General features: G+C 40.8%; 2 protein-coding genes, 1 long non-coding RNA gene and 1 pseudogene across 9 annotated transcripts; 1 reads left to right on the top strand and 3 right to left on the bottom strand.

Annotated features, from left to right (window-relative positions):
• Positions 1 to 6581: 6581 nt before the first annotated feature.
• LOC131492459 (uncharacterized) lies at positions 6582 to 7460 on the bottom strand. Its single transcript, XR_009252049.1, has 3 exons — positions 7374 to 7460; positions 7227 to 7283; positions 6582 to 6686 (listed from the first exon to the last, which is right to left on the bottom strand). It is a non-coding gene; the product is annotated as an uncharacterized LOC131492459 (long non-coding RNA).
• Positions 7461 to 58655: 51195 nt separating this feature from the next.
• Positions 58656 to 133399, bottom strand: KIF20B (kinesin family member 20B). 3 transcript variants are annotated; one of them, XM_058697126.1, is made up of 34 exons: positions 133306 to 133399; positions 131000 to 131092; positions 129419 to 129566; positions 124726 to 124812; positions 124494 to 124610; positions 123722 to 123860; positions 122984 to 123168; positions 121008 to 121044; positions 119820 to 120047; positions 118308 to 118419; positions 117395 to 117466; positions 117151 to 117297; positions 116309 to 116471; positions 115559 to 115849; positions 112057 to 112196; positions 110939 to 111077; positions 109828 to 110056; positions 108897 to 108949; positions 107415 to 107534; positions 103120 to 103273; positions 98462 to 99701; positions 97724 to 97862; positions 90975 to 91094; positions 88714 to 88774; positions 79723 to 79848; positions 78935 to 79062; positions 77120 to 77275; positions 72918 to 73094; positions 70942 to 71052; positions 68232 to 68429; positions 65831 to 65932; positions 65285 to 65435; positions 60730 to 60872; positions 58656 to 58910 (listed from the first exon to the last, which is right to left on the bottom strand). In XM_058697126.1, the coding sequence occupies exons 3-34, from the start codon at positions 129563 to 129565 to the stop codon at positions 58833 to 58835; spliced, it is 5490 nt and encodes a 1829-aa protein (XP_058553109.1). In that variant the 5' UTR covers position 129566; positions 131000 to 131092; positions 133306 to 133399; the 3' UTR covers positions 58656 to 58832. The 3 variants fall into 3 exon arrangements, with proteins under 3 accessions (XP_058553109.1, XP_058553111.1, XP_058553110.1); XM_058697128.1 differs by having other exon boundaries at positions 109828 to 109936; XM_058697127.1 differs by having other exon boundaries at positions 133223 to 133364.
• Positions 133400 to 133519: 120 nt separating this feature from the next.
• On the top strand, positions 133520 to 236449 carry PANK1 (pantothenate kinase 1). 5 transcript variants are annotated; one of them, XM_058697131.1, is made up of 9 exons: positions 133520 to 133696; positions 139014 to 139158; positions 173563 to 173710; positions 211013 to 211365; positions 221228 to 221481; positions 226408 to 226584; positions 227100 to 227223; positions 231124 to 231249; positions 234981 to 236449. In XM_058697131.1, exons 4-9 carry the CDS (start codon positions 211030 to 211032, stop codon positions 235038 to 235040), a joined length of 1077 nt encoding a protein of 358 aa, XP_058553114.1. In that variant the 5' UTR covers positions 133520 to 133696; positions 139014 to 139158; positions 173563 to 173710; positions 211013 to 211029; the 3' UTR covers positions 235041 to 236449. The 5 variants fall into 5 exon arrangements, with proteins under 5 accessions (XP_058553114.1, XP_058553115.1, XP_058553113.1 ...); XM_058697132.1 differs by lacking the exon at positions 173563 to 173710; XM_058697130.1 differs by lacking the exons at positions 133520 to 133696; positions 139014 to 139158; positions 173563 to 173710 and adding an exon at positions 183912 to 184033.
• Positions 236450 to 244973: 8524 nt separating this feature from the next.
• On the bottom strand, positions 244974 to 245427 carry LOC131493056 (large ribosomal subunit protein uL24-like; annotated as a pseudogene).
• Positions 245428 to 288358: the final 42931 nt, after the last annotated feature.

Below are 288358 nucleotides of genomic sequence, written 5' to 3'. Positions count from 1 at the left end.
GATTGTGTGTGTGTGTGTGTGTGTGTGTGTGTGTGTGTGTGTATTTTGGCCTCATTTTATTAATTTATTATCGGTATGGCTAGTGCCATTTTGCTTTTCTTTTTTATTCAGGTACAGTTTATATACAAAGAAATACACTGATCTTAAGTGTACAGAGCAATAAAATCTGATAAAAACATACATCCTACCTAGATATAGAACTCTTCCAAGACCCTTAGAAAGTTCCCTCCTGTTCCTTTCCAATCGATTTGGTTCCCTACCCCAAGCCAAGAGACAACTAATATTCTGCATTTTTATCTCCATAGATTAGTTCCATCTGCTATAGAGCTTCATATGAATCGAATCATATAGTATTTACTCTTTAGTGACTGGCTTCTCCACGCAGCATGTTTTTGAGATTCACCCAGTCATGTGCTGAAACTGACTTATATTGGTCCATAAGAGCTGACTGCCAAATTTTAAGAACTGGTTGTTAAAAACAAATATTATTAAAAGCTAAATTATATAAACATACAATTAAGTAGATTATATGTAAAAACAAGATAATACTCAAAACACATTATTCCCTAATGTTTTACCACATTTCACTATTCTCTATTCTCTTGAGGTTATTGGTATCCATTCTGTCTGTATAACGGTGTGCTTCCCAGTTCTGGGTTCAGTGTCACCGCACTGGTAGCTTGAAATTGGCTATAGTGGGAGTTACCTACACCATGAAAATCAGCAAACACCACAAATAAGAATTTTTTTCACTTGTTGGAGCGCCAGTTCTTAAGCACTTACCGGAAAACCACTAGATACATCTATGTCTGAAGGTATCAATAGCCCATTCTTTTTTGTCGCTGAATAGTACTCTATTGTATATTTATGTTACAGTTTTTGCTGTTGATGGGTATTTGTGTTATTTCGACTTTTGTATGTACAAAGCAGCTATGAACTCCCTCATATAAGAATTTTTATTAGTTTATGCTCCCATTTATTTTGTGGTTCCCATTTTATTGTATCTTGGGTTTGCATTATTTTGGAGATTTGAAGCATGGGTGGTATTTGACCTTATAAGTAAGCACCACGTTTCTGCCAAAGAGGTGGTGCCATTTTACAGTTCCATCAGCAACATGCTAGAGAGAGCCCCGGTTGTCTTACATTCTTAGTTACGTTGGTGTCATCGGATTTGGTTTCTGCCATTCTCCTAGGTGTGTAGTGATATTTCCCTGAGGTTTCTATTTTCCCTGCTGACTAATAGTGTTGAGAACTTTTTCATGTGTTTATTGGCCATTTTTATATCTTTTATTTTGAGGTTTCTGATCAAGACTTTGGCTTCTTTTTAATTTAGTTTCGTGTCTTGTTAATATTGAGTCAGTGTTCTTTATGCATTCTCAACAGAGCCTTTTGTCAGCTATACGTTTTAGGACTATTTTCTCCCCATCTATGGCATGCCTATCTTACTATTCATGGTGTCTGTTGATAAACAGAAGCTTTTAATTTTGCTGAGTACAATTTATCAATTGTCTCCTTCATGGATTCTGCTTTCCGTGACTTATCCAGGAAATCATTGCTTACCTGAAATTCGTAAAGAGATTTTCCTATGCTTACTTCTAAAAGTCTTATGGATTTTACATGGTGTATGATCCATCTTGAATTAATTTGTGTGTATGATGTGAGTGAGGTAGGGGGCAAGGTTCATTTTTTCCCCTCTATATATTTCTTCTAGCACTACTTTTCCTGTTTAATTCCTTCAGTAACTTTGTCAGAAATTAGTTGACTATATGAACGTTGGTCTATTTCTGGTCTCTATCCATTCATCAAAAAGTGTTTCTGCCAGAGTGCCTTCTTGTGCAGGGTCACCTGGCAGATCCCCCAACCCGGGCAGCACCAAGTGACCTGCCTCAGAACGATGAGAAACAGCCTTTATGAAACTACTCTGTTCAATTCAGAATTGAACAAAATCTAGTGGACTCAGGGAGGATCCATAGGAGAGCAGTTTAAAAAAAGGCTTAAACAGACCTTCTGAGGAAAGGCTAAAAAATAAAGATTATTTCAGCTCAAACAGAAGGTGACTATAAATATTCAAACAATGAAAGAATAGCATACAAACAAGAGTGGTTAGCTGTGAGCCAGGTCCACAGAGGACAGAAAAAGAGGAAGCTGACAGCTTCAAGAGGGAGATATTTGCATTAAATCTAAGGAAGAGGGGCTCCTGGGAGGTTTAGTTGGTTCAGCATCGGACTCTTGATTTTGGTTCAGGTCATGAACTCACCGTTCATGGGATCGAGCTCTGTGTTGGGCTCTGTGCTGACAGTGGCTGCATGGGGGGATTCTCTCTCTCTCTCTCTCTCTCTGGCCCTCCCCTCCTCGCACATGCTTTCTCACTGTCTGTCTCAAAATTAATAAACATTTTCTTTTTAAATCTAAGGAAGAAATGGGAGGAACTGTGGTTTGGAACTAATAAGAATAATCTGACACATGGGGCTGAGTCAGTTAAGCATCCTACTCTTTTTTTTTCAACTTTTTTTTTTTGTTTTTTGTTTTTTTTTTATTTTTGGGACAGAGAGAGACAGAGCATGAACGGGGGAGGGGCAGAGAGAGAGGGAGGCACAGAATCGGAAACAGGCTCCAGGCTCGGAGCCATCAGCCCAGAGCCCGACGCAGGGCTCGAACTCACGGACCGTGAGATCGTGACCTGGCTGAAGTCGGACGCTTAACCGACTGCGCCACCTAGGCGCCCCAAGCATCCTACTCTTGATCTCAGCTCAGATCATGATCTCATGGTTCGAGAGATCAAGCCCAAAGTCAGGCTCTGTGCTGACAGTGCGGAGCCTGCTTCAGATTCTCTCTCTCCACCTCTCTCCCCGTCCCCCGCTCACACACACTCTCTCTCTCTGTCTCTTTCAAAATAGATAAATATTTTTAAAAAGAATAATCTGACACTTACCAACCTAAGTAAGTCTGTGTTTACATGACACACATAATGTAGATTTTTTTTCTTAAGTCAGAAGAACTGTCGATTATTTTTCAGAATGTTTTTCATGTCCCTTCTACACATGTGGAAACTTCTTTGCAACATAAGGCAATATTTGGACATGAGACTTCCAAGGTTAAGGCTGTCATATACTGAAGTTGGATTTTTCTAGTGTACTATGACCTGACCACCCTTAGGAGAGACTCACTTTATTCTAACTTCCATTTTATCATGGATAATAATATTATGGAGATGTCAGGGAGTCGCTACCATGAAATTCGTGATCATCAGGCTGGTGAGCCTGTAGCTGTCTATATATTTGTTATGCTCTGAGAAAGGTATAGTTACCTACCTTTGCACAAAAACATAGTCTACTGAAAAGTGCCTCCAAAATAGTTGCTAAGATACAGCTTTGACTGGGGCAATGAAAACAAGAATGAGTGGTTTCACACTGCAGAGGAAAACAGAAAATTCAAATCAATTCAATCTAGGAAAAGGAAAAAAAAAAATTCAGACTGACTTGGCATTGGGTGGGCCAAACATTGGAAAGATTAGCCGAGTCTTTTACATTTCATCCAGATGTTCTGAAACCCAAAAACGTTGGCCAATAATTTAAAAGCAGCTTAAAATAAAAAGTCTTGGAGACAAAACAGCTGCTAGGGTTTAATATAAGGCTCCGAATGCTGTGAGGGTTTCAACGAAGAAGTGATCACATAAAATTCTGTGAGTCGTGAACAGTGAGAGGCTTTGCTGCAGAGGCATTGGAGGCTCACTGAAGGATGCCGGGATGTTGGCAGGGTGGTAGCAGTGCCGGAGACTTACGGACATTTACCTAGTAATCTAAGAATAACAAAGACTTTATTTGGGGACCAGATAGCTTTCCATGTGGCTGAATTCATGGTACATACAGTTACTGGAAGCTACAGAGATAAGTTGGAAACAGATGCAGGAAGCCTTGAATGACCTACCCAAGGCATAATGAGGAACTTCCTTCAGAGAGTGGCTACCATGTCTAAGGCACACTGGGCAAAGAGCTTTCATCTTGAGCACCAATTCCCATGAATTGATAAGAAAGGACCAGAACTGTTTGCAGAGAGTGATTCTGAGGTCACGTCTCCGGACAGTGGGAAGGATCCTGTGATTAATTAATGGTGTCTGCCATGGTCCCTAAAAGCAGTGCTAGTTTAGATTCCACAGGTGTTTAGCTATGTCACCTCCCTGGGCTTTTCTAAGATTCTAGGCCCTCTGAAAAGCATGTGTTTTTGTTTAGAACATCATTTATTTCTTTGTTCTTAATGGTTAGTTTCCATTTCTGTTTTGTGGAGAGTGTAATGGCCACACCGTTGATTTGGTGTTAAATATCTTAACTCACTGAAATTCCATTGAAGCCATAAGAAGGTGAAAGAAAGAAAAAAGATTGGAAAAGGCCGACTTCTGTCGAAGGAAATGTCTGAAAAATACCTACAGTTTCCTTTTTTTTTCTTCCTTATATATTTTACATTATTTTTGGCAAGTGGCCTAGAAGAGAAAAAGGAATTATGTAGCCTAGTGGCCACTCCATTTATTCTATTTGCCACAGAAAGAGCCCTGCTTGCCACGGGCACCAGGACTCTGCTTCTCTAAACAGAAGCTGCTGGCAAAAACAAACAAACAAACAAACAAACAAACAAACAAAACAACAACAAAAAAAGGAAACATTCACTTCCCAAAGGATGTGTTCGTCCTGAAAGGTAGTTCTCTTCTCAGCTGCCAATAAAAAGAAAGCTATTTTGGGGTGCCTGGGTGGCTAAGTGTGGGGCTTTGGCTCAGGTGGTGATCTCAGGGTTCTTGAGTTCGAGCCCGCATCAGGCTTTGCACTGATAGCGCAAAGCCTGCTTAGGATCCTCCCTCTCTGCCTCTCCCTCACTCTCTCTCTCTCTCAAAATAAATAAACGTTTTTTTTTAAAGTATATTTTTCAGTTAACAGCTCAATTTTTCAGGTATCAGAAATGCTAGAAACAATACAGTCTACAAGATCACGGACCTAGTGAAATTCTTTGCGTGGGCACCTTTTCAACCCTTCGAATTCAAAATAGCAACACATGGGGTTTTGTCCTCACATTTTTCCCTCGAGAGGTATTAAGTTCTTTCAGAACTGGAATGTGATCTTTAAAGTGTCTAGCTACCTGAAGTCAAAGTAGTAATAGTATATCAAGTCATGCCAGTGAAAGACCCCTAATTGTCCCCTCTTCTCCCTGCCTCCTCCACCCCTCCCCAGACTCACTTTCAGCTCCAGAAGACAGAACAACCAGCAATACAAAATACTCTTGGGAGGGGCACCGGGTGGCTCAGTTGGTTAAGCGTCCAGCTTTAGCTCAGGTCATGATCTCACCGTTGGTGGGTTTGAGCCCCGTGTCAGGCTCTGTGCTGACAGCTCAGAGCCTGGAGCCTGCTCCGGATTCTGTGGCTCCCTCTCTCTCTCTGCCCCTCCCCAACTCATGCTCTGTCCCTGTCTCTCTCAAAAATAAATAAAACCATTAAAAAAAATTTTTTAAGACTGTTAGGAAACCCTTTGGATGTCACCCATGAAAAAAGCCTATGTATGTGGGAATCCTGACCACTCACCTCCCTCGGGGCTCATCTAAGCTGTGTGGGGAGTAGATTTAACTGTCAGTTTAATCTGCTTCCCGGAATGAGCTTGATGGGGTGGGGTGGGAGAGTCCCAACATTTAATTTCTTTGTGTGGGTCTGCCCATTGACTCAAAAACTCACGTTTATTTGAAACATGTACTGAACCCATACAGTATGCTTGATGCTATGCGGAGAAGCTGAAGCAGGGGGTGTCCTGAGTTCAGCGAGCTCCCAGTGTAGTGGAAGAAATGGAAACACACAACTGAAATATTTGGTCCAGTGCAGCATAAGAGTGGTCCCCCAATCCAATGTGGGCACTCCCGGTGGTCTTTTGGAGCAGGAAAGGCCAGAGCTGTGGAAGATCATTCAGAAATGAATGCTCAGCCCCCTGAATTCAAAATCAGGTGGGGAGGTCTTTGCCATAGAAAAACACCCTCGGGGCGCCTGGGTGGCTCAGTTGGTTAAGCATCTGACTCTTGATTTCGGCTCAGGTCATGACCTCACTGTTTGTGAAGTGCATTGGTCTCTGTGCTGATAGCACGCAACCTGCTTGGGATTCTCTGTCTCCCTCCCTCTCTGCCCCTCCCCTGCTCACACATGCATGTGCGCTCGCTCTCCCTCTCTCTCTCTCTCTCCCCCTCCCCCCCCTTCTCTCCCTCTCAAAAATAACATTAAAAAAAAGAAAGAAAAATACCCTCAACATTCAAATACAGGGATCCGCAGTTCATCTAAATGATGGAATATTGCAGTTTTTAAACATTTTAAGTTTCATGTATATATATGTTTACACACATATATTTATTGCACGTATACACATATGTAGGTGTGTGTGTAAGTGTACGCACACACACACATTTTTAATGGACAGGAGACTGTTCAAGAATATAAAGTAGGAAAAATTATAACAGGATAAAAACTATATATGTGATATAACAACTATCATTTTGGGTCAGTCTCAGCCTGTAGATAATGATGCTATTGGCTAGAAATGCCTGCGGGCACTCACCGGGGCCGGTACCACTTGTAGGGAACCCCACAGAGCCAGTGTGGTGGCTGGACCAGCCCTTCCAGTTCTTGTTATGATTCCAAGACAAGTTCAGCAATAACCATCAGGAAACTGAAAAATCAAGGCGTATTACTCACAAGTTTTGGAGGGCACACGGCATGCCTGGAGCCACCCAGGAGACCTCTGAGAGAAAGAGGAGGGGGGCCTGGGGTTCTTCCTTTACTGCCCGGAGGGTGGGGTGCCTAGCGTTTCTTGATTTCACTATTGGTGAACTTAAAACATAAGATCCAGAATTAAATCCCTCGGAGGGAAAGGCAATCGGCTGGATGTTTCCCCTTCCCCAATTCCTAGATACAGTTGACTCACCCTGTCATTCTTCCCCAGTCTGTGGAGGTCCAGAAGCCTGCCAAAGACTTCTGCAGCTGCCGGTGGGCATCAGTGCTCTTGGTCCCCTGAGCTGCCGCCTCCCCCACCCTCAGGTTTATGCTGCTTGTTTGGGTCTAGAAGTGAAATTAACACCTTTTCACAGCACCCCCAAAATATCCATTCACACAGTGCCACATAAGCCTTTCCCCCATCCAGCTTCCCCCCACTTCCAAAACCCTTTGGTCAGAGGACACCCAGCCCCCACACCCCCTCTCCTTCCTATACCAAGGGACAAGATGTTCTTCCACGCTGAATCCAGAAAATGTATCAGTTTATTTTTCTCTGAAAAAGAAAGAATTTCACGCCAAAGAGGAATTCTGATACCAGCTGTGACTTTAATTAAAAAAATAAAAAAATCAACTCATTACATACCAAAATGCTAACAGAGGAATTGCAAAGTCCAGGCACTGTGGGCAGTTATTTTCTTGGTGATTTTCTGTATTTCCCAAGTTTTCTGTGTATCCCTTTCCAAATAAGAAACACAAGAGGAAAAAAACGGTGTCATTGTTGATAGCACTCACTGATGAAGAGGGTGCAAAGGCCCCCGATGGAGGAGGAAAGGGGACCTGCCAGGGCAGGCAGGCTCCCTAGGGCGGGTGAGTTGGCGGAGCACGCCCCCTCGTGGGGCGTCCCGTTGGCGCCCTCCACTCTCTAGGGTCCGTTAGAGCTGCCTTTGCAAAGGTCACCCCAGGCGCCTCTTGGAAAGCCAGTGAATGATCTTGTCCCAGCCTCACCCTTCCCTGCATGCCCTGCTGAGGGGAAAGGGGAGAGAGAGGCTGTGGCATTCTGGTGTGCAGGCCGCCACCAGGAAGGGGGGTCCTGGCTGCCAGGAGGGTGCAGAGCGGGAGAACTGCCGAGCAAGTCCACTTCCTAACAGCCTGCTTTAACCTCCTGGATTCATTAACCTTAGTTCTAATTAGTGCGGCTCCAGCGTTTTGCTGCCGCTCACCATCGCAGCTGCTTAATTGCCTGAACAGAGCAGTTTGCCTATTTGGGGCTACAAATTAAAAGGTCTTGTTTCAGTTTGTGTGTTTCCTAATTTTAATTTAATTTGCAGCATTAATCCTTCTCAAGATTCACTAGCACGCAGCTCCGCTGTTTGCTAAAGCAAACAGCCCCGCCTCGGGCCTCCCCACCACTCTCGCTCTGCCGCCTAGGGGAGCCCCCAGATTTGTTGGGGAGGGGAAGATACACTCCAGCGGGACTGGGAGAAGTCTCTCTCCTGGAGAGGACTGCTTTGGTGAGATAGCTCCCACCCAACCACCTGCATACCCCAACACCACCGCCTCCCTGGTGCTGCTCTTGGCTTCCAGGGGCCTCATCTCTTCTCTTAGCTCTTCTCCCTTCTTCATGGTCTCATAATACTGCTCTCTGCATTTCCGCTGTTTGCACCAAACCTCCGCTCCAACTGGGAAAGGGCTGGGGGTTACCCTGTTGCCTGAACACCCCCTGAACTTTTCTAGTGGCTGGGACTGGGGGAGGGAGGGACGCTCTCCCCAGGCTCCACCCTCCCCTTGCAACCAGCCACTGAAAAGCCTCCTGCTCTCCAAGGTCTGCAGGGCTCAAGTCACACGTCTTTAATAAAGATTGCCTCCCATTGTTCCGAGGCATCCCTTGGTGATGCCTTGATGGCTCATTCAATAGCTATGCTCATCTGCCTGATGGCATCTTCTCTCAGCTTCCCCACTTTCCAAAACCATCACAGTGGGGGGTTAGGATTTCAATACTTGAATTTCCGGGGAGAAGAGTGGGGGGACACAAACATTCAGACCGTAGCAGTATCTGTGACCCAAACCATAGGACTGGCTGAGTACTGGTTTGGTACTCTCCACTGTGTCCAGCGGAGACAAATGTACTGGTGTCCCAATTATTACCACAGATCTGGTGGCTTAAAACAGAAATTTATTCTCTCAAAATTCTGGAGGCCAGAAGTCCAAAATAAAGGTGTCTGCAAGGACACACCCCCTCTGGAGGCCCTAGGGAAGAATCCTTCCTTGCCTCTTCCAGCTCCTGGTGGCTCCCGGCATCCAGCATTCCTTGTGGCTGCATCTCTCCAATCTCTGCTTCCGTCTTCATATGGCCTTCTTCCCTGTGTGTGTCTGAGTTTTCTCATGTCACTTAAAGGACACTGTCATTGGATTTAGGGCCACCCTAAGTCCAGAATGATCTCACCTTGAGATTCTATAAGTTTAATTACAAGTGCAAAGATTCTATTTCCAAATAAAGTCGCATTCACAGGCACTAGAGGTTAGGACCTGGAGCTATCTTTTAGCGGCCCCTGTTCAGCCCACTGCAGAATGGCTTCTCACCTGGCCAGTCTTCCACTTGGAAGCAATACAAAGACGAGTATGCAAAAGACACTTAAATCCCAGATAACCAACAAAGTGGGTACTTCAGTCTCTGAAAGTGACCCTACCCTGTAAAATCAACACCGTGGGCACAGCCTGGTTTGTTTTTAAGCTTCGCCAGCACGCTGAGGCTTAGAGCAGGATGCTAGAAACAGATGGCAGCACTTCCCTGAGTTTTCTGGAGTTAACAGAAATGAGACCGAGAGAGATGAAGTGTGAAGAAACAGAATGTAAAGACTTCTTCCCACACAAACTACCTGCACAGAGAGACGAAGGCAGAGTAACCGGTAGGTATATATTTGACAGATGAATGCGGAAGTGAATCTATAAACCAGTTAATGGTTCTTATAAAGCTGTGAATTTCTCTAACATGTAATCACATGCAAAAGAAGCAACGAAGGTAGATAATCCCATTTAATTTGACCATTATTTATTAAATGTCTACTTTGCCTTCTGAGGCTGGAATTGAAGTGAGATATACGAGAGCTTAGACCAGTGATGGTGGTTGAGCTGGTGGTAAGACATCAGTTAATATTCATCCATTCATTCATTCATTTATTCATCCATTCACTCATTCTTCACATGGGGCAGGCAATGTGCTTGATGCAGAGTTGTTATCAAAAACATTTTGGCCAATATGCGTGTCCTTATTAATGCATTACAAGGCAGGATCTGATTATTACCATAATTTCAAAGTAGCAGGAAGCATAAATGATATTTTGAGAAACTTGCAACAACTGTGATGTAACATGACTACGTCTATGGAGTCTATTGTGACAAAGTCATGGATTCTGCTCCTACTACTAGGTCTGTTGCTACATCCATAACTGAAGGAAATGCTAAATTTCAGTCAGAAGTTCACAAAAAGAGAGAGGTAGTTTTCCCATCCAGGTCTACAAACCACTTGATTATTGTGAGCTCCTGAGTTTAAAGTTCTAGGTACAACCACAAGAGAGACTGAACTCCGCCTGCTCCAACGTGGGGCAGGTGCCTTCACTGGCCCCCCAGGGGCCGTCCCTATGACATTGTGAAATGTGGATGAGGAAGGAGAGCCATTTCCACAAATGAGCGGGGTGGGGAGTGCAAGGGGCAGGATGAGAGATAGACACCGTGTGTCTATTACACTGGAAAATTGCTTAAACTGAGCAAAGACTCATTTGGTTGATCACGCACGTGTAATTCACTCCATTACTGTTAACAACCGAAATGTGGCTTCAGGCTGGACTATAATAAGAAATCAGTATACATGGCAAAATGGTTCATTTCCTCTCCTCAACTAAGCACCGGGACAAAGGCATCTTAGAAGAAATTAAAATCAGCAGGATGGAAAGTGAGAAAGAATTACTCAAGTGCAATTAATAATCATTAATAATTAATAACCATTCCACCCACACACTGGGATCCTACCTTTATTGCTAATAAGCTAAGGACTCAAGGGTTACATATCGCTCTGTGTGTATTTGTTAATTTCTTTTCAAGCATTCTATAATTATTCTCAAATTAGCCTTCAGTGTGAGCATGAGTCTACAGGGGAGACTCTTATTCTTTCATAACATTTCACAACGTGATCCCAATCCACCCCCAGATCCCCCTTTACCACTTCCCCACACCCACCATGTTCCAGCCACATAGAAAGTCTTGCCTCTTCCAGGTCAAGGAGATATATTTATGCTAAAAATTATTCACTGAAATTTATCTGAAATTCAAATTTAACTGAATACACGCTATTTTTATTTGCTACATAAATAAATAAACCCTACCCAGATCACACTTTGTACTTTCAAATGTCCTTGTCATTGTCACACTATCCTTTCCCTTAAGATGCACTCCGTTATCCCCTTGGCAAACTCAGTCTTCAAGAACCACCTCAAGCACCCTTCCTCTGGAGAACCTTCCCTATTTCCCTCAGGTAGATCATCCCGAGATAGTTTCTTATACCCATTAAGGACTTGAACAGTGAATTGGCTACCTGTCTCCCCCACTGACCACGAACTCTTCAAGGGTAGCACTGGGTCTGGGTATCTTTGTATCTTCATGCCTGGTGTGCAGTAGAGACTTAATAAGTGTTTGTGGAAGGAATGAATTAACAAATTTGTTTGTAAATGAACTGCTGCTATTCCTATTAACAGCCTTCCTGCTCCTATTTCCCCTCGCCACACCGATTCATCTCCTTAAAACAATATTTTTCAAACCTCAGGCCATTCCTTAGTAAGAATACAAATTAATTTAGAGGATAAAAACCAGTGTGAAGCAGAATAGAATGGGGGAGAGTAGAGAGGGTGATGCGTAGCAGAGTGGAGTGGAGAACAGCACAGCTCACACAACACGGCTAAACCTTGATGAGTTTCAGGCACATGCGTGTATGTGAGTGCGTACACGTACTGGGTTTCACCAGAAAATGTATTTCTTACTGTAACTGATGGTCAAAGTAGTATGAGAGCCCTGTGAGGAACATCGGGATTGGTTGTTGGCTGTGAGTCTCTGTTAACATTTCTTGTGATTTCTTCGCTCTCCCTCCAAACATCTTCGATGGCTCCCCATCTCCGACATTCGAGACCTTCTATGATCTGGCCTCAACCAAATGCTTAGGCTTTTCTTACCACAACCGTCTCCACAAACCATCCACCCCAGATAAATGCCTGCTGCATGCCCACTGCCCCCGCTTAAATGGACAAGATATACTCTTTGCTCCCCAAAGTCTGTTTTCCTTCTCCGCTCCAGCCCATCCCTTAATGGCCTCTCTCCTGCTTTTTTCCATAGAATGACCCCTGCTTCCTGACATCCAATCCAAAGCAAACTCCTACTTCCCTCAACCCTCTACAAAATCACCTTTTAAAAAACCCTAAATTCTGGGCCACTTGGGTGTCTCAGTCTGTTAAACACCCAACTCTTGCTTTCAGCCCAGGTCATGATCTCACGGTTCGTGATTTTGAGCCCTGCCTGGGGCTCCACGCTAACAGTTCAGAGCCTGCTTGGGATTTTCTCTCTCCCTCTCTCTCTGCCCCTCCCCGGCTCGCTCTGTCTCTCTCAAAGTAAACTTAAAAAAAAATTAAAAACACCAAACCCAAATCCTATAATAGTTTCTTTCTAATGCCTTCTTACTTAGAAGCCCCTCCGTTCCTTACTGGTTCCTCCAATGGCCTTACGCATGGACAGTTGGCTCAAACTGGTGAGCACACACCTAATGTTTGCTGTAAAATACCATCAGGGTTTTTGTACCACCACGTGATTCCATGCTTTTCACATGGTGAGAATTGTCTGGATTGTGTGGTGGATGTCGTTTGCACAGAATATAAAGTTGTTTGCGTACACAGTCTAGGTTCGATATGTCAGGTTTGCGTGAAGAGTGTCAGGCCAACTGCCACCTAAAAGTTCTTTTAATTGGCTGTGGAGTGTTCTCACAGTCACACAAATGACAAATAACTGAAGATTCTGGCCCCATTACTCCATGATTGATGTCAATAAGCCACACAACACTGAAGCTGCCAAATACGTTTTTTAGACTTTTTGGGAAACGACTTCAAAGCCTTTTGGAGAGAGAGGCAGCGTATAAATATATTTCAGAACAAAGAATGCCGTATGGCTGTGTTGCACTTCATAGGTTTCGAAGTTCTGTGACATCGGTTACTTTCTGGTGATGTCCACTCCCACCGGTCATGACTAAAAGCGGCTTCCTTAACCATGTGTGCCCGTTCTGAAATGAGTGCGTACGAACCCAGGAAGCAAATGTTTTCTTTTACCCAAAGATCCTGCATGTTCTTCACAAATGCTGAAAATGAACTTAGAAGCATTATGTAATCTATTCAACCTGCTCAAATAAGTTCTAAATTCAGTTCAATAACTCCCCCTCCTTTCAACAGTCTAGTGCATAGCCGAGATCTAAAAAATACATTGATACACATTTAAAAATCACGTAGAAGTATCTCCTACATACATCTTATTTGATCTTCAGAGCTGCGTGCCAGCAAGGTACATGTGAGGAAATTAAAATTAAGGAGCATTTCAGTAATGGTCTGAATTGTATACCTCCCAGATTCATGTGTTGAAGTTCTAACGCCTAATGTAAGCATATTTGGAAATAGAGCCTTTAAGGAAGTAGTTAGGGTTGAATGAGGTCATAAGGGTGGGGTCTAATCATCCAGGAATGGTGTCTTTCTAAGAAGAGGAAGAGACACCAGGTCTCTCTCTCTCTCTCTCTCTCTCTTTTTCTCTCTCTCTCTCTCTCTCTCACTTTCTGTCTCTCTCTCCCTCACTTCACACACAAAGAAGAAAGCCAGTTGAGGGCACAGTGAGAAAGCAGCCAGGAAGAGAGGTCTCACCAGAAACCAACCCTAATCTTGGACTTCCAGCCTCCAGAGCTGTGAGAAAATACATTTCTGTTGTTTAAGCCACCCGGTCATTGGTATTCTGTTCAGCAGCCCAAACAGACAAATACAAATTCCAAAGTCAAACAGATAATAAACGCTGAAGATAGGATTTAAAACCAGATCTCTGGACACCAAGTCTAGCATTCTTTCTAATACACCAAGAGCAACGTTTTGGATCGGACTTTAGACTAAGTTCTGAATTTCCTAGGAACTCAGAGAAGTAAAATGAAACCTGTCTCCTCTGTACGCACAGCAATTACCGTGGTGGCTATTTTCACTACTTCAAGCTTGCCCGGCTTTGGGGAGTTACTCCCAACACTTTCTCTTAACTTTCATTTTAACTTGACTGTGTGGCAGAGCTCTGAGGCCAGAGGCTGTAGCATGGACAGGCCGGGATGCAAGGTTTGTTCAGTGTCAGAATCTACCCCAAACTTTCTTCTGCTTTTCTTTTTTACTTTACCCACTGGTAAGGGCCCTGAGGCTGGAGACAGAGGCTCAGAGCAGCCAAAATCTACACCTGGTCTTCAGGGTTCGCCCCTACTCTCTACTACTTTTATCTTAGCTAGTATAAATAACAATAACCAAAGAACAGTATGTTCTGCTTTTCTCTCATGTCCTGTGCATTTTCTTATGCAACCAGTGAGCTAACTCCCTGGAAGCTGCATCCATCATTTCTAATTTCCATTGATAACGTTTAGTTCCAGTAACTGATGACCCCGCCGTCCAGGAATCAAAAGTGTGTCAAGCCTTGCCCTCTCACCCTTTCTCTCTCCAAACCACGTGTTTCGGTGAGTCAGGGTCATTCTACTGAATCCCACTTCTCTTGGCACCAACTACTTGCTGTTGGCCCAAATGGGAGGCTTGAGGGGATAGACCTTCAGAGTTGCCAAGTCTCCCTCAAACTTCTGACACTACCTGCAAAGATAGAGTCCACCTACGAAGTTAAGAGGCCATGGTTTCCATGACTTTTCTCACTTCTGACACCAACCACAAATTCCGGGGGTTCCCAAAACCACCCTCCGTCTCAATCATGCATTCAAAGGATTCACAGAACGGGCTGAAAGCTGCAATAGTCATGGTTAGAGTTTATTACCGAGAAAGGATACCAGTGAAAGTCAGCCAAACAAGGAAACACATAGAGAAGAGTCTAGAAGGTTCCTAAACACAAAACTTTCCATTGCCCTCAAGACATATTACCTTCCCATCACCAGTGTGTGACCATACACATGGAGCATCGCCAACCAGGGAAATTCACCTAGTCTGCAGTGCCTAGAGTTATTATGGGAGCTTTATCTGCAGGTATTATTGATGAGCCATGGCGTTTAACTCAGCATTCAGCTCTTTCCCCAACCCCAGAGGTAGGGTTGATAACATGTGGCCCAAGGGACCCACCATGCATCACCTCGTTAGCATAAACTATCAAGTGTGACCTAAGAGGCCACTATAAATAAAAAAGACATTCCTGGCACTTGGAAAATTCTAAGAGTTTAGAGGTTACCTCCCAGGAACCAGGGACCAAGGCCAGACTTGTCTTTGAGCAAGGCAAGTTCTTTACTACACCTCTTTCACCTGCTTTTGCCTCCTAGAAATGCCCGACAAAGACGGAAAAATAAAAATAGTAGCTCTATTCAGAGTATATTAGCTGCCACTATACACTTATTTTTGCCTAATTCTTAAAATCCTATACAGTTGGTGCTGCTAATCCCATTTTACAGATAAGAAAATGACGCTCAGAAAAGTTGCTGCCCCCAAAAAGTAAAGTTGCCCAAAGTTTTAGAGAGGTAAAGTAACAGATTTGACCTTGGTGACACAGCATACCCTTTGGGCTATTACGTCCATGTTGCCAATTACCTTCACTCATTCATTCTACAAACATTTATTTTATGTCTACTAGATACCAGGAACTGTTCTAGGTGCTGGAGATATAGCAAAGAACAAAACAGACAAGAATAACTGCTCGAATGGGGTCGATACTCTAATGGGAGGAAAACAGAAAATTAGCAAACAAGCAAAATACATAGTATTTTGAATGGTGATATTACTATGGAAAAAATAAAGCAACATGTACACCTTGTTTAGATCTTAATTAAACACATCAACGGTAACAAGACGTCTTTGAGACAAATGGGAAATTTGAATATGGACTGGTGTTGTGATACTATTGATGTTGTTAATCTGGATGACGGCATGATGTCTATGTTCCAAAAAAACAGGTATTTATCTGTTAAAGATTTAGGCTGATTCTGGATAGAGTAAGATTGCAAAAAGTGTTGATAATTATTGATGCTAGATGATACATATGTGAAGGGCCTTTATACTAATATTTCTAATTTGGGGTAGGCTTAAAATTTTACAGAACACAAAGTTTTTAAAAAAGAAAGAAAGCAATGGATGGGGGTGGCAGATAGGTCTTGCTACACAGCTTGCAAGATCAAACCGGTATATTGGAGAAGACCTTGCTAAGAAGACGACACCGGAGCAGTGCAGGGGAGGGGGCTATGAGGCTCTCTAGGGGAAGAACATTCCAGGCAGAAGTAGGGTCTAGTGCAGAGCACTGAGGTGGCAGTGTGCCTGGTAGGGCATGTTCAAAGGAAGAAGTCCATTTGCTGGAAAGGCATGAGCAACTGATTAAAGTAGAAGGTGCCACCAAAAAGTTAACAGAGATGGGATGCGTGGACCGGAGAGGAAGTAGAGGCATGGCCACATCCAGCCAAGAATCCATACCCCCCAAAACGAAGAATACCTACAAACCAGTAAGAAAAATGCAGGTAACCCAACAGAAAAATGGGCAGAAGACAGGAACAAGCACTTCACAGAGAAGTAAATGGCCAATAAGCATATGATGCTTATTGAAGTAGGTGCTCGACTTCATTAATCGTCAAGAAAATGCAAATTAAAACCACAATGCTATGCCATCACACACCCACAGAAAGATTAAAATTAAAAGGCAGGCAATGCTAGGAATTAGTATTGAGGATGTGTAAGTTGCTACAAATTGCAGGGTCTACTACACCCAACATATGCATACCCTTGAAGCAATCAATTCCATTTGTAGGTATATATCCAACAGAAAACCCTGTAAATGTTCACCAAAGACTGGAACAAGAATGCTCACAGCAGCACTGTGCTTAAAAAACTGAGAACTGGGGCACCTGGGTGGCTCAGTCGGTTAAGCGTACGACTTCAGCTCAGGTCACGATCTCGCGGTCCGTGAGTTCGAGCCCCGCGTCGGGCTCTGGGCTGATGGCTCAGAGCCTGGAGCCTGCTTCCGATTCTGTGTCTCCCTCTCTCTCTGACCCTCCCCCATTCATGCTCTGTCTCTCTCTGTCTCAAAAATAAATAAAAACAAAAAGTTGCTGAGGATTCAACTCAGTTAAAAAAAAAAAAAAAAAAAACTGAGAACTACCCAAATGCCCAGTAACAGCAAAATGGATAAACAATGGGCTACAAAAAAGCATTTAAAATAACAAAATAAACCATATATATGAATCTCACAAAAAAAAATAATGAGCAAAGGAAGCAGACACAAAGAATACTGTGATTCCATGTATGTAAAGATCGACAACAAGCAAAACGAATCTGTGCTGGTAGAGGACAGGTTGTTGCTTACCACTGTGGAGAAAGTGACTGAAAAGGAGCATGGGAGATTGCGGAAGAGCTGATAATGTCCTGTTTCCTGATCTGGATGCTAGTTAAGTACATGCATTCAATTTGTGAACAGCTACCAAGCAGCACCCTGATGAGGTGTGCATTTTTCGGTGTATTATGCTTCAATAAAATGTTTTTGAAAAATCACGTAGGGCCATTTTGGTTCCCTCCTCCAAGATAGTAGTGACATGGCCAACGTGCAGATGCCCCTATCCTGCATCCTATGCTGCAGGGCACGGGGGGCGTTGCGGGAAAAAGAGCAGAAGACGTGCCTTCTCAGCTCAAAGTTGCAACCTCAGTGGTTAAAGACTCGGAAATGGACATGGCAAGTTTTTACTCCCAAGAAATGGGGCAGAACCGTAAACAAGAGAGGAAACTATGATGATAGCCACCTTCCCCTCAGCATTACAGATGTTGGTAAGGTACCTGATTGTATCTTATCTCACAGAGTATTTTTACCCAAGGTCATGATGCCAGTTAAGTTGTGGCATCATTTTGAGACCAAACTGCTCAGAGTTCAAAGAAAAAGAGATTGAATGTTGCTAAGTGTAGATGTTATGAACTCTTCAAAAGCCAAAAATTATTACAGCTTTTCAAGCTAGATATGAAAAGGCCAATGGATCATCCTGCAGGTTTTAATTTCTAATACAGTAAATACTGATCTCTGTAACCTACATAAGCAAAAAGCTCTTTGCATCCTCAATAATTTTTTTGAAGAGTAGAGGATCTTGAGCCCAAAGGGAATAAATCACTGTGGAAGGTCCTCAGCCACACTAGGTTCATTTCTTCCTATGACCTCATATGGAGCTACTGTTCGGGGATTCTAGCAACCAACTAAATTTCTGTCTGGGCCTAGGTTACCATTCCTTCTATTCCTTCTGGCTCAGGAAGCTGCTTTTCAGTGACCTGGAGACATTAATCAACCTTAGCTTTTTCCTCCTCGGCATTGTGAGTTTTCTTTTTTGTTCATTAGTTTTTCCCTTTTTTCTCTATTCTTTTTTCCTCATCTTTATTCCTTTTTATTCTTTTATTTCTACTCTTCTCCGTTTATTTTTCCTTTTACGTCATTTTTTTTCTTTTTAAATTCGTTTGTATCTGTTCAGTTTTGGTTTTGGGTTTTGGAGAGGGGAGGGCTCGTCTGACATTGCATTTTGACTCCATTACCAAGATCAGCTCCCCAGGAGAACTTCGAACTGGTTTTCTTTTGAGATGATCTGGACCAACCTTCTCACCAGCTTTTCCCAAATGTGAGCCGACCTTAGGACACCTTGACTCCAAGTGCAGCATTAAGTCCAACATGCTGCGGGGCCTCTCAGTCACCTCTGCCGAGGAGAGACTCAGACAACAGTGTCCTCAAGCCATTGGCCAGGGTAACGGGGCTGCGGTGAGGCTGGCCCAGCACGTCCTGACGGGGAAAACGATGGCCGTGAAGATCAGTGCTGAGACCCCACAGAACTCCGCCAGCCTCCAGAGACTACCCCGCAAAGCAGGACTCGTGAAGGGCAGATCACCTCCACACGGCGAAACACTTAAAGTGACCAGGGCTGCGGAAACTGCAGGCCTCGTGAGGAGGGGCACTGGTGGAGGAGAGGTGTTCGAGCACCCGGTGGCCCACGGCAGTCGGAGAGAGAAGAGGCTGAAGGCAGATTCCATCACATAGCGTCCTCTGCGCAGACTGTCACCAGGGGTCCGTGCCTGTCACTAAGTATGACAGGCGCTGTCCATAGAGACTTAAAGGCAGAAAACCTGCCCTTAGATGCAGGTATGAGTATCGCGACTGCCAACTCCGGCTTCAGCAACAAGCTCACCTTTTCCAACAAGCCGGATGCCTTCTGTGGCAGCCCCCGTGTGCCGCCCCCCGCTCGTCCAGGGAGTCCTTCAACACACACGGGCCAACACATTCCTGCCTCTTGAGGGACAGAGCTTCAAGGAGCTATGCCAGCCGGTGCTGAGCAGAACAGAGCACCTTCCATTCTAGCCCGTGGAAGGTGGAAATCTGCTGGAGAAGTTGCTCTTTCCCACCCGGTAAGAGGGGCAGGTGGGGGATACTAGGAAGACTCCGTGGGTTACTGTGGGTCATGAATCTGAGGGCCTGAAGGCCCAGGTGGAGCCCCTCTGTGACTACAAGGACCTGGGCCGGCTGAATTCGGGGTGCCCGTGGGTTACACACGGAAGGAGAGACCCGGGACTCACTCACAGGCCAGAAGTGCAATGAGGCCATGGCCACCTACCTGCTCCCGGGGGGTGAGAGACCCGAGGGCGACCTCCTGCCCTGAAGCCTGAGCCTTCAGCTGATCTAACCAACAGCGGCTCCTGCCCCTACCTCCGAGGGATGCACAGGGGTCTCTGCCAACCCGCCTGAGGGGAAGACCACCCTGTGCCCCCTGCCCTGTCACCAACCTCTCCACCAGCAGGAATCAGGGCAGGAACTCCTCACTTTGGGAGAGAGGGGCCTGGGCCAGGCCTCCATGCAGAACGGCCAAGACAACCTAAGCCAGCCGGGGGGGCCCCGGGCGGAGGCTTTCCGCTTCCGCCACCGCCACCGTCCCGCAGGGCCCCTGCAGGAACCCAAGGCCCAGGCAGGCCTCTGGGCTGCGCCCTTGCCGAGTCCCCCGCGAGGAGCCACCGTCCAGCACGGCCCCCCAGCAGGTCCCGGTGGCCTCAAACCTCCAGGAGGAACCTTTGTCCGAGTGTGGCCGGTTGGAGCCTGAAAGAACCTGAAAGGGGAAGACCCCCTCGCTCCTGGCGCGGCCGCGGAGCTGGTGACACCGCGGGAAGGACCCGCCGGCGACCGCGCGGGCAGAACGGAGGTGACACAAGTGACAGCTCCGCCGCCCCCCCCCCCCCCAGCTGCTTCGGGAGGAGGCCGCCGGGACGGGTCGGCCACACCGCAGTCCGGGGACACTGCTCCTCCCCTGCGTCGTCTCCCCCGCCTTGCGCGGAGGGCAGGCGGCCCTGCGGGGGGACAGACACGGCGCCAGTGAGAGCGCACGAGGCTGAGGGAGCCCAGCTGGGCGGCCCCGTCGCCTCCCTCCCTGCGTGTGGCGGCGACACCAGCAACCGGGGACAGTGGGGAGCCTCCCGGTGCAAAAGGAAGGCCCCACTGCGCGCGCTGGAGGCCGTAGGCCAGCGGCCACCGAGGCCCCCGGTCTGCTAGCCTCGCTCCTGGTGTCGGAATGGATGGTTATGGCCGCCGGCTGGTGGCTGCCGCATCCCTCGTTATTTCTCGGCTGTTTCTGTCCTTGAGAAATAAGGCTCAGATCTAGGGCTCCCCTTCCCCGCCCTGCCTACTCCTGCGCTGTGGAACTTCCCCGATGCTCCAACAGGTCCAGGAGGGCATGGCCTGGCTCCTGGGGCACCCCAGCCAGGGCCCCACCCCACCCAGCGTCCCTCCAGCACTTAGGTTCTCCTGAGGATCGAACAGAAAGTAAAAGAATATTTGGGTGGGGGAAGGGACTCTGTAAGACTTCATCTGAGAGGAATCGGGAGACACTAGAGTTTTCACAGAGAATTGACATAAGCTGACTGATGTTTCAGTGGGATCCCTGTGTCTGCTAAAGTGTTTAGGGGACCAGGGCAGAAGTGGGGAAGTACCAGGAAATATTGCCATGATCCAGGTGAGTGGAGATGGTGGATTGGAGCAGGGTCGTGGAAGCAAAGGTGAAGAGGAACATGGCCCTGTGACTGGCAGCTTGTACCTGCTGAATTAGCCCTCGGGGCTTGATTTCCCAGGGGCCTCCTGCAGGGCCGTCTGCCTCCCAGGCCCAGTATGGCCTTCCATCCTCTCCTATCTCTTCTCCCAGACCCCTCTTCCAGCTAATATCAGAAGGGCCAAGTAGCAGAGGCCAAAAGAAGTCATCTAAGATGCAGACTGTGAAGTATAGAGCTAAAGGAGACACATCACAGAGGAGGAGGAGGCCCGTCGGTTCATGGTCTCAGCTGTAAGCAACAGAAACCAACTCAGATTGATTTCGGCAGAAAAGGGGTTTATGACCATGATACTGAGCGGATCACCAAATCGCCCGTGTGCATGGAGAGTCAGGTTCTACGAAACACCAGATCAATGCCCACTACCGCATGGCACAACTCATCAGGTGTGGACATCCCTACCACCACCAGCGAGGCAAAGACTCTACAGCTTGCACCATCCACCCCTCCAGCACTGTACCCTGCATCCCACCCCTGCCCCGCGGCCACGACTGCCCTAGGAACCCATTTCAAGTGGAGGCTCCCGGTCCCTACCTCTTTGAGTCCCTAGCTCCTGCTTCCAAGTCAATGCAAGTCACCTGACCATGCTGTAGCTGCAAGGGAACCTAGGGAAGGAAGCATTTGTCATTTTCAACAATGACATACAAGGGCCAGCGGATGCTAAGCAGCCTTAAAACAATATACACACAATTGTCCATAAGAAAAAGTGTATCGGATGGGGCCCAGCAAATGTCCTATGATTAGGAGATTACCAGACTGATTTCCTTCTGTGGCTCTAATGTGCACTACCAGAAGGAAAATCCAAGAGAAAAATTATTAAAATGTCCCATTCTTTTAGTAAGTGACTTAAACCCCTGAGAAATTGACTTTAATTAACAGTCATTTAGATACTTGTTTGACTATTATTGACAACATGATACAGTTTTCATTTTAGAAATGTTTGGGGACACCTGAGTGGCTCAGTCGGTTAAGCATCCCACTCTTTTGATTTCGGCTCAGGTCATGATCTCGTGGTTATGAGATCGAGCCTCATATCCAGCTCCGTGTTAGGCATGGAGCCGACTTAAGATTCTCTCTCTCCCTCTTCCACTGCCAATCCCCCACTCACGTGCATGCTGTCCCTCTCTCTCTCTAAAAAAAATCTTTGTGTAATTTAGTTGTATCTGTATATGCATACAAATATATATATATATATATATATATATATATATATATATATATAGAGAGAGAGAGAGAGAGAGAGAGAGAGAGAGAGAGAGACACAGACAGAGGCGGGGGGACATCAGAACCCTGATCATCAGAACCCACCTGGATCCAGCTATATCTAGAGCTGAATAAACTTTTAGAATTCCCAGGAATTCTAAAACATTAATTACCTTTTGGGTTTCAGTTAGTTTGAGATGAGTTTCTGTCACTTGTACCCAAGAGATTCTAGAATAAAAAATACATGTATTTAAATATTATCGTAAATAAATATTATTGACACTTAACATTAATTGATTTTATTAGTTGGGACTAAAGACATAAATAGGCTTATATAAGAGAACCTTAAACAAAATGAGTACATGGAGTAATACAAACTTAAAGGATTATAGATTTATTTTTATAACCCTCATATCTAGAGCTATGACAAATTTTATATTTTTAAATTTCCCATCGTTTTTATAGTTTCAGTTTTCCTAACGTGTGTAGGAGGGCCATAAGCATGTTTAACAAAAAGAAGGAAGAGGTCCTGATGTATTCTGAAGAAGTATTTTTAAGTTCCAAGCAAGACAGATTCTATTATTCCTGGAAAGGAGCTTGCTTTGACATAGATGTAATGTCAGTGTGTGAAAGAAAGAATAGATTTTAAAACTTAAGCTATTTATAACATATGTGGGGAAAATGAGTATCGAAGATTAAATTTGTGATTTAAATATAGGAATAGCATACAGTTAAGGCTCAACTAAGCATCCAAGTCTAGCACTGATGCCCTGTTATCCTCAAGACACACACATGGCAGAATAGTTACTTTGCTCTAAGGGATCTAGGGCACTAGATTACACTTAAATAATGAAGTAGAATGTAAGCATTTTGAGACACTTCCCACCAATCATCAAAAAATGGACATGGGGGGCGCCTGGGTGGCGCAGTCGGTTAAGCGTCCGACTTCAGCCAGGTCACGATCTCGCGGTCCGTGAGTTCGAGCCCCGCGTCAGGCTCTGGGCTGATGGCTCGGAGCCTGGAGCCTGTTTCCGATTCTGTGTCTCCCTCTCTCTCTGCCCCTCCCCCGTTCATGCTCTGTCTCTCTCTGTCCCAAAAATAAATTAAAAACATTAAAAAAAAAAAAAATGGACATGGGGGGCGCCTGGGTGGCGCAGTCGGTTAAGCGTCCGACTTCAGCCAGGTCACGATCTCGCGGTCCGTGAGTTCGAGCCCCGCGTCAGGCTCTGGGCTGATGGCTCGGAGCCTGGAGCCTGTTTCTGATTCTGTGTCTCCCTCTCTCTCTGCCCCTCCCCCATTCATGCTCTGTCTCTCTCTGTCCCAAAAATAAATAAAAAAGCGTTGAAAAAAAAGATTTTTTTAAAAATAAATTTAAAAAAATTAAAAAAATAAAAAAAATAATGGACATGGACATTTACCTCCACTCCCTCCTGTAACTCAACTGAAATATAGTAAAGGGATTAGATTAAAAGGTCAAACCACAAGGCTAAATAGAAGTGGCAAGGAGACAACAGCAATAACAATTTGGAAGCAAGAAGTAGGAGTAGTGACGTTTTAGCAAACGTGGGGAAACCAAAGCCCAAGCCAGCAGCAGGGCGAGCTCCCCTGAGCAAGCTCCTTCCTGCCGCAGGCCCCTCCCAAGCTCTGAACTGGAGGCATCAGGGACCCTGGGGGAGGGGGGGGGGGTTTCAACAGGTGGTTGAAAAGTCAGGGGAGTCCCTGGAAGTGTGAATACAGAGTGGTTAGAAGGCCATATCTGCTCCCCACTGACAGAAGACGGGAGGTTTACTCTCTGGAGATGTACATCAAACAAAACTCTGGACTTCAGGGCCCCAGTTCCCCATGTTGGCAGTAAACTGAGCTGAAAACAGGAACAAGTGAGCATCAGACAGTGAGAGCCTCCTGGCCCCCTTGTCCACTAGCTCCGTGAATGCTGGTAGTTAATTTAGGATGTTGTTTTCAGGCTACCTTTACTTTCTTCTTTCTAATTATAACTATGTTTTTAAATTCCTACCGTAAGTATGTATTTACATATAGTTAAACATAACTTAGGAGGTGAATTATTTCCAACCTATAATCCTATATCTAGCCACACTATCCTGTCAGCCAATTAGGATAGATTGAAGGATTGATCTGACATGTAAATTTATCTCCCAAACACCGTTTATCAGGAGCCCTCTGAAATGTACTCTATTGAAATGAGGGGGAAGTAAGAGGGGGGTAAGGGGGCCAACATGAAATCTCAGAAAATGGAGGATCCAACATATGAGAGAAATGAATAGAATTTTCAGGATGAAGATAAAGGGAGATGGCAGGACCTAGAGAATAAGGAGGTTGGAGAAGGTGAAATCAGGGCTCTTGGAGTGATAGACACCCTCCAGCAGGGCCAACTTACCCATGAGGCACACTGCACACAGTGCCTCGGGCCCATGATACATTTAGGGACTATCAGAAATGTATTCTTTTTAGTTTCCCTAAAATCAAGAGCCAAATTTAATGTAATAACAGTGGATATACAATAATGAATCCAACCTGGATTATATTCATCTTTATCTGAGTGCAGCCATGAAATGCAATTTTTAGTATTTGTTATAGAAGAAGGGGCTCACAATGGCAAAACCGCTAGGACCTACAAAAGTCATAATGTGGCCCTGACCTCCCAGGGGGAAAAAAAAGAAATTGGATAGCTTTATTTCAACATATGGAAAGGTGGTTTAGACCAAGGGGGTTAGTCATAGGTACACAGAAAAAACTAAGCAAAGAAAAATCAAGACGATACATCGTAAAGGGAAAACAAGGTCTATACGTAAGGAGATGTAATCCTAATATATATAAGAACAGCATGAAAAACCCATTGTCAAAATAGACACTGAAAGCTGATGTAATAAAATACATAGCTCTAGATCAGGAAAATGAGAGAAGGGGAGAAATGTGCACAGTGGTAAGAGAACTAATTCCTCTTCTCTAGTAGGAAGGACCTAGAAAATACAGAAAGTTAAAAATTAAGAAATGTATTAGAGGGGCGCCTGGGTGGCTCAGTTGGTTAAATGTCCGACTCTTGATTTCGCTCAGGTCATGGTCTCATGGTTCGTGAGTTCAAGACCCGCATCAGTCTCTGCGCTGACAAGTGCGGAGCTTGCTTGAAATTCTCTCTCTCTCCTCCCTTGCTCTCTGCCCTCCCCCAAACACACTGTCTCTGTCTCTCAAAAAAAATAAACGGTAAAAAAGAATAAAAAATAAATAAACAGTGTTAGAGACATGTTATAGAAAAGTGAAGATACATAATAGAGGAAACAGTTAAAAGAGATGAACATCAGTACCTTCGGGAATGAGGATCAAGGGAGGTGCAGATGGGAACTGGATGCCGACCTGCCTCGGCTGACTTAGAGAACTTTTTGGCTTCGTGAAGGAGAACCTTTGCTACTTTAATAAAATTTAAGATGAAAGGAACTATATGCACTGCTGTGTGTTAATATACTTACTTGAAGAATTTTCTATTTGCCTAAATGTTTATGTATTAAATTTGTAAAAGCTTAAGAAGTGCAAAAATGATGGAATTGCATGATGCAACACTTAGAAACCATGAAAGACATGCTCACGGGACAGTATATATTAAGGAGACCACGAGGCTGGAGTGAAATTCTAACGTGATTGAGATGAACACACTTCAAATAGACAAGAATTATGAGGAAAGCAAAAAAATGCTAAATCTAATCAAACAAATGCCAAAAACAGTCAATATGTTAGAGTCCCTAAGGCAGAATATAAAATAGGTTATAAATATGAGCTCTCCATGACAAAGACACTGAGGGAAGAAGTAAACCACAGAATAAGTTCCGGAATATTTTATTAACAGCTATTATGATCTGTTAAAATGCATGTTAGGTAGGATATTCATATATAAAAAGCCTTGAAGACATTTGAATATCTATTCCCAGAAGTTACTCCCCACTCCCTGCTTCAGAATGCGTTTTCCATGGATTCTTTTAAATTCATAGCAACTGGGGCACTTGGGTGGCTCAGTCGGTTAAGCGTCCCACTTTGGCCTCAGTGGGCCATGATTCGTGAGTTCGAGCCCCGCACGGGGCGCTCTGCTGTCAGCTCAGAACCTGCTTCAGATCCTCTCTCCCTCTCTTTCTGCCTCTCCCCCGCTTGTGCTCTCGCACTCTCTCTCTCAAAAATAAACATTTAAAAATGAATAAATAAATTCATAACAACGGCCCAACAGCATGTCCACTCCACAGTGCTGTGCTATCTACTCCTCCATGAATGTTACAGCTAAATGATTTTAAAAAGGAAAAAAAGAAAAAGAAAATGGCAAAGATACCCTTAGCCAAAACAAAATCAAATAGTTCTCTCAGACATGAGTCAAAAACTTAGATATGCATAAAATAGTGTTTAAAAAAGTTCATGTCGGGCCGCCTGGGTGGCTCAGTCGGTTGGGCGTCCGACTTTGGCTCAGGTCACGATCTCACGGTCTGTGAGTTCGAGCCCCGCATAGGGCTCTGTGCTGACAGCTCAGAGCCTGGAGCCTGCTTCCAATTCTGTGTCTCCCTCTCTCTCTGCCCCTCCTCCAGTCATGCTCTGTCTCTCTCTGTCTCAAAAATAAATAAACGTTTAAAAAAAAAAAGTTCATGTCACTTTATAGAAGTAGGGGGGAAACGTTCTGCTGACCATAACATATTGAAGACAACAAAAATCCAGGAAAAGCAAAGAGTTAAGATGAAGGTAGGCTTGAGCAGTGAGGTACAAGCCAAAATGTTTCAGACCACCCTCTCTATAGCACGTGAGGCAATTTGGCACTTTCCAGGGACCAGCACGAGTGTAGAGGCCCAGGACACCCTGAAACGCTGCACAAATATTAAAAAATAGTTTTCCCTAATAAACTCTTTAAGCCAGATACTGAAAGCAAGTTGTTCATGTTCCTTCTCAGGTCACACCCTCTTATTTGAGAATCTGAGTAGTGGATAAATAATAAGTAGAACACGTATCGTGTTCTTATTAGGGGCTAAGTGCATGTTTTAGGTCCTTTGTTAAGTCAGCACAGATTTATTGAATGTCTTATGAGGCTATCATGGTGACCAAAGCAGACCCTTGCCCCTACCTTCCCGGAGTTTCTGGTCTATTAACTTATAGACTGAGACCTCAACACATGATGGGAGGAGACAGGGAAGGAAAGTCCAGAGTGAAGGGAAAGAGAAGCAGAGAAAAGTCACTGTCCAGTCCTCCTGAAGTAGTCACGTGGAGGGAAACTGAGAATTTGCAGAGCAATCATGGGAACAGCACATCCAGCTGTAAGAACAGGACATAGGTGGGAGCTGGTGTAGAAGCCCATGGAAGGCTATTGCCTCTGCATCAGATGGTGGGCCTGGGGTTGCTGCCGGTCGGCAGGGCAGGCGGGGAGGAAAAAGGGCTGGTGACAAAACAGAGGAGTGCAAGGACAAGCTTAGACCCCTAGACCAGCCCGTGTACCTGCCTCTCACTGCCTCTAGGCACTACCTACAGGGAATAATAGCGGCTGCTTCATTTCCCTGTCCACAGCTTGCACACGGACAGGGTGCAGCCTGTCCAACCCTGACATGCAACCCTTTTGACCAACCTTGACATGCAACCATAAAGGAAATGTAGCTCCAGCTTAGGCCAGCCCAGCGCTATACTACCCCTCGTCAAATTGGAATCCTACTCACCTCTTTTAACCATATTGAGCTTCGAATAGCAAAGTCTGGCTTATACCTAACCTGATGCAATTATTCCTGGTACAACCAAAAACACCCTAACCCTCACTAGCCAAAAGAGGATAGGAAGTCCAGTATGTCACTTTATCTTTGGGGAATGCCCATTCCTTCTCTTGCTAAGTGACACTTCCCTTTTATAGCCTGAGAGAGACGCTGAACTACTACTAACTCTTTTCATGTTCACTAGGAGGAGAATGGGGAGGTGAAAAAAAAAGTTGATAATACATAATATAATTTGCAAGGTTGGTACCCAAAATAGGAACCAACCCTTCTCTTGGAATTATCGAATGGTTCCTAATGGAAGTTCACAGTGTGATTGGCTTTTTAGATGGCGATTTGGTAACGTACCATTGTCATTAATGGCTGGATGGGCTGGAGCGGGAGACTGCAGATGGGTGGAGTCCCCGAGTCCCCGTGTCCCAGCATCCCCGCCTCATCCCTGCCGCCCTCCAGCCTCTTCTTGATGTTCTCTACAGATTGGAGCCCCAGCTCCAGGGAGTCTCTCCTTGAAGTGCCAGTAGCTTGTACAACCTACAAGCTTTCTTTTAAGAACTTCAGCGTAATGAAATTACCATGAATGAGTAGCTTACAGTGGTTTTTACGATTGGAAATAACCTGAACACCCAACAGTAAGGGAGTTGGTTAAATAAATTATTGTACTTCCAAGGGGCAAAATCATAATGCAACCATTAAAATATTTTTTAAAATAGTGAATGACAAAGAAAGATTTCCATTATTAAGTGGAAATAAAGAGAGACACCTAAATTATATGCACAGTATGAGCACATTTTTTGTTAAATTATGTATGCAAGGAAAATAAGGTTGAAAGTACCAACAAGGTACCTATATTGAACTAGCATAATAATAAGTCACTAATAATAATCAATTTACAGAAAGGAATTTACTGTGAGGAAAAAATGAATAAGCAAACTGAAGAATATTTGCAAAACATAACAGGCAATCTCTTTAATAGATAACTGATTTTCTTCAAATCAATAAAGATGAACAATCCATTAGAAAAATGGCATTTAGAAAAGAAAATAAAACTGATTTTTATTTTTAAAGTAAGCTTCACGCCCAGTGTGGAGCCCAACCCAGGCCTTGAACTCCGGACCCTGAGATCAAGACTGAGCTGAGATGAAGAGTCAGAAGTTTACAAGTGACCCCCCAGGCACCCCAAAATAAAACTGATTTTTAAAGGTATGAAATGTTTTATCTCAACCATGGTAAGATAAAAGCAAACTGAAACCAAATCCAAGTACCATTTTTCAATATATAGCCTTGGCAAAGACAGAGAGTTTAACACATTGAATTGTCAAGAGTATAGAAAAACAGACACTTTGATGTGTTGCCCGTGGCAGCACAAATTGCTAAAACATCCACGAAGGGAAATAGTCAACTCAAAATTTTGAATGCATATGTCTTTGAATACAATAATTTTACTTAAAGGAATTTATTCCCTGGTTGTATTCGATCACGTGGTAGTGGCATATGTGGAAGGACATGCACTACAGCCTTTTTCATAATAGGCAAAAACCAGAAACATTTAGGGACTGGTTAAATTATGACAGAGCCATACAACGGAATATTCTGTGATAGTTAAAAATAGTAAGGTACCTCTTAATGTGCTTACATGGAAAAATCTCCAAGATATATTACATAAAAATTCAAGTTATATGATGGTGTGATTGAACACTACTATTTTGTAAAAATAAAATAAAAGATGTGTGTATGCATAGGTGTGTATGATCTGTGTAAACTTCCACATGGCTGTGTGGCCACAGACCATCTCTGGAATGGTACAACGAAATAATTAATAAATTGCTTTCCTATAATGTTGAGGGAGGGTAGACAAGCTCCCAACAGCTAATTAATTCTTATTCTTTGCTTCCAACTTGCCCCTCCTTTCATTTCTTCATTTCCAAAAAGGTACTACCGCTTATCGCACTGATTATGTCCAAAAAAGTGGGAGTTGGGTTTGTTTCTTCTTTTTGTCACCCACCCTCTCCATTAAATTACTCATCAAATCCCACGATTTTACGTCCAAAACATCTCTCAATTTTTTGTCTACTTCTGTGCCAGAAGATGTTGGTTATCTCCCATGTTTGTTGTTCCCTTTGTCCTTAGTCACAGAATCCTGGCTTTTCAACTGGTCCTGTAGTTGCCCAGAATAATCTTGCCCAGAATAATTGTCTTAATTTCTCAACTCTCCTTGCAACCACATGCGGCCAGGTGACTAAGTTCTGTTGAATGAACTATAACTAAAAGTGTCATGTGTAATTTCTAGAAATGCCCTCAAAGAAAAGAGACCCATTTCCTCCCTTCCTCATTCATGTTGGCTGGAATGAAAACAACGTCACTGGAGTTAGAGCAGCCATAATGGACCAGGAGGCAGAAGTCACATGTTGACAAACAAGATGGAAACATCTGGTACCTGCCATTTGTGAAGACACCAAACTACTTCTAGGCTGACTATGTGCAGCCTTCAATTATGTGAGAGAGAAATAAACACATGTATGCCCAAGCCACCCTAATATGGGACTTTCTGTCACAGCTACTCCTAATCCCAAATGATAAACTGTCTCTCCATTTCAACCATCAATGCTTTGGTCCAAGCCCAACACATCTCACTTGAACTACCGCAACAGCATCTTGACCCTTCCAGCCACATCTGATATTGATCTCTCTCTCCGTTCAATTCTATACACTGCAACCAGAGCCGGCTTAAGACTCTCTTTCTCTCGGGGTGCCTAGGTGGCTCAAAATGTCATAATATCAAATCATGTATATATTATAAAAACATTTTACATGATGAAATCACTCCTTTGTTTGCAATCCTTCAATGAATTCCCATTAGTTTTAGGACAAGTTTGAAATTTTCAAGATGGCCTATTCAGTCTTACATTGGCCAACAAAATTTCAGCTCATCCCTTGCTACTTTTCCATCTCACTCTCTGGGCTCCAATCACATTAAAGCATAATATATCATGTACTCTCTACCGCTGAGCTCAGTTTAAATCTTTTCTCGCCAGTCCCCACTGCCTGACTAATTCCTAGTAATCTTCCAGGTCTTCAGTAAAATATTAACTTCCTCAAAAATCATAGTGAAAAGCCATTACCATACTTCTTCATGATGTCTTGCACTTTTCTTTATGGTCCCTCTCTCATTTCCACCTACATAAGTATTTGTGCAATTATTCATTTAATGTAATTCATGAATGAATGAATGAATTCATTCATTCATTCATTCATTCATCCATCTCAAATGGTATGTATAGGTCTAATGCGTCTATAGTGCATTCCATGGCCTGTGCAGTTGTTAGGGTTGTTTGGTTTGTTTTCATTAAAGAACTTTAGTGAGTATACCCTCTTTTGGGTTTGCCACAGGATCTACCAGTTCATATCATTTGACCAACTTAAGTCCCTTTCTTTCTTTTCTTTTTTTTTAAGTCCCTTTCTTGTGTCCTCTAGGCCTTTGTATCTTTGGTCTGTCTTACTCACTACGCTGGAGACTCCATTAGGGGAAGGATGCTGCCTGTCTTCCATGATATCCTATGCCCTCCGTCTTAAAGCACTTGGGACCTATTAAGGTGCCGTAGAAATCCCTGTCCGGTAAATGAAAGCAATGAATGAAACTCCCTTGCCACCATTAGTAGGGAGCTTTTTCTTCCCTTGGGCTTTTTTTTTTTTTTTTAATCCCAGACACCCTAGGGAGATCAATGTGGAGAAGCATCCATTTGGTAATTACTGCACCACATATTTTGAACAAATTTAGTACAAGATTCTGAACCGTAAAGCAAACTTCCACCCTCTTTTCTACTAATGGACTAAATAGAAAGTAAAATCATGTATTTACATTTTTGAAAGTTTTGAGACAAAGTTTTGATACAAAAACATTCCATCTGGACCATTCTAGTTTTGCTCTCAAGGCGCGAGGCCCCTCGCTGTCAGCACCCCCGATTCCCTGTTGGCTTTTTCAACTCAAGATGCCCCAACATGTATGTTTCCATAGTCTGTCCTTACCAATGGCAACACCAAAAATAAATCCAGAACATATTGCTGAAAATTCTTACCATAGCAAACATATATTAGTATAACTCAGGAATGTTTCAATTCTGTCAACAATTAAAAATAAAGATACAAAATAGCCATCCCTGTTCTGGCCAGGTGCTTACTTTTTATGTTTTACATTTCCTTGTCCCTTGAAATGGCAACAGTTTGAGGCTTTATTTTTTTTTTTTTATTCATGAGGTTATGAAAGCCAGAGACTTTTCTAAAGCCCAGGGCCTCCTACAGTTTGACTGAGAACATGGGGGCTGGGTTACTTCTAAAAATTAAATTCCGGGTTCCCTACCCCTACACATCATTATACATTTTCATTGCTTTGAAAGTTGCTTCTTATCCCTTCACACACACACACACACACACACACACACACACACACACACACACTTTGTTTCACTTGATGAAAACTATGGTCTTCTTAATATCTCTAAGCATTTCAGAGTTGTCTAAAATGTAGATGAAAATACTAGAATCCTTTTTGTGGATTTTTACCTGTACTGAATGAAAGCAAAAAAGACAGAGTGAAAGAGAGAGGAAAAAATCAGTTAATCTTGAAATATAATGTTCAAAATTGAAATTTAAAATAGAATATAAGGGTGCCTGGGTGGCTCAGTCGGTTGAGCATCTGACTCTTGATTTTGGCTCAGGTCATGATCCCAGGATTGAGGGATTGAGCCCCATGTTGGACTCCACGCTGAGCACAGAGCATGCTTAAGATTCTCTTTCTCTTGAGCTGCCTGGCTGGGTCAGTTGGTCCGGCGCCCAACTTCGGCTCAGGTCATGATCTCACAGCTTGTGGGTTTGAGCCCCGGGTCGGACTCTGTGCTGACAGCTAGGAACCTGGAGCCTACTTTGGATTCTGTGTTTCTGTTACTCTCTGCCCCTACCCCGCTCATGCTCTGTCTCTCTCTCTCTCTCTCAAAAATAAATAAACATTAAATTTTTTTTAAAAAAGATTCTCTTACTCCCCCTCTGCTCCTCCCCCCTCAAATAAAAATAAATAAATAAAATCTAGTTTCTTTAACAAAGATCTGGATGGATGGGGCGCCTGGGTGACTCAGTCGGTTGGGCGTCCGACTTTGGCTCAGGTCACGATCTCACGGTCTGTGAGTTTGAGCCCCGCATAGGGCTCTGTGCTGACAGCTCAGAGCCTGGAGCCTGCTTCCGATTCTGTGTCTCCCTCTCTCTCTGCCCCTCTCCCATTCATGCTCTGTCTCTCTCTCCTTCAAAAATAAGTAAACATTAAAAAAAAAATTTTAATAAAAAAAAAAAAAAGATCCAGATGGAAAATGTTTCCATAAGCAAAATAGTAAGAATAATTGTTTTCTGTTATTAAAACAAAATCAAAACACTGATGTTAATGAAAGTCAATCATACACTTGACAAAATGATGTCATGAGCTTTTTTTTAGTCAGTATAAAATCTTACCAAGTATGTAAACCAAAACATCAGACCACTAAATTCGTTCTATGCTTGTTCAAGCAGCTAAATGCTTTGGTGCAACATTACATATTTTCCTATTTTTCTTCCTCTGCCTTCTAGTTTCATTCTTAGTTGAACTGATTTGAAGACCAAAGGCAATCGCTTCCTCTAACTTCAGCTCTCCATTTTGAAATATCTCTATTCAATTCATTGAAAAGACAAATCACAGTGTCTCAAAGTTATGAATTGTGTGCTGCTGTGCCTGTTTCTTTTTTGCTGGGAGCAATCTGTCCAACAACCCTGTGCCCTTCAAAAAATGAGTTGCCACAAAACTCAGAGTTCTCTAAATTACCCTCACAACAGTTCTCAGATGATAAGTTTTTCCATGGTTCCATTAGATGTCTCAGAAAATCCAAAATCATTTAACACTGCCATTGATGCAGTCACTCGTAATAAGAATAACCGCTCGCGTGCATTGAGCACTTACTCTCCTCCTCCAGGTACAGCGTTAAGCAGTTTATACATATAATCTCATTTTATCTTCCCAGTAACTCGCTATTAGTCAAGAACTTTTGGTTTGCAAGTAGCAGAAATCCAACTCAAACATTTTTAAGTAGAAGTAAAAGAACAATCTCCCATACCTGCAAGTCTTGGAGTCTCGTTGGTTAAAGATGTGGCTGGATCCACATCATCAGGACGCCATTTTTTCTCTCAGTTCTATTCCCTCTAAGCAGCTTTATTCCCAAGCTATCCCTATATTATTATCAGATGATTGCCCTTAGCTCCATGCTTGCATCCTATCACCATAACAACCTGCTATGGAACGCTGGTGTACCTCCCCTCCCCCGCCCCCCACCCCCACCCCCACCCCGCCATTCATATGCTGAAGCCCTAACCAACAATGTGGCTGTGTGTGGAGTTAAGGCCTTTGAAGATAATTAAGAGTAAATTAGGTCATGAAGGTGGAGCTCTAATCCGATGCGACTGGTGTCCTTAAAAGAAGAGATGTCAGAGAGGTCCTCTCTCTGGGATGTGAGCATGCAGAGAGAAAGGAGACACCTACACGCCAGGAAGAGAGAGGCGTCACCAAAAACTAACCCTACTGGTACCTTGGTCTTGCACTTTCAGCCTCCACAATGGTGAGAAATTTCTGTCGTTTAGGCCAATGGTATTTTTGTCATAGCACCCCACTGGCTAATACAGCCCTAGAAGGGTTTTCCCAACAACCTTAGCAAAGTCCCAGACTCAGGCCTTGTTCAGGTCACATGTCCACCACTGAACCAATCACCGTGGGGAGGCCTGGGCCACCTGCTGACCCTTTGAGCTGGTGTGTGAGATTAGTCTTCCTTGAACTATTTGGAAAAGCGAACGGGCGGTTATTCCTAAAGGAGAATTATTGCCGAAAGAACCAGAAAGTGATACACAGAAAAACAAAAACAGAACAGGAGCAGGTGACTTCCAAACACTGTGGAGAAGGTACTGTTGTATCTCTTATTTCTGTAAGGGGAAACAGGTTGAACAAAGTCAAGTGATTTGCTGAAAAACTCATGTCTGTACATGGATGCACTTCAGACTCTCAGACTCTAAACTCTGAGCCACTTCTTGATGATAAAGCCCTTATAAAATGGTGTATAATGCTATTTCACCTCTCTTCATGGCCAACCTGCCCCACTTCCGTTTATCACAGGGAAGTTTAACAGAATGCTAAGTAATATGCCTCTTTCTCTATAATTTTTATCAAAATGATTTAAAAAAAAACCCTCCAGCCAAAATGAAAACAAGAACTTTTCTGGATTGGATCAATGGTGCCCTCGGCCTAAAAGCATCTTCAACAATACATTTGGGATGTATTTTGCCTCTGATTATAATCTTAATAGGAACCTCGTTTCCCAAGCATTTCAGGGTCCTTTTATTTCTTTATTTTAAATGTTTATTTTTTAATTTTGGGAGACAGAGAGAGCATGAGTGGGGGTAGAGAGAGAGAATCCCAAGCAGGCTCTGTGGAAGAGCCCAACACGGGGCTCAGGCCCAGGAACCAGGAGATCCTGACCTGAGCCAATATCAGGACCCAGATGCTTACCTGACCAAGCCACCCAGGTGCCCTTCAGTGTCCTTATAATCATGGCTCTTTTGTCCATTTTTCATCTCATACTATTTCTCTTGGCTTACCATTCGCCACAGGAAGTAGTATTTCCTTTTATGTATCCTAAGCGTGCTTCACTTAAGCTGCAAAGGAGGCTCCTCTCACCTCTGTTCAGGACTTGGTGCAACGGTCTCTAATGATATCCAGACCAGACCGTTGACCTTAAAGGTTTGCTGGAAGGGTACCTCCTCCTGGGTGTCGCCTCTTCCCTAGGCTAGATCTTGGGCCATTGAGCTTATCCTCATGAGGCATCCCTCCCTTGAATCTTTCCTGAAAAACTGCACTTGGGCCCTTGAACATGGCTGATGATCATTTAAGGGAAAAAAAAATTCTTCAAGACAGGGCTCCAGTAGAGGCGGGGACTCGGCCGTCCCAGTGTCTCCAGTCCAGATCAATTCGGAACAGAAAGCACACTGAGGGGTGGAGGAGACGGTGAAGCAGCAGGGAGGGGGGTGGTAAGAGTAGGTAAGAGGAGATCCTCATCCGCTGGATGTGATAAAGCTGGATTCCGCAACAGAGATGCAAGTCTAGAATGGTTATGAGCGCTGCCAAAGTCTATTACCTACGACAGTCTTACCACAAAGGCAAAAGCCTCTAGCGAGGCAATCAAAAATGCACTCTTCATAGGGAAATGTTACAGGGAAATACCAAAAGAAAGGAATGCTTGTTACAAGTTCCTAGATTGGTGAGTGTCAGTCAGCAGAGTGGACGGGCGACTGGCTTCCCAGAACAACTTTGTTCCTTTAATGTTTACCAGAAAATTACTTAAGCATTTTATCAGGAATGTTCATGTCTTCCCAGAATGGAGGTTGCAAATGACTTCATGTAAAAAGTTTTCTTCCCACACCAGGTTTGTGGCAAGTTCTCTTTAACAGTAGTCAAGAGTGTTTAAAGGCCATGGCCGTGGGATTCCAACGTGACGGTGTTAAGAAATGGAAGCAGGGAGCAGACTGGTTCTGAGTGTGGGTTTTGCAGCCAGACAAACCTGGGTGTTCAACCTTAAGCCTTAGTTTATTCATGTGTGAAATGAAGGTGATAATAATGACCTTCTTGGGGAGGGAATAGTAATATTATTTCATTCTTCTTATTTTCGCCGAATTTTTACAATTGATCACTTTTATACTAACATGTTTATAGTTATAATAATAATAAACCATACTTACTATTATTGTAAAAGTCCCTAAGTAGCCAGGACCTATGTTCCACCTGCTATAGCCCCTTTCAAGGCCCTGCGGCAACTCCTGAAAATTTGGAAAATGTTTGGGCACCAGGATCTCAGGAAATACTGAACCCTGAGTTCCACACACTGCACGAAGGAGGTGGTCCTCGACCGAATCCAATTCTCAGCCAAGTTTTCACACACACAGATGGGCAGAGGATTTGAACTGACATTTTCCCAAAGAAGACATACAGATTAACCAACAGACACATGAAGAGATGCTCCGTGTCACTCACCATCAGAGAAATGCAAACCAAAACCACAGTGAGATGTCACCTCACAGCTATTAGAATGGCAGTTCTGCAAAAAGCAAGAGGTGAGTATTGGTGAGGAAGGGGAGAAGAGGGAGCCTGGAGCGTTGTTGCTGGGAATGCAGGCTGGTACAGCCACTATGGAAACAGTACTGCGGCTCCTCAAAGAATTAAAAATAAAGCTACGCTGGAGTGCCTAGGTGACTCTGTCAGTTACGCGGCGGACACTTCATTCCGGCTCAGGTCATGATCTCACGGTTGGTGGGTTCGAGCCCTGCGTGGGGCTCTGCGCTGACCGTGTGGAGCCTGCTGGGGATTCGCCCTCTCTCCCACGCTCTCTGCCCCTCCCCCACTATTGCGCTCGCCCTCCCGCTCTCTCTCTTTCTCTCAAAAATAGACAAATAAACTTTTTTAAAAAATCAAAAAATAAAAATAGAACCACCCTACCATGCAGCAATCCCACTTCGGGGTATGTATTTGAGGGAAACGAAATCACTACCTCACAGAGATACCTGTGCCCCCATGTTTATTGCATCATTATTCATAACCAGCCAAGACACAGAAGCAACCAAAGCCTCCACTGATGGATGGGATGAGTGGATAAAAAATGTGCAATATATGCATAATGAAATATGATCCAGCCATTAAAAAAAAATCCTGCCATTTTGCAGCAATGTGGATAGACTGGGAGGGCATTATGCTCAGTGAAATAAGAGAAAGATAAATACGGGATGTTTTCACTTATGTGTGGAATCTAAAAAAGCTGAACTCATAGAAACAGATGGTAGACTGATAGTTGGCACGGGCTGGGTTTGGAGGAAATAGGGAAATACTGGCCAGTGGGAACAAAACTTCCAGTGAGAAGATGAATAAATTCCAGGCGATCCAACGTGCAGCATGATGACTAGAGTCAACAACCCTGTATTATATACTTGAAAGTTACTAAGGGAGTAAATCTCAAATTTTCTCACTACCAAAGAAAAATGGTAATTGTGTGAGGTAATGGAGGTGTGAACTCGTGTATTGGGGTTATCATTTCATAATACATGTGTGTATCAAATCATCTCATGGAGTGCCCTAAATTTACACGAGGTGCAGCACCCCCTGCAGGCAGTACGAGGAATGGCTGTTGGGGATGAGCAGGGCAGCGCCCCTACAGAACGCTCACAGCCACCGAGTCTCAGAAAAACCAGGGCACGGGCTCCCTCCACCCCAGAAGCGCTGTGATCCAGACCTTTGCAGCTCCTGAACAACAGACCCGGGGAACCAGGACAGTTCTGGAGCAGCCGCTGACTCTGCACTGCCAGGTGCTGAGCATTGTGCCTGTGAATCCAGACATACGTCCAGGAAAGTCCCATCTAGGAGAGAGAAGGGGTGCACGGGATATGCATGCAGGTGGGCAAAAATGGAATGCTCTAGACTTCTCTAAGTTGAAGGTAACTTTTCAATGACCTCATACCTCAGAAATGTTTAAAAGCCATCGTCCTTTACCCCTTCAAACATCTCTCCTTCCAACTCCCCTGGGCCCCTTCGCCGGGGCTCTTTCTCCACCTTCTCTTAGGTCCACTCACCGCTCCGTTTTAAAAGTTAATTGAGGGGCTGGGGCGCCTGGGTGGCGCAGTCGGTTAAGCGTCCGACTTCAGCCAGGTCACGATCTCGCGGTCCGTGAGTTCGAGCCCCGCGTCAGGCTCTGGGCTGATGGCCCGGAGCCTGGAGCCTGTTTCCGATTCTGTGTCTCCCTCTCTCTCTCTGCCCCTCCCCCGTTCATGCTCTGTCTCTCTCTGTCCCAAAAATAAATTAAAAACGTTGAAAAAAAATTAAAAAAAAAAAAAAAGTTAATTGAGGGGCGCCTGGGTGGCTCAGTCGGTTAAGTGTTCAACTTCGGCTCAGGTCATGATCTCGCAGTTCGTGAGTTTGAGCCCCGCGTCGGGTTCTGTGCTGACAGCTCGGAGCCTGGAGCCTGCTTCTGATTCTTCCAATTCCGATACTCTTCTCTCTCTGCCCTTCCCCTGCTTGTGCTCACTCTCTCTCTCTCTCTCTCAACAATAAATAAACATTAAAAAAAAAAAAAAAAGTTAATTGAACTGGGAGAGCAAAGCCACACCAGAAGAACGAACCACTTTCCGTGTGACTTCAGGTCTTGGTGGCTTGCCCGCAATGGGAAATGTGCGAACAGGAACTGTTTCCAGTATAACCCAGCTTATCTCAGCTGACACACCTGCATCGACCTGCTTCCAGTCCTCAAACTCCTGGCAGAGAGGACCTTAACCTGCCAGTCAGCTTGACTAACCTTTAGACTTTCTGACTCTAGGCCCCTGAGCCCCGGAGCAGCCTCCCTTTTCTTAGACCACAAACTTTAGAAAATTTGCAATTGTAAATTTGTTCTTCCACTTCTTGGAGGTAAAAATCTTCTACAACCCAGAAATCTTTCTCCAGGACCTGGAGCCAGCCCCTTTGAAATATAATCATCAAGAAAGATAGGACCCTCACGTCCCAGGCTCTGTGGTAGTAGGAGCCTGATTTCAGTAAACATCAATTAGCAAATGCAAATGGCCTCATCACATGACAAACCTCCTCCCTGACATCCTCCAGTACTTTCCCCCTACCTAGTTCACCTCAATGTTTAAGGTCCTTTGGCTTTCGTGTCGGTGGAGACCAGTTCACCCACCTTCCCCTACAGAATGCTACATTCTGTGTATGTGTAGAAATAAATTTCCTTTCCTATGTTCTTGTATCCTGTCGCCGAGATCTGGCAAAGGGACACCATGAAAGAGAGGACAGAGTAGCAGGTTCTGGCCCTGGGTCTGCTGCCCACCAGCTGGTTTAGTCTTTGGAAAACGTTCAACCTTCTCTGGATATTCTTTCCTTTATCAGAGTAGTGAAGTAGAACTGAGACCAAGGATTCTCCAACTTCTATTACTTATGTCCCACTAATGACCAGGTCAAATAACCTGAGCACCTCCACCCCCAGGAGAGGGACCAAACACTCTCTGAGGATAGATAGTCACAGGGCCCCCCTGTCGCTGTATTTATCACCTTCTGTGGGTTTACACATTGCAATGGTAGAGCCGAGAATATATTTTATTGCTATCATTACTGGTTGCAATTTGTAATAATTTCATTGACGTATATGTTATCGCTACAGTAAATCTAAAACGTAAACGTATTTTTAAATTGTAGTCGCATTATGGGTAGTAACGGGAGGGGACTGATTAAGAGAAATAAGAGCTAGGAGACGAATAATCCAGTACCAGAGATCTCAAACTCGTCCATGAACCTGTAAGCAAGCTATCTAGCGGGGGCGGGGGCGGAGAATGGATATTCACACTGTCGTCTCCTCCTCCAACAATTCCAACAGGCGCTGCACTGCTCCCCAGCCCCCCGGTCCACCCCCACTTCCGTGCTTCATTACGCAGGTGGTCAGAATGGTGCGAACTCAGCAGGAAAGCCTGGATGTCCACAAAAAAAAAAAGGGAAAATTAATGATGAGAGAAAAGAAGGCTCAGAAGGGGTGGAGAGAAATAAACCTGGGCTTGGAAGAATATCTAGGGTTGGGAGTTGAGAGAAAGCCAGAGCTTCTGAAAGCAACTTCTGTCCGTGAGGAATATCTTAAGAGGGGCGCCGATCGGGACAAATACTTTAGGTTCTGCGACACACTAGGAATATCCTCTGCCCCCTCCTTAGTCGGAGTACAATTTTCGGTAACATTACTCCTTTGTGGTTGTTACGGGTTTCCTTAAAATCATCCCTTTATACAACCTGTGCACTACGCAACCAAGAAGCACAAGAATACCTTGTTTTGTTCAGGTTATAGTGATAGACTTTTTCTAATCCTGAGTACCACTTTCCTGCCATCTATAATCGATGTGAAATCCTGCCTGCCCCTGATCTGGGCTCCCGGAGCGGACCTTTGTCCCAAGGGGAGCACCAGTGCACGTGCGGCAGCTGGTGTCTGAAAGGCTGTGATGGACAGCCACACCTCAGAACTGTCTCAACCACCTTTGTCACCCCCAGATAGTGGTGATGAGCTATGGACTTTCACGAGTATGAATGCTCTTCAAGATGTGCAACTGCACTGTTAAGTATTACAAAGGCTCTTCCTCCTCTTGTAAGAGCTGTCAGCACAGACCCTGATGCGGGGCTCGAACTCACGAACTGCGAGATCGCGACCTGAGCCAAAGTCGGACACTTAACCGACTGAGCCACCCAGGCGCCCCCTGTTCAAGGGATTCTTGACGTCAGTGCCCAACTGTAAAGTTAGCCAAATCCAGCTTCCAGAATATTGCCCCATTTTCCCTCAGGGACCTTTCAACCGGGTATGGAGACAAAGATTCTCTCCTTGACCAGACTAGTTGGGCTCCTTTGAGCTCTTTTTCAACTAGAACCTGTTCTTGGGCATGTCCTCAAAAGCCCAGTTTGGGGGCATGTCCTCAAAAGCAAGAATCCTGCTTAGCCAGAACCTCCCATCCCCCACATCCGATCACTCTCAATACCCAACCGGATTCTTCATCCTCCACCATCCCTCAGGTGATGTCTGATCATCCTGGCCTGCCTTCAGTAAGAATCCCACTAGGTTGATTAAGCCAGAATCCCCCTGCCCTTAATGTTTCCCCTTAGCAATTTTCCGTCCACCCCCCGCCCACACACACGTACTGTTCCTTGGCTATAAGTTGCTAGCTTTCCTTATTGTATTAGGAGTTGAACTCAATCTGTCTCTTCTACAGTGAACCCCCACTGCATTAGTCCCTATACCTATCTCACTAGTCCTGAATAGAGTCTGCCTTACTGTTTTAACAAGCATCATGAATAATTTGTTTTCCTTAACAATGGCCAGAGGATCTCAAAATGGTCAGATCTGGTCGTTTAGGGGCCTGTTTGCTATTAAATGTGAGTATGTGCCAGGATATCTGGTCTGAAACCTGCTTTCATCAAAATCTCGTAGGGAGCTGTAAAGCAGGAGCAAGTAATCCTCCCCAGCTTTGAACGCTGAAAACCACGGACGTCTGCCAAAAAGAACCTGATGGCTGTGCATGAGCAGATTAGTTTGGGTCACTTCACAACATCCACCTCAATGATGACGCAGATTGAGGGTCAGCATCTCGAGGATCTCTCCAGCGGCAACATTCCTCGATTTTGCAACTTGCCTAAAATGTGTGCAGCATCTACCTCCCAGGCCTGGAAGCAGTTATGTAATCATGGAAGTGTTCCGTATCTTTCAATCTTCATTTCGGTATCGATCTTTCCCATCAATAGCAGATAAAGAAACCGACTAGATTTTTCCAAAGCCAGCCATCCCTCTTTTCAAAGATGCTGCTAAGTAGTGAAGGCATAATTGAATGTCAGCAGTCACTGGAATTCAACAATGAGGCTCCCAGGAGAGTAAAGTAGATTTGTTCTCTTGCCTCCCTATCCAAGGAAGCTTCCCCACTGAGTCCTGCCACCTGAGTGGAGGTATTGTATGAAGAATGAGGCTGGTCCACTACCTTCCTCCTTACTTGTCTGGATTGAAAGCCTCTTGCTGATGTCTCTTCCTGCTCTTTGATGGAGGGTCCTTTCTCTGGCAGCAGGAATTCTGCCCCTGTGGGAGAAAACCAGCTGGAGACCAGGAAATGGGATTTTAAACTCTCTTTGGATACCTGGCACTGACAGGTGGAGGTGCCTACATGAGCCACTGGTTGTGTTTCCATGGAAACGTGAGGCAGCTTGGACAGGCGATGTTAGCATTAACCAGCACTGCTCCACGGACAAGCGCTCCTTCTCTCCCTCTTTCAAGGAGTCCCAAATTCAACTTAAACCAGTATTTCATTGAACAACTAGTATAGGCCAAGCACCAAGCTCCTGCAAGTGTGAAGGTAAACAAAATAGACAGAGTCCTTTGCCTTCATGAGACTCCAGTCTAGCTGACTGGAACGTCGGTCAGAACAATCAGAACATGAACTGAGCCAATTAAGCCATTCCTTGAGGGGTGAAATATGAAACTCAAAAGATGGGAGGACTAACAGAACTTTATAAGTAAATGCATCTGCCTACGTTGGAGGTGTATATTTTTCACGTTTTTTTCACTGCTAGGGGTGAGTGGTCAAAAACGTTCGAAGACCATTGCTCCGGAGTAAACGATCCCCAAACCTCACCGCAGATTAGAATCCCCCAAGGCACTTATTAAAAGAACAGATTCCAGATTCCCAGTCCTCACCCGGGATAATTATCTTTGGGAGATCTGGGGTGAGGTCCAGGAAACTGTTTAGTAAACACTCCAGGTGATTTTGATGAGTCCAGCTCTGCCAGATCTGTTCCCTACAAAGCTAATCTATTGCCTCTGCCCCAAGCCCCAAAGGAGGTCTTTGTCTGTGGCTACCCCACATTTTAATTTAGGGTAGGGAGTGAATTTGTTTCGTGTCTGTGTGTTTGTGGCGCTCGATCATTTGGCTTATTGGTTATACGAAGTGGCCTCAGTAACTGCTTCAACTTCCGGGCTTCCCCAATGGTTGACTAATTCTTCTTTGTGACTCTGGGGACTTACGTCAAGCGGCTGACCCCCTACCCAGACTTCCCTTACCCCTGACCCCAGCCTATAGCTCTAGAGTCCACTGAAGCTGTCTCTTTCTCAATGCTTTGTCTCAGTCCTTTCCAGTTTGGTGACGGATTGTCCCAGTTGGTCCAAGACAGAGAGATTTACAGGGAGGCAGACTTCCATTAATATATTTGGGAAAAGTCCAGGTAGACCAGAATGAGCTGGTCACCGGAGCCAGCAGCTTGGCTCCCAGTAAATGGGCCATTTGAAGAGCTCCAATGGTGAGCCTAGTTCATGCTTCCCAGCAGTGCCAGTTTCTTTAGCCTAACTATTTCTAAGCCTTCTTTGTTTTCATCCATCTAACATCCACCTAGATCCATGGAAACAGGAACAAGAACAGGGCTATTAACTAGAATTTAAAACTCCCTTGTCAATTGTAGCTGCAGGCTGCCTGCGGAGACTTTGGAAATGCCAAGTTTTACATGGCCCTCCTGCTATTTAGAGGGGAGAATAACCAATAAGCCGGGGTCCACGGTGATAAGTGTTGTCAGTCAACCCCATCAGATCCAGCTCTCTCTGGCTTCGGGTAACCAGGAGTAACGTGTCTCCAGCCCAGTGGCTTGGAGAATTGTAGTGGATCCAAACGGCGGCCTCCTGCAGAGACCAGCTCCCTTCCTTGCAATCTGCGTTAACTCGAGAATTATAAAGAGGGTTAAGTGTGAAATCCCTTTCCCTCCAAGTTGAGTCTAGCCCCTGCACACCCCCACACTCACTAGATTACCTAGAAGGAAAGTGTCACTCTATGCTGGGAGGGGGGGGGGGGGAACAAATGAGCCAATCTACCACCTATGTGTTAGGACCTGCCATAGCTATTGTAAGAGCCCAATCTCTCTCTGTCCTCAAATCAACCCCAGGAAGAAGGCATTTACAATTCCCTTTGAGAAAGGAGGAGCTCCATGCACAGAGGATTTAGATATCGTCGTCGACCATGTCCCACGGCTAGAAGATGCAGAGAAGAGATCCAGCCAGCAGAACAGGACTGTGCTCTCAGCGGCAGCTTCTCCTGTACCTGGCACGCTCTGCTTCTCCCCACAGGGTCCCTGCTCCCGTCCCATGTTCAGTTTAATTAACATGGAAAAGGCAAGGAGGGAGCTTTTGAAAACCCAGATCTCAGCAATGGAAGTTCCCAGGATCTCTCGCTTCCTCTGAGCAGCACCTGGATTCTCAGGCAGCTGGAAAGCATGCAGCCACTCTCTCGGCTTTGTCTCCCCAGGAGAAGCCCATTTTGGCCCTGATGTTTCCTGACTCTGGCAGGGATGCCACACTGCCTTTCTCCCAGGTGACCTTCCTTTTGCCGAATCCCAGTCTCCTCCCAGTCCTCCCAACTGCTCTCCTCCTTTTTTCAGCTGCTGGATGTTTCCAGAGCGTTCTAAAAGTTCCTCTGCATCTGAGGTTATTCACATAAAGGATCCCCGGCCATCACGACCCTGCTTTTTATAAGGCTTAAGAAAAAATTGTGCTTCTACCTAGATTGGCTGATACATGGAAAAGCTGGTTGGTCTATCTATAGCTCGCCAGCCATACGTGGTGCATCAGTCCCTAGAGCTTAGTCAGAAATTAATCTGTGCAAGCCCATAAAATGCCCCATTGACAAGCTCTCCCTGGCTTTTCAGTAAGGTAGAGCTACGGTCTACTGACTCTGAAACTTAGGGTTCGTACCATCTAAGGAGCTCATCCTCTTCCAGCCAGAGGCCAAACTCAGATACCAACTAGGAAACCTGGAAGTCCTCATCCTCTGTACATGCTCTGTATCCCTCTTCCCCCAGAAGCTGAGGCATAACGCAAATGGCATTGGCAGGAGGAGCTCCGAGTACCTGGTCATCACCCCCAGGTAAGGAGGAAAATGTAACCTTCATTATAATTGTGGTTATCATAAAATTCAAATGGATGTACAAGCTCTTTATTTCAACTGTCTCTCTTGCGTCCAGGTTAGGTCTTGGGCTCGATAATCAGACAGATAGCAGAGATTTCCAGATTCTGATATTTCGAAGGCCATGGAGAAGAAGCGCAGGAAAAACCTCTCCCCACAAACTAGAGGAGAAACTTGTACTTGGCTCTGCTTGTTGATGGACAGTTTACTCTCTGCGGTGACACGTCACACCCGATCTAAGTCTTAATTCACATCGTTCAAGTTTCTAAAAAGCCTTCCCTCCTCCGGTACTGGGTAGAAACACTTGCGTCAAATTACATGACCACTAGAAATTACCTGCTCTTCTTTTTAACTTGGGCGTGTTTTTACTCCAGCTGATCGTGTCAGCAGAAGATGCCTCGAACGAAGAGTATTTGGCCTACAGGTGGCCTCCTCCGATACACCAGCTGTCTCTTGAACGACAGCGACACTTCAGACAGCATCCAATTCAGAGCAAAGGCCCGCCCCTTTCCACCTGCCCCCAGATCACCTACCACAGGCCCACGTTTTGTAAGTTCATTCAAAGACCTCTCCTTTCCTGCCCCGGCCATGTTTCTCTGTGTCATTCATTGTCCCTCATTACAAGTCAGAGAGTCCGATTCTGTTTGGCTGGTCGTGCGGGTAGCTTTCCCCTGGAGGGTATTGAGCAAATGGGGTCCCGGACCAACTCTGCTGCTCAATAACTAAATCCGTGAATAAATCACTCCCTTTTTCTGGGCCTCCTTTCTCACCTGAAAAATTGGACAGCAGATGCGACATAGGTAGTCATAAATAATCTCTATGCAGGCATAAAATTCACTTTATTTTTTATCAATTTTTCTGTCATGAGTACTCATTCCCTCTCAGAAACGACAAAACTAGATTTAAGCCAATCTGAAAAACTTGGCCCAATCTAGTAATTTTCTTTTTATCATTTGGGATTGATTTTTTTTTTAATTTTTTTAATGTTTATTTATTTTTGAGAGACAGAGAGAGATAGAGTATGAGTGGGGGGGAAGGGCAGAGAGAGAGGGGGGAGATGGAATCCAAGGCAGGCTCCAGGCTCCGGGCTGGCTGTCAGCACAGAGCCCGATGCGGGGCTCGAACTCATGCACCGTGAGATCATGACCTGAGCCAAAGTTGGACGCTCAACCAGCCGAGCCACCCAGGCACCCCTATCATTTGGGATTTAAAATGTCACTTTTTTTTTTAATGCTTATTAATTTATTTTGAGAGAGACAGAAGGAGAGAACGTATGCAGGGGAGAGGCAGAGAGAGAGGGAGAGAGAATCCTAAGCAGGCTCTGTATTGTCCACATGAACCGTGAGGTCATTACCTGAGCAGAAATCAAGAGTCGGGCTCTTTACCAACTAAGCCACCTAGGTGCCCCCCCCCCAAGCTAGATTTAGGCCAATCTGAAAATTTTGGCCCAATCTACTAATTTCCTATCGTTTTGGGTTTAAAATGCCACTTTCTTGAGTAACGTCATCATTATCGTCAGGCATCACGCAGTGCTAACTTCCTGGCCTACCGTGCCCGCCCCCTAACAGTCTGTCAGCTTCCAGGGGGCCTCACACCTGACTGAGTCCCACAGTCTGAGTCTCATGGTGGACCGTCCAATCGCCTAGATGCATAGAGGTGATAAAGATGTCACTCATCAAATTTTTGCTTATCCCTCTACTAATTTCCTCACCCCTGGTGAGATGTCATGGGTGGTTCTACAGAGACAGTCCTATTTCCTCCCCCATCAAACCCTGTGAGTGGCTCCAGCCTGACCTACTGACCACACAGGCCGCTAGCACTGATAAAAGGTGACAAAACTGTCCCTGCTCCCCAGCCACTCCCCAGCTCGCTCAGGACCCACAGCAAGCCTCAAGTGCACCTGCCATGCCATGTAACAGGTCAGGGCCGGCCCCCCTCCCCTGCTCCCTCAGCTGTGCCTCCACATGACCCACCCCCACCCCCAGTTAGCACTCCTGGGGTTCCCAACTTGGAGCCAGCACCAGCCCGTATCAGCTCCCACCCTCTGGGCGATTCTCTTGGGCCCCCTGCCAGGCCCAGCAGCTGCCTCCTCTCAAAAAAGGAAGAAAGAAAAAGAGACTAGGAACCTCGGGTGAAGATACGACCTCTGCTTACTTCACAAAGCCCCTCACTTCCTTCCAGCACCTTCAGATCTTCTTCTCTGGCAGGACAGAAAAACAAACCAGCTCGGGTCCCTGCCATCATCTTTGTCTCCTGCTCCCCACCTGGGACGACCCCCAAGATTCTGAGGTAGAACCCTAGGGTCACAGAACCCAGCTTAAAAGCCAATTTTTCCATCCTCTGCTAAAATTGTAAAATGAGCCCTGAGACTTCCTGACATGACCCTGCTTAGCGCCCACCTTTCTGCTCACAGCCAGAGACAGGAGCCAGCTGCATGGTCCTTGATCTCCACTCTCCCCTCTGTGAGAGCATCGCTGGGGACTCGGAGCTGAGGTGAGTGTCTGCACGGCACAGGGTGAGCATGAGCATGTGTGGCGGGAGTCACGGCGAGCGGACAGGCTTCCCTCACCACAATCTCATGTGAAGCTCAAGTTAGGGGCCTTTGTCATCCTGCCATGCTCTCAAGCAAGAGACGGGAGTAACGATAACATTGGAAGGAGAGGGGAGTGGACGGCCCTGCTTTCCTTCCACCTGCAGAACTGGAAAAAGTGAGTCGTGTTCATCGGGCGAGCTCTGCGGGCACAGCTGTGGTTTAAAGACGACAGAAGATACGGGACCGACAAGGGCAGGAGGCAGGTCCTAGATGGCGAGGAGGCAGATAGCCAGGGACTGATTAGCAACATCACGAGCAAGTCTGGCCAAAACACAAGGTGAAACCTGGCTGTGATCGTAGGTTCCGTGTAACTATTTTCTCTGCAAAGTGACCTAAGGAAAGCAAGCACTCCTGTATGTTAAGCTAGAGTTCCAACGCTGTTCAGTGCAGCATTGTTTTTAGTAGCGAAAACCTGAGAACCCTAGATGACGGAGAAAACAGGGCAGGCGAAATAAATTATAGCCCCTGCATCCGATGGAACACCGCACAGTCTTTAAAAAGATTGAGGAAAAATAGTTAATAAAATCAGAAGATGCTCACTATAGATTGTTAAATGAAAAAACAAGGCACAAAGCCATAGGTACTTGCTTCTATTTTGTTGAAGAAAAAAATACATGGGCAGAGAAATAGTCCAAAAGGATATCTTGGGTGTTCATTTCCCATCCCCACCCCTAGAAATAGATTTCATATTATATAATATAAATCATATATGAGTATACATGATCTTATATATGATTTTCATTTACTTTTTAAAAATTTGCATACATTTAAACTTTCTGTATCAATAGATATTATTTTGCAATCCATGGAAGAAAAACAAAAATGTTTTTTAAAAAGTAAATCCAAATAAAAAATAATAACTGGTCTTTTTTTTTTATTTTTTATGTTTATTTATTTTTGATAGAGAGAGAGACAGAGCATGAGTGGGGGAGGGGCAGAGAGAGAGGGAGACACAGAATCTGAAACAGGCTCCAGGCTTTGAGCTGTCAGCACAGAGCCTGACGCGGGGCTCGAACTCACGGAGTGAGAGATCATGACCTGAGCTGAAGTCGGATGTTCAACCGACTGAGCCACCCAGGCGCCCCATAACTGGTCTTTTAGAGCCATGTCAAGAGGTTGGTGTTTCTTCAAACACGCACCTGAGAGTTTTCAATCTCGGAGAGACAAGGACAGAGCTGTGAGCTCTGTGAGCCCTAGGGCGGCTAAGAACTCTTGCTGAGCCATGCAAAATATTAAAAGAAAGGGACAAAAATAAATAAACATAAAAAATTTTTTTTTAAAAAGGGGCGCCTGGGTGGCTCAGTCAGTTAAGCGTCTGACTTCGGCTCAGGTCATGATCTCAGGGTTCGTGGGTTCGAGCCCCGCATCGGACTCTGTGCTGACAGCTCAGAGCCTGGAACCTGTTTCGGATTCTGTGTCTCCCTCTCTCTCTGACCCTCCCCCACTTGCACTCTGTCTCTTTCTGTCTCAAAAATAAATACACATTAAAAAAAAATTTAAAGAAAGGGAGAGAGAGACTTGGAAACAGAAAAGGGCGGTGAGGTAGATGTGGGATGAGCAGAGCTTAGGTAAGCTGTTAGGCACGGCCGGGAAAGAGGGGAGGAGAAAAGTCAGGGAATCCTGCAGAACAGGAAATGGCTAAATGTGATAACAGCCTCAGCATGTGCACGGGTGAAAATGAGAGTAATGTCCAAAACGACCAATTCTACCCCGGACCTGGGGACGCATCCCACTGTGGGAGGAGCACCTTTTTGGGAAGAACACGTTATGATTTCATCATCCCACATTGAGCCAAGACAGCGCTTCTTATAAATAGTAATATCCTAAATCAGCTAGACGAATTCACAGATAACGACAAGTAGAGGAGTTGTCCTGTGTTTTAGAAAAACATTCGAAAGGAGATAGGTTGTGACGAGAGCAGATGGAAAGGAACGAGAATTGTGAGCTGGAGTAATGCTCACGGAAGTATGTTTAACATGCCTACCACATAGTGAATCCCCATCGGTACGAATGTGATTACTTGCACGCAAGGTGTAGCTTTCCCACTCAGTGAGGAGGTCCTTCTGAAGTTTCCCCCTTATTCTCCCTCCAAAGTGTCTGTTGAACACGTCGCCTTGTCGGCAGTAAGTGCTCAACCGTGTCTGTTGAAGAAATGAATGAAGGCAGTTAATAAATCTGTTTGGTCCTTCCTAAATGCCACATTTATTGCTAGTAATATTTGTCTTTCTCTCTGCAGCCCTTGCCACAGTAACTAGGGAAGAGCGGGTACGATCACCCACCAATGGGATCCTCGCTCCCTGTGAAATGATTCACTTGGACTCGGAGACTGTCACAGGTAGAAGGGATTTTAGAAATCACCAAGTCCCATGGTTTTCAAGCTGTGCTCAGTTCTACCACCTTGGGGTGCGGAGTGAACCGTACTCAGCCTCAGCAGCAGTTACGCTCCTACCTGTTTCACGTGGCGGGCTTTCTCATAAAATTTCCTTTGTGCAGATTTGAGACTAAACAAAATCTGAGAACCGTGGACTCCGAAACCCTCTCATTTCATAAGGAGACAGCAGCTGCAAGATGTAAGAGCTGTGTGGCTAGAAACCAGTCCGTCGGACATTTTTCCGAAATTCTTCCTCACACGTAAACAGCCCCTAATTTGGGGTATGTTTTTTCAAGTCACTTTTGTGTAGAGGTGCCAGATAAAACATCTGATGTCCTTTACATTTGATTATCAGATAAACAAACCGATGTCTTTAGTGTGTCTCAAATACAGCTGCACTTGTCCAGCTGTCCAAACACCAGGGTCCGTGAATGCTTCATCCTAGGAGCTGCTGTAGCACCTGGGCTCTCGGCGTGTTGCTATCAGGACCCTATTATTTATAAACTCTGTCTGAATGAGAAAAACCCAGCCCATAAATCATACGCTCCAGCATGCTATTATGGATGGAGTCAGGACCAAACAGCCATTACCACAAGAATCGCAACCATTCATTAGGGTAAAATGAGGGCTCTCTTATTGTAAGTGGAAGGTGTAATTGGTCAGCTCTGCCTTAAAGATCGTGCCCTGCACATGTTCACAATCCAGTAGATCAAGTGCTTGCTCCCGTCTGTCATTGATGAAAGCACGTGTCTGTGTAAGGGAGTCATAACCTCTGTGCTGTTGACTTTCGAGGCCAGTTGGACAATCAAACCGTAAATCATCAATTGCTTCCTCGCCTGAGGCATCACATCACATTTCTTCCCAGGTAAGCTAGTATTTCTCCATTTCTGGTTCCATTTCGTGGTGAGCTCCATTACAAATTGCATTTGCCAAACATACTGCTGGACAGGGAGATGAGTAAAGTACGCCCCCCGTCCTTGACGTACCCACATTCTAGAAAGGCAGGCAAATGTGAAATGTAGTGTAGTATTGAGTGCTATAATGCGGGTAAATAAGCATGAACCACTATGAGCACGGGAGGGCCGTGGGAGACCAGCAAGTTGGAAGTCAGACAAGGATGAGAAGGTGAGGTAGAACCATATAGATGGGACAGCAGGATCAAAGTCTCAAACATGTGAAATGCCATAATAGTGTGTTCAAGATACACTAGTTGAATAGTTTGGTGTTGCTTGGGTGTAGAATTTCAGACAGAGGGAAAAAATGATGAGAAAAAAAAAAAGCTAAGCTGGTGGGTGACGGGCATTGAGGAGGGCACTTGCTGGGATGAGCACCGAGTGTTGTATGTAAGCCAATTTGAAATAGATTATATTCATTAAAAAAAAAAAAAAAAAAAAAAAAAAAAAAAAAAAGCTAAACTACCAGAAAATAGAACAGAAAATAGAAAATAGAAACATAAAATAGAAAACTACCAGAAAAGCTTTAGGCCGGAACGCAGCACGGTCAGATGTAGGTTTTGGATAACGCTGTCTGGAGCAGTCTGGGAAGGGATGGGGGTGGAGTGCAGGGCAAGGGGAAAAGTGTACAAAGTCTGGCCTCAGCGGTGCATGGTCCATACAGAAGACAGAGACAGTCTCGCCGAGGGCAATGAGGAAGGGAAAGAGGATCGGGGTTTGTGAAATATTTACAAGGTGAGATGTGGTTCCCTGTGTGTAAATGGTAGGAGGGAAAAGAAAAGAACGACGGCCCATTTTCTAGCTTGGATGATCAGGTGGGTGAAAATTCTGCCAAATGAGACAGGAAGGCCCCCTCCGGTATTCTCAGACCGCATCCTGTGTGCATTCCTTTGTCATCACAGATTGAAATATGTCATTATTGTGTGCTTACTTGTTCAGTGGCAGCCTGCCCCTCTGGACTGAAAACGCAGGGGCGGGCGGAACCGCGTGAGGTCTGCAAGCCCTGGCGTCACCATCATTGGCACTGGGGGGTGGCACAGAGTCAGCACACAGTGACTAGTCGTCTACTAAGTATGTAGAATGTGAAAAAAAAAAAAAAAGGAGAACAGGGACGGTGGGGAGGGCAAGAGACATAGGGAGACAGGGAGAAATTGGAAAAAGGGTATGGATCTTTTGTAAGATAAACAGGGTCTGAGGATCTAATGCACAACATGGTGACTGTAGTTGATAACACGATAGCATATAATTGAAAGTTGCTAAGAGAGTAGAAATTCAGTGTTCCCACACAGACAAAGAAGGTAAATATGTGAGGCGATAGGCGTGATAATTAATGCAGGAATCCTTTCACAAGGCATACATATACCAAGTCATCGTATACCTTAAATACCTTGCAACTTTGTTAATGAGATGTGAACAAAGCTGAATAAGTAAATAAATGCCAACGATTACAGATTGAGAAAGGGAAGTACAAGAAAAAAGATACCAATTTAACAAATTGCTTTCTGGACACGGTCAGTCTGAAATGACTGTGCAAAAACCCAGGTGTGGATAATCAGAGGCAGCAGGCAACAAGTCTGAATCTCGAGGGAAGAATAGGTTTGGAGATAAAGATGTGAGTTTCTAGGAAGTGATAAAAAGCATGAAAATGAGAAGAGCGTCAGGAGCAGACCTAATGAGATTCAACATTTAAAGGGATTTACTTCCTCCTACTTCGTGGGCAATTACCTTTGCCTTCACTGCCCCCTGGGCTGCTCACAGAGCTGGCATAGGAGAGGCTCAGGCACACATTTCTAGGTTGTGCCCCAGGGAGGGTTCACCTGCGCCTTTATGACCTTCCCAAGGCAACACTGTATGCCTATAATATCTTTCTCCCCGTTTTGCCAAGCCAGTTCTCCCAGGTTCCTTAAACAGCCCCTGAATTCTGTGAAATTCTCCTCCATGAAATCCTCCTAGGAACCGCAGGATAGCAATTATCCTGAATACCCTAACCATCGAATCACAAATTGCCATTCTGCTTAATCAAGATGAACAAGTCTTATGATCTACCAGTTCTTTTTCCAATTAGATATCTTTGTTTGTCATTTACCTTTAAGATCAAATTGGGCCCGTGTTGATGTTAAACACCTGTTGTCTGTTGTTACTTGGTTTTTTGTTTCTATTCTGTTGTTTGTGCATTTGGCCACAGCAGGGGTCTGTGTGCTTTGACCTGGGGCTGTACCCTGAAGAAACCACAGGCTACGTCAGGTAGGGTAACAGAACATCCTGGATTTTCAAGCACTGTTGTGCTGAAAATACCCTGTAACCAGGTGATATGTCAAACTCTGCATTTTGGCTTGGAAAATGGGGTTAGGGCAGAAATGCTCTGTAGATTGTGTGGTATTTACAATTAGGCATTTAACATACGCTTTTTAGAAATAACCAAAACAAGGGGCATCTGGGTGGCTCAGTTGGTTAAGCGTCCGATTCTTGATTGCGGCTCAGGTCATGATCTCACAGTTTGTGAGACTGAGCCCTGTGTCGGGCTTCCTGCTGACAGTGCACAGCCTGCTTGGGATTCTCTCTCTGCCCCTCCCCCCGCTCACATGTGTGCTCCCCACCCTCAAAAAAAAAAAAGAAAAAAAAAAAAACTTAAAAAAAAAAAAGAACCAAAAATGGAAGTTGAGCTTCCAAATTCCTAGCTTTGTCAAAAGCCTACAGGGTTTCTTTGCCTAGAAAGATTAAAAAGAAGATAGAGAAGACTAGAGAAGATAATGTCTAAGGTCAATATGATAAATATGTTTTTATGTCTATATGGCAATATAACTTTTCGGTGATGGATCAGTCAGGAATAAATTTATCTGCAAATCACAGGAAGCCTCCTTTTCCCTCATAACCAGTTCAGAGATAGGCAGTCCTTGTTAGCATAGTCGTGCCCAGAGGGACCCATTGAGACCCGGGTTCCTCCTACCTGTCCTCTCTGCCATCCTTAAAGTATACTGCCTAGTCCTTACTTGTCATCTCATAGAGTGATTGCTGGTTGCTCCAAGTTTTGTGTCCCGAGGACAGGGCGAAGGGAGTAGAGCAAGAGAGAAAAGAAACTTGTTTTAGGAAGGGAAGTCCTCCCCAGTGACTTTGACCTACATCTCACTGACCATTTCCAGCTACAAGAGGACAGAGATCAAGTTTGTAGCTTTCACAGCTTCCACCACAGAGCCTGGCAAGAGGTGGGAGAAATAAAAATTGGGAACTGTCAAGTATTTCAGACTTAATAAAATCTAAGTCACATTATTATATCTGCGTATTTCCTAAAATCTTGGGAGCATATTTTAATCTAATTTACATGTGCTGACGATTTCTATCTGCATAATTCTTAGAGTGATCTTATGTCGAAACTTCCCCCTCTATATGAACAATATTACCCTCCTTTTCTATATGGTCTACTTTATCAAAGTGGGCTAGGAAAAGGATTAGAAAATATTTCCAGATGCTAGCTCAGGTAATTGGGTGAATAGATTTTATTTTTAACCACACGGTATTTTTTAAATTGGTTCCTGGAATTTTCCCCAGTGGTGGCAAGAATATCTTTGGTTGGCAAGCAACGGTACCATGGATAATTTTACCTATCTTCCCACATGTTTGCCCTGCTTGGTACGTTACATAAATTGGAGTACAGATGTAAAGTCAGAGAATGGGTTTTGTTTGTGTGGAGCCTTTTGCACAGAGAAGTGCTTTGTCTCCATCTAGCGGACAAACTCAGCAACGTCAGCCGTGGTTCTCAAGCCTGCTGCACTTCAGCATCACCAGTGGGGCTTGTAAACAATCAGGGTACCAGGCCCCTCCCCAGACCAATTCAGTCGGGTCTGAGAAAGGACCCAGGCTTCAGTATTTGTGTGTGTGTGTGTGTGTTAGGTATATAGGTAATTCTAATGTGCAATTAGCGCTAAGAACCACTGAGTTAGAAGAAGCTCTAAATTGGTGGATGCTGGACATCCTTCCTCTAAGATTGCCATAAAGGAAAAAGAATAATCTATGCAGGTAAATTCTATACTATTCCAGAGGCCTTTTTCCACCTTCCAGAGAACTCGGCAAGTTGATGCTAAGAATAAAAGAAATCTAAATTTAAATTCCTTCCTGTGTGACTCTCCATATGAGGAGACAGAATGTGCTGAGCAAATACCCAGACCTGTCCCTGGGCAAAATTGGCAAGCAGTCTCAACCTTATTTTAATAACTTGTGTGTTTACAAATTTTACATACTTTCTCAATTCTCTCAAGAACCTATGAAAGTAGGTCTTCCTTCTGCGAGTGTCCACACTCATCCAAGACCAGATCCCTAAAACATCTTAAGTGCCCACTCAAACCCTGTTTTCCCTTTAATCTTCTCTCATTAAAGCTTACTTTGCCGAACAGCACTGTATTGTATAATTGAAATTTCCTACTAGAACTTCAACTTGCTCACCAAAAAGGGGGAGAATATGTGAGGTGAGGGATGTGTTAACATGTTGGCAAGGGGGATCCTTTCACAATGTATACCTATATCAAATCATCACTTTGTACACTTTAAATATCTTACAATTTTCTCAATTATATCTCAAAGCTTGAAAACAGAAGGACCTGGGTAAAGATTCTAAAAGTATTTCATGTAATATTCATGCAAGTTTTCTGTAATCTGGAAATTATTTACAAATGAAGTTTTTTGAAAACAGTTTTTAAAACTTACTTTTCCAAGATCTGCTTTCTCGGCTTGCTTTTTTTTCCCCGATTACCGATTTACTGAATGTGCACTTGTCAAACACACAGTTGATAATCGTGCAAGGAAAATATATCAGAGGCATATATATAGGAGTTTTTAGTATACACATAGCATGGAGGATGCATCTTACTGCTTTTTACATATTCCAGAAGACATTCATATGAAGACAGATTCAAACTGGCCGCTCTAATTCCCACTGATTTCTCGCGTCCTCTGATCTCATCTCCTGACCGCAGCCTTGAAGAAATCACTATTAGTTTTGCCTCTACTTTTGGCTTTGTCTTCCCATAACTAAAGACTTGAGTTCATCTTCTCATATGCATATTGACCATTGCTTGTATATTCTTTAGTGAAGGATCTGTTCAAGACTTTTACCAGATTCTTATTGGGCTGGTTGTGTTCTCATTACAATTTTATATAGAATTCTTGTATTTCTCCCAGTGGCTCATATTGCAATGTGTTTTTCCTACGATTTTCAAGATTGTGATTTCTCTTTCAAAATTTTCTCTTTACTGTTGGTTTTCAGTAGTTTCACTATGATCTTCCTAAGTGTAATCTTAGGATTTATCTTAATTGGATTTATCTTAATTGGGGTTTACAGTTATTCGAAGTCCATGTTTCCTCATAAAACTTATACAATGGCCATTTTTCTTCAAATATACTTTTTCTGCCCTATTTTCATTTTTTTTTAACCTTACAAATCTCCAATTACGTGTGTGTCAATCCATTTGATACTATTCTATAGGACCCTGAAGCTCTGTTCTTTCTTCAATCTCTTTTTTCCGGCTTGGGCAATTTAAACTGATCATTCTTTTGACATCTCTGCTGCTGTATCTCTCCAGTAATTTTTCATTTCACTTATCTTACTTTTCTGATGTAACAACTCCATTTTATTTTTCTTCCTTCCATTTCTCCGCTAAGATTCCTTATGTCTACAGTCATTAAGATGACATTTCCTTTAAACCCCTGAACATGCACTTACAAGGTGCTTTAAAGTTTTTGATGGGCCGTGTCAAGCTTTGTTTTGACTTTTGTGTCACATGTTATTAAACTTATGTTACAGAGAATCTGTATCGTATCTTTCTCTGAAGTGTGTTGATTTCTGTCCCAGGAGGCATTTTGATTACTACTTTCAACCTTACATAGGCTTGGTTCTATGCTTTGTTAGTATGATTCTTTGGAAAGTACAAGGTGTATCTCAAACCCTTCTAATTTGGTAAACTCTGTCTCCCTTGCAAATCTTGTTGAGGCTTGATTTCAGACTATATTCAGGGACGCGGACACTTGTCTACATTATGAGACCTGAAACAAGAAGGCAGTGTCACCTTGTTCAACCCTAGCTGGGAACATGCATCTTGGGCAACTAAAATTTTTTGCCACTCTGCACATGCCTGAGAAAGACTACAAAAGAGCCTAGAGTACTGACTTTGGAGTTACAAGGAAATTTTAGCAAATAGCAAATTTCCAAACATAATCTGTGAATGAGGATCAACTGAGGATATATTTTTAGCGTAATGAAGCCAGGTAACATAATAAAACATATTATTGCTTTAAAAGGCTGTGTTAACTATTTTGATGGAAATTTTTCCTAAACATGGTGTTGCTCTTAAGACTAAAGGTAACTTTTTTTCCCCAAGTCAAGGTCATCACTATAATAAAATGAACAGTGATAAAATCCAATGAAACCTTTAAGGTTTTAGATATATAAATGTATGCTCTTAGATTTAAAACCCCATTTGGCAACAATTCTTGAGGCCTCTGCTTTGTTTTTTGCTTCTTATTGATTTTTTTTTAAAACCAAAAGCTCAATATACCTTAGCTATATGATCCCGAGAAAAGTAAACTTTATGTCTCAGTTTTCTTATCTATAAAATTAAGAAAATGCATTTCTAAGGTCCTTCCAGGTCTAAAATTTTGTATTTTCTAGCTATCAGTACTTTTTGGCCTCTAGATGCTTCCTTTCTTTCTGCTTCTGATCTTCTGTGTCCTAGAAAAAACAGGATTACTAACAAGACATTATAATTAAAAGACTTGAGATCTTTTCTAAATGATGTGCCTACAAATTCTGGCAGTGAGGAGACCTGTACACCCTACTCCTGGATCTTAGCTATAATCCACACATGTAAAATCAGTTGTGTTTCCTAACAAATGAAGTAAAAACAATTCATAAAACACTGTTAAATAGAAGTAAACCAAATATCTGACCTGCAATGTATGTAAAAAAACCAAAAACAACAGCATCTTTCCCAGAACCTCACTGATCCTTATGCCTGAGATAAAAGGAAAATGCACACAGTTTGAAAAACTGTTATATAGCACAATGTATAAACTTGTCAAATCAGTAAGTTGTACACCTGAAACTAACGTCACATTGTGGGTCAACTATACTCAAGCAAAAAAAAAAAAAAGAGAAAGAAAAAAAGCTATTATAAAAAAGTCTTAGAGAAGTAGACAAATTGAGCTGTTGACATACTGTCTTTATTGAATTAAAATTATACTATGTATAAAATAGCAATGTGTACACAGAGGGATTTAATGCATCATCATATATACAATTGTCTGTGAAAAGTCAGCATACAAATTACAATGATTATGAACATAAAATTTATATTAAAACATCCTCCAAAAGTGATTTATTTGGCTGTTTTAGTTCGAAGCCGTCGTTTAAGAATCTGATGATCGCTCTCCTTTACTTTATGGTCCATCAAAATCTGAAATTAACAATTCCACAATTTTTTATAAATAAAAGCTTATTTATAATTTAATAAGATATTCATGTGCTTAATAACTGGAATAATAGGTACATTTTAATATTTTTTTGTCCTTTTGGCCTGCAGGTATACTAACCTTCTATAAAAAAGCATCATCTAAAGTAACAGATTTTGTAAAGATTCTTTCAACATTACCTAACATAGAATTAAAATCATCTACACTTTATATTGAATTCAGGACATATATATCTTAAATTTTTTTTTTTTTCAACGTTTTTTATTTATTTTTGGGACAGAGAGAGACAGAGCATGAACGGGGGAGGGGCAGAGAGAGAGGGAGACACAGAATCGGAAACAGGCTCCAGGCTCCGAGCCATCAGCACAGAGCCTGACGCGGGGCTCGAACTCACGGACCGCGAGATCGTGACCTGGCTGAAGTCGGACGCTTAACCGACTGCGCCACCCAGGCGCCCCAGGACATATATATCTTGAAGTAATAACTGAAATATTTGGAGAGAAGTACCTTAAATAATTTTTAAGAAATTATCTTTCACAGCAACAAGTACAATAATCCCCCCTTATCTGTGGCGCATATGTTCCAAGATCCCCAGAGGCTGTACCAAACCCTAGGTATGCTGTTTTTTCCTATACATACACATACCTGTGATATAGTATAATTTGAAAGTTAGGCACATTATTATATTGACAATCACTAATAATGAAACAATTACAACAATATACTGTATAGTAAGTTATGTGAATGTTATCTCTTTCTAAATATGTTATCGTACTGTCCTCTCCCTTCTTCTTGAAATGACTAGAAATGATAAAATGCCTACGTGATGAGTGAGGTGAATGATGTAGGCATTGTGACATATAGGCTACTACTGACCTTCTGATAATACATCAGAAGGAGGATCATCTGCTTTCAGACTCCAGATGACCGTGGGCTACTGAAATCATGGGAAGTAAAACAAAGGATAAGAAAGGGCTACAGCATATAACTCAGAAAAGTAGAACGAGTATTATATTCCAACTAAGAAAAAAAAGAACTTCAGTGAAAGGAAGAAATCATGAACTAATCAGACAGATGGTGAAAAGTGACCAAGAAACTAGGATTTCCAACGGCATGTCCTAATTGACACCAATTCTTCACCACCTGCCTTCAAGTGTCTTATATCTGATCGCTGCTGTTGCAAAAAGTCTCTCTCTCCCCTGATTTCTCTGAGCCACTTCCTGCAGAAGCCTCCTCCTGTAATTGCTTTTCTACTGTCACTTTCATCTACTGGGCAAATGCAAGCATGATGGGAAATTAGAACTCTCCCTGTAATAGCACAGACTGTTCTGAGTGAAGAGAATGAGTCATCGAGTCAGGATGACAAACTACAGTCTTTTCTTAAAAGAACCTGGAAGGCTTAGAGAAAAGGTGGGAGGAAATGACTGAATGTCAATTCTGCATTTTTACCAGGCCCACTTAGGCCAGATTTGTACAACTCCTGTGATAAAGTTAACAAGAAAAACAGGTGTTAGGAGCAAACAAATTACTCAACAGTGATAATTCTATTGATGGAATTAAAATTCCTCTGATGACTTTACAAATGTAAATACATGACACTTGTATACATTAATGCAGCACTTGTTTTAATTATTACAAATTTAACACATCACGTAGCAAAAGTGTAACACTTAAAGCATTTCAGGAGATGTGATCTAAAGAATAAAAATTCAAACCATTGTAAAATTCAAACTGTATGAATACTTCAGAATTAAAAAGAGCATGAACAGTTTTACTTTCAAGAAAACGAAAGGAGTAGCTTACCACTTGGCCAGATATATCAATAGGAGATGAAATTTCATTTGTGTATAATTTCCGCTTGGCCCGTTTTGGTCGAGACACATTTTCTTTACTCACTTCTACATTTGAGAGCTTTGAAGAGCTCATCGTTTCAATTATCTTCTTTGCTATGAAAAAAAAAAGTTTAAATCCTAAAATAAATAACTTTCTAACTGGAAAGGTTTGAAATCCTTAATAAAGAAAAAACATACCAAAGTAAAGAGAAAAGCACTGCAACTTAGAAATGGTGAAAGGACATGACTAAACAATTCACAAAGAAAAAATTAAATGCCTCATCTCATAAACACATGGTATAACGATGAACAGCAAAAACAAAAAGGCAAATAAATAAAACATCATTTGACTAATGTTCAACATGGTGAAAGGTTTGGTAAATTACAGTACAACCAATAAGTGTCTCTAATGACTCAAAGAGGCTTATGCTGTGATAGCAAAAAGCAGGATCCATATAGACTGGACCATGCAGCAGTACTCACATGTAGAGATATCCACAATCAATATTCAGTCAAAGTAGTTTATAATCGTGAGCCCTTTGCTTATAGTTAACACACACACACACACACACACACACACACACAGTAAAAGAAATTAAATTGTTAATGGTTGTTTCTGGGAAGTGGAAAAAATTTTCAATTTCTTACTGTGTACATTTGTTTTTCTTTCTTTTTTTAAAATGTTTTATTTATTTTTGAGAGAGCACAAATGGGGGCAGGGGGGCAGAGAGGGAAGGACAGAGGATCTGAAGTGGGCTCTGACCCGACAGCAGTGAACCTGATATGGGGCTTGACCTCACAAACTCTGAGATCATGACCTGAGCTGAAGCCGGATGCTCAACAACTGAGCCACCTAAGTGCCCCTATTTTTCTTTTTTCTTTTTTTTAAAGTTTATTTTATTTATTTATTTTGAGAGAGAGAGAGCAGGGGAGAGGGGCAAAGAGAGAAGCAAAGACAGAATCCCAAGCCGTCTCTACACTAGACAGCACAGAGCCTGACACACGGCTTGAACTCATGAACTGTGAGATCATGACCTGAGCCAAATCAAAAGTCAGACACTTAACCAACTGAACCACCCAGGCATCCCTACATTTGTTTGTTTTTCAACAGGTACATATTGATTTTAATAGAAAACATACTTCCAGTTAGGAAACCTGCTGGATAGAAAATCCATATACATATGATATTAGCTATGTATTTTTTTTAATAGAAAAAAGGTTGAAAAAACATGCTAAATTGAAAGTCTACTTGCCAAGGGTTAGGCTGGGCTTGAAAGAGCTGAGCTGCCAGATGTCAGAGTAGCCAGTTAAGTCAATAAGCCAAAATGAAAGCAACACTTAGGCCTTTAACCACTTACTGCAATAGAATAAGCAAGAGGCAAAACCTGCGAAAATGCGACTCGCACCCACCTTCCATCTTTCCCCAGGTGTGGTCTAGGTCAGGAGGATCGGCACACAAGTGGGGAGTCCTCTCACTGCCAAGGGAGTACTGAACAAAAAGCTCTTGCCTTTGCTATTTTATGGACCTTAGGGCTGGAGACCAGAAGGAAGGGATAAGAGTGGAAAAGTAAAGTCTGAGTGGAGAAAAGTATCTTCCAGGTTCCCTCCCCTTTCCTGTCATGAGAAGGTCCTAGGAAGAGGTGCCTGAGGAATTTCTCTGCTGAGGGCCCCCAATAAGGAGGCTCTGAATGAAGGCACCTCGGTGAGGACTGCGGGTATGTATAAGGGGATGGCTGGCCAGGGTCCTGAGTCCTTGACCGTAACTCCCTTCAGAGACTGCACTCTGCATGGGGAGGGCAGCCTTTCCCACGAAAAAGCCATGAGGCCTAACAGGTAAAGATTATGTAACTGCCTATGGATCAGCCTAAAAGGGGGAAAAAAATCACACATAGGATTTTGGCCTGGAGCCCCAAACTCCCCACTACGATGTGCCAGCCACTATACTAAGGGCTGAGGATGTGAACCACACAAACACGTGGCATTTGTGAAGCTTATATTGTAGTGGAAAAGATAACACAAAAATTATAGTTTAAATAATTCAATTTGCAGTTTGAAAGATCACTCTGGTGGCCATAAACTAGCGGGACAGGAGAGACACAAAAGGGAAAAGAAGGAAGACCAATGATACCAAGGAATGAAATAACAGTGGCTATCAAGAGCCGCAGAATTCTAAAAATTAATCTCTATTTTTCCCCCTAGATTTCTAAGTGATTGACAACAGACACATAGTGTAGTTATAATCCAAAATTGGGGTATCTTATACTCCTAGAAGTAAGTTTTTAAAAATGCACACTAGGGGCATCTAGCTGACTCAGTCGGAATAGCATGTGACTCTTGATGTCAGGGTCATGAGTTCAAGCCCCATGCTGGGTGTAGAGATTAAATGAATAAAAAAAAAAAAAAAATCCACACCTGCTGTACAGGTAGGGAAGCTGTTAGGAGCTGAGTCAACCAAGCAAGAAAGTCAATTACCATATGTGTGCTCCTTTCCTTGAAAACTTATTTTCCTTTACTATGTAAGTGCTATTCAATATAATTTAAACAAAATACCTAAGAATCTAAAATAACAAGTCCTACCGCTCTACATTTAAACATTTAACAGTTGCTGTTTGTCCCTCCAGATATCTTCTATGCTTATGCTAATTATAACTTTTAAAAAAGTACATGTCTTATAAAAAAATACATATATACAAATGGGGTTTGGTAAATCTAAAATTCCCACACTGTGCATGAAGCCAGCCAGACTACAGCAAACTCACAGGAGCACCTCGAAATATTTTAAATTTTCAAAGAAAACAGTGACACTAGGGGCACCTGGGTGGCTCAGTCGAATAAGCATCTGACTTCGGCTCAGGTCATGATCTCACCATTTGTGAGTTTGAGCCCTGTGTCAGGCTCTGTGCTGACAGCTCAGAGCCTGGAGCCTGCTTCGGATTCTGTGTCTCCCTCTCTCTCTCTGCCCCTCCCTCCCATGCTCATGCTCTGTTTCTCTTTGTCTCTCCATAATAAATAAACGTTAAAAATTTTTTTCAAAAAGAAAGAAAACAGTGACACTCAATAGCTCAAGGTAGTATTGTTTCAAATGGTAACATGTTACATTCCTTTTGATGATGACGTAACTTTACAAACTGGATTTTCAGAAGCTGAATTTTCAGTGGTTGTTTGGCCTTAGCATTAATGGATAAAATATTAGCTGTTTCTTTTTGGGTGTAGGGGAACAATGAAAAAAATTACCTAGGCATTAAAGGCACTGTGAACCAAGAAAGTTTGGGAACCTCTGTATTAAGTTTTTACAGGAAGTGTTTTTCCACAGCCTATTTGACTCGACTCAACTATCCCCTGCTTTTAATTTAACTCAGTCCCTTTCTCTCATTCTCCTCACCGGTAGTCTCAAATTTATCCCACAACTACCACTGAGGTTAAGTTGACGAAAATCCACTCCTCTGCCTGCCCTTTGTACCCAGTAACCTCTCCACACTCTCCAAGCCAGATGCATATTACTACCCAGAATTGCCTACACATCTCTACACTTTCCTGGTACTCCACCTGTGTTAAAACTGTTCCCTCTGGTAGATGTGTGTGTGCACATGTGTGAATACATATAAATGTATGTTTTTGTTTATGTGTGTGTGTATTTAGAAAAAGTATGTATCTTAGTATATATTTATACACAAATAATATGGCTATGTTATAAAGAAGAAAGCATTAAGCAATGGAACTCGAGATATTTATAGAAATACATATATATTTGATATTTTTGATGTATTTTGATATTTTTGATATATGTGAATGGGTAATGTTTGTCAGTGCATAGAAAAAAATACTAGTAAGAATATATACCATAACAGAGTGATTATCTCTAGAGGGTGTAATCCTGCCAGCATTTCAATCCCAAATTAAATCCCATCTCCTCAAAAAAAAAACTAAAATTTTCCCTTAGCCTCTGAATCAAAAAAGCTCTCTTGCCTCCAATTCTACAGAACTTTCTTGGATCCCTGTAACTACATTAAAGCAGCCTGTTCTGGATGAAGTACAGTTGACCCTTGAACAGCACAGACTTTGGGGTACCGACCCCCCCCATAATGTTAAAAATCCACGTACAACTTTTGACTCTCCAAAAACTTAACTAATAGCCTTACATTTGATCAGAAGCTTTACTGATTAACATGGATTTTGTATGTAGTATATACTGTATTCCAACAATAAGCTAGAGAAAACAAAATATTAAGAAAATTATACACTTACAGTAACATAGTTAGCAAAAAACACCCACACATAAGTGGACCCATGCAGTTCAAGCCCATGTTGTTCAGGGGTCAACTGTACGTACATACGGTTCTTTCTCCTCCTCTACAGCCAACACCTAAGCACACATCATCCTTTCACGCACCCTCCCATCATACTTCACACAGGACAATGTCTATTCGAAATAAGATAATCACTGTTGTTGAGTTTATACGCCAACCAGATATTAGAAAACACCTTATACCTAACATAAAAGGTCTTTTAATTAGTTTTCTGCAAACCTTTCGATTGAAGAATTGTTGGAGAATGTTGTAAGAAGTCTCCAAATTTCTGTAGTGTTCCTTCTTTTTTCTTAGTGGCCACGTTTGTACTAACTGTGGATGCCTGACTCCGTAAAGAGTATGTTTTTTTAGATGATGGGCGTGTGGAAACCTAAGGAAACAAACATTTTTTGTTACTGTTGATGAAAAATGTTAGAAGGAAACAGTTGTGACCACAGTGGAATTAAAGAGGTCAGACCCAGGTCACATTTGCAGGCAGGAAGCTCAGGATTAAGTGACGATGAAAGACCCCAAGAATGGCAAATGGGTGTAACAGGCAGAACGCGGATTCAGAAGTATCGAGAAGGGCCCGCTACTGGCCAAATGCTACAGTTTATATTCTAAGCTGAATTAGATGAATAGGAAATGGAAGACAAATGAGTTATAACTGGAGAAAACTGAATTTCTGGGTAATTACTAATTAAATCTGACATTTCTATTTTTATATTTTACTTTATAACTGTAAGTTAAGAAAATGGTCAATTTTGGATGAATGAAAAGACAAACCTTTTGATCCTTTTTGCCAGAGGAATTTCTATGCTCAGAAACAGGAGAGTTGAAATTAGTTCTGGGTGTAGCATTCTTCTTATTTTCATATTTCACCAAGTCCTAAAAATAATGAAATTCAGCACTGGTTAATTCCTTAACAATATTTTCTTTCTCTAGACTCAAAAGAAGATGATAGTTCTTAACCAAGGGTGATTTTGACCCCAGAGGACACTGATAATGTCTGGAGTTATTTTTGGTTGTTGTTGCTGGGGGGAGGGGGTTTTACTGGCAACTAGTGGTAGAGGCCAAGAATGCTACTAAACATTTCTACAATGCACAGGAGAGGCTTCCAAAACGGAGGTATATAAGCCTAAATGTCAATCACGCTGAAGCTGAGAATCCCTGACTGAAGGTATGACTTTCCCCCCCAACTTTATTGAGGTATTACTGACTATAGTATAACATATGTTAAGTTTAAGATGTACAACATGAGGATTTAACACACACATATATGGCAACGTGACTGAACACATGAATTTTTCACACACACACATCACAAATAACGAAATTATATAAGCTAAATAAAAAATAGTAGAAAAGATAACATCTTTTATTTGAACCCCATTTCCAAAATACAGCAATACACCTACACTTTCCTCAATTCGCAAATCATTCAGAGCATCTATGTTTGGCAGCATCAAAAACAAAACAGAACAAGATCAAGTGAAAATCTTCAGTATAAGCAGAGGCAAAATGCTAAAATCAAGAAATATAGTTTATCTTCCCTATTAAATAGACTTGCCATATTACTTTTCTTTTCCCCACATCACCTCTTAGGAAAACGTCTCTTGTGGTATATTAACCGAATCAAACTGGTAAAAATCCTGGTTGTACCAAAGATCGTACGCATAAAATGAAAAACAAAAAAAGGCAAGAAGAGAAGCAAAGATCATGACCGAACCTCAGAATTCAAGTTACAAAGTAGACCTCATAAGGGTGATAAGAAGCAGACCTCCTGAAAGGGGAAAGACAGATGGTAATCAATGTAAAACAAATGAAGAGTAAGAAGTCCCTCTTACTTGTAGTATGCAATAAAGAGCTCTCTGGAGTCTTCACTGGATTAGAATGTAGCACTGCATAAATGATTTTCATGAGGACCTTATTATAACACTCAGTTTCTTAAAGCATTGAAGAGCTAGTAAACATCAGGAACAAAATTTAAGTTTCTATATAATTCTACATCTACAATAATCTGCATATCTATTCTAAAAAACACATGGGGAGTATATTCCGATAGTAAAATGAAAAAAATAATTGTGTTTTAACCCTGAGTACACAACCAATTTTTCCTTTTCCTTCGAAAACAATGAATCAAGGAAAAGTCAGCTTAACACAGATCATAATGAAACTACTTACTGTTTTAAAGTTATCTAAAATTTATTAAATATAAATTAAATATTGAATACAAAGTTAAGACTCTACAAAACAGTCACTAAAGGTGTTCTAGGTGTAGCAGGAAATATGCTAAATAATATTCACTTGGCAAATTTATTACCTGACAGAGAGCCTCAGGAGTATGGTTAATACTATTTCTGCCCTTCCACCAGCTTGAAAATATACTACTCTTTAGAGGGGTAAAAAAAAAAAAAAAAAGTTGAAGAACAAGTTATTGTGCTAGAGAGTTTATAATTAGTTTTAAATTTAAAACAAGTTACTGTTAAAATAAATACGACCATTTATTATATATCCACCACATGTGGAACACAAGCTAATAAGCATTTTAAACATATTGTCTCTAATCCCGTATTTCCAAAAGAAGAAAACTGCGGTGCAGAAGTTTATGTGACTGGCCAAACCTGCTTGGCTAGGAGATGGCAGGAGGTTTGGTAACCCTACAATCAGAAATCTTTAGTAAGAAGAAGTAAAAAGTTTTTATCCTACCACTAAATAGAGGCCCAAATTTTAATATACTGGCTAACAGAAAAAGTCTCCCTTCCAAAACCTACTATGACCATAGAGACCTAAAGATTTTAGTTAAATAACAAAGATTATACTCATGCAGTTTAGCCATTCAGTTTCTCTAATTTCTTTGTCAACCCTCTTCTACTGGAGGGAGAGTCACTAAGTTTGAAAAGGACTGGTATACTGAAGTAGCTCTCCAGTGAAATCCACCATCACTTGACCTATCAAAGCTTCAATGAAACAAGAGGTAAGCCATATATTTTAATAACCGCAAGCTTTTTGTTTGAGGACTATCAAACTACAATAGTATTCTTAAAGAATATAAAATGTGCCATAAATTATGATTTTGGTCTCTAACAGCAGTGCTTATGAACAGGAGGACAGTATAATAGTTTAACTATATAATAACTGAGCTTAAGGTTTGCTTGTTAAATTCACTCATTAGTTAAGTACTTACCTCCTCCATTTCATTACTCTTCCTCTTCCGGGCCTTGGAAATCTTAACCGTCACTGGTAAGGCGCAACCGACGTGTTTCACTGCCATTTTGTTTGGCCGTAAAGGTGTAAACTGAATCTCTAACTCAGGTTTTGGAAATCGAGTCGTTTGATTATTTTCTGTTGACACTTCACAAGAGTCAAGGACTACAGAGCCATCCTACAACAGAATTAAAAAGAACACAGATCTTATTTGCAGAATATGAATTTATGAATCGCAAAGAGTTAACTCTTTCAAATGCCCATCAAAGACAATGAATTGGCAACATTAAAAGTGCTCTGGGTCAAATTTACCACAGCAAGTACAAAAAGATGGAGTTACCATCTGCCCTCTCCAGATTTATACATGGTATATTAAAATCTAGGGAAACAGAGTAACAAATTGTTTGGAACATTCCTTTATAAATTTATATTGCTGCCCTAAAACCTCCTGATTCCAATTCCTATTTGTTGGACTCCAACAAATTGAGTTGGAGTCTCAATCCTTCCTTGAATCTGGGCTGTCCTTATTAATGACTTCCACAACCAATATGATGTGGTGGAAGTAACATCATCATTCTGAGGCTTGACCATAAGAGGAAGATTGTAAGAGGTAGAGGAAGGCTTGTACCTTCCACCCTGTCCTCTTGGAAAAGGAACTTTCAGGACACTCCCCTATCTCAGAACCCAGCCACTGTGCTGTGAGAAGCCCAAGCACAGGGGGAGGCCGCATGTAGGTCCAGCTAAGCTCCCAGAATCAACTATCCCCAGAATCAACCATCAACTACCTGAATGAATCATTTTATCAGACTTTAAGACAAGGGAGCATATTGGGGCGCCTGGGTGACTCAGCCAGTTAAGCATCCGACTTCAGCTCGGGTCACGATCTCATGGTTTGTGGGTTCGAGCCCTGCGTTGGGCTCTGTGCTGACAGTTCTGATCCTGGAGTCTATTTCAGATTCTGTGTCTCCCCCTCTCTCTCTGCCCCTCCCCTGCTTGCACTCTTTCTCTCTTAAAAGTAAACATTTTTTTAAAAAACCTATATTTAAGACAATAGAGCATATTGATTTCATGAAGGCAAAAAAAATATACAAAATAGCATTAACAATACCATTCCCCCCAAACCGTGGAATATATAATAACTGCTGAAACTCTTAATAGGAATTGGAATCAGGAGGTTTTAGGGCAGCAATATAAATTTATAAAGAAATGTTCCACAAATGATTGCCTTTGCAGGAGTGACTAAGTGGCTCAGTCAGTTAAGAGTCGGACTTCAGCTCAGGTCATGATCTCACAGTTTGGGAGTCTGAGACCCACGTCAAGCTCTGTGGTGACAGCTCAGAGCCTGAAACCTGCTTCAGATTCTGTGTCTCCCTCTCTCTCTCTCTGCCCCTTCGCCACTAGTACTCTGTCTCCATCTCTCTCAAAAATAAACATTTAAAAAATTTTTTTAAAAATCATTGCCTTTGCAATCAAGATTAATCTTATTTATGAATCAACTCCAAACTTTTCTTCAAATGATATGATCTTAGTCTCTAAGGTCAATGCTAATTATTTGAAACTACCAAAAACTATCAAAGAAAGGCCAAGAGAAAAAAAGCGTCATGCCATTTCTCCATTTTAAAATGCCCTTCTCTTCCTATTCTCAGCTTGGTAAAATTCTATTCACCTTCAAGACTCAGTATGATGTTACATTCTCTAATCCACATCCACAGCCACTCAGGCAAAATTCATCATACCCTCCACAGGCAGCGTTCCTTCTTAGCAGTCTCTTCATGAGTCTTAGCCCATAAGATAAAGTCAAACAAATAGTCATTTATGTATCCATTTTACTAGATTTTTTACTCCTTGAGGACAGCAATGTCTTGTGTTTGTAACCTCAGTGTTCAGCAAGTTTCCCAATACTGAATGCTCCCAGTAATTGTGTTTAAAAAATAAACGTAAAAAAAGGAATTTCATCTTCAAAACTTTAAGTGTCATAAAATTTTTATCTTGCATATATAATCTGAGAATCTCTATATTATCCAAAGTGATTCACAGAACCCTAAACCCACTGCAAATTAAGGAAACTCACCATGAGTTACTGAGATTTGGTAACAAAGTTATTAAATGGGTACAAAAAAAACCACCCAAACCACTATTTGAATAGAATGCTTATTATAAGGACCTCTTGGGACACCTGGGTGGCTCACTGGATGGGTGTCCAACTCTGATTTCGGCTCAGGTCATAATCTCACAGTTTGTAAGGCTGAGCCCCACATCAGGCTCCAGGTTGACAGCACAGAGCCTGCTGTCAGGGATTCTGACAGGGATTCTCTATCAAAATAAATAAACTTAAAAAAAAAAAGAAAGAAAAAGAAAAAAAGGACCTCTTATGAGGACAAATAATCATATTTTATCTTTTGTAGGATTTCCTATTTCTGACCACCAAGTCTGTTTATATTAACAGATCTGTTGTTTGCAGTAAGTTTCATTTTGAGAGACTAATATCATTTGGGGATCTAATCTCCCAAAAGAATTTCACTTCTCAAAAGCCTTTAGGTTTTCCTTCCCACAGCCAAGAGCACATATAGCTAACTGCATAGCAAGGCACCTACTAACAATTGATTAAATTACACTTGCAAGTGTTATTTATTAATTAATGCTCACTGGTAAAGAGGGTAAAAAAGTAGACTGTGTTACCAAATGCCTACCTCTACATCATTCCTAGAAATTTCAAAACTTGCTGACTGAGGTTCAGTTTCAACTCTGCCAGGATCCACTGAACTTGTATGTCTAAGCTTGATATCCACATCTTGTTCTTCCTAAGTAAGGAAATATAAAACAACAAGCCACTGTAACCAAAAATACATTAAAGCACTTCACCTAAAGAACAGAAAATCAAGATTTGGGTGCATTATAACATGGAAGTAATTAAAGACTTCTTCAATGACCACCTAACTCTCCTTCCTCCTCTCTTTCATCATCAGAGACTCAGGAAAGGTTGGGCAACTTGCCAGCCTCTGAGTCTGGTTGGAAGAGAAATCTGAAAAATCACTTTTAGTTTCCAAGGTGTTTTACGTTTATTCTCTCATTTTACTTTCATTGGAACTCTCTCAGCTAGATTTGTCAAGAATCATTATTCCTACTTTCTAAATGAGGAAACAGGGACCTAGAGATGTTAAATGACATGGCCAAGGTCTACACTAAGCTTGAAGTGTTGGAACACCAACTGCTTTGATAACGCCATTGTGAAACACTAGAGGAGTCTTGAGAATAGAACTGTGGTATCAGGGGAGAAAAGACCATATTGATAGCTAAACCTTCTCTTGCTGCACACTTCGTCCCATTTTCTCAGTTACAGGGTATGTTCTACTCCTAAACCCTACTTAAGGGATCTATAAAGAAGAATCAGATTACATTTTTTAAAAAAAATTTTTTTTTCAACGTTTTTTATTTATTTTTGGGACAGAGAGAGACAGAGCATGAACAGGGGAGGGGCAGAGAGAGAGAGGGAGACACAGAATCGGAAACAGGCTCCAGGCTCCGAGCCATCAGCCCAGAGCCTGACGCGGGGCTCGAACTCACGGACCGCGAGATCGTGACCTGGCTGAAGTCGGACGCTTAACCGACTGCGCCACCCAGGCGCCCCGAATCAGATTACATTTTTAAACTCGATAAAATTCTAACAGTGGTGGCCTTCTCACCACTGCCATCAAAAGCAGAAGTCAAATATAAATTTATCTCTTATGCCATCTACCCATTATTGCCAAATAAAAAAGAATCCACTGAATCCATAATGCGGAAAGCAACCAGCATGTATTGACTTCCACTGCGTTAAAAACTGCGCTAATTGTTTTACAAATACTTTCAATTTTCACAACTCTATTAGGAAGACATTACTATCTCTGTTTTAGGTAAGTTCGGATATAATAAGTGATTTTCCCAAAGATCCCAAAACCACAATGACAGCAACAGATACCCAATTTTTCTAAGTTTCTAGTCTATGCTATTTATACCACATATTACTACCTCTTTTTTTAGCAGTCTTCCTCTTAGAATCATGAAGTCTTTTGTTGTGACAGACAGGCACACACATTCATTTTCCTATAGTCTGGAGGCTTTAGAGCAGCAGATTTTTGAGGTAGATCATTTATTCTGGAAAGACTAGTTTCAGATGTTTGATTTCACCAGGAAGTAACAATCCTCTGTGAAATGCAATCCTCTCTCCATGCAGGGTTCCCAACCCCAACGTAACATTACAAAAGTAATTCCTGAATGACTCACCATTGTGCTTATTTTCAAAACAATTCATACCTTTATATAGCAAACTTAGAGTGGGCCCAAGTACTTAAATATTACCAAGACTAATACTGAATCACATTTCCATATTTTAAAGGTATATTAGGGACTAAATCACAAATTGTTTATTTTTTAATTACTCTACCTGGAAAATATGACCAAAATATTTCAGAAACTACTATTTCTCAGTGGGTCACTGCCAAGTCAGTCATAATGATAAACTCTGAAAACCTGAAATACATGAAAACTATCCAAATAATTTTTCAAACTCTGATTCCCCTGTGATCTATTGAAACTTACTTTTTTGTCCTCTAAGAGTTAATCAATTATCTTGAAAAATTCCTATGTTCAATAAAAAGAGGCACAGAAAAAATAAGATTCTATTCACCGTTTCAGAAGGCTTCAATGTGATCTTTTTTAATTGTTCAATTTCATTGTCTTTCTGTATGTTACTGGAGAGCAGTCCCTTCAGCTGTATTTCTAAAGCTGCGACCAGTTGATCGCGTTCTTCTCGCCATTTCTGAAGGTTATCATCTTTCTCTGCCAGTTGTACTGTAAGTATTTCCTAACCAGAAAATGGAGCAAATGTTATAAAACTCAAAATTTTTTGAAATTTTTATTAGAAATAACACAACCATGAATAAGACATGTTCCAAATTACATGGTTTTAGCTAGATACTTGTAAAACAAAATACATAATGCCTTTAAATATATTTAATGTCCACATGCTGTATTTATCACTATCCCACCTCATTTCAAAAATCAGCTTACTGGTCACTTCTTTCAATTCTTTCAACAATTATGGCTTTTAAACTAATACTAGCATTTCCCCCAATATTTTGGAAGTGAGAGGTAAAATTACAGTAAAACAAATGACAAAACTAATAGCAACAAATAATAGAGAAATGAAAATTTAAAATATCATTTTCAATGTCTTCAAAAACCATGCAATAGTGGTGAAGTAACAAAAATACATGCAAGACCTAAACATGAGAAGCTGCAAACCACTGCTGAGAGAAATTAAATATGCTTCAATAAATGGAGAGATAATCTGTGCTCAGTGATCAAAAGACTCAATAATGTTAAGATATCAGTCCTCCCTAAACAGATCTATAGATTCAGAGCAATTCTGATTGAAATCCAGGCAGGTACACATGTGTGTATGCATGTGTGCATGCGTGTGAGTGTGTGTGGAAACGGGAAAGCTCACTATCAAAGTTATGTGGAAATGCAAATGATCCAGGATAGTCAAAATTATTTTGAAAATGAAGAACAAAGTAGGAGCAAACACATTGTCATTTCAAGCCTACTATGATAATCAAGACAGTGTGATACTGGAATACACTGCGATCAGTGGAACAGAAAAGAGGGTTCATAAGTGCATGGTCAACGGACATTCTACAATAATGCCAAAGAAAGAACAGTCTTTTCAACAAAGATTGCTTACAATAGCCAAATGGAAAAAAAAAAAACAAAAAAAAACCCAAAAAGCAAAAACCCAGACCTAATCTCATACCATATACAAAAATTAACACTTAGCCAACTGATTTATGACAAAAGTGGCAGAGCAGTTGAGAAAGAAACAGTTTTTTCCAATGAATACCACCAGGAAAATTGGTAATCCACATTAAAAAAAAATCTGGATGCCTCACTCACTCCAGCATAACACTCAATACTAGAATCAAAATATGAAAGGTAACACCTTAACAGGAAATGGTATGAGAACATCTTCATGTCTTTGAGGTTAATAAAGGAAAAGATTGGGAAAATGAACTGAAGAATATTTAAGAACTTATATTCATAAAAAGGCATTAAGAGAGTAAAAAGTAAACCAGAGACTGAAGAAAGGCACTTGAAACACATGACAAAGGGCTTCTATCCAGAAAGTATAAGGAGCTCCTATGTATCAAGTAGAAAAAGCCAGTCAGATAGGAAAAAGGCAAGGGGACCTGTATGTAACCTTCAACTTCATTAGTACTCAGGGAAAAGCACCTTAAAATCATAAGAAATAACCAATACCACCATATGTTGGTAGGAATATACAGCAACTCCAGTATTAGAATATAAATGGGTCCAGCTACTTTGAAAACCTGACATTCTACCAGAGTCCCACACATGTATACCCTATCATCCAACACTTCTGTTCTTGGGTAAATATGCAATAGAAATGCATGCACATGTGCACTGAAAGAAATGTGTAAAAAAATGTTTATAAGAGAATTTACTCATAATAGCTCAAAACAGAAAATAATACACATATCTTCAACATTAAAATGACTAGGCTGTGGTATATGCATACACTGCAATGTTCAGCAAAGACAATGGACTAATTCCAGCTCCGTGTGGCATGAATAATTCTCACAAACATAATAGTGACAGAAGCCAAGTACAAATAAATGCATCCCATACATTTCCATTTACATAAAATTCAAAAATGGTCAAAACTAAAGTACAACATTAAAAGACCCAATAGTTGGGGCACCTGTGTGGCTCCGTCAGTTCAGCATCCCATTCCTGACTTCCGCTCAGGTCATGACCCCACAGTTCCTGAGTTCAAGCCCCGCATCTGGCTCTGTGCTAACAATACAGAGCCTGCTTAGGATTCTGTCTCCCTCACTCTCTGCCCCTCCCCTACTTGCGTGCGTGCTCTCTCTCTCACAATAAATAAAAATTAAAAAAAAAAAAAAGAAATAGAAGAGGACCCTTCTGAGGTACCTCTGGAGTAATCTATTTCTTGAACTGGATGGTACTTAAGTAGATACTGATTTTACAAATATTTCCCGAACTACTGTTTGTTTACTTACTGTATTATATGTGACAATTTTAAAAATTAACAATTTATATACCTTAAAATGGCAGAAACATACATCCTAGATATGATGGTAAAGAAATGTATGGGAGAAAGAAGGAAGCTAGCTTTCTCAAGGATTGCAAAGTAGGTTTCCTTGCTAGCATTGCTGCCAATGACTGGGACCACTGACTGAGAAAGAAAATAGCCCTGATTCCTGTTTTTAAATTGGAGTGACTCAAAGCCAGCAGTTTTGATTTCACTTCTTGCCTCTTACTATTGCCCAGGAAGGAATGATGGGCTGTGGGACAGGAGCAGAGAACTAGAAGCAACCTTTCCTTTTAAGACATGTAGCAGCAGAATCCTGCTCAACCCACCACTTCCTGAGGATACCTTCAATCACATGGAATTGGCACATGAAACACATTACCATCTCAGAGCCGCAGTAACGACAAGTGTTAGTCTCACACAATTTAGCATGTGACCAAAAGAGTCAAGACTCTAAGGAAATGACAACTAATGTCATATTGTATTCCAGATGAGATTCTGGACCCAGAAAACGACATTAGTGGGAAAACTGATGAAATTCTAATAAGGTCCACAATTTAGCTAACAGCACTGCAATAAGGTTAATTTGTTGGTGCTGATCCTTGTACTGTTGTTATGTAAGGTGCTAACATCAGAAGTTAGTGGTTAAGTATACAGGAACACTCTGTATAAGTTTTGCAACTTTCCTATAAATAAAATGATTTCAAAATAAAAAGGTAAAATTATTTTAAAAATTTAGTGGGAAAATCACCCTTACCTTATGGAAAATTAACATCCTATTTTTATAGGAAAGCTTAGCTATTATCTATAAAACTCTGTCATAAACAAAAAAATACCAGCAATGACAATGTGATACTGCCCAGTTACTATGATAGTAAAGAGAAAACGAGGTTTTCATTTAAAGATAGTGTCAATGTGTCGCTCAAGAGTTTTCCTAGGACCAATGATGCCTTTTAACTTCTTTTTTTTCTGTTGGCAACATAAGGTGCCAAACATACTAAGCAGTCAATTAAAACAGGAGGGGAAGAGGGGCGCCTGGGTGGCGCAGTCGGTTAAGCGTCCGACTTCAGCCAGGTCACGATCTCGCGGTCTGTGAGTTCGGGCCCCGCGTCGGGCTCTGGGCTGATGGCTCGGAGCCTGGAGCCTGTTTCCGATTCTGTGTCTCCCTCTCTCTCTGCCCCTCCCCCGCTCATGCTCTGTCTCTCTCTGTCCCAAAAATAAATAAAAAAAAAAACGTTGAAAAAAAAAAAAAAAACAGGAGGGGAAGAATAAGCTAAGATAGAATGCTGTAAGAGCTACAGCTGGTCAATGTAAAACTGAAGGTCATTTCTACCTGTAGGTCTTCTAGAAACTATTTGGTTGACTTTTTAAAAGTCCTGATAAAATCAGCTTATGAGGTAAAATACACACACCATGTTAGTAGAATCTACAGTTGAAAATGCAAAATCTTATAATATAGTAAGGATCACCACTGTAGCAATCAAAAGGAAGAGACGTTTAAGTTCTGTATCCAGATACTGAGATGTAATTAGGCATTTTCCCAACCTGCTAAATGGACTGAAAAAAGTTAAAATAAGAACATAAGTGAACTTCAAAATTGGGACAGAAAAGTCATTTTACAAATAGACTGCTTTTTAAAAAAAGCCAAGAAAATCAGGCAGCCATGTAAAGACTGATAAGAACCCCAGGGATAAATTTAACAAACCAAAGAAAGCTGGTAAAATACATCAAAGATAAAGTATATTGTTACCCACCAGTTCATTTTGTTGCTTTAAACAACGCTCTCTGTCTTCAGCATATTTTTTCATCTCTTTGTTTCGTAGATTCTCAGCTTCTTTTGCTTGAGTGATAAGCATCATTTTTTCTTCTAGCCATTTCTTTCTATCAGCTTTATATTTACGTTCAGAGTCCTATATATATAAATAGTACAAGCAACTATCACATGCTGAATAAGTAATAGTCGGTAAATGTATTTTTATAACATATTCATATAACCCATCACTTTTTTACCTTTTTGAAAACTTAAAAATAAGCATTTTTCATTAAACAATGATAAGAACAGAGTTTATTTTGGATTATAGAATGAATGCTGCTGGTTTCCTTTTCTAAATGGACTTCATTTTATAAACTTTATTTTGCTATGAAGTCCATTTAAGGACTCTCCTTCATCAGTGACCTTAAGAAGAAATAAGCAACTTCTATTTCTGAAAGAGCTACAAAGACCCAAGTCTTTCTAAACACCAGAAAACAAAACAAACAAAAAAAAACGACTTGGTTTGTGATGGTTATTTCTTTTTTTTTTTTTAATTTTTAATATTTATTTATTTTGAGAGAGAGAGAGAGAGAGAGAGAGAGTGTAAGCAGGGGAGGGGCAGAGAGAGAAGGAGACACATAATCTGAAGCAGGCTCCAGGCTCTGAGCTATTAGTACAGAGCCTGACACGGGGCTTGAACCCACAAACCGTGAGATCGTGACCTGAGCCAAAGTTGGACGCTTAACTGACTGGGCCACCCAGGGGCCCCCATGATGGACATTTCTGATTGCATGATATCAAAAATAAAATATTCCTGGGTATACAGGATGCCAAATAAAAAACAACTTGTACAACAGGACGTTTATTAATTTGAGGAACACTGGGAATAGCTAGACTGAAGTAATTTCCTTTCCAGAATTAGAAAGTTTACAATCTAAGATATGTGATTACGTCATTTGAGGACAACATAAAATAAACCAATATGAACTTAATATGAACATTCTCAATATAGTTAATATATTTTTTCATAAATAATGCAGTATTAACTTTGTTTTAGCTGCTTTGGGGTTTTCCCCACAGCAAGGGTAAATTTTAGAATACAAATTAACAGTTAACAAAAGAAAATATTCTTTATTTATTCAGTATCTGATTATATATGTAGCATGAGTTTAAGAAAACCATTTAGGTACAGCCAACTTTTTAAAATCATTATTATGCTTTCTTCAATTTCAAAACCAGTCCTTTCTAATCAATGTAGAAAATTTTAAGTAGTATTTGGTAAACCCCATTAGAAAAATATTTCCCCCATATGTTGTATGCCTTACAGTATTTAGAGTTGAACATGGAAAAAATATAAACACAAAACAGAATATCTTCTATATGATGCAGTTTCAAATATATTCCAGTGTCCACATACACAACTGTATTCTTTTCCAACTTCATAACTGAAAATTAAAATGATTATTTACAAAATAATCTTCCTAACAGTCCTCTTCCCCACAGCAGAATTTGATGACTCAGAAGCTTAAGGAGTAGAAAAATAGGTACAAACACATAAGAAGTTGTGATTTAAGAATTAGATATATAGAATATAAAAATGAACACCCAACCACTGTATTTTCCTAGGCACTAATGGTGATTTGTATCTTGAGAATTTCCATGCCATGTCATTTTAATGTATACTGAAAAATTATACCTATATGCTAAACATTTCCCAGGAGTATTTCACCCATATCTAAATTAATTATAAACTATTTGCCAAATTCTCTCTCATGAGAAATACAATGGAGAGATACATACACACATAAAATCGTACCTGTAACTCATCCTGAAGCTTACTAAGCTTTTCACTAAGTACATCTGTGTTATCCTCAAGTTCTTTATTTGACCTTTGATTACTTCTGTCTTCCAGATCTTTGCATTTTTCCTTCCATTTTTCCAATTCTAATTTGAAAACATAAATTTATTTTTTTAAAGCATATGAAAAAGTTATACCATACAGAGATACCTGTGGCATGAGATACAGACAAGAATCAGCAGAACCCAGAAGAAAAAACATAAACCCAGATGAGAACAGAGCCAATTCCAAGGACTTCATTTTTAAGAGTTCTTACCAAATCCAAATTCTTAGAGAAGAGAAAGTACAAGGACCTCTCAAGAACCCACTGAATAGTGTTCAGAGTATACAGTGTTAAATACATCTTAACCTTAATTATGTAGGAAACTTCTCAAAAATAAAAAATAAAATAAACCGTGATGGTATTCTGAAGGATAGAATCAGGGTATTTACTGACATAAACATATAAGATGATACTAAAAAGCTGGACAGAGGTGAAACTCGATTGAGAAATTTATTCTTACGTCTGGGAAACATTACAAGCTGTCATCCAGTTATTATGAAAGTGTCCTTATTCCTTCTTTACTACATATAATTTTACTTAGACAAAACAATTTTCACCACAATGGAAAACAGCAAGTGATAGGACATTCGGAAAACACGCCAATACTTTTATTATACTCAACTCCTTCTAAAAGGAAAAGAAATCTAGGAAAATACAGAGAAGAAAATACAGACCTTGAGATATTTAAGCAACCATGTTTTACCTGTGGCCAGTCTTTCGGCTTCCTCTAACTTCACCTCGAGCACTTGATCTTGTTCTGCCTGAGTTTGTTCCTGTTCTTCCAATGTCATTCGCATGTCTTCAATTATTTTCTCTTTAACATTTAGATCTAAAAATTTGAGAACATTTTAGAAACTACTAACATGTACATCTAACTATCCAATTTTTCTTGAGTTCTTCTAAAATTAAAATACACTTTTATTAACTATAATAGAATCTGAGTTCCACATAAAAGCTTTGTCTTGTTCACTGCTGTACCTCAATGCCTAGAATAGTACTGGCAGATATGAAGCACTAAATAGGTATCTGACATACAGATAGATACTTGAATGATTGCAAGAATGGATGGATGGAAAAGAAACTCTTTTCAGATAAAATTAACAATTTTTTAGAATATCAAACTATTGGTACTAATAAACACAAATATCGGGGCTTAGAAAAACCATTATTTGCAAAACATTCATTTTCAGTATAATATTCTCAAACCAAAAGTAAAACGTTTACCTCCTAAAAACAAAAAGGGCTCAATCCCAATTTGACTTTTTTTTTTTTTTTTTTAGATCTCAAGTAATTATTTTTTTCTACAAAAATTTCCAAAGCCAAATATTTACTTCTAGTATTTTTAAAATCAGCTCTTCAGGAATGACTGTGCTATTAGCCTTACCAAAATTGTTTCTGGCCCTTAAAAAATGACAATAATGACATAAACAATTCCATTTTAATGCTGCCTGCAAGAAAGAGGGAAAAAGGAAAACGTGGCCTCTGGTGACGGCCACATTTGTAGCAGGGCACTACTACAAAACTTACCAAAACTATTATTACTGATGCCAGAGGTAATAAACCTCCAGATGCATACAGTTCAACCTCAGGTCACTGAACATTAAAAATGACAAAAACCTCAAAAGGCCCTCTCAAAGTGCACATAAAGCAATTAAGAAAATAAAGACAAAACACTAAGAAAACATTATATGAATAATTTTTAGTATTTCTGTCCATTTATGTAAGCTGCCAGGAGTGCTAATAAAACAGAATTCCTCCTAGGATCGAAAGGAGTCTTAGTATTATTATCTAAACTCTTTCTTTTAAAAAGTATGATTTGCAAATATATTCAGATTATACAATTAGTTAATTAAAAGTTTATTCAAAGAACCCCTTCTCTCTTCCACCCTAGATTTTACTCTAAACTAGAAGGCTAGAAAGAAAAAGGTTTTAGTATCTAGTTACCAATTAGGAAAGTCCCAGGACACCAATGACAATTTCACTAATGACTATTATTATTTGAAAGGTAGGTGCAGTTAAAAAAAAGAAAGAATTATTTTATCAGTCACTACCTCCAATAATATGCACTTCATTTCAGGAAGCAATCCAGAAATACACAACTAATAAAATGAAATAAAGCAGCATGAGGACAGCTATGAGACAGCTATCTCTTCACTGCTATCTAAAGATAGCCGTGAGCTACCACAGCTAAATAAATGACTGTCAAATAAGCCAGCAACCAAGCATTTAGCATTGAGGGGAGAGCGTCACTAGAGCTATGGTGTCCTAGGAAGGCTTCAAGGAATAAAGGCTTCAACATAACATTTGTGAACAAGTAGGAAGTAGAAAAAAGGGCTATCACGTACACGAGGCCAGGGAGAGAAATAAATATAAACGCCATCCAAGACTCCAGATTAGAAATGCTCACTTATTGATAGTTAAAATTTATTTCAGAATATATACCAGATGTACACGGACCAACTACAGAAGCATGAAACCACAGGACAGCAGTTTCACATATCACACTGGCAAAAGTCCGAAGTTTGGTAACACCTGATACTGGCAAAAATGTGGGGAAACGGGCATTCTATGCACTATTTTACTGTGAATATAAACTAGTTTAATCACGTTAGGGAGCAATTTAGCAATATTTATCAAAATTTCAAATACTCATCATTTGGGCCAACAATTACACTGCTAAGACTTTTCCTTACAAATATATTTACATGTATCCACACTTTTGTACAAATTTATTCACGGTAATGTCTATAATAACAAAAAAACAATGTCTGAAATAACCAAAAGTATTTTTTTCATCAAAAGAGTTCATATTACTGGACACTAGATTATAAATGTGTTGTTAATTTTCTTAAGTATGATACTGTATTTATGTAAGATGATTCCTTACCTTATGAATTTCATGATAAAGTATTTAAGCATAAAGTATCATTGATGCCTGCAAATATCTTTCAAGTTGCTCAGTTTTATACGTGCATATTAGAGAAAGAGACAAGAGCCAGAGACAGATGCAAATGTGACAAAATATTTAAAAACAGTGACTCTAATAAAGGGTATTCAGGTGATCTTTACTTTCTGATTCCTTCACAAATGTTTATCTCTTAATTAAAATTTGAGAAAAATAGGAATAAGGATTCCTACTTTATAAGCAATTGAAATTGTAAATTAGCATATAATATTCTCTACTAGATTTTGACATTATGTTTCATTTATGATCAACACCATGTCTTCAGGCAAATGAAGGACTCCGCTCCTTGCAATAGTGTATATTAAAATCAGTTTTATCTCCTCTATCCTAATAAATTTTATTACATTACTTAAGGCTTTCTTTCAAGGGAATAAAATTTTTTTTTCCCATTAAAAAAGGGGGGGGGGGTGCCGCCTAGATGGCTCAGTTGGTTGGGCGTCCAACTTCACCTCAGGTCATGATCTAACCATTCGTGGGTTCGAGCCCCATGTCAGACTCTGTGCTGACAGCTCAGACAGCAGCTTGGAGCCTGCTTCAGATTCTGTGTCTCCCTCTCTCTCTGCCCCTCCCCCACTCTCTCTCTCTCTCAAAAATGAACATTAAAAAAAAGGTCATATTAAATACAGTATGATATATCAATATCAATAAAATGTAATATTATTTAGCCTTTTAAAATAAAGGTTAAGGGGCACCTGGGTGGCTCAGTCAGTTGAATGTCCGACTCTTGGTTTTGGCTCAGCTTGTGATCCCAGGGTCATGGGATGAGCATTGGAGCCTGCTTGGGATTCTCTCTCTTTCTCTCTCTGCTCCTTTCCCCCAATCTTTCTCTCTCTCAAATAAAATAAAATTACAAAGTTAAAAAGGGCGGGGGGGGGGAAGGTAAAAGTAAGATCTGTGTGTGATTATATGGAAAAATTTCTCAAAACTTCCCAAGTATGTAGAGACTTATTGTTTTAGTTAGTGATTTCTTCTGGGGTATTTTTCTTGAGATCATATATTTCCAAAGGAAATGTGTGGTCTTTTATTTGCCTTCTTTATCACAGGAATAGAGGCAAATAGAGCAGGTCACAATAAGAGAACAAAACAAATTAGTCTGGATAGAGCAGAAAAGTTATATTAGGCTAGAAAAAGGTAGACTAAAATCCCTAGCTAGAGGGTAAAAGTTTGTGTAGGCAATATGAAGGGATTGAAAAATTTTAATAGGAAAATGACAATGAAAGAAGAGTTTTAGAAAAATCTAATCTAGCTGTGTTGCTATATGAGTGAGTTTGACATAAAACCTGGCAATGAGCTAGGACAAATATGAGGAGTAAAAAGAAGTAAAATAACTTAGGTACTACTTCTGAGGGTGTGGGAAGACAATATTATTTAAAGTCTAAAAGCAAAGATAGTCAAACATTTTCTGCAAAGGGTCAGGTAACAATTATTTTAAGGACTATAACAACTATTTACCTCTGCTGCTGTAATATGAAAGCAGCCAGACAATACAAGAGAATGTGTTGCTATGTTCCAAAACTACTTAAAAAATTAGGCAGTAAACTGGATTTGGTCAGAAGACTTCCATTTCCTAATCCCTGGTCTAAACAATGGAAATAGTAGACATCAGTAACAGAGATCCAGAAAGTTAAAGCAGTTTGAGCACAGACATTCACATTCAGAATTTAATAAGACTTCAAAAACTTCAGCATAGGAAAAGAAAATTGTAGACCAATATCCCATATGAAAATAGTTGCAAAACCTCAACAGAGTACAGCACACTAAGCCCAGCAACATATAAAAAGCATTATACACCATGACCAAGTGGGATTTATCCCAGGCATGCAAGTTTAGTTCAACATATAAAAACCAATCAATGCAATACACCTAATTAATTAAGAATAAAACCATACAATTGTCTCGATGGGATGCAGAAAAAGACATTTGACAAAATTCAACACATTTTAATGATAAAAACACTCTATGAACTAGGAACAGAAAGAAGGGAACAAACTTCCACAACCTGATAAAAAGCATCTACAAAAACCCAACACCTAACATTATACATAGTAGTTAAAGAATGAAAACTTTCCCCCTACAATCAGGAATAAGACAAAAATGTCCACGCTCATCACTTTTGTTCAACACTGTTCTGGAGGTTTTAGCCAGAGCACTTAAACAAGAACAAGAAATAAAAGTCAAAAAGAATGAAAACAAAGAAGTAAAACTACCTTTATTTGCAGATGACATGATACTGTACATAAGAAGAAAGAGACAGAAAGAAAGAAAACCCTATTAGAGTTCATAAAGTAGTTCAGCAAGTTTACAAGATACAAGATAAATATAATTAAATCTATTGTGTTTCTATATACTAGCAATTAACAATCCAAAAAATGGTATTAAGGAAACAATTCCATTTTCAATAGCATTACAAAGAATAAAACAGAAATGAATTAACAAAAGATGTGCAAAATGTATACACTACAAAATAAAAAATATCACTGAAAGGAATTATAGAAGGCCTAGCTAAATGAAAAGATGTTCCACATTTGGTTGACAATTTCCCCAAACAGATCCTCAAGATATAACACAATTTCCATTAAAATTCTAGCTGGCTTGTTTGCAGAAAATGACAAGCTGATTCTAAAATTCATGTGCAAATGCAATGAACCCCAAATAGCCAAAACAACACTTCCTAATTTCAGAACTTACTGTAAAACTATAATAACAATACAGTGTGGTAATGGCATTGAAAGTCCAGAAATAAACCCTTACATTGATGATCAACTGATTTTCAACAAAGGTGCAAAGACAATGCAGTAGGGGAAAGAAGAGTCTTTTCAAAAATTGGTTCTGGGACAACTGAATCTTCATATGTAAAATTAAGTTAGACACCCCTACCTTACACCATATACAAAACTATAACTCAAGTAGATTAACTCAAAATGAATCAAAAATCTAATTATAAGAGCTAAAAGCTTAAAACTCTTAGAAGAAAACACAGATGACTTTGGATTAAGCAACAGTTTCTTAGACATGATACCTAAAATACAATCAGTCAAAACAGATAAATGGGACTTCATCCAAAACTTTTATGCATCAAAGGACACAATCAAGGGAGTGAAAAACAACCCACAGAATGGGAGACAACATTTGCAAATCTATCTGATAAGTCATGTATCCAGAATATATAAAGAAGTCTTACAACACCATAATAAAAAGACAAATAACCCAAATGAAACATGGGCAAAGGACTTCAATTTCTCCAAAGATATACAAGTGGCCTATAGCACAAGACAAGATGCTCAATACCAATAGTCATTAGGGAAATGCAAATCAAAATCACAATGACATAATACTTTATACCTACCTGCATGTTAGGTTAAATAGTGTCCCCCCCACAAAATTCATGGCCACCTACGATGAATATGACCTTATTTGCAAATAGAGTATTTGCAGATATAAGCAAGTTAAGAATAAGGTAAACTAGATTAGAGTGGGCCCTAAATCCAATATGACTGGTCTTCTTTTTTTTTTTTTTTAATTTTTTTTTTTTCAACGTTTTCTATTTATTTTTGGGACAGAGAGAGACAGAGCATGAACGGGGGAGGAGCAGAGAGAGAGGGAGACACAGAATCGGAAACAGGCTCCAGGCTCCGAGCCATCGGCCCAGAGCCTGACGCGGGGCTCGAACTCACGGACCGCGAGATCGTGACCTGGCTGAAGTCGGACGCTTAACCGACTGCGCCACCCAGGCGCCCCTGACTGGTCTTCTTTTAAGAAGAGGGTAATTTGGACAGAGACACATAGGGAGAAGACACCAATACAGACACACCCATAAGAAAGATGGCCATGTTCCCTATCCCCACTCATCACGCTCTCTCTCTGTCTTAAAAATAAATTAAACATTAAAAAATTAAAAAAAAAAAAAAAAAGGGTGCACCCGGATGGGTCAGTCAGTTGAGTGTCCGACTTGGGCTCAGGTCATGATCTCACAGTTTGTGAGTTCGAGCTCTGCGTCGGGCTCTGTGCTGACAGCTCAGAGCCTGGAACCTGCTTCAGATTCTGTGTCTCCCTTTCTCTCTGCCCCATCCCCACTCACACTCTGTCTTAAAAATAAGTAAAACATTAAAAAAACTAAAAAAACAAAACAGAAAGATGGCCATGTTAAAACAGAGACAGATTGAAGTTATGCTGCCATAAGCCAATGAACACAAAAGACTGCCATCAAGCATTGGAAATCAGAAGAGACAAGGAAAGATTCTTCCCCAGAACCTTCAAAAGAAGCATATCCCTATCAATACCTTCAGATTTCTTGCTTTCAGGGCCGTGAGAAAAGAAACTTCCATTGTCTTAAGCACCAAGTTTGTGATACTTTGTTAGAACAGCCCTAGGAAACTAATACTATAAATTTTTAAATGAAAAATAACAAATTCTGATAACTATTTGGAGAGCTTTCATTCACTGTTGGTAAGAATGTAAAATGGTATAGCCATTGAGGGAAAATTTCATAGTTCCTCAAAAACTTAATCACAGAGCTATCATCATATGACCCAGTAGTTCCACTCATGGATATATATCTCCAAGAGAACTGAAAACATATGCCCACCCCAAAATTTATACACAAATAGTCATAAAAGCCAAAAAGTAAAAATAACCCGTGTCCATCAACGGATATATAAATAAAATGTGGTATATTTGTTATGATGGAGTATTATTCAGCCATAAAAAGGAATATAGTACTGATACATGCTACAGTATGGATGAAACTTGAAAACATGCTAAGGGAAAGAAGTGAGACACAAAAGGCCATATATTGTATGCATCCATTTCATGAAATGTCTGCAACAGGCAAAGCCAGAGACAGAAAGTATGTTAGTAGATGACAGGGACTGAGGAGTGACAGCTAATGGGTATAGGGTTTCTTTTTTGGGTGATGAAAATGTTCTGGAATTAGATAATGATAGTGATTGTACAACCCTGTGAATTTACTAAAATGCACTCAGCATTACACTTTTAAAAGGTAATTATTAGGTATTATAGCTCAATTTTTAAAACAAGAATTTTATACTAAGATATCTAAGTAAATGGCACTCAGTGTTTAAATGGACATATAGAAGCCAAAGTGAAAATGCCCTTTGTGTTTGCTGGGGAATGAAATCACAGGAGTGAATGAACTCTCAAGTGAGAAAACAAAAGGAACAAAGAGGATGAGGCCTTCATCAGGAAAGTTGCCACAGTGGCTGAGGCTCATTCTGAGAGACAGGCAGCAACTGGTACAGAACATATCACAACAGCTGAGACAAGTCTCAAAAGGGAGGAAGCTACATATTTACCATTTTATTTAGAAAAAAATATACTCACACACCATAAATGCTACATAAAAAATGAAAAGGAGGAAAAGGAGGAGAGTGAATAATTATGTCAAAATAAAAGAAAGGACAAAGGAAAGGAGGAATTGCAAAAAGCTAATAGATTTGAAAATACATAGGTTATAAGTGACTTGGGAGCAAGTTTCAAGAGCATGGAAGTCAGATTAAAGTTGTCAAAATGGGCCTATGCCACAGTTCTCAATACTCTGCAATGAGAGGAAAAATTAAAATATGATAGAAACTATATCCTGGTCCAAGGGCATGCTTTTTCAGAATAGCCAAGATCTATTCACATTTATCAACAATGACAAAAGAGTCAAAGTAAAGAAAATCCCTAAAAGCATTATAGAAATAAGAAATGTTAAGGGACAAAAGCCTAAAAAGGCAGGCAGGAGAAAATAGGACAGTGTGCAGATATATACACAGTATATTTATGCATACACACACTCAAATATTTGATCCTAGTTAATCCCACAAATGTCCAAATCATCTAAACAAATAATCTGGTTGACCTACCCCTTCTTTTTAGTTGGCCAAATACAAATAGCATGAAATTAGTGAAGAGAATCTGAAACTTAAGAATGAAACAGACCTACGTTCAAATCCCAGCTCTACTAACCACACAACTAAGAGATTGAGGGATGAGTGACGGGCAGTAGAGGAATGCACATAATATCACAAATAGAAAGATGTATCATCTACAAAGGTAATTTTACATTTCAAATTTAAAAGTAAAATTTGAGTAAAAAAAGCAAAATTCAGCACATAAGATGTGAAGCTGAAGTACTTAATGGTTTTTAAAAACTTTTTAAAAATATTTTAATTTTAAAGATGTTTTACTTGACATATATTCTTACATGATTTTGCTAGAAATCTATTCCATTCATTGTGACCTATGTAACCGACTTTGTTTTTCAGAAAATAGTGGCCATTATCTAGAAATGAATATTCCTTTAACTGAGCATTTTTTAATGTTTTATTTTTCTAAGAATAAACTTTATGTTGACAAGTTACTTATTAGGATCAATGCTTTTCTGTGGCGCCTGGGTGGCTCAGCTGGTTAAGTGTCTGGGACTCTTGATTTTGGCGCAGGTCATGATCTCATGGTATCGTGAATTCGAGCCCTGCATCAGGCTCTGTGCTAACTGCACAGAGACTGCTTGGGATTCTCTCTCCCTTTCTCTCTCTGCCCCTCTCCTGCTTGTGCTCTTTCTGTCTCTCTGAAAACAAATAAATAAACTTAAAAAAAAAAAAATCAATGCTTTTCTCTTTTGATACTGTTATATCTTATGTTGACCTTACTTTATAATTTTCAGAGGAAAATGCTAAATCAATTGTTATGCAGTTATTTTAGTACCGGAAATAGAGATTTGCTCCTGACCTTTGCATACTCTCTCATACTGTTGTATAGCTTCTTTCACATTCTGATTATTTAACTGCTCCTGCAAAATGAAACAACAGGAATTAAATGCAAATGTAACTAAAATGCACACCAATATTTAATACTGGGATTTAAAAATAGGGTTCAATGTTAGGTTTGAAATCTCTCTCCTACAAGGCTGATTACTAGTCTCAAACTTCCAAGTTTTTTCACCTTGGAGAAAAGGGCAGGGTGAGAGTAGTAATAAGAAAAACAAAAACAAAAACAACTTGATACCTTTAATCTACCTCAAAGTTACTGCCCAGTCATTTATTTACTCAATATTTTAAGCTACCAGGTTTCTCTTATACACCAAAAAAGTAGAAATGAGGATATGGAGGCTCACTATACATTTAACAATAGAAGGAACAAGGAAAACCATAAAAAATTCCCTATCAATAAACTTAAAAAGCTGAAAAAATAGGGTCCTCCAAACCCTCTACATAGAAAGTAGCTGGGAAGTTTGAAAAAAATAACAGGAGCCACAAAGGCAAGACTAAATTATGGACACTGGAAATCTTCCAATTCTAGTTTTAACCTATCTGGTAATCCTTTATTCCCTGTCTCATTCAGTGTCAACACTATCTCCTCACTTTAAAAATTTTACAATGAATCATTACAGAACCTGGAAATCTCTGAATCCTATTATGAAAGTACAGGCTGCTTTATTAGGATTACATTCAGTTAAAAATTAAATCATGTGTTGGGGCACCTGGGTGGCTCAGTGAGTGGAGCATCTGACTTCGGCTCAGGTCATGACACCGTTTGTGAGTTCCAGCCTCGCGTTGGGCTCTGTGCTGACAGCTCAGAGCCTAGAGCCTGCGTCAGATTCTGTGTCTCCCTCTCTCTCTCTCTGCCCCTCCCCCTGCTCATGCTCTGTTTCTCTCTCTCTCTCTCTCTTTCAAGAAATAAACATTAAAAAAAATTTAAATCATGTGTTTATATCTGAATATTCATTGGTTTGCTTCATTTAAAAGCAAACATGCAAAGAATACAACAAATCCATTCTTTTTATTGTTGTCCAATCCACTTAACTGATGTCAAGCAAAATATAATCACTTATAAAGGGATTTTGCTTTTTTTTTTTTAATTCTTTTTTTTTTAACGTTTATTTATTTTTGAGACAGAGAGAGACAGAGCATGAATGGGGGAGGGTCAGAGAGAGAGGGAGACACAGAATCTGAAACAGGCTCCAGGCTCTGAGCGGTCAGCACAGAGCCCGACACGGGGCTCGAACTCACGGACCGTGAGCTCATGACCTGAGCCAAAGTCGGATGCTTAACCGACTGAGCCACCCAGGCGCCCCGGGATTTTGCTTTTTAAGTGTCCTTTTGAAAAATAATTTTTTTAGAACATGAGCTTCACTTTCTTTTTACTTTTTATTTTGAAATGATTTTAGATTCACAAAAGAGTTGCAAAGATAGAAGAGATCTCCTGTATAACCTCCATGTAGCTTCCCCTAATGTTAACTCTTACATTATCAAAGTACATTTATTTAAAAATTGCAAAACACTGGACAGAAGAATGAGTAGTTGAGTCTCCATTCTCTATTATTTAAAATATGGAAAAAAATCATCTTTGTATGAAAAAAAAAAAAGAAATTAGCACTGATGCAATAATGCTAATGAACACTACAGACTTTATTTGGATTTCACCAGTTTCTCCAGTGACATCCTTTTTCTCTTCCAGGATCCCATACAGGATCGAAGATTGCATTTAGCAACCATTTCCCCTTAGTCTCCTCTATTCTGTGAGAATTCCTTGGTAATCTTTTTCTTTAATAACCTTGACACTTTTTACTGGTCGGCTATTTTGTAGAACATCCTCAGTTTGGGTTTGTCTGATGTTTTCTCCTAATTAAACTGAGATTATGGATTTGGGGGTAAAATACCACATGAGATGGCCCTGCCCTTCTGGACACATCCTATCAGGAAGCACATGGTCTCAACATGACTTACTACTGGTGACGCTATTCCTGGACACCTGGTTAAGGTGGTACCTGCCAGGTTTCTCTGCTGTAAAGATACTACCTTTTCCTTTCCGTACTCTATTCATTAGAAGCAAATCACTATGGCCATACTTAATTTTAAGAAATTAAAAAAAAATTTTAGATTCCAGAAACAGCCAAAAGAGAATTTGCTGTAAAGAATGGATACATTTAAGTAGATACTAAAATACACCAACAAAATCTACTTAAACTGTTTTAAAAACAAAACTGTTACCTTGAGTTGCTGAATGGTTCGCTGTTTCATATCTATTTCCTGAGAACACTGGTTTTTCTTTTTCTCCAGTTCATTGATTTTCATTCTCAGCAATTTCTCCTCATCACGCATTACAGACACCTACAAAGTAATGTTTATAAAACAAATTAAATGTTTTTTATAATACTAACTGCTTTTTGTTGTTTAAAATTCATGGCCACTGGTTCAAAGATTCGTATCCTTTAAAACCCATTAGAAAAATTACAGAGTCTAACATACTATGATATGGCTTCAAATTATAGGAAATGTCTTAATACACTAAAGGAGAGTGCATATGAAAAGATCACTTTCTTCTTATAATATTTTAAGAATTTCAAATTCTCTAAGTGCTCTAAAAAAGAATCAACATAGCACCTTGCAACAGCAAAATCATTGTCACAGAAAAATCAATACAGATACTCTATGAGGAAAATACTGGCTCAGGTTTCCAAGGTTTACTGAGTAATGGGATCAGTAATACAAGAAATACTTTAAAAGCTAACAATGGCCCACAGAGGATGAAAATGGAACAATCATAAGATCAAAAGTTATCCACGCAAGTGAAGGTCAACTGATTTTTGATTACTGGTAACATAATTCTACAATTCTCTACCAATCCTAGAGATCTCATAAAATGAAGGCTATAAACTGAAAAAAAGCTCCCCTTCATGAAAAGCATGGAAATACCATAATAGTAGCTCTGAGTGGTTTGGTTTCAGGGAATTTTTACATTTCTTTTTAGGCTTTCTGAATGTTCCAAATTTACTACACAATAGATACATGTTACCTTTATAATCATACATTAATAATATTTATTATTTTTATTTTGTTTAAAAAATATGGGACTTAGAGTAATAAAACCATCCTTATCAATTTTACAGCCATAAACTATCAGCCAACAAGAAATAAAGACTGTGTGTTGCACCAATATGCACATAAGGACCACCTTAGTTTCCATCCTGGCTCTACCATTTGTTAGCTAAGTGAACTGGGACAAGTTAGATCTCTCAGTACATGTTTCCTTATCCATTAAATGGAAGTTAAAAACAATGCCTACCCCTAATATGTCTGAGAATTAAATGAGATGTTATATGTAAACTCAGAATAACTGACCCAGAGTAAGCTATTATTGTTGTTGTCATTATTATTATTTACGTTGACACTACATATTATTTTGAAAAAGAAAAAATACCCTTAATAACCATCATTAGGGTAACAGTGGTCATCTATACAATAAAACATAAAAAGAGATACCCTTGTAAATAGTGGTGTGAAAAAAAATCTCAAAACTAGAGTTAAAAAGCAATATTTATATATAGATGATTCCATTTATAAAAATAGACACATACAAGTATACACAGCAATTACATACATATATTAAGTCAAATGCATACACAAAGATCTAAAAAAACATAGATGGACTGTAAAGAGTGGTCATGTTTAAACGGAAGAGAGAAATGAGAAATGTTAAGAAATATTTCCAAATAATATATACAATTAAGTTTTTAATTAGAAAAAGGAGCTATTACTTAATTGGAAAAATGAGCTATTATTTAAGTAGCTGGTTCCATGTGAATAGAAGTTAATTATACCATCCTTGAGAATGCTTACTGATAATCATGGTGCTCAGAAATAGTACCTTAAACCAGGAAGTTACGTGTCTAGAAAACGAAGGATCCAAATCTTCTGAGTAACGAACAAATGCTTTTCCAAATTATACCACATTGCTTTTAGCTTACTGATCTAAGAATTTTCCTATTATCTAATTATAGTTTAGGTCATCTTTACTGTCTAACATTCCTCATCTAATCTACCATTAAAATATTTGTCACGTAACTTCGAAACTTTCTGTATATACTTATATGAAACTCCATAGGTTTTCACATCTTACCTATGGTGGTATGATTTATATTTTCTTTCCACTGATTAAAAACGTTGTTATATTTCCCTTATTATAATGAATACATACTATAAGATATTAATAAATGCAACAATAGAGCTTTAAAAGAGTTACCTATGCCACTGCCTAAGTTAATCAAAATATGTAATATTTTTATATATTTCCTTGCAGTCTATATTTTAATGCAGATTGTTCACAAACTTTTAATCTTACCATATACACTTGACCCTTGAACAATGCAGAGGTTAGGGATACATATCTTCTATGCAGTCAAAAACTGACATATTACTTTTTAATTTTTTTTTATGTTTACTTATTTAATTTTTGAGAGAGAGAGAAAGAGAGAGAGAGCAAAGACAGAACAAGCCAGGGAGAGTCAGAGAGAAAGGGAGATTGAAATCCCAATCAGGCTTCACACTTTCAGCACAGAGCCTGACACAGGGCTCGAACTCATGAACTGTGAGATCATGACCTGAGCCAAAACCAGGAGTCGAACACTTAACGACTGAGCCACCTAGGTGCCCCGACATATTACTTTTGACTCTCCAAAACCCTGACCACGTGCCTTACCAATATCATAAAGTCAATGAACACATGTGTATGTTATATGTATTATATACTGTGTTCTTACAATAAAGTAAAGCTAGAGAAAAGAAAAAAGTGGACCTGCACAGCTCAAATTTATCTGTTCAGGTTTGACTATATATAAAATTGGGTTCACTTTCTATTATTTAATATTATAACACAAGCATTTTCCATATTATCATGAAAGCTTAGCTCTTAACTTTGTGCTTAAATCAGAATCCTGCTATTTATACTGATGATTCTGAAAACTTTATAAATTATAAATTGTGCTGATGAAACAATGAGAAATACAATTTACACATCTCTACAAATCATTATAAATGAAGAAACAGAACTTAGGCCAAAGCTTCCAGGCATCACAGTGCTTAAGGAACTGGCAGAGAAAGAAAAGAACCTCTATCCATAAAAAGTGCAGAGGGGAACTGGGTCCATAGCAAGAGCTTCACTCCCCCTTCCTTTTCTTTACTAGACAGACCTAATGGTCATGAAAATTGTTGCTTATTTAATCAGAAAGTTCATATCCATTCTAACTTTTTTATTCATTTTTAATTTACATTACTGCTATCTTATTATGGGCATTTTTTTACATTAAATAATAAACTATTCCAGAACTTCAATTTCAAATGGTTTAGAATAAACCAATCCTCTGTTGAAAAAAATATATATATACTGGATGAAAAAAATAAATTTAATCTTTTTAAATGCATCGAAGAATTAGCAAAAAAAAAAAGTTAAGAAATACAGAGATAAAAACTGAGTGAAAATAAGAATCATAGAAATAAGTGGAGCACTGACAGATGCTGGCTTTTAAGTACATTTGAAAAATGAAGTGGTCTGGTTTTCCAAAGAATGGTAAAAAATAAAACTATTAAAATAAAGAACTTCAGGCTCAGACAGTTAAGTGTGTGACTTCGGCTCAGGTTATGATCTCACCGTTTGTGGGTTTGAGCCCCACGTCGGGCTCTGTGCTGACAGCTTGGAGCCTGCAGCCTATTTTGGATTCTGTGTCTCCCTTTCTCTCTGCCCTTCCCCCACTTGTGCCCTGTCTCTCTCTCTCTCTCTCTCAAAAATAAACATTAAAAAAAAGATTTTAAATAAAGAACTTCAATCATCAAAAGACGACAAAACAGAAGATATTTGTGACATATTTAACTGACAAAGAATCAAGAATAAAGAAATACTACACACTAATTAAAAATAAAAAAAAGCACAATTAAGAGAAAATATTAACAAATGATTTCACAGAGTAGTTACTAACCAGAACAGACAAATAGCCAATAAACACATGAAGAGATGCTGGACTTCATTAATAATCATAGGAATACAATTCCAAATGGCAATAATACCCCTTCACATCGTCTGATGCAACAATTCCACCCCTTGGAATAGAAACTCTCTCTGGGGCGCCTGGGTGGCTCAGTCGGTTAAGCGTCCGACTTCAGCGGAGGTCACGATCTCGCGGTCCGTGAGTTTGAGCCCCGCGTCGGGCTCTGGGCTGACAGCTCAGAGCCTGGAGCCTGCTTCCGATTCTGTGTCTCCCTCTCTCTCTGCCCCTCCCCCGTTAATGCTCTGTCTCTCTCCGTCTCAAAAATAAATAAAAAACGTTAAAAAATAAAAAAAGGAAAAAAAAAGAAACTCTCACACAAGTATATGCACAGGCATGTATAAAAGAGGAATGCTGCTTCTACAGTAAAAAACAGAAAAAAACAAACAAACCTAAATGGCAATAGGCGAATGGATAAATAAATAGCAGAAGGTCACAGAAGGGTGTATTATACAGCAGTAAAAGTGATTATTACAACTATACATAAATGAATCTCAGAAATATGATGTGAAAAATAAAGAGTCTCAGAAAAACACAATATACTGTTTAGAGATAAAGAATAAATATGGTTTTAGATTATATTTTTAGAAGGTAAGAAAGATTAAACACAAAACGTTCAATGTAGTAACTTCTATGGAGGTAGGAAGCATAAGTAGGGATGGGGCCCACAAGCATTTGCTATATCAATTTCTTCAGACCAGACACATTTAAGTATTCTTTTTAACTAACTGAAAGTAATAATAAAAAAGAATTCTTTAAAACCGTTTCAGCTTTGGGGCACCTGGGTGACTCAGTCAGTTGAGCACCTAACTTTGGCTCAGGTCATGATCTCACAATTCATGAGTTCGAGCCCCATGTCGGGCTCTGTCAGCGACAGCTCAAAGCCTGGAGCCTGCTTCAGATTCTCTGTCTCCCTCTCTCTCTGCCCCTCCCCTGCTCGCACTGTGTCTCGGTCTCTCTCAAAAATAAATACACATTAAAAAAAAAATAATAAGAAAAACTAAAAATTGTTTCAGCTTTTAGGGGTGCCTGGCTGGCTCAGTTGAGAGAGCATGCAACTCTCGATCTTGGGGTTATGGGTTCAAGCCCTACATTGGGTGTAGAGATTACTTAAAAATAAAAAGCTTAAAACTAAAAAAAAAAAAAAAAGAAAACCACATTTATTAAAAAAAAAAAAACACTTTCAGCTTTAGAAAAACTCTAAGTACAAGACAAAATCAAGAAGTCATGAAAGAAAAATAAATAAATTTAAATACATGAAAATCAAAATTTGCTCTAAGGCAAAAAAAGAGCCCTATTAAGAAAAACAGCAATGAGGGGAGGGGGTCTTCAATTCATATCTTTAAAAAGGCTAATTTCCTAAATATGTAATAAGCTCCTATAAAGCAAAAATAATTGAAAAAAACAGAAAAATCAATAATCCAAATTAAAAGGCCAAAGATATGAATACACAGTTCATAGAAAAAAATATAAATGGCTTTTAAACAAAAAGATGCTCACTCATAATTAGAAAAATGCAAATTAAATTACTGTGAGATACATACTTTATCTGTCAAATTAGCAAATATCAAAAAGTATGATAAAATACTACTTTGTGGATTAGGGTGGAAAAAATATTCTCTTATTCTCATAATTACCCCTGGCTTACAAATTGGCATTGAGAGTATCAAAATTACAAATGCATCAAAATTACAAATGTACAAACCAGTGAATCATAAATTCTACTTCTGGGAATTTATGTATCACAGAATTTCTTGTAAATGTTCAAATGACTGCTGCATAAGCTCAATCAGCAGAAGACAAAATTATCTGAATTGTCTAATAATACAGGACCAATTAACTAATGGCAAATACAGTTTGTAGTCATAAAATAGTTCATTTGGAGATTCTTTTTTTTTTTTTTTTAATGTTTATTTACTATTGAGAGAGAGAAACAGAGTGTGAGGGTGGCGGGACAGAAAGAGAGACAGACACAGAATCTGAAGCAGGCTCTAGGCTCTGAGCTGTCAGCACAGAGTCCAACGTGGGGCTCAAACCCTTGAACCATGAAATCATAACCTGAGTGGAAGTCGGACACTCAACTGACTGAGCCACCCAGGCGCCCCTGGAGATTCTTGACATTATCCTGATATGAGAAGACAGCCAAGATGCACTACTAAGTGAAAAAACTAAGATTCACAACAATGTCTATAGGATATTTTAATTTTTTTTTTTTTTACAGAAAGAGAAGAAGGCTAGAGAGAGGAAAAAGTAAAGAGAAAGTAACTGGTATTGTTTGATGCCTTGGAGAGAAACTTGATGGCTAGGAAGGAGGGAGTTTTTTTTCTCACTGTATATACTTTTGTGTGTTTTGTACTTGCAATCAGTGATTACATTTCCTATTTTAATATTAAACTAATAAAAACTTGTTACAACTATACTGCATACACTTATGAATATTATCTGCAAACAAGTTTCATTTTTACTTCTGGGGGAACTTGAACTTGGCAGTGCTTAAAAGAAAAAAAGATTCTAATCCTATATGAGGCACATTTTTTTCTTTTTTTGAAATTAAGTTTTTTATTTTAATTCCAGGATAATTAACATACAGTTATATTAGTTTCAGGTGTACAACGTAGTGATTCAGCAACTCTACACATTACCCTGCGCTTATGATGATTAGTGGACTCTTAATCCCCCTCACCTATTTCACCTATTCCCCCATCAACCTCCCCCACATATTTTTCTTAACGTTGAACATTCCTGTTTGTTGAAGCTGGCTAAATTTTCTTCTGTGAAATAAGTTTTCTCAGCATTTTAAGAAAAATTATGGAGTTGGTAAATGTTCTGTTTCATTCTAAAATCTGTGTCTAAAAAATGTACTAAGGAAGGGAAACAATCTTTGTTATTTAAGTTGGCCATACAACTTTTCAAATAACCTACCTCTTTCTGTACTTGCTCAATCTGTTTTTTCGCATCAGCCAGTTTCTCTTTCAGCTCAGCATAGTCTTCCTCCTTCCTCTGAAGATCTGCTTTCAGATTCTGGGTAAGAGCAGAGCTTGCAGAGAGCTCCTCTTTCAACCTAAAGAACACAAATCATGTTCTATAGTGACCACCACTAGACACATAAGATCATATGTGTAACTGCTAACGATCTACAAAATTCTCTATTTTCACAAACCTGGAATGTCCAATGAGTCCTTCAGAGAGGATTTCATGTGATTTTATAAACAGATTTTTGCACATAACTTTGGGTTCCAAAGGTTTATTTGAACAAAGTTCAAGTTCTTTACTCATCATACATGCTATATTGTATTAGATTAAGTTATGCCCATCTACTATTTAAAAGCTACATAGGAGGGGCGCCTGGGTGGCGCAGTCGGTTAAGCGTCCGACTTCAGCCAGGTCACGATCTCGCGGTCCGTGAGTTCGAGCCCCGCGTCAGGCTCTGGGCTGATGGCTCGGAGCCTGGAGCCTGTTTCCGATTCTGTGTCTCCCTCTCTCTCTGCCCCTCCCCCGTTCATGCTCTGTCTCTTTCTGTCCCAAAAAATAAATAAAAAACGTTGAAAAAAAAAATTAAAAAAAAAAATAAATAAAAAAAAATAAATAAAAGCTACATAGGAAAACCAATAAAATAAATGCTTTGCACATTTTTAAATATTTTAATAACATTTATCTTACTTTTCTGCTTTTTGCCGGTTGGTTTCATTTTCTTCTTCCTTTAACTGAAGTGAATGCTTTACCTCTTGCAAATTATTTGTTAATTGTGCGATTTCTTCTTTCAACTTGATTTCCTTTTCACTTAAATCTTTGGTGTTTTTAATAGAATCCTGAAGATTTGCTTGAAATTCCTTCAGACTTCTCTCTAGCTTTGAGATGATAGATTCCTTTTCCAATATTTCTTGTTCTAACTTGGCTGAACGACTACATTCATCTTTTTGAGTTTCTAAGATTGCTTTAAGTTCCTTTATTTTCATCTCATAGCAAGTAACATCTTGTGTAAGTTCTGAAAGTGCTCTCTTTCCTTCAACTACATGCTGTACTTGAACATCAAGAGAAATGTTTTTTTCTTGCAATTCTTGTTTCAGCTGTTGTATAAGATTTTCTTTTTCTTTCAGTAGGTCACCTTGATTTTTATTCTCCCTCTCCTCTGTTTTTAGCCTATTGTTTTCATCCATACAGCCTCTTAATTCTGCCTGTAATTTTTCCATTTGTTGTTCCAATTCCTGGATCTGATGACTTTTTTTGGAAGAGGCTTTTACAATCTCCTTACACTCTTCCCAAATGGCCTCAATACTAGAGTGGAAAGAACTTTCCCTACTGAGTTCTTGAATATGATATTCATTAACCTGCTTACTTACCAAATCATCATTATCTAAAAGGTGTAACTGTGTATTCTGTAAATTATCTTCTTGAAAGCCACTTGACAGATCCCGGAGATTGAGTAAATCTATGTTTGCGATCTGAGAAACTGAATCAAGCATTCGTAGTTCATCTATTTTTGCTTGCATTGCTTTTATTTGTGAAACATTAGTTGTGATATTTTTTCTAGCGGTTTCTATTTCCTTTGACAATTTCTCAATCTTTTCCTCCTGTTCTTGATTTATACCTCTCTGCACATGTAATTCAGAAATTGCATTATCATAATTTGACTGAATTTGTTGGACCTCAATATTTAAAGTCAAACTCTTCTTTTCAGAAGAAGAAAGTTCCTGCTGCAAACTAATGATCTTTTTGTTTAATTCTGCTTTTTCTTCCTTTTCATTTTTAAGTTCATTCTCAGCCATGAGTAGACATGTTTTCAGTTCTTCATTATTTTCTTGTAAAATTCTAATGCCTTCCTCATCTTCTGAAATGCTCTTCTGCACTTCTTCTCTTTTCTTTTCATCTTCAGTAATAGTTGGAGTTACATGGATAGGTCCTTTAAAAATAAGAAAACTGTTATTAATCTGGCAAACCTTAATAAAACCAGAAAATTACCCTATAGGCCAATATTAAAACATACAAAAAATATGAAAGCAAACTTTTAATGAGAAACAGAAACAGGGCATTGAGTGAAAAAGAAAAAACAGGTTGCAAAACATACACCCACATAAGCCCATTGATGTAAAAATTATAGTTCCTTAAATTAATGCAGAAAGAGTTAGCAAAGGAAGCATGCCGAAATAGATGGTAGCTACCTGAGTAGGATTACCAGTTATTTCTCTTCTTTTTATAACTTTCAATATTATCTAAATTTTCTACTACAAGTCTTTGTTATCATTATAACATGGGACAGAGGGAAGGAAATCACATAATGAGACACTTAAGGTGGACATCCCAAACCTTAAAGAACAATTTTAAAGTACAATTGTATTACAGATCTACTGAATTAATGACTTGAAAACTGAGTACCTAATTCTAATAGCTAAAATTAGGGGGGAAATGGTTGAAATTCTGAGAACTCTGATATTGCCTTACCCTTCTTCACTAGCTGTATAACTGTCAATAAACTCCCCAACCCTAAGACCACTTCCTCAAATGTAAAGCAGAAATAATAACATCACCTATCTCAGTTTCCACAGTATGGATACAAAAACAAGCCTTATCAGTAGATTTCTATTTTTCAAATACAATCCGTATTCATTTCCTTCACCTAATTGTCTAAATGCTCTTGGGTAACTGTGCAATCTCATTTTGGAATCCCAAGATCTTTCTTTAATACAGACTAATTTTAAAAGCACACTGAATAAGGTTTTATTATCTGTAACTCACATTGTGTCCTCTGCCTCATAGAGAGGGTGGGGAAAACATGGCATTACCCTTGCTGTATAGCCTCACTATCTTAAAAGCTGCTTAGTTTATTTTTGAAGCTTTTCTTATGTTTGTAGTTACATTTTCCCAATTTACTGCCTCAAGATTCTTAATTTATTCTAAGGATTCCAGCTACTCTGGAATCTTAAAGATTTACCCTATTTTTACAACAAACTAGCCCACTTCCTCTTACGGATTTTTTTTTTTTTAAATAATCTTCAACCAGTATATTATTCTTCCATCTGAGTGTCTCCTAACCTTTTACAAAGTTGGGGCAAGTCGTCCCAAAGTGGAATGATCCAGTCTCCACTGGTTCGGATTTCTGTTTTACTTCCCATTTCATGTAATTCTCTACTTGTCATGCTATATTTATACCTATGACTTCATCAGTGGAAATGACTAATGAAAAAAACTAAATGAGGATGATAAGAGTCCTGGACTTTTTTTTTCATAACTTAGAAATGTTTTTTTAAAAAAAGAATCCTCTTGCCCTTTAAAATGACAATTTATAAAATTGTCTGAACCCTTCATGAGGAGAGATAGGATCTAAGCAAGTTTAAAATGAGAATAATCAGAAATTCAGAACTCACAAATAGATCCTATCTATCCTAAGTTGAGAAATTTGAGTCACGCATACCATATGGATATAGTCCCTAAACCCTCAAGTGAATACAGAAAGCTCAATAAAACTTTTGTGATCAAATAATGTTGTTCTTTTAATTTTACTATATTTCAAGACTGGGATAATTACATAACATAAGGTAAATCAAACGAATTTGTTTTGTACCTGATTTTTTTTTCAGATACTCATACTGTTCTTCCAGAAAATTTTAAATATTTTCTATCAAAAGATTTATACAACATATTCAGAACAGCCTTGTCAGGGAGAAATTAAAGTATTAGTCAAGCAACAGAGATGGGAAAAACTCTTCAGCATCTATTGTTAACTTATAAAAACTACACATAAACAATAAGAATGCAGTTAACACTTTAATTCAGTATTTACACTATACTCAACTTATACGTATGCTGCTTACTGTATTTTGTTATAACAGGTACAGTTTTGATTGAACAATCGCAAGTAAGCAGACTGTATCATGTCTCTAGTTTGCCTCCGTTATTGCTACCTGAAGGCTTGTTTCTTAGACTGTTTACATGGTTACCAGCTTTCCCAAAGTACAGATACAGTGACCTCAAACAAGCAAATTCACTTTCACAGGAAAATTGCTTTGCATTCCTTTTTAAGAAGAGAAAACATGCATCTATGAAACACTATCAAACCCCTGATCCTATCCTAGTGGTTACAGGACTCACATTCCTTGTAGTCTCTAATAACATAAAAAAATTGAGAAATGGCCAAGTGGTTGTGAATTTAAGGAGAAAAAAATATTTTGTTGTATTACATAAACTTACTTAAATCTACCCATATCAAAATTATTTATGCCTAACAACTACAGTTCTTAAATACTCTTCATGAAAAGGTTACCTTTAGGATTAGTCCCACTGTGTGTATTACTTGCTCCTGGCCACTTCCACTTCCTAGTGACCTACTGATCCTACGTTCTCAGTTACTCTATGGCACAGACCAAAGCAAAAAGAGGGAGAGGAACAGTGTGCTATGGAAAATCATAGCAAAGGCACCCCTCCTTCAATGCATAACAGAAGGCATATGTTTATTATGTCTTGATCTATTAGCTCACATGAGCACCACACATCCTATAAACCATATATCTAATGCTATATTATCCTCTAAGGCATTTACTTTTGTAAACATTCATTTCACTGAGGTTCTATAAGGTTTATCATGTTGGTATACTACCCACTGCCTTCATCTCTGAAAACCTCAGGAAGCAGGTAGTACTTATTTTATTTTGCTAATGACAAAAGTAAGACTTAACTTACCCCTTTTCTCAAGGTGAAGCAGCTAGGCAGGTTGCTAAAGCTAAAGTTTATAAACCTTTCGTAGAAAGCCCTTACGCCCTGTATCATACTACAAAAGTTTTCTAAAAAAATAATGATTTTCTTAGAGAGAACATAAAAGTTGATATATTCTTCCACATAAACAGAGACATACGTTATACAGTAAGCATGCACCCACTTTTTAGTAATTCTACAGTAAATGCAATAACTCAAGCACATTTGTCTTTGGTACTGTTCAGCTCGAAGTCTTACTGTCAAATGTCCTTTTATAGAAGTAATAAAGAATGCAAAGGGAGAAAACAGTGTGGAGAGATTTGGGCATGAAAAGATACTGTAATTATTTATTAAAGAAAACTACCATTAAGCACAGAAGTAAAAAGAATCATAGGCATGCAAAAGAGTGATAAAAATACAGTATCTAAAATTATTTTATTAATATAAAAGACAGCTGTAAATACACACACCCATCCTCCAGGCAGTTTATAATGTTAGCATTAAAATCAGTGACATTTACATTTCCTCAGGTTTTTTCCTTAGATAAGTAAATTTCCTATTTGCAACTCTGTCCATTACTGGTTTAGGAATTAACTTTCTGAAAGTCCTCCTGCTGACAAATAAAGTAGTACCTTTCTTTGCTGGCGGTTCTTCTGGTTGAAGTTCATTTTCATTTTGTCTTTTTCTTCCCAAATGGGTTTTGGTTTTGTCATCCTCAAGCACCTGAACTGTTTCATTATAAGCCAATGTATTGCTTGTTATTAAAGAAGAGGTACCAGCCTGGTCCTAAAATAAAATAATTAAGATTAGTTCACCTACAGAAAGCTACAATACATGTAAAAGCTATATAAATGTTTCAGTGGTGTATCATAAAAATTTTATTTTCAAATCAGTAGAAACATTTTCTAATTTATTTCTTAAATCTCACCCTAAAATAACTGACGGCTCTGGCAAATGAGTAATATTAACTAACTTGTACACTCTCTAAGGAAAACAAAAATACTGATCTTAAAGTCAGTTAAGCATGTAGTTTCACCCTGATACCGAAAATCACATTCATCATTAGTGGGTTTAGACCTGCATGGGGATAACTGGAGAACCCTAAAACACTTACCTTTAAGTCACATTCCAAATGTGCTTTGAAAAGAAAAATACAAAAATACTACCACAAAACTGTTTCTTACAGATGGCTAAACTTAAAATCTTGAGGTCCCCCTCTAGAAACTCTGCAAGTTTTGTTTTGTAATCAAAGCCTCTCAGAGATAAGCAGCACCTTATCTTTAACAACTCCCAGAAAAATAGTTTAGGCCTTAGCTTCTAAGCCTATGTATATTTAAAGATATACAGTCCACATACAGCTTTAAAACTGAACCCCCAGTTTATCTAAACAATAAAAATCACTTGGATTTTTATTTTTTAACACAAATACTATGCCTCCCTAAAAGGTTAGCAGAAAACAAAGATAGAATATACTGTTCTCCACAAAGAGGAAGGATGAAACTCAGTAGTTAGGTCTATAAAGTAATCAAAAGTATGGTAAAGGCAGGGACTTTTTTTTTTTTTTTAATGCAAAGATTACTTAAATCCCTACATGCTGGTAGCAATCCATGTTGGGGGAAAAAAAAAGTGTATGAAAAAAACAAAATGCCATTTTATACCATAAAATAAAACATTTTATTCAGAAGATATAAATGAGATGCCTTTTTTAAATTACAAAGTAATGAGGTTTTTTTAAGAAGTTTTTTTTAGCTATCCCTAAACAGAGGAGGATGTCATGACGAAAAACCTCCACGCGTCTTCACAATTAGTCCCCTGGTGTCACTGAGAAATAACAAAATCCTGGAATAGACAGATCACACGGCTGACAGAGCCTGAGAGTTTTCATTCAAACACTCCATAACAGGATCAAGTTGGCTCCTTCCTCACTCTTAGACCTATCAAAATGATATGATCATTTTTTTCCTCCTTCAAAGGATACAACTTCACCAAAAAAAAAAAAAAAAAAAATCTATCCTCCACAACTCATTTACTGAAAAGAGTCTTTTCTGCCCCTAGAGTATGCTTTTGGATGGAAGGATGATCAAGAACCGACATTCAAGACAAACTTTTTTATCTTTCAGAAGAGTCTGCTTTCAAGACAAGCTTTGGAAGTGACCCTAGATTAACAGTTTAACAGCACATCCAGGCTAAGTCCCAAATTACTCTGCATTTGTTTACATATTTATGTGAACAATACTGCACACGGTTTTAACTTGGTTGATAACACAATCTAGAACCCATCTAAAAAGTTTATTTACAGGCAAGGACTATTAAATTAGGAATATGGCTTATTTTATAGTGCTTTCTCACTATTACTTAAACATTACTGACACACTGTGGTATACAAACAAACATACTACAGAAATAAATATGATTCTACCTTAAATTTCTAATAATTCTCTTCGAAGTGGTAGTCGCCAGTGTGATCTGTCTCTGGCTTTTTTTTTCTTTTTTGTATTTTCCTTCACCAAACCAAATAAGACTTAAAATCCAAATGAAGTGATTAGAGCAAAAGCATGTGGTGACTAACCAAACAAAGGTGCTGAGAGAGTCTGGAGGCCCAGCAATTCAGTTACTGTAAAAAGTCAAGCCCCAAGTCCCAAAAGGTCTTACCTCCCCTTATTTCACAAGTCAATTTTCTCTTCTTAATCTCTATCACCACTATCCAATTACCCTTAATCAAAATTCTCATCAACCATCACCTGACTCTTCCAAGATGCTTCTCTGGTCTCTCTGTCTCCAGTCTAACTCCATCCCAATCCCATCCTACAAGTTTCCAAATACATCACTCAAAATAAAAAATCAACTTTGCTACTCCTCTCCTTAAAATTAACAACTCCTCACTGCCCATAAAATAAAATCCAAACTCTTTAGTGCAGTATTTAAGGACTTCCATCATTTTACCCCAACCCACGACTCCCAGATTCATTTCTCACCTCTCCTTGCTTTTAAACTTTCTTCTTGAATAAATGCTTGTGCTTTCCTACAGTGACTGAAAGACTTCTCACTTCAGTGACTTTGTACAGTGATTCCTAAACCTGAAAGGCCAGCCTATTTTCTTGTCTATCACAGCTACAAACTGTCCCCTCCCCCTACTTTCAACTGGCTGAATTTTAGTCACCCTTTATGGCTCAACTAAATCATTTTAACCTCCAGAAAGTATTCCCTAAACCTCTACCTAGTCTCAGCTTCTTGCATACAGTGACTACACTGCACATTTCATTGTAATTATGTTTATATGGTTTCTCTCTTACTGAGGAGTCATTAAGGGGGCTAGTTTTTATTAACCTATATAAGTCTCAAAATCTAACAAGGTACCTGGCATCCAGTAGACACTCACAAGTGTTTCTTGACTAAAATAAGCCATTTTATGCTTCTTATCCTTTCTGTCCTCCTTATTACAAGGGTGTCTTTCCCAGTTCAGGTACAAAAAAAGTCAGATAGCCTGAATAATGCATCTAATAAATAACAAAAGACAGGCCTGCTACCAGAGATTAGACAGAAGGTAAGCTACTCTTCTTATATACCCATGCAGTATCAAAAGCCCAGCTAATGTTGAGATGATTCAGAGAATATTGGTGGGTAATGGACCTTGACTGTAAACATACAAAGGACAGTCAACAGTCACTTTTTACAAGACACCAACCCTGACTCATCTGGTCAGAGAAAAAGACCTACAAAAGCACCTCCAAACAAAGCAGAGAGGTTTGGCTATTAGTTTACTCAGCCTATTATGTTATGTCTATATGTTCTGACTTTTTTAATTCAAAAAATAATCTAAAGGAGTTTACAAAAAACATAAAACCAAAAATCATTTTTTTAAACAAAGGATTAAAAGGCATGCTGATTATCCTAAACTAACTAAATATGAAATTACCTAAATTTGTATGTATCAAACGCTTAAAGGCTTTGTATGGCACAGAATACATGATGTAATTTTTTAAAGAAAATATCCTTGCTATTATTAAGCATACGGACATTAGCAAAAATGCATATAATTAAAAAAAAAAGCCTCTAACAAAAAAACCCTAATTTCAGGGGCGCCTGGGTGGCGCAGTCGGTTAAGCGTCCGACTTCAGCCAGGTCACGATCTCGCGGTCCGTGAGTTCGAGCCCCGCGTCAGGCTCTGGGCTGATGGCTCGGAGCCTGGAGCCTGTTTCCGATTCTGTGTCTCCCTCTTTCTCTGCCCCTCTCCCGTTCATGCTCTGTCTCTCTCTGTCCCAAAAATAAATAAAAAACGTTGAAAAAAAAATTAAAAAAAAAAAAACCCTAATTTCAATGATTTTCATTTTTTTTAAATGTTCATTTATTCATTTTGAAGAGTATGAACGCATGTGTGGGTTCAGGGGAGAGACAGAATCCCAAGGAGGCTCCACACTGTCAGCATAGAGGTAGGCATGGGGCTCCAACTCATGAACCATGAGATTGTGACCTGAATGGAAATCAAGAGTGAGTTGCTTAACCGACTGAGCCACCCAGGCAGCCTCCACCATTGAATTTCATTTAAAGTTCTATATAGAGATACAGAAATATAGATACGGTGATGGAAATCTTTATGATCTGAAGATATCTAAGCACATGAAGTTCCTTTTGCCCCAGAGCTCCCCTTCCAAGGGGGCTATGTGTTCTTCTCTCTCATACATATAAAGTACTGCCAGCATAGTCTGTGGGATATTATGTTCAAAGAGGTCAAATGTTCTCCTGCAAGTTACTCAAAAATTCAGATTTGCACAAGAGTAAACTGAATTTCAACACCCAAATAAACAATTCGACATTCTTAGTAAATTATTTTTAGCTATATGAGCTATTTTAAATTATTTTATTTTGAACCAAAACATAGACTTTTTAATGTAATTTGTAAGGCAGACAAACAAAGTTAAATTCTTACACTGCGTATAAACGTGTTATCCGTATGAAATTTTAGGTTTTGAAATTTATTGATTGTATCCTCTTTTTGAGCAATCATATCTCCCAACTCTTGAATTTTTTGATTCTGCATAAGTATTGTCTTTAAAAAGAAGAAAAACAGCAATGTTTAGTAAATATATTTTAGGATAGATAAAATGCAAATAGGATATAATTTTAGAATTCCTTCAAATTTAAAACGAAGTAAAAATACCAGTAGCAACACACCATGCATAGTATGACCTTATTTTTGTTTAAAAATAATACAAATTTAAATTAAAAAAAAAAAAAGAAAAGCAATTTAATGAATTGTGTAAGAGGAATCTGGAATCAGACCACCTGAGTCTGAACCCTAGCTTCTCCACCTTCTAGTTGTATGATCCTGGGCAAGCTATTTTATGTCTCTGTACAAATAAAAAATAACAGTATCTACATCACAAAGTTGTTCTGAGATGTAAAGCACTTAAAAGAGTACACAGTAATGTTCTATACAAATAAATACATATAAAGTAAAAGCCTAAAAAAAGATACCAACCAACTTCGTTTTCCCATTTTTATTTAGGACAAAGATTATGGGGGATTTATTTTCTATTTTACATATAACTGAATTTTTACAACTAGGATCTACTATTTTTATAACTAGAAAAAATAAAGGAAAAGATGAGGAATCATCCAAACACTAGCTGTGGTGTCTTCTGCTAAGTACATTATTTTGGTTATTTCTTCAAATACTGGATATTAGATACCAAAGATCTTATTTATGTCTAATCATATCTTAAAATATTTAGCTCTTTAGAAGGATAAATACAAATTGATATAAGACCCATGCCAGAGAAGGTCAGGAAAAATAGCAAGTTTAGAGCTCTAAGTTCACTACACGTGCATGTATGCTTGTAATTTCATATTTAGACCTATCAATGTCAAATCCATCTACAACCACTTGGAATGATTATCTGATCTAAAGATACAAGATGCCGAAGATCTTCAGAATTCAATGCTGCACACTGATCAGGCCATATCTCATATTTTACAACAGTAATTTTAGGTGAAATAAACACCATTTAAATGCATCCAACTAACACTATGCACCCACCGAAAGAATAACACATATCTTTATGTGCTGATGTACAATTACATCAGCATGATCTCCAAGACAGCTTTTGATGGAAGAAAACAAGACACAAAACTAATTAATCCCATTTGTGTAAACTTTTCAAAAGATGTATGTATGTGTTTTCTATATATAAATAAATATCTTCTGGAAAGACTGAAGAAACTTTCTAGTTGCTATCACTAAGAAAAGGCCTGAGAGTGAAAGCACTTATAATTTTCAATTTTTTTAATCACATTCATTTATTATTTTTTAACTATCTTTAAAGTAAATGTACCTTGTCATAATTCACGCTCCTTCAATTGCTTAATTATTAAGTTCCTTATCAAGACAAAATAAAACTTGAAGTATTACCTTATTAGATTTCTCAAGCTCTTGAACCAATGAATTTATGTTAATTTCTGATTCTGAAAAAATAAGAATATTGAAAACAAATATATAAGCATCTAAAAAATATATTACTGTATAATCATTGACACATAAGCTTCTATAGTTACTATAGTAACTATAGTATAGTTACTAATTCTACCACCAGAGGGCAAGGTTTCTGTAAAAGCCACTTTCAAAATCCAATCCAAGGAAAAAATGAATGACCTATGTTAAATAGTGAAAAATTTCTGGTGTAATTTCAGAGATGAAAGGAAAATAGAAGCTTTTCTATTTTCATAATGTAATGTATGAAATACATTCATAATGTAAAGGCACCACTTACATGATATTTTCTACCCATCTTGTTTCACACAGAAAAGGGCAGAACACGTCCTCCAACACTTTTAAAAACCAGATATGACAAGACATTGAGTGTGTGTGTGTGTGTGTGTGTGTGTGCGCGCGCGTGTGTCTGAGCTGGAATGGAGCACCAATGAAACAAACTTAAAATCACTCCATAGGAGTTACTCCATCCCAAACGTACAAGCCCAGAGCAGAATCTACCACACTATGACAGAACATAAAAAATACAGAACAAAATTCACAGCTTTACAATTTCCTAAGATTTCTTAATTTGCTGATAAACTAATGCTTCATTTGGTGTTTGTTGTTCTTGTTGGTTTTGAGGGGTCCACTTTCTACTTTCTATTAATATTAGCCTAAAAGTAAATGAAGGCAAAAAAAATTTTTAATAGTAAATTAGTACAAAGCCATTAAAATGTTAAAATATTAAATGTTGCCTAGACCAAAGAATTTTCTAGTCAGTACAGTAAATATGTAAATAAGCATCTGTTTTACTCACCATGTTTTTTATGCATTTGTAACATCTAAATATGGATAAAATACATCTACTTACCATTTTCTTTCTTTTTTAACTCTTCCTGGATTTTGATTAATTCTTCTTTGGTTTTAGCTAATTCAGCTTTAACTTGATTAAACTTTATTTCTAAACAAGCAATAGCTTCCTGGGGGTCAGCAAGAGATGCAATATATAAGTGAGCAATTTCAGCCTGTTTCTTAATATCAGTGACATCATCTTGAAGGGAATCAATAATATCTTCAATTCCTACATAATTATGTGCTTCCTAAAAACAGCAAAAACCACATGCCTAATGTTAACAGTGGCTTTCACTCTTGCAATGTGGCACTATCTAATTTCGACAGTTTTAAGAACACATAGCAAAAAAATTCACAATTTAGACTTTTTTTCAATAAATTGTATCAAAGTATCTCTAATTATTAAAAAGCTGTGTTCCATTACTCATGACTATTTTATGGAACATGAGACACAGTTTCCCATAACAAAAATGTCATAAGTTGTGAGAAATCCTTCTAGAACAATTATGACTGTTAGTTCAGGTATACTTTGTTATATAATGTCTCATAAGGGCTCTGGTGGGACAGCTAAGGAAACAAACCTCCATCATCACAACTCAGACCAAGAGCCAAACCATGTCTAGGATACATAAACATGATTTGACAGCAAGAGCCAGGACATCACCATCCCAGGCCCCTAAACTGAGTTATTAAAAAAAAACAAAACAAAATCAAACAACCCCCAAAAGACATCAATTTCAGTGGAAGCAGAAGAAGGGTATGTTTCCTCAAGGGCAGGGAATGGTCAATCAGCCAACAAGAGCAATCCTGTTTACATATAAATGATTTTGCTTTAATCAGAGCAAAATTGTTTAAAATGGACACAAATGAGGCTAAAAGGAATCTACCTACAATCAATACATCTAAAAAGCAACACAAAAGGAGATATAAACATGACACATAATTTCTCTCTAGTCTAATAGCTATATTTAACTAATTGTGCTTACATTACTAACAAAGCATGCTTAATTATAATAAAGCTACATAGTAAGTATTTTAATTCTAAAGTATATTAGTGTTTCTCATCACTGATGTGGTACTCTACACATAGATCAAACACCTCGCTGGACTTCATATTTCAGTTAACATACTTTGTTTTCAACTTTCATGACACAATCTTCATTCTCTGGTTCTTCTTGAGTGTCACATTTACCAACCAAATCCTTGAAGATAGCCAAACGACATTCAGCATTTTCCTCAAGTATCTCTCGTTCCTGAAGGAGAGTTTCCCTTCATAACACAAATTAATCCCATTAGGAAACATAAAAGCACAACTTTGTGTTTTTGTTTTGAATTTGTAAGATTAAGGATACATGCACCCCTATGTTTACTGCAGCATTATTTATAATAGCCAAACTATGGAAGTAGCCCAAGTGTCCACTGATAGATAAATGGATAAAGATGTGGTGTACACACACACACACACACACGCACACACACATATATATATATAAACAATGGAATATTATTCAGCCATAAAAAGAATGAAATCTTGCCATATACAACAACACAAATGGAGCTAAAGGGTATAATGCTAAGCTAAATAAGTCAGAGAAACACAAATACCATATGATCTTACTCACATGTGGAATTTAAGAAAAAAAACAAACGAGCAAAGGAAAAAGAAAAAAGAGAGACAAACCAAGAAACAAATTCTTAACTATACAGAACTGATGGTTACCAGAGGGGAGGTGGAAGGGGGCATGGGTCAAATAGATGATGGGGATTAATAAGTACATTTATCAGGGCACCTGGGTGGCTCAGTCGGTTAAGCATCCGACTTCAGCTCAGGTCATGATCTCGCAGTCTGTGAGTTCAAGCCCTGCATCGGGTTCTGTGCTGACAGCTCAGAGCCTGGAGCCTGCTTTAGATTCTGTGTCTCCCTCTCTGTCTCTGCCCCTCCCTCGCTCTCTCTCTCTCTCTCTCAAAAATAAACAATAAAAAAAAGTTAAAAAAAATAAGTACACTTATCATGATAAAAAAGTAAATAAAAACTAAATTTCTAAGATTAAATTTATTATAAATTAAAAGCAGAATTTAAATTATTCACGTACAATTCAGAACCACTGTCAAGATTAGCAACAGCTACGCTCAAGGCTGAAAGAAGAGGTCAGAATTCAGAAGCCACTTAATATAAAAAAAGTAAATAAAAAACTCTGCACAAAAAAAAATTCTCAATTTTTACTAGGACATGAAAGAAGTAACTTACTTAAAATCAGCTTCCCGCTGAGCTAAATACTGAGTAAACTCCTGTGTAACTTCATCACGAATTTTAAATTCCAATGTTAACTTTTCCTTTCTTTCAGTTATCAGTTTTTTTTTCAAGTCTTCTATTAAATCCAACAGTTTCTAAAACATAAACATTAAAATCCTAAGAACAAATATATCCCAAGGGAAATATTACTGTCCGAGTATTCAAAAATAACTCTTTAGTTGACTATAATTATGCATCCTTTTAATAATGATAATATTCTCACTGAAAATTACATATGTGCAGAGACTCAGTAATCTGAAAAGTCTCTCTACATTTTAAAAATACACTTACAGTAACTCAGATGTCTCACTGTATGGCTACACTAAGAAAAAAAAGGACAAAAAAATCTGAAGATCCATTATCCACCAGGAACTACTCTGGGGAGTTCATATTCGATGGCTTTCAACCCACATAACCTTCTGTGAGCGTGGTAGCAGCAGCCACACTTTGTAGGTGGGGAAAGTAAGGACCAGGTTTGTGGAAAGTGGTAAAGGCTGGATTTTAACTTAGTCAAGATCTAAAGCCTAAGTGTTACACAGAGTAGTTACTGAGAATCCCAAACACATTCCAAAATGGAAAAAAGAGATGTTACATAAACTTATTTGGTGAGCAACAACTCCAAAACCCTGGAAAAAGCATAAATATGTAATATGGACAATGAATAAATAAGGCAATTAACACTTGACATGGCCAGTATAGATCTGTAATAAAATATTATAGCGTAACAGCCTGATAGTCTTTTAAGATTTCTACTTAAACTTTCTCAACAACAAATTACCCAATAAACTCTCTCAAAACTACAGATCTTTCAATGTCTCAATTTGATATTGAAAATATTTCCATAAATATCCTAACTTTGAAATCCTGGTTCTAAGAACCTACACCGAAGAAATATTTCTATACCAGGACCCAGTGTTCTGGCTGTGAAAATGGTTATCAGTGTTGTTGTTTTATGATAGTGATTGTACTTAAAGGAAGAGTGAAACCCAACTCAACAGTCAAACAAAAGAGATTGGTTCAATTATGGTACAATCATACAGCAACCAACTGTAATGAACAATGACATATTAATGCATACTTTGTACCATTTTTTTTTTTTAAGTGAAAAAAGTCAGGATACAAAAGAATAATGGATAGGGGCGTCTGGGTGGCTCAGTCAGTTAAGTGTCCGATTTTGGCTCAGGTCACAATCTCACTGTTCATGAGTTCAAGCCTGACATCGGGTTCTCTGCTGTCAGCACAGAGCCCATTTTAGATTCCCTGTCCCCCTCTCTCTGCCCCTCTCCTGCTCACACTTTCCCTCTCTCTCTCTCTCTCTCAAAATAATAAACAATTAAAAAACAAAAGGGTAATGTATAGTAAAAATCCATTAACATGAGTGGTATATAGAGAGATCTTTATATTTAGTTTCCTTTTCTTTTTCCAGATTCCATCATGATTAAATAATACTTTTACAATTTCAAATGACTACATTTTCCCACTGTTAATTTTTTTTTTAATGTTCATTTATTTATTTTGAGAGAGAGAGATCTCATGAACCAGTAGATCATGACCTGAGCCAAAATCAAGAGTCAGACGTGGGGCACCTGGGTGGCTCAGTGGGTTCAGTGTCCGACTTCGGCCTAGGTCATGATCTCACCATTCCAGAGTTCGAGCCCCGCATTGGGCTCTGTACTGACAGCTCAGAGCCTGAAGCCTGTATCAGATTCTGTGTCTCCCTCTCTCTGCCCCACCCCTACTCCCTGTCTGTCTCTGTCTCTCTCAAAAATAAATAAACATTAAAAAATAAAGGAGCATCCTCGGTTAAGTGTCTGACTTCAGCTCAGGTCATAATCTCACGCCTTGTGAGTCTGAGCCCCGTGTGGGACACTGGTGACAGCTCAAAGCCTGGAGCCTGCTTCTCTCTGCATCTCCCCCACTCGTCTCTCTCTCTCTCTCTCTCTCAGAAATAAACATTTAAAAAATATTATTAAAAAATACCACTGTTCAATTATATGCATTTACCATACATGTAAGACAACCAACCATCCTGTTTTTGAAGAAATAGAATAACTGGTACTAGGTAGACACTTTGGGTGCTTTTACCTGACTGCAAAGTAAGTTTGGTGGATTATGCTAAAATCACTGAGTGAAAGGATACTAAGGAAGAAGATACTCACATGGTCTCAAACTATCATCCCACAGATGATACTTCTAAAATATAAAGAGATCTGAAACACAATACCTTAACCAAATGAGCAAAACTTAGCATCACCAAGAATGGGGGATTCAGACATCATGTGTCTCCTGATAGGATGCAATGGAAAATTTACAACTTGACCTAAATAATAGGACGTGTATAGCGTAAAACCTGAATCATGAGGAAAGAATCAAAGAAACTGAGATTGAAGGTGCTGTACAAGACAACTAGCCTCAACTTCTAAAGAATATCACTGTTAGATTACAAATAACTAAAAGAAACATACCAGTCAAAAACAATGGTTAACTTTAGTTGAAGCTCAAAAACATAATGGCTGGGCACCTGGGTGGTTCAGTCAGTTAAGTGTCAACACTTAATTTTAGCTCAGGTGATGATCTCGCGGCTCATGAGGTCGAGCCCCACATCATGCTCTGCACTGACAGCCCAGAGCCTGCTTGGGATTCTCTCTCTCCCTCTCTCTCTGCCCCTCCACTGCTCATGCACACAAGTATGGGTGCCTACGTGCACTCTTGCTCTCTCAAAATAAAATAATTAAAAAAAAATGACTATACAGGACATACTGGGACCACTGAATAAATCTCAATATGGACAATATTATAGATTATATTATTATATCAATGTTAAATTGCCTAGGTATGAAAATGGTGTTGTGATCATAAGGAATATGTCTACATTGTTAGGAAACACATGCTGAAGTAGTTAGTTGTAAGGTGCCATTATGTCTACATCTTGTTTTCAAATGGTACTGGCAAAAAAAATGTGCATTCACATACACACAGAGAATTAAACATGGTAAAGTGTTAACAACTAGCAAATTCAGGTGAAGTATAAATGGGTTTTAATTGTACTAGTCCTACTGTAGGTTAAATTTTTTCAAGACATAAAGTTGAGGGGCGCCTGGGTGGCTCAGTCCGTTAAGCGTCCAACTTCGGCTCAGGTCATGATTTCATGGTTCAGGAGTTCAAGCCCCGCATCGGGCTCTGTGCTGACAGCTCAGAGCCTGGAGCCTGCTTCAGATTCTGAGTCTCCCTCTCCCTCTGTCCCTCCCCTGCCCCTGCTCTGTCTCTCAAAAATAAATAAATGTTTAAAAATATATATTAAATATATACACATATATATACATATAAAGCTGAGATACATAACAAACTTAGCATGTTGCTGAAAAAAACTGGAAGAGAGGGAGTTGTAGGTATTGTTAACCCTAACTTTCATAATAATAATAAGCCAAGCTTAGAAATACGAGTTCTTAATACATACCCTCTTCTCCTCATGGCTACTGAAAGCCTTATCTTCCTCCAAAGTCTTATCTAGATCTTCATCAGTACGTTCACTTTCCACACTTTGGTTTTCTTCACCTTTTTCTGGATCCTCAATTAAATCTTCATCTTCCACCAGGTCTTCTAGACTACTTTCCCATGAAATCGTGGATCTTTTTACATTTAGTATTTTATTAACTGAATTATTAATGTCTAGGGATACATCTTGAGAAGATTTGACAGGTCCAAATGGTTTCTCTTGAGAAGAATTTAAAGCGTCTGGAACACAAACCTGTAAAAATATCCAATGTGACTTTTAAAACAGAAAAGGAAAAACTGTCAACTAAAAAAGAAATCCATAAATTTGAGTCAAATAATAATTCTAGTGTTTAAAAAAGACCTATCTATGCAAACAAACATACAAGAAGGACTCCTAGCAGAAGGGCTTCCTGATTAGCCATGAAGTGAACCAGATGGATGGCAGAGCAGACGGACAATTCACAATAACACTCGTAATTTGTAATGAGTGTGTATTATGAACTCTTATTACTAAGGTTATCCTAATACTAGCAAGGGAAACTTTCAATCTTTTTAATGCCCTTTTACTTGATCAAATATTCACATTTCTAATTTTCAGTTATTTCCCAGGTTTTCAGTTATAAGCACAAAATGGGTTAGTTACACCAAGAAAAAATGGTTCATATTCTGGTAAGAAACTTAATAAATCCTGCAGAAATTTGAATATATTTACTTTTTGTGCAATGGCTGAGAATTTCAACACATTGAGGGTTTCATCATAGGCAAAATAACACTGGCTGATGTTGACAATCATGCATATTTTCCCTTTACCATTAAAAAAACTTTGAAAATAGTGAGTCAGTTTACTTTCCCGGAAAGGCACATGCTGTTGAAACCTATGGAAAAAATTTTCAAAAAACCGTAAGTTAAAACAAATCTCATAAAGTCAGAATGCTGATAAAATTTACAAAGAAATAATTAATCTAGCTATCACGGACTTAAACTCTAGGTTAGTGATTAGTTCTGCCCATAAAAGTCATTTTCTGTTTATTTATGTTCTTTTCTTTAAATACTACTACTAATACGAAAACTAACAATAACTCAGTATGCAAAATGTTAAGAAAATCACATTGAACTGGGTTGTATTTTCTAGGGTAAAACAATTATACAAGATATGCCATGAAACACATTAACTAAAAATGAAGGCTAATTACAATTTACTAAGCCTAAAGTGTAATTAATGCAGAAATCTATCACATCTAGAACACAAGGCATTAGTAAGAATAAAGTGGTTTGAGATGCTAAACCAGGATCATAAGAAGATTATCTAAAGTGCCTGTCGACATATATTTGCTATGGAAAATACTGTTTACTTGATGAGTCACTGGCATCAACTAACAATATTTTTTACTTCAATTTTTTAAATCCAAGAACTCTAAGTATTTCAACTGCAATCCATATATAGTCATCACATAGGAAGCAGGTTAAAAACAAAAAAGAACTTTCTAAAACTGGAGTTGAAAGTTTAAATATTATAACACTTAATATGCTAACAGTACTTTCAGCAACACTTACTTTGACTTTTCACTGTTTTTCAAAACATTGATACACTTTCCCAGAGTCAATAAAGAAGTATTGATGTTCCCAGTCTCTCTTAACCTTTCCCCTTCATTCTGTGTCTTCACGCTTCTTTCTGAACCAGCAAGATCACATAAACACAATCTGAATTAACCAAAAAAAAAAACAAAACAAAACTATGAAAAGTTCTTCAAAATGAAACAACTCAAAATAATTAAGAGTTAAAGAATGCTCAACTTACTCACTGACTCGCATTACACGAGGCATTTCAGAATCTTCAATCTGTAATATTCTAATAGTGAATATGCTGTGACTAAAAGAAATACACAAAAATCAAATGTTATCTTTCATTTTTAATTTCTGCATTCCATCTGGTGAAACCAGCATCCAAATCGACATCTATTTACACCCTAATACCAGCCATACCTCCAGCACTGCATTTTCCAACTAGTTGCCAGGTATTCCAATCCAATGTTCCATTGTCACCTAAATACCTAACTGCCTAAAATCATTTATCTTATCTTTCGTTTAGCCCCAAATTCCCTGAACCCTCTCCTTCTCTTAACATTCCACTTCTATTAGTGGAATCATTTACAATAAATTTTCAATTTACTTGCAAAGATCATATTATTAGTTAAAATGGTATACAGACTGCTAACCTTCTACCTAAAGCAAAGCATACATTTGGCCCAAATACAGGCTTACCTGGATCATATACTATCTTCATGCCATACCAAGTATGGGAGATAGGGCTCTTTCCCCCTTAAGAGACAACCTGTTTTAAGTATCTCACTGTTTAAACTTATTTCCTTTTGTCTCTCAAGTCCCAATTCCTTCCCTCAAAAACACCATTCCTTAACCTTGAGATGTGTATTGTAGGCAACTCTTAAAAGAGAGCTTAGATATTCACATAAAGAGTAAAAATACCTAAGCGACTTTATGTAAATTAGTAAATTTTATGTTAGAACAAGAAATAGTCCAGATAATCTTCTGTGCTTTAGTGCTCCTCAGTTAACAGAATACTTTTTATGCCTATGAATTCATCTAACATATCAGAGAGACTACTGCCCAGTTCAATCTTAAATTAGTTGTATTTACAATAGTACAGAATACCCTGGGTACTTCAAGCTCACATCGCAGTGTTTCTTCTTTACCTTCTACTAGAAGCATTGTTCAGCTTTGTGAAGGCAACACTCTGGTGCTTTATTCCTAGTTTCAAAAGTCTATATGCTTCTTTGGAATCAGATACTTGAATCCATTGTAGATCTTTAAAAAATAAAGAGGACACATCAATTTATAAAAACATAGCATTTGTTGTACAATGTAATCTCTTTAGAGATTTGTAACCTCTTTTCCCAAAGACATACAATGAAGTTTTTTTTTTTAAGTTTTTTTTTTTTAAAGCTTTTTTTTAATTTATTTATTTATTTATTTATTTATTTATTTTTGGGACAGAGAGAGACAGAGCATGAACGGGGGAGGGGCAGAGAGAGAGGGAGACACAGAATCGGAAACAGGCTCCAGGCTCCGAGCCATCAGCCCAGAGCCTGACGCGGGGCTCGAACTCACGGACCGTGAGATCGTGACCTGGCTGAAGTCGGACGCTTAACCGACTGCGCCACCCAGGCGCCCCAAGTTTTTTAAAAGTTTATTTATTTTGAGAGAGAGACAGAGAGTATGAGTGGAGGAGGGGCAGAGAGAGGAAGAGAGAGAATCCCAAGCAGGCTGCACGTCATTAGCACAGGGCCCGACACGGGGCTTGATCTCATGAAGCGTGAGACCATGACCTGAGGTGAAATCAAGAGTCGGATGCTTAACTGACTGAGCCACCCAGGTGCCCCTATGATGAAATCTTTTAATAACACCCCTTATGTGGAATCCACTCAGCTATTCCATATTCCACTAGAAAAGTGAAATATAAGAGGAGGCGTTACAATTACTTTCTAATATTTAAGTTACACAAACACAGACAAAAGTTTTTCAAAAGTAGGTCAAAGGGAAAATTAAAAATAGAGGAGATTCCTTAGAATTAAACATCCAGAAAAAAAAAAAAAAGACAAAAGACAAAGCACACTACGGATTAACCCTACAAAATTACCTAGATGTGAAACACTGCAGGTTGCAATTCATTAGTGAATCATCAAGTCAAATTTAGTCATAACCAGCATTTTATTAAAATGAAGTAGAATACAGTAAACACCAAACTGCGTTCCTTGTACTAAGGATAAGTATAATTCACGAAACTTCTGAGTTGTAAATATACGTGTACATATATACACATGCAACTACTAAATCATAATGTTAATATATGTAAGTACTTCCTACTTTGAGTAGCAACTGTAAAAAGTTGGAAAAACACACTGTGGAAAGCTCCAAAGTTTGCACACTGCTACAAAGCAGCATAATAATGTGAATATAAACACACACAACTTTTCCCACCACCCCACCCCTCAAACCCCTGCAATGATACTCAAGGAAAACAATATTAACACTGACCCCTTACATTCAGGTTTACTTAACATACCAAAACATACCTGCAAAGCACAAACTTCTCTTATTATGTTGATGTTAACAATTAATATAAAAATTTTCAATCTCCAGTTTGCTGTAACAAAGTCTAGGAAGAAACTTTGGAGCAATAAAATAAAAAGCATTCATTACTATACCTTTTATAAAAGAATAGCCCTTTACATCTTGCGAAAGGCGTAGCATCTTTCTCTTTTGGAATTTAGATGATACGGGAACAAACAAGTCATAAATACATTCATTGTAAATCTCAAAGAAAGAAACCCACACAGAAAATTTTATACTATTATCCATATTCAAGCTGGCTTGTTCACAATCTTTCATGGATTCTTCACACTCTGGGATATTCAAAGAGTTTATTAAACTTCCTACAAAAAAAAAAAAAGGAGAATCAGAAAATTAAGAAATAGACTAAAAATGAGATAAGACAGATCAAGACTTGTGGACTTGAAAAACTAAGTATCCTTAATCTTTACTTTTTTTGAGAGCCAGCAAGTGAGCAGGGAAAGGGAGGGAAAGGGAGAGGGAGAGAGGGAGAGAGGGAGAGAGGAAGAGAGGGAGAGAGGGAGGGAGAGAGAGTGAGAGAGAGAGAGAGAAGAGAGAATCCCAAGCAGGCACGGGGCAGAAGGAAGGAGGGAGGGAGAGAGGGAAAGAGGGAGGGAGGGAGGAGGAGAGAGAGCAAGAGAGAGAGAGAGAGAGAAAGAGAGAGAGAATCCCAAGCAGGCACAGGGCAGAGGGAAGGAGGGAGGGAGAGGGAGAGGGAATCCCAAGCAAGCTCCATGCTGTCAGCGCAGACATGGGGCTCAAACTCATAAACTCACAAACCGTGAAATTATGAACTGAGCCAAAATCCAGAGTCCGACGCTTACTCAACTAAGCCACCCAGGAACCCAAGTATCCTTAATCTTTTATTCAGCAATGTTAAACACTTTTTGGACCAAAGCAGATATAAACAAAATTTATATTTTATATAAATATGGCTTATATAAATAATATAATTTATATTAGCCAAAGTTTGGCTTCTTTTTATCTTTCTTTTCTTTTTGAAAAAATGCCAATGAGCCAAATTGAAGTTAAAGGTAAAGGACAAAGAAAAAATAGTAGCTCTCTTGAATTCTACATAAAAGTTATAAGTGAGAGGGATTCTCTGTGACATTAAATCCAAAAAAAACTTTACAGTGACTGATATTTCATATAGTTATGTACCATTTTCCAAGAATTGCTATCTCATTAAAAAAATTAAATCGCTAGGACTGATTCAAAAATTAAAAGCTATTCAAAAGTATGTCATGTAATCAACATTTGAAAAGTGAGAAAGGAAACCTTACCGTGAAGAGTATCATAACTGTCATTTTGCATCGCAACCTAAAAACGAACAATTTTTTTTAGGTTAAAAACCATTTTTAGTTAAAGTTAAATAACCAGTGTATTAATTATCTATCTATCCATATAAGTCACCAACCAAACCATAACCTTTCATCTACTCAATTCAATGATCTCTATTAATTCTTTGTCCTAGTTAAATAATACATTCTCATAATAAGAAATCTGGGATACTACAGAAGACTATTAAAAAGAATATCATCATATATGACCCCTGTCACTCAGAGGCAATTACTATTAATATTTTAATACATGCCTTTCTATTCTTTTCCCCACACTCATTACCTTACCTTGAAAGCTTTTACTTTTACTTGCTATGATTAAAAATTATTTGTATTTGATGGCTATATAACGGAATAGATGTGAAATGTCTTAATTACTGCCCTGTTATTGAACATTTATTTACAAATTTTTGCCAGTAAAAATAATACTAAAATAAATATCTCAATTTGTTATTTTTTTCTTCTGCATTCTAATTATTTCCTTAGGATATATCCCTAAATCTGAATAGTGGATGAAAAGATATGAAAATATTTGTCTTTATAGAAGAAAATGTGCTTTCTAAAAACACAGTTTACAATCAATGTATGAAAGCATGATTTCATTTTTTAAATATTTTAACAATTTCATAGCAAAATAATGTTTTATTTTATTTTATTTTTTAATTTTTTTTTTTCAACATTTTTTAAATTTATTTTTGGGACAGAGAGAGACAGAGCATGAACGGGGGAGGGGCAGAGAGAGAGGGAGACACAGAATCGGAAACAGGCTCCAGGCTCCGAGCCATCAGCCCAGAGCCTGACGCGGGGCTCGAACTCAGGGACCGCGAGATCGTGACCTGGCTGAAGTCGGACGCTTAACCGACTGCGCCACCCAGGCGCCCCGCAAAATAATGTTTTAACTGAACAACTCATTAGGGAAATTTTTTCATTATTGACCTTAATATCCTCTAAGAATTACCTGTGCAATCATCTACTAATCTCTGTAATTCTTATTTACACTATATACTAGTTTACTTTCAGAGACCATAACCATGGACTCTGAACTTTAAACTCCACTGAGCAAAAATCAAAAGGTATGAAGATATATGCAACTGTATATATGACTGTGCTTGTGTATATACAGACGTTATAGAAAGCTCTAAATACAGATTTTGTTTTAGAAAAGAATCAAAAACTATACTTTCCAATATGTTAATGTGATTTTCTCTTCAGAAATAAAGCCACGAGAAATTTTCCCTTTATATTTCTCCCATTCCCTTGTTTAGATCTTGTGTGCACAAATAATTTTTATAACTAAAAAAATTTTTTTAATTTGAGAGAGAGCATGTGAGCAGGGGAGAGCGGCAGAGGGAGAAAAAAAGATTTTTTTTTTTAGTTTATTTATGTATTTATTTTGAAAGAGAAAGAGAGAGGGGGGGGGGGAGGGAGGGAGGGAGAGAGAGAGGGAGAGAAGAGAGAGAGAGAGAGAGAGAGAGAGAGAGAGAGAGATCGATCCAAGCAGGCTCTGTGCTGTTGGCACAGAGCCCAATGTGGACCTCTATCTCATGACCCTGGGATCAGACCTGAGTCGAAACCAAGAGTTGGACACTCAATTGACTGAGTCACTCAAGCACCCTAAAAAGAAATTTTTTAATCATTACATCAAGAACAGTAGTGTTTCAACAACAACCGAAAGAAATCTCGGAACTATTTACATTTGAGTTGTTTAAACATTTCTGCTATTTGTACAATATAAAGCAAGGACAAGAAAAACTTCAAACAAGGTTATAATACTTTCCTAAAAAAAGAAAACACAACCATCACCATTACCATCACCATCACCACCACCACAAAATATTCCAATATAGGCTAAAACAAACTAAAGAGCTTATAAAAGGTCATGACATTTATATATTTCACATACTAGACTCCCTCCATACCTCTTTAATGTGCCGGAGCAATGTAACTTTGCTAGCAACCTCTTCTTTCTCTTGGTCTGGTGATAACCGTAAGAATTCTCTAGATCTATGTGGTTTAAGGTTCATCTTTGCATACAGTCTTTCCTGAAGACTATCAAATAATACATTCAAAGTTCGCGGCAGAATACCAATATTTTCTTCTGTGCCTGCGGAAAGAATTTTTGTTTTATATCCTTTCAGAGTATTAGCAAAGTGGAAATGTTCCTGGATTACCAAGACTCCTTTTATATCACCAACAGGCAAAAATAAACATCTAAGACAAAAGTGAAAGAAGTTGCAGCATTACTTAGTTTTCCATCACTTTGGTCTTCATTGTAGAATGGACATTTTATCAGCTATTATTGAAATTCTACATTCAGATCAGGCCATAAGATTTGCAATCACCCATAATCACATAATGGAAAAGTAAAATGAAATTTAAGATGCTTCCCTGGTTATCCATGCTTAGTTCACTACGTCACATAAATCCTTTTTCCAAATTTTTATCACCTAATTCTCTATCATATGGGTATCATAATTTCCCAAATGAATTAAATCAATCTGAATCAAAAGCCATCGGCGACACACATTCACGATGCTATCAGTATTAAAAATGGAGCAAATGTACTAGGTAATGGAAACATAACTACATGCAAATATTATGAAAATGAGTGGATATTACTGCTTTTTTCCTTGAAATGTAAAAACAATACAATTTACCTTGAAATGTATATGTTTTTCCTGAATTGGTTAGCCCGTACGTAAAAATCAGCCGACTCTGTCCTTTCAAGAGGTCTTTTACTGGCTGCATAATGCAACCCTGGAAAAACTCCTTCTGTGTAGTTTCTGGGCCAAAAACCTGAACAAGCATTTTTTAAAACAAATCTTTTTAGAAAATTCAAGTAAATTTTTACAATGAGTTCTACCCTATAACTCATGTTTTTAAAAACTTTTTTATTTAACTTTATTTATTTATTTAAGTAATCTCTATACCCAGCATGGGGCTCAAACTCATGAACCCGAGATCAAGAGGTGCGTGCTCCCCCAACTGAGCCAGCCAGTTGCCCCTCGTGTTTTATAATTTTAAAAGATTTCTTTTACAAGATTCATACTTAAGGGAGGTGCCATATCCCCAACTCCCACAAATATACATGATAGTTTAACTACTGTCAGAAAGTTTTCAAGATAGAAATCTGACCAGGTCAATCAAGTTTTCATCTAAATTTTGGAAAGAACATCTCCTTAAAAAGATTAAAAAATTTATCAATTTAATAATAAATTTAGCAATAAATTTAGCAATTTATTCATTTCCAATTAGATGTTTACAAACCTAAAGTTTGAGTTCCACTCTAAGAAAAAATACCAGTGCCTAACACCTAAGTTCCGTAAGTACAAGACATATATAGTTCATTATATACAATAACGTAGCAATTTAGCCTAAGCCAAATCTCTTTTACTTAAAAGAAAATCTTTAGTTTCTCATAGGACTTACCTTGGAAAAACTGAATTTCTGTGCCATCTGCCCAGAGCTTTTCTCACTTAACCGACCAAGAATGCTCTGAGGATCTTTTAGCAGAATAGTCTGTGAGTCTAGAACATACACACAGCCCTAGAAGACATCAATCAATCAATCAATCAATCAATAAAAATAAGCCCACAATAAATAAATAAAAACAATGGCATTTTGCCCATGAAAGTAACACCCAATTAAAGTCAATACAAACCTCAGACTCATGCTCTTTTTCTGACTGTGTAAATGGTCTTATTCGAAGACAAACCTGGAGATAATCTTTGGATTCCAAACTATTTGCCTAAAAAGAACAAAATAACTGTATTTAAAAAATACAAAATATGGCTTTTCAGAAATTACCTTTTTTTAAAGCGGCTATTACATAACCATTTAAGGTCATACAGAACCTCTAAGCAATCAGTGATTCTTCTGTTTTTAACCATTTATATGTCTAAAGAAAAGCAAATCTGCTTTAAAAAAAATAATACCACAAAAGACTCGATTTCCTCTACCTTCTATATTTATATTTGAAGTTTATAGTACACTTCTTTTCCCTAAAATCCTAACCTTTGTAACTAAAAACAAAAAATAGGGCTCTATGTCACTAAAACATAGAATTCCAAAGTAAATTACAAGCAACCAGAATAGCTCATTAACCCAAATGTTCAATTCTATTTAAAAATTGTTTGCTATACAGCATTCTCTTTACTGCTTCCTTTGGGGGAGAAATTAATTTCTTTTTTAAAATAATTCTAAAGAAGTGTGTTTTTTTAAGTAAAAAGGAAACAATTACTTAGATACAATTTACTAAAAACAAACAAAAAAACTAGAAAATCTGAACACTTATATTTATTAAAGAAATTCAACTAAAAAAAAAAAAAAACTTAACTTATATTCAAACAAACAAAATAATCCCACAAAAAACTCCAGGCCCTGGTAATTCATTACTAAATTCTCTCAAACACTTAAGGATGTAATCATACAAATCATAGATAAGCCCTTTAAGAAAATAGAGAGAACACTTTTCAAATAATTTTGAGTATGACATAACCTTGACACCATGATCTGACAAAGATATCCTCAGAAGAAATTACAGAACAACCTCTCTAATTTAGATGCAAAAATTCCCTAACAAAGTATTAGCCAATATATAAAATAGAATAATACATCCTGACCAAAAATGTTTTATCTCAGGACTGCAAGGTCAATTTAGCATTCAAAAATCAATTTGGGTAATTAACCACATTAAAAGAATAAAGAAACATTTATCTCTAATAGATGTAAAAAAAGCATTTGATGACAGGATATTGACATATGTATTCAACATCCATTGACAAAAATTCTCAGCAAGTGGAATAGACAGGAACTTCCTTCTGATAAAGAACATTTACAAAAACCTACAGCTAACATCATACTTAATGATCAAAGACTGAATCTAAGATAAGTAGCAAGTAACAAGACAAGGATTTCAGCTCTCACCACTTCCATTCAACTCTGTACTAGAGGTTCTAGCCAATGGTAATCAGGGGGAAGGAGGGGAGGGGAGAGAGAAAGAGAAAGGAAGAAGGAAGGAAGGGAGGGAGGGAGGAAGGAAGCAAGGGAGGGAAGGAAGGAAGGAAGGAAAGTAGGAAGGAAAGAAAGAAAGAAAGGAAGGAAGGATGGAGGGAAAGAAAAATAAGTAAGCAAGGGAAGAAGAAAGAAAAGGCATCCAGATTAGGAAGAAATAAAACTGTCTCCATTCAGACATTAGCATCTACATACAAAAATCAAACAGAATCTACAAAAACATCTCTAGAACTATTAAACGAGTTTAGCAATGTTAACGTGATACAGGATCAACATGCAAAATCAATTATTCTTTCATACACTGGGAAGAAACACCAGAAATTGATTTTAAAAGCAATGTCATTTGGAAGAAATCAAAAATCATGAAATACAGGATAAATTTGACAAAAGATGTGAGACCTACACTCTGAAAACTACAAAACATTGCTCAGAGAAATTAAAGGAGACCAAAAGAAATTGAGATACACCTTGTTCATCATTTGGTAAACTCAATATTGTTAAGATGTCAATTCTTCTAAAACTGATCTACATATTCAATGCAACTGCAATCAAAATCCCAAGAGGCTTTTGTTGTGGCAATTGACAAACTCATCTAAAAATTCTCACAGAAATGCAAAGTATCTAGAATAGTCAAAACTATGAAAAATAAATTGGGTGGGCTAACACTACCTGATTTCAACACTTATTTCAAAGCTACAGTGATCATAACAGTGGGGTACTGGCAGAAAGACAAATCAATGAAACAATATTCAGAAATAAACTCCCATAGAGAAGGACATTTGATTTATAATAAAGATGCAAAGGAAATGCAGTACAAAGAGCATAGCTTTTTCAGCAAATCATGCTAGAACAATTAGATATCTATACATAAAAAAAAAATAAGGATTTGGATACATGCTTCACATTGTTTATAAAAATTCAAAATGGATCATATCCTAAATGTAAAACTAAAACTGTAAAACTTCTAAAAGAACACATAGAAGAAAATCTTTGTGGACTTGAGTTAGGCAAAGATTTCTTAGGTATCACACCAAAAGGACAATCCACAATAGAAAACATTGATGAAATTAAAAACTTCTGTTTTCCCCTCTTGCATTGTTGGTGGGACTATAAACTGGTGCAGCCACTCTGGAAAACAATGTGGAGGTTCCTCAAAAAATTAAAAATATAATTACCCTATAACCCAACAATAGCACTACTAGGAATTTATCCAAAGGACACAGGAGTACTGATTCATAGGGGCACATGTACCCCAATGTTTATAGCAGTGCTATCAACAACAGCCAAATCATGGAAAGAGCCCAAATATCCATCAACTGATGAATGAAGACAGAAGATGAAGATGTGGTGTGTGTGTGTGTATAGACACACACACACACACACACACACACACACACACACACACACACACACAATAGAATACTACTTGGCAATGAAAAAGAATGAAATCTTGCCATCTGCAACAACATGGATGGAACTGGAGGGTACGTAAGTGAAATAGGTCAATCAGAGAAAGACAATTTCACTCATATGTGGAAGTTAAGAAACTTAACAGAACATTAGGGGGGAAGGGAAAGAAAAAAATATATAACTACAAACAGAGAGGGAGGCAAACCATAGGAGACTCTTTAAATACAGGGAGCAAACTGAGGGTTGATGGGGGTGGGGAAAATGGGTGATGGGCACTGAGGAGGGCACTTGCTGGGTGGGATGAGCACTGGGTGTTGCATGTATGTGACGAATCATGGGAATCTATTCCCAAAGCCAAGAGTTAGCTAACTCTTTTTTTAAAAAACAAAAAACAGGGACGCCTCGGTGGCTCAGTCAGTTGAGCATCCGACTTCAGCTCAGGTCATGATCTCACAGTCCATGAGTTCGAGCCCGGCGTCAGGCTCTGTGCTGACAACTCAGAGCCTGGAGCCTGCTTCGGATTCTGTGTCTCCCTTTCTGTCTGCCCCTCCCCTGCTCATGCTCTGTCTCTCTCTGTCTCAAAAATAAATTTAAAAAACAAACAAACATTAAAATAAAAACAAAAAACTTCTGTTGTTCAAAAAATACTGTCAACAGAGGATAGGCAACCCACAGACTAGGAAAAAATATTTATAAAGCATATATCTGATAAACAAATGCATCTGAAAAATATAAAGAACACTTAAAATTAAATAATAATATAAAAACAAACAATCCAATTTTTTTAAATGGGGAAAGATTTAAACTGACACTTTACCAAAAATACACTAATGACAAATAAGCACATGAAATCATATTCAACACATTTAGTTATTAAATGCAAATACCAACTTGATACCAATATATATCTATTAGAATGGCTAAAACTAAATTTAGACTACCCAGAAAAGCCAATATAAATTAAAGACAAGAACAAAGTTGGTAGACTGCCACCATCCAACTTCAAGACATTCTATAAAGCTATGGTACTCAAGGCAGTGTGGGGCGCCTGGGTGGCTCAGTAGGTTAAGCATCGGACACTTGATTTCAGTTCAGGTCATGATCTCATGATTCATGAAATCAAGCCCAGCAGCTCTGTGCTGACAGTGTGCAGCCTGCTTATGATTATCTCTTTCCCTCTCTCTCTGCCCCTCCCCCAGTCATGCTCACTTACTCGCTCGCTCGCTCTCTCTCAAATAAAACTTTAAAAAATAAATAAAGTTTACAAAGACACAAAACAAACAGTGGTAGTAGGTACGGTGGTAGAAGGAAGGATTTTTACTTTTTAAACACTACTGAGTTAGTTTACTTTAAGTAAGGCATGCAATTCCTAGGGGCATAGTGGAATGTCTTACATTTTTGAGGAAATCATGGCAGTACTTAACATGTTGAACACCGTGAACTATTAGTTCAAAATAGTTCACAGTTGCCACCTTAGATCATACCATTTCTTTTGATGTCATATCTTGGTGAAGCTGGATTCTTCAGTGGTTGCTATGATAAAAAACAAGTACTACCCCAAAACACTGAAGAACAGGAAATAAGGTTGGCAATATCTAATCTGATTCCAAAGCCTGAGAAGCTATGATGTGCACAAAAGATATACATATCCTTACAGCAAATAACTCTGGTAATTAAAGAAAAACAATTTTGTTTTCATTTACGTTAATATTTTTCAAATGGCTCTAGGTTAAGGTATAGTTATATATTAAGTTGCTCGGACCACTACTTGGAAGAACTGGTATGTATTTAGGGCACCATGAAAAAATCACCGAGATAGAAGGTTGCCTTAAACCCACAAAGTCTGGAAAGCTCTGGTCATACCTGTCTGCAAGTGTGTGCACACCACACACATTTCCACTCAATCAGCATAATGCTTTCCTTGTACTTACCTCAGTATTTGAAGCAACTAAGGAAAATTCATGAGAGAGATTAAGCTTAACGCCATCAAAATTTATTTCCGAAGGTCTTGCAATTGGGTCAGCACTAAAAACATAGGATGGTCTAGGCACTCCATCTTGATTTAAATTAGATTCCATTCTGCAAGAATAACAGTAATTTTAGATAATTTTAATAAATTAGCATATAAGCCACTCATAGTTTAAAATGTCTGAGTCCAGCCCACTAATAACCCCCATAACTAGATTTCTAGAGAGGGGAACATTACATCTATAACACGACAAATGATCAAAATTATAAAGATTCCGAATCAAGTAATATTGAACAGAGCCTGCCACTACTATTCATATGATCCAACTTATAGGTCGATTCAGCCAGAGATTTCATGAGTAAAGGTAGTCCATTAAGTAAGACAATATAAAACATTCAATCTCTGCCTGAAATCCTCTCCGAAATCAAATAATTATAGAGTAAATAATAATCTTGTGTTACTTTAGTTATTTAATGTCTTCTGAAAATGTTAGTTATAAGCCTTCGTAATGTTTTAGCATTTATGAGTTAAATTCAGTTATCTGGACAATTGAATTCTTTCAACTGAATTCTTCCAAATAATGCAAGTGAAAAGTGAAATAATGTATGTGACCGCATTCAAAAACAGTACCTGACACATTGTAGGTGCTAAAAATTAAGGTGAATATGGAATAATGTATCAAAGTATTACAACTAAACATCAAGGCACTAAACTTAAACGTAAACTTACAGGTAACTTTAACCAAAAACAATTTAACATTCAAATAATTATTGACAATCTACTAGGTGCATAATAGCAGGGAGAAAGAGAGCTCCTTGATGTTCTTTGACAGTATTATGAAACAAAAGAACAGTGATTCCCAAACTAGGGTTCCTGGCTCAAGCAAAGAGTAATGGGCATCCATACATATTATATAAGCCAAAGATGGCCCCTGTATATTGGCCCTGTGTTGTTTACTTCTTCACAGAACGCCAGGAATGTTAGTTCAAAAACCTATTAGGTGCCAAGTTAAAATTTTTACACATCAATTTGCTTTTAATATAGCCCAAATAATCTTTTTTCTTTTTTTCAAGTCAACCAGAGCATAACTAGTTTGCACATCCCACGAAACTGCACCCAACTTCTGCTCGCAGAGACAAATTCAGGACTATAAAAACCCAAGCCACTGATGCCCCTAGGAGCTGGATGACTCAGGTACTCACTCCCCACTGTGCTTCTGAGTAACAACACCACTTAAGACCAAAAACCCCCAAGTCTAATTCTCCTCTCAGTCCCCTCCCAACCCCCTAGGTTCCTTTACCTTTTCCCCCTTCTATGTGGTGGTCCTTCACTCTAGCTTCTGAAAGATTTCATGCTGGGGTGGACCTCTCTCCCATGTAATCCTGTCAAAGTGCTATCCCAATAAAGTTCCTGTGTGATACTGATATACTGTGGTCATATCTTTTTCCTAGATCAGCCCTGAAACCCACAAACTCAATACAACAGAGTTGTTTTTGTTTTTCTGTTTTTCCTAAATCTCAAAAAGACAAAGGAAATTATTTACCTTCAACAAAGCCCAGGAAACTGCAGGATCAACCAACCATACACTTTAGTATCTTGGTTGCTTTTGTCTTTATTGTATTGTCAGTGATAAATACTGTGATAAATAAAAATGAAATAATTATTTAAAATGCAGTTTGATAGAATATTTCAAACACCCAATGTATGGGTGAAAATTAAGAAAAAGGGTATCTGATAGAGTGGAAATAACCACTAATCTAGAACGTAGAGAAGTTTGCAAAAACATTAAAGCACTGGCTTGACATTGCATAAGTCAGATTTTACAGAAATACCCAGGAAATTGGAAGATAAATTTCATTCTTTGCCTTCAATTATTAAAAAAAAATGATAAGCCTTCTATTAAATTACTGAATCAAAAAGAATATTTATACCTCTTTTAAAAAGCAAGGTTATAGTAGTTTGTACTTGTTCATAGTTCAGTTTCAATGAACTACCTCTTAACATTTATAAAATTGTTGACATATACTGTCACAACCTGAACTTCTGGTTAACTTGTATTTAAGTGTGAGAAGTTAACTTCTTCCTAACTAGACTAGAAATCTCTTGAGGGCAAGAAGAACTACTCTGTATCCCCTACAACATATTCAGAGATGTATGAGGATAAAAATTCCCTAATGACTTAAATTATAATAATAAAATCCTCTATATCAAAAAAAATTGGTACTACTTTTTTAGTGATATTATGTTTAGCAACAGCAGGGTTCAAGACCTGTTTCAAAGGCTGTTCCCACGACTGAGAATGTGAATCTTTTTATCTTCTCTCCAGTGAGATTCCATGGCTGAACACTTGTGAAAAATAACAAATATACTACTGAATGAGGTTTCTGAATGCCATCCACAAAATACAGTTTCAAAAGAACCCTCCTCCTAATAGAGGAATCCTTTATAGGATCTTGCAACTTGAAGTCCTGGGTCGTGGAGATCTAATAAAACACATAGACTGTTACCGCGGCTTCTGGGTAAACATGCTACCTCGTTTTAAAAGCAAAAGTAGGGGCGCCTGGGTGGCGCAGTCGGTTAAGCGTCCGACTTCAGCCAGGTCACAATCTCGCGGTCCGTGAGTTCGAGCCCCGCGTCAGGCTCTGGGCTGACGGCTCGGAGCCTGGAGCCTGTTTCCGATTCTGTGTCTCCCTCTCTCTCTGCCCCTCCCCCGTTCATGCTCTGTCTCTCTCTGTCCCAAAAATAAATAAAAAACGTTGAAAAAAAAATTAAAAAAAAAAAAAAGCAAAAGTAAACCTTGGGTGCCTGGCTGTCTCAGTCTGAGCATCAGACTCTTGGTTTCAGCTTGGGTCATATCTCAGGGTTAGTGGGATCCAGCCCCACCTGTAGGGCTCCACGCTGACAATAGGGAGCCTGCTTGGGAATCTCTCTCTCCCTCTCTCTGACTCTCCCCTGCTAGCTCTCTCTCTCTCAAATAAACAAACATTAAAACATCTTTTTTAATTTAAAAAAAAAAAAGTGAATCTGAATCTGATCACCTTAAGCAAAGATTGCTTAAGGCATGAATTTAGGATTGTCAACTAATCCTTCAGCAAGGAACATTAGAGTTGTGTCAGGAAGGAATCACTGAAGCAGGAAGTAGAACGAGTTGGGGGAAACATTCTAAACTGGGGGATGACAGTAGTCTTCACATTTGCCACACACACCTCTTCCGCTTGGTACTAAAAAGCCCCAAAGGGCAAACCCCTGGTAGTGGAAGCAGCGTGGAAATAAAAGCACCTACAGCCAGACAGGGCTTCCCCCCACCATCCCCCAAAAAAGAGGTCATATCATCTGCCAAGCAAACTGCTCACCTCCGGGATCCAGAAAACTAGGCCTGGCAATGGAGGCCAGCGCCCCAACAACAGCAGCAGCAATAACAAAAAACACTAATTGCAAACACTTGGTGCCTACTATATACTGGCACCGTTTCTAACAACTTTACATATTATTTTATCTTCACAAGAGCCGGAAGAGGTTAAATATTATTCTGACTACCTCTTTTAACACATGAGGAAACTGAGACCCAGAGAGAGAAAATACGTTGCCTTGCCTCACTCAGCTAATATGCGGTGGAGACGACATTTAAGCCCCAACCCAAGTAGTATGGCTCAACCCTGCGATGCTCAGGCGGTGCCCACGGTGCCCTAGGAGCACCCATCGCTCTGCAACCCAGTTTCCCGAGAGTAACCTCAGGGGCGTCGCGATCCCCTAGGAAGGTACTCACACTGCCAGCACCGTTTCCCAGCCTCAAGTCTGGTATTGGCGCAGTCAGCCACCTCGCACCCTCAACTGGGCCCACCTCTTCACCTGCACAAGTTGCCAGACCTGCCAGATCCGCGAGCAGCACCACGATGTTTTCTTTTTCAAATTCAAACAATGGCGGCCAAGCCACCGCAGTGCACGCTGGGAGTGGGCGGGGCTTCCGGAACGGCGCCTAGGATCGCAGAGGCTCCAGCCGTGGGCTTCCCACTAGGTCCCGGAAGGAGCTTTCAAATCTGGGGCGGATCTCTGATCGCCCGCAAGTGATGGGCTATGGGGCCGGTGGGTGGTCTGCGTGCGGGGGATCGGAGCTTCCCGCAAAGCCCGCCGTGCCGCGAGGGATGGGACGCTGCCTGGTGGTTGCGGCGGGTACCACCTCCGTTGGCACGGACGCCAATCTCGGATACCGTCGTGGAGACAAGACAGCGAAGGCCTGGAGGTGAGGCCGCTGCCACCACACTTAGCCCCGCGACTCCCCCAGGGACGGGCCGAGGAATGGGGGCTAGCCTCCGCCCGGTCCGGTCCCTGCGGGCGGGAGCAGACCTACTTGTCCCGAGAGTCGCTTAGAACTAGCGCTGCCCGGGGGCGCCTGGGTGGCGCAGTCGGTTAAGCGTCCGACTTCAGCCAGGTCACGATCTCGCGGTCCGTGAGTTCGAGCCCCGCGTCAGGCTCTGGGCTGATGGCTCGGAGCCTGGAGCCTGTTTCCGATTCTGTGTCTCCCTCTCTCTCTGCCCCTCCCCCGTTCATGCTCTGTCTCTCTCTGTCCCAAAAATAAATAAAAAATATTGAAAAAAAAAAAAAAAAAAAAAAAAAAAAAGAACTAGCGCTGCCCGCACCCGAAGGGCCACTTCCCTTGCTGCGTGACCCCATATGTCATCCCCAGCCGCCCTCGTGGATGAAATGAGTTTTTCCCAGAGTAGACTCGTATAAGCATTTTCTTTCTTTCTCTCTCTCTTTCTTTTTCTTTCTTCCTCTTTCTTTCTTCCTTCCTTCCTTTTTTTCTTTCTCATTCTGAGAGTATAAAGCACCTACCGCTGCGAGGCGCTGTGCTTTGACAGTCTAAATTCCATGCATAGGCAAGGTCTTTGCCCAAAATGTTCAGAGCCAGTACAGCCTCCTCTGCCTCTTTTAAAGTGATCCTCTTCTTCCGAGTGTGGTGCTGTAATAGTCATGTCAAGCATTTATTACTGAGGCCGTCTCTCCCTGGTGTACTTGATTTTAAAGAAAAATGTAACTGCTAAGGTTAATTAAGCGTTTACCTTGTGCTGGTGCTAAGCTTATAAAATGGATCATCTTACCGATCCTGAGAACAACCTTTTGAGGTAAATAACATTATCATCCCCATTTTATAGATTCTGAGGAAGCTGACTTCATATAGTTAAGTAATTTGCCAAAAAGCATATGGTTATTAATGGGGGAGCTGGGATTTAAACGCAGCTGAATGAGGGGCGCCTGGGTAGCTCAGTCGGTTGAAACTTCGACTTCAGCTCAGGTCATGATCTCACTGCTCCTGAGCTCAAGCCTGGCGTGGGGCTCTGTGCTGACCGCTCAGATCCTGGAGCCTGCTTCAGATTCTGTGTGTGTCTCTCTCTGACCCTCCTCTGCTCACGGTCTCTCTTTCTCCCTCTCAAAAATAAATAAACATTTTTTAAAAATGTTTAAGAAAATCATATTTATATTTTTTAGTAAACAGATGCAAAAGAATATACAAAATACACTAACTTTTGTGTAAGAAAGGAAAAATGAAACTCTACATAGATATATACCACACACACACATTTTTTTCTTGTTTTTTAAGAGATAAACTCAAAAACTAAATAAGAAAATTAGCTGAAAATGGTCACCTATAGTGGGAATGTTATGCAAGGATTAGTGATGGCAGTTTGATTTCTCTGAATAACCTTTTGTTTTTTTAAATATAGTTTTGCCCTTTCAAAACATTAAGTCTAAAACAGTGGAAATAAAAGCAAGCCCTAAAACTTAATACCAAAAAGACCTGAACATACCTGTGTATCAAAATGCCAGCACAACCATACAGAGTTCATTCAATCACTTGAGTACAGTACTCCATGAACTGGGGTTAGGAGTTCTGGAATACAGCGTAAGAGCAAAAAGTACAAAGAAATCAATAACTTCACTTAGTAAGTTTGATGTTGAAAAGGGTATTGGTATAGTAGTTTTGAAACTACTATGCATGCATTATTGGGAAAAGCAAACAAGTGAATATATACTCATGTTGTTTGGAACCAAGTTTCTCACTGTGGGAGAAGGGAGATAACAAATATGGAATGATAGAAGCTAAGGAAGAATCCCAGAGTGTTGGATTTGAATCGGCATTAGTAGAATAAAGTTGTGATTTCTTTTTTTTTTTTTTTTTTTAATCTCAGTTGGTCCATTGACAGGGCTTAGAGGCATAGAAACTCTGACACCCCAGTAACAATGAGCACACTAGCACCAAGCCACCCAAGTGGTTTCTAAATACCATTCTCATCCCTAAAACGAATCAGTGCTCCTTGGAGAGAAGGCTGATTCTCATCCGGAGCAAGGAATTACAAAGCAAACCTGGAACACTCTTGTCAGAAAGCAAAGAAGTCCTTAGAGATTCACAGAGTCATTTCAAAGGATACTGGACCTAGCTTAAAGGAGCCTCTGTTGACCATACTTGAAACAATTTGAACATCAAAAAGAATAATGATGGCGAGAGATTGAAACAGATTTCATTTTTTTAACGTTCTTTCCATGAGAGACAGAAGGAGAAATGGAATAAACATGAAAAGTTCTTTACACAAGAATGTCAATTAATGAATACAAATGAAGCAGGAAATGGGAAATCTCCATTTTGCAACTCCCAGTGTAAAAATTGATAGGAGTAAGCCTTATGAATACATGCTAAAACAATGGATAAAAGATGCTAAAATCTTTGGCTGAAAGGTTGTTGGGGAACAGGACATTAACACTATCTCAAAGAATGTCCTAGAGAGTAATTCATAATTAGAAGGGAAAGGGGAATTTTACAATGTACAGGTTTATTTATTGGACATACCTTAACCAAATGAGGAAACTTTAGCATCACCAATGATGGAGTGATCTATCACCTAATGATACCTGTGCCAGAAATGTTTAAGTCTAATTATGAGGAAACAAAACAAAATGAAAAGAATATAGAACACTTTACAAGACAGCAGGCCTAGGTTCTTCAAAAAGCGTCAGGGAAAAAATGTCAGTGTCAGGGAAAAAGAAAAAAACAAGGTAAAGGAGTGCTTTAGTCAGGAGACAAAACTTACAAATGAAATTCATAAATCTTGATTGGTTCACAGATTTTTTTATCTTTATTTAATTTATTTTTTTAATTTACATCCAAGTTAGTTAGCATATAGTACAACAATGATTTCAGGAGTAGATTCCTTAATGCCCCTTACCCATTTAGCCCGTCCCCCACCCCTCACAACCCCTCCAGTAACCCTCTGTTTTCCATATTTAAGAGTCTCTTATGTTTTGTCCCCCTCCCTGTTTTTATATGATTTTTGCTTCCCTTCCCTTATGTTCATCTGTTTTGTCTCTTAAAGTCCTCATATGAGTGAAGTCATATGATTTTTGTCTTTCTCTGACCAGTTTCGCTTAACATAATACCCTCCAGTTCCATCCACATAGCTGCAAATGGCAAGATTTCATTCTTTTTGATTGCCGAGTAATACTCCATTGTGTGTGTGTGTGTGTGTGTGTGTGTGTGTGTGTGTGTGTGTGTGTGTATAGATATAGATATATATACCACATCTTCTTTATCCATTCATCCATTGATAGATGTTTGGGCTCTTTCCATACTTTAGCTATTGTCGATAGCACTAATATAAACATGGGGGTGCATGTGTCCCTTCGAAACAGCACACCTGTATCCCTTGGATAAATGCCGAGTAGTGCAATTGCTGGGTCGTAGGGTAGTTCTATTTTTATTTTTTGTGGAACCTCCATACTGTTTTCCAGAGTGGCTGCACCAGTTTGCATTCCCACCAGCAGTGCGAAAGAGATCCTCTTTCTCTGAATCTTCGCCAACATCTGTTGTTGCCTGAGTTGTTAATGTTAGCCCTTCTGACAGGTCACAGATTTTTTTTTTGAAGAAGTAACTACATGGGAATGCAAGCTGGTGCAGCCACTCTGGAAAACAGTATGGAGGTTCCTCAAAAAACTAAAAATAGAACTACCCTACGACCCAGCAATTACACTACTAGGCATTTATTCAAGGGATATAGGTGTGCTGTTTCGAAGGGACACGTGCACTCCCATGTTTATAGCAGCACTATCGACAATAGCCAAAGTATGGAAAGAGCCCAAATTTCCATCGATGGATGAATGGATAAAGAAGATGTGGTATATACATACAATGGAGTATTACTTGGCAATCAAAAAGAATGAAATCTTGCCATTTGCAGCTATGTGGATGGAACTGGAGGGTATTATGCTAGGTGAAATTAGAGAAAGACAAAAATCATATGACTTCACTCATATGAGGACTTTAAGAGACAAAACAGATGAACATAAGGGAAGGGAAACAAAAATAATATGAAAATAGGGAGGGGGACAAAACAGAAGAGATTCATAAATATGGAGAACAAACTGAGGGTTACTGGAGGGGTTGTGGGAGCAGGGATGGGCTAAGTGGGTAAGGGGCATTAAGGAATCTACTCCTGAAATCATTGTTTCACTATATGCTAACTAATTTGGAAGTAAATTTTAAAAAATAAAATTTAAAAAAAAGAGAGGAAGAAGTAACTACAAAGAAACATTTTGTGGATAATGGAGAAATTTAAATATGGACTATATATTAGATGATACTGAATCAGTATGAGATTTTTTTGCATGTGATAATTCATGACTTTGTAGAAGACTGGAGAAGATACTTGCTTTGGTATTCAGCAACTTACCTTCAAAAGATTTGGCAAAAAATGAAACAAAACCAAAACAGAACGTGAGAGGGAATGGAAGAATAGAGAGAATGGGGAAAATAGGACAAAAAAAAGCAAATGTGGTAAAAAGTTAGTAATTGGTGGATCGAGGTGAAAGGTATCATCATGTACATTGTGCCATGATTTCTATTTTTAAAAATAACTCTGAGGTTTTCTAAAAGAAAAAGGAAAAAATTTCTAATTCTTTACCAGGCCTCGCAAGTATCACCGTCCAGCCAACCTCACTCTCTTCTTCTCTGTGCAGTAAGGGAATCTGCTCTGGGCACCTTAAACACACCAGGTTCTCTCTAGTATATATGAACCTTTGCATAGTTTGATCCCTCTATCCGATTTCTCTCCTCCCCATCGTTGTGTGGCTCAGGGCTCTTCCTCTAGATTTCTCTGTAATGGTGTGTTCTTAGAGAAGACTTCCTGTCCACCTTATCTCAGTGGGCCCTCTTTTTTATTTGCATATTTGTCTGGGTTTTGTTGTTCCCCCGCTTCCTCAAATATAAACTCTATGAGTACAAAGAACTGTTTCTACTGGTCTCAGATATATCCTCAATGACAATGTAAATCCATGGTGATCAAATAAATATTTGTTGAACAGTGAATGAAGGCTGATGTGGCTGAGTTGAAGACCCTGGGGAGGGATAGCCAGAAGCAAGTTTGCTGGGAACGGGCCAAGGCTTGATCCCACAAGACGCAGTCAACAAAGTACTGATTTGGGTCCTTATTCTAAAAGCGATGAGAAGCAAGCAGACCGTTCTTGGCATGAGCACAATCCAATCTGATTTGCCTCTGTGTTTTGAAAAGGTTAATCTCCTGGAGCGGCAAATAGAGACAGCTAAAGAAGAGCCACTGAACCAGTTAGGAGACTATTGCAGCCATCCCAGCAAGAGATGATAACGTGGACTTGGGACGTGGCAGAGCTGATACAGAAAACTGGAAGATTTCAGAGGTATTTTTTCCTGTATTTGCCATTTTGGCACCAGCCACTGCGTTTTCCCGTAAAAACAGAGCCAACTTAACTGGGAAATGCTTCAGATTTAGTCCCAAGTCCAAATAATTCCATCCGTCCCCTTGAAGTGATCATTAGCATAAGAGGGAATTGTTAAGTTACATCAAGCTGATCTCCTTCCCCCGTCACAGCCTCTGCTGGTAAGAGCTACCAATCATAGCTAACTTTCCATGTGCCAGATAGTATTCTGAGCACTTTTATACTCAATCTTAACAATAACTGGGTGAGGTATTTTGTTGTTGTTACTATCCCCATTTAACAGGAGAGAAAACTGGGGCATGGAGCTATTAAAGAATAGTAAAGTTATCGTAGAAGTTAACTTAAAGGTGTTAAGTTTAATTCAGGTACTATTTGTAAAGTACTTATAAAAGCGCCTGGCGTGTGTGAAATAGTCGCTTTTTAAATATACATCAACAGTCAACGGTGGGGTGGGAATTGGAATCTGGGTAGTCTGGCAGTTAACCACTGTATTCTACTGCTTCTCAAAGCTTAGATCAACACCCCTGTAATTCTATGAAAAGAAGACCGAGTGGGGCGCCTGGGTGGCTCAGTCGGTTAAGCGTCCGACTTCAGCTCAGGTCACGATCTCGCGGTCCGCGAGTTCGGGCCCCGCGTCAGGCTCTGGGCTGATGGCTCAGAGCCTGGAGCCTGCTTCCGATTCTGTGTCTCCCTCTCTCTCTGCCCCTCCCCCGTTCATGCTGTGTCTCTCTCTGTCTCAAAAATAAATAAACGTTAAAAAAAAATTTTTTTTAATAAAAAAAAAAAGAAGACCGAGTGCCTAGCTTCTGTGCAAAGCCACCTCCAAAAATAGGACTAACATAGTTTTTCAATCCAGAAACTGAGTATGTATTGATTACAGAGGTTTGAATGACAGGTTTAACCAAAATTTGTCAAGCACATGCTATGCAGCAAATGTTGCTACCCTCAAGGAGCCTTCCGTCTAAAGCAAGGCCTTATCAGTCTGAGATTTCAAGAAAGATTTAATCTTTAATTTCTTAAGTCACCCAGTGTGTGAATGCATTAATTTCTCTCCTGTGCATCTAGTATGGTACTACTTTTGTACCATCTGATAAAATAGTCACAAAAATAACTTTTTATGCCCTGTGGTTTACGTGGGGAACCTCGTGCACAATTTCAAAACAATATGACAAACGATATGATAGACGTGTACAAAAAGTAGTAAGAGCAGAGCGAATACAGCTTTGGAGTAACAGCTCTGAAGTCAGACAGATTTGAGTTTCAATAGAAGCTCTGTTATTTACAGGAAGTGACCTCAGGAAGACGATTTCACTTCTTCAAGTCTCAAAGTTGTGAGGATTAAAATAGTGTCTGTGAGTTATTTAGTACAATAGGTCTCATAATGGTAGTTATTTTTATTAAGCCTGCTTCTTCTTAAGTCACTAGAATATGAGCTCATGGGTATATGTCTTGGTCCACTATAGCCCTGACATCTATGACCGTGCCTTGCATGAAACAGCCACTCAAATATTTTTTGATTTAATAAATGTCATCTACCAGGGAAGATTTCTTTTTCTTTTTTTAACAGATTTTTTTTTTTTAAGTTTATTTAGTTCAGACAGAGACAGTGCATACAAGCAGGAGAGGAGGAGAGAGAGGATTCCAAGCAGACTCAGTGCTATCAGCACAGAGCACAGCATGGGGCTTGAACCCATGAATCGTGAGGTCATGACCTGAGCCAAAATCAAGGGTAGGATGCTTAACCAACTGAACCACCCAGGTGCCCCAACAGGGGAAGATTTCTTCAAGTGCCATGTAGGCTAGAATGAATGAATGGGATTTGTAGTGAACCGCAGAGGGAAGCCATTTTAGGCAATGAAAACATGAGGCAATGAGAACAAAGACACGAGCACACAAAAGTTTCCAAAAACTGTGAACACGTAGTTCAGTAGGACTGTGAGCATCACTAACATGAATAACAATAGGAGGTGAAAAAACTCGTCTGGGCCTCGATCCTAAAGGGCCCTGTGTGATATGTTAAAGAGACGCAGAATTATATTCTGTGAGCCATAGGAGGTTGTAGAGACATGGAGGGAAAAATGGAGGAAGAGAAGCAACAGGAAGGGCCAGGTCTATAACATCTCAGTCTTTCTTACAGTGTGGGAGTCCAGAGATGAAGGATCGGGACATAGAAGTTTACTATGTACAGGTGCAGAGGTAACCAGTAGAGAAAGAAAGAATAACCATAAGACTCTTGAGCCAAATGTTTGTCATCGTAGGAAGTGAATAGTTAATATCTATAATTATTACAAGAAGAAATAACATTGGGAGCATACATATCTTTGATATACATCAAAGATTTTGGTAATTACCAAAAGAAGTAAAAACAAATTTTAAGAGTGGCTGCCTCTGGGAAGCAGGACTGGAGTCGTGGAGCGAGGGAGGGCATTATAAATTCTTTAAATTTATAATAAACATTTTTTAAGGTCATATGTCAGAGGAAAGATGCATTCCTTTCTTAAGCACTTATTGTGTGTCAAGCTATATGGCCCCATCACCTCCTTAGTGAACGAGGCTCCCCACTTCTGAGCCTGCAGAGACTGTGCAGTTGGCCGTCTTTCCAGAACACACTGGACTAGTACTCATCTGAGAGTTTCTGCACTTTCTGTTCCCTCTATCTGTTCTTTCCAAAGGTCTTGGCATGACTAACTCCTTCTCATTATTCAGCGCTCATCTCAAACATACCTTCCCCAATGAGGCTATCTTGCCCACCCTACCTGAAGCTGCTCCCTTCACCGCACCCCCAACCAGTTACTTTCTACCACAGTGGCCTATTTCACTTTCTTTGTAGCACTTACAATAACTGAAATTACCTTATCTGTTGATGCTATGTCTTCCCCACCACAGTGTAAGCTTATGAGACAGGGATCTCATCCATCTTATTCACCACTATATCCCTAGTACCTCCAACAGTGCCTGGTAAATAGTAGCTGCTCAATAAATACTTGTTCAGTGAATGAATTCTAGCAGGTGTTCTATGCACCTCTAATGTCCTGTAATGTCCCTGAAGACAATGATGGTGTAGCTTTTACTTTTTCTTTTTCTTTTTTCAGTATCCCTAGTACTCAGGCACAGGGCCTGGTTCAAAATATGAGCTATTATAAGTTTTCATTAGGTATTCAATAAAAGTTTATTATTTGAATGTATACATGAATTAATGTTGTGTACATTCTTATATGCCATCTCATTAGTCTTAAGACGCTACTATTTGCTAATAAAAATATATACACATTTAACCAGGAATGGGTTTCCCACTGTCTAGACCCTTCCAAGTGCCAAAGCTGGGGCTTCTGCTTCTATTTCATCTTCAGTATCCTCTGGTGGTAAAGCAACTCACAGTGTTTTGAAAAGTGTGTCCTATTGGCAAGGGTGAAATCCGCAGAGAGCAACAGTTCAAGTGGGAGCCTAGCAAAATCTTAGGGCACAGGTGGGCATCCTTCACTTGGGTGACCCAAGAAGCCAAGTGCAAAGGCCTGCCAGTGATCACAACAGGACTTAAGGCTCCTCTACACAGAGTGGCATACTCAGTCAAATGGTGGGGGTGGTCTGTAGTCACCAGCCAGCAACCATCTCTTCACATGAGCTCTCTCTTTTTAACTCTGTCCTTTTTTGGAAGTCAGTCAATTGGATATTAACTGTTTCCTTCTCTTTGTATCCCTAATCTAACAATCTCAGTTGTCTACAAGTCGATGCGGATAGATCTAACTACATGGAAGTGTGTGGCAAGAAAGAAAAGCTCAGCACTAACATTTCAAGACCTTTTGTTTCTGCTTATAACATAGCGAATAAGAAAAACCACAGCATTCCATTGCCAAAATGGAATTACTTAAAACCAAAATGGCACTATTTATAGATCATATCTTGCATTGTTTTGAAAATAGCACACGGCAGTGCTAGTGGACCTCACATACATATTCAACAATAATTATAGGCTTTCTGGTGCATTTATCTATGCCAAAAAGTTTTGTTTTGATGAGCTATTTCAAGATTCTAGTTTCCTCAGAAGGAGAAAGTAGGATCATGCCAATATGATCTTTTTATTATAGAAAATATTGTACTTTTCAGATTTCAATTGCTAGGGAAAATAATGATGGTATGAATAGTGTGACTATTTTTGGTTAAGGGAAGCCATTACATTACCGTAATTAATTGATAAATAATGAGACCAATTTCAATAAATCCCTTAGAAAATACAATCTTTGATATACATCAACAAGGCCTTAGTGATATTGGGAGGAAGGAGAGGGAGGCAAGAAGGAAAATGAGAAGGAAGAAGAAAAATGCATACTTATGTAATTTTTGTTTTCAGTTATCTAAAGGAATATTTCTGAGCCTTTGGTCACAGAGGTATAGAATATTAGGGACATAAGGGGCCCAATGATCTGGTTCAAATTTTTCATTTTATATGGGGGGAAAAAAACAACGTTCTGAAAAATTAAGTGACACACCCAAGCATTCATCATTAGTAAATGGCAGAGCCAGAATATGAATACACAGCACAAATAGCCAATCTTTTAAAATAGATACGCAAGAAAAAATACCAAGTTATAAATAATTAGTATAGTATGGTCTCATATTAGCAATTTCAAGACTAGCACACATTTTCTTAAAATACATGAATAAGCTCATCTTTCACAATCAGAAAATTAGCATTGTTTCCTTTTTATTTCCAGAACTCCTGTTACTCCATTTCTCCCAGAATTTTACCCTAATATAAATTTACCCTAATGAAGGGTTTGTGTTCAAAAGGCTTCTATTAATACCGTATCGTGTCTCTCAAACAAAAATTCTTACACAGATTTTATTTTTTTTATTCCCTCTAAGTTAAAAACACACTTCTATAGTTTTTTGTTTTTTGTTTTTTAATGTTTATTTATTTTTGAGACAGAGAGAGACAGAGCATGAACGGGGGAGGGTCAGAGAGAGAGGGAGACACAGAATCCGAAACAGGCTCCAGGCTCTGAGCTGTCAGCACAGAGCCCGACGCGGGGCTCGAACTCACGGACCGTGAGATCATGACCTGAGCCAAAGTCGGCCGCTTAACCGACTGAGCCACCCAGGCGCCCCACACACTTCTATAGTTAACATGATTATTATTATTATCATCATCATCATTATTCAAGTAGTTAAAACAATATAAATACATTAAATATTTTTGGTAGTTACTAAACAACTAAGTAGAATTTTTCAGAAATATACCTCTTATAAGGATTAATGGGGATTTATTTTTCCATTAGTTCATGTGCTCATGGAAGAATATTATATCTAGAATGGAAAAGAGTACCACTTTATTGCTGTTTTTCATTTTTATATATGTAAGCATATAATTGCCTTGTACACAAAAATAATGTAGGAGTAGAAAGACTTTATGACAACATCACCAAATTCTTTAAACTTCTTTCAAATTACATGCCAAATACAAGAGTGACTCATTATCTGAGATTATTTTTAAAGACTTATCACCTAACAGTTCAATTAGGTCCTCTTTTAATTTTGTTGAAAGCTGTAAATTAGCTCTCTCTCTCTCTTTCTCAAAACTAAATAAACATCAAAAATTTTTTAATTATGTAAACCTTAAAAAAAAGTTTTATTATACAGACGTTAGAGTCTCAAACTTTTTTTTTTTTAATGTTTATTTTTTAGAGAGACAGAGCGTGAGTGGGGAAGGGGAAGACAGAGAGGGAGACACAGAATCCAAAGCAGGCTCCAGGCTCTGGGCTGTCAGTACAGAGCCTGATGCGGAGTTCAAACTCACAAACCGGGAGATCATGACCTGAGTTGAAGTCAGACGCTTAACAGAGTGAGCCTCTAGAATCTCAAACTCTTAAACTACACCAAAAAGGCTTTATCAAAAATGAACGAGTGACTATTAATTGCATCTTTTACTCTTTTACTCGGCACCACTCATTTAAACCAATATACTCAGTAAAAATGGAAATATTTCAATGTCTGTGCAAATGCAAAATTTTTTGTAAAATTTCTTTCATCATATGTTGGAAATATATTTATGTCAAAATCTTTAAGGTTTCATTTACTGAATGTATGGAAAAATGTCATATAACATAATTGACAAAGCCAGTCCTCACTGTCAGTCTTATCAGTTTGTACGAACATTGTAAGATTTATTTTGTCAGAAAAAGTCTGATTTTATTTTTCAATTTAAATAACTGTCTTAACGTCTGTTTTAAGGAATAGTATCAAAAACACTGAGAAGTAAGTTATAGAATCTGTGTTGTATATTTCCAAAAGCAATCAATATTAAAATGATACAGATCTAATATAATTAATTTTACATTAGTTAATTGAAACAAAGTAGTACATTTTTTATTCATCTGCAGTTTTGGCAATGTAGTATCCGGCTAAAACTAGAAGTTACTGATGAAGCAAGAGTAGGGGAATAGGTGTGATATTCTTTAGGAAACGTACAGATGTATAATTTGAACTCTGATATTAAATTTTTTAATATAATACAAAGCATGCTTAAAACTCAGAGATAGTCATTAATTGCATTAGACATCACAACCAAACTTTTTTGTGTTTAATAGAAGATAAAGGTATATGCTAATTAGGGTAATTAAAGCTAGCTGCTGTAAAACAACAGCTCCAACTGGTTTATTCCTCATTCATTTCATACATAGCCCCGTTGCGAGTAGGGTGACTGTGCTGGGCAACTGCCTTGAAAATACTGGCTTGGTTCCTCTCAGTTGGTAATCTGCAGTATTGACCTCTGCAGACCTATCTGAAGGCAAAGAGACCGCTTGAATAAGGGTGCCAGAAGGATTTATAACTAGGCCTGCAAGTCGTGTACATTCCTGCTGCTCATATTCCTTTGGAAGGAACCCAGTCTAACTGCAGGGGAGAATGAGAAATGCGGTTTTCCTACACACTGAGATTCCTACACACTCGGGAAGAGGAAACCCAGTTGATGAGCAGATAGCCAATGTCTGTCACATAGCTAATAACTAATTGGTCCGGCAGCTGGCAAATTCAGGTGTTGTTATGGGGAGATGGTAAAAAAATAATTCAGAGGATGAAATAAAATAGGAATTGAGTATAATCAGAATAAATATCTCATGATCCGGTTTGATAAAATAGGTTTCACTACTTTATTGGCTGATATATAACTAATCTGAGAGAAACCTTGTAAAAATTTTATCTGTGAGTGCTACCCAATGTCTCTTTTAAAAATTGGTATTTCTAAAAAACATTTGTTACACTAAGAAATAATCAGCATTGCTACCACTACTGTTCAGGCTATTTGGTGATGCTTTTCTTTCCAGCTAATGACAAGTGCTAAGGTGGGCTTTTTTTTTAAGCTCTTTGATTTGCTGTCATAGAACTCTCTCCCAAGAGCATTCTTTGATAGAGTCCAAAAAGAGCCAGAGGCACAGTCATTTCACTGTCCATTCTAATTTAATTCAGAATATCCCAACACTACTGGCCAAAATACTCTGGTTCCAAAGCAACGCTTAACTCTTAATAGAAATCCGTAGAAGAAAGACAAGCATCAGGTAGGTTTCTATGTGTTTTGATTAATTGTTCAAGGAGGCTTCCCCAAAACCAGTCATTTGAATTGTTCTTTTGTTGGGCAACCAGGAGATGTTAACTCCTTGGAACAATGCACCATAAAGTAGGAGATTAAACTACAGTGAAGGGAGAAGTGCGAATGCAGAATGTTTGGTCAAGAAAAAGGAAAGAGTATGTTGAAGTAAGAAAAATAGGTAGGGCGTTATAGTCAAATAGATGGGTGGATTCCAAGCTCTGTCAGTTTGAAGTTTGTGACATTAGGCAAGGTCAACACACCTTTCTGAATCTGATGCTTCTTAAATGCCAGCTTCTCTCTGTGCCAGCCTGGCAGACAAAAACACCCATTAAATAGTAGTTATTATTACAATCTAACAGGAGAGACCAGTGTTGGAAAATAATAGGAGAGTGACATAACCCCACCTAACGAATATGATCTCTTCCACTCCTAAGGGAGAGAATCCTCATTGGATTTTATACACTCTCGTATTTATTTAGTAGGTTGTATAAACTCTTCTGGGATGACAGGACCTGTGCTTTAACTCATTCCATAAACCCCTCCGCCCTAAGAACCATGCTGTGAAAAGAGAGAAGGACTTGGAACCAAATCAAAAGTCTTCAGCCTTCTATAATACAGGCACACACCCCCCCCCCCCCTTTTTCAGAAGTTCATGTTTTTCACTTCACTTTTACAAAAGATCTATATTACCACTGTTTTCACTAACCAAAAGAAATCCAGAAGCGGCTGAGTGGCTCAGTCAGATAAGTGACCAACCCTTGATTTCTGCTCAGGTCATGATCTCGGGGTTCAGGAGTTCAAGCCCTCAGTCTGACTCTGTGCCCCTTCCCTCTCCCCCACATCCTCGTGCTCTCTCTCACTCTCTCTCAAAATAAATAAATAAACTTAAAAAGAAAAGAAAAGAAATCCAAAGAGGATTTTTGCTGTCATGAGAAAAAGCGAAAATAGTGTTCAGCTGTTTCACAGTTAAGCCCTTACAGAAGCAGCACGAGCCCCGGCAACTAGAGTGGCGCCACCAAGCGCCTTCTTCAGGAACTGCACTCAGCATCTCATCGGCCGTAGCTTTGAACTGTTTGGGAGCATCTGTGCTTCATCTAGATTTATTCTGTACATTTGACAGCTATATCCTAAGGTATCAGAAAAGCCTAAGAGAGGTTATTTCTGGGGTCTGGGCACACTCAAAAAATTTTCCATATAAATTAATGGTAATTGTTTCTATGCTTTATGCCATTTGGCTCTCAGAAGATTTCATAGGAACGCTACTTTCAGATAGCAGGGGAAACCTGTATGTAGTTCGTATTAAATGTTTGATGAGGACATAAACAAATATGGGAATGATGGGAATGAGTAAGAAAAGCTGGCTATCCAAAAAGAACTTATAAAATAACACGTGACATAGGGCCCAACCCACAGAAGTCCTTCAAAATTCTCATGAATTCTGAGTTGAAAGAAATATATTAGTAGAGTGCCTAAAATATGTTTTAATTCTGAACTTGATTAACAATAATTCTGAGTCACAGTTGGGATATATAATTTGTAGAACAGTTAAAAAACAAACCAAAAACCTTTCAAATGAGTGGATATTTAAGGGAAATTTGTGGGAGTGTTTGGGATGTAATCGGAAATGAGTGGTTTTCTTTCATCTTTCCTGATTGCTCATTGTGGGGCAATAAGTAACTAGGCACATAAGTACCAAACAGATAATTTGGTACAAAAAGAAACATCTATATTCAATGACTATAAATTTAGCATTTGTAACCATTTCTTGCCAAGACATCCTCACATTATTCAGCATGGGGCTCAGTTATTGACTGTGCCAGTCAAACAGCCAAGAGTATCAAGTTCCTTTGCTAAAAATATTTCAACCCAAATCATCCTGGCAGACAATAATACCAGAACAAAAGTCCTTTGTCCAACAAAGTGACCAGATTTTAGAAGACTGAATAGAGGCAGAAAAGACAAAGCGTGGTTGCATTGCCTTGGGCAAGTTACTAATCGAGCCTCAGTCTTTTCATCATTAAAACACTATTTTTAATACAAGTTCATAATCTGCACTCTGCAATTCCTAAGTAGGGTTAAAAAAAAAAAAAAAAAAAGGCAAAAACTCTCTGGAACCCGCAAGTATTTTTGTCAGCTTGGCACCAGGACTGTTTGGCAGCAGAGGTGGCCATGGACAGACTTGAAGCCTCCGGTATGTCTCAGCACTCATATTCATCACACACACCCTCTGCTGTTTGCTGACGCTCTGTGACTTAGGGATTCATTTTACTGTGAACGTTCCCCAAAGCATTAAAGATACAGGTTAACAGTGAGAAGAAGAAAAGGAAGCCATCAGGCTTTATCAATAGCTCAGAAAATGGAAGATTGATGATGGTGTGTCTGTGAGAGACATGTTACTGAAGACTGTGCTGCGGAAACCACCACCTCTGACTTAAAGAAACAGAAAGGCGAGTTGTTGAAATTGTGTGATGACAGTCAACACCAGGAACTAGTGAAAAATAGAAACACACAGCCCAGGGCCAAAAATGAAGATCTCGCGTGTGTGTTGATTGAATGGATCCAACAACAAAGAAGTAAAGCCACGCCACTGGCTGGCTTGTTGGTTGTGAAACAAGCTAGAATGTGCCATGGAGAACTAAACCTTGAAAAGTGAGGATGAATATTCAGAAGGCTGGCTGCAGAAATTTAAAAAGTGTCACGGTATCAAGCATCCTAAAATATGTGAAAAAGCTCCTACTGATTATGAAACCCTTGAAAATTGCATTGGTGGGTTCGCTAAGGTGACATCTGATGAAAACCTTAGCCCTGAACAAATGCACAATGCTGATGAAACAGCTCTGTACTGGCACTGTGTTTCTAGAAAAACCTGAACAATGGCTCACAAAAGGGCACCAGCAGATTTCAAAGATGCCAAGCAAAAGTTGACTGTTGGGTGTGCTAATGCTGCAGGCACACACGAGACAAAATTGGCAGGGACCGGAAAAAGCCTGTATCCAAAATATTTACAGGCTGTGTGCAGTCTACCTGTGCATTATTATGCAAACAGGAAAGCATCGGTAACAAGAGAAATCTTTTCTGATTGGTTCAGTAAGTACAAGCTCCCAGCAAGCAAGCTGGACTGCAAGACAATTGCAAAATTTTATTGTTCTTAGACAACCATTCGGCACTTCCCCTTCCTGAAATTCTTGTGAAAAGTAATGTTTTTGGCATTTACTATCCTCCCCCCCCCCCAACATGACATCCAAAATACAGCCTTGTGACCAAGGAACCCTATGCTCTAGGAAGAGCTATCACTTTTTTTTTTCACCAGCACATTTGCTTCAGTTAACAAATGCCCGAAAATTCAATACTTTAAAAAAAAAATTTAGTCTTAAAGATGCCATCGACGCGTTGCTAATGCTTGGAATGATGTTGATAAGTCAACATTAACTAATGCTTGGCACAGGCTTTGGGCTCCAATGGTGTTTGAAAATGACCTGGCCAGTGAAGATTTTCAAGGATTCAGAGATTATGATGAGAAGATGTTATCAAAACTCATTGCTTATGCCAAAAGTTTATCAGCCAGAAGTGTAAATAAGTTGGAGGAAGCCGACATGGAAGAAATGCTGTACATTGAAAATGATGTATCTGTTGTGTGTTCTTTCAGTGATGGGAAATTGCTGAGATGGTAAGTACAGGTCAGTGTGAAGACCGTAGTAATAATGATGATGACGTGAGTGTGGGCGAAAAAAGCCTGAAAATGTGTGATTGATTCATTGCTAGCCTTGAACAATGTGCATTTATCAGTGAGCAAGAGATCATGGCCGTTTATTCAATTAAAGAGAAACTGCTTAGACGGAAACCTATGTTAAGGAGACCAGTGAGAGTGGGGAAAGTCTTTAGAAAGGCCCTGTGTGGTTAATGCCTCTTCATCACTTGAGAATCCCATTCCTGGCTCCTCATCAAACGTCCAGCTCCAGCCTGGTTTCATAGGTAAGGATACCACCAGTGTAACCTCTTCTCCAAGATTCTCAAACAACTAGAAGTGATAAATATTTATTGTATGTGTTATCGGTTAGTTTTCATAAATATAAATTTAAAATATTATTTAAAAATATTTTTAAAATTTTTTAGTGTTTATTTATTTTTGAGAGAGAGAGAGCGAGAGAGAGAGAGAGAGAGAATGAGCAGGGGAGGGGCAGAGAAAGAGGAAGAAGCAGGCTCCAGGTTCTGAGCTGTCAGCACGGAGCCCGACGCGGGACTCGAACCCACAAATCGTGAGATCATGACCTGAGCTGAAGTTGGACGCTTAACCAACTGATCCACCCAGGCACCCCTAAAAAATATTTATCATAAGCAACAAAAGAAATAAGAAGCTTACGTACTTATGGCCTATATTTATCCCGCCATTCCATTTACCAATAAATTTATTTACCAACAAATTTCATTTGCCAATGGATTTATTTATCTAAATAAATTGTAACATTATTTATGGTCTTTATTCCATTTAGTGTGAATTTTCATACATCTCTCTGCAGAAATAATGAGTTTTGTAACCATTTGGAATATTACAAAATTAATAGTATATGTACCATATTCCCAATTTCTTTATAAGTTCCAAAAAGTTTCATTTCCAAAATACATCTGGTCCCCAGGGTTATGGATAAGAGATTGTGGACCTGTAATATTTACCTTCAAGTTTGTTGTGAAGACCCAATAAGATAATTAATGTAAAATGCCTGGCACAGAGTAAATGCTCATTAAATATAATTGCTATCATTACTATTCCATTCCCCTACTCTTAAAAGGAAAATGTAGGACAAGGTCTTTTTGAAGTTAATAAATTGACCTTGCACAGTAATAATAAGCATTCTTCAGATTTTATCAGCTTAAGAGATCCTTTGGCAACATGCTGCTGATAGGTACTAGAGTATCTCTTAAATCTTCATCCAAAAGATTGAAGCATTCCCAAATTGGAGGATAGAAAATGTTATGCTACAACAAGTTACACTGGTTTTATAAAATACATACACCTCTAATTAGCCTTTGCATTTTTCGACAAAGAGACATAATTGGTTATCTGTCTGCTAACCATTTCCTCAGTTCCCTCTGCCATTAGCACCCCATAAACAATATTTTAATCTTCCTTGTGAGTAAGGATTTATTCCTAATCCTCTGTGTATATCCTCAGCTGCTATCATAAAACCTTGAAGATAGCTGAGTGAATAAAATTGGCATTTTGTTTTACAAATAAAACTATTATTAGCCTGATGAATGTCAGTTGACCCCCTATAGGTTGGTCTCCTTTTTTTGGGTTTCTTTGTAGTGTCTACAAGATTTATTGCTTTTCTTTCATTATAAAAGGCATATGACAACTATGCAGACTATATGGAAAGTATTACTTATAAAGAAGAAAATAAACTCACCTTTATCTTACAACCTGTGATAATCACTCTTAACATTTGTTTACTCTCTGCTATCTATTGTCCTAAACTGTAAACCCTATGAGGGTGGAAACTATGTGCATTCATTCCTGTTCTCTACTCTGCTCAGCATCCCACAGTAGCAGGCATATAACAGATACAAAGAAAATACTCACATACTCAAGGATCAAACTAAATTCACAGGGGACTTTTGACCGTGTTATTTCTAATTAACACTGTATTGGGAGCATTTTCCCATATCTGTCCTATTTGATCTAACCAAATCTGATTTCCTATACTGCACTCAGCTTATCCTCTTTATTTCTAGAACTTGCTACTTCCAGGCCCTGGGTAACATTATCCTGCAGCCTCTCTGCCACACCAGCCTTCCTTTCCCTGTTGTCTTCACTGCTTCCCCATCAGAACTGCCCCTCTTTTCCCATTGGCTCATGACCCAGCTCTCTACTGGCTGCTCTTATAAGGAATAGTTGATCCTCACCATCGTGTGAACCCATATATACCCTGACTGACCATTGGTTCCCATTTTCCACAGAGCGCTGCTTTGGGATTGGGGTGAGCGAAATCGGGAAAGGCATGCAATGCAAGGGACAGAGAGTCTCAGTGGGGAGGCAAACAGTAGCAGCTCCATCTTGTAGGGATGAGAACGGTGGGCTCTCTGTTGTCCGTATTATCCAGGCTCCTGTGATCAGTCCCTGAAACAGGTGTGAACTGAGAAATGCCTGGAGTCACTGTTCTGCGCTGGAAATCTCAGCCAGGCACATGATTAAAGGTCTGCCCCACTGATATATGTCACCAGAAGACACCTTACTTTGTACTGTGAACCAGACCCTAGGAACTAGATGCATGTAATTGAATTTATGGACCCTATTCCTATGTTATTTCAGGGTTTTTCTGTAACTTTTACAAAATTCTAATGAAAGATAATATTCTTCTTCCTCTCCCAAATAATACTCCTCACAGTGACTGTTAATTTCCTTATCTAGAGATAATTTTTTTAAACGTTTATTTATTTTTGAGAGAGAGACAGAGCATGAGTGGGGGAGGGCCAGAGAGAGAGATACAGAATCCAAAGCAGGCTCCAGGCTCTGAGCTGTCAGCACAGAACCTAACACGGGGCTCGAACCCACGAGCCCTGAGATCATGACCTAAGCCGAAATCGGATGCTTAACCAACTGAACCACCCCGGCACCCCTATATAAGGATAATTTTTTAAAATATCATCTATGCTTAGTTTTCTAAAATGTTACCATCAAATGTCTAGGTGTGATCTGAGGTTTTTTTGTTTTTCTGTTCATTCTAAGTGGCATTTATGGACCCTTTCATTGGGAGTTTCCTGTCTTTCATTGACAATGAGATATTTTATTCTTTTTTTTTTTCTTTACTATTTTCTCTCCTCCATTCCCTTTAGTCTGTCCTTCTGGAACTCCTCTTTGATTTTCTTCAAATGTTTGATGATTCTTCGTTGTGTCATGTTTGCATTTTCAATTACCTATTAGCCTGCCCATATGTCTGAGCGCCTTTTTTTGCTTCTTATGGTTCTAGGGGAGAGGTAGGACATACTACCTGACTGAGTAGATCATTAGCAACTTCTGTAGGCATTGGAACTCCCATTTTCTTTTGGGGGTACAATGCCCCTTGGGTACTTCCCTGCTGGTAAGGCCCAAGTAGTCCTTTTCATTGGAATTGTCTTTGCTATTTGCTGCATAGCACAGCTGGAAGAAGGAACCTGACTGTACCTACTGCCGTAATGTTAACCCAAATCATACTAAATGTTGGATTGGGACTGCCTCCTGTTCCCCATATCCACTTTCCCCAAGCTGAAGCCTCTCTCACAGTTTACAGGTGCCGTCTTCACTAATACTGGACAGTGGTTCCCTCCCTCCATGTCATCCCAGTTCTGCTTTCTGTCTTTCACCAGTTCCTGCAGAATTTTTGGTCCATTGAGAGTAATTAAGTCATCTTGTAAGTCAGCATGATCTTCAAATATCTGTATATATATTTATATATGCACTTTAGATTCGTTTTAGAGTTAAGCCCGGAGAGGAAGTCTAGATGAACATGTGTTTGTTTTTACCGCCATCTGGATCCAACCCCGTTGTAGTTTTCAAATGTGTTTAACAGACATACTACATTTCAAGCAAAATCATATATACAGGATCAATATATTAAACAGCTAAAAGCAAAACTGATGTAGTTGAAGAAGAGAAGGTGACCCTGAATATGAACTTATTGGTCTCCCTTTTGCTCTCCACTGCAGCTCCTGACCCCCTCCACCGAATCTCACAACTCCGCAGAACAGTTTATTTTATTTTATTTTATTTTTTAAAATTTTTTTTCGACGTTTTTTATTTATTTTTGGGACAGAGAGAGACAGAGCATGAACGGGGGAGGGGCAGAGAGAGAGGGAGACACAGAATCGGAAGCAGGCTCCAGGCTCCGAGCCATCAGCCCCAGAGCCTGACGCGGGGCTCGAACTCACGGACCGCGAGATCGTGACCTGGCTGAAGTCGGACGCTCAACCGACTGCGCCATCCAGGCGCCCCTCCGCAGAACAGTTTAAAAAACACTGACATGACTTATAGTCCAGGAGTGTCTGACCCGTAATAGGTTCTTAGTAAATGGTAGCTATCATAACTATTAAAAACATTGCCTCTTGACCTTCCCTAGCCCAAGGCCTTCCATAAGTTCTGGTACCAACTTCTGCCATTTGTACAAGCAATCTCATCTTGGAAACAAGTAAAAATATATAGATATATCTCAGAGAATCAGCGGCAACTGAGGACCTAATAAATACACTTAAGCATTCTCTGGGCCTCACCTGTTAACCTCGCTTAATCCCCTCAACCTGTGAGACAAGTGTTTTGATCTCCAGGACATGATGAAGAAATAGAGGCTCAGACACACATAGCAGGAATATGCACAATACCAAATGTGTAAGAAATACCCATTTATTTTATTTTTTTAATTTAATTAAAACTAGCATGATTCCACTACAATGGTAGGAAATGACATCCAAACCATTCAGGGGGCTTTCCTCGCAAGATTCTGGATCTTGCCCAGCGTGCTGAAGCATGGAGAAGGCCTGTCCTGTCATCCCTCTTCGATTTGCACAAGAATCTCTCGGCTAGATGCCCACTTTCTGTACCAGAAAAATTTCCGCTGGATTGGGACACACCGCAGCTCTGTGTGATGTAGGATGTCAAAGATCTTTGAGAGGTTGGAGTCCTAGTCCCTAGGGTTCAGAATCTCCAGCCGCACAGCTATCCTCTCAGCACTGGCTGCCTCCCCGAGCATCCCTTTTTTTTAGTGACAGGGAGGTGTTTGTCTCTTCCTTCCTGTTACCCTCAGAGTCTCCCTTTCTCCTCTCCTCCTAGGGACACCTAGCAGAATCTAGCAGAGTTTAAACTTTTCTAAAATAAAAGCTGCTCCCTGGAAATGGATGCTTTCCTTGTGCAAAAAAAACTCTGAGGCAAGAAAATACCAAGACCCTTCTTGGCAAGGGAGTGGTGAGGATATGGAGAATATGAGAAATTGATTCTCAGTAAATTTTCCTGCCACAAAAACGAGGTCACTGAACGATCCAAAGCCCACAGTAGTAAGAGGCAGAGCTAGGATCCACAGCATTCTTGCAGTTATGCAGACCACCTGAAGAGAACCCCTGGGCGCCCCAGTTGCTGCGGGGCAGGTGCCCCTGGGCAGGGGAGAGCAGCAGCTGCAGATCCCAGATGAGAGTAGCCCCCTGGCTTCTCTGATGGAGATCACCAGTGGATGAGATCCTGGGACTTGAGTCTTCACAGAGATGAGCTTGCAATCCAAACCCGGACCTCTCTCACCCACAGAGGGACGATCCGTCATGTTATACTGATAAACACAGTGTGTCCCAAGGATAGAATCCAAGTTATTCTAATCTCGGCATTTCCATATGGTTTATGCTTATGTAAAGCGGTGCTTGCCAGAAACACAGTGACAACACTGTCAAAGAGCATTTAAATGGAACAAACCCAAGCACCTTCTCGAACTTGTAATACATACATTATGTAAGGGAGAAGTAAAACAAAATGACTTTTTACACATGGATGTGCTTTCAGGGGATTTTTGAATTATATTCCTTTGAACAATAATTTCATATTTCTAGATGCAACACTTGTTTTAATCCTGTTCCAACCAAGAATTTTATTTTGTTCTAAATTAATTTACTTGCGGGGCGCCTGGGTGGCACAGTCAGTTGAGCATCTGACTTCGGCTCAGGTCATGATCTCACCACTTGTGGGTTTGAGCCCCATGTCAGGCTTTGTGCCAACCGTGCGGATTCTCTGTCTCCCTCCCTCTCTGCCTCTCCCCTGCTTGCACTCTCTCTCTCATAATAAACATTAAAAAATTTTAAAGTAACACTAATAAATTAATTAATTTACTTGCAACTTTTGTTATTACTCAAATCAATTTTCTAAAGGCTAAGGAGTTAAGTCACTGAGAACACAGCCACCTAATTTTGGGTCTTTATTTTTCTGTGTGCAGTAGTATTTTTATACTGACCTCGACTGTCAAAAACACACTCAAAATAAAAAAGCAGGAACGGGGGAGGTGGAGTGAGTCCTCTGAACAGCCAAAGTAGGGGTTGTAATGTTCAGGTTTACATTAAGGGAGACCCTGGGACCCACAATCTTTGTGTTTACCCCAGTTCACTTTCCCTTACGAAACATTTTAAACATATCACATAAATGGTGGGGGAAAAAAAAATCAAGAAAATTGAAAGTACAAAGAAAAACTCTCCTGCAGATATACCACCCAAAGAATACCACTGTTCATATTTTTATCTCTTTCTTTTGGGATATTGTATACATGTGTTTCACATTTCCACCATCATTACTGTTGCCCATTTCTTTTGTAGTAATGGTCAACTATTGAATTCTCTTTTTTCTTTTTTGCTTATTGTTATAAAATAAGCATTTCCCCTATTTAAAAAAAGTAGAAATTCAGAGGTACCTGTGTGGCTCAATCGGTTGAGTGTCCAACTTCGGCCCAGGTCATGATCTCCTGGTTTGTGAGTTCAAGCCCTTCATCAGGCTCTCTGCTATCAGCACAAAGCCCGGTTGGGATTCTGTGCACCTCCCCCTTCTCCCTGCCCCTACCCCGCTCACATGGGCTCTCTCAAAACGAAATAAAAACATTTTAAAAATTAATTAATTTTTTAAAAAGTGACTTAATTAGTTCCCTAGAGAGACTATCTTCCAGAAAATCCATTCGTCTAGATTCCATATCTTGCCTCAGACTGAAACAGTGGCATATGTGGCTAAGTGCCAGGGGTTTGAGGATGTCATAAGATAAATGTCTTCTTATAGGAATTTTCCACAAAATTGAAAGAGAAGATTCACTCTAAAATAAACCCAGCCCAGACATAGGAAGTAGAACCAGAAATACATATGAATTTTTAAGATAAAACAGGAAAAGGATTTCAAAAATGAAATGTAGTTCAAGAGAAAATGATTTCGTTGACATTTTTATGAATTGTAGATGCAACCCGCATTGGTAGCACTTATGGTGGTCTTTTGTGGTACTTAAGTTTACATCTTCCAGATGTATACATAAGAAAACAGTGTCTTGGGGTGCCTGGGTGGCTCAGTTAGTTAAGCATCTGACTCTTGATTTCAGCTCAGCTCATGATCTCACGGTTGTGAGTTCAAGCCCCATGTTGGCTCTGAGCTGCACATAGAGTCTGCTTGAGATTCTCTCCCTCCCTGTCTCTCTCTGCCCCTCCCCCACTAGTGCTCTCTCTCTCTCTCAAAAAAAAAAAAAGGCAGTGTCTGTATGAATATATAAGAATATATAAGAATATGTAAGCAAACCTTGCTTTGCTTTTAGCGAAGAATTTCTAGGACATGTATCTGCTTCCACGCTGCATTTTAAGTATGCGTATCATGTGCTTGTATTTTGTATAATACAAAAAGAAAACAGTCCTTTATCACTGAGCATGTTGGCATTATTTTCCTTCTTTTTCTTTTTCTTTGCAGTATTTGAAATGAGTTTTATTCCTTTTCTATCTTTTCTTTCTTTATTGGAAACATATTTTATGTTTAAAAATGGATTTTTTTGAGGAGCTACTATAACCTGCTTTTTTCCAAAATTAAAGATTGTATTGTGATGGAAAAAGTGCATAACATAAAATTTGCCATCTCAATTCTTTTTAAGCGTACAGTTCAGTAGTGGTAAGTATATTTACGTTGTTATGAAACAAATCTCCAGAACGGTTTTATCTTACAAACCTGAAACTTTATACCCATTGAACAATGCTTCCTTCCCCCTGCCCCACCCCCCCCGGTAACCACCATTATACTTTGTTTTTCTATAAATTTGACTATTTAGATACCTCATATAAATAGAATTCTACGATGTTTGTCTTTTTGTGACTGGTTTATTTCATTTAGCATAATGTTCTTACGGTCCATCCATGTTATAGCTTGTGATGGGTTCTCCTTCCTTTTTAAGGCTGAATAATATTCATATATATGTATATAATATAATATACATATGTGTACATATATATATACACACACTATATATACACACACACACACACAATTTTTTTTTGTTTATACACACACACACACAATTTTTTTTATTCACTCATCTATTGGTGGACATTTGGATTACTTCTACCTCTTGGTTAATGTGAATAGTGCTGCTCTGAACACAGGTATGCAAATATCTCTTTGAGATCCTACTTTCAGTTCCTTTGGATATATACCCAGCAGTGGGATTGTGGGATCATCTGATGATTCTATTTTTAACTTTTTGAAAAACCTCCATACTATTTTCCACAATGGTAGAACTCATATTTTAAAAAAGAAGAAATGGCGGGGAGCCTGGGTGGCTCAGTCGGCTAAGCTTCCGACTTGGGCTCAGGTCGTGATCTCACGGCTGGTGGGTTCAAGCCCCCGAATGGGGCCCTGTGCTGACAGCTCAGAGCCTGGAGCCTGCTTCAGATTCTGTGTCTCCCTCTCTTTCTGCCCCTCCCCTCCCTTGTGCTCTATCTTTCTCTGTCTCTCAAAAATAAATAAACATTAAAAAAAAAAAAAGTAGAAATGGCAAGAAAGCATCCTGTTTGTGGAGGGTCATGTTAGACCAACACCCTAGATTCACAATGGGCAGGAATTCACTTCCCAGCTTCCACTGTCTCCATTTCTTTTCCTGACAAAGCCCTGGTTTTGGTCAGGTGTTTACTCTTCCATCAAAAGATTCATCAGAATTTGACCTTATCCTCAGCTTCAGAAGTGTATCTCACTCTAAACCACTCTTGGTAATCCCACTACCTTGCCATTGAATAGTTTAGGAACTCAGACTTCAGTCATACACAGTACAGTTTTCCCTTGAGGAGTGTTGTTGCTAGAGGAGTGAGCAGGTGACCTAAGTTGCATCAGATTGAAGGGAAAGGTTTCTGTAGGACAACTGGGTGAAAGGTTTTCTTTTTCTCCTGTGGAATATGAACAAAGTAATGTAGGTCCCCATTGTTTCCTGTAAGTCACTTATTAGCCATGAGAGTCTTAGTCTGGAGACAAAATTGTTGCACAAAGAAAGACTAAATCAAGAGAATACCAAACAAATGGAATGGAGCCCTCATGGCATTGGGCCTGGAACCCTTCTGAACTCTGTTGCCTATTAATAAACATCATTGTTTAAGTTAGTTTGAACTCGATTTTTCTGTAACTGGCAGCCCATAGCATCCTACCTGATATAACTCTCCCTGCTGTTCACCAACCCTTGGGGAAAACTTTGAGAATCACCTATCCATCTCACAACTCTGAGGTCTAACAACTGCTCCTGTTACAATTCCTCTTTACATATTGGCTGGTCCCACAGCCAACCTGGGGACATCACGCCTCAGGACATTTCAAAATCTGACTGAAGGTTTCCATTCTGTTGCTGAGGGTTGAATGAGGAAAAGGGTTATCCCTCCTGCCAGGAGATAGCCTGTGATGAGAGCTAATGTAGAGGAAGAGAGGTTGTACCCTTGGTGGTAGCTTTGGAAGGAATGGAGTGCCTGCAGGGCTACCACTGGCTTATAATGTTCTTTTATGTGAATTAGGGGGAAAATGCCCTTCCCAAGACACTTTACTTCCATATGACGGTAAACTGTCGTAATACATTGATTTTGTTAGCACAAAACATTTTTCTTTCATTTGCCAGAAAATTGTCATAATGAATATACAAATGTATGCTATCTAGGGTGTAAATAGCTCTCTCTTAGATCTGGCACCATTGAGCATGACACCATCTGGACAAAGGAACGTGACAGCCTATTAGAGACAGAACACAGAATGCGGAACAGACGAGAAAGCTGGTGGAGACGTACTTATAATCCATTCACTTTTAGCTCAGACATGATTTTGATAGGTAAACAACTTTTAACAAGTAAACTGGGGAGATAAGGCTTTTCTTTTAACTTTATATTTTAAAATAATTTCAGATTCACAAAAAAGGTGCCCCCCCCAAAAAAAACAAACCCAACCAACAACGCATCACCAAAAATAAAAATCAGTCCTGATATATCCTTCACCCAACCTCACAACTTATATAAAGAGAGTACAATTATGAAAATCAGGAAATTAACTTTTATATCATACCACTAATATACAGAGCTTATTCAGATTTTACTAATTGTCACACTAGTGGTTTTTTATGGTCCTGGATCCAATCCAGAATCACACATTGCATTTAGTTCTCATATTTTCTCAGTCTCCTTCAAACTAAGGTAGTTCCTCAGTGTTTGTCTTCTATTACATTGACACTTTTGGAGAGTACTGGCAGTTATTTTGTAGAATGTGCTTCATTTGGGTTCACCTGAAGCCCTTCCTAATGATTCAAAATTCAGGTTGTACATTCTTGGCAAGAATACCACAGAAGTGATGCTGTGCCCTTCTCGGTGCATCATTTCAGGAGTCACATGATGTTAATATGTTAACTTTAATTATGTGATTTAGGTGCTCTGTGCCTTGTTTCTCCACTATAAAGTTACTCTTACTCTCTTTATAATTAATAAATATCTTGTGTTGAGATACTTTAAAAACATACTTATATCCTGTTTCTTATCAAACTTTGTCCCACCAATTTTACCACCCATTGGTGATTCTTACCTACAGAAATTATCAGTGTGGTATTGGCCAAATAGTGAGGTCAAGATTTCAACTTTACTTTTTAATGTTTATTTATTTATTTTTGACGGTGGGAGAGGGGCCAAGAATCCAAAGCAGGCTCCACACTGTCATTACAGAGCCTGACGTGGGGCTCAAGCTCTCAAACTGTGAGATCGTGACCTGAACAGAAGTTGGACGCTTAACCAATTGAGCCACAGGCACCCCAAGATTTCAGCTTTAGAATTAAATTTGGAAAGACGCCCAGAAGTAGGTGAGAAACACCTTGCAATCTGAGTGTATAATCTACTGACCAAGAGCAGGAGTTTTGCAGTCAGACAGACCTAAATTCAAATATTAGCTCCACTGGGTATTAGCTGTGTGACTCTAAGCAAATTAACTTCTCTGATCATTAATTCCCTTATTGGTAAAGTAGAAATTATGGAGTCTACCATATAGAGTTTTTATAATGAATATAATAAATATAAAGCACTTTGCATAGTGTCTGGCACATGATAAATGCTCAGTGAATTTTAGTTATTGTTATAATTGTTATTGTAATGAAGCAGTTCAGGACAAGTCTTCCCCAAAATGTGCCACTTTAGCATGTGGACTGTTTTGAGCTGAAGGTAATTAAGACCTTGTGGGCTCAAGAGAAACTTTTTTTTTAATTAATTTATTTATTTTGAGAGAGAGAGAGAGCATGCGCGCATGGGCGCAGGTGCACAAGCAGGCGAGGGGCAGAGAGAGAGGGAGAGAGAGAATTCCAAGCAGGCTCCATACTGTCAGCACAGACCCTGACACAGGGCCCAAACTCGCTAACCATGAGATCATGACCTGAGCCAAAATCAACAGATGCTTAACTGACTGAGCCACGCAGGCACCATTCAAGAGAAACTTTTGCCCCTCTTTTAACTATGTAGAAAAATCTTCCCTGGGCGCCTGGGTGGCCCAGTTGGTTAAGCATCCGACTTCGGCTCAGATCGTGGGTTCATGGGTTCGTGGGTTCGAGTCCTGCATCGGGCTGTATGCTGACAGCTCAGAGCCTGGAGCCTGCTTCAGATTCTGTGTGTGTCTCTCTCTCTTCCCCTCCTTCGCCATGTCTCTCTCTCCCTCTCAAAAATGAATAGACGTTAAAAAAACAATTTAAAATAAAATGGCTCAAATGGTAACCTTATAAAAGGGGGGAGGGCGCCTGGGTGGCTCAGTTGGTTAAGCATTCGACTTTAGCTCTGATCATGATCTCCTGGTTCGTGAGTTCACGCCCCAGGTCGGGCTCCATGCTGACAGCTCAGAGCCTGGAGCCTGCTTCAGATTTTGTGTCTCCCCCTCTCTCTGCCCCACCCCATTCATGCTCTGTCTCTCTCAAAAATAAACAAACATTTTTAAAAAATGTTTTAAAAAAAGGGATCTTTCCCAAAATAAAAATATTGGCAGAGACAAATTTTATTTGAAGGCCCCATCTGTATGGCAGGGCAAACATCTAGTATGGATGAAATAATTCCTATCATAGAAACAGAGTACAATCAAAGACATTTCAGAACAGTTCCTGGTCAGAGAAAGGAATGCCTGCTCTATAGCTTTGGACCAGTGTTGACTTTATGTCTTTCATTTCTTCCCTTTCCAAATAGGACACTGAGGTTATTTGTCTCTGCTTGCTACTGTATATTTGGGAATGAGAAAGGAGAAGGGGACAGATAGCTCTTTTTTTTTTTTTTTAGCTTTTACACAACCAAAAAGAACCACATGTGTACCAGATGGAGATGCCTGAGCATCTCCCAAGGCTTTTAGCAGGATTCAGTGACTTTGGATAACATTCTCAGGGGCAGGGTGGAAAGGGATCTACTCTATATATGGGAGGAAGAGTAAAAGGGAAATTCATTGGCCAGAGGGCGAATTGTAGCAGACTGACCATGTGTTTTCCAAGCTCATTTTTTTTTTCTCCTAGGTACTAAGTTAAATTACATTTCTCAGCTTCTCCTGCCATTAGAGGGGGGCCACTTGGCTTGAGTTCTGACCAATGAGATGGGGAAAAAGCTATCTGATACTCCTAGGCCTAGTCCATAGCCCACAATCCTCTGTGCTCTCTTTTGTCTCCCCTCAGTGAGACTGATGTCAACATCTAGGGCAATACTAGGTTCTGAAAGACTGCACAGAGCAGAAACCCCCAGCTGACTACATTGAACTCTTTGTGAACAACAAATAAATATTTATTGTATTAGGCCACTGGATTTGGAATTATTTATTACACAGAAACTAGTGTTAATTATGCTAAGAAAATCTCCACCGTACTAATTTAACATGCTAAATGTTATACAACAATGGGCAGCTATAATTGTTTATTCAGAGATTCAAGATCCATTAAATACATTATTTCCATTGGATAATTTCTGACCAGCCAATTTGGTAAATAAATTTTAATTTTCTAAAGGTTGCCTTCAGAATACAAATATACCTGCCCATAATGGAATAATGGATGTCATAACTGAATGTGCCCAAGGGGTGGGCTAGAAAAGGATACCAAATGAAGTAGGTAAAGCCTTAAAGTGGGTAAAGCCTAGGTCCAATCCTGAGTCAAGATCAGAGACAGTCTCTCATCCAAGGTTCAACCAAGCAAAGGGAAACCACCATGGGTGTTTCGAAGAGAGACTCTACGGTGAGAGAAAGAGGAAGAGGCAGAGAAGCTAATCTGAGGACAGTGAAGCAACACAGACAGCACAAAGCCACCACCACCCTTAGACTGAAAAACAGGGAAAAGGTGGTTTAATTGGAGCCCAGGAGTTATGATCACCCAGCAGAAGAGGCAGTCAAGGCAAGCACATCCCCCAAAGGTGCGGGAGCCTTTGGAAGAAGGGCAGCAGTTTTGGAGATGCCACCCAAGGGAAGGAGAGTAAGATTCTACCATTCCGTCACTAGTGCCGCCCAATGGCTAATGCCAGCTGGAATCCAAGTGACTCAGGGGCCTGAGAAAGACAGCCTTACAGGAGCCAGTCCACCTGCCTTACTGAGCAGGGTAGGCAGGCCACAGGCAAAGGATCTGAGCACACGAAAGTGTAGGACATGCAGAAACTCTAAGGAAGAGATGTAGAACACTCTATTCTCAGTAAAATCAAAGCTCAAGGGTTAGAGCAACTTAAAAGAGCATTGCAGTCAAAGGTGGGACATTTTTAAATGTTCTTGCTTCTCAGAGATGCTGTTCTCCTTGTTGTGATTAAAGTCACCACTTTTTAATTTTTATTCTAGGTCATGGAAGAGCCAGCATGTGGGGGAACTTTATTCTTATGTCCAAATATGAAATCTGTTCAGATGTAGCTTCCTTCTCCTTCAATTTTTGTAAGCAAATTTGATTAAGTGTTTGAAAACTGCAGAAATGAAAGGTGGAACACAGTCTGCCACCGCTAATTCGCAGCTCTGTGATATTGGGCAAACCACTTAACTGACTTCTGCGGTTCTATTTTTCTCATCTCTCAGATGGACACATACCTTCTTCCTTATCTCATTGGCCTATTGGAATGATCATAGTTTTTGTTTGGTTGGTTGATTGGTTTTAATGAGACAATATGAAATACTGGTATACAGAAAAGCATCATATGATGTAAAACATTATACATATTAATATGCTCCAAATCTATCTTCCCACCATTCTATCCTTTATTTTGCGGGTCAGCTTTACTGAGATATAAATTAAATACAATTAATTTCATTAAGGTAAGTAAGTGTACAATTCAATGAGTTTTGGCCAATATATATAGATATGTAACCACTGCCACAATCATGATACAGAATATATCCATTGACCCCCAAATTATCCCTGGTGCCCATTTACATTTTTATGTTTTGAGTCAGTACATACTCAAGAGAAATGAAAACATACACCCACACAAAAACTTGTACATAAATATTCATAGTAGCATTATTCATAATAGCCCCAAAGTGGAAACAACCCAAATGTCTATCAACTATCAAATGGGTAAGTAAAACATGGTATATCCTTGCAGTGGAATATTATTCAGCCATGAAAAGAAACGTACGGATAAAAAGAAACCAGTCACAAAAGACCACATATTATATGATTTCATTTATATGAAATGTCCAGCATAGGCAAATCTATAGAGATGGAAAGTAGGTCAGTGTTTCTCTAGGGCTGGGGGTTAAGGGGAAATGGGGAGTGACTGCAAATAGGTATGAGGTTTCCTTTTGGGGTGGTAAAAATGTTCTAAAATTGATTTTGGTGATGACTGCACAATTCTGTGAATATACTAAAAAACCATTGAATTGTACCCTTCGAATGGATAAATTGTATGGTATATGAATTATGTCTCCACTAAGCTCTTACCAAAAAACTAATTCAGGAATTAAAGGAAATCTAAAACAAAGACAAAATTCCAAGCACAATATTTCATTATAGTTTTTGTATACTATTTTTTCTTCAAAGTTACAAGAGCATTTCTATAAATTAATAATAAAGGAAGATCGCATCCACAATCCTAATAGCCTAAGAAAGCAAACTATTTGATTATTTCATATCCCTTCTTCACCTCATCTTTGAGTATGTTTGCTTGATTTACAGTCATAAGTGGTACAGACACGATTAGTAGGTTGCTTTCATCAGTTAACATTTTTCCATATTGCTACATAGTTTTCACTGTGATCATTTTGAGAAATACATGACATTCCACCTAACCGACCACATTCCTCCATCCACTCAGACACCCACGCCAGAAAGCTGAGCTATACCTATGTTGCTCTTGTCACTACCCTAGTTCAGAACAACGTACTCTCTTGCCTAAATTACTGCAAATGTTTTCTAACTGCTGCCCTTGCTTTTTGTGGTCTAGCAATCCATCCTCCACACAGCAGACAGGCCTAAAACTGGTGTCTTCAGTGATTCCCAACCAACTATGCATGAGAGGCCAAACCACTCCAATGGCTCACAGACCGCTTCAGGCTGGGCTCTTGCCTGCATTTTCAGCCTCATTAACCCCCTGTCCCCTACTCCAATCCATATCCCCTGTGTTCACTGAAATGCACACAGCATAGCGTGTGGGGTTTACTCTGCCCAGAATAACTCACCCACACTGCCCCCTCCTGTCCACTTGGCAAACTCCTACTTCTCCTCTAAGGTTTGGCATAAACATTGCCTCCATGGAGGAGCATCTCCTATCCTCCCCAGGAGGGAGGTACTCCCACCTCCATACTCCTAGATACCTTCGTACATATCTCCATTTTGTATTGTACTTCCCATGCATGCTCTACGCCTACCTCTCTCCCCAGAGTAGGAATTATGCTGTCTTCAGCTTCCAGCACTTCAGCATCTGGCACATAGTACGTCCCAGGAAATGTCATTTCAGCAACTTAAGATTTATAACTACTGGGGCGCCTGGGTGGCTCAGTCGGTTAAGCATCTGACTTCAGCTCAGGTCATGATCTCCTGGTTTGTGAGTTCGAGCCCCGTGTCGGGCTGTGTGCTGACAGCTGGGAGCCTGGAGCCTGCTTTGGATTCTGTGTCTCCCTTTCTTCTCTCTCTGCCCCTCCCCTGCTCCTCCTCTCTCTCTCTCTCTCTCTCTCTCTCCCTCTCTCTCTGTCTCAAAAATACATAAACGTTACAAAAATAATAAAAATAAAAAATAAAAATTATACCTACTGTGCTAATTCACTATTTCCAGGCACTATTCAAATCGCTTTCCACATATTATCTATTTAATCCTCTAAACAACCTTACAAGGTAGGTATTATTATTATTATTATTACCATTTTAAAGATAAGAAGACTGAAGAAGTTAAATAAGTTGCCCCAAATCATTACAAAGCTAGTAAGTGACAAGGTCAAGATTTGAACTTAGGCAGTGTGATTCCATGCTCCTGATCACTACACTGAACTACCTTTTGAAGAAATAAGCCATTCTTTATTGCCATATGCATAGGTTACTTGTAATCTGTCTATCCTTCCCTCCCTCTCTCCATCACTCTCTCTGATATAGATGGCACTGTAATACACAATTGTATGTATAGCTTATTTTCCTTATTTTGAATTTGGCTTCAGATAAATCCCTATGAGTAGAATTTAAAGATACATTACAAGATGACGTTTTTTGGATCTTCATATGTCCAATAACAACTTTACTTACCGTGACATAGCTTGTGCTGAAGAGGTGAAAGTGTCGAGGCCTCGGGCCATCCCAGCTGATACAGGATCAGGCAGATGGGGTCAAGTACTCTGAAAGCTGAAGATGGCTGCAGGAGAAGTGCAAGAAGGGGCAAACTGGTATGAATCTGCCTCGGCTGGCAGCTGGCCTAACTTCACAATATAGCCCTTGATCTAATTTTAGGATGAAAGAACGGAAAACCCTTCGATGTTGCTTCTCAAAATGTCCAAGTATTAATGACTTAATGGCCAAATTACAGCACCAGTCCTCTCAATGACACTCCTTTATGCCATGAAGTAGGTTAACACTGAGCCGTACGAATATACATTTTTGAAGCCAGCCACCATGTAAGTCTGACTGCTCTGTGACTCTTGTGAGGAAGCCCAAGCTAGCCCAGAAGAGGTATCCTGTGGAGAGTGACGATCAGCCCAAGCTGCTCCAGCCGTCCCAACCTAGGTGCCAGACATGGAAATGAAGGAGCTACCTTGGACATTTTAGCTCCAGGAGACATGTGTGGAGGAATAACGGAAGAAACAAACTGTAACCCGAAGTCAGGCCTCAGACGTATGGCCGCAGTTAAACCAGCCCGGCCATCTATGGTCATTTGAGCCAACCCAGCCACTTAGGCGTCATCATGAATACACGAGCTGTTTCCCCTGAGTGCTGTCCAAACTCCAGATCCACAAAATTAAGAGCATAACACGTGCTGTTTACTGCTGCTAAACAAACAAAACCTTTTTTTTTATCCACCCTGAAATTTGAAAAAGATCATTTGAATGAGAAACACTGGCTGAAAATCAGTGCTCTTCCTCCTCTACCTAGCCGCTGACTTGGCTCCCATGTAAAAGCAGCTGCTCACCATTGGCAAGGATTTGATCCAGAGTCACACGTGTGACCTCTCAGAGCAGCAGCAGCAGTGGCTGCTGAAGGCTTATCCTGGCAGTTTTCTTCCTCTGCTTTACCCCCAGAGGACCAGGGGTGATCCGTGAAAGCTGGCGCTCCTTGGACTGCTGGAGGGCGCTCCAGGCACTCGGCTGCCTATGCTACAGGGCTACCTCCGCCTGATAGAGGAGGGAAAACGCTGGCTTTCACCGTAACCCAACCTGGGGTCAAACCCCAGCTCCATCACCTAAACTGGTCGTATAATTCTGAGCAGCTTAATGAACGTGGAGGCCCTGGATTTTCTCCTCTTTGAAATGAGGACAGTAACACCTAACTTAGTAAGTGTGCTTTCAGGGGTAAATGAGCCTTACCTCCCTGGCATTCCACAATAATGACAGCTACTGTTTACTGAGCATCAAAAATGACTTCAGATTCCTTATCACCATCCTCAGGTGGTTGCTCAACACTGCCTGGCGGTTTCAGATTTAAATTGGATGTTGCACTATTTTACGTTCACATCCTTCCTCAAACTTCCCTCAGACCCTTGTTCTCTTCACTCTACGCTGATGACCTCACCGCAGGTTTCACGGATAAAAGAGAAGGAAGCTACCTCCTCTTTCGGTCATCAAACCTAAACTGCTCCCTGCATCTGCACTTACTTCTCCTTTCCTCTTTCAACAGTGGAGGAAGGGCGCCTCCTCCCATTGCAGGCCTGTCCATCCATTTGTGTTCTAGATCCCTTCATTTTTCCCCTCTCCACTGATCATTCTGTCAGCACTCAAATAGGCTCCACTATCTCCCATCTTTGGAAACCTTCCTTTGAGCCCTGCACTCCCTCCAGGCACTGCCCTGTTTCTCTGCTCCGTTTCTGGCAGACTCTCGAAGTTTCCACAGACCCCATCTCTACTCCATCACCTCTGCACTCACTAGCTCATTCGGATTTGGATTCCAGCTTCACCACTCCTCTGAGATTGTTTTTGTCAGAGTCGCCAATGGTTTTTTATTGTTAACAGCAATGTCTACTTCATTGTTCTCCTTTCCACTTCTCAGCAGCATCAGGCTAGCTTGGACTTTCTGAAATATTCTCCTCTCCTACTTCCAGTGAAACCATAATCTCCTGGCTTTCCCCTTTTTTGTGGGGGTCTCCATCCTCGGTCTTCTTTCCTTTCTCAACACCATGTGTCAGTGTTGATACTTCTCAAGATTCGATCCTGGCTCTTCTTTTCTTCTACATGTTTCTCTAGATGACCTCATCCACCACGAACTTGAAATACAATATTATGCTGATGCTTTCAAATGTGTGTCTATAGTTCAGGCCTCTCTCATCCACCTCCAGACTCACGTATCTGCCTGCCTAGTTCATGTAACTACTTTGAAGCTTACCTCTTCCAATTCCACTCTCTTGCTTAAATCAAGAAACCAGAAGTATTCTAGACCTGTTCCTTTTCCTAACTCCCTACATTAGTCTAATAATTTCTGTTAATTTTACTTCCAAAATAGGTCTCAGAACTGTCCCCTTCTGTCCATCTCTGAAGCCATACTCCCATGACTCTCATCTGAACTGCTCCCTCCTGTTGGATCTCTCCCTGCTTTTCCTCTTGCCCCTGCTCCTCCCCATTCCCTACGTAACATCCAGAGTTCTCTTTCTCAACATAAATAAATCAGTTACTGTCACTTGTCCACTTCAAAACTGTCAGTAGTTTGCCATTATGCTTCGAACAATCCAGACTGTTTGCTATGGACTGCCAGGCCTCTGGCCCCCAAACCCTGCCTACACCTTCAACCTCATCTGAACCCACTCTTCTCCCTTGTGATGCTCCAGGCACACTGGCCTTCTGGAAGTTCCAAACATTCCTATCCCATGGCCTTTTGACCGTGGTGCCCTCTGTCTTACTCGTCACCTAGATGGCACCTTCTCATATTTTGGATCTTTATCGGTTGTGAATGGTCTTTCTTGCCAGCAAATAAAAAGAACCTCATCTAAGAAAGGCTAATACACATGGAAGTTTTTCTCTTATAACAGAATTTCCAGAAGTCCGTACTCTAGGGCTGGCACAGCAGCTCCATGAGATCAGAGGAACTTGGCCTCTCCCTAGATTTCATCTCTACCATCCTTCATATGCTGACCTCCCGTGTCTGGCCTCAACCTTGCTGCCTCATGGCCAGAAGATGGCTGCTACACTTTAAGGCCTTCACTCCATATCCCAGGCAGAAGACGGGGAGCTAGGGGGCAAAGCCTACTTCTTCTCTAACTTTTCATTACACAGAATCTCAAACATAAAAAATAGAATAATATAACAGCCCCCCTCATGGATCCATCATGCAGCCACAATAATTATGAACTCGTAGCCAGTCTTGTTTCGCCTCCCCACACACTTCTCCCTTTCCACTTACTATTTTGAAGCAAGTCGCAGACGTTGTATTATTTTTTCCCAAAATGTTTCGCTATGTATCTCTAGAAGACAAAGCTCTTCCTTTTTTAAATATAACCACGATACCATTACCACACAAAAAATGAACAATTCCTGGATATCATCAAATATCTGGATTTCAAATTTCCAATTGTCCCAGAAGAGTCGTATTTTTTATAGTTAAAAGTATCCAAATAAGACCAATACTTGCCATGATGTGTTCTTGATGGTTTAATCTATAGGACCTCCTTTTATCTTTTTTTTTCCTCTCAATTTATTTTTGAGAAATCAAGTCATTTGTCCCCAGAGTTTCCCACAATCTAGATTTTCCTGATATCATCCTGATGGTATCCTCTGTCTTCCGTGTCTTATAAACTCACAGTTGGATCTACAGGTTTCATTAGACTCAGGCTTGGTTTTTTGTTACTGTAGCTTTTGTTCATTTGTTTGTGTGTTTGCTTGCTTGTTTGTTTGGCAAGACTGCTTTGTAGGAGGTGATGTGTTCTGCTGTCTGGAGTCACCTAATATCTGATTGTCTCTCTTTTTGTAATATTAGCAGGTTTTGATGATTAATGTCTAGATCCATGAATTCATTAGGTTATAAAATGTTGGTACATTAATTCAATCATTCTGTCTTCATTTATTAGTTGGAATACTTTTATAAAGAGAAACTTGCTCCCCCTATTATTAGGTTACCCAATGGATACAGACAATAAAGGAAAGGTAAAATACTTGATTCTTTTCTTTAGTTTGCTAGTTTTCAAAATAATGAGTTGACTCACTAGCACCCTCCAATGATGACCACTCAGGGATCCTTTTTTAAAAAATTGTCTTTATGGAGGTGCTTGGGTGGCTCAGTCAGTTGAGTGTCTGACTTTGGTTCAAGCCATGATCTTGTGGTTCATGGGTTCCAGCCCCGCATCAGGCTCTGTGCTGACAGCTCAGAGCCTGGAGCCTGCTTCAGATTCGGTGTCTCCCTCTCTCCCTGCCCCTCCCCTGCTTGCTCTCTCTCTACATATATCTCAAAAATAAATAAACATTTAAAAAAACTTTTTAAGGAGTCTCTCAAAAAAATAAAATAAAAAATAAAAAAGTTGTCTTTATGAACTTATAGATTTAAACATATTTGACATATTTTGACATACAATGCAATTCTCCATATTGATGCTCAAATGGTCCCATCTCTGACCTTTGGGAGTGTCCTTACATTGGTTCACCATTTCCTTTTCTATGAGAAAAACTAAAGCTTTCTTGAAACATCACTTGGCCAGTTTCCACATCTGTCTCACTGGCCAGAGTTATGTCACATGGCCACCCTGAGCTTGATGATGATGGCAGACAAAGTTTGAGTCATTCATCATCTCTTCCAAGAGGCTTCCCCTGGTGCCCTATCTAAAGAATATAGCCCCCTATTATTCTGCGGAACTCTATCCTGTTTACTTCCTTTACACTACCAACCAGAAACTGTGGTTATTTTATTTGCCCATTTGTTAAGAGTCTGAACTGCGTCACTGGGCTGTGAGCTTCATGACATTTTCCCTAGCACAATACCTGCAGATGTACACAGAAGATACTCAATAGGTATTTGTTGAATAAAGGTAGGCACGTCTATTATCTCCATTGTATACATTATATACAGTGCTGTCCAATACCATAGCCAGTAGCCACATGTTGCTATTTCAATTAATGTAGTATAACTACTATGGAAAACAATGTGGAGGTTCTTCAAAAAGTTAAAAACAGAACTACCATATAATCCAGCAATCCCACTTCTGGGTACGTATCCAGAGGAATCAAAATCAGGATCTTAAAGAGCTCTCTGCACCCCTGTGTTCACCACAGTGCTCTTCACAGCTGCCAAGACATTGAAACAAACTAAATGTCCATCAACAGACAAATGGATTAAAAAATGTTGCACACAGATACAATGGGATATTATTCAGCTTTATATAAGAGGAAACCCTGCCATTTGCAACAGCAAATGAACCTAGAAGACATTATGCGAAGTGAAATAAACCAGACACAGGACAAATACTACATGATGCCACTTCTATGAGGAACCTAAAATTGAAGCTCACGTAAACAGAGAATAGAATGGCAATTGCCAGGGCCAGGAGGAGAGGGAAATAGGAAAGTGTTAGTCAAAGGGTACGAAGTTACAGTTAAGCAAGATAAGTCTTAGAGATGTATGGCATAGATGTTGCAGCATAAATACCGTATCCATACTTATACATTTGCCAAGAAGGTGGTTCTTATGTTAAGTGCTCTTACCACATGATAAATGATAGTCATCATCATCATAATAATAAAGAGGGCAGAAGGAAGCTTTTGCAGGTGATGGATAAGTTTATAGCATAGATTGTAGTAATGGTTTCATGGGTCTACACTTATCTCCAAACTCATCAAGATGTAGACATTAAATATGGGTAGCTTTTTTATGTCAATCATACCTCAATAAAGTGGTTTCAAAAATAATTACATAAAAATGCAAATTAACTTAAATTTAAAATCCAGTTTCTTAGTCACACTAGCCATATACTGACTACTCAAAAACCACATCTGAATAGTGACTACCACCATGTAGATCTAGTGCATTTTACCTCATCACAGAATTCTACTGGAAAGTGCTGGATAGAAGAAGAAATTGGCTGAGAGGTAAATTGGCCAAGGCCATACAGCTACTAAGAGGAGGAGTTGGGATTCAAACTCATGTCTGAGTGACTTTAGAGCTAGAACTCAACACTGTAACGCAGTCATCATTCTGTTATTACTTGCTTACTCCTGCTTTCCATTTCAGACCCTCTAAAGGAATTTACAGGGAGCTTCAAGCCTGGCTACCTCACAGAGTGACCAACTGTCCTAATTTGCCTCGCTCGGCCTGAGGGCGTTCCCGGGATGGAGAAAAATTCTGGGCAAACCGTTGTTAGAAAACAAAATTCAACCAGGTAAATTTGAAGATCCAGTTGGCTTTATTAAGCAATTCATGATTTGGGCAGTATGCCATCTAGCAAGTAGAAACGGAGCTCTGCGGAGTATACAAAATGGAGGGTTTTTACAGGAAAAAGGGTGGGGCAAGAAGCTGTTCACAAAAAGAAAAGGTCACCTTCCCTTAGCGGGAGGGATGGTGGGTCTTATCAGGTGAATTACCTCAGCTTTCTGTGGGGAATGGAGAAGGCCCCTGTGACAAATTACTTTATTGGTGCTTACCAGAAAATTCCTGACTGACTGGTTAAGACTACATTTCTGAGAGAGGTTGAAACTGTAGTTAGGTTAGGTGTCAAGCCTATAGCATAAGTGACTTTATTTTGGATCTGTGGTTTTCTTTTCTTTTTTTTTTTTAAGTAGGTTCTATGCCCAGCATGGGGCTTGAACTCATGGCCCTGAGGTCAAGAGTCACACTGGCTTTCTTCGAACACTGTGCTACCTAATTATCAAAATTCTCTATTGAGGTCTGTGACAGGTAAATAGATGGTCTCACTCAACTCCATTTCAACCCCTTGTAATATGCCCTATTACATGCTAGAAGTGAGAAAATTGAAGACTTCATTTCCCGGAGTCTCTTAGAGCTTGGATCCCGTACATAGTCTAGCTCTGGCCAAGCAGATGCACTTGGGCAACATCCAGAAGGCCAGCTTGAAAAGGAAGCTGCATTTCTGCTGTTTTATCAGCTAGGCAGTTCTGGGGCAGCAGAGATCTGAGCGTATTATCTTGGATGTCATGGCTTTGGAGAGACAGAATACGGGCATGCATTTTGCGGTGTAGATTTAGCCTGAGCCAGCCAGTCCTGGAACTGGCAATAGTAGCAATGACTCCCTGATTTCTTGGTTTACTGTTGTATCAGAAGCGGCAGCTCCCGAATCACTGTTCCCTGAGTAAGCGTATTCTGTAGTGGAATCCTGAGCGTCATTACTGGGAGCCCAGCCTGGATCCTGCTCTTTCAGCCTTTCAAGGGATTTTTATCCTCTTAGTTCTCTGTGTGAATTCACTTTATGTTGAAGGGAGTTAAAGTGACTTTTATTATTTGCGGCTGAAGAACCTTCACTATTCAGCAGGGACTTCCTCTGGAAAACAAGGGAGCCTATATAATAAATCTGAGTGTCCTGAACACTGGGACCCTAATATAAAACTCTCCCTGACACTGCTATCCTTCTCTAAGGAAGGTGCATACATCCTAGTCACCAGTATCCTCCAAATACTGGAACTTGGTTATGGAGAAATGTACACACACACACACACACACACACACACACACACATTTTTTCCTCTTCCATATGCTGGAATGTTCTTCCAAATCTCTTTACATGACAGTTCGCATCTTAATCTCTCTACCTTCAGGTACCAGCATCAGTTGTGGCTTCCTCAACTTCCCCAATCTAAACTGGCCCCCCTCTTCCAGTTATTCTCTTTCACATCATTTTGTTCAATTTTTATGTTACTTAACACAGCCTGTATTTATTTACTTGTTTATTTTCTGTCTTCCCCTGTCCCCACCTTTCTCCCTGACCAGAAGAATGTATACCCCATGAAAGGAGGGACATTTTTTTTTTTGCATTGTTCATCACTGTAACCTCACTGCCTTGGAACAGTGGCTTGCCCATGGTAGCATCATTTAAACATATTTGTTGAATAAATTACAAAATAGAGATTGTTGTAGCTAGGACGTTTTTTAACAGGGGGAAATGTTCTTGTGTGAACAAGACTTAATTGAGACTGCAAAGAAACAATGAGAAATAAGGAGACCCAACAATTGTGATGAAAGGCATTGTTGTGCAGGTAGCGGAGTATTAGCGCGGACATTTGCAACCACGGTGTAAACTCTGAGTAATGAGAGTAATACACTGACTTTTGGGAGGCACTATGGTTGAGTTATGAAGTGTGCAGTTTCTAGAGCCACCTAAACATGAGTTCAAATGCCAGTTCCACGTTTCTGCTGTGTGAATTTGGGCAAGTTCATGAGCTTCTCTCAGTTTCCTTCCCTCATCTGGAATATGAGGAGAATAATAGTACCCAACACACATGCCTACTGTGCTGATTAACAAGATGACACTTATAATGTGCTTAGTACATGACCTGTGTATGTAGCATATGGCCTGTGAGGACTCAATAAGTGTTAGATAATAAGAGTATTATAATTTTGCTAAACCCAGCTCCATTCCTGAAATTATGCCCAATACTTGGGGTTACTCTGATTATAGCCTGTTACATTTCTAGCAGCCCAACCCTATCCCCCTTCACCAAATCATAATTAGTAGGTCCTCAAAAAATATTAGTGACTGACAGGAAGTTTGCTCATGCGGGGTATATTCCATTCATGTATAAACAGTTATTATTGGTGGTGCTGATGCTATATTTTTCCATCTCTGTTGACCAAGAACAAAACAAAACCAAAGAGAAACTTAAATAGGCAACAAGAATATTGGGTAGAAAATACTCCATAATCAGAGAGAAGAGCAACCAATATAAAAGAACATTAAAGAGGAAAGAAGTGGCCTAAACCTTTCCAATAATTCATTCCAGTGATTAATTTTCCTTACATTTGATTTGTCCTATTGAGAGGGACAGGGCCAATTCATTCTTTCATTCAGCAAGTATTTATGGAATGCCTACTAAATTTATGATGTAGAAAGAACGGGCTAGGAATGCCTTCTCTAAATTCACCCCAACCTTGGTTAGCTTCTACTCAATATTTAGAATTCAGCTCGAATACCATTTCCTCTGCTAAAGCTTAAAACTAGGCCAGGTCACCCTGGTGTGTGTCCTCATGGCACTGGAAGTCTTACCTTTCCCCACTTGCTTTTTGGGTGATTATGTGCTTAATGCATGCCTCTTCTGTAGTCTACACAAGGGTAGGGACTTTGGTTTTGTTCAAGAGTATATCCCCGGTACTTAGCTTGGGGCCTGCTACGTAGTAGTTGCTGAGTTTTCTGAAGAGAGGAAAAGATTGAGGCTTTGAAGAAGGGGTCATCAGAACCTCACTCTAACACCGTTCATTCACCAGAGCAGCTTTTGCTTGTTCGTGGTGGCCTCTGACTCCCCCAGGCAGCTCTGCTCTTAGGACCGTGCAGAAGGCAGTATGGAAAATCACTGTAATCGAAAATAACACCACACTCAAAAATAGTCTCCTATACCTCTTGTATGAGGTGGCCTTGTGGCAAATCTCTAAGCAAGGCACCAACACCTATAACAAAAGCAACAATGAAATAAGGAAGTTCATATTGGGGCAATATTATCCTGGCAGCTAAAGTTCTAGGAATTCTTTTTAAAGATTTTATTTTTTTTAAGTAATCTCTATACCCAACATGAGGCTTGAACTCACAACTCACAGAAACACAGGGAGTAAACGTGAGTGGCAGGAGATTAAGGCTGAAGCAGGCAGTGTATGAAGGACCTGGATGTACCCTGCTAAAGAGTTTAGAATGTTATGAATTGTGGAGCACCCACATAGGAATTTAGGTACAAAAATGTCAGGATCAGATCTACATTTTTAAAAGATCATCATTTTTTAATTTTTAAAAAAAAATTTTTTTAATGTTTATTTTTGAGAGAGAAAGAGAGAGAGAGAGACTGAGTGTGAGCAGGGGAGGGGCATAGAGAGAGAGAGACACAGAATCCGAAGCAGGCCCCAGGCTCTAAGCTGTCAGCACAGCGCCCAACGCGGGGCTCAAACTCACAGACCGCAAGATCATGACCTGAGCCGAAGTCGGATGCTTAACCGACTGAGCCACCCAGGTGCCCCGAAGATCATCGGGTTTTAAAAAAAAAAAAAAAAACTATTTATTTGTCTTTTTATTTGTTTTGAGAAAGAGAGAGATAGCAGGGAAGGGGAAGAGAGAGAGTGAGAGGGAGAGAATCCCAAGCAGGTTCTTGATGTCAACGCAGAGCCCCATGTGGGGCTCGATCTCATGAACTGTGAGATCATGACCTGAGCTGAAATCAAGAGTTGGAAGCTTAACTGACTGAGCCACCCAGGCGTCCCAAAGGTCGTCCTTTTTAAAGTGTAAGACCCAAAGAGAATATAGGCAGAAGGTCTTTGTCCTTTTCTGCCGATTTCATCTTGCATGTTGAAACCACTACATCACCAGTTGGCCAAACTGGAAACAGAAATCATCCTAGCCTTACCTCTCCCTCACCCTCCAAATGCGCACCAAGTCCTATGGATTCTACCCTTAAAAGTTTCTTGAATCTAAACAATGCTATCATTCCCACTGCTATGTCCTTTCCTCAGACCCTTATCACCGCTGATCTGAACTTTTCCAATAGCCTTCTATCTGGTCTCCCTCCATACGGACCTCCTCCCCCAATTATTTGCTAGGCTGCTACAGGAGATTCTTCCAGAATGCAAGTCTGGTAGTGTTTCTATAACCTAAAACTTTTTAGTGTTTTCCCGTGACCCTTAGGAACTCTTTCCTACTGGCAGAAAGCCATCTAAGATTTGGACCCATCTAACATTTTCAGCTGCAAATGCTCACCTCCTCCCTTGCAAAGCTGTCCTTCAGCCTTGTTGAACTCCTGGCAGATTCCCAAACAGGCCAGAAGGCTTCAAACCTCCCACAGAGTCTCCATTCCCTCCTTCTGAATGGATTTCCTTCAACCTTCCCTAAAGAAATCCCATTATTATTCAAAATTCAGTTTAAGGGTTATTTCCTCCCTGAAGCCAGGTTTTTTGTTTTTTGTTTTTTAATGTTTATTTATTTTTTGAGAGAGAGAGACAGAGTGCGAGCAGGGGAGGGACAGAGGGAGAGGGAGACACAGAATCCAAACCAGGCTCCAGGCTCTGGGCTGTCAGCACAGGGCCCCGATGCAGGGCTTGAACTCACAAGCTGTGAGATCATGACCTGAGCAGAAGCCAGACGCCCAACTGACTGAGCCACCCAGGCACCCCAAATTTTAAACTCCGTTTTAGTACCACTTCCCTTCTTTCTCCTTCCTGTAGCTCGCTGTCTGGAGTCCTCTGGAGTTACTTCCATGGCAGATGTCATTGTTCGATGTTTGTCCAAGCAAGGACCATCTACATCATAATCTCTTTGTTGTTGGACTTTTTAAAATATTTATTTGTTTGTTTGCTTATTGAGAGAGGGTGCAAGTGAGTGAGGGACAGAGAGAGAGGGAGAAGGAGAGAGAGAGAGAATCCCACGAGGGGCAGAGAGAGAGAAGCAGGGCTCACCCAAAGCAGGGCTTGAGGTCACTCGGTGAGGGCTTGAACTCATGAACCATGAGATCATAACCAGAGCCGAAATCAGATGCTCAACTGACTGGGCCACCAGGCACCCATAATCTCGTTTTTGAAAAGTTTTTTTCTACTGTTTTACTTCTTTAAAAAATATTTATCATCACCATCATCACCATTGCAGATTCCTGTGCTCCAAACCTACTAAATCAGTCCATGGACCTGGGTGAAGAATTTGCTCTTAAAAAAATCTGCTAGATTACTGGTCATGTTCTGTTTCTTGATCAGGTGCTAATTACACACAGTGTTTATTTGTGTGGAATTCACTGAGCTCTGCCCTTAGATTATGTATACATTTCTGTATGTATGTTACATCCAGTGAAGAGTTAAAAAGTAAACACTCCCCAGGCTATTTTTATAGCACTGATGGAGAAGCACTGACTTCTCTCTTGCTATTGAGTTGTAAGCTTTTAGAGGGTAGTGAGGGTATCTATGCTGTCTCTGTATTCCCACCATCTGTTTTAGTGCCTACAGTATAGTACACACTTAATGAGTGATTAGTAAATAAATGAATGAATGAACAAAGGGAGAGAAGTGGCTTGAGGGTTCCTTCCTCCCTCACTCTTTTCTAAACATTGTTCCATGCCCCTGCTGAAGCATGTGAGAGCTCCTACCTCAGAGTTAAACTTCCCAGATATATCTCCCCTGAATAATCCTGTGAGATGCCACCTGACTTCCTCTCTACCCCACATGCTTGGTGTGACTGATCCAGGGCACCAGCCTGACAAGGGCGGGAGAAAGGAAGCAGGTGGAGGACGTTCTGTCCCCAGTACCAGTACTTCTGCCCTGCCTGGGTCTGAGCCACCTGGCTCAGGCGTTCCTCAACATGCCTGGGAATCAAGCTGGAGAGAGCATGTCCTTGGAGATACTGCATTGCTAAAGCTCCTACTTGCACCTCTGATGTAAACTGCTTCCTAAATTACTCAGCTTAAGTTATGTGGGAATTTGAAAATCTTTGAATATTTAGGAGTAGCAGTAGAGATTTTTTAGCAGATTTACAGCAGAAAGTGAGAGACACCCTGGGTGAAATATCATCTAAGTCATTTATTCAGTCACAGGTAATTACCAAAAGTTTCCTAGGGATACAACGATGAACAGAGTCATCTGCCTTAATGGAGATCACAGTGTGTGTTTGGGGGGCGGGGTGCCGGGGGAGGGGGTGAGACAGTCAAATACTAATATTGAAAGAGGACTTCAACTACCTCTTTCAATATTACTATTTTGACCTCAAACTTATTTATCGATTAATTTCTTCTTTCCAGCTTATCTCTTAACTCAGGCAAAATACCCTGTGGGCAAAGCATCCCCTAATGAGAACCAAAACTACCCACTCAAGCAATAAGGACCACCCTGAGCCAGCAAGACCCTGCTTGACTGACCCCAAGACAATGATCAACCTCACCTTGACTGCCCAGCTGCATGTACCCACTGAACTTTGCCCCCTGTTTTCCTTATATAAACCTGGAAGTATTGTCAGCACTTTTGAGACAGTCTTTGACATGTTAGTCTGCTTTCTGCTATTGGCCTCACCGAAATCAATTCCTTTCTTGTTTCCCCACTACTCGTCTCTTTGCCTTTTGGATTTTGTCAGTGGCAAGTAGCTGAACCTGGTCTGTTTGGGACCCTCACAGCCAGGTGCTCCTGCACCCCTGTGTCCTGGCTACAATATCTAGATTTTTCAGAGCAGTTATGATGTGCTGGGTGCTTCACATATATTAGTTAATTTCATCATTGTAACGACTTAGTTGATGTCCTATTAATATCCCCACTGACAAATAAGGGAACAGATGCATCGTAGAGTTACAAACTGATAGAGTAAGGAAGATACGGTGTAGGGAGTAGGAAAACCTGATCTAGTCCCAAGGGTCAGGGAAAGTTTCTCCAAATATAAGAGGTTGAAGCAGAGATCTGAGGATTGAGTCCGAATCTAGTGGACAAAGAGGTCTGGGGGAAGAGAATTTCAGCCAATGGAAATAACAGATGCAAAGGGAAAAGAAATTGTTTGAGGAACTGGCAGGCTGCCCTATAGCAGGAGCACAGGGAGCTGGAGATGAGGCAGGAGAGGTAGGGGCCACAGCCCCCAAGTTTTGTTTTGTTTTTTTCCTCTGTGTCTCAAATAGTATGATAAAGTCAGGGATAGAAGATTTAGGATTTCGCCCTGATTTTGCTCTTAACAACCTCAGCCATCTCTCTGTGGCTGTTTCCTTATCTGGAAAAATGAGTGGGCAGACCAGAGTTCTCAAGGGCCCCTATGGTTCCCAAGCTGTGGTTCTGGGTAGGGCACTCCTGGAAGAAATTGCCAATTCAAGGCACAGGCCCTGGCTGCTGCTGAACGCACTGAGGCCCAGGGGCTTGGCAACCCAGTGGCCCAGGCAGCACTTGCTGGCCTCTGAGTCCTCTGTAGATTAGGTAAACACAAATGATGGAGAACATCACATACAATAAATCACACAGTAAATATGGCTGTGAACATGATTTGTTCCTCTTACTCGACATGGGTGAACTGCTAATAATGTAATAAAGATTACCACCTGTTTGAAACATTTCCTGTGTGCCAGGATTGTACCAGTTACTTTAGATAGATTTCTCACAACAGCTCCTTGTTAGATTCAAAAGCTGAAGCCTCAAGGGATTACATAACTTTGGTAAAGTCCTCAGCACCCAAATTTGTCCTGCCTACGGAGCATGTCCAGTCCTGTTTCCTATTGCCAGGTGTGCTCACTTGAGCAATGACTCTCTCTGGGTTTGCTCAGTGGCCGAGTTGGAATCTGAACCCAGCTCAGACTCCAAAGGTTATGGTGTTGACCACTGGGCCATACTGCTTTCCCTTCTTAAAACACAGGCAACTCCTTATTCTATAAATAGGATCACTTTGTCTCTTGAAGTTCTTTCTGGGTGAGGAAAGTGCTTTTTATAGCTTGGGACTGCTTCTGCTTTCTTGGTCTCTTCCAGCACCTGTTAATCCTGCGTGCAGCTGTGTCCTTCACTGTCCTTACACTGTATTCCTAGGTTTCCTCCCTGCAGAAGACAACTCCGGGAAACCACATGGTGTCTGTATGTGTGCCAGTAAAGAAATTTCACTCCCCTCCCTCCGCAAATCGGCCTACCTTTCTATAAATATTCCCTCTCCTCCCTCCACTCAGGCCTGTGAGTAGTTTGGTCACTTAACCAAACACACACACACAAAGCAACGAGAGGAGGGGTGTTGGAGGGGACAGCCGTGAATGACCTTGCAAAGGTGTCTAGCTCTCTGGGGACAGGATTAGCAAACTTGAAACCTCAACAAATATTTGTGTGCCTCCGTATTCCTCCCGAAGCTACCTGCTCCTCTTGCGCCAGCCTCGCTCAGTCCCCTCTCCGCCTCTCCGAGATACAAAGCTCAACCCGCCCATCTTTTTGCAAACCCAGAGAACTTCAGTCCCCTAGTTGAAACTCGTCTGTGGCGGTGGCGGGCAGCACTGGGCATGCTCAGTAGTGGGGACAGGTCTGGCAGGCAAGGAAGCCGCGTTTGAAGTCGCGCGGCCGGGGGAACAGGGGGAGGCGAGCCGTGGGGGCCCCGGCTGGGGGTCCGCGGGGATCCCCGATTCCGCGCCCGGAGCTGGCATGCTCCAGGCTGGCGCGGCGGGGCGGGCGCGCAGGGGGCAGAGCGCGGAGGAGAGGGGGGAGCCGGTGGGAGAAGGGGAGGAGCGCCGGGCTCGCCATCCCCCGGCGCCGGCTCTGCGGCTGCTGAATCGGAAACCGCAGGGAGGATCCGGGGAAATAAAGACGCCCGAGAATGACCTCCAGCGAGGCTGCCTGAGCCGGGGCCCGCGCGCCGCCGCACCAGCCTCCGGCATGGGCGACCGGGGCGGGCGGCCCGAGCACTCGGCCACGCACGCTCCGGGTCCCCCCGCCGACACCGGAGCTGCCGCCGTAAACGGGCTGCTGCACAACGGCTTCCACCCGCCGCCAGTCCAGCCGCTGCTCCTCTGCAGCCGGGGCCCCGCGGGCGGTGGCGACGCGGCACCCCCGCGCCTCCAGCTCTTGCCCGAGCTTCAGCCGCAGCCACCACCCCCTCAGCACGACTCCCCCGCCAAGAAATGCCGGCTGCGGAGGAGGATGGACTCCGGGAGGAAGAACAGGCCGCGTAAGTCCCATCGCGAGCGGAACGCTGGCGCGAGGCAGGCGCATCCCGCGCGCCTACCACCCCGGGAGCCGCGGACAGGCACCGCAGCGCGACTGGTGCGCCCCAGCGCCGGCTGTCGGGGGAGTGTACGGAGGGGACTCCGGGGACTGATTCTTTCCCCAGGGGCGCCAAGCACTAAAGATCGCTGCCTGAGCCTCACGCTTGCTTGCTTCCGTCTGTAGAATGGGCCGATTCAATGCGGATCCTGCGCTGCTCCTTCGGTCTTGGCTCTAGGCAAGGCCAGCGTACTGCCCGCCTTCCTAATTTGTCGGTGGGAAAATGCACGTGTGCGAACATTTCACGGGTTCCGGGAGTAGGCGTAGAGCGGGAGGGCCCTCTCCCTTCTCCTCGCCCCTTTTCCTTGTCAGAGTTCGTCTTTCTGGGTTGGCGCTCAGGCAGCCACCTTGTCCTTTGAATCGCAGAGTAGCCGCCAGTACCTCGGGTCTATTGGCAAACGCGAGGCCTGGAGGCGTGGAGTTTGACAACCCCCCAAATCACATCCTATTAAATGCTCTTTCCTCGCAGCCAATGAGAGGACCCGTTGGCGGGGGCACACCCACTGATACCATGTGGGCCGGAACTATGTGGACCAATGAGAATTAGAGGTGGATTTTTTTTTTCTGGGAACTGGGGAGGTAGAGTTGAGGGTTTCTAATGGTAGCTTGCGGCGTAAAAAGCTGAAAGGCGTTATTTCACAATCTAAAGCGTGTATATATGATGTTACTTTATAAAGAGTACCTTCCCTGCATGACGTTGTGGGATGTAAATTCGTAGATCGAGTTTACAACTGTTTTTTCCTATCTGAGCCGAACCTCCTTCTACTGGTTACCTCTTTCTGGGTGTCTTTAATGAAGCTTATAAATGGCAAAAAGCAAAGTAAGTAGAATGCATACTAATTAGTGATTGCATTCAAACACCATTTGCGTATGGGTTATTCTGTCTGATACGGAGAAATTGCTAGTATAGGTTTTGGATTTATCTGTAAAAGCTTGATATTTGGCAAACTTTTTTGTTTCTCTCTTTAGACTCTTAGGTTTTCTGCGCTCAGTTAAAATCTCTGAGACTTTGGAAAGTACTGATGTGGGACGGGATGACTCTGATGCTTGTATTTTGTAGATGTGAAATGTTTAGGCTGAAAGTTAACTTTGAAGCCACACAGCAGATTGGGTGATTGTTGTAAGGAAGACATCTATTTAGCACTTGAATTTGTACTTATTTTTGTTTTTCAGAATTGTTAGAAAATTACCTTCTTTATGGACTTGATATTGATTACTTATGATTTATTAACCTGTTTTACTTCTTTTGAAACCACATTTTAGTTATTTCTCTGATCTATGTTTACAAATCGTAGGACAGTTTGCAATGTAAATAGCTAAAGTGTATCAAAAGAGACGTGTTTTGAGTTTTTGTGTAGTATAGCTAGCCTAAATGGTCTGTGAGGGTATATAACACCTTTAGAAATAATTTTTGAGGAATTAAAAGTATTCTTTCTTAATAATAGGTTGGAGGCAGAGAAAAAATAATTTTGAGGCTTCACTTGAGCTTGCAAACCCACAAGGATTTTTTTTAAGTTTTTAATTATTTTTTAAACGCTTATTTATTTTTGAGAGACAGAGAGAGACAGAGCACGGGCGGGGGAGGAACAGACACACACACACACACACACACACACACACACACACACACACACAGAATCCCAAGCAGCCTCCAGGTTTGAACTGTGAACACAGAGCTCCATAAGGGGCTCAAACCCACGGACCTGAGCTGAAGTCAGATGCTTAACTGACTGAACCACCCAGGCGCCCCAACAATTATTATTTTAGAATACAAGAAAATATAACTTTATGCCTCTGTATTTGGTGTCAGAAATTAAAGTGGTTTGTATTTTTTACAAAAATTAAAACCTTAGCTATTTTACGTCCAGTGACCATGATACTTAACTTTTAAACTTTTAAAAGGGATTCATCAAAATTTACTTTTCATTATCCTACCACGTTTTCATTTCTCAAATTTGAACAAGCATTTCTGAAATAAATTTTACATGTTCTGAGTGGCATCTGCTGTGTTCACTACCAAAAGTTCTCAGTGAAAACTAGGGCAACATCTTTAAGCCTTGCCTATTAATGTTTAGGTATTTTTTTATAAAAAAAAGATAGTGCTTGGTCAATTCATATTTAGATTCTCTAATCTAATCTAATCTAATCTATATCTTAGTTAGATATACTAAGAGTTAACTATATCCCCATTTTCTAACGATTGATAGACTTTATGTGAGCAACTATTACAAAGAGTATTTGGGTGCTTTAAATAAAATGCAGGGCTATTGTTGTCGGTGGAAGCATTGAAGCTGAACAAATAATTCCTATTTATCAGTTTACAACGTCAAACAACCTGCTTCCGTCTAAACCAGAGGTGTGTTGAAGACAGCCAGATCTCAGTGCTCTCAGATAGGCACTTGGAATGCTTATGTGAGTGGGTGTGTTTCTATTTGGTAATATCATGGATAGAGTGCAATACACATAGAAATACTTAACGTTTGAAAACGATGAATGCAATGAAACAAACAATTCAGTAGTTTCTGATTGTTTTAAATTTTTATTTTATTTATTTTATTATTATTATTTTTTTTAATGTTTATTTATTTTTGAGACAGAGAGAGACAGAGCATGAACGGGGGAGGGGCAGAGAGAGAGGGAGACACAGAATCGGAAGCAGGCTCCAGGCTCTGAGCCATCAGCCCAGAGCCCGATGCGGGGCTCGAACTCGCAGACCGCGAGATCGTGACCTGAGCTGAAGTCGGATGCTTAACCGACTGAGCCACCCAGGCGCCCCTGTTTTAAAATTTTAAATCTCAACGCAGGAACTCTTTACAAGCTTGTAAGCTAAACATCAGACCAGTGGTAGGTTAATTTTGCTGAACCAGGAGAGGGGAGTGTTGTCCACTTTTCATCGAAAGTACTGTCACCTCACCACTTGTCCTTGGAAAGCTTTTGTAAGACTGCTTCATCGGTCTTCCTTGGTTACTTCACCTACCTCTGCTATTTAGCTGTGTAGCCTCAACCAAGTTACTAGCTCTCATGTTGAGACACTGGAGTTGGCTAGGTGGTCTTAAAGTGTTGTTCCTTGTGTCTTCCAAATTCTGATACTTCAGAGCTATGACTTCTATGCTAGTTATCCACTTTGCCACACGACTTAGCATTTAATTGGGTTTCTTCCTCCTCCTCCTCCTCCTCCTCTTTTTCTTCTCCTTCTTCTTCTTCTTCTTCTTCTCCTCCTCCTCCTCCTCCACCTCCTCCTCCTCCTTCTCCTCCTCCTCCTCCTCCTCCTCTTCCTCCTCCTCCTCCATTCTCCTCCTCCTCCTTCTCCTCCTCCTCTTCCTCCTCCTCCTCCATTCTCCTCCTCCTCCTTCTCCTCCTCCTCCTCCTTCTCCTTTTCTTCTTCTTCTTCTTCTTCTTCTTCTTCTTCTTCTTCTTCTTCTTCTTCGTGCCAATTGTTCCCTGTGTGTTGTCTTATTTCCTCAATTAGGTTAGAAGTCTGATTGCAGATGATATAGTTTTTTCTCTTATGCCTTGCACCTCAGGTCCATGAACATTTGACTGACGTCACAGGAGAAAAGGTACAAGTGACATTATCACCACCTCATTGAGATAGTCATTTCCATCCATAAGATAGACTTTGGCAAAATCTCTTCACTGGAATTTCCATAGAGTAGCAACTGGGAGATTCCTTTGATCTGCTCCTTGATGATTTGATTCTTTGAAGCATGCATAAGTAGCACCTTACTGAGTCAGCTCACTTCCCAAATATTTTGAAACTAATGATAGTCCTAATAAAATGCTGTGAGGGTCTAATGTGTTGTAAATGGAGGGCTTTAGTTTGGATAACCGCTGGATGGCCTAGGGCCAATTATTCACCTATGTGTCAGTTCCAGGATGGAGATAATCATACTACTCATTGGGTTGATATGAGAATTAAATTAGATAATGTATATAGAAAGAACCTAGATCCCTGCTTGGCATATAGCATTTATTCAGTAAATGCCAGCTCTCATCACCCCCATACAGAATACTGTCCACTGTTAATCCAAAGGACAGGACAATTGAGCTGCCAGAGATTGACTTCCTTAAAAACAAACAAAACAAAACAAAAAACAGCCTTAGAATAAGAAAGACCAAAATGTTTTATTTGATTAGCTATAACACTCTTAGTCCTTCAATTATTTTTTTACCCTTCCCCAATACAAATAGTGGATAATAGAAAACTGTAGAGAAAAAGCAGGAAAAAGTACTTACAGTCCCATCACTTAGAGAAAACAACTGTTTACAATGTGCTATATTTTACAGGTAATTTGAGATCATACTAAGATGAGATTTTGCTAGCTTTTGTTTTTAAAAGTTTTAGCATAAGCATTTTCTTATGTCATTAAAACTTTTTTTTTTTTTAATTTTAGAGAGAATGGGAATCTCAAGCAGGCTCTATGCTCAGTATGAAGCCCCATGCAGGCCTCGATCCCACGGCCCTGGGATCATGACCTGAGCCGAAATCGAGAGTCAGACACTCAACTGACTGAGCCACCCAGGCACCCCAAAACATCATTTAAAAAAATTTTTTTTTTACATTTATTTATTTTTGAGAGACAAAGAGAGACAGAGCACAAGTGGGGGAGGGGCAGAGAGAGAAGGAGACACAGAATCCAAAGCAGGCTCCAGGCTGCAAGCTGACAGCACAGAGCCCGACATGGGACTCGAACTCACAACCGTGAGGTTGTGAGATCACAACCTGAGCCGAAGTCGGTTGCTCAACAGACTGAGCCACCCAGGTGCCCCAAAACATCTTTTTTTTTTTGTTTGATTTTGTTTTATTTTTTTGTTTTTTTTTTTCCAAAACATCATTTTTTAAATGGTTGTATTATATCCCCAAGAATTTATTTAACCTTTCTCTGGAAGCTTTAGGCTGCAGCGAGGGGTCTCTACATCATAAACATTGCTGTAGCAACAACTTCATGTGTAACTCTTTTTTCTTTTTTTTAATAAATATTTTTCTTAAGTTTATTTATTTTGAGAGAGAGAGAAGGATCTGGGGAGGGGCAGAGAGAGAAAGAGAGGGAGAGAGAATCCCAATCAGGCTCCGCCCTGTCAGTGCAGAGCCCTACTGGGGACTCAAACGGGCTCAAACTCACCAACAGTGAGATCATCACCTGAGTCAAAATCAAGAGCCGAACACTGAACCAACTGAGCCACCCGCGTGCCCTTGTCCGTGACTCTTTCTTAAGTTATTGTTGATGAGATGGGTCGACACATACTTTTTGGAAGAGGAACCGAAACAGCACAAAGTAGTATTTAGATGTTTCCTTGAAATGCTGGATATTTTAGACCACAAGGACACTGTTAGATGAGCCACCCTGGTGGAGTGAGGAGAGAAATGCAAAGGAGATTGTTGGAGTCACCAAACACTATGCTGCAGAAAGGCAAGTATTTGGGCATCCTCAGAAGACTGGAGGATCAGTGCTGCCCTCTCCCTTCCCTCCTCTGTTGCTTGGCAACAAGCAGGAATAAAGACTGGATCAGGGAGGGCAGCCTCCTGTGGGGTGGGCATTCTGGCTTCTCAAATCATTTAGATAGGATGCTACGAGCAGAAAATGGGTGAAAATCCATTGCACCCATAACATACTCGTAGGTACAAACCAAAGAAACCTAAATCTGTCACCCGTTTCAGCTAGCCAGCATGGTGAAAGTATGAGGCCTCAATTTTCCAAACATTGGGGTATTTAGCTTTGGCATTTGGGCTTTCCACTTCCTATGAGAAAAACCAGGATAAAAAAGATCATAGAATTTTCTGGTTGTATCTGCACAGAGGGTAGATATATATGCTTTTTTTTTTTTTTTTTTTTTTTTTGTAAAAAAACTGTACTCAGTACTTCTACATGGATGGGAAGCATTGCAAATTCAAGAACACAAGACCGAAATGGAAAGCAAGGGCACACTGTAGTATTCCTACCATGTGGGACGTGGTCAGATTCCCAAGTTTGTCCATGAAGTTATGAATTGTGCAATGCACATTTAAACCGAAGATTAAGACTTTAAGACCCAAGTGGCCTGCATCTAAGTGGTTAAGTCAGGTATCAGAATGTGTTAGGCATGTGAACACTTTTCCTCAAAAGACCAGTAAGTGAATTTCAACCTTAATACGAAGGATATTTTGCTTGGCACAGTAACCAAAGATGGAAAGGGTGCTGTTAATGTTTAGCATGTGGGGCATTTAACAAGTGAATAAAACAAAACCCATCATGGTTTTGGAAATAGAATTAGTAGAGAAATAAAGGAGTACTGGTTTTAATTGACAGGTTTTGGGGTTTTGTTTTTGTGATAGCTTGACTTGTGTGTAGGTGTGTGTGAGTGGCTTTAATACAAACCAATTGCCTTGAAAGTAAAAATAAATCAAGGTTTGACTTCTATGATATTTAATTACATGTGCTTTAGCTTTAATAAGTAAGCCAGTATTCACCTTGGGATGGCAGTATTCTGAATCAGATACAGAAACTGTTCAGTGTACCCAATGTGGCGCACAGAATTTCTCAGAAGACCTTTTCTGTAGGTGATGGAGCTATCCAGTGTGGTATCTCATTACTTAATTCATGACATCTCTTAGATGCTTAGACTTGGCTAATCATATGTGTGTGTGTGGGTGGGTGTGTGTGTGTGTTCGTATTCTCCTTGGGAATACATTTGAAAACAACCGATGATTCGAAAGGGTGAGGTAATGTTATTTTTAGAGGCAGTTACATCAAAATAATGATCTGGACCTCCAGCAGGTTTCTCTACAGTTTGGAAAGAGGACGGAAAAACTTATGACCATAGTGAGTACTTAACAGTAGTCACTTCCAGTAGAGTAGCTGTTATTGAGCAACAGCTGTGTACATATTGTTCTGTACGTGTTTTGATGAAAGCATGCACATTACCAACCCCACTGTCCATGTGACAGATGGAGAGAGAGAGGCTCAGAGAAGTGAGGTATCCTGCCCCAAAGCCTGGATGTAGTCCGTGAATGACCGGGCCAAAATTCAGACCCAAGTCTAAGTCAATTGCCAGCTAGCTGGCTCTCTTTTCTGCCCTGATAAACTTATTATTTATGTTGGGAAAAGGAAGTGTGTTCTGTAAAATTTTAAGAAGAGATAAGTGTATGCAATCTGTGCACCTTGGGCAAAAAGCTCATCCATGTGCCTGTGGAAGTAACAGCGGCCAACATTAAAGGGCACTTACTATGTGCAGACACTAAGCTAAACACTTTATATGGATTATCTCAGCAAACGCTCACAGTACCCTGTGAGTTGGGTACTGCTATAGATTGAACATTGTGTCCCCCACCAAACTCATATATTGACATTCTAACCCCCAAGGTGGTGTTATTAGGAGGTGGGGCCCTTGGGAGGTGATTAGGTCATGAGGGTAGAGCCCTTATGATTGGGATTAGTGTCCTTATAAAAGACCCCAGAGAGCTAGAACCCCCGTCCCCACTTCTGCCATGTGAGGGGACAGCAAAAAGATAGCCATCTAGGAGGCAGGCTCTTGCCAGGCGCTGAATCCACCAGTACCTTGATCTTGGATTCCAGAATTGTGGAAATAAATTTCTGTTGTTTATAAGATACTGAGACTATGGTAAGACAAATCATATGATCTTCCCTCAGCAGGTGAAGAAACTGAAGGATAGCACAAAGGCTTGGGGCAAAACTGTCTGAGTTCAGATTTTGACTCTGCTGGGCTAGACTTGGGTAGTGTTCTGTAGTGGAAAGAGCTTTGAAGCCACCAGACCTGAATTCAGAGCCTCACTGTGCCATTACTAACAGTGTCACCTTCAGGCGAGATCCTTAACTTCTCCAATAGAGATAATGGCGTCCATCTTATTGGTTGTGAGGACCAAAGGCAGAAAATGGAGATAAGTTGTAAAACAGAGTGACTGGACCCTGCTACGTGCACAGTAAAAGATATTTTACTTGGCAACACAAGCAGGACATTTAATATTAATATTACTGCCGTTACTTAGTCACAGAGGCTTTCAAAACTTTGTGAAATCTCAGGATTTCCATGAACTCATCTTGCCCCAACTGAGACTGGGCTTCATTCAAGGTATCTTCCAACCTGACCCAACATCACATCCTGAATGGAAGCGCCCTAATTCTGACGTTTCTAGAGGCAAGACACATGGCCTGTGTCGCAATTCTTGACCTCATTGTCAACTTTCATAAGTTGCCCCACTGCAACTCCTGAGATGTACAGCATGACCTGTCTGAGGGTGATTTTGGCAACTTGGTGACTAAGAAGACTGTCATTTGTTTTACTGTTAATCTAGTGTCAGGACAAAGTTTTTTTTGTTTTTTTTTTAATGTTTATTTACTTTTGGGAGAGAGAGAGAGAGAGATACAGAGTGCGAGTAAGGGAGGGGCAGAGAGAGAGAGGGAGACACAGAATCCGAAGCAGGCTCCAGGCTCTGAGCTATCGGCACAGAGCCCGATGAGGGGCTTGAATTCACGAACCGTGAGATCGTGACCTGAGACACTTAACCAACTGAGCCACCCAGGCACCCTAGCACAAAGTTATTTCTAAAAAAGGAAGTTTCTTCCTTTGATCTTTACGGTTTGCTATGTCAGCCCCTGAGTGAAGCAGATAATGCACACAAGAGAAAAGGATTAGGAAAGTGAGCACCTTTCCTTTATGAAAGCTGCAGGAATCAAACAAGGCTGCAGAATTCAGAACGGATGCTACTTCTTAGGCCTTCTTTTTACCCACAGCCTAGCAAACCTTGTTCTGACAGATGAGGAGATGGATATTTCTGGGCACTTGTTGCCTTCGAGACCAGCACGTGAACCTTCTGGAATGCCTGGCCCTGACTCAATGCTGAATCTGGGCCACTGGGTCTTTAGCTAGCGCCTCTGGACAGACTGAACTTACGTGAATCTCTGTGAGCTGTGGCCAGCCTGGGCAGTGCCAGTTGCTAGGAATCCTCTGGGCCTTCTGGACAAACAATTCCTTTACAGCCTGAGGTAGGCAGTCCAGGAGGGAACGAGGCAGGAGTGGATTTGTGTGACTTCAAGCTTGATATGGGTCCACAGTGTAATGAGGCTTCCGGCAAAACATAAGCACCCAATAAATGTTAGCTGTCATGGGTGGTGGTGTTAGATGCCCTTCATTACGCTATAAGGTGGTGGTGTTAGATGTCCTTCCTTACTTACACTTACTCCTATAACTTCTGCCTTGACCCTACAGTGTATCCAATCTCTCTTCTGCATGACAGCTCCTTAGACATTTAAAGACAGCTATTTAACTGGACTTTTCCATGGCGTCCTGCCCTCTGAAAAACGAAGACCCACACACTCACCTGCCAGACTTCATCATCCTTGTGAGCCAGTACTGGTTGTGTTGAGTTGCCAAAGTATTAAAACTTAGATGGGAGAATGGCCACTTGGGGTTGTCATAAAAGGGATCAGGTAAATACTGACCTGGGTGACCTTGAACGCCAAGATTTAATAAGCCTGTATGTCCCACAGGGGCTAATCATTTTTTTTTTAATCTTTTAAAAATGTTTATTTTTTCATTTTGAGAGAGAGGGAGGGCAAGGGAGGGGCAGAGAGAGAGAGAGAGAGAGAGAGAGAGACTGGGAGTGAGAGAGGATCCCAAGCAGTCTCCATGCTCTCAGAGTAGAACTCGACTCAGGGCTCAATCTCACAAACCGTGAGATGGTGACCTGGGCCGAAATCAAGAGTCAGATGCTTAACTGACTGAGCCACCCAGGCACCCTGGAGCTAACCAGTTTTTATTCCTATGGGCCACGCACTGTGCTAGACTCTGCATGGGATACTCGGCTTCTCATGTGATTCCAAGCTGGAGTGTAGCCTGAAGCCACTTGCCTGGCTTGATTTTACTCAAATCTATGGCATTTCCAAGTCCCTAAACTCTGTGCGTGTAAGTCAGAGGACTTGAACAAGTTGAGGCTGTCTGTTTGCCATCCATACTTTCCCAACTACCAGTGTTTGATGAAAAACATCTAAAAACATGCTACGTATTTGGGAAAAGGAAGGTAATATCAGTTTGGTCAAGGAGATACCACATCCTACCTTTTATGGAAGATTTTTACTATGAGGAAGTGGCCCAAATGTGATTTATTCTTTGGAGTGACTGCATGATATATCGTCAACACTTTTTTTTAAATTTTTTTTTCAACGTTTTTAAATTTATTTTTGGGACAGAGAGAGACAGAGCATGAACGGGGGAGGGGCAGAGAGAGAGGGAGACACAGAATCGGAAACAGGCTCCAGGCTCCGAGCCATCGGCCCAGAGCCTGACGCGGGGCTCGAACTCACGGACCGCGAGATCGTGACCTGGCTGAAGTCGGACGCTTAACCGGCTGCGCCACCCAGGCGCCCCTATATCGTCAACACTTTTAAAGAGTGGTAAGGGGTATCGTGAATAATTATGCCAGGACCACAGGCATAAACTGGGATCATCCTAGGAAAACCACAAGTTCCCTTAATTTGATGGGGTCAGCTCCTCCGTGCTCAGGGGAGCTGGTCGTACACATTTCTTCCTAACTCTGCATCCTATGTCCTGGTGTTGGCAGCTTGAAATTGGCTACAGTGAGTGTATTTGCCCTATGGAAATTGGCAAACGCTAAAAATCAAGGTTTTCTTCTTAGGCAGCCAGTTGCTAAACATTTACCAGTACGTCACTGACTAGAATACAGGTCATGGGTCACACAGAGGAAAGTCCCAGACAGCATCAGTAATACGAGCTGAATAATTAAAGCCTTTGATTCAGAGAATGGGAGAAAAAGACTGACATGTCCTTTGCTAAGTAGGAAAATGCCAGAAGGTGAGGAGTTAGACAAAAGAACTTCATTCTCAGGAAAGAAAGTATTCCACACATATTTGAGGGCCCACTATGTTTTAAGGGTAGAATTTAGAATCACATTGTTGTCTGCCTCTCTTTCTCCCTCCTAAATTCCTACCCCAAATACCATTGGGTTCAGTGCCAGATCACCCAGTAGGGAGAACAAGCAGGTGTTAGTGTACCAACAACGCAGCAGGAGAGAAGAAAGAAAGAAAGAAGAAAATAATATACATGACTTTATGTATATATACATGCATGCACCAGAGTACTAACTACAGGAGAACCATAACTTTAGGCTTCTTCTTTACACTCATTTTATGATTCACTCCTGTTTTTATGTTGAATGACTTGAGTTGTTTTGAGCTACATGTTCGTTACATGTGGACTGAGCAACACCAATAGTTTTCCTGTAAATAGGTGTAAATCTAGCCCCAGTGAACCTTGCACCTTTCTAGGGTGATTTATAATTAATTTACTGTTGGTGAAATGGCAGGGTGGAGTTGCCAGAGGATCTCCATTTCATGTTTTTGGTTAGGGCGGGCAGGCTGAAATTTGTCCCAGCCAAAAGGGAAGGGAGGTTGTTTGTTTGTTTCCAGAGGCAGGATCTGTGGGGCAAAAAAAGGGACTTCCCCAGTTCATTCCCATTAGATTTTTACTCCAAAGGCGACCCGTGATGCCCCACTGTCCTCTCACTGTCTTGCATGAGTATTTGGAGAGTGTTGGGATTGTAAAGAAATCTTTTTACTTGGGAAAACTTCAAATGTTATATAAAGCCAGAGTGTGCATCAAATAACTGCCCATCACTCATCACTCAGCCTATCTTTCCACTCATGTCCAATCTTATTTTTTCTGTTACATCCAAACCTCCCCTTTCAAACTGGATGATTTGCAGCAAGTCTCAGATATCTCAGTTTAATGGTAAGTGTTTTTATATGTGTTTCTAAAAGATAAAAACTCTTTTTAAGAACATAACCATAATCTGTTAATTGCTGGAAAAAGTTAACAATGTATTATTTTCAGTTGAAGCTATATAGTATTTTATGATGCACAGTTAGAGGAATAAATTCAGTTATCTAACTACGGTTAAAATCGTTGCATCCTGTTTGTTGATAGATAGATGAAAATCTGATATTGTGTTTCCTGGGAGGATTTAGTTTGGGGTTTTTTTTGGTATGTTTTTGTTTGTTTGTTTGTTTGTTTGTTTTGCCAGTACCTGCCACTGCCTGTTTATGATTAATTTTTAACCATATCTTCATGGTCTGAGATTTGAAACTTCATTCTCGTAATGAAATAACCATGTGCCAAAAAAGGCGCTTTGGAATCATCCCAGAATCACTGGACTAGAAGTGATTTGTATCTCCCATGTAGTTTCTGTCTTGAGAGGGAGAGACTGGGAACAGGATTAAAAGCATTCTGCCTCTGCAGTCACTAGGGTGGGAACAGGCAAGCTAGCACTCATTCTGAAGACACCTGGGAAGGAGGACTGGGCTCAGACTGGAAGTCTGGGGGTACTGGATTCAAGGTTGAACGTGGAGTTTACAGGAGGTTACCAGGAGGGGTATTGCTGAAATTTGTGAGATTTGCCGTTCCTTCATTTCAAATGAACCACAAGAACAAAGAAAAAGATCCTGAATCTCTCTAATATCACTCTTGTCTGTCAAGCGTTTTTGAGGATCAAACCACTTCAACATCAGTGAGTTCTTATCTGTATAACTGCCAGGATTGCCTTACTCTTGGCAGTTTTATGAGTCTTTCAGTTTTATGCAAAATGTGCTCCAGATGCATTTTATACTTCCTTGCCTTCTTGGACAGAATACTGAGTATCGTGATATTTTCTAATAATTTAGGGATATGACTAATATCTGGTTTTATACTGGGCTGTAGAAGTCACGGCGTGCGAATGGTCGCTCTTTTGTTTTTTAGTCAACGGATACTTGTTAGGCACCAGCTGCATACAGATGAAACTTTTTTAAAAGGGTCCACGTATTTAATTCAAAATTCTTTAAAAATATTTTTCTCTATTGAAAAGCCGTAACTGAAACGCATGTTGAAAACCCCGTAACTAATGTTTGGGTGAGTGCCTTAACTTCTCGGCCTCAGTTCTGTCATCTGTAAAGTGGGCATAAATAAGAATGCCTACCTCGTTGGGTTCTGAGAATTAAATTAAACATTGCATGTAAAGCTTCTAGCACACACCCTGGCACATGGTAAGCCCTTAATGTTAGTCGGTACAGTGCTGCTGCTGGATTAACCCATTTTTTGTAGACGTTAGAAGAAGCTTCTTCTGGATTCTTTTTTTTTTTTCAATTTTTTAACGTTTATTGATTTTTGAGAGATAGAGGGAGACAGAGCATGAGTGGGGGAGGGGCAGAGAGAGAGGGAGACACAGAATCCGAAGCGGGCTCCAGGCTCTGAGCTGTCAGCACAGAGCCCGATGCGGGGCCGGAACTCACAGAGGGCTAGATCATGACCGTATGCTCAACCAGCTGAGCCACCCAGGTGCCCCATTTTTTCTGAATTCTTATAAGCAGAGCATTGATTGGCAAGTTTATAGCTCTGAAGTCTTTTAAAAAGTTTGGCCTGGGCACGTATATCCACATAAAATTGCACAAGCTAATATACCACCTCCGTACACGTGTACCACACTCAGTTACATTCTAGGCAAGGCTTAGTTAGGCATATTTGCTTTGCAAATGCTCTCACTCTGGCATAGGTCAGTTATATAATAACAAGTAAATGAATAACCCCATCAAGTTTAGAGTTTTAGCACTTATTATAAGGTTTAGAGGCTTTTGTTTGATTTTTATATTTATTACAAGCAAACTGAGGAGCCGTTAGTTATTTTTAGCGTTCAGCTTTTTGGTGAAACATTTTCAGTAAATCTGTCCAAGCTACTGAATCAGTTTTGATTCCAGAAATCCCCGGATTGCAAGGAAAGCTGTTCAGAAAACAGTTAGGATTTGCACCTACTCCCTGTGAGTCAAACTTGTCTCCATATTGTGCAATCCAGACAAAGTACAAAAATAAATTGGGTGCTGAAGTTTATGAGACTGCGGCTGTCATCCCTAAGTAACAACTGTCCAGCCTTTACACATCAAAACAGTGTTGGTCTCATAGATGGACTTTGCATTAAATGTGTACTATTTTTTCTAAAATGAGCCAATGTTAAGTAAGGTGTTGCTTTTATCTCTTCCTTCTGTGAGTTCCATAGTTAAGATGCAATAAAAAATTCCAGGGCTAAGTTGTTTGAAAATCTTACCTGAATGATAGAGAAGGGCACTCTGTCCCCAAACTAATTGGCACCAGATAAACAGAATACTTTGAATGCTCATGTTTATATTTTTAAAGTTTTCACCTCTTTTTCCAGTTAGATATTACATCTAGCTGTGCCTTGGATAAAAATTGTTACAGTAGGGGCGCCTGGGTGGCGCAGTCGGTTAAGCGTCCGACTTCAGCCAGGTCACAATCTCGCGGTCCGTGAGTTCGAGCCCCGCGTCGGGCTCTGGGCTGATGGCTCGGAGCCTGGAGCCTGTTTCCGATTCTGTGTCTCCCTCTCTCTCTCTGCCCCTCCCCCGTTCATGCTCTGTCTCTCTCTGCCCCAAAAATAAATAAAAAACGTTGAAAAAAAAATTAAAAAAAAAAATTGTTACAGTAAAAGAAAACATTTAATACTAATTACAGTGACTGTCACCTCTGGAAACTTGCCAGCAATAAGCCAGAAGGCAGCTGAGAACCTGGTAAGGAAGCAAACACGTCTGAGCAACCAAAATCAGTGTTGGGAAATAAATAAAATTGGAGATGCTTTTGCATTCTACATTTAGTGTACTTCCTGTGCTCTCTCTGAGTCTGTTTACTCTTACTAAAGGCGCAGTGTTAACAGACATGAATTTTCTGGTTTCTCTGCATTCATATATAGCAGGTTTGGGGTAGATGTACTGCAGTAACATTGATAGCAGCAGGAAATTAACAGGATTAGCCTAAAAGCAAGACATAGAAAGCCATAATAGAGACAAAAGAATACTTAAACCCTAGTAGCCTTGGAAGCAGAGAGAGGTTCATGTGGTTCTGAGGGCATCACTATAGAGTGGGCACAAAAATTGACCCTCATATGCCCATCAGTCATCAGGAAGATCTAAAATTTTCTTGTGCTTATTTTCTTTAAAAATATGGGGAAATCTGTAGAAAGACTTTTTTTCAAAAGCAATTATAATTTGGCATTTCTATTTCAAAAGTTATCTATGAAATGAAGGGTTTAGGTCAGAGCTTTATATATGCATGAAATCTGCTTTATTAAGATAGAATGCACATTCAATTCACCCACTTAACGTGTACAGTTAGGTGGGTTTGAGTGTATTCGCAGAGTGCAACCATTACCACAATCAATTTTAGAATACTCCGTCACCCCCTTACAAAACCTTATTTAGCAGTCACTCCTTTTTGCCCCCACAACTCCTGAAACTGGGCAACCACTGATATTTCGGTCTCTACAGATTTACCTATTGTGGACAGTTCACATATTGGAATCGTACTATCTGTGCTTTTTTGTGATTGGCTCCTTTCATGGAGCATAGTGTTTTCAAGGTTCATTTATGTCTTAACGTATATGAGCATTTAATTCTTTTTTATTGCCAAATAATACTTCATAGCCTGGAGACAGCATGGGTTATTAATCCATTCATCAGTTGATGGACATTTGGGGTGTTTCCACTGCTATGAACATTTGTGTACAACTTTTTATGGGGACAGGTTTTCACTTCTCTTGGGTATGTACCCGAGAGTGAACTTGCTAGATCACATACAAACTAACGTTTAACCTCCTGCAGAACTGCCAGACTGTTTTCCAAAGTGACTGCATTATTTTATTTTATTTTTTTAATATTAAGCTCTCTTTATTTTTTAATCTTTTAATGCGTATTTATTTTTGAGAGAGAGAGAGAGAGAGAGAAAGCGTGAGTGGGGGAGGGACAGAGAGTGGGAGACACGGAATTCGAAGCAGGCTCCAGGCTCTGAGCTGTCAGCACAGAGCCTGATGCAGGGATCGAATCCATGAACTAGGAGATCATAACCTGAGTGGAAGTCAGACGCTTAACCAGCTGAGCCGCCCAGGTGCCCCTGCACTATTTTATATCCCCACCAGTGGTGTATGAGGGCCACAGTTTCTTCATGTCCTCACCAACACTTGTTATTTTCTGTTTTTTAAATTATAGTCACTCTAGTGGGTTCAAAGTGGTATCTCATCGTGGTTTTGATATGCCTTTCCCTAAAAGATCTCTTATGTCCCTCCAACGCTAACATCAAGTGATTTTATTGTTTTTTTTTTAATTAAAAAAAATTTTTTTAATGTTTATTTATTTTTGAGAGAGAGAGAGACAAAGTGTGAGCCGGGGAGGGGCAGAGAGAGACTGAGACACAGAATCTGAAGCAGGCTCCAGGCCCTGAGCTGTCAGCACAGAGCCCGACGCAGGGCTCGAACCCACGAACTGGGAGATCACGACCTGAGCCAAAGTCAGACGCTTAACTGACTGAGCCATCGAGGCACCCCTAACATCCAGTGATTTTAAACTTTTTGTAGGTTTGAGTGTCATCTCCAATTTAATTACAAGGTTCTCGAATGGCCAGGAAGTGTCAGGCTTTACTTTGTGATGGTTATTGAACCTAAGAGGGAACCCTGCTTAGAGCTGCCATTCATAAATACTAAAAGACTGTTTTAAAGATTTAATTTTTTAAAAGTAATCTCTCTACACCCAAGCTGGGGCTCGAAGTTACAACCCCAAGATCGAGTCACATGCTCTACTGACTTAGCCAGCCAGGCGTCCCCTAAAGGATTGTTTTAATTAAGTGAGGTCTGGTCCTCGAATAATGTGGATTTCACTCCTAGCAGTTTTCACTCGTTCCTGGTTGTTCTTGATTAACAATCGGTCCTTGCAGACTGGAAAGCAAGTGCCAAGAGGGCAGGTACATTGCCGTATCCCGGCTCTGTGCCACGGTGACTTTCACTGGCATAAACATGTGTTCATGAATCACTGGGTCCATAAGCATGTGGTTGTTCTCAGATTATTTGAAGAGGGACTTGTGACCCCCTCTTTCTTCCAGCTTGCAGCGCCATGTGAGCAGTTGGCACGCCTTTTCTCAGTCCCCCCCCCAACATCCCCCAGCTCGACTTTAAAGATCTGCCAGGCTCTTGCCATCGAGCTAAAATACATGAACAAAGCCCATTTCTGGTAAACCTGTTGTTCCACCCGGTGGTGCCACTTGGCAATGCTCTTCTCCCCAAAGCCTTAATTAACCACTCCCTGGTATTAAATCGTCAGTAGATCCCTGGAGTAAGTAAGCACGCTCTGGTGGCTTGTCAAGACAGAAAGCTAAACCTCTTGGTGGTTTAAACTGGGATTTGTTTAAGCAGGTAATGAGATTGCCATCTTGAGCTTCAGTGCAGGACATTAGGTAGCTGGAGGAGCCATTCCTGGGTGGACGCTCGGGTCTATTCTGGGTGCTGAAATGATCACACTGGAGCCAATCTTGAGTGGCCCTCAAGAGCCACTGTATGCTTGTCCCTTGGCATGTGTCTGCAGAGTCCAAACTACGGAATCTTCTTCCAGGGACCGTACTTCTGATGATGAAGGTGGCATAATCAAAGCTGAGGACTACATGGAAGGTTGATACTCACCTTCTGTTCCCTCTAGATTGGGCAGGACAGACAGGTTCTTGGTGAGAAATAGGGACAATGACCTTAACTGTCTGTAATTGTATTTCTGCCACCCCCCCCCCCCAACTTCCTCAGCCTCACAAGATGACTGCAGAATGGGAAACAGTTTTCATCTGTCTATTATTTCCACTCCTTATGACCTGGGACAGAAATCCAGGGCTTGACTGTGGGGGTGACAGGAACAAAATGAGCTCGGTGGTCGCTAGAGTGACATCCCTTTGTCTACTCTGATTTTCTCTCGTAAGAGTGGCAGGGAAAGCTCTCGGACCTTGGGAACGAAACTGCACCTCCCTGAGCTGCTCAGGGCCTTAAGGAAGAGACCCAAGGAAAAGGCTTTTTAACCTCACGGGTTTGACCTTTTGGGTCCCTTCACCTCTAGCTTCATCTTGCCCCTGCTTCCTGCTGGCCTAGGTCCAAGCTAAGACAAGCTAAGAATACATTTATGGGTGACACCAGAATGGCCCCCTGCAAGAGCTTTTTTTTTTTCCGCCTCTCAAATCTCAACCTAAAAAAAAAGTAACATAGCTTTCATGTTGGTGTTTCTGTTTGTTGTTCTGATTTCACGTGGTTGTCTGTGTCAAGGTCAACCACATGGGTTGCAAATCAAAGAACATCTGCCTGCCTGACCTAAATACACCGGTACTGTTGCCTGAGCTGACTTCCTTATGGAGAAATGCATGGTTACCTTAAAAATGGGAGTCGCTGGGAGAGAGGAGCACATTGCCAAAACTTAATCATATGTGGAACGTTTCTAAACCCACGGCCAGGGGCTTTCGTTGTGGATGGATGATACGTGGAAATCCAAAAGCTGTATTTAAAATTAAATACTGTGGCACTCATGTTATAAATTGCCTGTAAATAATTCCATTAACAAGCAGTTAGATGCGTTCAGGTCCTTCTGTTTCCAGAATGGGAACCTCTTCCAGGTCATTACCAGGCACCACCCCGGGGTTCCTCCTTAGAGCTCCCTCACAGTTACAAGCAAGAGTAGCCCATTCAAACTCTGATCTCTCACTTTTAAACTGTGGTCCAGCTACTTACAGCACTCATTTTGATTCAATGAGAACAGTGGTTTTGAACTTGGCTAGTGAGAATTACAGGTCTCCCTCGTTGAAAATATTTTCTCCAGTCCTGCTGCATCCCAATCTCCAGGCTATGGCCTGGGAGTTCATATTTTTAACAAGTGCCTTAGGCAGTTTTTATAATGAGGCAAATTTGAGAACGAATGTGGTTGAATATAGCCTGTCATTTTTAAATAAATGTAATTTAAACAGTTAACTTTAAAATTTAGTGCACTCTGGGGCACCTGACTGGCTCAGTCAGTAGAGCACGTGATTTGTAATCTCAGGGTTGTGACTTCAAGCCCCATGTTGGGCAGGGAGCCTACTTTAAAAACAAAAATAAAAATAATATTTGGTTGCATGAAGTACTAAAATGAAGTTGCTTTAAGGAAATAAAATTGTAAACAATCCATAGGAATCCAGTTCAAATTGCAAATGCAAAGCAGACTTTGGTCTGATGTCTTGTCAGTTCTGACCTGGGACTGGGTGTGGAGCAAAATGTAAATAAACACAGACTAACTCTCGTGGACTCCTGACACTTTATGGGTTCCTTCCTGAATAAAAAAAAAATTTTAAGTTATAATTTTCAACTCTGTTGGTAGAAAGATGAATGTGTTGAGATGCCATGTGACCACATTTTCTTCGACCTGAAAGTTTGTATGTTTTCTTCTAATTTTAAAAGAAATTAGAATATTTTCATTCGCGAGTGCCCAAAAAGATCGCAGGCCCTAGGCCTGGAGCCTATCGTGTGTCACAGACCGTGGGCCTGCATGGCGGAGTTGGTGAAATCAGGCCTTAGTTCTGGTGGCTGATGTGATAATACTTATGCCTGCCTCAAAAGTGCTGGAAGGAATTCCTGCTATTCTTTCTCCCTCTCGCAGATAAGAATATGATCGGCATTTTTTTTTTTCTTTAAATCAGCCTTTTTGTTCCCAGCCCACGTGCCAAGGAGAAAGTTGACAGGAATCAGAGGCCATGTGCCAGTGGAAGGAAGGTTTTTGTCACACGTGGATGTGTGACCTTTCCCACCATGATCCTTTCCCCCAAACATTCCTCTGCCCCCGAAGTGTGTTTTGAATTACCGACTTTAACTTACAGGTGTTGCGCTGACAGTAAATCAGGTGCGTAAATCAGGACTCTTCCTACCCTAAATTCCCACCTGAGGGATGTCCAGTATCTAACTGGTTAAGCAACTTTGCTCAGGCTTTCCTTGTCATTGATCACCTGTGTCGAATGGATTTCAGTAGCAGGCATGATATGGGCAGGGTACTGCCTGAGCAGGGGAGGGGCTGTTGAGATGGGGAATGTAGGCACACTCTTCCCATGGGCGGGACCACATCTTCCATCGGTGCATTGAAGCAAATAAAACAATTTTTTTCTTTTGCATTTTTATAGTGCAGTTTTTGAGAATTCTAAAGTAACTCTGATTATTAAGATTAAATGTATTATTGTAAATAATTGAAAAGCATCTTCAGAAAAAACAGAAGAAGAAAAAAATCCACCCTCCTCCATGACCCAGAGATAACAGCTGTTAATATTTCAGCCTGAAGTTTCTAGTCTTGTTTTCTGTGCACAAAGAGCTGTTGAATTTTTATCCAAAATAGTAATCATACACGCGTCCCAGTTAATCACCTGCCCTTTCACCGAACGACATATAATGAACATGCTCCTCACATCATTAAATGCCGTCCTACAAAATAGTTGCCTTTTTTCCCTTTGTGTGAATGGACAATCATTTATTTAATTTACTTACCTACTCTGTAATTTTGGACAGTAATTAATTTTCTAGTTATTAGTGGTAAAAGTTCAGTGATTTTTTTAAGATAAATTTTTGAATGCGTGCATAACTATGTCTTTAGGGTAAAGCAGAACTGATGTATTAAAGAATGCAAGAATCTGGAGCTTTTTAATAGGTATTTCCAAAACCCCCCGTGGAAAGATTGCACTAGTTTACATTCCCGTTGGTACTCTATAAGTTCTTGTGTCCTTGTACCCTTGCCAACCCTGGGGATTGCCATGTGACTAAAATTCAAACTAAAGGAATCTGGTGTGCATTAATTTGCAAGAAACCGTGACTCAAGTTTCTTTGCACAGAATATTTAATGTTTAGCAGATTGCTCTATGTGCAATAATTACAGGTTCCTTTACAGTGTTATGGAAACCCTTTTATTAAATTTTACATGTATCACTTTCTTCAAGGTCCTTAAATAGTTCTTAGGTTTTCAACTCTTCCATTATATGCAGTTAAAAGTGTGGTTTTGGAGGGCTTTGTGTGTGTGTTTAGGATGGTGGGATGTGAGAAGTGGACAGAACTTCAGTAATCAGTGAGCCCATCTCTGCCTTACAGCTTAGTCAATGGCTCAAGGAAGAAACTTGCCCACGATCATCCTATCTGTGGGGGTGCTGTCATTTCAAGTGACAAGCCACTTAACTTGGATAAGCCTTGCAAAATGGGGAGCTTGCTAGCTCATGAAACTGAAAACGGGTTCTGAAGCTACTGTGATTGACCTTGGACAATTCCTTGATCTTTTCTGAGCCATAATTTTCTTATCTGTAAACAGGATGTTGGACTCGACCTAAGGTCCCTTTCACCTCTTCAAGTTAAATGTTTCTATGAATATATCAGCAAAGATTACATTACAGTACCAACCACATTTAGACATGGTGAAGGGAAAGCTAGCCCTCAAAGAACAAATACTTTAAGAAATACAATTCTATTACACACTCGGATCTAGATTAACAGTTTTTGTTTGTTAACATGTAGAGGTCCTTAAGCAACTTCAACATAATTAGTATCCACGTAGCGTCCATATCAGTGCCTTAAAAGTCTTTTCTTTTTTCTGATTACACAATACTCAAATATCTTTTCTACCCATTAATTTGTTCAACAAATCTATTCACAAACAGTGGGAAAAGAAATTCAGTCCTTCTATTCACAATTATTTCATCCAATTCCAGCTTGGTGGAACCTCAAGAAATGTGTTAAACTGTGCAGGACAGCAACTGGTTGCTAAGTCAAACCTGTGCCCAAAGGAGTTACTCTTACATACAGGAAGAAATATTGGTATTAGTGAACTTTGCCTCACCAAGAACACCTTAAAGCTCTGGCTGTTGTTCAAGAGGAGGTAGATTTTCTAGTATCAGGCTCCCTTAGCCCTTTAAAATAGTTTCTCTGACCTTTTCTGCATTGTGGTTGCTGGGGTTTTTGTTTTTTGTTTGCGGGGACGGCGGTGGCGGGGGGGGGGGGGGGGAGTCTTTGCTCCTTGATGCTATTTGGTCACTGTATAAGGTCATTGTGTAACCCTTGACATTTACTACAGGAAGCATAGGTGTCTCTCAGAGACTATTCTAGTGCTCCAAAAACGTCTCTAAGAAACAGGCTTTGTTTCAAAGCCATTGATGACCAATAAAACTTGTAAATATTTTCACTACAGTATTTGGAATACAGATTCATTTCACAGTTTTAAATTACTACCAGAGTGCCAATCTTGGTTTGTGTTTTTAGAAATTTTCAGACAGAGATAAATACAACAGGACCTACATACCTTTTTATTAACACCCAGCTACCACATGTTTATCGGCGATACTGGCAGTCCCTGGATCTGGTTCTGCAGGAGCAGGAGGGTTGGGGGGGTGGGCGGGGGCGGGGGCGGATTTTGACTTAGAGTATATCAGTGAGGATATGCAAATCATTCTGCATAACAGCCCTTAAATCCCAGTGCCTTAAAACAACAAAGGTTTATTTCTCATTCACACTATAAGCCCATCAAGGAGGTGGTTCGGGCTCCATTCTGGCTCCCGCTCCCCTGACCCATCATTATCTTGGATCTTGCTGGACATGGTAACAGAGAAAGAGCTCTGAAGGGTCTCACCCCGGCCGTAAGTGCTCTTGCCTGGAAGTGATGTACCCTATGTCCATGCACAACTCGCTGACTAGATGAGGCACATTGCCCAGCTCAGTTATAAAATGTCCGGGGGCTGCAGTCTCACCCCATGAGGCTAAAAGGGAGAGAACTGGAAATATTTGGCCAGCAGCACTAGTGACTATCGCAATTTACTTTTCTGATTACCAAATAGCTGGCTTGCTCTCCGAAACCGCAGGTGAAATACAGCCATTCGCACCCCAGAGCAGACAACCCTGTAGCCTCACCCAGTCGTGGCATCTGGATGATGTGCGGTAGGATCTAAATGAGGGGGTGATACAAAGTTGTTTTGACATCAACTCCAGAGGTGGGTCCTCTTGAGCTAGAGACTTCTGAACTCAAAGAGGCCAGTTACCTGCTATGCCCCCTCCCCCACATTGTATGTGAATATGTAACGGTGAAAAAAAGATTGGAAACCTCAATATACACTCTTGTTCAGAAAGGAGGTGAACGGGAGACATCCATTCATTGGTCCTCAATCATTCTAAACTGCTGAAGCAATTCCGAAATCCATCTGGTGACCAGTATGTAGAGGGTGTTCTCTGGGGTCCTGATTGTTGTCTCGGGAAGGGGCTCCCCAATCCATTGCTTCAGGTCTTGGTTTTTCCCAATAACCTCCTTGATCACAACTAAAGTAAGACGGAAGAATATGCCCTCCATAGGAGCTGAGCAGCTCTCCCAGCAGACTTTAGAGGGTTGGGGGACTCAAGTGTTCAGCTTTTGGTTTCTCTGGCAGTACGACTCTTTTCAAAAGGAAATCAGTTTCCTATCTATTTAGCTCTAGTTTATTTCCATATGCCAAGCCCTCAGCCCTTGGCATGCTTCTGTTCACTGTATGCCTTTGTGGTTTTGCTCCCAACCTTTCTTTATTAACTTAATTGGTGATACTTTGAGCCTGTCAGCCTTTGGTTGGGAAGCCACACCTCTGGTCTCTTTTTCCCTGAGGTATTCTAATTGAAAGAATGAACTAAGGAGCCATGACGTCAACTGCTGCCGACACTCTGTAACCCTTTCAGAGTGTTCAGATTGAGCGTGATAGCCCTTCTCTTTCACCCCAAAGCTAAGTGCTAATTGACCCTTCCATGCAAAGACTTTTTCTCATTTCATTGTTTATCTCTTGGGAAAGAGAAACTGCTGCTTTTTCCAACCCTGTGAGTCTGACTTAATAGACTTGATTCCCTTTTCTTTTGGTTTGTAAACCAGTCAATTACTTTCTAAGCACATCTCTCTCTCTCTCTCTCTCTCTCTCTCTCTCTCTCTCTCTCTTTCTCTCTCTCTCTCAAAAATGAGTAAAGGGGCGCCTGGGTGGCTCGGTCGGTTAAGCGTCCGACTTCGGCTCAGGTCATGATCTCACTGCCCGTGAGTTCGAGCCCCGTGTCGGGCTCTGTGCTGACCGCTCAGAGCCTGAGGCCTGTTTCGGATTCTGTGTCTCCCTCTCTCTCTGCCCCTCCCCTGTTCATGCTCTGTCTCTCTCTGTCTCAAAAATAAATAAACGTTGAAAAAAAAATTTTTTTTAAATTAAAAAAAATGAGTAAACAACACACATAAACAGAAAAGACATGAACATAGGTAAATGAAAGCAATTTCTCTTGCCATGTAAACTAATACAGTATTCTGATCTCTATTCCCTTACCTCAAGCAAAACTGCTGATACAACATTTAACGGAATTTTCAGAGCTCTACACTTTTTTCCGCCATTCTGTTGAGTGGCCAGCAAAAGCTTTGAAATGAGCAGGAGGTGAGGCAGGAGGAAAGTAGCAGGATTCTAAATAACATATGAAATGTTTAGGTCCCCTGTCACATTTTTTAAAAGTAAGACCTCTTTGCGGATGCTTGTACTTACCAGCATCCACAAAGGACCACGGAGGGACCCCTCATTGCAGAGGGCTGGGGGCAGCTGTGGCTTCGTGAATCCTGGATTTCTACTACAGAACTAGGTTATTTTCTGGGTTTCACACAGTGTGTTCTGTCCATCCTGTGCTGGGAGGTCTCCTATTTTTCACTGTCACTGAATTATTCTTATGTTCTTTTTTACTTCTGCATGTACCGAAATGTCTGAGTGTAGAATTTTCTCCATCCCCTCCCCCAGTCTCTAGCTTCCACCCATACAACCTGCTTACCTCTGCCACCTCCTATATCTTTCAGCAGATATATAATCATATAATCATAAACCTACGGGTCTCCTTTTCACCTGCCTTCTTTCCTGCCTTCCTTCCCTCCCCCTTTTTTTTCAAACCAAATTATTTACACTTCTGGCTATCTCTTACCTTTCTCATTAACAGAAGCTTAGGGCTATCTCTCCAGGCAGCTGGTATAGATCTCATTCATTCTTTTCGGTGGCTGTCCAGTATTCCATGATTTGGAAAGAATACACTGTGTTTTCCTGTTACTGGGTAGGCAATTTGTTTTCTGTTCTGTTTTTGTTTTTGTTTTAATTTGGCCACTGCAAAGGTTGCTGCAAGAATATTCTTATACCTATCCTCAAATGCTGGTGCTTTTTGAATACGGTCCAGGAGAGGGATTAGCTGGATTAAAAATGTACTAATACTTTTCATTTTACTAGATGTTGCCACAGTGTTTCCAAATGAGTAGCCTAGCAAAGTTCCAGAATACCCTTCCCCCATCCTGTCCAGTGGTAGGTGTCTTTCCTACTATGAGAAGAAAGGATTATACCTGCAACACTGATTGCATAGTCCTGACACCTGTTGACACGGCACAGGTATTTCAGTGGAGGTTGAAATTAGGGCTCTGGTCAGCCTACGTGGTTGGGGTGGTTGCGATTTTATTATACTTCTGAAAGAATCTGTAGGAAGTTTGTAGTAGGAAGAGAACTGGAGACCATTATACTGCAATCCACTCCCTCCACAGATGCTGGAAATGAGATCTTAGAGAGGTGGAGGGAGTGACAGTGAGCTGGTTACTGGCTCCTGCGTATGGGAAGCAGTTGTGAATCCTGATTTGAGACTTTCCCTATTACCTATACTGACAGCGAGTTTTAGAGACCAGACCAAGAAACGTCACCTGTGAGTTGAACTGACCAGTGGTGATGAACTGTTTCCGGTTTTCTGTGATCTGCCGGGACAAGCGTTTGCTTTGCAAACTTCAGTAGTTATCACAGGACTTGGTCTTGTCACCTCGGTCTTGTCAGTGGAATCTGCTGCTCTTAGTCTTTGGGCAAGTTTGGGGTATCATTTTTCATACTGTTAAGGGTTAGTGCTTCCAAGTGTGGAACAGCCGGCTTGGAATACAGCTAAGATGACAGCAGCGAAGCACTGGAGAGAAAATCGCACGTGCAGGGATGGCTTCCTGCTGTGTTCCTCTCCTTCCACCCTCCCCAGCCTACTGATGTCGAGGGCAAAGTAGTAGGGCAGCCCAGAAAAAAGAACTTCTGTGGGTCTCACTTATGCTCCTGGCAATGTGACCTCTGGGTGTGGCATGCACAACCTGACCAGGGCTCATATGGATGTTCTCTAGGGCGGAATAAAATCAACTTATTGAAAGAAGTCATTGTATCTCCCTGTATCTTTTTTTAAAATTTAATTTAATTTAATTTAATTTATTTTAAGAGATGAAGACAGTGCAAGTGGGGGAGGGGCAGAGAGAGAAGGAGAGAGAATCCCAAGCAGGCTCCGCACTGTCAGCACAGGGCCTGATGTGGGGCTCGAACTCAAAAACTGTGAGTTCATGACCTGAGCCAAACCCAAGCATCAGACGCTCAACCGACCGAACCATTCCAGGCACCCCTGCTCCCTATATCTTTAAACTCAGTTTTAATATTACAGTTTCAGATTTAGTCCATGGAGTCTACTGATGGAAATGAAAAGGGAGACCCCAGATTTTGGAATCTCATTTGGGTTTGCTCTGTGTTCATTGCAGAGCATCTGACTGCACAGCGTTAACTTTCTAGGCTGCCTCTGAATGAAGTTAGTCAGTTCAGGGAGCTCAGCCTGTTCTTTTCATAACAAAAATAATTATGATGGAGATTTGTTTTGTTATAGATAAACATCTCCAGGAGGCTTTATAGATATATACGTATACACACACACACACACACACACACACACACACACACACACACACCATCTCCTAAAGGCTTGCCTTAGGTTGCAGACCTGGTCAGGAGCTGTGCTCATTTGTGGGCTTGCCTGTCAGAGGCCATGGTTCTTCCAGTTTAGTGATTCCCAAGCCTGCAGATTGGAACCACTGGGGAACTTTCAAAACATACTCATGCCCAGGTTGCAGCCTTGAATTAAAGTCAGAACCTGTGAGAGAGGAGACCAGAATTGGGATGCTAAAGGCGAGTCTGACACACCGCTGGGTTGAGGACTCCTTAGCAGGCCATTTGAGATGAAGAGAGTGACTTTGCTTAATGAAGAAATGAGCTATAAGAGGAGTTATAACTTTTTAGAGTTCTGTCACCATAGGATCATCATCTCTCATCACCCACTTTCTCTCACTTTCTCCTTCCTGCCTATTCTGTAGATTACAGCAGTGGAGTCGGCTCATGGAGGCAAAAATTGAATACTCTATCAGTTGTTACTGCAAAGTGCCCTAGGGGTGTGCCAAGTGGGTTAGAGACCATCACGCCTCGGGTACACCTGGCATAGCCAGTTTTTCCCCTGGCATTGGAACAGATCACTGTTTCTTTGACTGAGATTCTGATAAGACAGCATTTGAGAGCCCTGGTGCCTGCAAAAAGAAATCTTTAGGGGCGCCTGGGTGGCGCAGTCGGTTAAGCGTCCGACTTCAGCCAGGTCACGATCTCGCGGTCTGTGAGTTCGAGCCCCACGTCAAGCTCTGGGCTGATGGCTCGGAGCCTGGAGCCTGTTTCTGATTCTGTGTCTCCCTCTCTCTCTGCCCCTCCCCGTTCATGCTCTGTCTCTCTCTGTCCCAAAAATAAATAAAAAACGTTGAAAAAAAAATTAAAAAAAAAAAAAAGAAATCTTTAAATATTGGAATTGTGCTCGGCTTGGGGAGACACTCGAGCTCCGAGAAGCCCTGGGAATTGAGACGAGCCTAGGGGACTGCAACGTCTTAGTTCTCTTGTCAACCTCAGTTCTGAGGCACAGTCTGAGTGGACTATGGGCAGACACACGGGCACCACTCGAATGCTGGATTTCCCCTTGCCCATCTCTTCTTTTAGGCACGTCTGGTCGAATTCGGGTGGCGTGGATATTAAATGCACGTTCAGATGTGACACCATCGCATTTCGTTATTGAACATTCAGAAATTGAACGTCTCTCCCAATGCATGGGATTCACCAGTACTATCTTTCTGCCCTCTAGCCTTCCCGTGGTTTGGGATGGACATCGGTGGAACGCTGGTTAAATTGGTCTACTTTGAGCCAAAGGATATCACAGCCGAAGAGGAGCAAGAGGAGGTAGAGAACCTGAAGAGCATCAGAAAGTATTTGACTTCCAATACGGCTTATGGGAAAACCGGGATCCGAGACGTCCATCTAGAACTGAAAAATCTGACCATGTGTGGGCGCAAAGGGAACCTGCACTTCATCCGCTTCCCCAGCTGTGCTATGCACAGGTTCATTCAGATGGGCAGCGAGAAGAACTTCTCCAGCCTCCACACCACGCTCTGTGCCACGGGAGGTGGGGCTTTCAAGTTCGAAAAGGACTTCAGAATGGTATGTCAGGTTTGTACTTGCTAAACCACAAAACCACCTGGCTTCTCGTATGGGAGAGCTAGACTACTAGTCTTGGGCTCTGGACAGGTTTACCTCAGCTTGTCTGTGCCTCCGTTCCCTCCTGTAGATGAGTAGTTCCTACCTCCTAGGGTTGCTAAGGTTTCGATGAGACAGTAGTACGTCCCTGGCATTTAGTAAATGCTCGTAAATATTAGCTATTGTCATCATCTTTGCTACAGCTACTGTTGCACAATATGCCAAAGATGAGATTGTATCGATCCCTGTCCGAAGTGTCTTTGACTTGTCCACAGACGCTTTTCACGGCGTCGCGAAAAGCATAAACACCATGCCGGTTTTCTAGCTAGAGAGACTGAGGCCCGCCGGAGAGGCTTTCTATACATCCTGCGAACATTTTTTACCGCCGTCTACCTATTATTTGCTCTGAGTGTCTTTTTTTTTGTTTTGTGACCGTCACTCAGAAGTTTTGTCCGAGACAGAAATGAAACACCTGATACTATTTATAGGTGACTTCCTTTACTAGCGAGTAAGATTTGGGGAGCGTGATTTCACGTACTAAGAATAATGCTGTCTCCCAATGGGCAGTCCATACCAGCTCTGCGTTGCTCATTTACATTTGAGAAAACTGGCTAAATGGAGGACACGGATGAGTAAGATATCTCATGTTTCTCTTTCTTTAGCGATCTTTCAACAGCTGTGTGTTCCAATTTCCCCATCTCTGCAGTCAGGATAATCTCTATACCACCCAGCCTCAACCCGCACGGAACAAAAGGAGGATAAAGTGAAATAATGGATGTAGAAAGTAAAGAGAAAATCAGGGAAGCTAGGCTCGGCAGAAGTGACTGGACATTAGAGACGAAAGGGTTGGAAGACTTGGGGGCTAGTCTTGCCAGAAAGTTGAAAATGTAGTGAGATGAGTTACAAAATACACGTTTTCAAAGCCTGGGGTACATGGCATCTCTTTCCCACCAAAGGGACCCAATGATCAAAGAGTTTGGAAACTGAAAAGGCTGAGATCCAGGGGCATGAAAATTAAATTTGAATTCATCATTGGAAAAGCACTGAACCTGAATTTTAGTGTTGTCTCTGCATTTAACCAGCTGGGTGACTTCGAGCAAGACATATCCCTTTTTAGTTTCATCATCTGTAGAAAAGTGGCAGGAAAATGAAGAGAAGAGGGAGGAGTTCTAGGACATCAGAGCCTGAAGTCACCTTCGGAGACCAGAAAGTATAGCATTCGTGGCCTACATGGATAAGGAAACTAAAGCTGAAGAGAGACAGGCTTCAGTAGTGGGCACCTGGGTGGCTCAGTCAGTTAAGCGTCCCACTCTTGGGTTTGGCTCAGGTTGTGATCTCACACTGATGAGTTCGAGCCCCATGTCAGGCTCCATGCTGACAGAACAGAGTCTTCTTGGGATTCTCTCTCTCCCTCTCTCTGTCCCTCTCCTGCTCACTCTCTCTGTCTCTCTCTCAAAATAAATAACCAAACTTAAAAACATTTTTTAAAACGAAGAGACTGTGGTAGTGCCCCCTTGTAAGCACTAGGGTGTCAGCTCAATTCTGATTCAGGAGAAAATGCTGAGCCAGCCCTAGTGCTAGGAGCTTCCTTGTGTCAGCCTATCTGAACACCTCCACTAGGGAGCTTAAAGGGAAGCAAGGTGACCTAGAGCATTTATGCAACATCCCTCAATGCCTCCGTTCCTCCTTCTGGGTAATGTACATTCTGAGAGAAAGTTACTCAATATATGTTAGCCGTGGGCAAGTGTGTTTCTCAAGGTTCTGAACTAAGCAAGGTCATACCTTATTACCACCAAAGTAAAGAAGGCGCTGCTCCTTCAGGCAGGCTGTTGGAGCCTAATGAATAGATTGGAGCAGGGAGCAAGTCTGGAGTATTTGCCAAACAGCCTGGCCAGCTGGGGGCGTACATCCATAAAAAAGTAAATGGGTTGCCTTCTGTTTCCATGCTCAGTCTCAGCCAAAGCGAAGACAGAATTCATCGCTTCCCGTAGCCTGTTTGCCAGGGTGCTGAGTTATGTGCCCCTATCCTTCCAAAGTTTGTGAGGATGAATAGGTCTTACCATCCTCTGTCCACAGTACACAAGTATGTATTGTGCTCCTTCTGGGCGTCAAGTACTGTTGGGAACAAAACAAAGCCCCTGCCCTTGAGGAGATACCTTATAGTGTGGGGAGATGGTCAGTAATTAAATAAGCAAGTGAATATAGAATGTACCGCCACTACACACACGCGTGCACGCACACACACACACACACACACACACATATATGTATGTATATTATGGAGGAAGGAAAAAAGCAGAGTAAAGGAGATAGGGAGTGTTGGGAGATTTTAGTGTGATGAGGTAACATTGGTGCGGGAACCAAAAGAAGTAATGAAGCACATCAGACCAGTATCTGGGGAAGGGTATTTTAGGCAGAGGGAACAGTAAGTACTAAGACCCTTAGGTGTGCTAAATGCAAGCTTTTGTCTCTTCCCTTTTCCAGAGTAGAAAATTGAAGGTGCTTACGTGGTTGGTTGTAAATGATCAATATATATACTAAGGAATCTGACAACATAAAACAGTATATAGCATATATATATATATATATATATATATATATATGGATATATATATGGATATATAGCATATATATATGGATATGTCCATATATATATCCATATATATATATATATATATATATATATATATATCCATATATATATATACTATAAAGTCCTGTCATTGTTATTGTATAAAATTACTGATTGGGGTATAATACAGCTTTGCAGAAATGTGTTTTTAAAGCCTGAGTAGTTAGAGCTAACTGAAAGATGTTCAGCAGACCCTGAATAGTCAGCAATTGTTATATCTAATGACTATATCTTTTTCATTTATAGTAAATATACTTAAATCCTTAAATAATATCAACTAGTCTTCATCCAATTTAGAATGTACAAGAAAGAGCTATACACCATGAGAGAAGCATTAAGTTAGACCCCCATGTAGAATACTTTCAACTGAACAAAGCTGCAATTCTTTCTTCCTTATTTTTCCCTTCTTTTTTTTCCTCTCTTCTTTCCTTTTTTCCTTTCTTCTCCTTTTAACATTTTAGGGTCACTGTCACAAATAAACTTCTGACACTCAGAAGTTAGCCCTCTGAGTTAATGATACACCAAAATGGAACACAGAAGAAAAACTTAATCTAACTACAAATGGTCTAAAAATTGATAAGCCAATGAGCAATCCCACCATTGAAGAAAGTGATCTTCAAGGAGAAGACTTGTCTATCCCCTGTCTCTATTCTGTGAGTTTTCTTTTGAAGAACTCACTAGAGGGGCACCAGGGTGGCTCAGTTGGTTAAGTGTCCGACTTCAACTCAGAGCCCATGGTTCACGAGTTCGAGCCCTGTGTTGGGCTCTGTGCTGACAGCTCAGGACCTGGAGCCTGCTTCAGATTCTGTGTCTCCCTCTCTCTCTGCCCCTTCTCCACTCATGCTCTGTCTCTCTCTCTCAAAAATAAGTAAACAGTAAATTAAAAAAAAAAATAGTGGAAAAATTATCAGGAAGAGGGAGGACAATTATGGAAATGTGAAAATCTAAATCTAAGTGGATCATTCAAGAACATTTATTAGCTTGGTTCCTATTATTAATCCAGGGACTGATTCGTGATATTGCAGCAGCATAAGGTTTGGTAGACAATGTCATTCTCCACTTGTGACTGGCTTGACGCTATGGCCTCTTTATTGTTGGGTGCAGGGAGGAAGAAGCCATCTTGGAGGTTTTGTTATATTTCTTACTCACAGAACGTGTTTGAAAAATTCATCTGTCTCGGGTCTCCTAGGTCTTCTTTGAGAAGAAAAAAGAGCCCAGAGTGAAATTTGTAATTCAGAATCGACTCTTTTATATGCAAATTATTCTTCATTTCTGCCATTGGTGGTTTCTGCATCTTCCAATATGTTTTATGGAACCAGTGTCCTCAAAAGCACCCTTGGGAAGTGTAGGGTATCATCCAGATGTGTATTTTATTCATGTCTAAAATACAATTTGGTGACTTATTTCTCAACTACAGGGGAGTAATATAGCTGGTTTGGGGCAGGTCCATCAAATAACCCCGTAGGAGTGGATATGGAACCTCTTGGGATGTTTTTGGGGTTTTTTTGGTTTTTGTTTTTTGTTTTTTACCAGATTTATCTATTTAACTCCTTATTTAGTTATTTTTGACAGACTGGGCTGAAGCACATAAGGAGAACCTTTCACCTAATTGTATCCTGAGCCTGCCTTGTGTTTAGGACCCACATTTTTTCTAATATTAGCATAGAGGTATCATAGAACTCCCTCTACAAATTAGGGTCTTCATTGTGGAAATAGTGTTTCCAATAGTGGAACAGTGCATTTCAACTCAAGAGAGGTCCCAAATTATTTTATTTCTCACATAATTAGAACCCATGTGTATAGTTCTTTATAGTAGTCAAAACATTTTAACAGAGGTGTCTCATTTGATTCTTTTTTTTTTTTTGAGAGAGAGAGAGAGAGAGAGAGAGAGAGAGAGAGAGAGAGAATCTCAAGCAGGCTCCATGCTTAGTGCAGAGCCCCATGCAGGGCTCACGCCCACGACCCTGGGATCATGACCTGAGCTGAAATCAAGAGGCGGATGCTCAACCAACTGAGCCACCCAGGCGCCCCTCATTTGATTCTTGAAGATAATAGCTCTGTGAGTTAGATAGGGCAGGTGCTATTAGGGAGAGTATGTGACCTTATTGAACACCTGTACTCACTGTTCTGGAGTCATGGACTCATCCCAGCTCTTCAGCTCCTAATACTGTGTGGTCCAAGGCCCAGCAGCATCAACATCACCTGGGATATTGTTAGAAATACAGTCAGAATCCCTGGGAGTGGAGTCCAATGGTCTGTGTTTCAACAAACCCACCTAGTGATTCTGATGGGTCCTATAGTTTGAGAATCCCACCTCACCCATACGCTTGCTCGGGTGACTTTAGTACTGGGCAAACAATGTGAGTTCATCATAGTTGTAAGTTTGAAAGTTTTTTCTACTCTACCTCTTCCCCTACTTGCTAGCCTTGGGATCCGGGATAGGTCACTTAACAGCTGACCCCTGGTGATGCGTTTCATCTGCAAAATGAGTAATAATAATAATAATAATAATAATAATAATAGCTTCCCTGCCTCAAGTCCTACGGATGAGATCATACAATTTTTTTACTAGCTTCCATTATTTACACAGAGTTTGAGTCTTAGGACAAGCTTAGGTTTGTTGCTTTTATATTTGGGGAGTAGTTTAAGCTTAATTATTTAGGAATTGGCAGAAGCCATACTTTCTGAAAGTGGTGAGGAGACTTACAAGCAGTGGGGTGCTGGGGCCAGTTCCTACCGGCTTAAGAGAGCTCATTGTATGCATGTCTTCTCAACTCTGTGTTAGTGACATCATGTTGGGAGCTTGAAATTAGCCGTTGTGGGGGCGATTATGCCACAGAAATTGGTGAATGCTATAAAACAGGGCTTTTGCTCCCAGAGAGCTGGTTGTTAAACATTTACCAGCACACCTTGGTTACAAGGTGATGTTCACATTAGTTATAGCTTCATCTGCGTGTTTGCTGGATCTGATGTTTCAAATCTATCATCATTTAAGACCCATTATAGAGATGAGCATTAGAATATATATAAAGTTAGTAGGATAGAAGTCAGAATCAGCCCACAGAAATGTTTGGTTGGCCTGCAATATTTTTTAAAAGTTAATTCGCTGTCAGATAATTTATTACACTGAGCCCCCTTTACCATAGGGCAACAATGGGCTACAGGCGAATTGTAAATATGTGTATATTGTTCTGTGTGCAACAATCCCCATCATCCTGTTACTTTACATCCACTCTAGGGCTTCACTCTTCATGTTTTCTTACTGTCTCCTGTAGGTATTTGCATTTGTTACCCCCGATATAAAAAAAAAACCTAAATGTGTTTTTTGGAGCATGAGTGTTTTTCCATAGCTAGGATCTGAACGTGCTGTTTTAGGCTTTCCACAAAGTTAATATAGTTGTATTTACAAAGTAGAAAGTCTGGGGAGTAATCCCCATCTTGTTCTGAATTTCAGTTGGTCTGTTTGAATATCCAAGTAAGGATTTGGCCCATTGCTTAACACTTGGGAGCCTGGACTTTTTCCTGAGTGGTGAAGACTTTTGAGGGAGGTCTCTACAGGTCTCCGAAAGTGACTAATTTCTGTTTCCCAGTTTGGGGATGCATGACCTGGGCTTTGGAAATATCCACCCCTCAGTAAAATGTATAGCAGAGATGTTTATTCGCTGCTAGCACTTTATTTGAAAATTTTTTTTAATGTTTATTTATTTATTTTGAGAGAGAGAGAGAGAGAAGGAGTGATGGGAGGTGGGGGGCAGTGGGAGAGGGAGAGAAAGAACCCCAAGCAGGCTCAGCCCCGTCAGCAAGGAGCCTGACACAGGGTTCAAACCCACAAACCATGAAATCATGACCTGAGCCGAAATCAAGAGTTGGACACTTAACCGACTGAGCCACCCAGGCGCCCCGAAAATGATTTTGATGGGAAAAATGAGATAACGATGTTTTCTTTCAGATCAAAGTTTGTATGTGCTTAGTTTATTTGCCTTGAGGTTTTTCTTTTTCCACAGCATAAAAGCTGTGCCACACCGTGTCTCTACGTTTGTGATGTTGGCTCTGGGCATGGCTGTCAATATGGTTGATGGACCTCTGATTAATTTTTAAGCAGGTTAACCTATGGTCCCAAGACTGGCTGATGAAATTGATACTTTTCAGTTTGGTTTGACCCAAGAAGCGCTAACTTTCCCTGTCCCATTGAAAAAAATGTTTATTAAACAATTACGATGGGACAGGCCTTTGAGCGCTGTGCTCAGGGGCACCTGATGAACCATAAACAAAGCCCGGATGTGGTTAATGCTCTAAGCGGAAGAGCATGGGGTTTCATATGTGTCATACAATCTTTTCAGGTCTCCAGGTAGTTTTCTACCTAAAGTATTACCCCCTTAAAACGTATATGATTACGGGGCGCCTGGGTGGCTCAGTCGGTTAAGCAGCTGACTTCGGCTCAGGTCATGATCTCGCGGTCCGTGAGTTCGAGCCCCGCGTCGGGCTCTGTGCTGACAGCTCAGAGCCTGGAGCCTGTTTCGGATTCTGTGTCTCCCTCTCTCTGACCCTCCTCCATTCGTGATCTGTCTCTTTCTGTCTCAAAAATAAATAAACGTTAAAAAAAAAAATTAAAAAAAAAAAAACGTATATGATTACTTGCATCACACCCCAAATTTTCACTTGGTAAAAAAAGGAAATGTTTGGAACCATGTATGAGATAGGTTTACTTTATCAGCAAGTGTCATTTAGGATGATTGTTTCTGGGGACCTCCTTTCTACTTGTTGGATGATATGCTGCCCAATTCATGAATCATCGAACAAAGCCAATTAGATCTTTAAATTTAAAAAAAACAACAGAATAATTCTTTGTATAAGAAAACTTGTACCACCTTGCTGGTAACCTGTTCAAACTAATTCTGCTCTATAGGTATAGATTTAGTGGGTTTTGTTGAACGGGAAAATTCAGATGGGTGATATGAAGTCAAAAGTTTTCTTCCAGCTGCTAACTTTTATAATGAAAACGATGCCTTTCTGGCAAAATATCTAAGTACAGCACTTGTATAGGTTGTTTCCAGATCCCAGAAGTACTTTGCATTGTGGAGACAAGAGAAGAACAGGGAGTCACTGGGAGCTGTTTGCTAGCTGTATCACTGAAGGAAAGTTATTTAAGCTCTGGGAGCCTTAATCATAAAGGATAAAATACCTACTTTTGGGTTCCCTGAGAATTAAATGATCTACTACAAGTTCTTAGCATGTAATACACAATAAACACTAGCTATTATTTTCTTTTTTTTTTCTTTTTTTTTTTTTTAACATTTTTTATTTATTTTTGGGACAGAGAGAGACAGAGCATGAACGGGGGAGGGGCAGAGAGAGAGGGAGACACAGAATCGGAAACAGGCTCCAGGCTCCGAGCCATCGGCCCAGAGCCTGACGCGGGGCTCGAACTCACGGACCGCGAGATCGTGACCTGGCTGAAGTCGGACGCTTAACCGACTGCGCCACCCAGGCGCCCCACTAGCTATTATTTTCTTAAAGATTTTTTTAATCTTTATTTCTTGTTCTTTTTGAGAGAGAGAGAAAGACAGTGAAGTCCGTGAATCTGTGACCTGAGCCGAAGTTGGACGCTCAACCGACTGAGCCATCCACGCAGCGCCCCAAAGATATATATATTTTTTAATTTAAGTTAGACCTGACAAATTATCTTCTTTCATTAGTTCAGTGTCATGTTGATGATTTTTAGATTTTCTTTTTTCTTTTTTTTTTAGTCCATAGGAAATGATCCTCAACTCATGTTGATGATTATTAGATTTTTTCTTTCTTTCTTTCTTTCTTTCTTTCTTTCTTTCTTTCTTTCTTTCTTTCCTTCTTTCCTTCTTTCCTTCTTTCTTTCTTTCTTTTTTTGTCCATGCGAAATTATCCTCAACTGAGACATATGGACCAGCAATAATACGACTCTTGGGGGCTATGAATTAAACTTTTGAGGATGCAAAGGAGCCATTCTCCCCTAAGCCTGCCCCACAGCCAACTCATTCCCATTTTCTTTTTTCCCCCTGTACCTGGGAGAATGGGAGTTTTTGTCTCAGAGGAGCATGAAAAGGCACTTTAGGACCACCTCCACTATTAATAAAATAGCCAACATCTTTTGAGCCTTTTGTACATATATTATTATCATGAAATCTCTACAACAACACTGTACAGTGGATATCATCCCCATTTTACAGAGAAGCAGCCTGAGGCTTGACAAGTTCAATAACTTGCCCCACATCCCTCAGTTAAGTGTTAGAGCTAGAATTCAAAGCCAAGTCTATCTAAACTCCAAAGCCCAGGCCTGGGAAAAGGAGAGCTGGATTTCAAAGGCTCAAAGGTGTTTGTCTCCAGCTCCTAGGCTCGCTGTGCCTCCCTAAGGACCTCATCATGTCAAAGAAGTGTGGGATTCTCTCTGCTCTCAGAACATTCTCACTCTCTGCCCTGCAGGGGAGCCCCGGTCTTAGCGATGCGCTCTGTTCGTTTTCTGTGGCTGCTGTAACAAATTATCCCAAACGTAGTGGCTTAAGACAACAGAAATGGATTCAGTCATAGTTCTGGAGGCCACATGACCCAAATCAAGGTGATGGCAGGACCACATTTCCCTTAGAGGCTCTCGGGCAGATTCTTTTCCTTGCCTCTTCCAGCTTCTGGTGGCCATTGGCATTTGTTGGCCTGTAGTGCAGTACTCCAATCTCTGCCTCTGTCTTCACCTGGCCTTCTCCTCTGGCCATCAGCTCTTTACTGTGTGTCTCATAAGGAAACTCGGCAGTGGACTTAGAGTCCACTCAGATAATACAGGATGTTCTCTTCATCTCAGGATCCTTAACTGAATAACATCTGCAAAGACCCTTTTTCAAAATCAGGTAACAGTCACAGGCTCTAAAAATTAGGACATGAACATACCTTTCAGGGCCCACCAGTTCAACCCATGACACATGCTACTGGATGCTTTCCCGGAAAGCAGGCAATTTCCTGTCCCTCATTTCCCACTCTGGGCAGACACGATGTCCGGCAAAGGTGCTTCTCTGGCAGAATGACTAATTACAACCAGATTGCACAACTCAGTGTTTCAAAAATATTGTCATGCTTTTACTGTTAATAACACATTTTAAGTCCAGCTAAAAGCCTACGGGGCTTCCCCGGAAGTGGTCATAGCCTCTCTCATGAGGTTTTGTTCTCTTTCAGATTGCTGACCTGCAGCTCCATAAACTGGATGAACTGGACTGTCTGATTCAGGGCCTGCTTTACGTCGACTCCATTGGCTTCAATGGCAAGCCAGAATGTTACTATTTTGAAAATCCCACAAATCCTGAATTGTGTCAAAAAAAGCCGTACTGCCTTGATAACCCATACCCTATGTTGCTGGTGAACATGGGCTCGGGTGTCAGCATCCTAGCAGTGTACTCCAAGGACAACTATAAAAGAGTTACAGGGACCAGGTAAACATGGTTTCTACTAGAAGAACCTTTCTGTACTTAAATCCAGGCGTCTCTCTTGAAGATCAGTTTGTAAAAAGATTCTTTGTACTGAGTACATTTTTAAAAGAAGGATCTTACGCTCCTCAGCCAACCAGGAAGGATTTATTGCATGATATGTTAAAATAGTAGAAGGATGCTTTATATAAAGGTGAATAAAACACAGTCCTTACCCTGCTGGAAACTGGTCAGGTTGAGGGAAGGATTAGCACACACCAAACTGAAGGCAGTCCATGTTAAGTGCCAAATGAATGGCAGGGACAATAAGAGAGTAGAATCCAGAAGAAAGGATGCTTGGGATGGTCAGAGAGGGCTTCGGAAGAAACCTTCTCTTGGAATTTCCTTGGTGCCTGGCACAGGATGCGTGGCTTGAAATAAATCACCACTGCAACCAGTGAAGCAAACTGGGTTTACAAAAAATGTTTTTTTTTACCCTGAGTAAATGTTCCAGCTGAAAGCCAGAATGGTTGGCACAGGGCACAGGGACTCTGCAAGTGCAACTGACGGGAAGACAGTGCCGCAGCTGCACTTGGGCGGGGTGCCTTGCTTTTAGCGCGCGCACACGCCCAAGGGCAGTTGTGCCCAGCTTCCTGTTCGTAGTGATTCAACAGGGGCAAAAGAATCCAGTGTCAGAAATCTCTGAGAAATGCTAGCGTAAACAAAATCTAGGAAGTTTTTCTTACTTCTAAGTGAAGGATTCGGTGTGAAGTGTTTCTCCCACCAATGGGAGCACAGAAGCCGTTTTTGGAGGAATAACTTAAGGAACCAGTGCCAGGTGGAATGCATGGTTTTGGACATGGTATCAAACCCGTCGTTGTTAATAGATGAAGATATCGTGGAACTTCTCTGGGCCTCAGTGCCCTTGTTTGTGCCACAAAGGGGGTTTTTTCTTAGGTCGTTTCTATGGGCATTTCTAGTGCTGAAATCCTCCACTATTAACTTCCCCGTTAGGAGAAGAGCACTGTTTTTTGGGCGTATTTCTCTGCCCTGTGATGGGTCCGCATTAGTCAGTGTGATTCACCACTGGGGAAGGGAAGATTTAGTCCTCCAGGAGACTTGGGCAATGTCTGGAGACATTTTTTTTTTTTGGTTGTCATAATCGGATGTGGGGTGTGACTGGCATCTAGTGGCTAGAGGCCAGGGACACCGCTAAATATCCTACAAAGCACAGGGAAGCCCCCAACAACAAAAAAGTACTGAACCGCAAAAGTCAATAGTACTGCTGTTGAGGAACCTTGGCATGTGCGTGCGCACACACACACATACACACACACACACACACACACACACACACACTCCGACTGAATCCTGCTTGTGTCCAGAATATCGAATGTTAATCGCTACTCGGCACACATTTTCTCAGTGAGCGTACAGAACTAAGCTTCCTTGCTCACAGAAGAATCACAGCTGTCCCACGACTGTATTAGGACTGTCACGAGTGTCAAAGACAAGTGAATATTTCGGCCAAGCTGGTTTTACCTTAGAGAGTGATCTCCTAATACAAGTACAGTTTTGAAGAAACTACAGACTTCTTCCCAGAAGGAGTCCTTGATTGGTAGGAGCTAGTCCCAAGGTAACAAGCTAAATAAACACTTTTCCTCAGTTAGAGATATTTATAATTTCGTTGATTAACACTTAGCAAATTCATGCATCACAATCACAATTAATTCTATTTTCTCAAACTTGGAAGTTCCAGGAATCTAGATCATCTTCTTGAACAGCTGCTAATGAGCTAATTGTGGTGTTTGGCTTCTATTACATGTGTAATCATGCTCATGAATTCCCATTCTTGGTAAATGCCCATGAATGACCGGTGTGTTGCAACCATCAACAGACCCTGTCTGGATATCCAAGTTACTCTGCAAATGCTTTTCAACCAGTAGTTTTGGAAACATGCTATAGCCGACTAAGGTTCATAGAGAGCCCTTTCGAGGGCTGCCACAGGTAGGGGAAGGAAAGGAAACATCAGTTCTGTGGGCTGCAGCTCTTCCTTGGCCAACCAGAGTTGTTCTGCCAAAGGCTTCCAAGTTACAAAAGCACCGATATAAACTATTATGGTCGGCAACGAACGTCAGTTTGTAAAACACACTTTGGGAATCACTGATCTAAGCAAATGGCTTCAGCTTTAAGTTTACTACTGCTATCGTGAACTGGTGGCTATAACTCCAGGTTTTTGTGATTATGTTATACTCTATTTTCTCAAACATTTTTATTTTTAGGAAGCCACATCATTACAGGAGATCAGTTTCTTTTAAGCATATGACTTTATTATTTTTTTTAATTTTATTTTTTATTTTTTTAAATTTACATCCAAATTAGTTAGCATATAGTACTTTATTATTTTTTTAATGTTTATTTATTTTTGAGAGAGAGACAGAGAGACAGAGAGAGGGGAGGGGCAGAGAACGGGAAACACAGAATCCGAAGCAGGCTTCAGGCTCTGAGCGGTCAGCACAGAGCCGGACATGGGGCTCAAACTCACAAACTGCGAGATCATGACCTGAGCCAAAGTCGGACGCTAACCTGACTGAGCCACCCAGGCGCCCCTTAAGCATACGATTTTAAATGGTTCGTTTCATGTTATGTGTAATTTTATCGCATCCTAGATGAGGCAGTGACCCCTTTTTTGTTCTATTGACGCTACTCCAATTTTATTGTAGAAGCTAAAGAAAAAAGAGGACTTTACAGCTGACATTGTTGGAATGTGCAGATTATTAAAAGGGGAACGTAAAGAATTTTGGAACTTAGGTGGAAGCAATAGCGCAGCTCATCTCATTGTTCTGGAATCTATTTTAAGGGCACAAGCCCTCAGTAATTGAAGGTTTCTTCTCCTTTTCCCTAAAATCCCTCACTACAAGGTTGTTGGTTTTTGGAAAAAAAAAAAAATGATGATGATGCTATTCGACAGCTGCTCCCTGGCAGTATGTTTTTGTCTCCAGTTTGCTGAGGGTCTTACCGTGTCTATGGAAACAAACTGATGTACCTGATCATGAGCGAGAGAACCACTTTGATTAAATCCTGGTTAGCAGGTTGAGGATATTAATAAAGTGCTCTTCTGCGACTGTGCGTCCTTTCCTCCCATCTGCAGCGTGCCAGCGACGCACATGCATGCTCGCTTTCCCCACGCAGCCCCGATGCTTTGTCTGGAGCCACGGGTCATCTTCCAGCCACACAAAGCACTCGTCCGTGTCCACTCATACCAACACATCAGTTGACGAATTGCCTTCTTTCTAAGTCCGCCAATGTCTCCGGTTGCCTAGATTGAGAGGAGGTTGTTGACTGCCTTGATTGACAGGAATGCCTGATGTTCAAAGAAAGGTTATTAGCATGGATGAAAGCAGCTAGAAGCATGAGAAATGACTTAAAAACATACAGAGACAAATCCAGATGGCACGCAAACCAAAAATTGTCCCCACCAAAATATACTAGCTTTGGAGGGCACACTGAAACCGACAACGTGTGTGCCACACCATGTTAAATGTAAATAAGTTTTCTTAGAGGAAATCCAAATGTCTACTGTGACGGACTTGCCAAGGCAGGGATGTCCATGAGATCTTTATTTCCTCCTGCTACTGCACCTTCAGTGTGGGTAGCTGCCTCTGGTGATGCCTAGCTACATAATTTTCCACGAGGAGCTATCGTTTCAATCAAGTATGTATTTTTGTAAGAATCACTATTTAAGAAATATCACATACAGTTTCCTTTTAGATACAACTTAAAGAACTGTGTGCCTGTGTATAATCTGGCACCTTCTTGTTGACAGTTACTGACAGAAAATATAGTTTCCCCTAAAGTTTCTTGCTTCAAATTTAAATTTAAAATGACCTTCACCTCCACTTGAATTTTCTCTTAGAACTAAAAAGCCAGTACCCAAACACACATGGGCTTCCCAGGGCTAGCAGCTCGGGGAGCTCGAGGACAAAACTGACCTAAGCAATTGGCTCTTCTGCATTTGCTCGTCTACGCGGTAGAGTGAAACCCAGGCCTGGGTCAGTGCCTCTTTCCCTGCCCGGAGGTCACTGGTGATAGCTCCACTCCAAGCCTGCTTCTCTTTCTGTCACGTAACGTTGACATTAAGACGCAACTAAATTCATTCTCAACTACCATAATTAGTTTCTAATTTTGTCTAAAGAGACTATTTTAGAAGACTTTTCCCCAAAACGACTGAAAGCTTCTAAAACATAGCTGAGCGTTGAAACTGTTTTATGACCTTTGTTACCATTTTTGACTACTGGGTCGTAAGTAAAATATTAATAACCTTTTCCAGAGTCTACCAGAAAAAAATCCAGTATGTGAGCCATCAGTGGTTTCCGTTTAGAAATTTCTAAGAAGGTTCAATGAGATTATGTCTGCTAGAGGTCAAGGTAAAAGATAACAGCTTCTGGGCAGGCCGTTCCTCACAGCCCTAGGTCAGTCTGGCTCTGCACTTGTGAACTTCGTGTACACAAGGTTTCTTTTTCCAAGTATTTGTATGAAGCTACATTTTTTTTTTCATAGCAGTCATTTCTCTGGTTATTTGCTGCTTTCAGACCACTTTACATAAGAGAGATCCTGATTCGGCCCCATTTTATAGGTGAGAAGACTCAGTGAGATTCGTAGGTTAGTGGCTAGCTGAAGGTCTCACAACGGAAATCAGTGAAAGTCTTTCTCTGGTTTTATTCTTCAATTCAGGGGCAAGTTTTCCTTGGTGTTTCTTTTTAGCCTCTGCCCTTTTTTTTTTTTTTTAATCCAATCTACCCTCAAGCTATTTTGCACCCTCCACAAAATTCAAGTGCCCCTTTGTTTTTCTTCTGTTTTTATTAACCCGTATTAGTGACCTTGTTGTAGTTGGGGACTCGGATGGGCATATCTTAAAGTAAAATTTAAAAATAAACCTTATTGTTCCTTCAGTCTTGGAGGTGGAACATTCCTAGGCCTATGTTGCTTGCTGACTGGTTGTGAGACCTTTGAAGAAGCTCTGGAAATGGCAGCTAAAGGCGACAGCACCAATGTTGATAAGCTGGTGAAGGACATTTACGGAGGAGACTATGAACGATTTGGCCTTCAAGGATCCGCTGTAGCATCAAGGTAGAGACGAAGTAGCTAGGAGCCATAGTGTTTAAACAAGGCAACCTCTCCACCCTGGCCATTCACTTAGTTATTTTTAAAAATGTCAACCCACCAGCCTGGTGCAAGTATCTATGGTTATTGGAGCTCAGACTTGATCTCCCACCCTTTAGAAAGCACTGAGATGTTTAGCCTTTGATGCTTGTGTTAAAATAGGGCAGCTTTGAAAGAAGTTCTGGAAAACTGCAACAGTTTCCCCTGTTCCATTCTTGTCTAATATATCTAGAGAGCATTAAAAAAAATTTTTTTCCCCATTAATAGCCATGCTACTTTGCCCCTATTTAAAAAAAAAAAAAAAAAAAAAAAGGGCAGCCAACCATTCATATCGTAATCCTGTCTGCTTGTAAACCATGGTAGCCAAATCAGGTCATTTGAACTTGAACAGTTATTCATAAGGCTTTCCACAGTACTTTGGTGAAAGCGTGGGACCTGCCTGAGGATGATTTTGAACACTCTCGCTAATATTTCCAACATAGCTTTGGCAACATGATGAGTAAGGAAAAGCGAGATTCCATCAGCAAGGAAGACCTCGCCCGAGCCACACTGGTCACCATCACCAACAACATTGGCTCCATTGCTCGGATGTGTGCGTTGAATGAGGTAAGGCCTTAACCCAGAGAAAGACTTGTGTCATTCCTACACATCATCTTTAGCGGTGCAAAACTGTTGACCCTTACAAAATTGTAGATCCTTGGGAAGCCTGCCCTTTGTCCTAATCACATCTTGTAGAACGTGAGGGGTGTGTTCTGGGAAATGGAAAGGAGCATGTGTCTTATTTTTAAGAGGCACTGGATAATAAATGGTAAGCCATCTAATCATGGAAACCAGGTAAAATTTACCACACCTAGCATTGCCTCTCTGACCATCATTATCACCACGTACCTACTGAAATGTGAGGGAAAGACTGTGCATCCTTGCAAATAACTGCAGGTAAAGTGTTCCCCTTGCAAGAGTTGATATTCTCTCTGCTTTCAGCTTCTTTACAGTGTTGCCTTGTGGCATGGAGTTCAAGCAGCATTGTACAGGGCTATCAAAGCATAGAGAGCTTGCTACAGCCGAGGCCAGCCAGAGCCCCAGGCAGAAAAAGGGGTGGAGCCGGTGACAGGCAAAGTTTTGGTAACATGATTTGAAACACTGCAGGATTCCTGCAGGAAAATAGAACTCTTTTCCTGAAAGACGAGACCTGTAAAGTAGCATGGCTCTCACTGAGTTGTGTTAGGAAGACAAGAAAGGGGTTAGGAACATGTAACATGCAACGGGTAATAGAAGTTATATTAAAGAATCACAGTCGCATCAGTGATAGAGTTCTTAAAAATATAATTTTAATAGAAATACATACAGAAGACGGTCAAATGCTAAGTGTACAGCTTGAATTTTCACACGCCTGTATAACCACCACTCAGATCAAGAAATAGAACATTACAGGTACTGCAGAAACCAGCCCCTGCCCCCTCCTAGTCGAACAGTGGGGTTTTAAACACGGTAAGAGGCGATCTTTATGACGGGTGGTGCCAGCCCGGCCTTTGAGCTCTGGGGTTACAACTTTGAACAGAATATGCCACTGGTCTGTGGCTCAGGGTCACAACTTTTTTAAGTCCCTGTCTGAGATGGAGTTTAAATGAAAGGCCAGGAGTTTAAATGCAAGGCTGAAATGGAAAGAAAGAATGTATTCCAGCCATGTGCCTTTCAAAGTCCACTGCAGTCATGGGACTCATTTTAACAGAGGATTTATTTTTTGACCTTAACCTTTAAAGGGAGTTTTTTCCAGGTAGCCAAACAAAGCCTGACCAATATGTGTGTAGTGGGCTGTCCTCACATACTCACAAAGGTCAGTTGGATGGCAATGTCCCTGCCCCACAGGGTCATAGATGCCCTTTCCCCTGCTTTCCACGCACTTTGAGTGAGCCAGCAGGTCTTTTTACAGAAATCATAATCACTTTAGGGGGAGGTCGACTGGTTTTATTTTTCACTCTTGATCTCAATTTCCTACCATTTATTGTTGGAGTGTAGCAAAAATGGTGGGGTTTTTTTTTTAAGTATGGCCGATGAGAGGAATCACCCACCCGGTGACCTTGGGCAAGGGCTTTATTAGCCGGTGACCTGCCAGCGCAGGCTCCCTGTGGGCACACCACAAAGTGGCAGCAGGGTTTCCTGTCAGAGCCATAGTGTGAGCTCTTCAGTCATTGCTTAGCGTGCTGGAGTCACAGAGTGGAGAGCCCTTGAACTCGGCTACTTCATAGAGGGGCACCACGTTTACAGATTCTAAAATATTTTTGCTGTGATTATTGGAATCCTGTAAAATGCTTCTCCATCAACATCAAACTCTTTATTCATATTATTGGATAGAAAATACAAACACATGGGGCGCCTGGGTGCCTCGGACCCAGCGTCGGACTTGGGCTCAGGTCATGATCCCATAGTTCGTGAGTTCAAGCCCCCCATCAGGCTTTCTGCTGTCAGCACGGAGGCCGCTTTGGATCCTCTATCCCCTCTCTCTCTGCCCCTCCCTTGCTCACGCACCCGTGTGCACACATGCTCTCTCTCTCTCTCAAAAATAAACATTAAAAAAAAAAAAAAGCACATGACACAGAGTTCTAAAGACACCGAAAGAGTATATGAGGAAGTGAGTAAGTATTTCCACCTGGAAATTTCCATTTCCATCTGGAAATGTTAGCCTTACTAGAGGTAGCCATTGTTCTCCACTTTTGGGGTTTTATTCTATCTTGTATGCAATAAAGGAGAAACATTTCCTTCCAAAGGCAGCAAAAAAAAAAACACAACACAGAGTTCTAAAGACACCGAAAGCGTATATGAGGAAGTAAGTATTTTCACCTGGAAATTTCCATTTCCATCTGGAAATGTTAGCCTCACTAGAGGTAGCCATTGTTCTCCACTTTTGGGGTTTTATTCTATCTTGTATGCAATGAAGGAGAAACATTTCCTTCCAAAGGCAGCAAACTCTACAACATTCTTTTTTTTTAACAACACTTTTATTGAGATATAATCTCACTCATACAATTCACCCTTTACATATTATTGTATGTCTTGCTTTGATTGTTTATCAACTTTTTATTATGAAAATTGATAAGCCTACGTAAAGGAGTCGAATGGTATAAAGAACCTCCGTATATCTATTAACCAGACTCAACAGTTATCAAGACTTTGCCACACACACCTTATCTGTTTTCTTCTTCCTCCTCCCTCTGCTCCTCTCTCCTCCTTTTGTTCCTCCTCTCTGTTTTGCTAAAATATTTAAAAGCAAATACCAGACGTCATATCAGCCTAACTCATATACTTCAATATGCACTTCCGGGAATATTGCCTCTTGCTTTTTTACATGAGAATACATGTGAATGTTATATCTTTCCTACTGCAATGTTATTTTTATTTTTTATAAATGTTTACTTACTTATTTTGAGGGAGGGAGGGAGAGAGAGCAAGAGAGCCAGCATGCACCTGAGTGGGGGAGGGGCAGAGGGAGAGGGAGAGTCCCAAGCAGACTCTGTGCTGTCAGCGCAGGCCCAACTCGGGGCTCAGTCTCACCAACCGTGAGATCATGACCTGAGTAGAAATCAAGAGTCAGATGCTTAACCAACTGAGCCACCAATAGCTACCATTGTTATTTGTGGAAGCTTATTAAAACCACCTCCCACCCGTCCACCCTTGGAAACTTTTCACTGTAATTAATGGGCTCATCAACTTACACTGTCAAAACTAGAGACGGTTAAGAGGCCATGTTCCTAGATCCTGATTATTCCTGATAGACTGAACAGAAAATAATGTCAGCTTCCAAGTCTCTCTTCCATTTGACATAAGTGACCATAGCAACTGACTCTGTGAATGAATGGTAGTGACCAGCTTTTGCATGGTAGACAGGCTGAGCTCAGTGTTAAGTGTGTGTACAGAATGCAAATCCACATCCATGTCACCAAAGCTATAAGCATATTTTTCTTTTCCATATTTTAACCCACATGCTGACCAAACAGGATAGTCCACCATACATCCTAAGGGTAGAGACTGGGAGTTGTTTCTTTTTGTATTCCTGGTGTTTGGTACAGAGCAAATGGGGCAAACCTGTTGGATGAATAATAATACCATTGCCGTTTTATTTATGAATTGTTTATAATAATAATTTATAGCTGGAATTTGAGGGATTGGAGGAATGCATAAGCAAATTTAGCTGAATTAGACTCCAATTACAATTTTATATATGTGTGTTGGTAGCTGAATTTCATATCAGACCTAAGTCAATCTAACATAATACCTGCAAACAAGCCCAGTAGAGGTCTCTGCCTCGCCCAACCAGAATCTCACCCTCTCATTCTTGTGGAATGCACTATGACGTTTGTTCAACTTCATCTCGGAAATGCTGAAATAATTTCACTTAAAAAAATTCACTGTTGAAGGTCCTGGGAGCACATGGAGTATGGAACACTGGGTCTTTGCTACATGCTACTTTTATACTATCATTTCATTGTTTTCCTTTCATTTTTTTTCCAGAATATTGACAGAGTTGTGTTTGTTGGGAATTTTCTCAGAATCAATATGATCTCCATGAAACTGCTAGCATATGCAATGGATTTTTGGTCCAAAGGACAGCTAAAAGCTCTGTTTTTGGAACACGAGGTAGGTCAAGTCTACATGGACTTAGTCATCCTGCGTGGAGTGTATTGGGTGTTGTCTAACTTTCGAGTGAGTCCCTCCGTTTTAAAATTGGTCAAATAGAAAGAGTTGCCATTTAAACTTTGCACTTAGACAAAGGATAAAGAAGAACTATATATAAAATGGAAGCTTTCTTCTCCAACAATCAGGACTTGTAGTTGGTTAATAATAATTTTAAAAATCAGGTAAAATGGGTAATCATTAAAAAATATCTCTCTACTTTAACCATTTTAATATAAAATGTATAAATGTTCATTCACTCACAAATTTTTCAGTGTAGGACCAAGGTTTATTTTGAGCATGGATTGGAACTGGAGCATGGATTTCTGCTGATTGGAACTCTGCTGTTTTGCTTTCTGTTTTTTTTAAAGTTTATTTATTTATTTTGAGAAAGAAAGAGAGAGAGAGAATCCCAAGCAGGCTCTGCACTGGCAGCGCAGAGCCCAACTGGAGGCTCGAACCCATGAACCATGAGATCATGATCTGGGCTGAAGTCGGAGGCTTAACCGACTGAGCCACCCAGGCGCCCCTGCTGTTATCCTTTTTTTCATAATCTGCAAGTATTATATAGCTTCTTTGATGTCTGATCTGTGTCTTTAAAATGGATTAAGAAATTAAAGATACTTATGAAGCAATTTGTTTGCATAATCCTAGATTTTCTCCTCAACCTTTCATATTTGGTATCCACCTACGTAGAGAGGTTTGTGACTGCTTTTTTCAGTCTTTTTCAAGAATTTAACTGGGGGTTCCTGGATGGCTCAGTTGGTTAAGCATCCAACTTCAGCTCAGGTCACGATCTCACGGTTCATGGGTTCAAGCCCCACGTTGGACTCTGTGCTGACAGCTGGGAGCCCGGAGCCTGTCTTACCTTCTGTGTCTCCCTCTCTCTCTCTGCCCCTCCCCTGCTCACACTCTGTCTCTCTCTCTCTCTCTCTGTCTCTCTCTCAAAAATAAATATTAAAAAAATTTTTTTTGAGAATTTAACTGGATTTTCATAGAAGTGTCCCTTTATTTTGTACTCTTTTTATTGGTTTAGATGATACATAATTAAATTAGATTACGACATTAACAATAAAAGTGTCCTAAACAAATCTGAGGATAAACACAGCTGACTCTTGGCAAGCAGACAACTCTGCTGGCAGGAACGGAAGTGCCAGGGCTGCTCAGAGCAGCCTGGTGGCCCAGAGAGGCTGGTGTCCCTAGGCGTTAGCAACCTGTTTGCACAGGAAGCGGAGATCAGTTAATTCAGAGTCCCTTATATGGAGTTTCCATAATTCTATACATCAGAGGTTTCTAACAGTAAGCGAGGGACCTCCCTCTCTTTTGCCCACTTCCTCCACCACCACCTTTAAAATCAGTACTTTAAGGGGCGCCTGGGTGGCGCAGTCGGTTAAGTGTCCAACTCTTGATCTTGATCTCTGCTCAGGTCGTGATCTCACAGTTCACGAGTTTGAGACCCGCATCAGGCTCTGCACTGATGGCAGATGGCATGGAGCCTGCTTGGGATTCTGTCTCTCCTTCTCTCTGCCCCTCCCCTGTTTGTGCTCGCTCTGTCTCTAAATAAATCAACTTAAAAATAAAATAAAATCAGTATTATAGAGAGCGACAGTTTATTTATCACAGGAGGTACCTAATCCCTGGGGTATATTGTAGCAGAAAAAACTTTGAGAGAACCAATATTGCAAACTTGTAATGAATAAGTACTGTGGCATTTTTCTCATCTCCAAACTGAATTATTTATTTGAAAAGTCGCTGATGCATTTATAAGTTACTTACAGTTTTCTAAGCCCATATTTGTTTTCTTAAAGTAGCTAAAGCAATAAGAATTTAAATAGGAAAGACTTAAGGCTTAGTGATAGAACTTAATACTAAAGAAAGCCGGTTTTTTTTTGTTTTGTGTTTTTTCGGCCAACCTATAGCATGGAGTGATAGAACTTTGGGGGAATAGAGTCCGAGAACCTTTACCCCCCTCCCCCTCCAACCAGAGCAGCTCCCTTTTTATCTGCTTGTCTATCGTTTCCACCTAAGGTTTTGTTTGAAAAAGAAGAAAGCACCTCAGCTTTAAAAAGGCAATTAAAATGAAAAAAGAAAACCACTGTTCTAGTTCAGCTAGAGTTGCCATATTTAGTGATTAAAAACACAGGACACAGTTATTTTATCTGGCATTTATCTGTATTTTATCTGGCAACCCTAAGTCCAGATTCTCTTCAACTAAGGCAGAAAACAAACCCTGCAAGCCATCAGGAATTAAAAGCCATCTACAAGGCACATGGGTGTTAGTTGGTGGTAAAATAGGGAGTGAGATCCAACATTTTGGGGAAAGTCATTTCTGTAGGTGAAAATGTAGTCACCTGTATTGGTTTGTACAATCCTAGGCCTCTGTGGACTACAGCTTTGCTTTGTTATGCACATATCGTAACTTAGTCTTTATGGCCAATGAAAGTGGGGCGTTTTTATAGTCCCTTGTAAATATCTCTCAGAAAATTCTCTGCGTTCTGGGGCGCCTGGGTGGCGCAGTCGGTTAAGCGTCCGACTTCAGCCAGGTCACGATCTCGCGGTCCGTGAGTTCGAGCCCCGCGTCAGGCTCTGGGCTGGGCTGATGGCCCAGAGCCTGGAGCCCGTTTCCGATTCTGTGTCTCCCTCTCTCTCTGACCCTTCCCCGTTCATGCTATGTCTCTCTCTGTCCCAAAAATAAATAAAAAACGTTGAAAAAAAAAAAAAAAAGAAAATTCTCTGCGTTCTTAAATTCACTCTGGCTTAGGCAGGCCTTCCTGGAGGACACTGTGGAGAGAGAACTTCTGGGAGGTGCTGGTGAGGTGATTTTCCTGCCCCGCCTCAGGGGTCCTCATTCACTCCTTCTCATTCATTCCACTAGTAGGATTGAGAAGTAGTCAGCTGAGCAGTTAAGAGCACAGCATCTTAACTGACTAGGAGAACTTAGACAATAACTGTACGTCTCCATCTTTGTGTGAGTCTTCGTAAAGTGGGATGATAATAATATTTATCTCATAAAGTTATTGTGAAGATTGAATGAGTAAATTCGTGTAAAGTGCTTAGAACAATTTTTAGCGTAGGAGTGCCTGGGTGGCTTAGTCAGTCGAACATCCAATTTTAGCTCAGGTCATGATCTCACTATTGGTTGGTTCGAGCCCCATGTTGCAATTTACGCTGACAGTGTGGCGGCTGCTTGGGATTCTTTGTCTCCCTCTCTCTCTGTCCCTCCCCCACTCGTACTCTCTCTCTCTGTCTCTCTCAAAAATAAATAAACATTTTTGAAAACTTTTTCTAGAAGAACAATTTTGGGGACGCCTGGGTGGTTCAGTTAAGTGTCTGACTTCAACTCAGGTCATGATCTCAGCGTTTGTGAGTTCGAGCCCTGCATCGGCCCTGTGCTGACAGGACAGCTCAGAGCCTGGAGCCTGCTTGGATTCTGTGTCTCCCTCTCTTTCTGCCCCTCCCCCACTCGCACTCTGTCTCTCTCTCTCTCAAAAATAAATAAACATTAAAAAAAGGAAAGAAAAACAGGTATATCTTCTAAATATTATTATTATTGTTCTACTGTGCATGGCAGGGTTCAGGTTTGAAGTTTTTCTCATCTACAACATTAGGGGGCAGCATTCCCAGAATTATGAAAAACAGGAGGTATCTGGCTGTTTAGAGATAACCGTGCACAAGTTTCCCCATTGCTTTTGTAGGGTTATTTCGGAGCTGTTGGGGCACTGCTGGAACTGTTCAAGATGACTGATGACCAGTAGTGATGACAGTGGATAGAAGAGCCTTCTGTGAGAACAGAGACCTGAGACCTGTCGCTGGAGAAGGTAGATGTCGCTATGGGACGGAAGCCAAGCCATTATGGCAGATGAACCTGCTGGATTTGTAAATAATTTAAAATCCTTCTAGCTGATCTTTTACTCTTGGGTTTTGAGCTTATGATTCAAAATGGGGAATACAAGAGTTTTTTCTGTATACTGTATTTTTAAAACACACACACACACACACACACACACACACATTTGTGCAGAGAGGCCAAACCTATGAATTTTATGCATTAACCTTGAAAAGTTGTATGAGGTTTAAGAAGGACCCGAAGTGTAAGTGCTGTTTATTTTTCTTCTGGGGTTTACTGATCAGTGTGGTAATTTTAACTTCATTTAGTAATTACTCTAGGAGATCTTACCTTTACTTATATTCATCATGACGTTTCATGATTTGCTGTTGGTTTCAAATGAAACTACAAATCTGGCATGCTTTACTGTGAACACTATTTTGTTTGTTTGTTTCTTTACCTTTTTTTTGTCTTGTTTTTTTTCTGTTTGAATGTCTTATGGAGAAAGAGAGTCCTTCCCCCTGTTTCTGTTGTCAGATGACTCCCTCTCCTCTCCAATACCTTTCTTTAATGTAATTGTTTGTACCAATGAAGGGGCTGATCAGCTCACTAAGAGTGAAGCACGAGATCGAAAGCGTTCATGAATTTTATGAGTCAGGCAAAAGTTGAAAATGATATACAATGAATATACAGTGTTTTGTTGGATTTACTTTACGTTAGGTTATATTAAATTGTGTTCTCTGATGAACTGTCCTCATTCATACCCACCATATGAGTGGCAGCAAATCCTTATGCAGGACATTGGAACTTCCCAGGTGAAGTCTCCCAGTAGATTAACCGTTCACATTGGGAGATGGGGGAGAAGTCATGGGTTGACGTGTCAGGTAATAACACCTATTTGTTTTGTACACGTATGTACATAGGAGCTTTGTAACAAGCCATCTTAAATAATAATTTTTTGATTTGAAGTATTTCAAACTGAAAACTGCATTTCAATCTCAGTTTCTAATATTAAAAAAATCATGGTACTGATCTATCTATACATATTTTTTTTCTTTTTTGAAAGATGTCATTGGCACCGATGGGTAACTTTCAAATGAGAGTCTTGTACAAATATTGAAACGCATGAGGTCTAATGACTTAGAACTGATTAATCTTTTGAACTGAGCATATTGTTGAAAGGGATCTTTGCAGGCACTATGATTACTCCGTGGTGAATCTTTCCTTCTCTGCCTCCTGAGCACCATCTTTAATTGCCATATCTTCACGTCTTGGAGAACTCGATGTTAACTGAAGTATTCACTTGTCTGGTTGAAATAAAGCCTGTTTCTGTTGTGATGTGTTTAGTGTATATGTTATTTTCATTTCTTAATCTTCATGTTCATATTATCTGCTTTTGTGCCATAAAATGAGTGTGTGTTGTATTTTAGCTACTGTTCATCTCATAATTTGAGGCTTTCACATAAGGGTGTCTTCAATTGAAGCTTGTAGCTCTAAGCAGGGATTTTTTTAAAATAGCTTTATTGTTCTTATACAACTGATTCATTGCCAGAATATCATTACTATCTTTGGCAGTTCCCCCTCCCCCCAAATTTCAACATTTGGTCATCACAAATACATCTTATCAACTTCCACCTGGCTTTAAAAAATTCAAGCAACTAAGATGTTCTTGAAAAAGATAAATGTAAAAATGTACATATTAGCTACATTAGTGCCTTTTTTTTTATTATTCTCCTCAATCAATCCTACACTCCTCTGTCAGGGAATAGCAGACCTTGGATTATGGTTCTGCAGAAGAAATCAGGGCAAGTTAGTATAATTATATAATTTTTTAATTATCTGGAATCACTTGATCTTTCACTGCAAATGTGTAAAGCATTAGTTTAGCTGAGGAAATCAATTATTCCATTATACAAATATCGATAAATGTAGGCTACATATAGCCAGCCAGCCTTTTTTTATAATGAGAAACTTGTAGCTCAAGGATTTTTATATTCACTTGAATCATAGACACTTTCCTTTGGCTCAACATTGAAAAGAAACTTGACAAGACTAAGGAATTTTTATCTTGAACTGTATGAATTCAGGACGGCCAGGTGTTCCGGAGCACGGCTTTTGATTGTGAGATAGCTTCAGTGTGGATCTAGCTTGGCCATTGGTTAGCTGTGTGGGTAAGCCACTAAACCCTCTCTCTAAACCCTGGTTTCCTTGTTCATAAAATGGGGCATACAGTTTTTACCTCCATATCTAAAGAGCTTAGCACAAAGGCTGGCACATAGGACATGTTAGCTGTACTGGGAAGAGAAAAACAGATGTCTTAAACGAACATGTGATATCAGTGGTATCTAATCTTCTAGAATGTGGGGAGCCCATTGTAGCACAGAGATACAGATCTTCCTATGCTAGTACATGTCCATAGCCCTGTGTCCGCAATTCCAAAATTCCAAACTCTTAAATTAAATGTATCTTGATAACTCACTTGACAGACAAAGCTGACTTCAGGATTATTCATCACACTCTGTAGGACTCCTCATGTTTTGTTGCAAAGCTACTGATAGGTTTGATTACAGGGTACCACCCCAGACCCTACTAGGGATGTTAAGTAGCGAACAATTCTGAATTTTGAAAAACATCTGGTGCCAGGAGTTTTAGATAAAGGAATTGTGGGAATGTAGTTGTATTCTTCAGCTTAGGTAGCATACACAGATTCAGAGTCCCTTTGTTGGGAACTGTTATTACAGGTAATTTATGCTTGACCTCATCCAGTCATACAGAGAATAAGAAGCTACTTTGCGCCAGGAAGGAGCTGAGGAAACCAACAGGAATTGGCTATAACCCCTGCTGTTCTGCAAGGGAGATAAGTCTCAGACCAATTTGTGTCAAAAAGTGTCACGGGTGTCATTCACAAATATTTACAACAGAGAACAAAACAAAAACCTACCCTCCCAGAGCTTACATTCCAGAAGGAAGACAGACAGACAGATAATCACTAAATAAATAATGGTAGATCAGTACTACAAAGAGAAAATGAGGTGAGGTAAAGGGCGAGAGAGAGGGTAGTTCCATTTAGAAAGCGGAAGGGGAAAAACATCGTTGGTAGAGTGGTCAAAGACAACCTCTCCTCCAAGGTGATGTTTGAGTGGGGTCAGATGAAGTCGGGAACACACCGTGTGAATCCCTGGGAGGACATTTTTTACTCCTGGCAAATGAGAATGGAGGTTTTGAGGAGCTGCAAGGATTCCAGTGTGTGTAAACAATGGTAAGAGCGACAGGAAATGCAATTTCAGGAGTAGGTGTGGGCCAGGCCCAATGTGAGGTCTGTACGTGAGGGGAGAGGGCTGCATCTGAAGGAGGAACTGGTCACTTCTCCTAGAGGAGGGGGCTCAAGAAGTTCTCATAGAGTCCCAACCAGTGAGTACAGACCACTTGAGTGAGCCAGGGCGGGGAGGGGGGAGAGCAGGGCTTCCCAAGCGGAGAGAGCAGCGTGAGAGAAGCATTGAGAGAAGAAACAGTTGGGTTTTTCAGGGAACTAGAAGCTGTTTGCTTCAGCTAGAGCTTGGTTAGTGCCAGAAAAACCAGATACCAGGAGAGAGGAAATCAGCCAGATTATGGAAAGGGTTGTATTGCATGCTAAAGATTCTAGTGTTTTCTGTAGTCAGGGCCGAGCCATCAAAGGGTTTCAAGTGAAACTAGAATTAATCTGACTTCAAAGTGGTAACAGAGCAAAATATCCTACTGAGGTAAAGGAGTAAACCAGTTATGCTTTCGAATATAGAGCACCATTTTATTCTCATGTTTACTTCAGTTCCTCTGTTGTGTCGGACCTCATGCAATAGCTGTTTAGTGGACCACGTTTCTCTGTAACTAAGAGGGTTATATAAGCTCTTGAGAAATTTCCCACAGGGCAAAGGCTGCTAATAGCTACAACCCTGCTATGATTCCCTTTAGTGATTAGGAAGATTTCAACACCAGTGATCACCATTAACTCCATAACTTTGAGAACCGTTTGGAGAGAAGGCTCTTTTGCTCCCAATGATCAGAAGACGACCCCAAATTTGTGAGGAAAATTGAACTAATGCCCATATTCTACTGGGTCTACCAGGTGCTCATTATTCACTCCATCTATTTAGTTTTGACAAATTTCATTAATTTGAATTAGTTTTGACATAATTAATTTAATAATGCCTATGATCTGGGAGGCATTGGGTAAGTTCCGGGATGCATTCAGTGGGAGTAAGACAGCAAGGCCCCTCCTTTCATCGGGCTTACATTCTCACGAGGGAGGTGGACTTTCAGCACATGAACCGACAAATCAACAGGAAAATAGCATTTAGTGATCAGGCTGTGAAGACAAGAAACAGGGTGATATGGCAGAGAGGGAGGCAAGGGACTTCCTTAGTAAGATGGGCATAAGATACAAATATGAAATGATGGCCTCAGCTCTTGAGGAACGACCATTAGGTTTATCTTGCTGTCATTCACTACCACCTCCACAACAAAAATGGGAGATGTATTTGGGAAGCAGTTTGGAAGTTAATTCATTTTCCTTTTATTTTACTTAGAATAATCAATTTAGTTCCCATACGAGTTCAAAATCGTTATGTTACACGAGATAATATTCATTTAGTAATGCACCGTTTTCACTCCTCCCTCATTTCATGAAACAGTATTATTTGAGCTGTTCACTTGAATCTTTATTGTCAATGCCTTTGTCATTATCAGGGTCATTTAGTGGTTTCCAGAGCGCACCAAGTCTGACACACGGCACTTTTTTGCATCTACTTATGATATTGAGACTGGATTATTTTTTAACCAATCCACAAGCACTTACTCCCGCAATGACCTCACTTGTTTGTTTCATTTTTCAAAAGTGTTATATTGGCGATGCCATAGTGTAACCATTTATGTAGTGCCTTTTACGGTACGCTTACAAAGGTTAGTTTATGAGTATTCATCACTTGCAATACAAAAATAAAAGATAATGATAAAAGATAATTAAAAGTCTTTGCCTCTTTTTTGTGCTCACTCTATCAGGTAAACACCAAACATTCCAAACTAGAATGAATTGAGGTTATTTCACTTAATGTTGTCACCAATTCTCAACGAGTTTGCAGTGAGAATTCATCTTCCTAAGCATTCTTGGGGTGCCTGGGTGGCTCAGTCGGTTAGGTGTCTGACTCTTGGTTTCAGCTAGCTCAGGTCATGATCTCAAGGTTTATGAGTTCAAGCTCTGCATCAGTCTTGACATCCGCATCCACTGACAGTGTGGATCTTGCTTGGGATTCTCTGTCTCCCTCTCCCTCTCTCTCTGCACCTCCCTCACTCGCTCTCTATCCCTCTCTCTCAAAAAAATAAATACATAAATTAACTTAAAAAATTAAACTTAAGTAACTTTTATAATTTTAACAAGTTTGACATGCATATAATCTAAAGTAAAGTTAAGTAAGCTCCAGAAGACTGAAAAAAATAGCAGTACCCATGTTTTCTTTTCTTTCTTGTTTTTTGTCCCTCTTTCTCTTTATACTTTATTAATTACACATGGTACTTCCTCAGTGTGTACAGGCAAAGCCAAGGGCTGGGAAAGGGCACTTGGATATGTCAGACCACCAAAGTTGTAGCTAATGTGCAGAGCTACCGGAACGATCCTGACTGGAGGATTATGGGGAGGGGTATGTTCAGCATTCCAACCAATGCCTGGGTATATTTTTATCAGGAACTCTTTTTTCAACATTGGCTGTTGTTCTTTCTTGTTTTATCTCACTATTCTGAGCAAAGCGGCTTCCCAGATAAGCGTAGGGTGACAAGTGGAAATTTTTTGGGTAGTTGTATGTTTAAACATTTCTAAAAATATTTTTATTCTATGCTCATACTCAATTGATAGTTTGACAAAGTATAAAATATTAGGTTAGATTTTTTTTTCCCCCAGAATTCTGAAGGCGTAGCCCTCTTATTGTCAAGCTTCCAGTGTTACTGTGAGAAAGCCTGATGTCATTCTGACTCCTGATCTTCACATGTGACTTCTTCCCCCCTCTTTTTCTGGAAGCTTTTAGAAACTTATCAACTTCTGGCTTCAGCCCCAACCTGTAAAGAGCTTGGAATTCATCACTCCCATCCTTATAAGAAAAAAGCTAAAAACTGAAAATCAATAACTTTTCTTGGGCTCATCAGAGAACTGAGGTCATAGGGCAAACTGCCAGCCTGAAATCTGAAGAGACAGAAAATCACAGCTGAAATCAGTTTTCCTACCTCCCATTAACTGGTGGGTACACTTACATGACAATTTTGACAAACTGGTGGAGGATGAGTGTAAACTAGCAGAAGAGAGAGAAATTCCTAGGGGTCTGCAGTCTTAGGCGGGGGTCTCCACACTTTCATGTGCCTCCAGGAACTCCATCAGGCTCATGGTGAAGAGGTGAGAAAAATTCTCTTGTGTCTCTGGCAGAGGGACAGTAAAAGTAACCATTTTGAAATTGGTCTAGAGTATTCTCCATGAAAAAAGGGTGGTTTCCAGGGGCGCCTGGGTGGCTCAGTCGGTTAAGCGTCCGACTTCGGCTCAGGTCACGATCTCGCGGTATGTGAGTTCGAGCCCCGCATCGGGCTCTGTGCTGACTGCTCAGAGCCTGGAGCCCGTTTCAGATTCTGTGTCTCCCTATCTCTCTCTGACCCTCCCCCGTTCATGCTCTGTCTCTCTCTATCTCAAAAATAAATAAATGTTAAAAAAAAAAAAAAAAAAGGCTGGTTTCCAATGGTCAATATTTTTTTTAATTTCGTAATGTTTATTTAGTTTTGAGAGAGAGAGAGAGACAGAGTGTGAGTGGGGGAGGGACAGAGACAGCTGGAGGCACAGAATCCAAAAGAGGCTCCAGGCCACCCAGGTGCCCCTCCAGGGGTCAGGATTTTATCAGAGATTTATCTCACCTGGGCAGGGTGGGGGGGCGGGGGGAGAAATTCCCTAACTTCAGCTTCCTTTTGTATCCTTATCTCAACTAAGGCTGGGGAAGGAAGAGGGAGTACAAGGAGGAGGTGGGAAAAGGGGAATGCTGGGAAACATGAGCCCACAGCCCAGGGACACAGGCCCACTGCAAGACTGACATTTCCTCTTAAGATTATGAATGTTTCCCCTCCTTACCTCCTACCACCACATCAACACGGCTTCAGTATAACAGTGGATTACAGCTCAAAGAAAGCTGTAAGGTGCAGATTCTACTTAAGAACTTATTAGGGAAACTCAAAGACAACAGAGGAGTCACAAACAAGGACACAGGGGCATCTGGGTGGCTCAGTTAAGTGTCCAATTCTTGATTTCAGCTCAGGTCATGATCACTCGGTTTATGGGTTCGAGCCCCACATCTGGCTCCACGCTGAGAGTGCAGAGACTGCTTGGGGTTCTCTCTCTCTCCCTCTCTCTCTCTGCCCCTCCCCCACTCATGCGCTCCCTCTCCCTCTCAAAATAAATAAATAAACTTAAAAAAAAATACACAAGGAGTTTGAAGCCTCTGCACCTACAGCTACAGCAATGTTGAACACAGCCCAACTCCTAGCCAGATTCACATAAATCTCACACTAAAAGCCATTGTACCTCAGTTTCTATTACCTAATACATCCTTTGTAGCTTTCAGCAAAAGATTATATGACATGCAAAGAGACAAGAAAAAACAGTCTGGAGAGATCAAGCAAGCATCAGACTCCAATATGACATAGATTTTGGAATTACCAATCAGGGAATTTAACATAAATATGTGAAGGATTTTAATGGAAAAGGTAGAACAAGAACTGATTGGCAATGTAAACAGAGAGATGGAAAATCTAATGAGGAATCAAAAGGAAACGCTAGAAATTAAAATGCTGCAACAAGAAGTGAAGAATGCTTTTGATAGGCTCATCAGTAGACCAAATACGGCTAAGGAAAGAATCAGTGAGCTTGAAGATATGTCAATAACATCTTCTAAACGAAATCCAAAGAGAGAACAGAATACCCAAGAGCTGTGGCATAATTTCAAACAATATAACCTACGCATACTTAGAACACCAGAAGAGGAGAGAGAATGGAGCTGAAGAAATGTTTGAAGAAATAATGGCTGAGAATTTTCCAAAATTAATGACAAATACCAAACCACAGATCCGAGAAGCTCGAGGATCTAGACGAGAAAAATACCAAAAAATCTACACCTAGGCATATCCTATTCAAACCGCAGAAAATCAAAGACAAAGAGAAAACTCTGAAAGAAGCAAGGAGTTGGAGAAGGGGGGTCTTACATACGGAGGGAACAATGCTAGGACTTAACCACTTACCACTTACAGTGGACTTCTCCTCATAGACCACACAAGTGATAAGAGAATGGGCTAAAAATATTTAAAATATTGAGGCACCTGGGTGGCTCAGTCAGTTGAGGGTCCGACTTTGGATCAGGTCATGATCTCACCTTTCATGAGTTCGAGTCCCACATCGGGCTCTGCAGTGCAGAGCCTGCTTGGGATTCTGTCTTTCCCTCTCTCTGCCCCTTTCCCACTTGCTCTCTCTCTCTCTCTCTCACTCTTAAAATAAATAAACTTAAAAAAAAATATTTAAACTATTGAAGAAACTTCTCTGCTTCACCAGTATTCTGAACATGTATAATGATAAGCCTTAGTGTGAATGTATTTTTATTGGCTAAGCTGGTTACATAATGGATTCCTTCAAACTGAAAATTTGTATCCTTCATCTCTGAGAAATTTTCTAATATTATTTCTTTGATAATTCCATCCCCTCTCTGATCTCTTGTTCGGGAGCTACCTTGTTTGGATGTTGGACTTCCTGTATTGGTTGTCTAATTTCCATATTCCTTTTTCTTCTAGTTTTCATCTTAATCTTTTTGCTCCATTTCACCTTTATCTTCCAGCTCTTCTATGAAGTTATTATTGCTACTATTTCTACCATTATGCTGGATTTCCCAACAACTATTTTTATTGTCTGATTTTTTTCATAACCTATGTTTTATTCTTCAAAAAAATATTTTGTCTTTTATGTTTTTACATGTCTGAATAGTCTCTCTTCCAAATTGCTTTTTTTTCTATGTGCTTTGGTCTCTGTCTTTCGTTTTAGAGGCTTTCCCTAGATGTCTTGTGATCCTTGTGTGACAAAAAGTTGATTGAAGGTTTAAGTAAGCGGTGGAACTTGATGATTGGACTTCACTGTAAGGTGATCTGGCTCAGCCATTTCTTTGGAGACACCCACTGTCAATATCTTTGGATCTTTTCTCCAGGATTCGTGATATCCTCCAGAGAAGGTGTTTCCCATCTCCTTTCTGGAAATATAAGCTTGACTGCAGCATTCTGGGAGTGGAGTGAAGAGAGGAATCTGAACTTCTAGAATAAGAGGCAATGAGGTATAGGTGGTACTCTGGAGCCACCTGCTGTATGAGCTTAGGCAAGTTAACATCTCTGTGATTCACTTTCCTCAGCTGTCAAATGCAAACAAAATTTATTAGCAGAATTAAACCGGTTAGTATATGTAAAATGTTTTAAAGACTACCCAAGCACCAGGTAAATGTTGGCTATCATCATAAATAGACTAACTTAATTCCCCTATTTCAATACCATACCCTATCCACAATAATGCCAAATGTTGATCCATCCAGGTGTCTCTCTCTCAATCTCTCACTCTCTCCTGTATGTGTGTGTGTGTGTGTGTGTGTATAGTTATTTATTATTTTGTTTTCACAAAATTATTAATCAAAACAACAAAAGCAGATTTACAGAGCTACGTATCAATAACAAAACAAGAACGAAACGAAATGTTTGAGAGACATCTTGGAAAGTTTCAAAGGAATACACGTCAGGCTAAAAGTCTACAATTAAACCATGGTTGCACAACAGGTTATATTCATTCTTGCATTTTCTCATTAAGTTCTTATATTTGCCTTTCTCTTTTCAAACTTGTCAGGATTTGGCTTTGCATTCAAGAATTTTTTTTCTGATCTTTGTCCAGTTTTAGCCTAGTGAGAACCACCTCTTAGGGGTGAGAAAATAGATCTTGCTTGTGTGAATGCCACATGGAGAGTTGTACCATTAGCCTTCTCATGCTGTACCCACTCCATGTAGATGACATATATCTTTCTGTACACTTGGACTAACTTGCCAGTTTGGTGACCTTTGCAGTGTCCTTGAACCACCTGGCCCTCATCATCCTTGTTACATGGGCCTGGCACATTGTACTTTTGCTGCAGCTTCTTGGACATTGGGAAAGACAGGATCTTCCTGTGCATGTGCAAGGGGGCATTGAGGGGGCGTTTGAGATTTTTGCTGTGGTCCAAGGTCACAAAGGAGTTGAACTTCATGGTGACCATCTACCTGGCACTGGGCAGTCTCCTTTAAATTTTATTTTTTGAGAGTTACTGACAATTTGCCCTTCCAAACAGTAGGAGTATACACATTGTACATGATTTTTGGTAGTGCTTACTTTCCTACACACTCATCCGCACTAGGTATTATCAATCCTTTCATACTTTCCAATCGTATAGATGAAAAATGGTATCTCCTTTTAATATGCATAGGAAGTCTTTGAGATCTTCCTGATCCAGAGCTTTTGATTCTAATACTGGGAATTACAATGAACTTGTCAGGTCAAAAGAGAAGCTATCTTACAATCTTTGAGAAGGCAATGCAGTTGAGTGAATCAGCAAAAAAAAAAAAAAAAAAAAAAAAATCTGCAATGAGCCTGCTTTGGTTGAAGCCTGTCTTTAAGCTAGAGTGTGACCGTGGGTGAGTCCCCTAACCTCTGAAAGCCTCAGTTAGTTCATCTGTAAAATGGGGATAAAACTAGTTATTCCCTTAGATGATTGTAAGGATTAAGTGATGATGAAAAAGAGCTGAGAACTGTGCCTGGCTCAGGTGCTCATGCTCAGTAAAAATCAGTCCTGGGCAATCCCCAAAGGGAGCAGCCACTCACACTACCTCTGCCTCTGCCTCCAAGAATTATGCGTGTGACCTGGCACATTATCTTTCTTTTTTGGTCTTTTGCAAATGCTGTTGTTGTTTTTTTTTGTCATATGTGAGCAATCATTTTCTCTAAGTTCTGTAGGTTATAAAAGTGCACTTGTTAAGAACATTTAATGTTCTAAATGTCTCATTGGCTAGTTTATCCTCATGATATCCTCATGAACTAGGCAAACAGGCGATGCTATCTCTACTTTACATCAAGAAAGTCAAGGCAGAGAAAGCAAAAGAAGCTTCTCTAGGTTAAAAGAATAAGTTGGATGGGGCGCCTGAGGGGCTCAGTGGGTTGAATGTCTGACTCTTGATTTCGGTTCATCAGGTCACGATCCCAGGGTTGTTGGATCAAGTTTCATCCCGAATGTGGAGCCTGCTTAAGATTCTCTCTCTCTCTCTCTCTCTCTCTCTCTCTCCCTCTGCCCCTCTCCCCAGCTCACTCTCTCTCTCTCTAAAATAAAAATGAAAAAATGAAAACTAAAAGAATACATTGGTAGCAGATTTTGGATGAAAATCTCAATTTTAGTAGCTAGGAAATGCCAAAGTGTGGCTTTATTCCAGGGGAGCTAACTTGGTGTAATATATGAATGCCTACTCTAGTAAGTCAGTAAGGATGAATTATAATTAACATAAAAGTTATTCATAGACAAACACACTTCATTTCTAAAACATCTAATGGTTTTTGGAAACTGCGCAAATAGTTAAAATATTACAAATGCATTGGAATTAATATTAGCAGCACACCCATCTTGTAAAGTAATGGACAAAGTTGCTGTTATATTTGTATTATAAAATAAGGCAAATTAACCTAATTTTGCCTATTGTTTAATAGCAGGGACGGATCCTTAAAAATAGTTGTCAGTTCCGAGTCTCATAAAGCTTCCTGAAAATTACCTCAAAAGAAATGAGGCACAGATATATTATCCAATGAGAAAAAAAAATTATAATTAAAAACAAAATAATAACCTAGTCCCAAATTACACGAAGCAAAAATGGGTATAACTGAAGGGAGAAATAGAAAATTCAACAGTAGTTGGAGATTTCAAAATCTACCTTCCCATAGCGGATGGAAGAATTCGTCAGAAGATCAATAAGGAAGTAAAAGACTTGACCAGCACTGTAAACGCCACAGACCTAACAAGACATCTATAAAATACTCCAGCGGAACACAGCAGAACACCGTTAAAGACAGCAGCAGAATGCACCCTCTCCTTAAGGGCCTGTGGAGCAGTCTCCATGATCAACCACATGCGAGGTCATGCAACCGGCCCCACGAAGTTTAAAAAGACTGAACTCATTCAAGTTATGCTGTCTGAGGACAGCGGAATTAAATTAGATATCAATAATAAAAGAAATCTGGGGAACTCACAAATACATGAAAATTAACACACTCAAAACAATCAATGGGTCAAAGAAGAAATTACAAAGGAACTCAAAAACTGCTTTGAGATCCATGAAAAGGACAACACAAACGTCAAAACTTCACTGGATGCAGTTAAAAGTGCTTTGGTTATGGTTGTAAATATTATTTGGCTGTAAAAAGGGATGAAGTGCGGGACGCCTGGGTGGCTCAGTCGGTTAAGCGACCGACTTCAGCTCAGGTCATGATCTCCCAGTTCATGAGTTCAAGCCCCACCTCAGGCTCTGTGCCGACAGCTCAGAGCCTGGATCCTGCTTCAGATTCTGTGTCTCCCTCTCTCTCTCTCTCTCTGCCCCTTGCCCGCTTGCGCTCTTTCTCTCTCAAAACAAACCTTAACAAAAAAAGGGGGGGGGGATGAAGTGAGGAGGCTCATGACATGGAAAAACCTTGAAAATAATCTGAGGGGAAGAAGCCAGTCACAAAAGACCACACATTGTATGATTCCATTTGGAAAAAATGTTCAAAATAGTCAAAGCTATAGAGAAGAAGGTAGATTAATGGCTTCCTAGGGCGCGGATTTGGGAGAAATGAAGAGTCGCTGTTAATAGATATCGGGCTCCTTTTCTGGGTGATGAAAATGTTCTAAAATTGATTGAGGCGGTGGTGGTAGAACACAACTAGAAATCATGGAGTTATGCGCTTTAAATGGATTAATTAAATGGTATTCGAATTATATTTCGGTAAAGCTGTTTTTCAAAAGCAAGTTAGATGTGAAGATTGAAAAAAAAAATCCCGTGAATGTTGCACAAAAGCTAAATTTTATATGTTAATAATTGGATGCTCTTTTTCTTTTTTCTCTTTTTCTTTTTTTGGCATTATTTTGAATTTTGTAAAATAGTCTCATCTTGAGACTAACAACTTTTTTAGTTGTTTTACTTTTCCACCTTCTTTTCCCTGGACATTTCTTGACTTATCACATGTTTAGACACAACCACCAAGGGCATGTAGTCAAATTTGTGTAGCCCAAAGTTGATGTGGTGACAGTAGGAGCATTGTGACATAAAGGCAAATAGTCTCGGCCCCAGTTGTGTAAATTTCTGGGTGTTTTAAAACAAATTCCCTTTTGGGGCGCCTGGGTGGCGCAGTCGGTTAAGCGTCCGACTTCAGCCAGGTCACGATCTCGCGGTCCGTGAGTTCGAGCCCCGTGTCAGGCTCTGGGCTGATGGCTCGGAGCCTGGAGCCTGTTTCCGATTCTGTGTCTCCCTCTCTCTCTGCCCCTCCCCCGTTCATGCTCTGTCTCTCTCTGTCCCAAAAATAAATTAAAAACGTTGAAAAAAAAAAATTAAAAAAAAAAACCAAAAAACAAAAAAAACAAATTCCCTTTTAATTTTTGCAGTTCCAGGGTCGCCTGGGTGGCTCAGTCAGTTAAGCGTCCAACTTCAGCTCAGGTCACGATCTCATGGCTCGTGAGCTCAAGCCTCGTGTCAGGCTCTGTGCTGACAGCTCAGAGCCTGGAGCCTGCTTCAGATTCTGTGTCTCCCTCTCTCTCTCTGCCCTTCACCTGCCCATGCTCTGTCTCTCTGTCTCTGTCTCTCTCTCAAAAATAAACATTAAAAAAAATTAATTTTTGCAGTTCTAGCTTAAGGAGAGCTTTAAATTTTCCCTTAGGTCCTAAAGCAACAAGAAAGAATTGGACCTTTTTTTAATATTCGATCTCTTCCCTTCCCTTCCCTTCTCTTCTCTTCTCTTCTCTTCTCTTCTCTTCTCTTCTCTTCTCTTCTCTTTCTTCCTCCCTTCACACAGCTCAAGGAGATTTACTGTTGCTATTTTAACCAGGTTCAGCATCTGAAGAATTTATGCCATTTGGCTTCCATGACGTGGCTAAGGAATTATGTCTGGTTTAGCACATTCCATGAGTGAGACAGGTGGATTTTGTGCATCCTTAAGAGATCTTCCTGTGTATTTTTAAGAAATACTTGAATTTTAATTTTAAAGAAAACTTAAATTTTTCAATAATTGTTTTCCATTAGCTACTCAAGTTTCTTTACCCTGACATAGTAAATATCTTCTCGTGGCATGTTCTCAGACTGTTTTTTTCTAGACTGTTCTTTAGCCTTTATGTTGTGTGTGTGTTTGTATATACATGGTGTATGGGGAAAGAGACCCCACGTTAATCCTGCAAGTAATGTATTCAGAGTTGATGTCAAAACTGTAATTTTAGCAGAGGGTATTTTTAAATTTGATATTTGAATAGTTTGTCAAATGTCACATTATTTTAAATATAGACCGAAAGTGTTTTTGTATTAAGCTCCATAAGTGTGTGGGTTGAAATCAGGCAAGTTAAATGCAATTGTGAATTTTAAACAGGAACATTTTTAAGCATTCTCCTTTGGGGTTTGATTACTATTTATACTGGATTTATAAATTTTGAAATGAGCAGTCACTCTTGTCTATCTGTTCGTGTGCCAACATCAACATTGAATATATCAAGTAGTTATTTATGCAATATTTAGACAAGCAAAGGAGAGGGAGGCAATTATTATCTGTAGATCCTACCCACACAACTTAGAGTAACTTCAGAGAAAATGGTTTAGTTGTCCACACAATTGAGTTTTGTTGGCTCTGCCCTGACCATTTATTTATTTATTTACTGTTTATTTACTTACTACATTTATTTATTTTTGAGCTAGTGAGGGGGGTGGCAGAGAGAGAGGGACAGAGGATCCAAAGAAGACCCCATCCTCTCGCAGAGCACAGCCCAATGTGGGGCTCGAACCCACGGACCCTGAGATCATCACCTGAGCTGAAGTCAAGACGTTTAACTGACTGAGCCACCCAGGCGCCCTTCCCGTGAACATTTAGTTGATGACACAATTCTTCCTGTTCATCAGCCTATGTCTACTGTCTACACCCGACCTCTGCTGTCCGCGGCAGTCACAGCGATGGTGGGGAATTAGGCAGGAGTTCTGTCTCAGCAAAATCAAGCTGTAGGGATCTCTGTTCATTACAAAACTTGGTGTCATAGAACCCTAAGACCCATTTCTGTTTTGGTGGCCATCGAGAAATTGCCAGATGTAACCTCACTTGGATAGAAGAAATTAACCTTTTTAAAAGGGTATAGAGAATTAAGATTGGTTTTAAAAAGAGAATACCACACTGCCAAGCAAATTCAAAATACACTGGCATGCAAACTCTAAGATGTAGAGACTTAGAAACTCATTATATAATGCTAACTATTCATTAATTACCACTCATGTTTGAATGTCAGCTCTTATTCACTGATTCAGTGCTGCAAAACAGCTTGAGTGGAAGCAATGAGTCTTGCCTTTCAACTCAGGAGAAGTTAACTTTGATCACTCAAGTGGTAAATTGCAAAACTATGATAAAAGCCTTGCCCAAAGCAAAGTTACCAAGTATAAGAAGTGGAAATTAGGCACTCCACTGTCATTCTGACTTAAAAATTCCTAAATAAATGTTAAACATCTGCTTAGAAAATGTTCATTAGGAAGGTGCCAGATTATTAGGCTGCTTTGAACTCTCTTGAACTCTCAGAACAAGGTTCTGAGCGGGCACCGAATGAAGAGGGAGGGCTTGGAATGGAGATGATCTTTAACACCCTCCAAGCCTGAGCTTTTGTGATTCTGAGTATCAGGCACTGGGCCTGCCCTTTACAAAGCTAACACATGGAAATAAAACATGTTTACTCCAAAAAGAGTTCCTAACAATGACAGCACTGACAAATTAAGCCTGTCACGTGCTCTGCGCCCCTGCAACATCCTTGCACTGTCTGCAACATCCAGACAATGAAGGAGGTGGGGGTTCCTGTCTTCACTGAACAGGAGAAAAGACTGAGGCTCCAAGAAGGTAAGGAACACACCCATGATCACGTGCCAATAATCGAGAATCCTGAACCGGCCTTCTGGAGAAAATCTAGGTTTCTTTGGGTCCAAATGATCCTGATGTTTGCTTCCATTCTCCAAAGGGGACTATGTATGGAGGCAATGCCTGTGTAACTATCAAGATTTCTTCACAATTTCACATTGGCTGATCTGAGGTCCTAACTCAGGTGCCTTCCTTCTCGGTTATTCAGTTAATACTCACATTCTTCCCTTCGGCCTTCTCTCATTTTCCACATTCCACACCAGCACTGATGGTCAGGCTAGAGCGCTTCTAAAACAAACAACAACCAAAAAACTTATTCACTAAACTTTTATGTGGTTAAAATAATATGTATTTTGCCTTGTCCAGGAAAAAATCCTTGACTTTACAAAATACTGACTTGACATTGCAAAGATCCATGCCGAAATTATATTTGAAAAATGGAACGATTATTGATTTCTGTATCAGTTTTCTGTCTCATGTATTGAAATAGATGCTTTCTATTTTATTCAATAACTTGCATTCTTAGCTCTGATGTTACTTTTGAATGTTTATATTTTTCACAAAAACCAGTTCATCTTGATGTGATTTCTTTTTTTTTTTTAACTAACATTTCAGTTATAAATTTGGGGAGAGAGGTATATAAAAATTATGGTATTTGGCTTTCAGCATTTCTCATTATATTTACATTTTTTAGGGGTAATGCAATCTTTAGTTTCAGTGAGTAAACCTCTTTTTGATAGCTAATTGATTTTTTAAGATTATTTATTTATTTTTATTATTTAAAAAAATTTTTTTAATGTTTATTTTTGAGACAGAAAGAGACAGAGCATGAACGGGTGAGGGTCAGAGAGAGAGGCAGACACAGAATCTGAAACAGGCTCCAGGCTCTGAGCTGTCAGCACAGAGCCTGACGCGGGGCTTGAACTCACAAACCGCGAGATCATGACCTGAGCCGAAGTCAGACGCTTAACCGACTGAGCCACCCAGGCGCCCCTTTATTTTGAGAGAAAGAGAGAGAGCAGGAACACAAGTGGGGGAGGGACAGAGAGAAAGGAAGAGAGAGAATCCCAAGCAGGCTCCGTGCTGTCAGCATGAGCCCCACGGGGGGCTTGATCTCACAAACCCTGAGACCATGACCTGAGCCAAAATCAAAAGCCCAATGTCCAACCAACTGAGCCACTCAAGTGCCCCAATATCTAATTTTTTAAATGACCTATCATTTTGTCGTGATTATAATTTATATTATAAAAACCTTGTCTTCTAAGTCCATTCCTGTCCTTAAAGATGGCTTTAAAAAAGAATTTTTATTGAATTATATTTATTCCTGTTCAATTTTTTTTTTTTCCCAGAAATGATGTAGGCCGGTTTTCTTTTTGTAAATCAAATTCTTTGGTCTCAGTAACTTAGCCCGGTGTAATTGCTTAAGTAATAGTAGCATCTCAGATGTCAGATGGCTTTTATTGAAGAAGATGCTTATAATATGGAGTATCTTAGTGTGGCGAAGGCCAACATGTCTCAGAATAACCTGGAGGGTTTGCTTAAAGGCCTGTTTGGGGACCTCTCCCAAGACCTTCTGAATTCAAATCTCTGGGGTTGAGGTCCCAGAATGCATTTTTAAAAATCTCCCCAGATGATCCTTAACCACTTAAAATTTGAGAATCACTGTACTAAAGGGTATATTACTACAAGCATTAAAAATCATATCCACACTTCAAATAAACCGTCCTGATTCTCTGGTAGGTTCCACCCAATGGTGAAGACGGTGTCCATCTTGTCCGTTCACGTGGGAACACACAGACTCCAGGCCATATCACCCACAGGCACTGCAGGACAGGCTCAAGGGATAGGAATGTCAGCTTACCACTCAAAGGAGTCTGTAATACAAGCAGTTAATCAGCACTACCCTAAAGATATGACCAGCAGATGTAAAATAAAGATATTTTCCAGATTCCAAGCATTTCGAGGTGGAACAAACCTCCAGGAGAGCAGACAAAGTGGCATCAGAAGTTATTAAGTAACATCTGCTCACATGACCTCATGGGCCTGCAGTCAACACGGCTGCCTTTTACCCTGAAAAACTCTCACTGGCAAAGCCAGCAGGGAGTTCGGCACCTTTGAGCATTAGCCCCTCGGTCTCCTGGGTGGCACCACACCAGTAAAGAGACTATCTCTCTTCACTGCAAAAGCCCAGTGTCCGTCTTCCTGGTCTTGCGGCACGTTGGGCGGATGAACTCTCGTTGGGTTCAGCTGCAAGTGCTGGAAAGCTGCATTGTTTGATGAGCATCGATTGATGAGACGCACCCGATCACGGATGATGGCACCACATCAGTCAACCATGGCTACTACGGGATGGCTGGCTGCCCCTAGAACAATACACGAGCGAGTCCCCCACATTATGTTGAAACAGATTTTGCCAGCACAGTTTGGTAGTCTAGTTTTCAGCCCCTGTTCCGCTCTCACGCTTTTTAAGCACCTCCTCTGGCCTCAGAAGGGAATGTTCTCAGTTCAGTTTGCAGGGGTGAAGGGATCTCTTAGTGGGGCAGTTACTCTGCTTCAGATGGTCCGAGGTTGGCCTTGGGTGAGCCGCTAGCCTCTCTCCAAAAGACATCTCCGTAAGTTCAGCGTGCACTCACTATTGCTGTCATCTCTGAGTGCTCAACAGTTTGTGTTTTCTAAGCATGCTGAGCACACACTGGAAATTTTAAGGACGAGCTGCATGGAAACTTAAAAGAATCCACTTTTTCCGAAAAGATCATTGTGCTGAATGGCAGAGGCAGTGTTGTGGTATAATTATTTTAGGCTATGGGAAAACAGCAATCGCACCTTGCGGTCACGTAGTCTTTTTTCACCTAGGGATCCTCCAAACTTTCCTCAACAAAACGGCAACAAAAACAATGACAGAAACCTCACTTTTCTAACAGGGAGTATGTTTACAAAGGTTGCCATGACAGAAGGTAAGCGAAATCCTATTTGTTAATCTCCATTGCACAAAAGGCTTGTTAAATTCAACAAGGATTTATTAATCACTTCTTGTGAGCTGGGTGTTGAGTTTAATCCCAAAGGTCATCTTTGGGTTGGCACAATCTAGAGCCATCTCATTAACTTGAGAGGTATCTATCCGTTTCCTCCAAATTTCAACATAAAAGTAATTGAAATTAATTATTTCTTCTTCTTCTTCTTCTTCTTCTTCTTCTTCTTCTTCTTCTTCTTCTTCTTCTTTTTTAAATAAGTAAGCCACTGTGGCAAACAGTATGGAGGTTCCTCAAAAAATTAAAAATGGAATTACCATAAGATCCAGCAATTTCATTACTGGGTATTTACCCAGAGAATATGAAAACACTAATTCGAAGGGACACGGGCACCCCTGTGTTTATTGCAGCATTATTTACAATAACCACATTGTGGAAGCAGCCCAAATGTCCATTGATACATGAACAGATAAAAAAGATGTATGTTGGGGGCACCTGGGTGGCTCAGTCAGTTAAGCAGCCGACTTCGGCTCAGGTCATGATCTCGCGGTCCGTGAGTTCGAGCCCCACGTCGGGATCTGTGCTGACAGCTCAGAGCCTGGACCCCGCTTCGGATTCTGTGTCTCCCTCTTTCTGTGCCCCTCTCCTGCTTGCGTTGGGTCTCTCTCTCTCTCTCTCAAAAATAAATAAAAACATTTAAAAAGTTTTTTTTTTAAAACAAAGCAAATGAACAAAAGGGAGAGAAAGAGACAAATGAGCCAACCAACCAAACAAACAAACAAACAAAAAATACCCAGACTCTTAACTATAGAGAACAAACTGATGGTTACCAGAGGGGAGGGGAGCTGGAGGGATGGGTGAAATAAGAGAAGGTGATAAGGAGGACACTTAGGCTGATAAACACTGAGTGATGTATGGAATTGATGAATCACTGTATTGTATACCTGAAGCTACTATGACACTGTATGTTAACTACCCTGAAATTAAAATAAAATTAAAATTAAAAAGGGATGCCTGTGTGGCTCAGTCAATTAAGTATCTGACTTCAGCTTAGCTCATGATCTGACAGTTCATGGGTTCAAGCCCTAGCATCGGGCTCTATGCTGACAGCTCAGAGCCTGGAGCCTGCTCTGGATTCTGTGTCTCCTCTCTCTGCCTCTCCCCCGTTTGTGTGCGTGCTTGCGTGCTCTCTCTCTCTTTCTCTCTCTCTTCCTCAAATAAATAAACACTTAAAATAAAATAAATAAAATAAAATGAAAATAAGTAGTGCTCCCCATGAACTGAGGAAAGGAGGGGGGGGGGTATTTTAAATTCTTCAGACTCTGGAAAGCCAAATTTCCCAAATGACTGCAAATCACGTTCTCATCTGGGTATTTAGGTATCTTCACAAAACTCTCAATTTCTAGGACACTCTGAAACCGTGTTACTTTGAAAACCCTGTACCATATTGAGAGCGGGGATGGGCTAAATGGGTGATGGGCGTTAAGGAGGGCACTTGTTGGGATGAGCACTGGGTGTTACATGGAACTGGATGAATCACTAAATTCTACACCTGAAACCAATACTACGCTCTATGTTAACTAACTTGGATTTAAATAAAAATCTTGGAAGACAAGAAAAAGAAAGAAAAAGAAAAACCTGTGCCATATTAAATTAAAGACTATTAAAGTAAACATATTGTCTTCAACTCTTACCATGTAATTACTAAAATTTTTCTCCTCAGGCTCTCTTAATTTATCTAGAACTAGAGACATGTTTTTTCCTCACTTAATGAGGTGATAATGAAGTGCAAATACAAAGAAGAAAAGCCTACTTTTTTTTCACTCTGCAAACATATGCTATATTATTCTGAATAAGGTCCATCAATCTGAAAGCTTAAACTATAGGAAATCATTTCATTGCAAAGAGATATGCATATAAATACATTTAGGTCAATGTAGCTGTTTCATGGGCTTACAATGTGCTTTTATGGACGGATAGTGTATCTTATCATTAATAAACATTGATAATCATATTAAAAACTCTATTCAAAGCGCGCTTTTATTATTTGTTGCGTTTCATGCAATTAAAACCTCCTAGAGCTCCCTTGGTGTATTTCAATAAAGAGTTAACAGGGGTTTGCAAAATCCCAAGTGATTGTTCTTTAAAAGGGCATCTCACCGTGAATGGCTGAAATGGCTGGCAATCACCCCACCCCCACCCTTCTCTACTAATACAGATATTTGTTAAGACTTTTACATTTAATTTTTTTTTTTTTGAAAGAGAGAGAGAATCCTAAGCAGGATCCAGGCTCAGTGGGGAGCCCCATGCATGACTGAGCCCAAATCAAGAGTCTGATGCTTAACCTAGGGGGCCACCCAGGAACCCCTATTTGTTAAGAGTTTAGAGGCATATATCCTGCTTCCAGAATCAACACTACGTAGTGATTATTTCTCCATTTCCCTCCCTCCCTCTGTCTCTCTCTCTCTGTCTCACTACCTTGTTTGTTTGTTTCTTTATTTTCAATAATACTTCCCCGAAGTTATTGATAGGGAGAATGGGGTACAAGACAGATATCACTTCTTTCAAAAAAAAGTTAAAGTTGGGTGTTTTGTGGGGTTTTTTTGTTTTTGTGGGGTTTTTTGGGTTTTTTTGTTTTGTTTTGTTTTGTTTTGTTTTGTTTTGAGAGAGAGAGAGAGAGACAGAGAGAGCACGAGCAGGGAAGGGGCATAAGGAGAGGGAGAAAGAGAATCCCAAGTAGGCTCCATGCCCAGTGTGGAGCCTGATGCCGGGCTCGATCTCACAACCATGAGATCATGACCTGAGCTGAAATCAAGAGTTGGTTGCTTAACCAACTGAGCCACCCAGGCACCCCTAAAGTTGGCATTTTACTCAGTCAAAGGCAGACACTATAAAGAACATTCTAATCACATGACTACACCACATTTTCCTGTTTAAGTCAAATCGGGGTTATGACCGTGATTAATGACACACATTGACTAAAAAAGTCCACTGGTGTGATTATGAAAGGCAAACCTTTCTGGTTTTAGGGAAGAAGCAGAATAAGCATCGATTTGACCTTTACACTCCATTCTCCTGGAAAGGCTTTCTAGCCTTTTTAAAAAATCTTTATACTTCTGTTGCACATCAAACTTGGAATCATATGCTTTGAAAATATGCTATTAACAAAAGTTCATCTTGGCGGCTGGTTCAAATATTTACTGAAGAATATGTAACAGCTGTGGCACTCATGATTTCAAACAGATGGCAGGACTATACTGGCACTGTGCATTCATAACAAAAGTAGTCTGTTTGAATTTCCTTAAAATTTTGCTGCTTTGAAGTTTGAGGGGACATAATTTACCCACTTCTCCTCGGTCCTTGGGAGCACAAGGAAGGTTTGGGCTTCCAACTCGGAAGTTAGGACTCTGAAGATTTGCACAGCTATTCAGGAGCGCGAATGGAGGTGGGCGGTACCCTCCGGATTCTTGCCCCACCCCCTCCCCTTCCAGCTCACTCACTCACTCTGTCCTTTGGTTAGGACATTGTCTTCATTTTCTGGGTCTTTGGAGACTTAGTGCTAAGTCAATTGTTTTAAGTCAGAACACGGAGATAATTCATTTTCTGCATCAGAAAAGCTTAAGAGGGGTGCCTGGGTGGCTCTTTCGGTTAAGCGTCCAACTCTGGATTTTGGCTCAGGTCATGATTTCACTGTCCATGGGTTTGAGCCCCACATTGGACTGTGCTGACAGTGAGGGGCCTGCTTGGGATTCTCTCTCTCTCCCTCTCTCTTTGGCCCTCCCCTGCTTGTGCTCTCTTTCTCTTTCTCTCTCAAAATAAATACATAACTTTTTTTTTTTTTAAGGAGAAAAGGTTAAGAAAAGGATAGAGGCATGTATAAAGGCAAAACACGTGTTGCCACCATTTCTCTCCTCACCTCAGCTATTGCAAACCAAAAGTCCTTATCTTGGTAGAATCTTAATGACTGGGCCTGGCCCAGAACTCGGTAAACCCTGCACAAATGAATGTTTCTGCCAGTTAGACTTTCTTCAGCTTATTTGGGCTCACTGGTAATTTTTTTTTATTTGTTCAGCTATTTCACCATTAACCAGAAGATATTTCCTGAGAACCTTCTAAGTGCCCTTGACAATGCAAGGAATTTGACAGATATTTTGCCTGGACATTTTATTTCTACCCACAAGATTTTATTTTAAAAATAAATATCACTTAGAGGTGCCTGGGTGGCTCAGTCGGTTGAGCGTCCGACTTCAGCTCAGACCATGATTTCACGGTTTGTAGGTTCAAGCCCCGCGTCGGGCCCTGTGCTGACAGCTCAGAGCCTGGAGCCTGCTTCGGATTCTGTGTCTCCTTCTCTCTCTGCCCCTCCCGTGCTCCCACTCTGTCTCTGTCTCTCAAAAATCAGTAAGTATTAAAAAAATTTTTTTAATAAACATCACTTAATTTTTCAAACATTTCTTCTATTTAGTAATCAGTTTTCTCACAATGCAAGATACTTGTTTTGCTAACGAGGCCAAGAATCATCTAGATGTCTCAATCAGGTGTTAAAGTTCTGCTTAAATGTTTGGTCTGTGATAAAGCCATTAATGAGCTCAGGAATCACTTGTGAGACTTGGTGGGATGCAGGTTCCTTGGCCCAGCTGCAGAGATTTCAATTACTTCATCAGGAAATGGATCAGGTGTTTTTTGAACTCTCCCCACGTGACTCTAAATGTGAAATCAGGGTTGAGAGCCATTGGATTCAAGGCAGCAAAGACTACTGAAGGTAAGTACTCACAATATTTCAACATCAGTAAACACTAGTGAGAGCTTCTGGCTGAAGGACGCTGTGTGAGGTGAAGGAAAGTAGTGAACGTTTTTCTGAGCGGAAGGATGATGTGATCTAAACCACGTTTCATTTTTGTGGTTGTTGTTTGCCAATTTAAACATTATAAGGGTAGGATACCTGCCCAGCTCAGTCAGTAGAGCATGCGACTCGATCTCGGGGTTGTGAGTTTGAGCCCCGCCTTGGGTGTAGAGATTACTTAAAAAAATAATTAAAAAAAATAATTTAGGGGCGCCTGGGTGGCTCAGTCGGTTAAGCGTCCAACTTTGGCTCAGGTCATGATCTCACGGTTTGTGGGTTCGAGCCCCACTTCGGGCTCTGTGCAGACAGCTTGGAGCCTGGAGCCTGTTTCGGATTCTGTATCTCCCTCGCTCTCTGCCCCCCCCCCCTCAAAAATAAATAAACGTTAAAAAAATTTTAAAAATAAGAAAATATTTAAAAAATAAAAATGATAAAATGTAACCTCTTTGTGATAATTCAGTAGCACATCTAATGAGAGTCCCACTTACTCCTGTCTATCCTCTATCTTCCCAGAAGTAAGCACTGATATCAGTTTGGTCTATACATTTCCATTTTTTTCAATTCATTTGTATGTATAGGTATTCATGGAAATATGTATTCTTAATACTATAGATTGGTTACGGATGTATACTTGTATATTAGAAATAAAAACATAGGAGTAATAAACATGAAGTTCAAGATAAGGTTATGAGAAGGAAGAAAGGCATAGATGAACATGAGGTGGCTTCATATGTTGAGAAATAGGATGGGGTTTGGGGTAGATGAGTGCCTTTCATGTTATTCTATACTTCTCTAGATGCATGAAATATAATATAAATCCATACTTTTGTTGTGTGTTGAAATACATGCTTAAATATATTTTTATTTTAGAATATTTTATTTTTTTTAACAATTTTTAAAAAGTTGTATTTATTTTGAGAGAGAGAGAGAGAGGGAGAGAGCAGGGGAGGGACAGAAAGAGAGGGAGAGAGAGAACTCAAGCAGGCTCCATGCTGTCAGCACAGAACTCACGAACTGGGAGATAAGACCTAGGCTGAAATCAAGAATCAGACGCTTAACCGATGAGCCACCCAGGTGCCCCTATTTTAGAACAGTTTTTTTTTTTTTAATTTTTTTTTAACGTTTATTTATTTTTGAGACAGAGAGAGACAGAGCACGAACGGGGGAGGGTCAGAGAGAGAGGGAGACACAGAATCTGAAACAAGCTCCAGGCTCTGAGCAGTCAGCACAGAGCCCGACGCGGGGCTCGAACTCACATACCACGAGATCGTGACCTGAGCCGAAGTCGGACGCTTAACCGACTGAGCCACCCAGGCGCCCCTGAACAGTTTTAAATTTAGAGAAATAAAAATGGGAAGATAGTGTAGGACTCCCATATACAGTGCACCATTTTTTCTCTCTGTTAACATCTTATATTAGCATAATACATTTGTTACAATTAATGGACCAATATTATTAACTAATACTTTATTCAGAGTTTTACCTAATGTTCTCTTTCTGCTCCAGGATCCCATCCAGGGTACCACATTACATTTCATCATCATGTCTTCTTAGGCTCTTCTTGGCTGGGGCAGATTCCTTTTCCCTTTGATGACCTTGACAGTTGCAAGTACTGGGCAAGCATTTTGTAGAATGTCCTTCAGCTGGGATTTGTCTGACGTTTTCTCATGATCAGACTGGGGTTATGGGTTTAGGGGAGGAAGACCGCAGAGGTAGGGTGCCATTCTTACCACATTATATCAGCGGTACATACTATCAACGTGACATCGCCAATGAGGCTGGCCTCAGTCACCTGACTGAGTCAGTGTCAAGTTTCTCACTCCTGAAGTGTCTCTTTTCCTTTCCTTTGGAGAGTGAACTATTTGAAAGACAAACCAGTCCCCTTTTCCCTTTGGAGGAAAGAGACACCTTCGAGTGGCTATTGCACTCTTTGAAAGGAAGTTTCTGTGTGAAGCCCACACATAAGAAGTGGGGTGCTGTGCTCCACTCCTAAGTAATTTATTTGGAATGCTTCGGCTCAGGAGACTTGTCTTTTCTCACCCATTTATTTTTTCATTCCTCTATTGGTATCACTATAGATTTAGAGATATTTATTTTACTCTTTTGGTTATTATCCATATTGCTTTATTGCATTTTGTTGGTCCAAATTGTTCTAGCTTTGGCCATTGGGAATTCTTTCAGATGATATATTTGGTAAATGGCTTTTTATTTATTTTTTTTTCAACTTTTTTTTTTGGGGGGGGGACAGAGAGAGACAGAGCATGAACGGGGGAGGGGCAGAGAGAGAGGGAGACACAGAATCGGAAACAGGCTCCAGGCTCCGAGCCATCAGCCCAGAGCCCAACGCGGGGCTCGAACTCACGGACCGCGAGATCGTGACCTGGCTGAAGTCGGATGCTTAACCGACTGCGCCACCCAGGCGCCCCAGTAAATGGCTTTTTAAAAACAGCTTTAGGGGCACCTGTGTGGCTCAGTTGGCTAAGCATCTGACTCTTGATTTCGGCTCAGGTCATGATCTCACAGTTTGTGAGTTCGAGCCCTACGTTGGGCTCTGTGCTGGAAGCACAAAGCCTGCTTGGGATTCTCTCTCCTTCTTTCTGCCCCTCCCCTGCTCATGTGTACACGTGCTCTCTCTCTCTCTCTCTCTCTCTCTCTCTCTTAAAATAAATAAACAAAAAACCTGCTTTATAAATTCTACTTCTGTAACCAATATTGCCCTATATGTTAACTAACCAGAATTTAAATAAAAACTCGAAACAAAAAAATTTTTAAATAAAAAAATAAAAGCAGCTTCATTGAGACATAGTTTACCAACCACACAATTCACCCATTTAAAGAATGCAATTCAATGGCCTCTAGTACAATCACAGGGTTGGTTACCACTGTCAACTTTAGAACATTTTCATCACTCCCCCTCAAAAACCTGTACATATTAGCAGTCACTCCCCATTTGCCTCCAACCCTTCTCATAACTACTAATTTACTTTCTGTCTCTGCAGATTTGCCTGTTCTGGACATTTTCTATAAATGGCATCATGTAGGGCGCCTGGGTGGCTCCATCAGTTACGCATCTGACTACGGCTCAGGTCATGACCTCTAGGTTCGAGGGTTAGAGCCCCGCCTCGGGCTCTGTGCTGACAGCTCAGAGCCTGGAGCCTGTTTCAGATTCTGTGTCTCCCTCTTTCTCTGCCCCTCCCCTGTTCATGCTCTGTCTCTCTGTTTCTCTCTCTCTCTCACACAAATAAGTATTAAAAATAAATAAATAAATGGAATCACGTAACATATGGTCCTTGTGACTGACTTTCTCTTAACATAATGTTTTCAGGATTCATTCATGTTGTGCCATAAATCAGTACTTCATTTCTTTTTATTGCTGAATACTATTCCCTTGTATGGACATACCACATTTTGCTTATCCATTCATTCATTATTTGATGAGCATTTGGGTTGCTTCCCCTTTTTGACTATGGTGAATAATGCTGCCACGGACATTCCTGTACAAGTTTTTGCGTGTGCCTGTGCATTTAAGTTACCAACAGTATATATCAGTATTATTCTGTATTCTAGCTGTCACATCCATGGCAATTCTACCACAGGCTTAAGCTATTTTATTTTATCTTTTAATGTGATTATGATTGTTTACGTGTTGAGGCGTTTTATGTTATAAATGACTGTCTTTATTTTTGAGAGAGTGCAAATGGGGGAGGGGGAGAGAGAGAGAGAGAGAGAGAGAGAAAGAGAGAGGCTCTGAAGTGGGCTCTGTGCTGACAGCTCTGAGCCTGATATGGGGCTTGAACTCCTAAAATCACGAGATCATGACCTGAGCCAAAGTCCAACACTCAACTGACTGAGCCACCCAGGCGCACCTACAATGATTTGTTATTAAAAGGAAGGGGTGTTGGATTTAATAAGATTGGGGAACACTGGTTCTTTCTCCCAATCATACTTAGGGATTCCTTTTCCTGAGCACCTCTGTGTATATTACCACGAAAGCAATTATGTGACCATATGATCATTGTTAACAGATCAGTTCTTCAAAGACTCTGAGCCCTTTGTGAGCAAGAATCCTGTCTTTTACTTTTATATTTCCAAGATCTGGACAGTTTCTGGCACTCAGCAAATACTTACTGCATGATGAATAATGGGGAGTAATTGAGATGATCACCCAAAGACAGCGAGGCGGAGAAAAGTACTAGGTGGGAAGAAGGAATGAACATTGTGTGCGGACATCGCGGGGCCAGACTCTGCTTCCTCACTTCTGGTTGAATTCTCCAAGTTGTCCTGCCCAGACCTGGGCTCTGAATCCATCGGGAGGAACTCCCCCAAGCCACCACCTTTCACCATCACCTGCCCCAGCTCTGGGTGGCGGCGACGACAGACACCGCCCCTCCCCCTCAGCAGTGCAGGGCATTGGGAGTTCACCTCCAGCTATTGGCTTTGTGCCCTCTCGGTGAGCGCTGCCTTTCAGAATCTTACTGCGCTAGAACAGGCATCAGCCAGAAGCACACCGCTGCATTCGATGGGCTTTGGTGGCAGCGCATTTAAATTAAAGCCGAGGTTCTCTGCACCTGCGTGTGAGTTTCCGTTAAGCTCCGGCTCTGAAAACTTTCCCAGTGATCTTTGCTGCACGGCCACCTTGCCTTGGTCCCCCACCCCCGAAGCGTTGTGCCCTTCTCCAGTTCACCAGAGTAGTGCCACTTACCGCATGCCACTTTCTCCGATTGCTATTTGAGCATACGACTCTTTACCGCTAAATTATAACTTTTATGGAGAGAAACTGGGTTCCACATCTTCATATCCTCATAGCACCTAGAGCATTGCCTTAGTCAACAAACGACAGGACGAATATAGTTTATTATATATTTTGTGTAAACGCAGCTATTACAGGTTAATATGTTTCATATGTTTATTTTATTAAAAATATGTCTTGGGGCGCCTGCGTGGCTCAGTTGGTTAAGCGGCCAACTTCCACTCAGCTCGTGGTCTCACTGTTTCTGGGTTCGAGCCCCATGTCAGGCTCTGTGCTGACAGTTCAGAGCCTGGAGCCTGCTTCGGATTCTGTGTCTGCCTCTCCCTCTGTCCCTTCACCCACTTGTACTCTCTCTCTCTCAAAATAAATAAATATTAAAACAATTTTAATGTCTTAATGAGATATTCACATAACAAAATTAACCATTTTAAAGCAAGCAATTCAGTGATATTTAGTACGTTCATAACCTTATGCATCCACTATCTAGTTCCAAAACATTTTAATCACCGCACAAGAAATCCCCCCCCCCCCCGCCTACTGAACAGTGACTCCCGATTCTCGCTTTTACCAGCCCTTGGCAAGCATGATTGTGCTTTCTGTTTCTATGGACTTACCTATTCTGGATATTTTATATAAATGCAATCACACAATATGTGACCTTTTGCGTCTGGATTCTTTCACTTACCACAATGTTTTCAAGATTCATCCATGATGTAGCATGTATTGGTATGTCCTTCCTTTTTATGGCTGAATAAACGTTGTGTATTTTATTTGCAATTTATCGCAGGTACCTGATGTTACCACTAGATGGCACTGCTTCCCTAGGAATTTCCTCGTGGTTGCGCCTGCAAGTTGGTGAAATTAACTAAACTGAAATTATATCAGTTCAAGGACTGCTTTCATTGGAAAGCCTAACGAATTAACCATTATGGGTGTTTTGACAGCACACCATACAAACCGTCATGGATCTAGCCATTATATGCTCCTGTAAGCTGCAGTGGCTTCTGCTAACGCAGATATTATTTCCAGATCTTTTAAAAAGTATCTATTTCATATTGCATTATAGTAACATAAATCTTTCTATTAAGTTGCCAATGAATAACAATATCCCTGTCAAGACTGAAATAACCAAATGCAACAGAGAAGTTTGTAATGTAGTTATAAAATCTGCATGATTCTCAGCTTGGTTTAGACTCCAGCTCTACCTATTAGCTAAAGGATCATGAGCAGAGAAAGGTATCATGGGGAAACCTCATGGGTTTCCTTAACCACCCAGAAAAAAAATGAAAGTAAATGAACACCCTCCTTCGAGGGCTTTATGAGTATCGAATGAAATATATCTGTGAAAATGCCCTGCTATCTGGGAAGCGCTATGCTAATTGTTGCTAATTTTGAAGATTTAAAAATTCACACTCATTAGTATTTACATCATGCATAAAAATGTTATTCTCTTTCAGGTAGTGTAATTAGGCTCAGAGTTTATCAAGAATTTTAATAATTTTGGGGGCGCTGGCTGACTGAGTTGGTAGAGCAAGAGACTCTAGGTCTCAGTGTCGTGAGTTTGAGCCCCACGTCGGCTGTACGGGTTACTTAGAAAGAAATAATTTTTTTAAATGTTTATTTATTTATTTTTAGAGAGAGAGAGAGAGAGAGAGAGAGAGAGAGACAGAGAACCCCAAGCAGGCTCCTCACTGTCAGTGCAGAGTGGGACAGGGCGCTTGATCCCATGAACCATGAGATCATGACCTGAGCTGAGATCAAGAGTCGGATGTTTGACTGAGCCACCCAGGCGCTCCCAACCCCCCAAAAAGAATTTTAACAATTTAAAAAGCAATTCTAGGGGCGCCTGGGTGGCGCAGTCGGTTAAGCGTCCGACTTCAGCCAGGTCACGATCTCGCGGTCCGTGAGTTCGAGCCCCGCGTCAGGCTCCGGGCTGACGGCTCGGAGCCTGGAGCCTGCTTCCGATTCTGTGTCTCCCTCTCTCTCTGCCCCTCCCCCGTTCATGCTCTGTCTCTCTCTGTCCCAAAAATAAATAAAAACGTTGAAAAAAAAAATTTATAAAAAGCAATTCTATTTTGAGCATTTCTCTGAGACTGTCATCAGAAAGAATGGTTTGAATACATTCTATGAGGAAATGACAATTTTGAGTAAGTGACCTCTAGTACTGGATTCCTAGTTTGTTTAGTTTAGTTAGATGAGGTAACTTTGAATTGACTAACAATATTTCTTAGTGCCAGAAGCATATGTCCTATCTGGTGATAACTGTTCAAAGCTTCTTTGTACTTTTAGTGCCCAACAGAGTTTGACGTATAATAAGCCTTAAGTATATAATGATAAACAAATGAGTTCTAGTCCCTATATTTCCTCCCCTATAGGAGGGGTGTGTGTGTGTGTGTGTGTGTGTGTGTGTGTGTGTGTGTGTGTTTAAGGTTTTATTTTTAAGTAATCTCCATACTCGACGCAGGGCTCGAATTTACAACCCAAGATGAAGAGATCGAGCCAGCCAGATGCCCCTGACTAGGAGTTTCTTCAAGGTAACAATCATTTTATTTATTGAATTTTCATTACCAAATAGTGCCTGGCCTTCAAATAAAAAATAAATAAATAAGTAAAAATAAACAAAGATGAAGTGTTTATTGGATGCATAAGTGAATAGATGGATACATTAGTACTAAAATGCAGAGAATACAAGTTTAAAACCGTTTGCTATGTTTTAAAACTATTAGAGGTGGGGCGCCTGGGTGGCGCAGTCGGTTAAGCGTCCGACTTCAGCCAGGTCACGATCTCGCGGTCTGTGAGTTCGAGCCCCGCGTCAGGCTCTGGGCCGATGGCTCGGAGCCTGGAGCCTGTTTCCGATTCTGTATCTCCCTCTCTCTCTGCCCCTCCCCCGTTCATGCTCTGTCTCTCTCTGTCCCAAAAATAAATTAAAAAAAACAAAAACAAAAAAAAACAAAAAAAAACTATTAGAGGTCCATTTCAAAGTCACAGATTCTCCCCTAGTTGATCTAGCTACTTAGCTAAAAGGTACACAAACAGTTAACATCTATAATCATCTTTCGACAGATAAAACCAAAGCAAGCAGGTGGTGTCCATAGGCAGGCTTGCAAATGACTCATGTGACCTCAGCTTCTTAAAATGTAAGCAGTACAGAGTTCTTTGCATGTGTAGGAAGCACTGGGATTTTGCGAGGAGAATGGGCGGACATGTGGGACAAGTGGATTAAAGGAGATTAAATCCACACAAAGCATTCATTCAACTCAGTACCTGGCTCCCAGCACCTTTGTGCTAATTGGGCAAACACCTCTCCCGGCAGATGCAGCTTGGGCCCACAGCTTGGCAAGCTCGGTGGGGTTTAGAGTTCTGTTCCCAAGCTTCCTTGTGGGGCAGCCTTGTATAATGAACAAACTGCAGAGCTATTTTTGGAGGTCCTGGGGCTTGCTGTTGTCATTAAGAGATGGCATGACATCAGGTCATGATCTCGCGGTTCGTGGACTTGAGCCCCGCGTCAGGCTCTGTGCTGACAGCTCAGAGCCTGGAGCCTGCTTCGGGTTCTGTCTCCCTCTCTCTCCCCCCCTCCCCCCACCTCGAAAAATAAATAAACACTAAAAACTTTTTTTAAACATAAGCGGCAGTGCTCTCCATCCCTTCCTCTCAGATGATTACTTATGAGTACCTCCCCCAATACTGCAGCATGCTGAAGCATATTCTCCCGTATGTCGTAGGTTTGCACACCTCCGCTTTCTTCTCAGGAATATTTCCGTTCTGGAATGGCGAGGAACACCAACAAACACAAGAGGTCTTGGAGTGCATTCTCCTGGATTTTGAATAATAGTAACATTGCTCATCGTAGACTTTAAAAAAACCAAGTAGACACTATTTCTAGAGCAGTTTTGGGTTCGCAGCAAAATCGAGAGGAAAATGCAGACAGTTCCCTTGTACTCTTCCCCTGCCAGGGCACAACACCCTCCACATCAGCCTCCTGCCCCAGGGTGTTACGGTTGGTGGACCAACACCCACACATGGTTTTAAAAAATGTTTATGTACTTCTTTTGAGGGGGGAGGGGCAGAGGAAGAGGGAGAGAGAGAATCTGAAGCAGGCTTCATGCCCAGGGTGGAGCCCAACGCGGGGTTTGATCTCACAACTGTGAGATCATGACCTGAGCCCGAAATGAAGAACCGGAGACTTAATGGACTGAACCCCCCAGGCGCCCCTTGTCACATCATTATTGACCAAAGTCCACAGTTCCCATTAGTGTTCACTCTTGACGTTGTACATTCTGTGGGCTTGGACACATGTATAATGACACCTACCTACCGTTATAGTTTCATACAGAACAACAACAAAAAAAACCCTTTGCTTTGGCTATTCATCTCTCCCTCCCCGGGACCCCTGGCAACCACTGACCTTTTACCCATCTCTACAGTTTTGCCTTTTCCAGAATGTCAGAGAGTTGGGATCATACAGCATGTAGCCACTCCAGACTGGCTTTTTTTCACTTAGTCATGTGCGTTTCAAGTTCTTCCACGTCTTATCAGGGCTTGATAGCTCATTCGTTTTTAGTGCAGAATAATATTCCATTGTATGGATGTACCACAGTGTACGTACCCATTCACCTACTGACAGACATCTCGTTTGTGTCTAAGTTTTGGCAGCTAGGAATAAAGTTAATGTGAGCATTCACGTGCAGGTTTCGTGTGGATGTCAGTTTTCAGTTCCTCTGGGTAAGAACCAAGGAATGGGATTGCTGGATTGTATGGTACTAATACGTTGAGTGTTGTAAGACACCTCCAAACCGCCTTTCAAAGGGGTTACACCATTTTGCATCCCCACCAGCCATGAATGAGGATTCCTTTTGCCCCACCTCCTCACCAGCATTTGGTGTTAGTGTTTGGGATTTTAACCACTCTAATGGGCGTGTAATGGTAGCTCACTGTTGTTTCAATTTGTAGTCCCTTTAATGGTGTATGATTTTGGCCATCTTTTCATCTGCTCAATTGCCACGTATATATCTTCTTTGGTGAAGTGTCTGTCCAGGTCTTTTGTCCGATAGTAACTGGATTCATTTTCTTATTGAGTTTCATTATGATTTTTTTTTTTTTAACAGTGGTGGAGACTTGAGTAAATGTAGAAAAGCACAGGGTAAAAAAAAAAAAAGAAACTTCCATAACTTAGAAATAACCAGAGCACTGTTTTATACTCATTGGACCTGTTTCCTCTGTACCTAAATAAATGTTATTATACACGGTACGTGAAAAATTAAGATAACGCTCAACAACTGTACAAATGCCAGATTCGTAAATGCTCCCCGGCAGAGTTAACACTCCTGCAGGGTCTGTAGTCTTCGTTTGCTCAACACATCACTTCACTTCCAGATGCTCCTCCTACTTTCCTTGTTGCAAACAATGTCAACATCTTCACAATGGCTCAGTGATTGGCAGGTGGCCTTCCATCTTTCTTCCTTAAAAACCACAGCGATGTCAAGCAATGTAAATACAGTATGGAAAGGGTTTCTGTAAATCTCTTACGGATGATAGTTATTTCTCAAGGGACTTGGGAAATGATACCAAATCCAGTTCCTAATTCACACGTGTCCACTTTACAGCTCGGTGTCGTTTGGGATAAATAAATCTGGGTTCAAATCCCGGCTCTGGGTGGTAGAATGTAAGTTTTTTAGCCTCTTACCCATTTAGCCCCTCCCCCCCTCCCACAACCTCTCCAGTAACCCTCTGTTTGTTCTCCATATTTAAGAGTCTCTTAGGTTTCATCTCTCCCCCCCCGTTTTTATATTATTTTGCCTCCCTTCCCTTGTGTTCATCTGTTCTATGTCTTAAAGTCCTCATATGAATGAAGTCATATGATATTTGTCTTTCTCTGACTAATTTCGCTTAGCATAATACCTTCCAGTTCCATCCACGTAGTTGCAAATGGCAAGATTGTGTTCTTTCTGATTGCCGAGTAATACTCCATCATATATATATATATATATATATATATATATATACCACATCTTCTTTATCCATTCAGCCATCGATGGACATTTGGGCTCTCTCCATACTTTGGCTATTGTTCATAGTGCTGCTCTAAACATTGGGGTGCACGTGCCCCTTCGAAACAGCACACCTGTATCCCTTGGATAAATGCCTAGTAGTGCAACAAACATTATCTATCTTAATGATCTATTATGGCCCTATAGGTATTTATGCGTTGAAGATATTGAAAAAAGAAAAGAAGGAAGGAAGGAAGGAAGGAAGGAAGGAAGGAAGGAAGGAAGGAAAGAAGGAAAGAAAAAGCTTCTTGCCCTCGAGAAGCTTGTTTTCTAGTGCATAAGGCAGATAAATAAGCCACCAGCCAGAATGCAGTGATGGAACTAAGTCAGAGTTGTACACAGGGTGTGAAGGTATTCTGAAGGGATGCTTGTCTAATCAGGGAGGCTTTCCCAGAAAGACCATGATTAGGCTTCCTTTCAGAGAAGGCATGGAAGGGTGAAGGACTACAATGTACTTGCAGAACCATAAATGGCTTGTACGAGGCAGTAGTGTTGCCTTGAGCAGCCGTAGGAGATGAATCCAAGAGGTAATTTCAGCAGACATCGCTATCTGGCATCGTTTTCTGACCCCACCTCATTTCCTACAACTCCCTCCCTGTTCCGATCCCACTGGCCTCCTTGCTCTTCCTCCCATACCCCAGGCACACTCCAAATTCAAGGTCTGTTCCTTTGTCCCAGGCTCCTTTGGAATGTTCTCCCTGCAGATAGCCGCAGGCCTGCTTTCTCAGCTCCTTTGGGCTTCTGCGTAAGTGCCACTTCCTGACCACCCCGTTGACCATTTTCCCTGTGCTGTCTCTCTCCCCGGCACTCATCACCACCCGACACGCTGTGTACTTTACCCATTATTTGTCTGTCGTTTATCTCTGCTGCTCAACCCCAGTGATATGAACAGTGCCTGACCTGTGCCAGGCAACTCACATATTTTTATTTTTCAGTGAGTGCCACATGATTGCTGTTAAATTGAAGTTGACAATACATCTCTTTGAATGATACTTTTGCTCGTGTTTGTGCATTTGTTTTTGTTTTAGTCAGGTAAGGGCTAAAGATATACAGAGTTCTTACCTAACTTTTTCCATGTACTAAAGCAGCCAGCATTATGATCAAAATAAGTTGATCCTAAAAGATGCTCAACATCACTCATCACTGGGGAAATACAAATCAAAAGTACAACGAGATCTCACCTCAACAACTAAAATCAAACAACACAGGAAACAACAGGTGTTGGCGAGGATGGGGAGAAAGTGGAACCCTCTTGCACTGTTGGTGGGAACGCAAACTGGTGCAGCCACTGTGGAAAACAGTGGGGAGATGCCTCAAAAATTTAAAAATAGAACTGCTCTGGGGCGCCTGGGTGGCTCAGTCGGTTAAGCGTCCGACTTCGGCTCAGGTCACGATCTCGCGGTCCGTGAGTTCGAGCCCCGCGTCGGGCTCTGGGCTGACGGCTCGGAGCCTGGAGCCTGTTTCCGATTCTGTGTCTCCCTCTCTCTCTCTGCCCCTCCCCCGTTCATGCTCTGTCTCTCTCTGTCCCAAAAATAAATAAACGTTAAAAAAAACTTTTTTTTAATAAAATAAAATAAAAATAGTACTGCTCTATGATCCAGCAATTGTACTACTAGGTATTTACCCAATGAATACAGAAATACTAATTCAAAGGGATACATGTACTCCAATGTTTGTAGCAACATTATCTACAATAGCCAAATGGACACAGCCCCAATGAACATCGGCAGTAAATGGATAAAGAAGATGTGGTGTATATATATGCAATGGAATATCGCTCAGCCATAAAAAAAGAACAAAATCTTGCCATTTTTCAATGACGTGGATGGAACTAGAGAGTATTATGCTGAGCAAAATAAGTCAGAGAAAGACAAATACCATATGTTTTCATCCATATATGGAATTTAAGAAACAAAACAAGTGAGCGAAGGAGAAAAAAGAGAGGGGCAAACCAAGAAAGAGATTAATTTTTTTCATGTTTGTTTGTTTGTTTAGAGAGAGAACAGGGGAGGGGCAGAGAGAGAAAGGGGGAGAGAGAGAGGGAATCCCAAGCAGGCTCCTCACTGTTAAGCACGGAGTCTGAGTCTGACAGTTTGTTAACAAACTGTGAGATCATGACTTGAGCTGAACAACGGACTGAGCCACCAGGGTGCCCGTAACCCGTCACCCGGGTGCTTAACTATAGAGAACACACTGATGGTTACCAGAGGGGAGGAGGAAGGGGGTATGGGTGAAACAGGTGATGGGGATTAAGGAGTGCACTTGCTGTGATGAGCACTGGGTATTATACGGAAGTGTTGAATCCCTATATTGTACACCTGAAACTAATATTACACTGTATGTTAACTAACTGGAATTTATTTATTTTTTTTTAATTTTTTTTTAACGTTTATTTATTTTTTTGAGACAGAGAGAGACAGAGCATGAACAGGGGAGGAGCAGAGAGAGAGGGAGACACAGAATCGGAAACAGGCTCCAGGCTCCGAGCTGTCAGCACAGAGCCCGACGCGGGGCTCGAACCCACGGACCGTGAGATCATGACCTGAGCCGAAGTCGGACGCCTAACCGACCAAGCCACCCAGGCACCCCAACTAACTGGAATTTAAATAAAAACTGAAAAAAATAATTTAAGTTGACCCTGAGAACTGCTGATGGAGACATCTGTGAGAAATTTTCTATTCCTTTAAAAGGGGCTCATGCATTACTCATATTTAAGAAACACTATTATAATATCTTAGATTGTGTATGTGGTTTTTTTTTCAGTTAGTAAGGAATATAGGAGTTAAACATTAAATTTCTTAGTACCACCGCTTACTCGCTCTGTGTTCTTGTGCAAATTATTTATTTATGAACTACCTGTCTATAGTTTTTGAGAGGATTAGATGAGCTAATGCTTACTACAGTGCCTAGGCATAGAAGGCTCTCAATAAATTGAGTTATGTTGTGCTTATTATCTCAGGAGGTGGGGACTAAAGCTGAATCATTTTCAAAGAACCATATCCTTTCCTCCAGAAGAGTCACCGCGGTTTGAAATCCCATACGGACTTGAATCCTGAGCATATGTCTCACAAGATCTCAGGAATCGTGTGGGTTTCGCTCATGACTGCTCTCTAGCACCTAGCCAGGTGCCTGGTGTGCCAAAGTGTTGACTCCGGAAGTCCTTGTATAAAGGCGGTGTAAATCCCAATAGTGAACACATGGGGGTAGTGTTGTGCCATTTATCCCCAGCCTGGCTCCATTCTGAAAACTTGATTGAGGAAAGGGCATTTTTTTAAGCCTAGTTTTAGTCGAGAAAGCAAGTTCTTTATTTCTTTAAGGCTCAGGCTCTCTGATTTTGCTTCATTACTGCCTGAAATATATACCTATCCCCTCCATGGAAATATAAATAAAATCTAAAAGGTTGGCTATATCTGTACCCAAGACTTAATAAGGAGTTTTAAATGTCCAAATGTTTAAATCAAAGAAATGTAAGCTGGTTATCCCTCTCTATTGGGTAACATAAAATATAATGATATTGCAAGTAAGGTGATTAGAGGTGCCCTCTTAAAACATTAATTTGCTCGGTTAATCATTGTGGACACTTTCCAAAGGTAATCGCTAACCCTGAATACTTCATTCTACAAATATTTACTGAGCGCCTTCTAGGTGCTGGGGCTTTTTCTGGGTGCTGGGGAATTGAGGAAGGCAGACAATGGTTGTATCTTTGTGTTTGGCCTGCCAGATATTCTGTCAGGAGAGGGAGGGAGGGAATTAATCTGCTTGCAGAGGCTCAACACTCTTGAAAGAATATCTTAGAAACATTTAGGTGTGTTCAGAGGAAGGGGGATTTAGAGATTATCTTGTGGAAATGCCTAGAGGGGCCAGACAAATAATATGCATAAATGAAATGGGACAGGTGGGAACTGCCATTAAATGAAGAGCAGCAGCCAATTTAAAAAAATTTTTTTAATGTTTATTATATTGTTGAGAGAGAGAATGTTTGTGTGCAAGCAGGGGAGGGGCAGAGAGGAAGACACAGAATCTGAAGCAGGCTCCAGGCTCCGAGCTGTCAGCACAGAGCCCGATGCAGGACTCGAACCCATGAACTGTGAGATCATGACCTGAGCCAGAAATCAGACGCTCAACTGAATGAACCACCCAGGAGCCCCAAGCAGTGTCCAATTTAAAGGCCACTCCCTCCCAATTATCTCAGGCTAGAATTTTCTTCTCTCTCTCTCTCTCTCTCTCTCTCTCTCCATCAGCACACACACCCCTTTTCCTCAGGTCACCAAACAGAAAGCACTGCTCTCAGAAAAGTGGATTCAGAGAACCAGAGACAGGGCATCATCATCTTCAGGTGCTATTATCAGAGGAGGGATGAGGTGGGCAGCTGTGCCTTCCTCCCTGTCATTTGCGAATGTGAGAAGCTTGTGAGATGTGGAAGGGAGTCTCTGAGGCCAGAGTTTTCAAGGGAATTCAGATTTGGATTTTGCAGAAGAAACCAGAAATACGAAATTTCATGGGAAATCTCCCAACTTTAGAAGGTTGCCTATGACTGAAAATTTTGTCAATGCTACGGAGGGCCAATCCAAGCTCAGCGGGGAGCTAACTTTGCCTCCTTGCCCCATAGTTTACTCTCTAACCTAATTCCATCCTCTGATTTCATGGACCAAAGAACAGACTCGGAGAGGGGTGCCTGGCTGGCTCAGCTGAAGAGCGTGAAATTCTTAATCTAGGGATTGTGAGTTTGAGCCACACGTTGGGTGTAGAGAGGACTTAAATAAAAAAAAATTGGGGGCACCTGGGTGGCTCTGTCGGTTAAGCGGCCTGCTCTTGACGGCAGCTTATGTCAGGATCTCATGGTTGGGAGATAGAACCCCATGTTGGGCTCCGCGCTGGGCACGGAGCCTGCTCGAGATTCTCTCTCTCTCCTCTCTATGGCTCTCGCTCTCGTTCTCTGCCTGTTCCCCCACTTACATGTGCATGCATGTACAAGCTTGCTCTCTCTCCAAAAAAAAAAAAAAAACAACAACAAAACTTAAATAGACTCAGAGAAGTGAATGACTTGCCCAACATCCATATTCTCTCCCTGTAGTAGGAAAATGGCTGGGAAAAGTGGAGGAGAGGTGTGACAGCTACCAGACAGCTCTTGTCAACTTTAAACACGTGGGGCTTGAAAGGGAGCTGTGCTGCTTGGCAACGTTGGTGTTGAGACAATTCAGAGTGTGCTTTATCCTAACAATGAACGTAGTGCCTAATGTGGAAGATGATGATTATCGCCGAGGGGCCAGGGAGGCAACAAAACGCGCTCCTCTCCGGGCTCCGTGGTGGTAAGCTGGAACACCACCGCGTGCGGGAGGCCAGCTGCGGGTTAAGGTCGGGAAATTCCGGGTAAGTCAGACATTGTATTATTTCACAAACCTAATAAGGGAAGCGCATGTGGGTTTGACTATTAAGTGAAGAAAAAACACGGGAAACGCAGTGAGCTTGGGGGTGTGGAGGAGGAGCTCGCATGAACGAGGACACGAAGGCGGCTGGGGCTTCCAATTCTGCGGGCATTTCAAATGCGGGCATTTCGTGGAAACGGGAACTAAAAATATTTTGGTACCATTTGAGAAAGTCCCATGTCCTCGATTGTCGACTCCACACAGCTGATTCTTGTGTCTTGACGTTCCAAGGGGAGAGCCAAGGGCTGACATCAGCCTCCGGCTTCGTGAAGTCTTGTTCACCTCCCATTTATTCTGTTGGGGCAGAGTGGGTGTCTACACGTTCACTGTCACATTCCTGGTGAGGCCTCAGGCACTCACAAGACCCTCCGTGACTGCGTGTTTCATTGGGCTGAAGTGACTTCGCTGGAATGGAAAAATGAGAAGCCATTGGAAGGGACCTTAGGGCTAGATCTCATCGTGTGCACCCACTCCCACCCCTGCGAGCGTGACAACGCTCCTTCCTGTCACACGGCCTCCTCTCCCATCAGCGATGGGACACGCTATGTACTGTTGCCATGGCTGGCCAGCAGCCAGATCCAACTGCTCGAGACCCTCCCCAGATGATGACGCCTCACTCCAAACTAGATTGTCATGATGTTCTTGGCCCAAAGCCCATACTTTTATAATGAGACTTCATGTGATTCATGGGTTGTAATAAAACCGTAATAAGTATTAATAACACATGCCGTCTAATCAATTGGCATTCTCCCACAAAGAGCTCAAACTCTTCTTATTTCTTACTGTGATATCTTTGTACTTACGGACGCACGTCAATAAATCTCTCTACATAAGGGGAAAAACAAGAAGTTTCCAGGCAACAGTGTGAGTTAGCTCTGCTAGGTCGGAAGAGCAACGGGGCTTGGGAATTCTATTGTTTATTTTTATTTTTAATTTTATTTTTAAGTAAATTCCGCCCACACCCAACGTGGGATTCAAGCTCATCGAGGGTCAACACAGTCTCCTGACTGAGCCCACCAGGCACCCTGTGATCTTGGAGCTTTTAGATCAATGGTCACTGAGATTACTCCAGAATGGAGTTTACTTTCTCAATGCACGCTCTCACGCCATCCAAAAATGAAAGTTTCTGACCTAAGTCCGGGCCTTGCACACCTTGAACACTTTGGGTCCTTTTATCCATTCATCCAATAATTGAGTTCCTACCATGCACCGGGCACCATGCAAGTTAACAGAGACACGGGATGAGCACCATGGACGTGATTCTTGTTTGCACTGAGCTGTTACTTCAGAGCCAAACGAAATGAAAACAAATGGCCTCGGAAGGCCTCGGGGAGATGACATTTAAGCTGAGGTCTTTGCAAAAAAAAAAAAAAAGTTGCGGCGCTTTCCAGGCAGGAGGAAGGGACACTGTAATAGACCTCTGCCTCCTTGGCTTGGTGCTGAGAAGAAAACCCAGCCATGGCCACAGCTATAGCAAGCAGGAGATGGGGTGCCAGATGACGTAGAGGGGCGCGGCACTCTCGCCGGTCATGCTCAGAGGAGCCCAGATTTTGTTTTAGGGCGTTGGGAGCCACGGAAGAGTTTTCAGCTGCGAGGCAATGCGATCTACTTTAAGTTTTGAGAAAAATGTTCTTGGTGTTGTAATGGGAATGGACTGCAGGGGGCTGACAGCAGACACAAGCACATGGATTAGGAGGACACTGTGGGAGAGAAGACCAGACGGCTGGCTGCATCAGGCTGTTGGCCCTGCAGATGGAAAAACAGTGAGGCAGATTTGGAGTTCTACTTTGATGAGGTAATTGACAGGACTTGCGGATGGATTGATGTGGGAGGTGAGGGATGAGTCAGGTTTCCGTCTTGATGAATGGAATGCATGGCATCCCAATCTAATAAGACCATAACTAGAGCTGGTCCACTTAAGGAGGAAGACAAGGAAAAGGAGCAGCTGGTCCTGTCTGTTGGGGTGCCTTCCCCTTTTCCAACTGCCCTTGGGTCTCCCTCCAGTACTCATGCATGGCTCTCAATTTTTAGGGTGCTGAGACACTTGGAAAGTTTATTCAATACTGGTTTCTAGAATATTCTAGTACATAGAATATTACTAGAGCAAAGCACTTAGAGCAGATACAGAGCAGAATGGTGAATGTGGCCGTGTCTGCTGATAAGAACTATGTATCCACTCCTTTCAACTAACCTGCAGAGTGTTGGTTGGAAACACTTTTAAAGCAACTGGCAAGCAGTTGGCTGGTGGACTTATGGCTCCTTTTTGTATGCTTTTTCTTTTTTTAAAGGAGATTTTTTTGTTTGTTTTTCTTTTTACTTTATGTTTTTCTATTCTTCGTACTTCACTGAAATAGAGTAGAACCAATGACAATTATTCATATTCCTAGAAACTCTACCAGTGGTTCTTCCAGTGGTTGGGATGAATTGTACTTTTTTTTTTTTTTTTTTTTTTTTTTTTTAAGTAGGCTCCACACCCAGTATGGGGCTTGATTGAACTCATGACCCTGAGATCAAGAGTTGCATGCTCTACCAACAGAGCCAGCCAGACGTCCCTGAATTGTACTTTTTTTTTTTAACGTTTACTTATTTATTTTGAGAGAGACAGAAAGTGCAAGTGGGGGAGGGACAGAGAATCCCAAGCAGGCTCCATGCTGTCAGCACAGAGCCTGGCGCACTGCTCGATCTCATAAACGATGAAATCATGACCTGGGCCAGAATAAAGAGTCAGATGCTTAACCAACTGAGCCACCCAGCTGCCCCTGAACTGTACTTCTGTAACTTAATGATGTTATCATAGCATCATCTCTAACCACAAGAACTAAGTAATATGGATGTGCAAACATGTGTCTCTGCTCAAAGCATTCATGTGCTTATGAATAAAAGTGAAGCAGAAATGTGCTAATTAATCCATTCAGAAGATCGACACAGAGGGTCAAAAGGGGGCAAATCAGCCCCAGACAAAGCTAGCTGGGTTTTCTTTTTCGTTGTGTGGCTTTTGTTTTTGCAAATAAGTGTCATCAGTCTCCTCTGTGTTTCTGTTGTTAGCAGGTGACCTGTCCAGCCGGAACCATGCGTCCCTCCAAGTGACTTACAGAAGCTGGGTGGCCCTGCTATGAGCCACAGGGACAGTTTCCGCTCTGCCGCTCTGTCTCCCTTCTCTGAATGGTGATCACACTTCTGTGACCCCTCTGGCACGCACTACATCCTACTTAGCACTCAGCTCTGCCTCTTTCTTATCTGCCCTGCTAGACATTGTGGACATTCCCCGAGATCCAGGCCTTGCCCCTCTCCTCTGGTTTCATCTCGGCTTGCTTGCATTGAAGATTTTCAAGCCATATCTCTAACTTTTACCTTTCCCCTCGGCCCCTGACCTGAATTTCCAACAGCCTGCTGGGCATTTCACTCCCAGCGCAAGCTCCACGTGTCTAACATTGAAGAATTCACCAGCTGCCAGCTCTTCTCTCTCTGTTAATGATCACCATCCTCCTGGCTGGAGACACACAGGCTCCTCACGTGTCTTCCACTCCATATCTCATCAGGCACTTTGTCCTATTGATTTTTCTCTGTTCTCCTGAAAATGACTTATTTACTCTCTGCCAAATACACCTTGCACTTTCCCTCTGCTGATATTATAACCTGTAGTTGCACCTACCAAGACGGCCCTCCTACCTGCTTAGTGAAAGGCTCCAAGAAGGAGTTCCAGCCCCACCTGTAAAGTCCAGCCTTCACCTGGGCGGTTTGTCTGCCAAGCATTCCACTTCGGAGCTCTCCTAGCAAGTGCTGACGTCCTTTTTCTGAACGATCAGGCGGTCATGCGTCTTGTCTTTGTGAGACTGTAAGGGTGTGGTGCAGGTGTTCTTGAAGTCTTTCATTGTTATTAAGCTTCTCTCGGTTCATGAATACTTACATTGCTTTTTTTTTTTAATTTTTTAATGTTTATTTATTTGGGGAAGACAGAGAGACAGAGTGCAAGCAGGGGAGGGGCAGAGAGAGAGAGAGGGAGGCACAGAATCTGAAGCAGGCTCCAGTCTCCAAGCTGTCAGCACAGAGCCCGACGTGGGGTTCAAACCCACGAAGCATGGGATCATGACCTGGGCCGAAGTCAGACGCTTAACCAACTGAGCCACCCAGGCACCCCTTTTTCTAGTGTTATTTATTTATTTATTTACTTAATTTTTTTTTTAATTTTTTTTTCAACGTTTTTTATTTATTTTTGGGACAGAGAGAGACAGAGCATGAACGGGGGAGGGGCAGAGAGAGAGGGAGACACAGAATTGGAAACAGGCTCCAGGCTCCGAGCCATCAGCCCAGAGCCTGACGCGGGGCTCGAACTCACGGACCGCGAGATCATGACCTGGCTGAAGTCGGACGCTTAACCGACTGTGCAGGCGCCCCAACTTAATTTTTTTTAATGTTTATTTATTTTTGAGACAGAGAGAGACAGAGCATGAACAGGGGAGGGGCAGAGAGAGAGGGAGACACAGAATCTGAAACAGGCTCCAGGCTCCGAGCCGTCAGCACAGAGCCCGACGCGGGGCTCGAACTCACGGACTGCGAGATCATGCCCTGAGCCAAAGTCGGACGCTTAACCGACTGAGCCACCCAGGCGCCCCATAGTGTTATTTATTTTTGAGAGAGAGAGAGACAGAGCATGAGTATGGGAGGGGCAAAGAGAGGGAGACACAGAATCCGAAGCAGGCTCCAGGCTCTGAGCTGTCAGCACAGAGCCCGACACGGCTCGAACTCATGAACTGTAAGATCATGACTTGAGCCGAAGTCGGATGCTCAACCAACTGAACCACCCAGGCACCCCTACCTTTCAATTGCATTGTAAATTCCTTGAAGACAGGAACCTCATCTTAAAACACTTTGCACTGGGGGCCCCCGAGTGGCTCAGTTGGTTAAGTGTCCAACTTGGGCTCAGGTTATGATCTTGTGGTTAGTGAGTTTGAGCCCCACGTCAGGCTCTGCACTGACAGTGCGGAGCCTGCTTGGGATTCTCTCTCTCTCTCTCTCTCTCTCTCTCTCTCTCTCTCAAAATAAATAAATAAACTTAAAAGAAAAAAAAAACACTTTGCACTGTGCATAGTGTCTATACACACTCGACCCTCAAAACAACTGGCTGATGTGTTCGCACTGGATTTGTCTGATGATAGAAACGAAGGAGAAACACACTGTGGTTGAGTTTCCAATTTAGTTGTTCATTCAATCGGCCCATCAAACAAAAATAATTTCTAATATGTTGCTCACAGTATGTTTCCCCCTCCTTGAGTAATTAAAGAGAACAAAATAGCATGATAAAAACCGGGGAGGGGTGCGGAGGAGAGAAAGATTTCTGATAGATATGTTTGTAAAAAGGTATCCCTTCCTACAATTGTCGGGTACGCACAAGATCTGCGGGCATTGTGAATGTATACTTTCTCTTGGTAAAGTGATGCTGCATGATAAGCACGACACCCCAGTGGCTACAACAGTAAAGCTTTATTTTTGTGTATGCGTGAGTGGGTTGGCTGGGCAGGCCTGATCTGAGCTGTTCTCAGTGGGCTCCCTAGGGCACCTGCAGCCTGCCATGGGGATGGTAGCAGTTTCCCTGATCTTAGCTTGGCTCTCCCGGTGTCTGCGGCCTTGGCTGGGGTGGCCGAGCTGACTGGGCTCGGGCCCTGTGTTCTCCCATCTTCCTGTAGGCTAGCCCGGGCTTGTTCTTCCAGCGAGGCAGGGTTCTAAGAGACAGCCGGGTGGAGGCACGGCCCCTTAAGGCTCAGAAGTGGCTCGCCACTATTCGTCTTTCCCACTGGCTGAAATAACGAACAGACTGGCCCCGATTCAAGGGGTGAGGCAACAGGCCCCACTTCTTGATGGGAAGATACAAATTCACACCACAAAGGATATGGAAACCCAGGTGGAGAGAGTCCCAGCTGTTTTTGTATCCAGTCTACTCCAGATTTACACCAGGCTTCACATACCAACGGCGCTGTTACCTAGTTGCACAATGTTGCACAATTCATTTCACCGCTCTGTAGGGGCCGAGGGCAGGCTGCCCCAAGATGAGTCGCTAGGGTGTAAAGATTATTTTGAGCTGAAGGCAGTTGAGAGCCTACAAGCTCAAGAGAAACTTTTGCCCCTCTGTTAACTACGTAGAAGAATCTAAACTGGAGGGGGGTGTCTATCCCAGAATAGGGGTTACTGGCAGAGGTAAATTTTATCTAAGTGACCATCTGCATGGCAGGGCAAACGTCTAAATGCCAAACATCTGTTCTTCTTATTTCCCTGTGAATCACATTCCTTTCCCCTTCTCCCTCGTTCAAGAAGACAAAGATACCTCAATTTGCCTGACTGGCTTCAGAATTTCCACGTCTGTGTGGATTCCCCACTAAGTATGTTATTAAATTTGATTTTCTCTTGTTAACCCGTCTCATGTCAATCTAGTCCAGCCAGAAGGACTGAGCAGGAGGAGGGATTCCTGTTCCCCAAGAATTCTGAGCCACCTTCCTGCACTTGGAAAATGGGTGCTGTGAGAATGAATGAACTATATTTGTCTAGAACACTAGAGGAGTTCCGTAAATCCATCATATTCACCCTCCAGCCATTCAGGGGTGGGAAAGAGGGGTACACCAGCTATGAACATGAACGGAAATTGAATAATTTTATTTAAGTTTAATTTGGAGAACCAAAATGCTAAAACCAACACATACTTCAGAAAAAAAATGATATAGAAGTTTGAACAGTAATTTACAAGATTTTTGAATAAATTAACTGGGAAACAAAGCTCAATGTTATTAAAATCAGTAGGGGCCAGAGTACCCGGGTGGCTCAGTTGGATCAGGTCACGATCTCACGATTCGTAGGTTCGAGCCCCGCGTCAGGCTCTGTGCTGACAGCTCGGAGCCTAGAGCCTGCTTTAGATTCTGTGTCTCCCTCTCTCTCTGCTCCTGCCTGCTTGTGCTCTGTCTTGCTCTCTCTCAAAATAAATAAACATTTAAAAAAATTTTTTTTAAATCAGTAGGGCCTGTGTGCTACTTTAACGGGAGCAAGAAAGGGTAGGTCATGAAGTCTGTGGGTCAGGCCATGGTGAATTTCTTATCTCTTTTTTTCCATACTCCACTCTGGTTGGTTGCTAAAACCAGTAGCTTTTTCTCTCTGTCCCATTCTTCATGGAAATATGCATTTCCATTACAGATGTGTTCCCCAAAGGAGTTTTAGCTTGGTCAGAGAACTCTCAAAACTGCACACACAGTAGCTCAGAGCCGGGGAAACCATTGGCTTCAGGGAGAAAAGTACCGGGTTAGGTCTGAGGCTATCGTGATCCTGACCATGGTTGCTGACTTTGTTCGGAGTAAATGCTTCGTAAATAGTAATTGGATGAATCTACCAGAGGAACAAAAGCAGAGGTGAACAACCAAGGTGACATAGCTACAATCACTCATTCTGCAAAGATTTCTTAAAATTCCTGCTTTGTTAGCATTGGGAGAATTGCAAAGGAGACAGAGAGGGTCCCTGCCACCAAAGAGCTTATGCTTTATGTGGAAAAGGGAGGAGTGTTTGTATGTGATTTTCAGCTAACATTTATTTTAATTTTCCCCCCAGCTTTACTGAGATACGATTGACAAATAAAAACTGATCTAGGGTACACAATGTGATGATTTGATATATGCATACATTATGACATTATTACCATAATCAAGCTAAGAAAGCATCCATGACATCACATAGTTACTTTTCTTGTGTATGTGGTGAGAGCACTTAAGGTCTACTCATTCAGCAAATTCCAATATATAATAGAGCACTATTAACTATAGTCATCACACTGTACATTGGATTCCCAGAACCTACTCATAAGTAAAAGCTTGTATCCTTTGGCCAACATTTTGCCATTTCTTCTACCACTGAGAATGGCAACGGCCATACGACTCTCTGCTTCTGTGAGTTTGACTATTTTAGATTCTACGTGTAAGATTGTACAATAATTGTCTTTCTGTGTCTGGCTTATTTCACATAGCATAATGTCCTTCTGGTTCATCCACCTTGTTCCAAATGGCAGGATTTCCTTTTTTATGGCTGAATAATATTCCATTTTATAAAAAGGTACCACATTTTCTCTACCCGTTCTCATCAACAGATAGGTTGTTTCCATATCTTCTTATTGTAAATAATTCCACGAACATTTGCCAAATACTTACTATGTGTCAGCAACCGTGCCACGCAATTCAGGAGTTAACGTGTCTCACTTAACCCTCACAGCGGTCCTACAAGGGAGGTGTTGTTATATAATTTTATAGACGAAGAATCTGGAGTCTTGAGTTGTTACGGAACTTCCTCAAGGCCCCCCAGCCAGCGAAAGGTGGAGCTGGCTTTGAACTCAGATCTACCTAATAGCAGAGCCTGAATTCTTGATTACTATGGGTTAGATGGAAAGGCTTTGATATGTTTGTTTTATCTTTTAAAATTTTTATCTCATTTATTTTTATTACGACCATTTTCAAACAGAAGTTGAAAAATTATACATACACTGCTCCTCGATTCTAGATTAACATTTTACTACATTGCTTTAGCACTGACTATCCATCTCTCCCTCCCTCCATCCAACCATCAACCTATTTTTTTTTTCTTTTTTTGATGCCTTTCAAAGGAGGTTACAAACATCAGTAGAAGCTAGGATTTGAACTGAGCCTGGAAGGATGTTATCAAGTCTATAAAGGCAGAAGAGATAGAGGAAGCAAAAGTCCATGTATGGGGAAAAGTGTGGGTGAACGAACAGGGGCAGGAATGTGCATGATGACTTCATAGAACAAGAAGGAGGCAATGACAGAGGGTGACGGGGGGGACAATGATAATGAAGGATGGGTAGGAAGGCTGGGTAGAAGAGAACTTGGGCAAATGAACAGAGGAGTTCCACTTCAACGAGAGTAAACAGGGGAAACAGGAACAGCCAGAGTTTCCAGTAGAAAGAACGCAGGTCATAAGCAGTATCAGGAGGGGTCGGTGTCCAGAAGGGCAGGAGTAAGGGAACACTAACCTAATGGAAGGCTACTAGTTGCAGCAAACTACGCATAAGGGAACCTGAGTCTGGAGAGCAGTGGGAACAGATACGGACAGAACAAAAATCACCAAGAAAATGTAATATAAGAAATTTGTTTTATTGTTGCTTAAATTCAAAAGCAATATTTTCTAGGATAGAATAATGTAGGACAACACAATCTAAATTAATTTTTTCTAAAAATGTTTTTCAACTGTGATCTTCGGAAAACACGTCCATTGACAGAGCTCATGGGTGAGTGGATACCCACGTCCTGCAGATGTTGACCTAGTCAGGCTCTGTGCCGGCTGCTTCCTGTACATCGTCTCCTGGAATCCTCACAGACCCGCAGGGGAAGGCATTGACGCTCCTCCCAGAATTCCTCTAACCCCATGGGTGCCAACAGGAGGCAATTTTGCCCGTGCCCAGGGGACATTTGGCAATGTCTGCAGACAATAGCGATGGTCATGACCAGGGAGGTTACTACCGGCATCTGATGGGTAGAGACCAGGGCTGCTTCCGAACATCCTTCAATGCACAGGGCAGCCTCGCAATGAAGAATTATCAGGTCCAAAATCTAATTAGTGTGGAGAGTGAGAGTCTAACCTAATTAGCACAGAAGTTAAGATAAGTATCAGCTCAAGTCATAATTTTTGAAAGGTACTGTTGGTCTAATTTTATTGATGAGAAACACAAGGCTTAAGAGGGTTAAGAAATTTCCTAAGTTCACACTGCCAATGGGTGGCTAAAACCAGGGTGTTTACTTAGGTCTTTTGATTCCAAATTCAATGTCTTTCAGTTATACCATGACTCCATGAAGAAGAAAAAGGGGTTAAAATCATTCCATGGCTTCAAGTCACGGGACATGAGAGAATTTTAGCGCCAAAGACCAGGGCGGTGACGTCAACGAGAAGAAAACAGAAAGTCTGGGGGCAACTAATGGCAGAGTGTACCTAATAAGTCCAGTTGCTGACAGGTCAACGCTGGAAGTGACGGGGTGGGGAGAAGTTAAGTGACAACGTCCCCTGGGGATCTGGCAAGAAGACCCAGAGGTCAGAACCGGAAATTTACTGCCTCGAACAGGCAGCTGTTAGCTACAGGCATGACAAGAGGGGCTTGGGAGATGGGTTAAGTAAAGAGAGCAGAGGAATTGGGGCTGAATTCTAAGAAAATGGCCGTAAGAAAAGAAGTGCAGGAAACGGAACCAAGGAAGACAATAAAGAAAGTGGAATCCGAAAGCTGCCCACAGGATGTGATTTTATTAAAGAAGGCCCAAGAATAGGAGTTCGAGACGGTGGTGTTTCTTGGTGTGCTGGGAAGAATTTCCCTGTATCCCATTCCATGTATAATTTGTATAACTAATTGGTATAACTGACAGCAGATAATACTTGTTTCTTTTTTATGCTGTTTGTAATTATTCTTAGAATCTGTGTTAGCCCTGAAAATAAACTTTCAACTTTCATTTAGGCAAAAGCCTCAGACTGCCAGCCCCAACCCCCAAGCTTCTGGTAGCTTCCAGTCTGACGTGGACACCCCAAATATTACTTATCTGGAGCCAATGTTCTCATTTCTCTCTGCTGAGTCCACACATCCTTGTTTGACCAAATAACAGGAACAAACAATTCTTTCCATAATGGATGTTCCCTAAGGTGTCACGCTTCTGAGAATCTCCACTGAAAATTGATTCCCCTGAACTATGGCACGGTATGATTTTTGTTAACACACTTGTTACTTATTGGACACAAACGGTAGGGGTTGGAGCAAATATGCCGAGCCCCGGGGCTAGAATAGTACAGGTAGTGCCCAGCTCTGAGCAGGGGGGAAGAGGGGAGGGGAGGGGAGGGGAGGGGTTGGAGCGCAGCTATAAATGGTAGCCGTGGTACCAGAGCAGCTGACCACACCAGCAAAAAGTTATTGACTAATAAAGGATGTAACTGTTGTACTATGTGCCCCCCCCGCAACAACTTTTTTTTTTTACTGTAAAATGACTATTAATGCTTATACTGATTAAGATTTTTTTGCACGTTTACTATATGCAGGAATTGTGTTCAGCACATCGTATGGATTACCCCATTGTGACCCTCACGAGGACTCAGTGATCTTGGTTTAATTATCAACCCCTCCACCCACCGTAGGCCAGATGAGGTTCTGACAAGGATTTGGGACAGCTGGAATACCGGGGCTCACTCCCTCCTCAAAATCCTGCTGCATACTGAAACTTTCTGTGCTGAGGAAAAGCTTGATATGCTGTCCGGTGTTCATGTGGAGCGCTTGAAACTTGGTTAGTGCAACAGACTGACACTCAAACACAAGCACACATGCACGAGACCTCTGAATTTTAGCTAAAAATGTAATTACATTTTAATTACATTTGTATTAATGCATTTCAATTACATTTTAATCAAAATTATGCAATGTGGTAAATAGCCACATTTCAGAGCCGTATGGACCGTGCAAATGCAGAACATTCCCACCCTGGAAGAACGTTCTATTAGGTAGCACTGTTTAGGAAAAAATGCTGCCTTTTTCCTTTCCTCCCTGGTTGGATTCCAGGGCAAGCACACAGGTCTTTCTCCTCCCCTTCCTTCCCCAGCTACTCCAAACCCCCAGCCTCTGAGAAAGGAGATTCCTTTCCTCTTTCCATCTTCCCTTCTTCCACACGGCCCATCTGCATGGCCTCAGCCCTGCGTAGGCAGATGGGCGTGACCTTTCCAAATCAGGCCCTGCCTGCAGCATTACCCTCCACCTCATCAACAATCTGCAATTACTCAACTTGCAAAAGACGGAAATCATTCTGCCAGAGCTACCATCGGGCAGACTTAATCTGAACATTCCAAGAATCAAAAACAAACCCAAACACACAGCATTTAATGAAATAAACAAAATACATGCTTTGGGCTTTGCTAGAGCCTCTCTGTAAGTGATGACTTTGGTTAGAGGGAAGCCTGTGAGGTTTGTTTCTATTCTCCAAAACTTTTTATAAGAACTGGTCGTCCTACATTACTTAAATGGAGAATGGGCCTTATTTGCCACTGAAAACAATGTTCTGAAATGCAAAAGCCCTCAAGCCTTGAACCTAAAGACCTTCACAGATCAGAGCTCAGGGCGCTCCAGCGCTCTACGTTTAGAAGTCCATTTTCAATGCTAATGAATTCTTTTACGAGCCATATTTTCTAATTCTTACCTGTGTTTTAGACATAGATTCGCTAATCATTACTTAGAAGCAACCCAGAGGTTTTTGCAGTGAAAATGGGACGTCAGTCCAGATTTATAAAGAGCAGGCGATTGCGGGAAGGAGAAGAAACAAAACAGCCAGAGGGTAAAATGAGGAAGGACTTGACCTAGCCTGTTTTTTAAATATCCTAAAGTACCGTGTGGCTACTGCTCAGTAACTTTGCAGTCCCCTTCTCAAATTTTCCAAAAAGTCCAACTCTTTCTGAAACTTCCTGAAACCGACTAAATGACCTAGGGATGCTTGTGAAGATGGAGATTACGATTTAGAGGTGCCGGGGTTGGGCCGGAGATTTTGCATTTCTAGCAAGCTCCCAGATGACAACGATGTTGTTGAGTAGCAACGGTGTAGAGCCCAAGAAGCTGGAATTAGACTGGCAGCTGGAACCTGCTTCTGCCCGAGTGAGTTCCAGAGAGGTTAGCCTGGAATCTGCCTTACGTGGGGGGTACCTCTGAGCAAGCTCGGGAAGCTGCTTCTTCGGGCCTTTGAGACGGCCGCCTTCAAGGCGAAGTTTGAGGACCTGGGCGAACCGCAACATAATCAACAGCAGTAACGTCTACTGGGGGCGAGTTACACACGGGGCACCTGCACCTCCTTCGTTCGGTCCTTTAGGCAAACACAGGAAGTGGACCCTATTATTATTATTCCTGTTTCACAGGTGAAGAAACTTGAGGCTCAGAGACTTAAGTTAACTTGCGCAAGGTCACAAGCTTTTCAGGAGACTTGAATCCAGGTCCACGTAACTCCAAGAGACAAG

Source organism: Neofelis nebulosa, chromosome 13 (genome assembly GCF_028018385.1).
Source record: "Neofelis nebulosa isolate mNeoNeb1 chromosome 13, mNeoNeb1.pri, whole genome shotgun sequence".
In the NCBI taxonomy this organism is placed as follows: domain Eukaryota; kingdom Metazoa; phylum Chordata; class Mammalia; order Carnivora; family Felidae; genus Neofelis; species Neofelis nebulosa.
The sequence above is the reverse complement of the archived record's forward strand: the minus strand, read 5'-3'. Positions and strand labels throughout refer to the sequence as shown.

Coding starts and splice junctions, on each gene's coding strand:
- KIF20B (XM_058697126.1), bottom strand. CDS start 129,565: ATGGAATCTAATTTAAATCAAGATGGAGTGCCTAGACCATCCTATGTT. Junction 103,274..107,414: donor ATAACACGTTTATACGCAGT/GTAAGAATTTAA, acceptor ATTTTATTTTAG/GACCAGGCTGGTACCTCTTC. Junction 97,863..98,461: donor AACCGGCAAAAAGCAGAAAA/GTAAGATAAATG, acceptor TGTGTTCTTTAG/GTTGAAAGAGGAGCTCTCTG.
- PANK1 (XM_058697129.1), top strand. CDS start 194,868: ATGTCCAATCTTATTTTTTCTGTTACATCCAAACCTCCCCTTTCAAAC. Junction 194,956..211,012: donor TCAGATATCTCAGTTTAATG/GTAAGTGTTTTT, acceptor TCTGCCCTCTAG/CCTTCCCGTGGTTTGGGATG. Junction 231,250..234,980: donor CTCTGTTTTTGGAACACGAG/GTAGGTCAAGTC, acceptor TTGCTTTTGTAG/GGTTATTTCGGAGCTGTTGG.